General features: G+C 41.0%; 8 protein-coding genes across 20 annotated transcripts in view; 3 read left to right on the top strand and 5 right to left on the bottom strand.

Annotated features, from left to right (window-relative positions):
• Positions 1–101,347, top strand: part of tenm1 (teneurin transmembrane protein 1) — a 228,295-nt gene extending 126,948 nt beyond the window's left edge. Inside the window, 29 exon segments of the mRNA XM_061685196.1 lie at positions 2,020–2,220; positions 4,263–4,448; positions 4,535–4,564; positions 4,768–4,802; positions 4,804–4,915; positions 7,693–7,927; positions 9,866–9,985; positions 10,131–10,392; positions 10,782–11,067; positions 19,821–19,964; positions 22,884–23,136; positions 23,819–23,839; positions 29,914–30,146; positions 53,165–53,319; positions 57,392–57,475; positions 58,866–59,060; positions 61,566–61,653; positions 63,001–63,197; positions 70,160–70,473; positions 74,356–74,528; positions 77,264–77,508; positions 78,413–78,706; positions 80,572–80,816; positions 81,708–81,850; positions 87,373–87,584; positions 88,219–88,520; positions 93,511–94,217; positions 99,161–99,303; positions 99,731–101,347. Of these exon segments, the coding sequence (XP_061541180.1) occupies positions 2,020–2,220; positions 4,263–4,448; positions 4,535–4,564; positions 4,768–4,802; positions 4,804–4,915; positions 7,693–7,927; positions 9,866–9,985; positions 10,131–10,392; positions 10,782–11,067; positions 19,821–19,964; positions 22,884–23,136; positions 23,819–23,839; positions 29,914–30,146; positions 53,165–53,319; positions 57,392–57,475; positions 58,866–59,060; positions 61,566–61,653; positions 63,001–63,197; positions 70,160–70,473; positions 74,356–74,528; positions 77,264–77,508; positions 78,413–78,706; positions 80,572–80,816; positions 81,708–81,850; positions 87,373–87,584; positions 88,219–88,520; positions 93,511–94,217; positions 99,161–99,303; positions 99,731–100,486 (6,371 nt within the window). The 3' untranslated portion in view covers positions 100,487–101,347.
• An 875-nt stretch (positions 101,348–102,222) lies between these two features.
• On the bottom strand, positions 102,223–106,190 carry LOC133408161 (SH2 domain-containing protein 1A-like). 2 transcript variants are annotated; one of them, XM_061686678.1, is made up of 4 exons: positions 105,981–106,190; positions 105,762–105,903; positions 105,108–105,171; positions 102,223–102,942 (listed from the first exon to the last, which is right to left on the bottom strand). In XM_061686678.1, the coding sequence occupies exons 2-4, from the start codon at positions 105,896–105,898 to the stop codon at positions 102,712–102,714; spliced, it is 432 nt and encodes a 143-aa protein (XP_061542662.1). In that variant the 5' UTR covers positions 105,899–105,903; positions 105,981–106,190; the 3' UTR covers positions 102,223–102,711. The 2 variants fall into 2 exon arrangements, with proteins under 2 accessions (XP_061542662.1, XP_061542660.1); XM_061686676.1 differs by having other exon boundaries at positions 105,762–106,190.
• A 5,835-nt stretch (positions 106,191–112,025) lies between these two features.
• On the bottom strand, positions 112,026–114,508 carry agtr2 (angiotensin II receptor, type 2). Its single transcript, XM_061686024.1, has 2 exons — positions 114,370–114,508; positions 112,026–113,926 (listed from the first exon to the last, which is right to left on the bottom strand). The coding sequence occupies exon 2, from the start codon at positions 113,880–113,882 to the stop codon at positions 112,641–112,643; it is 1,242 nt and encodes a 413-aa protein (XP_061542008.1). The 5' UTR covers positions 113,883–113,926; positions 114,370–114,508; the 3' UTR covers positions 112,026–112,640.
• Positions 114,509–123,654: 9,146 nt separating this feature from the next.
• Positions 123,655–135,166, bottom strand: apool (apolipoprotein O-like). Of its 3 annotated transcripts, none has more exons than XM_061686453.1 (11): positions 135,128–135,166; positions 133,019–133,117; positions 132,797–132,922; positions 130,525–130,579; positions 130,094–130,192; positions 129,131–129,222; positions 128,926–129,030; positions 126,410–126,629; positions 126,028–126,294; positions 124,600–124,698; positions 123,655–124,165 (listed from the first exon to the last, which is right to left on the bottom strand). In XM_061686453.1, exons 1-11 carry the CDS (start codon positions 135,137–135,139, stop codon positions 124,080–124,082), a joined length of 1,260 nt encoding a protein of 419 aa, XP_061542437.1. In that variant the 5' UTR covers positions 135,140–135,166; the 3' UTR covers positions 123,655–124,079. The 3 variants fall into 3 exon arrangements, with proteins under 3 accessions (XP_061542437.1, XP_061542434.1, XP_061542436.1); XM_061686450.1 differs by lacking the exon at positions 135,128–135,166 and adding an exon at positions 133,397–135,121; XM_061686452.1 differs by lacking the exon at positions 135,128–135,166 and adding an exon at positions 133,397–135,121 and having other exon boundaries at positions 130,094–130,159.
• Positions 135,167–135,765: 599 nt separating this feature from the next.
• Positions 135,766–208,288, bottom strand: si:ch211-26b3.4 (connector enhancer of kinase suppressor of ras 2). 6 transcript variants are annotated; one of them, XM_061685868.1, is made up of 24 exons: positions 207,952–208,288; positions 189,160–189,323; positions 182,925–183,127; positions 181,496–181,583; positions 179,755–179,796; positions 172,672–172,791; positions 170,236–170,295; positions 170,059–170,127; positions 165,594–165,740; positions 158,690–158,808; positions 158,413–158,624; positions 156,439–156,525; positions 155,531–155,739; positions 150,262–150,299; positions 150,113–150,155; positions 148,752–148,800; positions 148,070–148,242; positions 147,144–147,217; positions 146,952–147,023; positions 143,050–143,120; positions 142,874–142,974; positions 141,121–141,874; positions 139,536–139,798; positions 135,766–138,633 (listed from the first exon to the last, which is right to left on the bottom strand). In XM_061685868.1, the coding sequence occupies exons 1-24, from the start codon at positions 208,013–208,015 to the stop codon at positions 138,424–138,426; spliced, it is 3,432 nt and encodes a 1,143-aa protein (XP_061541852.1). In that variant the 5' UTR covers positions 208,016–208,288; the 3' UTR covers positions 135,766–138,423. The 6 variants fall into 6 exon arrangements, with proteins under 6 accessions (XP_061541852.1, XP_061541853.1, XP_061541856.1 ...); XM_061685869.1 differs by having other exon boundaries at positions 141,130–141,874; XM_061685872.1 differs by having other exon boundaries at positions 141,121–141,718.
• A 3,074-nt stretch (positions 208,289–211,362) lies between these two features.
• On the top strand, positions 211,363–221,089 carry hdx (highly divergent homeobox). Its single transcript, XM_061686513.1, has 11 exons — positions 211,363–211,482; positions 212,146–212,291; positions 212,866–213,012; positions 213,123–214,274; positions 214,352–214,402; positions 216,491–216,637; positions 219,270–219,468; positions 219,556–219,632; positions 219,955–220,053; positions 220,186–220,308; positions 220,391–221,089. The coding sequence occupies exons 2-11, from the start codon at positions 212,226–212,228 to the stop codon at positions 220,646–220,648; spliced, it is 2,319 nt and encodes a 772-aa protein (XP_061542497.1). The 5' UTR covers positions 211,363–211,482; positions 212,146–212,225; the 3' UTR covers positions 220,649–221,089.
• A 127-nt stretch (positions 221,090–221,216) lies between these two features.
• On the top strand, positions 221,217–255,162 carry rps6kal (ribosomal protein S6 kinase a, like). Of its 5 annotated transcripts, none has more exons than XM_061686514.1 (22): positions 221,218–221,712; positions 223,751–223,819; positions 223,895–224,011; positions 224,079–224,160; positions 224,289–224,369; positions 229,633–229,712; positions 230,258–230,364; positions 230,619–230,656; positions 230,968–231,110; positions 231,471–231,541; positions 236,010–236,098; positions 236,330–236,394; positions 237,344–237,446; positions 237,596–237,720; positions 239,413–239,532; positions 250,286–250,375; positions 250,475–250,633; positions 250,705–250,866; positions 251,332–251,408; positions 251,577–251,694; positions 251,910–252,050; positions 253,704–255,162. In XM_061686514.1, the coding sequence occupies exons 1-22, from the start codon at positions 221,686–221,688 to the stop codon at positions 253,827–253,829; spliced, it is 2,190 nt and encodes a 729-aa protein (XP_061542498.1). In that variant the 5' UTR covers positions 221,218–221,685; the 3' UTR covers positions 253,830–255,162. The 5 variants fall into 5 exon arrangements, with proteins under 5 accessions (XP_061542502.1, XP_061542498.1, XP_061542499.1 ...); XM_061686515.1 differs by having other exon boundaries at positions 221,219–221,712; positions 223,751–223,810; XM_061686517.1 differs by lacking the exon at positions 221,218–221,712 and adding an exon at positions 222,012–222,099 and having other exon boundaries at positions 223,751–223,810.
• An 8,175-nt stretch (positions 255,163–263,337) lies between these two features.
• On the bottom strand, positions 263,338–264,435 carry LOC133407827 (POU domain, class 3, transcription factor 4-like). The gene has a single exon (XM_061686095.1). The coding sequence runs from the start codon at positions 264,433–264,435 to the stop codon at positions 263,338–263,340; it is 1,098 nt and encodes a 365-aa protein (XP_061542079.1).
• Positions 264,436–288,358: the final 23,923 nt, after the last annotated feature.

The following is a 288,358-nucleotide window of genomic DNA, read 5'->3' as shown; positions in this document are numbered from 1 at the left end:
ATGTGAGCGCGAATGGTTGTTTGTTTATGTGTGCGCTGCGATTGGCTGGCAACCAGTTCAGGGTGTACCCCGCCTCCTGCCCGATGATAGCTGGGATAGGCGACAGCATGCCCGCACCCTAGTGAGGAGAAGCGGCTCAGAAAATGGATGGATGGATGGAATTTGGTCTATTTTGTGAATGCTTGAAAAAAAGTTATGATTGAGTCTGCTCCTAATACCAAAGACAATTACGGTAACTTTTAGCAGCCAACACACATGCTCTTTATATTTGGTTTATGTTTGATTATTGTACTTGTTTTTGTTTGAGTTAGATAGATATTTGAACTTGTGAAGAGAGTAGGTCAGTGATCCATGAAGTTACAAATCTGTGGATGAGTTTTATGTAAAGTGGAAGATACATATATAAATCACATTTGTGTATAATCCTAATTTTCCCCACAGCATGGAGGTTAGGATAGAGGAAGATTGAGATCATGTTGTGTATGTGTTTTGGTTTTCTGTAAACTGCTGTCATCAACCCAATTTCCTACCCCAGCTGGCAGCCATTTACAGCTATTCCTGCTTCAAACAGTACTCCTGATGACTTGCTGTTTGTGATGCCAGAAGTTAAAAAATGGATATACACACAGTTTCTGTTCATAGTACAAAAATATACAATTCCAAATTAAGCAAACCTGTATTCCTTAAACCTCACTTTCACTGACTCCGTTGCCTCCAGTTGGCACGGGGCAATTATGCAGTAAATGTGTGTTCCGTTAATGCGACATAATGGTCACGTAGAGGCTGACACCATGTATTTTCCTTATGTAATTCTCTTGTGAATAGGCCGGGAGGCAAACTCCGTGAAGAAAGATTTCTGGTTTCTATATTGTAACCATAGGTACCACACACTACTATTATCTTTCAGGCCATGTCTACATTTAGAAAAGATTATGAACAGAAAGTAAGACACCACACTCATTTCCATCAACATTACTGTCATAACACCTACTTAAAATTGGTTAACAATCCCTAGAATGTTACAGAAATTGCCACAAACATTTGAAAAAAATAAAAAATAAAACCCACACACACACACATACTATGTGCTAACATTATGTGCCACAAGCAATAAAAAATTATTTCACCATCATACATTGTCCTGAACTTGGTCGACACTACACTTTACTGCCATTCTCTTGTTCAAACCAATGAACAAGATAATTTGTATGTGAAGTGCGAAGTGCATGTAAAAAAAAAATAAATAAATCTGGCAGCACATTGTTTTTTTGTGCTCAGTGCACCTCTCCTCCTCCATTTAACTCTCACTGTACATAGATTAATGAGACATTTTAATCATTCCACAATCACAAAGTCCCAATAATGATTCATAGCTGTAACACGCCATAGGGTAAGCAAGGTGGGGCTGATAACACAACTTAATATAGAAAATATTGTAATATAATACGAATTGTTCTTTTTGCGACAGTAATTCTCATTGTGTGTAAAATCATGCATCATTTTGCAGCTCTCCACTGTAGAACCACCAATTATAAAAATATCAAAGCCGCATTATTCATAGCCACAGTATATGCTTTACTTAATTGCAACTTCTCAGCAAATCGTTCCAAAACAGCGCTGTACTGAAAGTCTTCGCCTGCATAGACTAAATCACGTGTTTGACCTTGAACAAGAGAGCCGAGCTGAGCTGTGCTGAGGCGGGTTTTGCTGAGCTTTGGCTCGGTGCTCAGAGCTGTAATTACACAGACTAACACTGACCACCCGCACATGCAGATTTTAACCAGGCCATTTCACCCCTTATCAAAGCCAGGGTTTTAAGTGTCCTATGAAATGTAATGTTGTGGAACAGATACAGATACATTGTAGCGAGGGCGGTTAACTCCTGGATGGGATGCAAAGAACACTGCTTTCATACTCAGTGAACTGATGATTGTAATTAGACAGGCACCCTCGAACCCAAAACGACTTCCCTTCCCTTGCCCTTCTGACTTCTCTTTTTTGTCCTCTCTTTGTCTGCAGTGGACTGCGTAGACCCTCAGTGTGGCAGGCATGGCGTGTGTGTCCGTGGGGAATGTGTGTGCTCTCCAGGCTGGGCAGGAGTGATTTGTGATGACCCGTTGCCAGCCTGTCAGGAGCAGTGTTCTGGACATGGCACCTATCTCCCTGAGTCAGACACCTGCGCTTGCCAGCCCAACTGGACAGGACCGGACTGCTACATTGGTAAAACATGAATGGGATTTTCAGTCAACATAGAAACGTAATTGTACGTCACACATTTATCAGTGGTCAAGTAGCATGAGTTGTCTTGCCACATACAATTTCCCACAGATGTGGGATTTTCTACGCTTGAGAGGAATTGATAGCAGCCACTCTATGTTACTGCTGTCTGTTGTTTGTGTGCACATACAGTTGATATAAAAAGTTTAGACACCCCTGTTCAAATGTCAGGTTTTTGTCATAGTGTATGAAAAAAGTTAGACCAAAGTAAATCATTTTAAATATTTTTCCACCATTGTGACCTATAACCTGTACAACTTAATTAGAAAAAAAAATCTTTCCAGAAGGAAAGGAAAAATATAGAAATGAGATTGGTTGCACAAGTACGCACATGCTTTTTATGACCCAAAAAGTGTCAGGAAATCCAACTAGAACAGCTAAACTTTATTTGCGGTTTAGAAACTATTTATCTTGGCCCCATATTTTCACAAAAACCTGGCATTTGAACAGAGTATGTAGACCTTTTTTTATATGCACGATACGCTCACAGCCAAATCATTAGCTACACCAACACAATCCATTGTGGTCCAGTACAGTAGAAGAATTCAATCAGTTTTTACTTTGTCATAAACATGGTGCTTGATGACAATTGACAAATTAAGAAATTTATTACCTCATATGAAAATGATAATTACCTTTCTAAATGCAAAAACATTTATACTGGTGTATTGGACCTTAGATTGTGCATGTGTATCTAATATAGTGTCTTGTCAGTTTTCACACTTATGTGCAAGGCTACCTCTCATGACTCTGAGGCGGTGAAACCACCAACAACTTTGTAGTGCACACCTAAGGTACAATCACACAAATGACTTCAAGCTATTTTAGACGATGGAAGAACATGAAGATAAAAAAGGAAAGATATGTTTTTATACAAGGTTGTACAAGAATGTACACTGCAGGTTGCCAAATGAATACGTTTATGACTTCCACCCCCCCACCCCTCTTCAATATAGTTGTTGGAAGCTGGAATGCCTTAAACGTTGTGCCTTCACATAACTTTGCTCTTGAAAGAAATGACAGAAATAGCAGCATGTTCAATAATGTCCAAATTATAAAGTGCGGTACACACCTACCTCATCCTCATCACAGTGTCATTTGACAGATGGGAAAATGGCCATTATAAGACTTTTCACCACATAAAGTTAATGCTGGTGTTGGTACAGATGATTTATGGGCAACTGGCATTAGCACTTGGTCTCAAGAGTGTGGATCCCTTATTATTGTCATATACCGTAGGCCTTGATATTGACAGACCATTGCTGAATATCTATCTATGGGGCAAGCAAGAATTTTCTCTCTATCGTGTTCTTAAAAAACAAAACAAAAAAAAACTCAATTTCTACATTGTTGTTGCCGAAGCGAAGCATAGCTAAATGTAACACTAATGGAGAGCTGAAAATTATCCACCTATAATCTACTTTGCCCACACTCTCCCTGCAATGTATATTTAAATTGAAATAACTTTTCACTGCCTCTGGCTGGGTAAGTAGTCTTTGTAAGCCTCTAGCACTTTGGTCACTTTACTCATGGATGGTGTTTTTTTTCCTCTGCAGAGAGTGGAAAAGTAAAATAGAAAATAGACAAGCAAGCAGGGGTAGGATATAAAATGATTGCTGGAAAATGGGATACAGAAAATCAAACAGAGGAGAGGAAGAAAAGTATTAACATGACCACGAAAGAGCTGAGTTTCAGGCTCCGGTTTCAAAATGCATTGCAAGAGTCTTTTGTTTTGTTATGATTCTCTTTCACTCTTCCCCTTCACTTCACAGGGTAGAATATTGTGAAAAATAAGAATATTACTTCTTCCTTTAACTGATGCTTCTGCCTGATTTCTGAATTGTACTTTTTTAACTCCATCTTTCCATGCAACTCTCACTTATTCTTTCCATTCTTAATTTGTACCATCTGGTTGAGCCATTCTCTTCTCCACTCACACTAACATGCTTGTCTCGCCCACGTACCCCCACCCACCTCGCTGGCAGAACTGTGCCCAGTGCCGTGTGGCAGTCATGGTGTTTGCTCGGAAGGCCAGTGCCAGTGTGAGGAGGGTTGGCTCGGCGCGGCGTGCGACCAGAAAGCGTGCCATCCTCGCTGCGAAGAACACGGCCAGTGCCACGATGGGACTTGCATCTGCCAACCTGGCTGGGAGGGAGAGCACTGCAACATTGGTAAGCGCATGTGGGAGAGTTTAATTATTCGCTGTGAGAATTTGGATTGGAAAGCGGTGTCATTGTCACTTTTTTTCCCTCCGCAGTTACTCATGATCTGGACATCGTTGTGAAAGGTAGTTTTTAATTCTTTTGGGGATATTTTTAATCATGATAAGTATTAAAAATTTGGAACAAATTCCAATAATCCCTGTGTGTGTGTGTGTGTGTGTGTGTGTGTGTGCGTGTGTGCGTGTGAGAATGCGTGTGTGTGTGTGCGTGTGTGTGTGTGTGTGTGTGTGTGTGGGTGTGTGTGTGTGCATGTGTGTGTGATCTGCAGATGGCTGCCCAGGTTTGTGCAGCGGGCACGGCCGGCTGTACCCTGGAGCAGAGTGGCTGGCGCTGCGTCTGTCAGGCTGGATGGAGTGGGCCTGGATGCAGCGTTGTCATGGAAACTGACTGCAGTGATGGAACAGACAACGATGGAGGTGACATTCTATCACCATCTATCATTTTCTATCTCTCTTCTCTCTTTGTTACCTCTTTCATTTCTGTCTTCCTTACACTCCTATAGCCAAAAAATAATCAACTTCATTGTCCTTCCTTCTCTTCCTGTATGTGTTGTCCCAGTTCTGCTGTGAAGCTTGTGGAGTCCTCTTGGTCATCATTCAAGTGTGTGTGTATGGGGGGGGGGGGGGGGGGGGGGTTTGTGTGGCTGTTTGTGCATGTGTAAGTGTGCTAAATGTCTGATATGCATAACACCTGCTGGGATGAAAAAAAAACATACTCACATATTCCCCACCCCCTGCCCAGAGAGCCATTACAATTATAATTAACATTACTGCATAGCAATAAAGAAAGAAAAAACAAACTTTTTAAAATAAAAAAACTTCTTATTTTGTACTGTAAATCAATGTCAAGTTTTATTTTTTAATAATCAATGCTGTAAATGTAAAGATAAAAAGGGATTTCACACAAGAATTTCCGAATGAAAGTCATATGTAATATCTTTACTGAACAACTTCAGAATAAATTTGATGGTATTTTTATTTATTTTTATTTTTTTAAAGAACAGCTCAGCGTTTATGAAAAGTCTTGATACAGAGGGACCACGGCTTACAGGTCCAACATGGACGACATGCAATGAAGTAGTTATTTACAGCAATGGAAGAATACATCATCACAGCATATATATAATAGTATGGTATATATATTTATGGCATGGAATTTTTTTTTTTCATACACATTTTCTTAATTGATTCTTTGATTTAATTTCATATGATCAAATTTGTATGTTTTCTATAAATGGACAAGGTCTTTTTTTTACATTGCAGGCGAACATTAAAACATTACAAGGTGCTGCATCGCAAGAAATTCATTAAAAATTTAACAACGAATGCAATGTACCGTTTGTTGGTATCAAACTGTGTCACAGAGCTCATTCAAGCTTCCAGTCTTTCACTCCTGCCACTTTACTCTTTATCTTTTTAAAAACCACAATACAGCTCTCGTTCTTGCAACGTATATGTTAGGCTCTCATATGCGCTTTTCAAAGAAATCCTTTTATCTCTGAAGATAGACAGAGATGCTAAGATGTTAGTAATGAGTGAATAAAGAGGAACTACAACTAAACCCTGCTATGTCGCGGTCCCAGATATCGCAGATTTTCTTTGTGTGCGTGTTATTATAGTTACTCCTTTTTTAATACTGTTTATACCATATTTGTGTGGTATCAATTCCTCTTGTGCTTTCTCAATATATTATAACTTTAACTGCATTTGTATTGCTCTTAAAGTGTGTTTAAAGACCTTTAAAAAATGGAAATGCCGTAAATGCTATAAAAACATGCCTAGGGTGTATTTAAAATACGGATTTCCCTTATTGTGGTGGTGGTTTGGAACGTAACCCTTGTGATGGAGGGAGGATTATTGTATTCAATCGCTCTGCCTGGATTGGGCAGAAGTGAGAATATGATTATTACATTTGGGGGGGGGGGGAACAAACAAACATTGCACTCAGTTTGCAGTTATCTCCCATACTCAAATATTTACACTGCACATGTATTGCTTATTTTCAAATCTATACTGTGCTCCTTTGTTTTCAACTGCCATCTATGCATAATAATTTAAAAAGATTGTCGGCTCGCTGCACTCTTGTTGTCGTCCCCACTGTAACTTGTGTATCCGGTCTCATTTGAGTTTACAAGATAAAGCCCAATGATCGTATAAAACGCGATGTGGAATACAAGATTTTATTGCAGTTGTCTAACAGTGCAATCGTAAAAGAGCATTTCGTGTTGCCTGTCTCCGACGTGTTTTCTGTCCCACACCGCTGAGATTTTAAAAAAAATTTTTTTTAAATAACTTCTTTGGGCGTCAAATATTTACAGTACTACGTCAACATGGCGACACGGAGTTAATGTCTTTTGCGGAGCCGATTGGCGAATTATGACATTAAAGCCGTTCAGCATAAAATGCTAAATATCGGCCGATACTGATCAGCCCAATCAAATCGGTGTAAAGTCTACATTCAATTAATTGTGTTCTTTCAAGATGGAGTGGTGAATGGTATGGAAATGAATTATTGCACTCGGCCACCTTTGAAGGAGGAGGTTATAATAGAATATTGTTGGCCTTTAGCTCTCTGCTCTTTGGTCAGATACATTTAAATGTCAGCACTGCTTCCTGCCTTTTCAGAAACAAGTCTAAAATAGGAAACACAAATGCCAGCCTGGCTCCTGTTACCTGCTGCTTTGGCTGTTATCAGCAGCCTATTGTTTATGCTGAACTTTTATGGCTCACATTCAAATAATTGTGCTGACAAATGCCTGATTTATAGGAATATAAAGGGAGCTTGATGACTCAATCTAATTGGATTTATATTTGTGATAATGGTGATATATGCATGGTTCAATGTCTCCTCATTGGCTGGAGGGGAGAATTTTTTTATTTTTTTATTTTTTTTATTTTGTATTTATTTATTTTTTGTTGGCAGAAGTTTTATAATATCCTCTTTCTATCTTGTCCTGGCTAATATAGTACATTATACATCCGTCTTGAATATCGAATGGAAATGCATTCCTATTGCCTTACCCTGCTTAAGCTTCCACAGACAAAACCCCAAAATAATAAATCGTAACATAATAATACACAAATATAAGTACTGGTCTTGAACATCACTGTTGAACACAACATACACATGCAGTTATCTCATAATTCTGCCATTTTTTTAAGTGGTCTCTCAACATTGTTTCTGTCTATATCAGATGGTCTGATTGACTGTGTGGATCCAGACTGTTGCGAGCAGCTGAGCTGTGGCTCTGACCCTCTATGCCGCGGCTCGGCTGACCCCATGGCCCTGCTGCAGCGGAACCCATTGCCCCCAGCTGCACCCCCCTCACCCATTAACACACACACTCACAGTTTCTACCAACGCATAAACTTTCTCCTTGGCAAAGCAGCCACACACACTCTCCCTGGAGACGTGCCCTTTGATACCAGGTATGTGCTTGTTTACCCTTTGTGAGTCCGAGTCACCATGTGCATGCAAAGTCCCTCCCTTATTTATTTATTTTTTTGTGAATGTGTCCTTGGATTGTCTATTGTTTAAATATAAGTGGAGTACATAATTAAGTGACTACTGTAACAAAAAGGTATCAATTTGTCCATGAATTGTTATCGGTTGAGCACATTCATGGGATTTGGTCTGGGCATATGGTCAGCACACATTTAAAGAGTCGCTATCGCCTAAAACGCCCCATTTCATCAAAAACAAACAAATAAATAAATAATTATAATAAAAATAACTGCATATTCAATTAAGTAGTTATTAGTTCTTATATCCATTCATCCAGTTTCTGTACCGCTTTTCCTGACTAGGGTCACGGGCGTGCTGGAGCCCTATCCCAGCTATCTTTGGGCGGGAGGCGGGGTACACCCTGAACTGGTCGCCAGCCAATCGCAGGGCACATACAGTATAAACAAACAACCGTTTCGCACTCACATTTACACCTACGGGCAATTTAGAGTCTTCAGTCAACCTACCACGTATCTTTTTGGGATGTGGGAGGAAACTTGTGTACCCGGAGAAAACCCATGCAGGCACGGGGAGAACATGCAAATTCCACACAGGCGGGGCCGGGATTTGAACCCCAGTCCTTAAAACTGTGACGCAGATGTGCTAACCAGTCGTCCACTATTCCACCTAGTTATTATATATTGTTGAGCATGAACAAATTCACTGTGCTGTATATTTTGTGTGTGTTTTTTGGACAAACTTGGCAAATAAAGATGATTCTGATTTTGATTCTGATTCTGATTCTGATTTCTGAAATATACAGTACAGTATATTTGTTCAAGCTCCCATAAATGAACTGCAAGCAGACAATGTACATGCAAACAGCGAAATATGAAAGCTCATTGACAGCAACATGATTCAGTTAGCAAGCTGGCTCTGCACTGCTTAACAAATATATTTTGACTTTCTGAAAGGTTTGTATATCAACTGATATTTCACTATGACAGAGTAGACATGTTAATCTTGACAACATCCAGCTACATGCATGATGCAAATTATGAAATAGGTATAAATATGTACTCTGCAACTAACCATTGTTTTGGCTTCCATGAAAGACAAAAGGCTGGCAGTAATGTAATTGAAAACGTCAGAAAGTTAAATTTAAGAATGGGCAGTTACCCCGATGACAGAAATTTCAGGCACACATTCAAAATGTTCACTAAGATCATTAAAATATAATTTACATGACTACAATGACTTGTTTTATCAAATAACTTGTGGACAGTAAACCTATGTAGAAATGTTTTTGATTCATGAAAAGGATTCTCCATTCTATCATTCAAGTTTGAGGGTTCCACACTAGTGGCTACTACTTCAAGGGCACCATCCATCCATCCATTTTCAATACCGCTTATCCTCACTAGGGTCGCAGGCTGCTGGAGCCTATCACAGATATCTTCGGGCGGGAGGCGGGGTACACCCTTCACTGATCGCCAGCCAATCGCAGGGCACATAGAAACAAACAACCAGTCGCACTCACATTCACACTTACGGCCAATTTACAGTCTTCAATCAACCTACCACGCATGTTTTGGGGATGTGGGAGGAAACCGGAGCCTGGAGAAAACCCACCCAGGCATGGGGAGCACCATGTTTTTTGAAAATCAAAGTCAGCTTTGGAATATTTAAATGGGCATTTTATTTCTAGAACTTATATCCTAATGATGTCTGGCACATTTTTGTTAAATAATGGAGTCTTATGAGAAAAACATAAGTTAACTTTGCTTAAAGCAGTGTTGTTTGGCGAGAGCATCACAGCGTGCATCCCTTCTCAAACAATCATTATTGTAAGGCTGTCATCTCGCCCTCTTTTGTGTCGCTGTGGGCTTTTCTCCAATTGCTTTCCATCTTTTTTATGCCAGTCGTGTTGCTGTTATTCGAGGCAATGTTGCACTGCAAGATGGCTCTCCATTGGTTGGCGTAAACATCACCTTCCCTCAGCATCCCGAGTATGGTTACACCATCAGTCGACAGGATGGAAGGTGCGAAAATACATACACGTGTAGGCACATACACGCACACACACAACACACACACACACACACACACACGTGTACACACACTAACACATAGCTCTCCCTTTCCTCCACTAATCTTGTTTTGTAACTCACTTTTCTGACACCTTAGTTATGACCTGGTGACTTTGGGCGCAATGTCAGTGACGCTGATGTTCCAGCGTCCGCCTTTCTTGGCGCAAACACGCAGCGTCTGGACCCCAAACAACAATTTCCTGGTTCTGGATCAGGTCATCATGTCCAGGGAAGAGGTGCAGCCTCCAAAATGTGATATTAGGACTGTTTTGAGTCCTTATCCTCTGGTCCTGCCCTACCCACTACCCAGATACACAGAGACATGTGCAGAGAAGGGTCCTGCCGTACCAGAGCTTCAGGTACTTAAGTATTTTTGGTTTGTCACTTTTGCATTAAATGCAATGTTAGGATAGGCCCCCTTCAGGCACCTATCTTAGACAGGTGGAATCACATATAAGGGGCATAACATCCATTGGCTACGTCATATTGAAGCGACGGCTCTGTTCTTTTGTTGTAATGCAGAATTTGAGTTTATTGGGAGCGCCAGAAGTTACATACCATAGGTTTAAGCCATTTAAAATGAAAACCAAACCATTTAAATACAAAAAAAAATCACGATAATTACTGCGAATGTATGAGCTGTTTTGCAATGCCCATGCCAATCACACCAATTAGCATATAATACAGTGAGTGATAAAACAAAATTTTTCTTCATAAAAAAATATTTTTGCTTCTTGTTCTCCTGCAGGCGGTGCAGGAAGAAGTTGCGATCCCAGGAGCCGCCATGAAGCTGAACTATTTGAGTACACGAGCCGCAGGCTACCTCGCCTTGCTGCGTATACTCCTCACACCTCCATCCCTATCCTCCCCCATCTCCCCTCTGGGCGGCTTGTCTAAGGTGCATGTTCGAGCTTCAGTCCAGGGAAGGTTGTACCAACGCTGGTACCCTGCTGGGCCTGGTCTGGTCCACAGGCTGGTCTGGAATAAGACAGATGTTTACGGCCAGGATGTGTGGGGCCTCACTCACGCAACTGGTAGGTTGAAAAATACACTTTATGTTGTTTTATATGGTAATTTGGAGTGTTTTTGTGTTGTTGTTTTTTCAAATATACTAGTGGGTATATTTAGTGGGAGTATTCCGAAGTTCACCCAGTGACCTCTGGATTTGGGTGGGACAGAAAAGACGAGACTGAAACCAACATTTTGGGTTTTTTTGGAACGTTGGAAAGTCTAAACCAAAACAGAACCAATATTGGTAAATGGGAAATGGAGTGCACTTATATATAGCAAGAACAGCAAAAGAATATATGCTTTGCATCGAATAAACGTGTACTTTCAAAACAATTTGAATTTGTAAAACGGCACATAACTAGCTCTCTTCTCAGCAGGTTAGATGTCGGATCAAACTAATTAATTTGATACAAACAGCGTGTTAGATTAAAATGATTAATTGTTATACCTCATCATCAAAAAGAAAACAATTCATGTACTGAATATGAATACATGTACGTATCTATCCATCCATCCATCCATTTTCTGAGCCGCTTATCCTCACTAGGGTCGCGGGCGTGCTGGAGCCTATCCCAGCTGTCATCGGGCAGGAGGTGGGGTACACCCTGAACTGGTTGCCAGCCAATCGCAGGGCACATACAAACAGACAACCATTCGCACTCACAGTCACACCGACGGGCAATTTAGATTCTCCAATTTATGCATGTTTTTGGGATGTGGGAGGAAACCGGAGTGCCCGGAGAAAACCCACGGAGGCACGGAGAGAACATGCAAACTCCACACAGTCGCAGCCGGGGATTGAACCCGGGTCCTCAGAACTGTGAGGCTGACGCTCTAACCAGTCATCCACCGTGCCGCTAATGGGCATCTAATTTGATTAAAAAAAAGAAAAGATTAATAGTCTTGAATTGTTTATCTTTTATAGTGAGGAATTCTACTTTGTAAAACTTGTAGGACAATATGAATAAAGATACTTTATTTAAGCTCATACCAAACAGTGAAGCCATCAGATAATAATTACCCTCTCAGAGAGGACTTTCTCCTTACATTCAAGTTTTGCAAGATATACTTTTCTGACTTTTAAGCAACAAGAGATCAGATTTGCAGTGAATCTGGGTTTTTTTGTAGCTTAATTATATTAGCATAGACTGAGCGATTTAAGTGCCTTTCATTTTGTAATTCAGAGTAAGCCAATTATGTTCAATGACTCAAGATTTTGGCATACTGTTATTGTGCCTCAAAAGATTTAGCTCTAACCACGCATCATTTTCAGGTAGCTGTATAGGGAAGCCTGATTAGAAAATGTCACGTGACGGACCATTATGTCTGCACTCAACCAGACTTCTGCTGAGGAACCTGATTTAGAGAGATTGTAAGATTGATAGCTCCATCTATCCATTTTCTGAGCCACTTATCCTCACAAGGGTCGCGGGAGTGCTGGAGCCTATCCCAGCTATCATCGGGCAGGAGGCGGGGTACACCCTGAACTGGTTGCCAGCCAATCGCAGGGCACAGAAACAAACAATCATTCGCACTCACATTCACACCTATGGGCAATTTAGAGTCTTCAATTAACCTACCATGCATGTTTTTGGGATGTGGGAGGAAACTGGAGTGCCCGGAGAAAACCCACGCAGGCATGGGGAGAACATGCAAAACTCCACACAGGCGGGGTCGGGGATTGAACCCCGGTCCTCAGAACTGTGAGGCAGATGCTTTAACCAGTCATCCAACGTGCCGCAGATTGATAGCTGATGAATTAATATTCATTGAGGTCTTCTTGTGTTCTTTTGTAATCTACAGACTAAACAGAGTAAAGTAGTAGTAGTTTCATGCTAGGGCATTGAATAGGTTGAAACAATATATTTACCAATGATTTTGAAGACCTTGACAAGCACTCTCAGCGAAGTACATTGAAATGAAGCAATGGAAGGTTGAAATCTCAACAAATAAACTGTGGAGAAACTGGTAGTTAAATACCATCTGCAGCAGCAGGTAGGAGACACTTGAGGGCAGTTTTGAGAGAACTGGCTCTATGGAGAAAATGTGTGCAGTCACTCAAGTTAACATAGTGTACTGTGTATGAAGGGTTGACATGAAGTGGGCCCATTGTCTATTCTTCCACCAAATTCTTCCAAATGTGTAAATTTTAGATGCTATAACTTATTTATTTATACTTATTTATTAAGTGCAATACTGCAGGTTATTACATTTCACTATAGCATAAACAAGTACTATAAATACATCTTCCCATGCCACATTATGGTTGTTACTGTCCTTTAACTATTTGTCTTGCCGTCATCACAGACTTGCCTATGCATTTGAATATTATTGATTTTAACAGTAAATTTAGGAATTCATATTTGCAAGTTGAATCTGTATATATTGTATTATGATTATGATTATTAGTAGTAATAATACTAGTAGTAGTATTAGTAGTAGTAGTAGTAGTAGTAGTGGTAGTAGCAGTAGCAGTAATAACAGTAGTAGTGTTTTTATTATTACAGCATAATCCAGTAAGGTGCACAGTTGGAAGCGACATAAATAAAGCAAATAACGGTGAACTAATATGCAGTCAGTGGAAAATAATTGCCTTCCAATAAAAATTATAATGGTAGGTAAATGTTTGTTGTTGCTTTTATCGATTGCCAAGGTAAGCAAGTTTTGCCTTTCATTTGGTTTAAAGGTCCTGACAGATTGAATCAGTTAAGAGTTGATACAATGCAACTTCCATGGCCAAATACAGCCTGCTTTGTTCATATTATTCAACCTCCAATTTGTTCAGCTTTCCAATTAATTGCTCTCAGTACAATATAATGTAACTTGAATTAATCTCTTCCAAAGTCAAACTTTTGCCATCAAATTTTTTGTATTTACTGTATGGGTAATGTTTTATCTAATACGTTACCACTTATTTACTCTTTGCCATACGGTATCCTTCTGAAGCGGCTTCAGAAAAAGCTAAAGCAAAACATCAACAACATGAAAATATTCATTTAGATGCTCAGTCAAATGAAGTGAGACTGAAGTTGTGAGACTGAAGTTTGGTGAAACCTTGGTCAATTTTCAGATTTTTAATACCCAGGGCACTCAACATTGGAATTCTTTCTCTCCTTTAAACACAAACTCATACAGATGTCAATGTTTTTTGAACAACATAACTCAACTTGGAAAGTATTCTGGCTTATAAAAACTGGCTGCAGGCATTGCGCAAATCAAAAACTCAAGATACATTTTGAGACATATACTGTAATTTAGTCTGTGGGCACTGTAATCTTTAAAGGGCATAGAAGTCGTTACTGTTTTCAACCTATAACAGGCCACATAAAATAACAGGCAGGCTGTTGACATGTTCTATAAAGGCTGTTTTTTTTAATGTAATAAGTTCACTTTTCTCAATGACATTGCAACTGCAAGATACAAAATACTCATATCGTACTTTGAAACTTTCCGTAAACAAATCAAAAGGTTTTCTTTTGCTTTTATTCTTTTCAACTCATCTCTATCTCAAGTCTGTCACCTTTTGTTCAAGCAAATTTTCCCTTGCTCTCTTTACCGCCTTCTCGTAACAGTGATCTCTGTCTTCCATCTTTGCCCTTCCTCCTTCTCTTTTCTTCTCCTTTTGCTCCATTCTGTCTCATCTCCCCTCTTGCCTTCCTTGTCTCATGCTGTCCACTTGTTCTTTCCTCTGTACCCTTGTTCTCCCCTAAACCTTCCCCCTCTGGACTTCCTGGTGCTTTCCTGGAACAGCGACCCACACCAACAATGATTGTATGTCCAAATATACACACAACCAAAGAGTTTGAGAGAAAGGGAGATCATGCTCTGTTTGCTGGGGTGAACACATGCCTGAGGCTTCAACAGAGGGGAAGGAAAGTTTTCATTTGTGTGCTATAGTGCATGTGCGTCTTATTGTTTGTAAGGGAGTGTGAACGTACGCAACCGCGTGTGACCCCGCCTGTAAATACACCTTGAGTAATACTGGGGTGTGGAAACACACTTTGCCTTTGCACTTTTCTTGGCTTTGCTCTTGTTTCTCAGTTTTGTGGTAATGGTTCTGGATTGAGGTTCTTGGGATTCTATCGACATCAGCAGCTTTTAACAGCGCCTCTCTCAAAGCAATGAAGTTCCCTGACAGACAATTCAATTAAAGACCCTGTCAAGTGATTTTTTTTGTTTCTAAATACATTAAATATGTTTGAAGGTAAGGGCTGAAAACTATTTAGTACGGAATTGTTGTGCTAGTGTTAAACTCTTTTCACCATTTCAGTTTTATGGATTTTTGGGGCGTGTCTAGTACGCACTTGGGCTTTCTGGCATGAGTCGGCCCTCCCCCACTATATAAGTACTGAGGGCTGTCATCCATCAGTGGCTGTTCGGCGCAATTACGAGTTACTTATTAATAATAGCTTGGTCCAGTTCTACCACTAAAGCGTGCTGTTAGCCATCAAGCTATGCCTACAACTGGAAAAATGCATCTTCCTTGAAGTGTTATGCCACGTGTGGCGCACGGAGCGAGGCGATGGAAAATTGGACAGCTTCGCTGCCAGTCTGTGAGCCCTTTATCAGCTAGTAGCTAGTAACCACTACCAGGCTTGCCGACTGGCATTGGGGCAGTTCAATACTCCACAGCCTTGCTCCATGCGCCGCATGTAGATCTACTCAACAGAGACGTTTCAGGGAAAGTTAACTGTTTATTATGTTTGCTAGCCCGCAAGTTCGCCAGATGGGAAGCAGAGTCTTCCAATATGTCAGCACCTCGCTCCGTGTTGTTATATGTACGTCCACATAGACACTTCAGGGAAAGTTAACTGTTTATTAATTATGACCACAGCACAATTAAGCTTGATCTTATGCCAATTAGCCGAGTGCCCGCCATTTGGTACGCTTATCTCTGTCCGGGCTGTTCATTACAATAAAGCAAATTTAACGATAAATTCAACATTCATTCTTTCTCCCTCCTCATGCTCATCACTGAGTGCGTCATTAAAGATATGACCAACATCTTGTAACCCTGATCAACTTACATGTACACCTGAATGACGGATAAGAATGTTAACCTCCTCCTTAAATTGTTGCCTGCATGGTTGATTAATGTTTTATGGTTGCGACAAATTGATTCACTCAGTTCTATGACAGATGGGATATAAATGTACACCAATAACACAGGACCTTGATTGATGCCAAATCTTCTGTAGTCAGATTCTTTTTGGGGGGAATTCAATTATGGGTTATGTAATGTTCTAGTTTCCAATTTTTTTTCCAAATGCATAATTGAGTTGTGTTACATAAATAATTTTAAAACTCTTCATTTTAGACAAAACTTTAAAAGAATGGAGGGGTGTTAAATTATGTCTTTTGTTTAAAACCACAGTCAATTCTATCAGGCTCAAGTTCTTACCTGCATTGATTTGCCTGACTGTTACAAGTATGATGATTGCATTTTGGCATTCTGGCCCTGTATTAAAAGAAAAAGTTTAAAGCTCAATTTAAGATCTGATGACAATATTCCTAACCTAGGTTGCTATCCTAATATAATTGTTTTTGCCACATCTTTACTGAATGGAGCCACTGGGTTTACCTTGTTTGCCTTTTGTGATTTCCCTCTTTTTAAAGTGAATTTTACACCCTTGAGTACGTCAATTCATATTTGGGTCGGCAATGAACCAAGTGAGAGAGATCATTCCCTCGAGTATTTGACAGTGGCAGGTCCTCCTTTGCAACATTTGTGTCAGAGATGTCAAATTGTGTTTTTATCTCTACTTTATAAATCTATTTGTTGTGAGTGTGACGTTTTTTCAATGCCTCTGCATTAACTGCAATCATCTCCTACTGGTTGGAATATAAAGTGTTGTTTTGTTCCTTGTATTTGCATAATAACACGGAGAGGACATGACGTGACTGTAGTTAATATTAAACAAAGACAGTAAAATGTGTAGAAAACCTTAACTTTGAGGAGTATGTTTATAAAATGTCTATAATTTTTGTACTTCTTGGACAACATTCAGAACTGACTGTGACAAAAATGAGGTTGTCCTTGATGTCTTACTAATTTTATCCAAGTAAGGAAATCATTAATATAAACTTGTGCGTTTAGCCTGCATATATTCTATTCTGACTTAAACAATTGGTGACATTTTTCCTCATTTTGTCTGGATAATAAACCCTTGTAAATAAAAAGCCACGTTTACTGTATGTCTGCTGCGAAATGTACATATTTTATTTTTATACAATCGGGATTTTTATTAGCAATTTGGTTGCCTTTTTTTAGTCTGATTCAAAGGCTAATTTGCTGGCAAGCTCAGTGGGAAGCTGCACAGTATATCAATACAACTAAGATGCTAGGCACCAAATTCTAGGGCTCTTTCATAGAAGACAGACTCCTTTTGATTATTCTGCGACTGCATACTGATCTATGCAGACAGATTCACTGATGAGGTTTTCCTGTACATTCCTTTCATCTGGCTCAGCACAAGATACAATATAGCTTTGAGAGAGATTGAATTCAACTTCACTGTTACTGAAGGCACACCGCCAAAGAAATGAAGTCAATATATTTCCATAGCGGTTGAACATCCTAACCCTGGTCACTAAAGACTCCATCAGTATGCACTGATTACAGAGCGCTTGAGAGCAACATGAATTGTCAAGTGTCTCACTGAAAACAGCTGATCACTGAAGTCTGTTTTCGAAATGTTTATGAATACTAACATTCAACTAAAAAAAATTATTGAATATACAGAAAAAGTAACAGATAATCATTTGTACCAAAATAGGACACTTGATTTCACACAAGAATTAAAGAAGACAAGACTGTACAAAATGTTATACTTCATATAAAACATTTTCACAACCCTGTTCAAATCTCAGGTTTTTTCCATCCATCCGTCCATTTTCTGAGCCGCTTATCCTCACAAGGGTCGCGGGAGTCCTGGGGCCAATCCCAGCTATCATCGGGCAGGAGGCGGAGTACACCCTAAACTGGTTGCCATCCAATCGCAGAGCACATATAAACAAACAACCATTCGCACTCACATTCACACCTACGGGAAATTTAAACTCTTCAATTAACCTAACATGCATGTTTTTGGGATGTGGGAGGAAACCGGAGTGCCCGGAGAAAACCCACGCAGGCATGGGGAGAACATGCAAACTCCACACAGGCGGGGCCGGGGATTGAACCCCGGACCTCAGAACTGTGAGGCAGACGCACGTTTTTGTGATGTACAAAATGAAAAATAATTTCAAAACTGTTTGCCATCAATAATGTGCCCCATAAAATGTACAACTCAATTGCCACCACCATGTTTCACTGTAGGTATGGTGTACTTTTAGTGATCAAAAAGTTCAGCCTTGGTTTCATTGGACCAAAGTATATTTTCCCACATGCGTTTCGGAAATTCTAAATGTGTTTTTGCAAAATTTCGAAACCAAGGTTTAACTTGGCAACAGGGGTATGTAGATTTATACTGTATATCCACTGTATTTGTACAGAAGCGAGAACGCTATAATCAACTTGTTGAACTAAACTGTTTGTTTTCCTCCCATGTCAAATGATTGTGAAGAGTAATATTTTAAATAATATACAGTCTAGTAAGTTGCTGTTAGGTGGATATTTGTCATTATTTAAAGGTGAAATTGAGCAACTGATGACTAGGGTGGGTTAAGAATTTTTTTGTCATTTTTAAATTACTGTAAGTGACAAAATAAATAGAGAAACAACATGTCTCAGATGCATACTGGTCTGGTCAAGTTCGAAAAAGTCAAATCAAAATCTGAAGAAAACTGCAATTTCTGTAAAAACAAGTATCTAGATGAAATAACCATTGCCATATACATCAACAAGGTATAAATCCTCCAGATTTTACTTCACCCAGAAAATGACACAAATGGATTTATACCACTCTAGTACTCTGTGGCTGAATTATACAGTTTATATAGTGTTTAAACTCAATCAACTTGAGTATAGTGTTTAAACTCAATCAACTCCACTTTATTTGTCGAGCGCTTTAACAATTAACACATATCCATCAATCCATCCATTTTCTAGACCGCTTATCCTCACTAGGGTCGTGGGTATGCTGGAGCCTATACCAGCTAACTGCGGGCAGGAGGTGGGGTACACCCTTAACAGATTGCCAGCCAATCGCATGGCACATATACAAAAAAAAACCAAAAACATTTACGCTCACATTCACACCTACGGACAATTTAGAGTCTTCAATTAACCTAGCATGCATGTTTTTGGGATGTGGGAGGAAACCGGAGTACCACGCAGGCACGGGGAGAACATGTAAACTCAACACAGGGGAGGCCAGATTTGAATCCGGGTCCTCAAAGCTGTGAGGCGTATGTTCTAACCAGTTGTCCACCGTTCCGCCCACATATACATCCATTTTCTGAGCCACTTCTCCTCACTAGGGTCACGGGCGTGCTGGAGCCTATCCCAGCTATCATCGGGCAGAAGGCGGGGTACAACCTGAACTGGTTGCCAGCCAATCACAGGGCTCATAGAAACAAACAACCAGGCGGGGCCGGGGATTGAACCCCGGTCCTCAGAACTGTGAAGCAGACGCTCTAACCAGTCGTTCACCGTGCCGCTCCACATATAAATTATACTCCTAATTCTAAAATGTAGTAAATTGTTTAAGTAGGTTATATAAAGAATGCTAGACCATGTAGAAATGTTAGAGCAGTCTGATTCTGTTCTGCTGGACATCCTAATGGCATGTATGTACACTAATTCCCTCATCTATGTTCACATGTCCGCTTTTAGTATCAGTCGGCTATGAGTATGAATCGTGTCCTGGAGTTATTCAGTGGGAGAAGAGGACAGCTCTCATACAGGCTTTTGAGTTGGTGCCCTCTCACCTCGGAGGTTGGTCCCTAGACAAACATCATTCCCTCAACATTCGTAGTGGTGAGTATGTCCGAGTACATATTGAGTCAAACTTAAAGATTTTGTACGTTTGTTTTCAGAAACTGTTCCACTCCTGCTCCAAAATCGGTTAGTTGAACTCATATTAAATAGAAAAACGATTCCTATAAAAAAAAACATCTCAAAATTAAAATTATTACGTGTATAATGCAAGTACAATAATTACTAAATGTATGTTTTAATGTTTTTTAAACCACATTCCTAAATAATAACAAGGCCATGAAGAAACAGCATGCAAAGAGCTATTTAATTGTACATTTCAATATACAGTGTTTCTTGTAAAATTATAAGCTCCCAACTACTGTAACTGCTTCTCGGCCTCCCCTAAAAATTAAAAAAGACGACCTAAGTAACCCAGTGAGGGTCAGGTTGCTGACACTTTTTCTGTAATTCATCATTTTAAATGTCAGTATAGGCAGATCAATTAAATCCATGTTGTTTTTGGTAAAGGTCTTTGTGATTGTAAAATCAGTTTATCACTGCACTCCACCAGCTTTGGTAGCTAGCAAATGGGCTGTGGGAAAAAAAAAAACTGCAGTGTGCTCACACCATTGTCTGGCAATAGAAACAGTAAACTGCAAATGCAACCAACTGTATAATGAATTTGGCTACATTAAAATACACGAGTAGTAATTAAAGAGAGCAGAGGCTGTGTAAAAGTTAAATGCTGTCTCAGCTGTGCATCAGCCTGTGGCACCAGCAGGACACTGGACAGGGTGGTCAAAAGGACATTTTCTGATAGATCTTTTTCAACGCCAAAATCATGTTTTTATTTTATCACCTGGTACTTATGTTGTCTTTTTTGTGTGCTACTGCCGTTATAAAATAGTGATTTGTTAGGGTGTCTGATATGATCCAGTCATAAAACTGACTTGACTGGAACAATAACTAATGTGGATGCTTCCTTTATTATTTCAATAACAAATGCTGAACCGCTTTCATTCTCCAGCAGTGGGATGACTGGCACTATTTCCAGTGAACCTCCACATAGTCGCATTTTGGTATTCACAAAGTCACCTATTTGTGTATTTTTTTGGGGAACCTATCCTACATTATTAATTGAAAAAACTTAACTATTTGCTGTTTTTGTTCTCAGTCCAAAACCATGTCTGATATAAAAATATTGTTTTGGCCCCATCATGTGGCATCTTGCTGCCAAATAACTATGTTGAACTGATCTTCATTTAGTCAGGCCATATAGCCTGGCCTTGGAGAAAAACAGTGCTTTACCACCATCCTGTTGCATTTATAAGCAATTGTAAACATTTGTACATGGGCATCAATTACCACTGGATATTTTTATTTTATTTAATTTATTTTTTTTGCGGCAGAAGGGCTTGGTCCCCAGTGCATTTTTCTTCTTCACTTATAAAATTATTCTATTCATTACAACCTACTTGGTTCTTCTTTTAGTTAGTCCTATGATTATCAAGTTATGTGTTTTATTATGGTGAATTAAATGTAAGAGTTTGGTGTGACTTGGCTGACATGGATCTGACCAAGTAGGTCCCTGAAGCAGGGTAAACACACGTTTGTTAATGAACCAATTGTTTAATCTGAGATACCCCACATGACAAGTGTGTGCTTACTTCTCTTATATTGTGTAGTGTACCCGAGATGAACAACAGAGAACGCCACACTCACAATATCACTATGTCTCCGCTAGCTAGCAGTCCACTCCCCCAAACCAGATGTTTGGCTTAGTATCTAGACTGACCTGTGAGAGGCAACATAATGCCACAAGGTACCCAGACAGACAGAAAATACAAGGAAAAAGAAAGTAGTAGTAGTAGTAGAAGAAGAAGTAAAATAACTGAGTAACTACACTGTGGTTGCAAACTCTTCTCCTTGTCATTTTTATTGTAGTGGATAACTTCAGAGACATGTTTTACAAGCACTCAACAACAACAACTGGTTGATCCTCTATTTATGTCCGATAAAGAACAAACATCCAGTCAGTCCTAATTGTCTATTGATTAGTTTCACATCACACCACCAAGTTTGTGACTCGACCCAACTTGGTGTTGCCCACACACATACACACATTTGTGATCTTAAATATTGAAGAGGTTTGACTTTTACGATTGTCTCCCCCGACTGTTTCACGAGCAGATCAGAGAGGAAAAACCACTCTTACTACACCCTAAACCGAAGGATACTCAGTGAGGATAATCTTTTAGAGATATCCAATAATCAGGCTTTGGGAGTGACTGCAATTTGGCCCAATTATTAGTATGTGTGTACGCTGCTTGAAGCATGACACATTTATTATAGTCGATCACGACAAAAGGAAAGCACAAACACTGTGACAGCTCTCCAAGAGAGATGGTGTAGAATGTACAGCACAGGTCACAAAACAAACTTGTAGTGAAACACTCCACTAAACAATGTATAAACAGAGTGTAAGTAAAGGACAGAGGGAGGGGGAGGCAATTGGACAAAGGTGCAGAACACTAGCTCAAGTTAGCTGATCACACTGATGAGGAAAGTCATAAAATATCCACAGGAACAAAGGAGACGACAGTTAAGGGGACCTATGAAACCTTCTCTATAAAACAAAGTATTTACTAAAAGGGCCCCAGAACTAACATTTATGTACATGGTTACATGCATAACTTTGTTGAACATTTTGGAACATTAGCAGTTACACTGCAGTTATATTTTGATGTTAGCTGCAGATATTGTTATTTTTATATACTATATTTTACATCTTGTAGTTACTGCAATGGTTTGTTCTAGAAATAATTAGTGGTCATATTAGTTATGCATTTGCAAGCTCTCTGTTGGACAGTGCGGAGAACCACAAGGGACTATCTCGCCTCCACTTTTAGTGTTCCAATATATAGCAAGTGTAAATATAAGTGATAATATACAGTAATTAACCCATTTGTCTTTTCCCAGGAATCCTCCACAAAGGAAATGGGGAAAATGTCTTCCTCTCCCAGCAGCCCGCCGTTATCGCCACAGTTATGGGTAACGGATTCTACCGGAGCGTCCCCTGCGGGCCAAGCTGTAGTGGTGCAGCCCGTGATATGATGCTGTATGGTCCTGTGGCACTGTCCAGTGGCCCTGATGGTTCTATTTATGTTGGAGACTTCAACTTCATCCGCAGGGTACATCCAGATGGATATACCAGAACCATATTGGAACTAAAGTAAGTTGGAGGCAGAATTTAAGCATGGGATTGAACATAATTGCATTAAAATTAACTGGCATACAGTACGAAAACATACAGTATATGAGTTAGTATGGCTTTAGATCTCATTAGAATATGTCTTTGCGATCTCTTTGATTTCAATTTGCCTTCATGCAGAAGCAGTGTATGTGCCTTTTTGACTCTCTTCTCAAACTCTAATCTACTTCTTTTGGCAGAGTCTTTACTGTGAAATGATGTTTTTGTGGTGGATTATGACAATATCACACTGTGCTGGAGGCACTACAATCTCTATTGCTCCATTTTCTCAAGCATCGTATCTCAATGGAATTTCAGTCATTTGTCCTGTAAAACATTCTTTTTATGTAACTTATATTTGCTGCTATATTGCATCTCTTACCAATACTTCTGCTTCAGATTTTCATCGTGCCTATATTTAATACTTTACTTTCCTGCAGGAAGAAATAGAAAACAGCTTCCTACGTGGATTAATATTTAATATGAAACAATGTAGTCATTGAAATCAACCGTAATCATACTTTATGGGGATAAAACTCTTACTGTGGCTTGTGATTTTTATTTAATTTTTTATTTTTTTCTTTAGTTCTTGCTTGAATTGTGAGTTACATATTTGCCTTCTTTTTTTTTTTTTTCAATGCTCCACATCATGGCTTATTATCAGGAACCGGGACACCAGACACAGGTGAGAAGTAGCGATTAACACCACTTTTGTATACATACACAACAACAACAAGGGATGTGATAGGATAAATCTTAAGGGCTGCTTTGTGGATGCAGCACCTTACGGTCTTTCTGATCCTGATTTGAAGAAAGCCTGTGACCTGGTTTGACCATGCGGTTGTTGCTGGCTATGAGCATTGTAAGCAGTGTAGGCTCTTTACACCATGTCCACAGAAAATTAGACATGTCATAGAGTGTAAAGTATGTGTGTGAATTGCCTCAACCTTGTTGTATGGGCACCTCTATCAAGGTTTAGTGAATATCAAACATGTGTACGTGACCACGAGAATTTTAAAATATGTTGTATGCCAAAGGATAGCATGATACTATAGTATGTCTCCAAGTGTGAAAATGTAGGTTTACGGGTGATGCTATTGTGTAGCCGGCCATACCCAGCCAACAACATGGAAAGGTTGATTAGCTCTACTGATTAAAGAAGAGTGAATTATATTGGGGGGAGGGGGGGGGGAGCTAAAAAGTGCGAAGTTTAAAGTTACTTAAACTTGAGTGGTAAATATTTGAATGAATATGGCAAAACTCTGAAATTATGTATTTGATGGATAACCAACCTTGAAAACAATATATGGTGTCGATATACCAGGCCATCAAATAATCTGACAGGCAGTTGTCGGCAAATGTCAGACCAAAATAAGTAAGGTTGTAAACCCTAATGCAGGGAGTCTATTCTTCTAGAGGCACTTAAGATACCCTTTCGTCACCCTGGGGGTTTCTCCTTTACTTCCTGCTTCTATGTCTGCTTTTTACTGTTTGGAGCACATTTCATTTTGTATGCTATACTATTGTTCTCCCAAGTCAAATGCATTAATTATTCATCCATATTCAGCTCACAAAGCTTTCATATTCACATTTTTTCCCTGCAAAGTGTCTATCAGAAAGCAGGGTTTAAAGCAAGGTGTTCTCAGAGGGGAGACAATATGGGATGTACTCAGCGTGAAACCCTTGTCTGTTCTTTGCTATCAAAAGGAACACACAAGGGGAAGAAGTCCTCTACAATATAGTCTGAGAGACCTAGACAGTCAAGATGACCGAGTCATTTAGCTTGGAAAGCTGTTTTTTTATGACATGATAATGGAACAGAAGAGGCTACAGTGACATTATATTTCTGATTTGTTTGTTATGTTAATTTACCTTAAATTGGATAAATGCCTTTTGAGATGAGCCTCTAATTTAAAAACAAACAAACAAAAAAACAGTTGTGATTTTTAATCTGCTATGTGCACCGGCAATGCTTCCTGAAACTTTAAGAGGCCCAACAAATATTTTATGCTGCACAGAGCAGTAACACACTTTGAAACTCACTGAAAAACTCTCCTTGGATCAAGTTTAAATTATGAATGTGCAATTCAGTGCAGAGTTCTGAAAACAGTTTTATGCTTAATGGACTCAATGACTGACAGCCCCTGGACTATCCTGCATTATTTTATTGTAAGAGCTAAGGATCTTCATGTTGATGTACATGTGTATGTGAACGAATGTGGTTGGATGCTTGTTGGTGGTCGGAGGGGCCGCAGGCGCAGAATGGCAGCCACGATTCCATCAGACTGCCCCAGGGCAGCTGTGGGTACCATAGTAGCTTAACCACCACGAGGGTGTGACTGTGGAGTGAATCAATAATGTGTGCATTTGTAAAGCATCTTTGAGTGCCTTGCAAAGCACTATATAAGTGGTCTGCATTAATATCACAATGGAGTTTACTCCCTGGAGTGTTTTAATTAGATCAGGGCTATTCAGTTAAAATTTAAAGACACCAACTGTCAAAAAAAGTACAATCCTATAATATTCCATCAATATTTATTGATTTCACATTAAACTGTACAAAGTAAATAAAATAGCTGAACCAATATAAAGAAAATGGTTAGAGTCACATCAGTTGCAGTTTCTGCCTTCTTAAAAATATATATAATCTGTTAGTAATATTAACAATTTACTGTCTTTAAGTCCTTTTTTTAATGATTGATTATTTTGTCTTTCCTGTCATCTACAACATAATCTGTTACCCTGAACTTGCTGTTTTTGATTCACCTCACTGTTTGCCTACCTAAAACACACCCACTTGCTCTACTAGCCAAACTGCCTGAATATAGTGTTACCCCGCAATAGAGACCGAGCCCTGCTGCGATTAGTGAAAATCTGTAGCCCTCCCCGTAAAAAGGTTTATAATAGGCAAGATGGTGGCAAAGCACTACTTTTCTGTTAGATCAGGCCAGAATATTCCCCCAAAAACAGGTCAACTGGTGCGTAGTGAGTCGTGCATATGTGAGAAAACACTAATTGTGACACTTAGGGGGAGTTATAATGCACATGATTGATTGCATTGCCTGTGTATATACATTCACTCCCATAAAAAAACAAAAAATAAAAAAACAACAAAGCCAGAAAGCTGCATAAATTGAAATACAACTTGTAAAAGAATATTCATTGCGTACAGGTCATGCCGGTTACAGTGTTTGTCAAAATGAAAGGGCTGGGTCCAGATCTAGAACGTGATTCATCTATTGAGAAATATTCGTCTTTCAAACCAGTTAACCCAAGGTCAAACTAAGGTAGGATTTTGAGCCAGATTGCCCCTTCCAGCCAAAGTCAGCGAGACCCAATTAATGGCTATCTCTCAAGATTATCCTGACCGATTATCCCTTGTTGTGTGTGTGTGTTGAAAGTGTTTATTTATTTATATTTTTATTTGTTGTGGTGCCCCGGACTTCGTGATTGTGACATGAAATAAACGATAGCCAATTAGGAAGCGACTTGAAGCTCGCTCTGTTGCCCGAGTTTAGTAATGGAAGAGAGAGTGGTTGAGTTGAGTGCTTGTAATCCATATCCTCCAAGTCAGTCACCATAATCGAATTTAGAAGGAGAATTTGTGATTGCAAAGCAGTTACCAGATATGCTAACAGCTAGCCGAGCTACTGCTAAGGCGACTACTGCTGATACTAGCAGTAGTAGTACATTGCAGATTTAGACAGCAAGTCAAGACATTAATTCATGGGTACTGTATAGTGGGTACGGAAAGTTTCAGACCCCCTTAAATTTGTCAGTCTTTGTTGTATTGCAGCCATTTGCTAAAATCATTTAAGTTCATGGTTTTCCTCATTAATGTACACACAGCACCCCATATTGACAGACAAAACTGAATTGTTGAAAGTTTTGCAGATTTATTAAAAAAGAAAAACTGAAATATCACACAGCCATAAGTATTCAGACCCTTTGCTCAGTATTTTGTCGAAGCAATCCTTTTGAGCTAATACAGCCATGAGTCTTTTTGGAAATGATGAAACAAGTTTTTCACACCTGGATTTGGGGATCATCTGCCATTCCTCCTTGCAGATCCTCTCCAGTTCTGTCAGGTTGGATGGTGAACGTTCGTGGGCAGCCATTTTCAGGTCTTTCCAGAGATGCTCAATTGGGTTTAAGTGAGGGCTCTGGCCGGGCCATTCAAGAACACTCACGGAGTTGTTCTGAAGCCACTCATTCGGTATTTTAGCTGAATGCTTAGGGTTATTGTCTTGTTTGAAGGTGAACCTTCGGCCCAGCCTGAGGTTCTGAGCACTCTGGAGACGGTTTTCATCCAGGATATCCCTGTACTTGGCCACATTCATCTTTCCTTCGATCGCAACCAGTCGTCCTGTCCTTGCAGCTGAAAAATACCCCCACAGCATGATGCTGCCACCACCATGCTTCACTGTTGGGACTGTATTGAACAGGTGATGAACAGTGCCTGGTTTTCCCCACACATGCCACTTACAATTCAGGCCAACAATTTCTATCTTGGTCTCATCAGACCAGAGAATATTATTTCTCACCATCTTGGAGTCCTTCAGCTGTTTTTTAGCAAACTCCATGCAGGCTTTCATGTGTCTTACACTGAGGAGAAGCTTCCGTCGAGCTACTCTGCCATAAAGCCCCGTCTGGTGGAGGGCTGCAGTGATGGTTGACTTTCTAGAACTTTCGCCCATCCCCCGACTGCATCTCGGAGCTCAGCCACAGTGATTTTTGGGTTATTTTTTACCTCTCTCACCAAGGCTCTTCTCCCCCGATTGCTCACTTTGGCCAGACGGCCAGCTCTAGGAAGGGTTCTGGTCCTCCCAAACATCTTCAATTTAAGGATTATGGAGGCCATTGTGCTCTTATGAACCTTAAGTGCAGCAGAAATTTTGTTGTAACCTTGGCCAGATCTGCCTTGCTACAATTCTGTCTCTGAGCTCTTCAGGCAGTTCCTTTGACCTCATGATTCTCATTTGCTCTGACATGCACTGTGAGCTGTAAAGTCTTATATAGACAGGGGTGTGGCTTTCCCATTAAAGTCCAATCAGTATAATCAAACACAGCTGGACTCCAATGAAGGTGTAGAACCATCTTAAGGATGATCAAAAGAGATGGACAGCACCCGAATTAAATATGAGTGTCACAGCAAAGGGTCTTAATACTTATGGATGCGTGGTATTTCAGTTTTTCTTTTTTAATAAAAGATTTCAACAATTCCGTTTTTTTTTCTGTCAATATGGGGTGCTGTGTGTACATTAATGAGGAAAACCATGAACTTAAATGATTTTAGCAAATGGCTGCAATACAACAAAGAGTGACAAATTTAAGGTGGTCTGAAACTTTCTGTACCCACTGTATGTTCAGTGTATTCCTGTGCAGTATGTATGACATTACCGTTGTCTTTCACAATACTCTATTGAAGCAGGTGCTTGATTGTGATTTGATTTCAAATAGAAATGGAAAACTATCCATCCATCCATTTTCTGAGCCGCTTATCCTCCCGGGAGTGCTGGAGCTAATCCCAGCCATCATCGGGCAGCAGGCGGGGTACACCCTGAACTGGTTGCCAGCCAATTGCAGGGCACATATATACAAACAACCATTCACACTCACATTCACACCTATGGGCAATTTAGAGTCTTCAATCAACCTACCACGCATGTTTTTGGGATGTGGGAGGAAACCGGTGTGCCCGGAGAAAACCCACGCAGGCACGGGTAGAACATGCAAACTCCACACAGGCAGGGTCGGGGATTGAACCCCAGACCTCAGAACTGTGAGGCTGACGCTCTAACTAGTCGCCCACCGTGCCGCCTAACAGAAAACTAAAACTTTCATAATTACTTTTATATAGGGGTTTCTCTAAATAGCCTTATTGGTTTATTGTATGTAAACCAAGAGGATGTGTATAAAGTAATATTGAAAATTGGCTTAAACTGATGCTACTGTGTAATTAAGTAGTGAACGCAAGTATGATCACCTACCTACTTCATTATAATGGGGTACAATTAAAGCCAATCTGTGACATACATTTAAGCCCATAATTCACACCCTCAGAATATAGCTGAATCCTTGTTTTGAAGTTAGTGAAACTAATGAATTTGCCTGCTCTTGGTTATACCTGTATGTCCTTTTTGTCACGAAAAGGCACACTTAAAGAAAGTCTACAATATCAGCTTAAAGCTATATTTCTTTTGGACAAATGTTCTTCTACTTGCGTGGTGGTCTTTCGTTGCACCGAATCATTCTCACCACAGCTGCCCCATCCGACCAGCCCACCCATGCTCAATGCTGACATACACCTCTGCAGAATGCACACTGCCGTGCCGAATGGATGACTCCCAACCAAAGTTACTCTTGTTCACAGGCTGCGTGGGGGGAGGCGGGGACTGCTGCTGAGCTTGCCAAGCTTTTACTGTAGATCTTCCGCTATGTGTGATTTGAATAATTGGACCTGATTCACATTATTTACTGTACACCATCCAAAGCACTATAATCAACAATGCATTTCGATATAGATTAATAATTTTGACAGCACAACCTTTTTTGTGAAAATGTAAAAATAAAATCATGAAAATATTAAATCTCATAAAACAGTATTATAGACTAGTCACTTTTAGGTATCTTTCCTCCATAAAAAATACACTACTAAAGAGAAAATGTACACAGGCCATGAATAATTGAGGTCTTAAATGTACTTGGTCAAAGTATTGCTTTTTCTAACTTTGTTCTCTGCTGATCTGTCCTCAATAGCACCAGCCCGGCACATAAATACTACTTAGCCATGGACCCAAAGGGAGAAGTTCTTTATGTGTCGGACACCAGCAGTCGCAGAGTGTACAGGGTAAGGAACCTCGGTCAGCCGAAAGATCCGTCACGCAACCTGGAGGTGATAGCCGGGACAGGGGAGCAGTGTTTGCCCTTTGACCAGAGCCACTGTGGAGAGGGCAGGAAGGCCACTGAAGCTGCACTCAATAACCCTCGAGGTAAGACCTTATCACTGAAAATGTTCTTATTAATTGTCTGGCACTGCCCATTGTTACCAAGGTTATTATTGTTGCACTGGACGGACAAATATACGCAATAATCAAGGTTACAGGTGTACAGTGTACAGCAAAATCTATTATCTGCAATTAACCCTTTCCTGAAGAACAATGGATGGCCACTGGGTAGTGTCTGGGGTCCAAATCTAGATCTTGTATTCGCATCTTGGTCAGTGAAGCTTACTAAAAACTACTAGAGCACCCAAAGAAAACCCACAAAAGTCCACACAATTTCATGCTTCACGTAGATAAAGTTTTGTGCAAGTTCAAGTTTGTTCTAGGTTGACTGTGAAAGCAATGTCCATAAAGGTGTGGTTGTCAGAGTTTGGTGTGGAAGAGCTCTAATGCCCCTAAAGACTCATGATCGCCATCCATGTTCTGTACTGGTTATCTTGTTGAGAGTTGCGGGGAGTTGGGGTCTATCGCAGCTGACTTGTGCAAAAGGCAGACTACACCCTCAAATGGTCATTAGTTAATCACAGGGCACCTACAGGGTACAGACAGACAACCATTCACAATTGAATACAGATAAAATTTTTTCATTTTATATTTTAACTAATAAAGTCCCAAAAACAAAATGCTTCTCACTTGCATTTGCAGCCGGCTTCTGAGTTGTATTCATATTTAGTAATAGTGTCACACTATAAGAGAGCAATGTTTTGTTTCATGATGGCCCTCATAAATGAACCCTAGTTACTTTTTAACTAAAGTGTAACCGCATTGCTGTGCATTTTCAATAGCTGACTGCAAAGACTTTATTGAGATGATTATTGTAACAAATTAGTGTAAAGATTACATCACAATTTGTAAATCATAGTGTGCTTTGCGAAGAACAATGTTGTATGGACGGTAATTATATTAACTCTAAGCTTTACACAAGTATTAATGTAATGGCTGGTTATGTTTTAATGACAACAATCTTTTACAGTAGTGATTATCTTCTTTGCATGTTCAATGGCACTTTGGATGGATGCTCTCATGCATATAGTAAAATGCATTACTGCGTTAAAAATCATACTGTGTGCTGCCAAAAGCATCAATTTGCATCCCTAGCAGTGTATCCTGTTTACTTGCGCTAAAATGGATTGAGGCATTCATCCTGTGGGTGCACATAATTTATATAACGTCAATAGTAGCACTGAAAATACTAATTTTATGATAAGAGCGTTACCGTGTGACTTATTAGCTGTGTTAAATGCTAGTGTGTGCTTTGTGGTACTGTGATTGCTCAAAAAAGCATCTGTCTTCTGCAAAGAGAAAAGTGTTTCAATTTTTCTTATGCGATACCATTGTATTTATTTTCAAAGTCACAGAGACCCGCAGTAGCAGGCTGAAAGAGCCAAATGCAGCTCCGGAGCCACGTGTTGCTGACCCCTGCTCAAGCCGAACCCTTTAGATTTGTACTACTGAGGATGTAGCACAGCTGAAACTTGCCAAAAAAAGTGGTACTATTCACGTTTGGTACATTCCGTGGATGGTGAGGCACTGACTTTTGTAGAGTTGATTTAAAAAATTAAAATAAAAAAAAAGACTATCTGCACACTTGTTGTTGTTTAGCTTGCTCCCTTAAAATAAATAATACATTAGTGGCAGAAATAGAAAGCGTGAGAGGATTCATACTCATCAAAAGAAATATAAATAACATATTCTGGTGTTTGTTGTTGTCTTTACCATTTATTATTATTATTATTTTATTGTCTTACTTTTACTTGCAAAGAGTTCATTCCCCTATCCATTTAGACTAAAGTCTCCTTGACTTTGTCGTGAAAATCTTCTTTTAATTTTAAGATAGTCCATGCTTCTCAATGGAGATTATCTCCAGTGTTTTGCATAAAAGCATTTAACAGTTTTGCCAAAATTAGACAAGCTTGACATTTCAATTTGAGCTTTAATTTAATTCCTTCTTATTGGCATCCGTATTAGAATTAGAGTATCAGCAGAACAAGAATCAACCCATGGGCTACGTGTCCCCTTCCTTGGGAGAGGTATTGGGTCCCTCATCGTGTGCATTTTAATGAAGATTTATGGCCCATAACTGAGACTAAATATGTATCAACACGTACATGAATATATTAACTTGACTTTGGAAAGACAGAACAGGTAATAAATGTCTAAACAAAAAAACGTGGTTGACACTGCAGCAGGCATGGACCTAAAGCCAGGTTGTGGGGGATTACATAACCTCAGATAAGACTCACTTTAAAATTCAATGATTTCGACAGTAAAAACAAAAATAAATAAATAACAACAATTTGAACTATTCCTAGATTTCATTTATTGTCCACATGAGTGGACAATTATTCATATTAATTAACAATAATCATGTATATTAGCGCTGCTGCTGGGGACTCCATTGTTCTGCTGGGGACTTCAATGCTCACTTGGGCAATGACAGTGATACAGGGAAGAGCGTGATTGGGAGGAACGGCCCGCCCGATCAGAACCCGAGCGGTTTTCTGTTATTGGACTTCTGTGCTCATCACGGATTGTCCATAACGAACACCATGTTCAAGCATAAGGGTGTCCACACGTGCACTTGGCACCAGGACACCCTAGGTCGCAGTTCGATGATCTACTTTGTGGACGTGTCATCGGACTTGCGACCGCATGTCTTGGACACTCGGGTGAAGAGAGTGGCGGAGCTGTCAACTGATCACCACCTGGTGGTGAGTTGGCTCCAATGGTGGGGGAAGATGCCAGTCCGACCTGGCAGCCCCAAACATATTGTGAGGGTCTGCTGGGAACGTCTGGCTGAATCCCCTGTCAGAAGGAGTTTCAACTGCCACCTCCGACAGAACTTTGCTCATGTTCTGGGGGTGGCGGGGGACATTGAGTCCGAGTGGACCATGTTCTGCGCCTCCATTGCTGAGGTGGCCGACCGGAGCTCTGGCCGTAAGGTAGTCGGTACCTGTCGTGGCGGCAATCCCCGAACCCGTTGGTGGTCACCAACGGTGAGGGACGCCGTCAAGCTGAAGAAGGAGTCCTCGGAGGCCTTTTTGGCCTGTGGGACTCCTGAGTCAGCTGATGGGTACCGGCTGTCCAAGCAGAATGTGGCTTTGGTGGTCACTGAAGCAAAAACTCTGGCATGGGAGGAGTTCGGTGAGGCCATGGAAAAAGACTTCCGGACGGCTTCGAGGAAATTCTGATCCACCATCCGGCATCTCAGGAGGGAAAAGCAGTACATCACCAACACTGTGTATAGTGGGGATGGGTTGCTGCTAACCTCGACTCGGGACGTTGTGAGTCGGTGGGGAGAATACTTCGAAGACTTCCTCAACTCCACCGACACGCCTTCCCATGAGGAAGCAGAGTCCGGGTTCTCTGAGGCGGGCTCTCCTATCTCTGGGATTGAGGTCACCGAGGTGGTTAAAAAGCTCCTTGATGGCAAGGCCAAGGGGGTGGATGAGATTCGCCCGGAGTTCCTCTGGATGTTGTGAGGTTGTCCTGGTTGACACGCCTCTGCAACGTCGTGTGGACATCGGGGACAGTGCCTCTGGATTGGCATAGTGGCGTTCGACCCATGTCCCTCGGGGAGTCCTGTGGGCGGTGCTTCGGGAGTATGGGGTACCGAACCCCCTGATAAGGGCTGTTCGGTCCCTGTACGACCGGTGTCAGGGCTTGGTCCGCATTGTCGGCAGTAAGTCGGACTCGTTTCCAGTGAGGGTGGGACTCCACCAAGGCTGCCCTTTGTCACCAATTCTGTTCATAACTTTTATCGACAGAATTTCTAGGCGCAGCCGAGGCGTGGAGGGGATCCGGTTTGGTGGCCTCAGAATTGCATCTTTGTGTGTGAAGTGCCTGGGATGAGAATCAGCATCTCCAAATCTGAGACCATGGTCCTCAGTCGGAAAAGGCTGGCATGCCCTCTCCAGGTCGGGGATGAGATCCTGCCCCAAGTGGAGGAGTTCAAGTATCTTGGGGTCTTGCGGACTTTGTATCGGTCCGTTGTGGTAAGGAAGGAGCTAAGCCGAAAGGCGAAGCTCTTGATTTACCGGTCAATCTACGTTCCTACCCTCACCTATGGTCACGAGTTGTGGATCGTGACCGAAATAACAAGATCCCGGATAGAAGCGGCCGAAATGAGTTTCCTCCGCAGGGTGTCCAGGCTCTCCCTTAGAGATAGGGTGAGAAGCTCGGTCATCCGGGAGGGGCTCAGAGTAGAGCCGCTGCACCTCCACATCGAGAGGAGCCAGATGAGGTGGGTGGGGCATCTGATTCGGATGCCTCCCGGACGCCTCCCTGGTGAGTTGTTCCGAGCACGTCCCACCGGGAGGAGACACCGGGGACGACCAAGGACACGCTGGAGAAACTACGTTTCTCGGCTGGCCTTGGAACGCCTCGGGATCCCCTCGGAAGAGCTAAAGGAAGTGGCTGGGGAGAGGGAAGTCTGGGCGTCCCTGCTGAAGCTACTGCCCCCGTGACCCGACCTCGCATAAGCGGTAGAAAATGGATGGATGGATAATCATGTATATTGTTCACCCACATTCCCGAGACACCGCACATCCGTGGTTTCTGCACTATGCAACACCGAAAACATTGCGGATTGCTGCAAACTGTACCTTTGGATGTAGAGAGGTGCTAATGACAACATGCACCTCTACCCCACCAACCTTTACTCACATTTTCAACATTTTTCTTATTTTTGATCCTAAAAGATTAGATTCTGAGGCAACAGGGAGAAATAATCAACATTGCACGTGCTGAGTTTTTGAAATTAAAATTAAATGTATGACACTTGAGTGGAAGCAAGGTCTCATTTTGCAAGAAAAGCATCTATAAATGTGGGTAAGGTTCATCATCATCATCAAAAGCCTACTAATTTAGCTCATTACCTCTTTACTTCGTTCGTACTGAACTAATGTGGATATATCGCAGAAAATAAGCCCAAAATGTTTGTGCTAGTTAAGACTGAATGACTTCTGTGACTGGTCTACTTCTGAGTTTGAAAATATAATGTACTTTAGTTTTCTCATTTTGCCCTAGGGTAGAACAACCTTTGCAGGATAGGATTGACAAGCTGAGGAAACACAATCATAATCAGGTCATTATCCACCAACTATCATACGAGAGCAGGGTCCAAACATAACTAACCTGGGCCATTGGGGCTGTGCTTTTTAGGAAAGCGGATGCTTTCCTAAAAATTAGGAAATGCTGCCAGGAAGAAATAATCGCTGTCCTCCTCAGTCACACCAACACACTCGGCCAACTTTTGGTCCCCGTATGGTACCGGAGATTGAGGCACATCCCTGTCAGCCATCCTCCTACATGGTCTCCTTTGTCAGTCACTCTCAGTTTGTGCATGCCATGCAGATTGACAGAGACAGACAACCAGTTGATGTATTGCACAATAAATAAAGTCCTCTGTACTTCAAAAGTCGCAGGTTCTCAAAGTATGCTTTATAGTTTGATAATCACTGAGTTTTAGGTCGGCAGACTTATGGGAGAGAATAAGATGTGATAAAAGATTGGAGCAGATTCCTTCTACCATTTGACAGCTGATTAGAAACCTATTATGCTCATTATATGTGCTTGGTGTTGAACATTCTGCTTTCATTCCTTTATGCAGCAATAGAAAATTGCCTCCTTTTCCCTCCTGGTCAGGTATTTTATACTCTTTGGCTCGTTGCGCTTCACGGAGTCTTGTGTGGCCGTCGCATTCTAACCAGTTTAGAAAGGCTCTGGAGGTTTCTACCCGAAGCTTCCTGGTACCTAGTCATCCATCTGCCACAGCCCACGCTCACGCTCCTCTTTACTTCAGCCTCTTGCCAATGGTAATAAGTGTTAGACTTCACTGAGAAATATCTGTCCATTTCATTTTCATTATTATATATTTTTTTTTTGAAGATGTCTGTTTGTGATTCTCTGGCATTGATCTTATCTTGTGTGCTCTGGTGTGCTTTTCTCCAAATTAGCCTTTTCCTCTCTTTTTCTGCTCTTTCAAACCGTTTGCATGTGTCATGAGTGGATCATCCATGTGCCGTGGTGTTGACATACAGTAGCTGCAATACAATTGCTGTGAAACGTAGGACGACATTGCAAGCAGTTGTTACGGTAATCCATAATTTGGATTTTAAGACAACAAGGCTGCAGCCCAATTGAGCACACTGCTGCTGTGCAAATTTATAGCATAAAATGCACAGATTATCTTGTGTCCTTCAAACACTCACTTGTAAATACAAAATCAGCAGCATTGTTTAGCGTTGGCTCCACGTGCCTCCGCTGTCAATTAGCTCAACAAATAAAAGTCCTTGCTCCATTTAAGATGGATCCCATGTCTGACATGAAAGAGACACAATTCCCTTGAGATGCAACAGCCGTGGCCCACATTTTTGCTCTCTTTCAGTTCACAACACGAGAGGGTGATTAATTTGTAGTGAATAAGAGCTGTGTACATGTAAAATTAACCACATCTGTGTTTAATGTAGACCAGTGATTCACAACCTGTTAACACATTTATGTGCCATGATCCAATTTCAGGCGGCACGGTGGACGACTGGTTAGAGCGTCAGCCTCACAGTTCTGAGGACCCGGGTTCAATCCCCAGCCCCGCCTGTGTGGAGTTTGCATGTTCTCCCCGTGCCTGCGTGGGTTTTCTCCGGGCACTCCGGTTTCCTCCCACATCCCAAAAACATGCATTAATTGAAGACTCTAAATTGCCTGTAGGTGTGACTCTGAATGCGAATGGTTGTTTGTTTGTTTGTGCCCTGCGATTGGCTGGCATCCAGTTCAGGGTGTACCCCGCCTCCTGCCCGATGATAGCTGGGATAGGCTCCAGCACGCCCGCGACCCTAGTGAGGAGAAGCGGCTCAGAAAATGGATGGATGGATGGATGGTCTAAAGATTCTTACAAATAATGTATCTTTAACTATCTATGCCAGTGACGTATAGTGACAGGAAAAACAATTTAATACTCTTCCACTAGATGCGAAAGGTACATAATTAACCCATGTCATCTTTTTGTGACATTTTCATTTGGTGGTGTGCAGTGAGACCTTATTGGCTCAATAAAAGTTGGAAAACACTAATGTAGACTTTGACAAAAACAAAGAATTGATGTACATTTTGATTTAATTTTTTACAGAATTAGTGTTAACAGTTTTATGTTCACAACTTGTTGGGTAAGGTCATTTTCTGTTCCATCAAGGCCAATGAAGGCATGGCAAGAGCCTTGACTTCAACCCAACAACAAGTGTGCAAGCCAGGCCCTCTTGTCTGAATTCTGTGACCTCTGTACCGCATAAATTGTCTTCTAAATCAACTGACAAAATAAGGCAGCCACTCTGTGTGTGTGTGCGTGTGTGTATCTGCGTGTGTATCTGCGTGGTATTGCAACTGCAGTGTCAGTCGCTCCCACTGACCCACAGGGGGCAGACTAATGCCCTTATCAGAGGCTGACAAGCTGCCTCCACATTCTCCCTGTTGTCACTTCGCCCCTTTTCTCCTCCGATGCTTTCTTTGTGTCTTCTTTCTCTGAATCTTGCTTTTCTTTAAATATACAAACACCGGGCCTCATTTCTCCCAGATCTGCAGCTGCTAGGCATCTAGAGTAAAGATACTGAATATGTACTGAAAGAAGTGCTCATGGTTATGATCATGTTCATTAGAAAGGGAGTTTAACAAAACAAAGAAGAAATAAATACAAGTTGTGATAAATATGGCCAAGGTTTTGTCAGCCAAAAACCTCACACCACAGCAGCCAGGCTTCATGCTGTTCAGTATCTACCGTGTCTGGGGCTTGAGATATACTGTAAGCAGCTTAGTTGAATGTGTAACCTCACGCATTGAATAATCGGAACCTGGATCAAATATTTGATGCCACTTGAAAGTGTATGCACCACTATCAAACGCCAGGGTGCTGGTACACAGGAGCGAACACATGCAATTGGAGACATTCATGATGGTTCCTCTGTGCAAGTGCAACACAAAGCATTTCAGTCTTATATTTTCCAAATCTGCCCCTCTCCAAAATTTATTTTTGGGTCGCTGCAGAGAAGCTAAAACATGCCCTATGGCTATGTTGACTCTATAGCAGCTGCTTGCTATAATGTGATATGTATATGCTTATACCATTGTTATTATACTGTTAGAGTTTAGTGTGGTGACTGTCTCACACGCCAGAGAAAGCTAGAGGGAGTGGGTGAGTGAATTTGATTAATAGAGTGAAAGGGAAGAAATAAAGGAGCTTAAATGCAATGAAGAATAGAAATGATGTGAAGTCTATGGTGAATGGAAAAAGTGAATGGAGTAGATTAAGAGAGAGATTCATTGGTTTATAGTGAAATTGTGCAGCATGCAGCAGCCCCAAATCTCATCTGCATATTAAAATGGCCTTCTGGCGGCCTTCATTGGGTCAGCTATCATTGTTGTTGTTCCTTTCAAGAGAGCGCTGCATTGCAAAACAAGTGCATCTGATCAACCTCACTGTATTTTTTAGCTCTGGGGTTTTCTTTGCGTAAGAAACAACCTCACTGTATTTGATTTCACATTGACCGAGCTTTTGCCATTGCCCCCAGAAATTTTTGCATTAATGATGCATTCATTAATTAATCACACAGTTAAGGAAAACAGCAGCATACCTTTCGATAATAATGACACCATTAGGTCATACTAGTTATATACTGCAGGTTTTGTTTTTGTTGTTGTTTTTAATTAAAATGAGTGTTATTTCATGAAACAGACTTACATCTCTGAGCAGCCACAACAGGAAGTATTGCCCAAGACGTGTTTTTCACAAAATTAATGTCGAGAATATGAAGAATCGGCAAGTGGGAAATCCAAAAGGCCAAGCAAACAGTGTCCAGCCAAGCCCTCTGCACAAAGATATATTGAGGACCTGTCAAGTCAGGTGCGGGTTTTGCATGACAGGAAAAGAACTGCAGGGATGTGGTCCATATTGTGTTTATATATTTATTGCTGAATTTGTCTCAGTAGAGACTGTGCAATGGCTGATATGAACATTTCTGACAGAAGTGGCGGAATATTAAAGCGATTCACTCACTCCATAAAAACACACTATACACCTTTTAAGTGTGGTGCATTGTGATCCCTGAGCAAGAAGGTTTCTGTGAATAGTCCATGCGCTGTCACTTTGGAGCACATGTTCTCAATGGGAATTTCCAAATGACCTTCAGCAAGTTAGCCATAAGAGAATCAAGGAGGTATTTCATTCCATCATGCAGGTCATGTGTCGTTGATTTTTGAATGTTAATGGTGTTCATGCAAATACAAAATTGGATGTGCACTAACCTTGATACATTCACCAATTCATTAACCTGAAAAAGTCTTCACATGGTCCACTTGGTCAATAAACCAGCATGACCGATCATGAATCTTTCTATTGACTGTGGTTGTTCACACTGTATATGCAATGACATGTCTGTGAGAAAAATGTATTTGTTGTTTAGATATTTTATGACAAATTGAATTTGTTACAGTCACTGACAGTGTAGTGGTTTACTTGCCTGACTTCCATTCAGGCCGTTTTGTTTCATTTCCTACACTGAAAGTGTGGAAGTGAATGGCTGTCTTTCCCATTACGTACCCTGCAATTGACTTGCAACTAGTCCGTTGATGTAGTGTGAAGTTAATTGGGATAGACTCCAATTTCCCTCAATCATGAACAGGATAAGTGGTATGCAAAATGTAATGGATCAATATTTAGTCAGAAGGCACTACAATTTGTCAGGTTTGGGTTTGGAGGCAAGAAAGTGGAAGACCCAATTGTAGGGAAGGAGGGAGGCAAGGCGGGAGTGCCGTAATCTCAAAAAACAATTTATTTACAAAACCCCCCAAAAAAGGCAACCAAAGATCATTGAGGAAAAAAAGCAAAATTAACAAAGTCCAAAATCTAAACACAAAGTAACAAAGAACTAACCACTCAAGAAACATGACAGGACTAAGAAGACATGGCAACAGATGACAATTGACCAATGACAAATGACAATGCAGCAACATAGACTGAAAGAAAGCCGGGAACTAAATACAAACAAATTGACGAGACAATGAGGAACACCTGGACAAGACACAAGTGGTTGGAGGGAGCTGATTGGTTGACACAAGGTAGAGGGTTGACGAGAACAGGTGGACACAATAACCAAACAAGCACACAAGCCCTGAACAACATGGGACACAGGAAACATGAAACAAACCTCAATAGAATCTAAACTAAAACACAGACCATGACACTATTTCGGCTCGTCAGCTTTTCAACTGCAGATACCGTACTTAAAGTATACTGTATGTATCGGTATAAAAGCATTTTCTATTATCAAAGTATGCACTTCTTTGCACTCAGAGTTAGAATAATTTCACTTTCAACCCTTTAACTTTACGTATTCAAGAGCTCCATACTGACAGCTACTTTGTAGCTAGACTAAGGCAGTGAGAGTTTCCAAAAGCACACTGTGTGTCTAATGAAGCCCACAGTCAATACGCGATGGCTGTAGGCCAGTGGCTGATGAATCAGTTGCATCAAAGGTGTTACGTTAGTGCCACTCCACTTTCTGTGACTGGCAGTCTCCAGGTTTTAAGTCCCTCGACTTGACACCACTCCTCCCCCTGACAGGACAGTTAGTTAGTTAGGGGAGTCTTGTTAAAGCAATGTCAGTTTGACAATGTCGGCATGATCATGGGGAATGTGACACGTGTCCCTTTAACTATGTGAGATGGCCAGTGCTGGCAGCTGGCCCGTCAACCTCCATTGGGAGCCTGGCAAGTTGACAGGAGGAGGGGAGCTTTGCCGATGTGGCAGGAAATAAATTACATTTTCTCGAGGTGGGTGCCCCACACAACCACCCATTCTCACACACACACACACACACACACAAAACAGTAGGCGGGTGATGCTGTGATCAAGGCGATAGCGAACTTGTGCACATACAGGTCGGAAGCTATCTTGTTCCTTAAACACACTGACAGAACGATGAATAAGTAGCGTAATGGCGGCAGACAAGGTTTACTTGGAAGTCCAGTTTCACCTGCTTGAGCTGGGCGAGGGGGCTGGTATGGATAATGTAGGTAACTTTGTATTGAGGTCAAATGTTGTGACAGGAATGGGTCGAAAGGGACAGTAAATGTCACTTGGGTGCCATTATCACTCTTAGAACCGAGAAGCTCTCTCTCACCTTCACTGTCTAAATCTGGTCACGATCTTAAATGGCCGCAGAGAAAGCTTTTCTCGTTGCCTCTGACTCTTAGTAGAAAAACTTTTTTTGTTTGTTTTTTTTGTCAGAAAAAGCTATTTAAAATCAGTTGGCATTTTTAGTCCACCTTTTTAGTTATGAAAACATGTTTCCCCAATCTGATGATTGCCTCTCCTCCTTGCAGAGCATCTCTTCTTGAGATGGTGTGTTTGGTAAGAGCCTCTTTTGTGAGACCTCCCTGTGTTTGTTTGATGTTGCAAACAGTGCGACATAATCTGCAGACACTCTGCACTGATTCAACCACCTCAGCTTTTCATGGAGCATTCTATAGTTCAAAGCATTTCAATTGCTTTTATAATTGAGTTTGTCTGCTGCCTTTGTGATTGCTGAATCTCTTTTTTATTGTTATGAAAGAAGGGAATTACCGCCAAGGCGTGCATTTCACACACACAAAAATATTTACTAAAAATGTGTGCAATTATTTCAAAATCCCCCCTCATTTGTGGTGTCACCATGCATATCTGTATCTCTTTAGTACATTATCATTAAAAATGGCTGCTTTCAATAATTAATTAATGCAGGTTAATTTGTTGACAAACTTATAGTGGTTGATAATTAGACAAGCTACATTCTTGGATTCAGACTTAATTACAAAGCCAGTGTCTGTTCTGAGGAGCTTTGATGAATAGTTAATGAGAAGAAGCATGAATTATGATTTCTCTCCAAAGACCCACCAAAGATAAACAGCAATCCATGTGGTGAACATCTATTGATTGGTGGAAAAAAATGTTGACTGGGAAAATTAAGAGCCATTAGCAACAACACTTGCTTTACCGTGCTGTGGTTCAGCAATGTGCAAGTAATTGTTGTTAACATTGTACTGGATCAGTTAATGTGATTTGCTGCTGCATGGTTAAATTGTTAATTCTACATGTCATACTGTATGAGTTTGGAAGTAGTCACAAGAACATGCACACAGATGAGTACGGTGCATGGCTTCATCTTACACCTTGAAATACTGTGTTAAAGTAAATGCAGTAGAGTTGCAACAGTGAAACAGTATGCATATATGATAGATCAGACGGATCATCTTGCACGCTCACATAGTAACTGCTTTGACTAAGCATGGGCATAATAAACCATGAATGAATATATAATATCTAATTATAATAATGTAATAATATAACTGATCATAAAAACGTCTATTACTTTTGTGTGATTGCTGAGTCATTGCGTCTTGCAACAATCGAGGCAAAATTGAGTGCACTATTTGTCTGCCACCAGCAGAAACGCTGATAAATAAGTCGCAACTCGTTTGTCATCTAAAGAACAACAACATTTTGTCTGCTATAGACATAATAAATAATCAAAACAAGATGCAGTACAGAAGGTAGACAGACAATAAGCTTATTGTTTGCGCAAAAGGAAGTGGCGCAGGTGGTAGTATCCATCAGAATCAGAATCATCTTTATTTGCCATGTATGTCCAAAAAACACACAAGGAATTTGTCTCCGGTAGTTGGAGCCGCTCTAGTACGACAACAGACAGTCAATTGACAGAGAACACTGTTGAGACATAGAGTAAAACAGTCACTGAGCAATAAAGGGTTGCTAGTTATCTGGTAATGCCGGTACAATTATTATGTTGTGCAACAATTTTGCAAAAAGATGCAGAGTCCTCGAGGACTTGGAGCAGTTCAAATGACTAATCTCGCAATAGTCCGGTGCAATGACCATTGTGCAAAGGGCGCCGAGACTTCAAGGAGTGTATGCAGTTTAAAGTGACGAGTCGTGCGACAATCTAGGACAATGTTGATTGTGCAAATGTTGCAGATACTCCTCAATCAGTGTGCAAATGGGGCAGATGCTACTCTGGCATGAGTGGCCAGTATTTGTCAACAACAGATGCAAATAGTGCAGCGTGGCGAGACTACTACAGTGAGTGCACGAGTAGTATATCATTGGCCCGACAGAAATGTGACAACAAACTCAGACAAAATAAATTGGCAGCATGTTGCAATGGAATTGTAATTTAGCTGTTTAAGAAGTTGATTGCAAGAGGGAAGAAGCTGTTGGAATGTCTGCTAGTTCTATTTTGCATTGATCGGTAGCGCCTACCTGAGGGAAGGAGTCGGTGACCGGGATGTGGAGGGTCTGAGAGTATTTTGCACGCTCTTGTCTTAGTTCTGTCAGCGTGCAAGTCCTCAAGGGTGGGTAGGGGGGTACCGACAATCCTTTCAGCAGTTTCGATTGTGCGTTGCAGCCGGAGTTTGTCCTTTTTTGTAGCAGCACCAAACCAGACTGTGATGGAAGAACACAGGACTTATTCGATGACTGGTGTGTAGAACTGCCTCAGCAGCTCCCGTGGCAGGCCATGCTTTCTCAGAAGCCGCAGGAAGTACATCCTCTGCTGGGCCTTTTTGAGGACGGAGTTGATGTTGATCGCCTACTTCAGGTCCTGAGGGACTGTAATTCCCAGGAACTTGAAGGTCTTAACGGTTGACACAAGGCAGCTGGACAACGTGAGGGGCAGCTGTGGCGAAGGATGCCTCCTGAAGTCCACGATCATCTCTACATTCTTGAGCGTGTTCAGCTCCAGGTTGTGTCAGCCGCACCACAGCTCCAGTCGCTCCACTTCCTGTCGATATGCAGACTCGTCATCGTCCTTGATGAGGCCGATGACGGTGGTGTCATCTGCAAACTTCAGGAGCTTGACAGTCGGGTTCGCTGAGGTGCAGTCGTTCGTGTAGAGAGAGAAGAGCAGCGGAGAGAGGACACAACCTTGGGGCGCCCCAGTGCTGATGCTGCGTGTGGATGAGGTGGTCTCTCTCAGCCTCACCTGCTGTGTCCTGCCCGTCAGGAAGCTGTAAATCCAGTGGCAGATGGCAGGCGAGACGCTGAGCTGGAGAAGCTTGGAGGAAAGGAGTTCAGGGATGATGGTGTTGAACGCTGAGCTGAAGTCCACGAATAGGATCCTCGCGTAGGTCCCTGCACTGTCGAGGTGATCTAGAATGAAGTGCAGTCCCATGTTGGCAGCATCATCCGCAGACCTGTTTGCTCGGTAGGCAAACTGCAGGGGGTCCAGCAGGGGACCTGTGACGCTCTTGAGGTGGTCCAGCACGAGACGGTCAAAGGACTTCATGACCACAGATGTCAGGGCGACAGGCCTCTAGTCACTCAGACCTGAGATTGTAGCTTTCTTGGGGACTGGGATGATGGTGGAGCGTTTGAAACAGAATGGTACTTGGCGCAGTTCCAGAGATCTATTGAATATCTGTGTGAAGGCTGGAGCGAGCTGGTCCGCGCAGACTTTGAGGCAGGATGGGGACACAAGGTCCGGGCCTGCCGCTTTGTTAATCTTTTGTTGTTTGAAGATGCGTCTCACATCCTGTTCGTGGATTGTCAACGCAGAAGTCAGGGTTGTGATTGTGGTCGGTAGTGCGGCTGGGTGGGTGTGTGGTGTGAAAGTGTCCTTTTCAAATCTGCAGTAGAAGGTATTCAAGTCGTTGGCTAGTGTGCTATTGTTCACAGCTTGGGAGGGTCGTCCCTTGTAATTGGTCAGCGATTGTAATGCATGCAAGACTGATTTAGAGTCGTTAACGCTAAACTGTTTTTCCAACTTTGCTGCATATTTCCTCTTTGGAATGTTAATTTCTTTCGTCAGCAGGTTTCTAGCTCGTTTATACAGGGCCCTGTCCCTGCTTTGATATGCGTCCTCCTGAGCTTGGCAAAGTTGCTTAAGTTTGGCAGTGAACCACGGCTTGTTGTTATTGAATGTGCGAAATGACTTTGTTGGTACACAAACCTCTTCACAGAAACTGATATAGGATGTGACACTGTCCGTATATTCATTCAGGCTGCCAGCTGTATTTTTAAAGACACTCCAGTCTGCGCAGTCTAAACAGCTTTGAAGTTCCATCTTTGCTTCATTGGTCCACTTTTTCACTGTTTTCACTGTAGGCTTCGCGCATTTATGTTCTTGCCTGTATGTTGGTATTAAATGAATTAAGCAGTGATCAGACGAGCCCAGGGCTGTACAAGATTTGGCATGGTATGCGTTATTTAGCGTAGTACAGCAGTGGTCTAAAATTTTATTGTCCCTCGTGGGACAGTTGATGTGCTGCTTGTATTTAGGGAGTTCATGGTTGAGTTTACCTTTGTTAAAGTCCCCGAGAATAATTAGGGGTGAGTCCGGGTCTTTTTTTTTCAATTTCGTTTACTTGTTCGGCGAGTATTAGCAGTGCGGCGTTCGTGTTAGCTTGAGGTGGAATGTAGACACCAGCCAGAATGAATGATGCAAACTTGCGAGGCGAGTAGAATGGCTTACAATTCAAAAACAGCGACTCAAATGCGGGCTACAGTGTGTGCTGAGCTCCGTGACGTCCGTACACCATTTTTCGTTGATATAGAAGCATATCCCTCCGCCTTTTGTTTTCCGCGATGATTCCATGTCACGGTCTGCCCTGTGAAGATGGAAGCCGGGAAACATGACGGCGCCATCGGCTACAGCGTCACAAAGCCAAGTCTCCTTAAAGCACATGGCGGCGGAACGTCCGAAGTCTTTACTGGTCTTTATCAGAAGATGAAGCTCGTCCATTTTGTTGGGTAGGAAGCGTAGATTCGCGAGGTGGATGACGCCAGTCTGTATCCTCTCTTGCGGAGTTTCACCTGGATGCTGGCTCGCTACCCTCTGTGGCGTCGCTTCCGCCTCCATGCGCCTAAGACCGCGGTCGGTGCTCCGGTGAGTAACTCAGGGAAAAAACTGAGCTGATTTGCGAAAGTTGGTGAAAGAAAGTCCGGTGTAGCCTCCTTCATGCTTAGGAAGTCTCCCCTTGTGTAAGTGAGTCATGTAATGTCTCCAAAGACGAACGAAAAACACAAAAACATAAACAATACTAGAGCGCGCATAACTGAGGCGACCACACAGGTCGTCCCCATCTTGCAGTTGTCAGAACAGTACAGTACTTGCAGTACAGAAGGTAGACAGGCAATAAGCTTATTGTTTGCGCAAAATGAAGTGGCGCAGGTGGTAGTGTCCATCTGTCTACATTCACTTGTCAGTCACAATTTGTACAGAGGTACCGTGAGCCATTATTAACAATAGCTAGCATCATTTTGATGCTGTAATATTTCAATCCATGTAATTAACACCCACTGAGGAGAGGGATATGGGAAGGCGGGCAGAATGACAAACCATTGCAGTGGCGGCACGGCACTGTGCAATTGTAGTGCACATGCTGTTTCACAATGTTGTGAAATGTTGCAAAGGCAAAAATATATATACAGTAGTTGCAATTATGGGCCAAAAAGATGTATCATTTTCAATTTTGTGTTATGTTACTGCTGCCTGAAATCTGTGGTAGTCATGTGAAGATAAGCTAAGAAATTTGATTTTTAGGGTGATACAGTGGCAGCTGAATTTTAGAAGAGTAGCACTTTCCTGAAATTAACAGTTGCAATAGAAAGGTGACACTGTATAATAAACAACAATAGTTTTCACAATGTTCCACAATTTGTATACAAAGTAAAGACAAGAGCTGTCTGCAGCCAGGACCTGCCATCAGCCAAGTACATTTTCATGCATTATAAGAACTATTGGACTATGCTGAACCATCTATGATTGGCCCTTTTGTGTGCTGGAGGCTGCGGCTCAGAACTTGGTCGTGAATGTAGGGGGCAACCCTAAGCCAGTGGCTGTACACTGGTTTAAGACTGCGCATTTGGATATAGGAGCACCGTTTCAGCTGGCCCAACCCCCTCCCCGAGGTCACCCTCCTGGCTCAGCCTCCAGACCTGCCTGTGATTTCCCCAGACCCTGTGTCTTTCCTGGACGGAAGCATGGCCATTGTGGCTGACAAATCCGTCACGCACTGCGTTGACTATTTGTTGTTAAGTTTTCTGTGTCGAGCAGCTGTTCTATTTCACTCTTTTGGCCTCGGTGAATTTCGAGGGGGTCCTGTGTAGTGACTAACAATAGTGACTTTGTATATGTTATATGTCGTGTATACAGTATATGGTTTGTCTTATCATTGCAGTCTTTCCTTTTAGTTAGCATATAATAACTCTCCCATAACCTTTGTTGTATTTAGGGATTTTTTTTTTTATTTAAACGTTCCCAAATGTACAAGTTGCACAAAGCTGTAAAGTTGTCTCTTTTACCCCTCAAAGTTTACCAGTTAGCAAGTAACAAACTGCAACAAGCAACTCTTCCTTGTGCAACCCTGAGCACTAATTGTAGCTCAAAGGCGCATTAGCACCACGTAGCATAGTGGAGGAAGAAATAGTTAAAGAGTATGAGTCCCAGAAATCATATCAGGGTGGCTTTGTAGAGCTTGAGTGTGCATGTAAGCCAGATGGATTAAACTTCAGGTATAAATTTATCTCTCCTTCATTCTTAGATCCTGGTACTAGACCTCCTTTGTTATTATGTTCCACGTGATTTGTAGCATTGTTTTTGTGTGTTTGCTGCTTTTCTGTGAATTTGAGATGGCAAAAAGTAGAAGGGAAATATCACTGGTGACACCATGAACCCTGCTGTTTTTAAAGTGTACTCAGTATTCACCACACACAGACACCACATCTTGATTTTACTAAATGCTATAAGAGCTGTCTAATATTACTGCATTATAAAATATATTTAATGTACAACATATTTTAAACTGTAATTACTGTAACCTTTCTTCATTCATCTCATTTCTCACCATTCACACTTTGACTCTCCCAGTAATCTCCTGTGGCTCCATCTTTGCAAATAGCTATAATCAACACTGATGTCTTACTAAAACACCTCTCTATGGCATTCATCAGATTAGATTGTATTGCCATGCCACAGGGGGAGTTACAGCAGCTATTCCTTTGACAATGACTTTGAAAAAATGAAATGTTTTGATTGAGAGTGGTTGGCTCATATTGCTTAATTGAAGGTATTTTTTGTCACGTCCTTTTGTCTCACGGCTATCCCTGCCTCCTCTTTTGAAGCATCCTCTCGCTTTAACATGGCTGCATTTCCCTGTTTTACCAAGGTCAGTGCAACTCATCCTGATCTGCTTTTCTTTGAGGATACAATCCAATTCAACATTTTCGACAAATTTCTATCTTCCTCTTAGGCTGACATATTTCTCAATTATTCCTGCTGAAAGCCTCTAAACATCAGTATTAGGTCTGCCGGTGAAGAGGTGGCAAATATTTTTATGTCTTGTGATAATCCATTGGGGCGGCACGGTTAGAGTGTCAGCCTCACAGTTCTGAGGACCCGGGTTCAATCCCCGGTCCCGCCTGTGTGGAGTTTGCATGTTCTCCCCGTGCCTGCGTGGGTTTTCTCCGGGCACTCCGGTTTCCTCCCACATCCCAAAAACATGCATTAATTGAGGACTCTAAATTGCCCCTAGGTGTGACTTTGAGTGCGACTGGTTGTTTGTTTGTATGTGCCCTGCGATTGGCTGGCAACCAGTTCAGGGTGTACCCCGCATCCTGCCCGATGACAGCTGGGATAGGCTCCAGCACGCCCGCGACCCTAGTGAGGAGAAGCGGCTCAGAAAATGGATGGATGGATGGATAATCCATTGGCTGTACGGAGGGCCTATAAATTCCCTTTACACAACTTTATCCACTATAGAAGGAAATCATCCTATATGGACTAATCTGTGGCAGTTTTAATAATCACTGTCTCAGCATATCAGACAAATTAGCTTCAAGACTTATGTGCATAAAGACACAGAAATAATGGTCATTGGTGATTGAATTTATTCTTGATTAAAGATTGTCATTACTTGTTGTCCAGGTGTATCAAAAGATGCGCACAAAGACGAGAGGGAATTTATTGTATCCCATCGGTGCAAGCAAAAGTTATATGCAGGGACAGTCAGGAAGGAAGGGACTGAGATACTGACACAGTCCTGGCCTCCTTGTCATGTCCTTGTGCAGGATTAATGAGCTCTAAGCAGAAGTGCTGTAGAGAGGAATGTGGGGCAAGTGAAAGGAAACGTATGAATAGACGGACACAGGGATAGCTACTGTATATAGCGAGGAGACTGTGCAGACATGTAGATGTGAGCTGGCTCAGGCTGCACACTAGGTTGGCATCTTTTTCTTACAGGAGGAGAAAATGGCAAAGCTGATAAGAGTAAAAGGAGGAGAGGAAAAAGTGGAGCCTCAACATTTAAATGTTTGGTCAAAGCCCACTGATTTGATACGCTTGTGAAAGACAGAAAAACAAAAGACAACAAAAGAAGTTTGAGAAGATGTGCATGAAAGCAGATTGGGTTAGCGTGGTTTTGTGGGGTGATGCTATTAAAGAGTGGGGTGCAGGTGTGAGGCTGTGTGGGTGATTTAATCTGTCTGTGTCACAGAAGATGAAGGGGCCAGCAGGGAGAACTCTGCAGTTCACCTCCTGGCCTCTGGAGGAAACACACTGACCCTGGCCCTGCATGGCCACATCCCCTCTCCACCTGCACAATTTATGACCCACCGGGTCAGTCCAGGGTTGCTGGCTTCAGGGCCCGTGTAAATGTCTTGTGGCGGCTGTGCACTGATTTCAACATCGTGAGTGTGCAATGAAATGTTTAGAGTGCTATTGTATAGAATATCAAGGAGGATGATACCTTATTGCTCAACTCTGTGAGAATTAGGGCTGGGGGGAAAAAATCTAATAACTCAGCTAAGTCAACTTCAGAAATATGTCAACACAAAATTTCTGCCTCGAAACTCCGCCAGGACAAAATAAATAAATAAAAAAATAAAATAAAAAAAGGTTCTATCTGGAACCATGTTTGCACCTCCGGAACCCATGTTTCACACGGACAATTATTGCAGACAGACGCAGTGTTGGGCCAATGATAAGCTTTGACATAAACTACAAAGGAGCATCTGGAAGTGATTTTTAAGACTCATATAACATGAGCATACCATGTTGAGGCTAATACAGGTATCACTCAGAAGCAAGTTATCAATTCAACAGTACACAGCGCTAAATAACTGGAGGCGAGGAGGCTATTTGCAGAGGTCAGTCACTATTATAACCTGATGTGGGGGGTCTTATAATTCAAAACTTTTTTATTAATGAATGTTGGTAACAACAGCAAATCTAAAAAAGAAATTCTGGAGTAATGAGCCAAGGAAAATAAAAAGATGTAGATAAAGATAAGGATTCAAGATTTTGTTTCATCATTGTGGTAAACTAAGATGGAAGGAATGGGTGGAAGACGTCTTGACACCACTGAAGTACAGAATTGCTTTAAATCCACTAACAGGACTGGAGTGGGACAAATTCAACAAGCATCTTTTTTGAGAACTCTTTAAACTTATTGATCTTCGTGCCTTATACAGTGGGTACGGAAAGTTTTCATATCCCCTTAAAAGTTTCACTCTTTGTTATATTGCAGCCATTTATGAAAATCAATTAAGTTCATTTTTTCCCCTCATTAATGTACAGACAGCACCCCATATTGACAGAAAAAAACTTAATTGTTGATTTTTTTGCTGATTTGAAAAAAAAAAAAGAAAAACGGAAATTTCACACAGCCATAGGTATTCAGACCCTTTGCTGTGACACTCATACATTTAACTCGGGTGCTGTCCATTTCTTCTAATCATCCTTGAGATGGTTCTACACCTTCATTGGAGTCCAGTGGTGTTTGATTATACTGATTGGTCTTGATTAGGTGCACAGTGCATGTCAGAGCAAATGAGAATCATGAGGTCAAAGGAACAGCCTGAAGAGTTCAGAGACAGACTTGTGGCAAGGCACAGATCTGGCCAAGGTTACAAAATACATTTCTGCTGCACTTAAGGTTCCTAAGAACACAGTGGGCTCCATAATCCTTAAATGGAAGACATTTGGGACGATCAGTACCCTTCCTAGAGCTGGCCGTCCGGCCAAACTGAGAAATTGGGGGAGAAGAGCCTTCATGAGAGAGGTAAAGAAGAACCCAAATATCACTGTGGCTGAGCTCCAGAGATCCAGTCGGGAGATGGGAGAAAGTTCTAGAAAGTCCAACCATCACTGCAGCCCTCCACCAGTCGGGGCTTTATGGCAGAGTGGCCTGGCGGAAGCCTATCCTCAGTGCAAGACACATGAAAGCCCGCATGGAGTTTGTTAAAAAACACCTGAAGGACTCCAAGATGGTGAGAAATAAGATTCTCTGGTCTGATGAGACCAAGATAGAAATTGTTGGGCTTAATTCTAAGAGGTATGTGTGGAGAAAACCAGGCACTGTTCATCACCTGTTCAATACAGTCCCAACAGTGAAGCATGGTGGTGGCAGCATCATGCTGTGGGGGTGTTTTTCAGCTGCAGGGGCAGGGAGACTGGTTGCAATCGAAGAAAAGATGAATGCGGCCAAGTACAGGAATATCCTAGACAAAAACCTTCTCCAGAGTGCTCAGAACCTCAGACTGGGCTGAAGGTTCACCTTCAAAAAAGACCATGACCCTAAGCACACAGCTAAAATACCAAAAGAGTGGCTCCATGACTGTTTTTGAATGGCCCAGCCGGAGCCCCGACTTAAACCCAATTGAGCATCTCTGGAAAGACCTGAAAATTCTGCCCACCAACGTTCACCATCCAACCTGACAGAACTGGAGAGGATCTGCAAGGAGGAATGGCAGATGATCCCCAAATCCAGGTGTGAAAAACCTGTTGCATCATTCCCAAAAAGACTCATGGCTGTATTAGCGCAAAAGGGTGCTTCTACTAAACGCTGAGCAAAGGGTATGAATACTTATGGCAGTGTAATATTTCAGTTTTTCTTTTTTAATAAATCTGCATACATTTAAAAAAATCAGTTTCTTTTTCTGTCAATGTGAGGTGCTGTGTGTAATTTTAGCAAATGGCTCCAATATAACAAAGAGTGAAACATTTAAGGGGGTCTGAATACTTTCCGTACCCACTGATCTTTTCTATTACACATTGTTTTGCACGCTTAATTCTCTGATTGATTTTACCTTCATTCAATCTAAATATGCAATGTCTCTGTTAAGTCCTTTCAGGCATGAGTGTGATAAAGGGATATGGATAAACACTTGCCATAACTTAATGATACACCATAAACCAAATGTATTTTTAAATGGCTCAGCAGAGGGCAGCGTACATTGGGGATGCCACCAAGGAAGGATTTATGGTTGATTGTCGCAGAATGAGAGGTGAGGCTTGAGTCGTGGAATATTGCTGAGGAGTTGAGTCAAAGGCCCCATTTTCTATATGAAGATGAGATAAGGGGAGGGGGTGGGGCTTGGGTGGAGGTCGCTCCTCATCCATTACAAATGATTCGTAGCCTGCCCTGACCTTTAATACCTCAAAGTGCCTCACTCTCGCCGCTTCCTGCTGCAGTGCCTGACTGCAAGGAGAGTTCAAGTGTGCACTGCTCATAGCAAAACACACACACACGCGCACACACATTCGCCTTTATAGGTGTTGTGAGAACAACATGTGTGGATACATCGTGGGTGAACATCTATAATGTAAATTTGCAGGCATCAAATGTCAAAAGTTCACTGTAGCACCCTGCTCGCATCTAATGTGACAAATCAGCTCTTCCTGCAGTTGTATTGTTCTAATCCCTTTAGTGGTCTCTGGGATGCAAATATAATTACATTTCTGCAGTGCAGTGCGTTTGATGAGTCAGTCACTAGCTGAGCTGAATGTCTAACTGAATTGGATGCTGCTCCGAAGTCCCATCGTCTCTTTGCTTTACCCATCTTGCCTCACTTGCTCCTGCCTGGCGCTCCCTCTCACCTTCTTCTTTTAGATTTTGTTCTCTCTTATTCCCATTCACTTCTTTTCTTATCTTTAAAGGTAATTTTGCCTCTCTTTCTCACCCACCAGGTATTGCAGTGGATAAAGAGGGTGTCGTCTACTTTGTTGATGGCACCACCATTCAGAGGATTAATGAAAGGGGTTTGCTGTCCACTGTGATTGGCTCCAATGGACTGATGTCAACGCAACCTCTTAGCTGTGATGCACGTATGGACATCAACCAGGTTAGCTCCTAAATGTTATACTGCAAATGTACTTTTCAATGACTCAACTGTTCAATGATATTGTCCTATGACTATATGGCAGCTCTAATGCTGCTGCATTTATGATTGTGTGAAGATTTTTTACGTTCACTTGTTAAAATTATGAATAAAAGAAAACTTTAGTCTTGTAAAGGTGCAATTTGTAATCTCAAACAGTATGAGTTTATTCCCGTAATATTCTAACATACGTACATGATTCTTCATTTTTGCTTTATAGATTTTTGCTTTATAGGGTGGCCCCATATATGTTTGTAGATGAGCTTTTAACACATGCTTAATTATCATGTGTTCTGTTTTAGTCTGAACAAATGTTAGGACAAATAACAGTAAAATTAAAGTATTCCAATGAGAAAGACAATACCATTTTGCTTTTGATTTCCCTGCATCATTTTAAATTGTTCAACGTTCCCCCAATGTAATTTAACGTCTTACGACTTTATTAATGTGTGTGCCAGTGTGTTTGGGTGTGTGTGTGCGCTTGCGTGTGTGTGTGTGTGACAGTATCTTGTGTAGACCAAAGGCAACTAATTTGATCAGCCAGCCTTCAGATCACACTGCTGACGTATGTCAGGCCTATTAGAGCTGCAGATGAATAATAGATGAAATGCGATCTCTGCACAAACACAGACACGCACGCACACGCACACACACACACAAAGTTGCAAGTGCCTGAGTGTGTGCATGACTCTGGGTATGACTGTTCAAGCCAGGTGACTCTCCAGAGATGCCATCGCATGTCTTTAAAGAGGCCAGCTCAATCCTCCTGTTAGTCATCATCCTCTGCAGCACATCTGACCGTCATCATCCTCCATCTGTGTTTGCTCTTGTAAACTGCACTGACCTCAAACTGGCAGCAATATTGATCAAAACTTCTGTAGCTGTTTGACTTGACAAACACAACCACGCTAATTTATGCCAAATAAACAGCAGATTGTTGGCATGGGTTTTAGTGCAAAGTCAAACTGACTTTTGAATTAAAACACTATGGGCTCGATTTTCGTGAGTGGCGTTAATACAGCACTGCGCCTAGTGTGTAACTCAGCAAGGGGGGTGGTTGGACATGGTGATGTTAATTTTGTGGTCCAGCGTTTATTAGCGCAATTAAAAGTGCGACGTTTGCGCTGGTGTGGGCATTTTCACAGCCGACTTCAGTACAGTCCAATTGAAGCGACTCCTCTCATTCCCTTTAAATGCGGCACAAATGCTAAAAAAAAAATAAAGTACATTAATAAGGAACTGCAAGCAGACCTCCGTGGGCGGATGATGTAAAGTTGGCTAGGGAGATAACAGATCTGCGCCCAGCCCGTTCGTTTTATTTGTCTACCTGTATCTCAATGAAATTCACCAAAATCACGTTAAAACAGTGGTGTACTTTGTGCAAAAGATAGACGTGGTCTGAGCAGGTGTAATTTCAGAACAACATTCAGCCACCAAAATTGCACATGCGCCGGGCGGATCTCAAAGGACACACCCTGGTTGCACCTGGACACCCATCTTGGTGCAGACCAGTCTGCCAATTTGGCAAACACAAAATGCACAAAAATCAAGAAACACCACTTTTTACACTCAAGCACAGCTGTAGTATACAATTTGAGTGGTAGTGGATTTTTGCTATGATAGAAGTGCAGTTTCACCGTACTTAACAACTCATTCACTACCAGCCCTCCAATAAAATATAATAATGTAAAATATATAGCTAATAGCTCGAGTTTTAAGAGTGCGTACAAAGCAGCCCTGGACATATTTCTTGAAAGAGTTTTATATATATATTTATATTCAAGTTATCTTTTTGGTTAGGGTAAACAACAAACATTTCAAATGGCAATTTCTTTTTAATTAATTTGAAAAGTTATTATTACTAATTATTTAGCTGATGAGCAGGCATTATTTTATTTCCAACTGACTGTGAATAGAGGGAGGGTACACCCTGAACTGATATTCAGTAATTTTTTTATTGGATTGATTGACATATTGTAAAAAGACCACCCACACTCATTTTTACACTTATGGCCAATTTAGAGTAGTCGGTGAAACTAACACAAAGTGTATCAGAAAGGTTCCAGGACTGGTGCCAACAAATGATATACTGTATTTCAAACCCAACCTATGAGTTTTCCCCTTCAATGTGGGTCAGACCATCAACCAGCATGACAACAAAGAGATCCTGCGGCATTGGCATTGAGGTGGGAGCTGTGGCAGGACAACTTATGGCTGCTCCACCATGACAATGCTCACAATGCCCTGAGCATCCGACAGTTCCTGGCAGAGAATAACATCGCTGTGGAGGCGCAACCCCGCCTATTCACCCGACCTTTATCTATGTGATTTTTTTTTTCTTCCTCTTTCCCGAGCTCAAGTGGGACATCTATGGGTGTGACGACGGAGCTGTGGGGGATCACGGAAGAATCCTTTCAGGAATGCCTGAAGGCGTGGCAGAGAAGGCTGAGGAAGTGTGTTAGACTCCAGGAGGATTACTGAAAGCGCAGAACTTGTATTTTGGTTTTGAAATATATCTTTTGTGACACCAGTCCTGCAACGTTTCTGACACACCTCGTACATGCTTTTAAGAGTATACATGGAGACAACACACACACATGTTCAGTGTGCTGTTAACCAACCACTTCCGTCACTGCAAAATGACAAAAATAATGTGTTTGGCAGGATTTATTATGATAAATGTGTAAAAGTTAAATACAGATAAAAATGTATTTGGAAAAATAAATAGCAATACAATACATATGCAAACAGTCCATGGTAAAGTCAAATGTACATAAATTCAAAGGTACAACATCATGAACGATTGTATAAAAATGTGTCTGAATATAGTGTGTAACATCAAAGATTTAAAAAAAAAAACCTTACTGTAGGCCTACTCGTATTGCCACTCAAAGGGGTAGGACTAAAGAATTGATGTGGCTGGAAAAAAACAACACACTTCAACTGTTTTTACAAAGAGAATGTCCAATTATGTCATTTCCTGGAACAATCTCTTGATTGAGATTGTAACCTAATAATGAATTTATGACTTCTAGTGGCCAGGAAGACTAACAACATGTAAAATGTTCCAATAAAGATTCATCTGTTGAATATATGTGAACAAACTTAGATTTCTGCCACCATAGACCTCTTTCGTTCCTCATAAAACAGAGCTAGTTTGCTGTTTTTCAAAGTTCCAGTTGCCTGTAGTTTGCAGCACTTCAAAGGCTTGTCTTTGAATATGATTAATCTGAAATCAGTCACAGTATCACATTTTATGTTAAAAGAAACTTTCATGTCTGGCTCGTGAGGTGGTCAGGACTTTGTTCTGAACAAATCTGTTCAACAGAGAGTGACACTGACTTTTCATTACAACCGTAAAATGTTTTGACCAAGGTTTGAGGTCGTTTGACAGAAATTGTTCAGGCCGGACTCTTTGTATGCAGTATGCAGCAGCAATTGCCTGCCATCACTGAAAAGTTCAGTATCATGAGCAGATATCTGGTGTGTGTCCTCTTTTGTTTCAAGACAGGATGAGCCCTGCTTGATTAATTTCCCTCCCCATTAAAATGGGATTTCAGATTGAAACCTCTTCTTTCTCATTTGACAGAGCCTATAATTGGAGATGTCAGTGGCAATTCAACATGAACCATTTATTTACCAATCCATCTCCACAGTCATCAATCACCTCTCTCATCCCACTGAAAAATCTCCACAGAAAAAGACCCCTGTTTATGTTTTATTGTGTAGGTTTGTCTGTGTTTGACCCACAGTGTTAGCAAGCAGGGTACACTATTTTAAAACGCGGCGATCATGATTATTGGCTGACATTTGGATCACCGCCGAAGCGAGCTGAATAAACACAGGGAATGCTCCCTGCCTGATGCTGACCTTTGCATCAGCGGGAAGGGCCAGGTGGCCTAATGCTATGTTATTAAGCAGATATTATTCCTATCACCTGTAACTGACGCTTGAGGGTCACTGCCACTGCCAAGGCTGTTGTGTTCATATATAAATATACAAACATAGACTGTATCTACTGTGCATGATTATGCAGGTGCGTCTGGAGTGGCCAACAGACTTGGCTATTAACCCTCTGGACAACTCCCTCTACATCTTGGACAACAACATTGTGTTACAGGTAAAGGCGCACACGTACGCACGCACACACGTACACACACGTAGTATACACAGCGAACAGCCAGTGAGTGAATGTACTGTATTCAACACCTCTTTCCTCTGCATCTTTATGATTGTCTGGGAAATACTGATTCTCGTTTGCTGCAGAGTAAAAACATGATTTCTTTCAGACTGCCTTGTTGTCACTTTTTCTGTATTCACTGAATGATACAAGTAACATACAATTAAGTAAAAATCCTGCTCCCTGCTGAAGAAGAAATGCTATACAGCTGTCGTTCCAGAAGCTGTTCTCTTGTTTGTCGCTCACTTTGATTCAAAAACATGTCAGCCATAGGTAGATGGCCTCAAATGTAAAAACATAAATCATGTCTGAGAAGATGATCTTGAAATAAATATCACACAAAATTGCCATGGTAAAACGTTAACAAGACTGGAAATGTGGTTGTGAATGTCTTCGAGCTTCCAAAACCATTAGATTAATGCGTTTTGCTTGGTTGTCGCCGAACAATTCTTAAGTTGTATAATACATTTGTAATGGCACAACCATCGGCAACATCTTAATACAGTGAATTAATAATTGTATAACATCATCAGGCAACTCAAAATCAAATGGTATTACCATTTAACTGCAGCAGAGTTGCTGGCGTCATCTTGGAAAATTATATTCTTGTGTGCAGCTACTACAAAGTTTGTGTCCACTCACCCGTTCCAAATTTGACCCAGGTCCACTAAAATTGATTAACCACTGTATGTTTAATCAAGAAATTGTGGAATTGGTGGGAATCTTTAACCCATGATACTGTACATGCCATAAATTTGGGTATTTATGATGGTACACAGGTAACAGCATTCAAAAGGAAGTTTGAAACAATACCAAGAATGGTCTGTGTTCCCATGACATTTGTACAGCTTCCCCATTTGTACATGTTTCTGTACAAGTACAGAAACATGCACCTTTTGGTCTTTGAAGTGTCATGGGGGAAACACAAGCGTGAAAGAGTAAAACAGCATAAGAATATTTGCACTCTACATTCCATTCCAAACCATAAGGAACAGAAGTCACACAGAGGTCACTTGACACAGGGAAGAGATATGCAACTGCAAAAACAAGAACCGAAAATGGAGCAAATAAAAATACACTTTCCCTATTGAATAAAAGGGTTAATCATCCATTTCTTAATGTCAAACAGGTTATTAATAAATTTTGAAAAGCTCAGTAATTCACAATTTCATAGATGTTAAGGATAAGGCACAGGTCAAAATTGATCCACAACATACTATGTGTACATGGATAATGAATAGTATTAAGTTAATATTACTAAATAGAAACTTAAAGATCTACTTTATACGCCTCATTTTTATGGCTAACACACGAACGTGTATGTTTTTAGGTATCAGAGACACTTCAAGTGCGTATTGTCGCTGGCCGTCCCATCCACTGCCAGGTGCCAGGTATTGACCACCATCTAATGAGCCGAGCTGCAGTTCGAGCCACTTTGGAAGCTGCCAAAGCCATCGCCGTGTCACACTTGGGCACCCTGTTCATCGCTGAGACCGATGAGAGGCGCATCAATCGCATTCAGCAGGTCACTTCATTAATCAAACACTCAGTTCATTCAAATTGATGATGCTTTGACAATCCTCTTATAGAGTACTAGCAGATTTCTTTTACACATTTCTAATCTAAAGTATTGCTATAATGCCCATACCGAGAAGTCATAAAGCTAAAAAAAAAACAATCCAGCCTTTCTTTCTTTTTTTGATTTTAAAGCTTTCTTACATCCTAACACTTCCTAAAAGTCAAGCACCAGCACCAACAAAGATACGGCCCGCTGGGCTCAATCAATAGTCTCAGGATACTGAGTCAAGCAGTGAAAAGGCTTGAGGTATCATTGCGGTGGAAAACATCTGCCAGTATAGATCACACAATAAATAGTGTTACTTCCGTTGCCTTTAACACATCTTGGTAATTTACTTTCATCGTTTTTTGAGCCAACAAGTACCAAGCACCTTGGACTCTCTCATGCAGACCTTGAATTGCAGCTCCTTCCACATCTATCCATCCATCCAGCCAAATCATCATAACTCATTATTTTCACTCCAATGTAGATGTTTTTTGCTTGTAGGAAATAATGGAAGTATAAATAGTCAACGTCAGGGTCAAACTGTCACCATCAACCACCTTTATTAAATATAAATTGGCATTTTTAACCAATGTTATTCATTTTTGTGTTAGTTCACAAGATGTGAGGTGATTGACTGTCAATTTATTTCACACAATTTCTGGTCTAAATTCATCCCTTCTCACATTTACTTTAAGACCACAACTGTTCATCAATGCTCGATTCTTTGAAGGCATTTTAGAATGAAGTAATGCTATCATGAGTATTTTATAAAACAAATGCATGCAATATGAGACAAACCATGGCAAATAGGGCCTGCTGAGTGAAAATGCAATACAAAGTTAATGTTCTGATCTAGTAAGCCTATACATCTAATCTAATTAAAACCAATACAAGGACAACAAAACAAAAACAACAATTCTATCGTTATGGCCTACATAAGAGTTTAAAAAATATTCAAAACACCTCTCGGTAGAGGTCTACATCATTACACGTGACAACAAAAATCTATCCATTTTCAATAGTGCGTGTCCTCATTAGGGTGTAGTAATGCCAGGAGGAATTCTATGCAACATGCAACCACTAATACCTCTGCTGGTTGAAACCGTTTGTGCAGCTCCTGCAAAACGCTTGTTTTGTCTCCCACACAGACGCACGACTCTGTACGATCACAAGATGCTTTTTCTCAGCACACTCACGGAACAGACAGCGAGTGAACCGTGACAAGCATCAATTGCCAGATCTTCTACCATGTAGAGGGCATAGTTTTGATGCCTTGATCATAGTCAAGTCATAAGACATTTAAAGTCAGCTGTGTGTCTTTGAATGGAACACATGCTGGAACTCTTGTTCATTTGAGGTCTAAATCAAGCACCAAATGTGCATAGTAGCAAATGTGCCTATTTATATGTGATCAGTGTATTTGTTTTATACTCTCAGTTAAAACCCGTGTTTTACATACACGATATAAAAAGACGCTCACTTTTGTTTCTCACTGTCTGACATGAAATCAAACTAAACTTTTCCTGTTTTAGGTCAAATATGATTACCAAAATTATACCCATCCATCCATCTATGTTCTTTACCGCTTATCCTTACTAGGGTCACGGGCTTCTGGAGCTTATCCCAGCTATCTTCGGGCGGGAGGCGGGCTACACCCTGAACCGGTCGCAAGCCAGTCACAGGGCACATAGAAACAAACAACCATTCGCACTCACATTCACCCCCACGGGCAATTTAGAGTCTTCAATCAACCTACCACGCATGTTTTTGGGATGTGGGAGGAAACCGGAGTGCCCGGAGAAAACCCACCCAGGCACGGGCAGAACATGCAAACGGGCGGGGCCGGGATTGGAACCCCGGTCCCCAGAACTGTGAGGCAGATGTGCTAACCAGTTGTCCACCATCCCCGCTACCAAAATTATATCTATTTCTTAAATGCCAGAAGATTGAGAGGATTTTTGTAGTCAAATTTTCATTGCTTTCTTCAAAGTCAGAAATGTACCTTCACTCATTACAAAATTACTATACCTTTAAACATATTGGTAAAACCCAGATGATGATGTAATTTCTTTGGAAACATCTCATAGGTTTATTGACAACATTTGAGTTTATTAAAGGCACACCTGTGGAAGAGAATTGTGTACTTGCATAAGTCTGATTCATCCTTGGGTACAATTTCTAGATGCCCAAAGGTACCATGTTCATTTGGTCAAACAATTATACGCAAGTATACACACCATGGGAATGTCCAAATACTGTATGAATTTGTGTGTATTTATTTTTTTTACTGTTCTTGAGGAGGGTGTTTATGAGCACAAGGAATGTTTAATAATTATGTGATTTACATTCATGCATACAGCAAGTTCTTCCAAAAACTCAGCATTATCTAACAAGATTATACATATTACCATCAGTATTGGGTTGTTTTGTTGCCATGTATAACATGAACTTTTGAACACTTTACAGGTGTCAACCAATGGGGAGATATCGGTTATCGCTGGTGCTCCTACGGACTGTGACTGCAAGATAGACCCCAACTGTGACTGCTTCTCTGGTAGGTTATCTGTCAGTTTGCACAAAAAAAACAATGCAGTCACATCTTCATGTTATGTGAATGCGACTATCATAATGACTGTATTATATGATGCTTATATGATTATAGTGCTAAGAACAACATATATCTGCACTTGAAATGAACTCTTACCCTGGTTTAGAAGTACATTACATCTTACAAGCTTGATGACAAGCTGTAATTGAAGTCATCAAGTGGTCTTAAAGGAGAGATTACATCTTTCTGCCTATTTTCCACTGATTATCGAGGAGAACCTCCTCTTCTTTGTCCATTTTATAATTTTTCTGTCTTTGCTCAGCCTTTCTGATTTAATTAATTTCAGTGGAAGTTGGTCTTTGAGCAATGACAATGACCTTTATGTGTGTATGTAACTGAAATGGGAGATTGAAGGGTGTGTTAAAATTGAATCTGTCTTGCGTATATAAGTGTACATATGTTTTTGTGATGCTTGTATTTTTATTCACATTGCTATCTTTCCTTTGCAAACCTGAATATCAGTAGAAACCCACATTAGAAAAGCCTTTCAGAGCCAATCATTTTATGGCTGACGAACGAAAAGCTGTTCCGCTATAGCAGATGAAGGTTTTAAACTGGTTGCCACATCATTGCAGGGAACCGGAAATCTAATACAAGGTTGTGAAAAGGACCAAACATATAAGCAGATGTTTTTTTGTCAGTAAGGCCATGCTTTCCATTGTAAGTGTGAGAGGATGTGATTTTATCATTTAATTCAGCTCATAAAAAGCTGTCATTTTTTCCCCTCCCTTTTCAAAGAAAAGGGAAGTCTCTCCCATGCTACAAGCCAATGGGCTGTAACTGTTCCTTTTTTTCTTGAGCTTTGCTTTGCATATTTTCAATCATGTCTTGCTGTTAACTGATGATTACACTCTTCAGAGGCTTTCCGTTTCCATGTCCTCAACACAAACACTCACACAGTCTCCGTCTTTGAATGTCAGCATGCAGCCACAAAATACGCGCAAAGAAAGCTGTATATGTTTACTGTATGCTATTAAAAGGTCAACCGCCATCCCAGTGGCTGTACTGACCAGCCAGAAGCTCTGTTCTTCCTGCCGGCTACATTTAAAGGGCTTCACCAAGCGCTTATCCTGCTGGGCTACCACAACATGTGAATGCATTGAGTCAGTATCATGCTGATCTGATCCAGAACATTGAGTAGCTACTAGAGTCCAAGTCCTGCTATAGATACACCATGAAATCTTGTTTGCTAACTTAATTGCATGTTTGCTTCTCAAAAGTAACATTTATGAGGGTGGTTTGTAACTTATTGTGGCATCATGGTGCTAACTCACAATTTGTGTCTTTTATAAGGTGACGGAGGCTACGCGCGTGACGCTCGTCTCAAAGCTCCCTCCTCTCTGGCCGTGGGTCCCAATGGCACACTGTATATTGCTGATCTAGGGAACATCCGCATCCGAGCTGTCAGCCCCAACCAGCCTCAGCCTGGCCCAGCTGGACTGGTAGAGATCAGCTCCCCACTAGACCAGGAGCTCTACCTCTTCAGCAAGGTACACGTTGCCTAATTTTGTGAATGCAGCAAGGCAAGCATTAATGGAATTGTGCATCCAATTTTTGTAATCCTCTATTTTTATTATTATATGCCCGTAGGTGTGAATGTGAGTGCGGATGGTTGTTTGTTTGTATGTGCCCTGCGATTGGCTGGCAACCAGTTCAGGGTGTACCCCGCCTCCTGCCCGATGACATTCTGGGATAGGCTCCAGCACGCCCGCGACCCTAGTGAGGAGAAGCGGCTCAGAAAATGGATGGATGGATAGATTATGTTTATAGTGCTTAAGCTATTACCTGTATGTTTAGGGTCAATTTGGCCCCATTCAATGTTTAACATCTTCCAATAGACTGCATAATTCACACTTTTCTTCCCTTCATATTTCATGACTTCCTAATTTAATGTGGATAACTGGGTAAACAAAATTAAGACGTTGTACGCGTTTATTTTCTTTGGGGTCAATTTGAACCCAAGCTGTTTTATTGTATAAAACGTATGACTAATATCAACATTTTACACACATTTGTTCTGGTTGTTTTGATGATATTGAGATCACTGTAACATACAGTTGTATAATCTTCAAAAAGGTATAGGGCCCGAACATAACATAACTGTAGTAGTGTGAGAACCATTCATAGTTTACACGTTGCCTCACCGATTTTAAAGCATTTCTCTTGGTACTGTTTGCTCAGACTTTCTGCTCTCTCTCAACCGAAAATCAAATGTAAAGAAAAGCTTTCTATCAATAAGGTGCTGTTACCTTTGTGACCACAAAAGTGACATAGAGGAGAATGTTTCTGATTATAAGGCATTCTCCTTTGATGAGAATTACACCCTGAGTGTTGACCACCCCTATTGTCACTTGACCACCAGCAAACACACTGCTTTCCAATTTTTGTGGTCTGTGGTAGGGCTGCTGATGAAATACACTGTCGTCAATGTCCAAGACATAAACATAAGCACATAAGCATCTGAGCTCTTCGTAACAGCATCAATCGAAAAAGATTTACTGGATTGAAAGATGAGTCAGAGAGGCCATTTACATAAAGGTGGAAAGACCATCTATACACAGAAGAGGTGGCTTATGACACCACCTACGTACAGTATATCATACATACAATGTCTTCCTTTTGTCCATTCCAAAGAGACTCAATAGCTCTGCCTCCAACAACAACAACAACAAAATCACAGCCTCTCTTGGCCTTGAGGCAGCTACACAACCTTTAATTTTTTATTTTTTATTTTTTTTAAATGGCATATTAACAAGGGAGTTACCACCCAATGAGTACTGTTGACAGACAGTGGCATGTTAATGACTGTTGTTTTGCATTCCAAAAGAATAATACCATTTGTTGGTTGGTGCATGCCTTCAACTCCAAGATGGCACCTACCAGTGTGGTCGCCTCGGTAACGCGCTCTCTAGTATTGTCTTTGTTTTTGTGTTTTTCGTCCGTCTTTGGAGACCTTACACGACTCACTTACACAAGGGGAGACCTGCTAACCATCAAGGAGGCTACTCCGGACTTTCTGTCACCAACTTTCGAAAATCCGCTCAGTTTTTTCCCCGAGTTACTCACCGGAGCGGCGTCCGCGGTTTTCGGCGCATGGAGGCGGAAGCGGCGCCACAGAGGTAAACGAGCCGGCATCCAGGTGAAACTCCGCAAGAGAGGACACAGATTGGCGTTCCCGTCAATCCACCTCGCGAATGTACGCTCCCTACCCAACAAAATGGACGAGCTTCGTCTTCTGTTAAAGACCAGTAAAGACTTCGGACGTTCCGCGGCCATGTGCTTCACGGAGACCTGGCTTTGCGACGCTGTACCCGATGGCGCCGTCATGCTGGAATCATCGGGGAAAACGAAGGGCGGCGGGATATGCCTCCATATCAATGAAAAATGGTGTACGGACGTCACGGTGCTCAGCACACACTGCAGCCCACATTTGGAGTCGCTGTTTTTGAACTATAAACCATTCTACTCGCCACGTGAGTTTGCATCGTTCATACTGGCTGGAGTCTATATTACGCCTCAAGCTAACACGAACACCGCATTGCTAACGCTCGCCGAACAAGTCAACGAAATTGAAAAAAAACACCCGGACTCACCCCTCATTATTCTCGGGGACTTTAACAAAGCTAAACTCAACCACGAACTCCCTAAATACAAGCAGCACATCGACTGTCCTACCAGGGAAAATAATACTTTAGACCACTGCTACACTACGGTAAAAAACGCATACCGTGCTATACCTCGTGCAGCCCTGGACTCGTCTGATCACTGCTTAATTCACTTAATACCGACGTACAGGCAAGAACTTAAATGTGCGAAGCCTACAGTGAAAACAGTCAAAAAGTGGACAAATGAAGCCAAGATGGAACTTCAAAGCTGTTTAGACTGCACAGACTGGAGTGTCTTTGAAAATTCAGCTGGCAGCCTGGATGAATATACGGACACTGTCACATCCTATATCAGTTTCTGTGAAGAGGTTTGTGTACCAACAAAATCATTTCGGACATTCAACAACAACAAGCCGTGGTTCACTGCTAAACTTAAGCAGCTTCGCCAAGCTAAGGAAGATGCATATCAGAGCGGGGACAGGGCCCTGTATAATCGAGCTAGAAACCAGCTTACTAAAGAAATTAACATTGCAAAGAGGATCTATGCAGCAAAGTTGGAAAAACAGTTTAGCGCGAACGACTCTAAATCAGTCTGGCATGCATTCCAATCGCTGACTAATTACAAGCGACGATCCCCCCAAGCTGAGAACAATAGCACATTAGCCAACGACTTGAATACCTTCTACTGCAGATTTGAAAAGGACAGTTTCACACCACACACCCGCGACCACAACCGCACCTCTGACTTCTGCGTTAACCATCCATGAACAGGATGTGAGACGCATCTTCAAACAACAGAAGATTAACAAAGCGGCAGGCCCGAACCATGTGTCCCCATCATGCCTCAAAGTCTGTGCGGACCAGCTCGCTCCAGTCTTCACTCAGATCTTCAACAGATCTTTGGAAATGTGCGAAGTTCCATCCTGTTTCAAACGCTCCACCATCATTCCAGTCCCCAAGAAACCTGCAATCTCTGGTCTGAAAGACTACAGGCCTGTCGCTTTGAAATCTGTGGTCATGAAGTCCTTTGAACGTCTCGTGCTGGACCACCTCAAGAGTGTCACAGGTCCCCTGCTGGACCCCCTGCAGTTTGCCTACCAAGCGAACAGGTCTGCGGATGATGCAGTCAACATGGGACTGCACTTCATCCTAGAACACCTCGACAGTGCAGGGACCTACGCGAGGATCCTGTTCGTGGACTTCAGCTCAGCGTTCAACACCATCATCCCTGAACTCCTTTCAACCAAGCTTCTCCAGCTCAGCGTCTCACCTGCCATCTGCCAGTGGATTTACAGCTTTCTGACGGGCAGGACACAGCAGGTCAGGCTGGGGGAGGCCACCTCATCCACACGCAGCATCAGCACTGGGGCGCCCCAAGGTTGTGTCCTCTCTCCGCTGCTCTTCTCTCTCTACACGAACGACTGCACCTCAGCGAACCCGACTGTCAAGCTCCTGAAGTTTGCAGATGACACCACTGTCATCGGCCTCATCAAGGACGGTGACGAGTCTGCATATCGACAGGAAGCGGAGCAGCTGGAGCTGTGGTGCGGCCGACACAACCTGGAGCTGAACACGCTCAAGACGGTAGAGATGATCGTGGACTTCAAGAGGGATCCTTCGCCACAGCTGCCCCTCATGTTGTCCAGCTGCCTTGTGTCAACCGTCGAGACCTTCAAGTTCCTGGGAATTACAATCTCTCAGGACCTGAAGTGGGCGACCAACATCAACTCCGTCCTCAAAAAGGCCCAGCAGAGGATGTACTTCCTGCGGCTTCTGAGAAAGCACGGCCTGCCACCGGAGCTGCTGAGACAGTTCTACACAGCGGTCATCGAATCAGTCCTGTGTTCTTCCATCACAGTCTGGTTTGGTGCTGCTACAAAAAAGGACAACCTCCGACTGCAACGGACAATCAAAACTGCTGAAAGGATTGTCGGTACCCCCCTACCCACCATTGAGGACTTGCACGCTGCCAGAACTGAGACAAGGGCGTGCAAAATCCTCTCGGACTGTCTGCTCCCGAGTCACCAGCTCTTCCAGCTCCTTCCCTCAGGTAGGCGCTACCGATCAACGCAAACTAGAACTAGTAGACATTCCAACAGCTTCTTCCCTCTTGCGTTCAACTTCTTAAACACCTAACCTATAATCCCATTACAACAAGCTGGACATTTTTTGACTTGAGTTCGTTGTCACATTTCTGTGGGGCCAATTATGTATTACTCGTGCACTCACTGTAGTTGTCTCGCCATGCTGCACTATTTGCATATACTGGCCACTCATGCCAGAGTAGCATCTGCTCCATTTGCACACTGATTGAGGAGTATCTGTAACATTTGCACAACCAACATTGTCCCAGATGATCGCACTACTCGTCACTTTAAACCGCATACACTCCTTGAAGTCTCAGCGCCCTTTGCACAATGGTCATTGCACCGGACTATTGCTATATTAGTCATTTGAACTGCTCTAAGTGCTAGAGGACTCTGCATCTTTTTGCACAATTGTTTTTTGTCAATGTCTTTATGTCTCCAAAGTGTTCTGTAAATTGACTGTCTGTTGTACTAGAGCGCCTCCAACTACCGGAGACATATTCCTTGTGTGTTTTGGACATAGTTGGCAAATAAAGATGATTCTGATTCTGATTCTGATTCTGAACTGATGATGCCCGCTTGGATGAAAGGTGAAACGTCTTCTAAGACAACCAGAACAGTCCAGTTACCATCGATGCCCTGAAAAAGTTTTCTCAAAAGTAAAATTAATTTGCTGTTTTAAGTATGTTCTTAACATGGATGCAAATTGTTCTCAGAAGGCTGCAATCTTTGTGTGGGGGGCTGCAAGCACAGAGTAATAATGCAATGAGTCAGGCGTGTAAAATTGTGGCTTTCCTGTTTGCCCCACCGATTGCTGCTTTTACGCCTGTGTCATTGAGCCCCACTTCTGTTGCCTAGCAACCCTGATGGTTATAGCTGATTCTCAGGCAAAATAAATTCCTCCCTGCTCAGGAAACATTTTAGTCATTTATATTGTTATACAGCTGTATTAAAGAGCTATTAAGGACATGGCTTTTAGTCTCCTGAGTTCTGTATTTATAAGGTAAATAAAACATGAAATTAACATGTAGTTAATTGTAATTGATGACAGTACTTTTCCCATTGTCAGAGAGATGCAATAAAGATAGCCTGACTGTAATATAGTTACAGTAACATATTTAACTATTATGTACTGAATGAAATAAAATGGATTTTAATTGTCCTGTTTATTCAATGCAACATTTTTTATTGAGCTTTTTTGATGTTATCTGCACACACAGAGCTCTAGAAGCAGCATTCCGTGTAATAAAATGAACCATTCTCAGTCAAGCCAATGTGTAAACTACAATCGAGTTCATCAATAGGAGTAACACTTTCAGTAAAAAAAACAAAAAACGTTCAACCTCTGCCAAGATTGTGCAGTCCATACTTGTTATAATAAAAAATAAATTAATATATAAATAAAAAACAAAACAGTGCAGAGTCAGTGGGAGCCCTAAGCTCATTCCCCCACATGAGGGTTCCTTCTGGGGGTAATAGAAGACAAAAGGGCAGTCACCAAATTGATTAAACAAAGCAGACTTGGGGCCAATCCCAATTCTACCCCTTAGCACTTCGCCTTTGTCTTACCCCTTCCCCTTCACCCTTCATTTGAAGGGGTGCGTAGTGGGGTAAATGGCCCTAGGAATTGGGACAACCCCAATTGTTTAGATTCGCAAGATGCCGTCTTTGTGTCAAATGAATGTTACTACCATTATGAATTACCTTTTTATTTAAATGTGTCTGTTTGTAAAGCTGCTTGGGTGGTATTTAAATTTCAACTCAATGAGGGGCAGGGAGGGAGCACTGAGAACAAGGAGAAACACGGAGCTCAGAAAAGTAGCGAGGAATGGCATAACTTACTTGTATACTTGAGAACCGTTGTACCACAGGAGAATGATAATACTCTGGCAGTGGAGTCTTGGATCTGGCAGGCTTTTATGCAGGTGGTGATGAAGGCTGATTGATGACAGGTGGGGCTGATTACTAGGAAGAGAGAGAGGAAGGGCGAAAGGGGCGCAAAGCGCCACCCAAGCTCCAACAAAAGAACTGCAGGGCACAGCTCATGACAAAACGTACATCAACAATTATCAAAAGTAATTAAAGGGGACATATTGCAAAGCGAACTTTTTCTAGTATTTGGGAGGTAATTGTGTCTCTATGGTGACTCAGGAAACGTGAAATATGAATTAAAATCGTCCACGCATTCCTGAGCTCCAGAGGTTTTTCTGCCTACAGACCTGAAATCAGGTCATTCTAATTTCTCAAGCTTATCTACATCACTAGCGAATTTCTCCACCTTCCGCTGTCAACATAACAAGCACGTGTGCTCTCACAATTGGGTCTTCTACATGGCAAAAACCAATTAGAGGGAAGGGGGCGGTCTTTGCCAAATATGGACAAAGCGGATACAAAACTGGGTCAAACAGAAGTAGCTGTCAGAGGACACTCGTATGACAAAACCAAGGTGTTTTATAAAGGAAAATGACACTTTTATACTAAGTCCATGGTAGAGAGTATGGAGGTTTAAATAGCCAAATGCGGGACCTTGAAGTTACTACAACATACTACATACTACAACACAAAAATAATGAACATCGTTTAAGTGTTTTAGTTGTAAATTTATATTTGGTTTATCATTATTTTGGCCTATTTGCACCTATTACAATATTAAGTGTTTTTTTTTTTAATTTACTTGAAAAAGACTGTTAACTAGTTTATGCACGACAGGAGGTAGAAATGTTAATGTGACCAAAGTGTGTGTCTCTTTGTCCACAACAGAATGGCTCCCACCTGTACACTAAGCACCTGATCACTGGCCACTACCTGTACAACTTCTCTTATAGTAGAGATGGCCTACTGTCTGCAGTGACTGGCCGTGATGCTCATGGACTCCAGGTGAAGAGAGATGCTCATGGTGTGCCAATCTGGCTGGCGTTACCTGGTGGACAGGTGTACCGGTTGTCTCTTAGTAACAGCGGAACACTGAGGAAGGTGTTCGCACAAGGTCACGATGTCGCCCACATCATTTACCATGGTAACACCGGTCTCCTAGCAACCAAGAGCGATGAGAACAGTTGGACCACTGTGTATGAGTAAGTTCTACACTCTTTGTCTCCTCACGTTGCTTTGTGTCTTGTACTCATCACTTGATTGACTGTGTGTGAGGCCATAGAAGTCTGTTTTACGATGATTGTGTTTCTGGTAATACAATCCATTGAAGTGTCAGAGCCATCTGCTCTAAATTGTTTTGTTACCTCTCCCAGGGAAAAAAATATTGGAGTACCATAGCATACTTTTTATGTGTATTAGTGCCAGAGAGTCTTGTATGAAATACCTGAAAGCGATATTTGAGTAGCACTGAAAGTATCTTAACAACAACAAAATTGTGGAAATTAAAGGGATCCAGTAGAATATTACCTGAGTATCTGACATTTGCTGTAGGTATCAAAAGTAATTTTCTAATATTAAATGTACTCAAGTGTTGGGAGTAAAAGTAAACATTTTCACAAAAAGTGAGTGGTTGGAATTTTAATTATATTTTTATGTTTTTTTTTAATTTATTTATTTAGTTTACTTCAGTGGTAAACAGTAGTTGAAAATCTATGAGGGGCCATTAGGGAAATTCTTTTGGATTAGCTCTCACACATACTAATGAATTGCTCTCACACACACACTACTGAAAGGCTCTCATAGGCACGAGTCAAACGCGCTCATGCAAGCATGTTACTGGCGCTCACGCGCACATCTCACTGACACTCACATGTGCATGCCACTGACGCTCACGCAAGCATATCAATCATATTCACGTGCACGTCATTGGCGCACACGCACGCATGTCATTGGCGTTCACGCATTCATGTCGCTGACACTCAAGCACCCGTCACTGGCGCTCACGCACATATGTGAATAACAATCAGGCGTCCATGTCAATCATGCACACGCGCATGTCAATTATGCTCACACACGAATAGTGTCAATCTTAATTTAGTTAGGTAGTCCAGTTCAAAAAGTGAAACTCATATATAGACACACATTGCATTAATTGTCGATAACACATTCAGAGTGAAATAGTTCATATTTAAAATTCATATTTAAAATATATATGTAGAATTTTGGTGATTATCGCTCTTAGCAAACAAAAACCCCAAATTCCCCTTCTCTAGAAACTAAAATATAACATGAAAAGAAATAATTAATTTGAAAAGTAACATAATTTTTAATGTAGAAATTAGGCAGGAATTTTCCCTGTGAAAAAATTTAATGAGTACTGAAAAAAATGGACTACAGTATATTAAAAAAAAGTCTATTTATATTTTACTCTGATTGTGAAGTAGTCTGTAGTGCATCTCTATTACACGAGTTTCACTTTTTGAATTGAACTTCCTAACAATATTAAGCTTTTCACACTAATCTAATTTGATGTACCTGTGTTTAATTATTCTTTGATTAGGACAATCCACATTACTCAACTAAACAACTTAACAACTTAAACAATTATTTGGTAGCACCCACGTTCGTTAATGGCATCTAGCTGTGGGTAGACGAGCCTAGCACTGCGTCATAAATGACACGGCTTCTGATTGGCCGACCAACGCGTCATATCCTACAGCACTTACAAATTAAAAGCACCCCTATTAACTCAATGAGGAAAAGCATTATGGTAACACAATTAATTAATAATTAACTAGTATACGACATATATAGGTACATTCTAAATATATATTTATATAGTACACAGTATAATGCTACGTAACGCTGGTGCTTGTGTTAGGCTTACTATTGTACATTATGGCTGTTGGTCAATGCCATATTTTATTTTGACATACCCAAAAAACAGTTCTTTTTCAAATAATTTCAAATAATAAAACAGCCACTCATACTGCATTCTCATACTTACACGTCAAACACCGTCCACACATCCAGGTCAAATAAACTCACATAAACATGTCACATTCATTCACACAACATACTGAAATGCATTCAAAAAATATACTCAAATCCTTTCACACATCAATCTCAAATGCTCTCATACATGCTTTAATATTTTTTTTCCCTTAGGAGATTCATTTAAAGGTAGATAGGTAGATAGATAGATAGATAGATAGATAGATAGATAGATAGATAGATAGATAGATAGATAGATAGATAGATAGATAGATAGATAGATAGACGTACATATGAGAGTGTTTGATTTGTGTTTATAAGAGCATTTCGTTATTATGTTTATAAGATTATTTATAAGATGTTGTTATGTTTATAAGAGCAACAAGTGTTCATTAGCACGTTTGAGTAGTGTTTATAAGAAGCTTTCAGTAGTTTGTATGTGTGAGAGCGTTTGAATAGTAAGTGTGAGAGCTAATCCTGAATAATGTCACTATCGGCCCTTCACAAAGATCTGTGTGTTAGCTAAGGAGTAAAGTTACCCTGGCCACTGACGTCTGATGCCCTTATGACAGAGAGAGACACACTAGGAGTGCACCCATATGAACACTTAAGGCCATATTCTCTCATGTGTGTAAGAGGGAAACGACACGCAGTTGCACACGTTTCTGGCTGGCTCATTTATGCAACTTCATGCCAGATACTCACTCTCGGTGGAGCAATACTAAAATGTGGGCATTCCCTGTGAAATGTGGCCTTGACAGCATTCTCCCGTCAACTTAAGCACCTTTCCTCTTACATGCTTCAGAAACTGTAGTAAGTCAAGCACCCCGGGAAGGTGCAACATCATATTGCACTTGAAGTTAAGATGCAGGTACAATATATGCCACGCATCCTTATAATATTGTAAAAGAGACAATTTGAAAGCTATCAAATGTATTTATACTGCCACTGTGCCAGTTTTTTGTTTATATTTTCCTTGCTTTATTTTATTTTACCGCAGTTTTATGCAGTATTCCAACATTGGCATAAAACTAACGATATGTATTAACATGAAGGCTCAGCTCTCCAGCCAAACGAGTCACCTTCTGACCAATGCTAATGATTTCAATAATTTCCTGTAGAGCAAGGTCCCCAACCACAGAGAGACTGAAGAAAAACACATTTTATTGAGTTGATCAAAGAGGCACTGTGAGTTGGCCATTCCAGCGTTTAAGTTGTGATATTTAATGGCGAATATTTATTTTTTGCTGTTTGTTCACGATGCTCACCTACAACTGTGAGGACTGATTCCACTTTAATGTTCACGGGTGGCATTAAAAGACAAGCCTTTTGAGTTCTTTAGATAGGACAAGCTCATTGAAGAGAAAAAGTGCAGGGCAGCCACTAACTAAAACAACTACAGTCATGGTAATATTGTATATTTAATTTTTTGTTTCTATAGTGGTGTATCAAAATATCTGTTAGTGTAACTGGTCTGTGGTGCAAAAAGATTTAGGACCACTGAAGTTGCAAGAGCACGGTAGTAGGTACACCCTTTATTATTGATGGACCTCCAAGCTTGCATAAGCACAGTATTCCATCCATCCATTTTCCATCCATCCACCATGAATGTTTTTGGGATGTGGGAGGAAACCGGAGTGCCTGGAGAAAACCCACGCAGGCACGGAGAGAACATGAAAACTCCACTCAGACGGGGCGGGGGATTGAATCCCGGTCCTCAGAAATGTGAATACAGTATATAAATAAAGTAAAATATGGACACATGACAATTCTACTTAAGTACAGTATCAGGTATCTTTGCTTTGTTACAATACAAGACTGATGACAGGTTAGGTAGAATACTTCTCTGCAATGGCTTGATATTATATAGGTTCAGTTTAACAGATAAAGTACGCACACACATCTGTCTGAATTATTTACCATCTCACAGCTGGATAATTGCCTTTATGAATCAAAGCTGACACTTGTATGTGTGGAAGTGTGGCGTTATTGCGTGTACACACAGTATGTGTGTGTTTAATTTGTCCAACTGGCACAGTCATATCTGTGTGCACGTTTGTCCATCATCAGCTTTGTGTTTATCTTTGCAGGTACAACAACGAAGGCCGTGTGACCAACATCACCCTCCCGACGGGTGATGTGCGCGGTTTCAAAGGCAACCTGGAACGCTGGTCTCGGGTTGAGGTTGAAGCATCCAACCGAGAGAACTTTGTCACCAGTACGAACCTGTCTGCCAGTGACACTATCTACACATTCAAACGAGGTATAACGTCATTGAATGTTGTGCCCACAGGCTGGAAGAAGAATAGTTTTCCCCATAGGTCAGAAAATTGCTGAACTGTAAGAAAATCAAGTAGCTGACATGAAACCAAATATGGGGGTACAGATGTAATATTCCCATATATATGGCTGACACATGAAAGATCATAGAATCAACCTAATGCCTCTGCCCTCATCTTCTCCACCAATATGCTGCAAAAGCATTCATAAGTCATCGAGGGGTCGACCAAACATTCATAGCTCTGTAAGAAAGGGAGCCTGCGAAGTTATAAATGATGTTTAAACATTTATGACTGGCAAACGGCAAGAACGTGGCTATTATTTCTCTCAGGTTTAGATGATTGACCTATGTTTTTGCTCACTCCTTCTCTACTCTGTGTGATTGTGTTGAGTGACGCAGCACTGAATGAGGATTTATCTCTCTGTATAAATAAATGTACATGGATTTGATAGGGCCGGCACGGTGGATGACTGGTTAGAGCCAGTCAGCCTCACAGTTTTGAGGACCCGGGTTCAATCCCTGGCCCCGCCTGTGTGGAGTTTGCATGTTCTCCCCGTGCCTGCGTAGGTTTTCTCCGGGCACTCCGGTTTCCTCCCACATCCCAAAAACATGCATTAATTGTCAACTCTAAATTGCCCGTAGGTGTGACTGTGAGTGCGAATGGGTCTTTGTTTGTATGTGCCCTGCGATTGGCTGGCAACCAGTTCAAGGTGTACCCCGCCTCCTGCCCGATGACAGCTGGGATAGGCTCCAGCATGCCCGCGACCCTAGTGAGGAGAAGCGGCTCAGAAAATGGATGGATGGATGGATTTGATAGGAGCTTTACCATCCTTATACAGTATATTGTTATGGTCAAATTTGATTCGTTTTAACCTTTGACAGCAAGAAAAATACCTTAAATGTCATTCTTTCAATCTGAAAATTGATGACTTTTACTTAAGTGACCTACAATCCACAAAAATGAAAGAACATATTTTAAACCATCATTCATACAGTATATTCACATTCAATCAATCAATCAACCAATCAATCAGTCAGTCAATCCATTCATTCAGTCATCAGGATTTCTATACAGGTGCCACAAAGCTAGTGTACACTGAGGCTGTTCCAGGTCCAACTTGACCTATGTTTGCTAAAAATTGATTTTAGATTTACCAGTATGGGCGCTATTTATGTGACTAGCGCAAATCTAGGCTGAGCGCATTTAAAATGGGATGTCTGCGCTGGTGAGGGCATCACCACAGCCAACTTCAACCCTGTGCAATCAAAGCGTCTTATTTCATCCCCTTTAAAAGCAGCGCAAATAGTCTTTTTTTGAGACCTAATTTTATTTTAGGGCTGCTAAAAGTTGTTTAAAGGGTGCTAAGAGAATAAAACTTCACCATAAACCCATACTACCAAATACTTAAGGGAGGAGTTTGAGAGGTTTTTAGGGGGGCTTCTGCCTAGGAACTCCCCTAACAGTCTCATTTTTCACGAGGCTGCTGTCTCCTTGTGACCACAACAGTGCGCGTGAGCAAAAGAGGCCTCCTGTCTCTATAGTCTCTGATTGACTCGTGCTGCTTGTTCAGTCAGTTTCAAATAATAATAATCATTAAAATTAAATTAGACATATTAGATGGGACCAGAGAGGGATGATTTTTCAAAAGATAATTTTAATGATATTCTATTGGCATGTCACAAAGACAGTTTTAACAAAAATGTAAAAAAAAAAAAAAAAAGTGTTTTTTAAACTACAAACTCCCTTTAATCATCCATCGAATGTCAGATAAGCTCTTAATACATTTTGAAAATATCTATAGTTCATAATTTGATTATTATAATGACGATATTCTTTACCTAGGTCAAAATCTAACTACAACATACAGGTACTATGTATGCAAGGAAAATGAACAGTATGTAAGTGTTAAAGAAATATGCAATATACATTTTTACTCTTTATAAAGGCTGATATTATTAGAGTGTTTTTATGACCCCAGGAAAAATAATTGAGTGTAGAACTGAAAATGGGAAAACATGAGAGTGCATGGCGATCATGGAGCACTTTTTTTCTCTCATGTCATCCCTTTAATTGCTGGGAAGCAATTAAAGGGATGGGGAAAAAATGGTGTCCTGGTCTGCTCTTATACAGTACATGCATGAAGGCATTTGCAGAATGAGAGATCTGCTTTGGAACAGTTAGAGTGCTCCCCCCAACCCTTAGTTCTCTAAACTGTCAGCCCCTCTGAGGCACCAACACTTACAAAAGGTTTCATGAGGGATAGAAGTGACAACCCAGTATACTTGCTCCTTTATGGGTTTATTATTATGGCATTTATCGGATCATTGTGTTTTGAAAATGGGGCAAATGTGAAAACGAGCTTGAGTCATCTGTGCAGACTGTACATCAGTTCGAAACAGTTTTGTGGATAAGATGGCTTCGCGAGAAACTGCAAAATGTGTGAAAAACTGTCACAGCCATCAATCACACATTGAACATACTTTTTGTTTTTTGTTTTACTTTCTTCTCCTGCACAGTTTTTTAAGGAGCTCTTATAATCATAACGCTGACTGTGGCTTTAACACACCTTTTTTTTTTTTTTTTTGTAAATCAAGGTTGTTGAATGAGAAACACAGACTGATCTTTTTTTCTCCTTGTTGCCGTACATTTCCATTGCGTACATGTGTGGTTTGGGCGTGTGTGCATGTGTGTGTCATACCCATAAATCGACACCCAGACCATGCGCAGAGTTCTTACAAAGTCAACGCCGATGGCTCGTTCTTTGCATCGCTGGCCAGCGGGATGGAGCTGTCCCTCAGCACAGAGCCTTTCCTCCCAGGGGGTGTTGGGGGTGGAGTCAGCCCAACCGCCAGCCGCTGTAACATCAGCCTGCCCGGTGACCACGCCCCCAGCCTAATCGAGTGGAGGCAGAGGAAGGAGCAGAGCAAGACTAACTACACCACTTATGAACGCAGACTCAGGGTAAAATGCTAAATCACCACAAAAACAATATTTCTGTGTGGGGTTTGGCACTATAAAACATACATACAATTAGGAACAGAAGTATTTTTACATTTATGATTTTACCTTGATAATCCACCAAATTGGATTTAAAATTGAAACCAATGAGATGTAATTGAAGTAAAGCTTTCATTGAAAAAGCTATACAAATGCATTTTTAAAAATTTTTTTTTTACTGTTTATGAATTGCACCCATTGTACTACCACTATGTTCAGTGACTCAAAAGCCCTTGGAGAGTTTGTGTAATTGTAAACGGACATACTGTATTATGTTTTTTTTTCACAATTCAATACATTTCTCAAGTGTCTTAATAACATGTTTGTGACATCCATTAGTCACATCAGCAGACCTTGATATACAGTACATAAAGTATTGATAAACTTGACAAAACATTCTATACATAGAGTATTATAAATCAATCAGTGAGACTTTTAAGTAGTTTGGGCAAATACAACGTACAACATAATTGTTTTAAGTGATTATTGTCATCACTTGCAATGCATAGTCAACAAATGAGTCACAAACAGTTATGTACAATCATACCACACTGACACCTCTCTTCTTCAGTGGAATTAGAACATAAGTATAATAGTTTCCCTAAGAAAATGAAACTTCAGGCGTAATAATTGATTAGGATACTTCATTTGCACACGGTTTACTGTAAATGTCACTTCTGATTAATCTCAAGTCATGAAAGTTATAGTACAGATTTATATATCCCTGTGTCTTATGACCTTTGATTTTTGATTAAACAGCAGTTAGGGCAAAATGTTGCCTGATTGCTTTATTTTATTCTGTTCACTTTGGCCATCTTGCCTCAAGCTTACCCTCGTTTGCAACTTCTTCTTCTTCTCGACTTCTCAGGCACATAACAGGAACCTGTTGTCCATAGACTTTGATCAGAGCACACGAGTGGGGAAGATCTATGATGACCACCGGAAGTTCACCCTCCATATCCAGTATGATATTCATGGCCGGCCTGTGGTCTGGTCTCCTAGTAGCAAATACACTGAAGTAAATGTCAGCTACTCGGGAGGTGGATTCTTGTCAGCCATCCACCGTGGAGAATGGTTTGAACGTCTGAAATACGAGAACGACAAGGTGGTTTCCAGAGCCTGGGTCAATGGGAAGATATGGAGCTACACATACATAGACAAAGTAAGATCTGAGCGGATGTTTTCAGAATGACTCCGCTATTTCCATTACCTGAAAATGCAACTTTACTGTTTTTCCTTTTAAAATTAAGGTTAAAAGTCAGTTTTTCCAACTTCATTTTTATAAACTATGAATGTTTCAAAATGTGGTTTCAAAGTTTGTAATCTTTCATTTTGACATTTTATTCAAGCATACTGTACATGATAACACAAAGTTGTCACAGAAATGAAAGTGACAGTGTCAAGGCATTGAACTTTAGGCTTTATTGGATGTTCAAGCAACTGTGTTGACTGAAAACGGCTTTACATCTAATTAAGTTTGTAATGCGTGTCGTACATGAGACTAATTGGCCATAAGCAGGCAGTGAATACCAACATGTTTCTTTAAAAGTGCGACAAATTTAGGTTTAATTTCTGTCCTTAAAATATTTTTAATGAAAGAGCATTCATTCTAAAATATAATCAGTCAGGTTTTTACTTTAAAATCCAAGTTTAATTATTATACATTATAGAACGTTTTTAATTTGATACGATCCAAGTTTTAATATTATTTCACCATTATTTTGCCAAAGATAAAATAGAACAATATTTTTACAGAACATTAGCTACTCACCAATGTGTAGAAACTTGTGGCTGTAATATAAGTGTTCCTGCCCTGTCAAAAATACGGGGAAAGAAATAACATTGTTTTACTGTATTGTGGGAATAAGACCTTAAAAGGATGCCTTTGAAGTACAAATAAAGTGGATATAAAGTCTACACACCTTGTTCAAATGTAGGATTTTGTGATATTAAAAATTTGAGACCAAAATAAATCATTTCAAAATGTTTACCTCCATTAATGTGACTTATAACTTATACAATTCAAATGATTTTTTGTAATTTTATTTTTTAAAAAAACAACTGATGTGGTTGCACAATTGTGACCTCTCATAACTGGGGATGTGGCCACCATTTTGACACAATTTTAAGTGCCTCTGATTCAGCCCAAATAAAAATTCTGATATTCTACTAGGCTTTTCCTGACATTTTTGTAGTCACATCTAACAACGAAAACCATGGTCCAAGTAGAGCTTCCACAGCATCAGATGGATCTCATTGATCAAAGGAATCAGTCAGGAGAAGGGTAAAAAAAAAACTTCCAAGTATAAATATATCAAGGATCACAGTAAAGACAGTCATTATCTAGTGGAGAAAGTATGACACACCAGTGACGTTACCAAGAACTGGACGTCTCTGCAAAGTTGATTAAAAAAAACAAGAAGAAAATTGGTCATGTACACTGCCAAAAGGGCCGACAGCAACATTGATGAAGCTGCAGGAATTTCTGCTCGTTGTGAAGTACTGGCCGTTTAGTAACTGTGACAACAATCGCCTGTCTTATGTCCCAGCTATGGGGTAGGGTGGCAAGACGGAGGCCTTCTCTTACAAAGAAATAAAAGCACACTTGAAATCTACCAAACGTGGGAAAATGAGTTTGAATGTGATTGGTTAATTCTACACACAGCCACATCCCCAGGTATACGAGTGTGTGCACACTTCCGCAATCACAGTATCTCTTAATTTTTATTTTTACTTCCCCTCTCTAAAATACATCCTTTTTTTATTGAGTTGTACAGGTTACAGAGTATGTCACTTTAATGGAGGAAAATGTATTAAAATGATTTATCTTGGTCTCATTTTTTTTTTATTAAAAAAAAAAACAGCATTGAAAAAGGAGTGTTTAGACTTTTTTTAATCTTAGTGTGTATACAATCACAATAAGTACTGCTAATAAAAACAAAAGATTAAAAAAGAAGCAGGTCAGTCCAAATGGAGAATGACTCTCACTGTGCTGCTCATCACATCTGTCTTCTTGCATTCTTGCAGTCGGTTATGCTGCTTCTGCACAGCCAACGGAGATACCTCTTTGAATACGACCAGACAGACCGACTGATGGCAGTCACGATGCCCAGCATGACCAAACACAGTCTACACTCGCTCCTGTCCATTGGTTACTACAGGAATATGTACACGCCTCCTGACAGCCTGGCGTCCTTCCTGCAGGACTTCACCCTGGATGGAAGGCTGCTCAGGACTCAGTATTTGGGAACAGGACGCAGTGTCATCTACAGGTACTAAACAAATCTTAGAAATAAGAAGGGATGATGCTGGCGACACCAAATTGTGTTATATGTATTTTTCCCATATGCAAAACGTGCCAAAGGATTAGTACAAAAACTGTCGACTCGCTCTCAGATCATCTACAATTTGCATCGACATCTATCGTAAATCAGACGTCCCTACAAATTATAGTAATTAGACTGATAGGAAGACTGATTAAACCGTTTTATCATCATCGTCATCAGCATTAACAGCAACAGCAGAGCCAGCAGTAACAGCCTCCACTGATCTAATTTTAATGATAACTGAAGGACTGATTGAGGTAGTGTTTTAACTTTTTCTAATACTCATTTACTTAATGGGGACACTTCAATAAATAAATGATCACATTTTCAAGATTTGAAAGGTCATAACTTCTACAGCCCTGATTTGACTGATTGACTGATTTGACCTTATTTCGATAAAAAATAATAACAAATAAATAAATAAAGTGGTACAACTTTCTCTTTAATCATCCAAATAAGATTTTTGCATTTTAAGACCAAGCATTTGTACAACCAATTACACGTTATGGAGAAAATACAAGCATTTGTACAACCAATTACACGTTATGGAGAAAATAAACGATCAAAGGGGTACAAAAAAGGTCCTATTCAAAATATTCACCAGGAAGCTCAAAGTATAGAATAGTTCATGTTTTGCTATATTATATTTTTTAAGTTCACTGATCGAAACATCTCATTGATTTATCAATTAATTAATAGTATGTCCAAAGAGACCTTATGTCTATTTGTTGTGTATGCGCCGATATTTTAACGTAATATAATCAACATATTACTACACATAATTAATTCATAATACATTACAACTAACTAATGTGTGAATTTTTTGTTTTTTCCAAGGTATACACCAGCAGCGCGTCTTTCCGAGGTGACATATGACTCCACCCTGGTGACCTTCACTTATGACGAGGCCTCTGGCAGTGTCAAAACCATCCATCTCACCCATAATGGCTTCATAAGCTCTATACGATACAGGCAGACAGGTACACATGCACTGGCTCAGCACTCAATGCTCAGCAAAACTTTAAAATATTTACAATGTGCAATTATCTTTGGAGTGTGACTCAAAGCATCTGCAATGTGACGTGACTGTGGGATCAAACGTTCAGGAGGTGGAAACAACAATTGCAGAAGTGTGAATAAGGCCATGCATGTGTGCAAATGCAGTCAACCCAAAACCTTAATGGCAGACCACTCACTGTGCAACTGCATTACTTATATATCTGAAACCGAAACGAATACAAATACTGTATGTAATATACTCAACCCTAGCTCAAAAGGTAGTTGGGAGAGTATGGAGTTGAACTTTAAATGTTGAGGTTTATTTTCTCATTTGTTATCAATCAATTAGCTTTACTTACTGAGGTCTAAGCATAGACAAACATATTTTATGTATTACAACAAACATAATGACGCTATTGATTTTATTGCAATTGATATTGCTATACTGCTGTCTTCATTTGTGGTACAAATAGATTTTTTTTAATGCTGTGTTTAACATTTTACCATATCCACATTTAAATAGAAACGATATGAACTAAAGTGAAGAAGCTCAGAAATCCCAGTGCTGTGCGATGACTATCTTTTATTGAGTCTTTATTTGTTATGTAGCCTAAAACTGTGCTGTTAGATAGTGCTGTTAGGTACTAATTGTTATATGGTGAGCATTGGACAATGTTTAGTCTAACTAGTAATGCTAACGATTCCTCTTTGATTCAAGGTTATAAAACCTCCTCTCAAGTACATGCAACTAGTTGAAATGTGAAGAACACTCATGTAGTTAGAGTTGATAAAGCATCATCGACATAATCTTTTTAAGTTCAGGCTCAAATTAGAGCAAGAACTTGATACTATTGAAGTTCAAAGAAGCGCCTGTGAGTTGGCAGCCTGTTACGACAGCTCCGCTAACTTTGTCCTAATTTGTCTTTTTCCACCCTTTTTTTAAAAATAATTTAGTGTCGTTTTGTGTCTTGTGAACCCATTTTGCATCCTTTTTAGCTGTCTTGGACCATTTTTAGCATTTTGGCAGTGACATTCATTGACGTAGAGCAGAGGTTACCAAGATATTTTATTTAGTGGGAAATATCAGCGCCATTGGAATGTTTTGTTCACGATGTTACAATCGCGAGGACCTTCACCCTAACATATACCCGGCTGGTGTCAACTCGGCAAGCAATGAAACCCAGAGGAGATATGGAGAAGGACGAGAGCCAGTGATGTACTTAAGTAAACTGAAGCAAGAGAGAGGTCTAAATGTGGCACATTTGAACCGTTCTTTCTGTGTGTGTATTACTTGAAAAACGGACGAAATATTCGGCTGTAGAAAAATGCAGTTGTTTGTCTACATTCAAACTCATCTTGTGGCTAACGTGAGTGATATCATGCATGCTGTGATCGCAGGATTACAATTTCAGCATCCCGGCCAGTGAAATCTATGATCCCGGTGTCTACATACTTGTCGTTGGAGACTTCAGTCTTGCTCCTGTCTCTCATCTACTAACGGCTTTGTACAGCATGTGGACTGTGCAACAAGGAGGGAATAAAAATCTGCACCTCCTCTATGTTAAATGTCAATGTAAAGGGAGCTCTTGTAGGTTTTAGACAAGAGTATTTATTTATTTATTTATTTATTTGGCTATTTTGATATTTGGCTGAGGCGGCACGGTGAACGACTGGTTAGAGCATCTGCCTCACAGTTCTGAGGACCGGGGTTCAAATCCTGGCCTCGCCTGTGTGGAGTTTGCATGTTCTCCCCGTGCCTGCATGGGTTTTTCTCCCACACCCCAAAAACATGCATGTAGGTTAATTGAAGACTCTAAATTGCCCGTAGGGGTGAACGTGAGTGCAAATGGTTGTTTATTTCTATGTGCCCTGCGATTGGCTGGCGACCAGTTCAGGGTGTACCCCGCCTCCTGCCCAAAGATAGCTGCGATAGGCTCCAGCACTCCCGTGACCCGTGTGAGGATAAGCGGCTCAGGAAATGGATGGATGGATGGATATTTGGATATTTTATTTATTTTAATTATGATAGTTATGATAGTGGCAGGGCCCACAGACTTTATATTTTTCAAGAACGTGAACTTTCCAATGAGAGAAAACAACACTTTGGACGAGGTCTACACAAACATACCAAACATGCTTACAAAGCCACCCCCCTGCCACATCTTGGCCGTTTGGATCACATCTCTCTGTCCTTGATCCCTGCTTATAAACCTAGGATCTGTAGACACAAAAGACATTTCAAGTGTGGAGTGAGGAAGCCACAGCAGCCTTGCAGGACTGCTTTGAAACTACAGACTAGGCCATATTTGCAGAGGAGATAGACCGGGAAATTCACATATCTACTGTGCTTTCCAACATCAGCTTCTGCACAGTGAGTGTGTCCACAACAGACATCAAAGTGTTCCCGAACCAGAAACTGTGGCTCAACTGCCAGCTGTGGACCCTGCTCAGAGTATGGGATGATGCCTTTTAGTCAGGAGTCCGGCAGCCCTACAAAGAGGCATACTGGTCCCTGCAAAGAGGCATCAAAATTGCCAAACAGAAGTACCAATAGGGCATGAAGGAACAGTGACAAAACCATGAACATGTGGCAGGGAAATAAAGAACTCACCGACTACAGGGCCCAGCGGACAGTACCTGACTACAGGGCCCATCGGACAGTACCTCACCGAACACACAGAATCAGTTCTTCCCTGCTTTGACCAGCGCAACGAAGTATCCCACACCTACCATGCCCTTCCGGAGCAGGCCAACACCCCCAACAAGCTGCAGTAGCACCATGTATGAGCCACACTGCACACGGTCAATGCAAGGAAAGCAGTGGGATACCGGACAGAGTGACAGTTCTTACTGCATGCGTTGACCAGCTAGTTGAGGTTTTCACCATCATTTTTAACCTCTCGCTACTGCAGTCCGGAGTCCCCACCTGCCTTAAATCAAACAACTTTATCCCAGTAACCAAGAAGAACACAGTGAGTTCCCTGAACGACTCTCGCCCAGTTGCTCTAACAACCATAATGACCAAATGTCTGGAGAGACTCATCCTTTCTCACATCAAGAACGCTCTTCCCGATGACCTTGGTCTCCATCAGTTTGCATACAGGGAAAACAGATCAACAAAAGTTGCAATCAACACAGCAGTCCACACAAGCCTCACACACCTGGATAATAGTTACACCCATGTGAGGATGTTGTTTGTGAATTTCAGCTCTTAATACACTTGTACACCACAAACTGGTTACAAAGCTGAGTAACCTGGGACTCAGCAGCTCACTGTGTACCTGGATACTGGACTTCCTCAGCAACAGACCCCAGAATGTCAGGATGGGAAATAACACCTCCTCTACTCTCATCCTGAACACAGGGACACGTCAGGGGTATGTCCTCAGCCCCCTCCTCGACTCACTATTTACGTATGACTGCTCTCACATACAACCCAACAACACCATCGTTAACTTTACTGACGACACCACACTTCTGGGACTGATGAGGGACAATGATTAGTCAACCTGCATGGAGGAGCTCCGGCACCTCAGGTGATGGTGTGAAATTAACAATCTGAATATGAATACAGCCAAGACAAAGGAGATTATCACGGACCTCTGGAAATCCTAAAGAACTGAGCATACCGCGCTCCATATCAATGGAGAGGAAATAGAGAGGGTGGGAAGCTTCAACTTCCTCGGAGTCCACGGTTCGGGAAACCTCACCTGGTCCGCCAACATCTCCCATCATGTGTTAAAACCACAGTCAAAGACTGTACTTCCTCAGGAAACTATGTCAAACCCAGCTCTCCCAACACCTGCTGATAATTTTTTCAGATCCACCATGGAAATCCTCGTCCTTTGCTGTAGAAGTTGGTTCAGCAGCTGTAGAGTGAAGGACAGGAGGGACCTGCAACAAGTGGTGAAAGGAGCAGAGTGGGTGATTGGATGAAGACTACCTATCCTCAGGGACATCTATACTGGCAGACTACAAAGGATGGCTTATAAAGGATGCCTCTGACCACCAGACAGCCAGTTGTTTGTTCTGTAAATAAGTGTCTTTTGGTAATTGTGTGCTTATATTTGTGAGTATGTCTAACTCATTTTCATTGTTTCTGTGACTGTGAAAATAAAGTTTTATTCTATTTTATTCTGTTATTATGATTTATGTTTTAAATGCAGCATTTTGTTACAGCTGGTGTTGTCATTAAACTGCTCTAGAAATTGAGTTGAGAAAATTTAGGGCTCCTTATAACCATTTTTGATATTTCAAGAAAAACCTAGAAATAGCCATAATGAAAATAATTACTCAAAGTTGAGAACAATTTATAAACTCATTGCTCAGTCGATGTGAAATTTTAAGTGAGATCATTTCTGAAAATATCAGAAGTGTGTTGTGAAGCCAAATAATCAATTGCTGCGCACCATGCTGCTTTTTCTAGTATCGTTTTAACATTGGAGGAAAATCTTTATCATCCCTCATTGAAAAACTGATTTTATGTAATTTTGCCCTTAACATGTAGATGTAGCATACACATTGTTGTTTTTCTTTAATTATTCTGCTGTTGTGCCTGACATGGTAAACTCTGGTTAACAGTCACTGGGTAAACATGGTGTCACAAATGTGCAGGGCAGGACGTGTGTTTCTGGGTGTGTGTTTTTGTGTGTTTTATCTTTTTGCCCTCACTGTGAAAAGATTTCACCTTCCTTTAACTGATCTCATTTCAGCAGGGCAAACAGATGTTCGGAGTGAGGACAGATAGTGGTAATTGTCCACTTGAGAGGAGACAGTGAAGAGTTGAGACTAAAAAAAAAGGGGATATATGTGAGAAGAGAAAATGAGCAAAAAGGAAATGGAAAAATGACAGCTCTAGAAGCAAGACGAGCCTACTGTGAGTTCCCTTGGGTCGTCGTAAAACCTGCTACTCACTCTGGATGAATCTGCCATGTCCTCATTTGTGGAGGTGTAGATTCAATATTACACAGAAAATAAAAACAGGACGCATTGATGATCCAGCTCTGATGTCTGCTAAGCCAGGCGCGTATTCATTTTAAGTGCAATCAGTCTTCTCAAATGGTGCTATAATGCTGTTTCATTAACAGGCTTCTTTTTTCCCCCAATGGAGGATGAGTGGTAGTCGCGAAAAATATATTAGCCGAACAATGTTGAAGTTGATGTTCTGACATTAAGACGCACATTGGCCCATCATGGCTATTATCTTTAGACTTCATTATCCGTCCATATTAAAGGTCAGGACTGGAAATGCCAGAGAGGTGTGCGGGTAGTTACAAATGAATGGATTGCACTGAGTATCGCTTTTTATGATGTTGAACTCTCTCCGTCCATTGAATTGATTAGGTATGCTCAGCTGGGTGGCGTGATGTTCAACGAGGGGACTTTTGTGTGTGTGTGTGGGTGTGTGCGTGCGTGCGTGTGTGTATGTGTGTGTGTGTGTGTGTGTGCGTGCGTGCGTGCGTGCGTATGTCTTTTGTTAATGCCTCTGATTTTTGTGGGGTAGGTCCACTGACCAGCCGGCAGATCTTCCGCTTCAGTGAGGAGGGATTGGTCAACGCCAGGTTCGACTATAGTTATAATAACTTCCGAGTGACCAGCATGCAGGCCGTCATCAACGAGACTCCCCTGCCGATCGATCTGTACCGTTATGTTGATGTGTCCGGGCGGGTTGAGCAGTTTGGCAAGTTCAGTGTCATCTTCTATGACCTTAACCAGGTAAATTAAATTAAAGGCATATACACAAAACAGCTGTTAAGAATATTTGATTATATTTATATTTTGGACCTTGGGTCGCTGAAAACAGAGTTTATTTTTTTCACTATTATTTCTGGCCACAGTGAGAACTTTCGAAACCTTTTGTCCTCAATCAATGTTCTTTTGCTGGTTTATTGGTTTACTGTTTTGTTTTTTGGTTTGTATAATTGTTTATGTTTGTTCATAATATTATACAGTGAAACCTTTAAGGTCAAACACAGTCCGTTTCAGGCTCATCTTGCAACCTGTATAGGCATGTTTTTAGTAACATTTAAGTAACATTTAATTGGTTATACAATTTAAAAACATAAGTTGAACAAGCAAAACAATGGAATACTCTGCCTTAACTTTGATAGCAGATGCCATTTCCGTAAATCTTTTGATAAGCTGAACTGTCCATACAATTGGAGGTCACATGTTGCTTCGGCATGGACTGTACAGCCTGTGAATTTATTTGCTAAAACTAATAATAATAATAATGTATTTTATCTTTACAGGAAGAGTTTGGTTTTGTTTTAACTTTACACTTATTTTTATTTTGATATTTTTATAATTACTTTTGAGTACTCCTGGCTAACAATCTGCTGTTGCCTAGGTGATCACTACCCATCTAATGAAGCACACCAAGGTGTTTAACTCATATGGCCAAGTGGTGGAGGTCCAATACGAGATCCTCAAATCTATCGCCTATTGGATGACCATCCAGTATGACTCTGCAGGGCGTGCAACCACCTGTGACATTAGGGTGGGCGTGGACAGCAATGTGACACGATACACCTATGAGTATGACGCAGACAGCCAACTGCAAAGTGCCGCTGTCAATGAGCGGCCTCAGTGGCGCTACAGCTATGACCTCAACGGGAACATCAACCTGCTTAGCCACGGCACCAGCGCAAGGTAAGGCAGTATTGGTGGTACTTTTTAGATAACATCTGCTTCAGATTTACCATGGCAAACCATCCCCAGACACATGATAGCGGTAAATCCATCCATCGATCCAACCATTTTCTACACCGCTTTTCCCGTTCATTGTCAGGGGAAGCTGCAGCCTACCCCAGCTGTATTCAGGCAAAAGGCAGACTGCACCCTGAACTGATCACCAGTTAGTCACAGTGCACGTATACACGATCATATCACACCTACATTAACGTGTACACCGTCACTGAGTGGGAACGCTGGCTGCACGCACGTCGGGCAAATGAAATTAACCACTAACACTGTGAGTGACACATAATTCACTAAATCATCAGCAGGCAAAAAACTCACACGATCTACAACAGAAAAAGGAAAATTCAATAATTGGTGTGCGTGTGTGTGTGTTCATGCACGCGTGTATACATGTGCATGTATGAGTGTGCATGTTTGTGTGTACGTGTGCGCAGTGGGTGGGTTGGGGGTGGATGGAGAGTGGGTGTCGATGGGTGGTCATGTACAATTTTAGTCCACGCACAATAAAACACATTTGGGTTCTTTTCATTATCGTGATACGCATTATGGGGTGCCGTTTGTAAATCGGCTCACACTGAAAATAACAGCAGCATTTTGTCACATTTAGCTTCAAACAGTCTTTTAAAAAAACTGGTGTGAATTTTCTAGTCACTTTTCTGCACATTTAAAACAATATTTACTAGAACTGTGAGGCAGATGTGCTAACCAGTCGCCCAACTGTATCAGATGTTTTTTTATTTTATTATATTTTTTGATGATGTTATTTGATGCAAAAAAGTTTTTCTTTTGGTACTTCCGTTTCTTGGCAGTGTGGATTTGCATATTAGCTAAATATTTAGTTCGACCCGAAACATTTACTCTATATTTTGCATGTTCTCCCTGTGCCTGCGTGGGTTTTCTCTGGGTACTCTGGTTTACTGCCACATCCCAAAAACATGCATGGTAGGTTAATTGAAGACTAAATTGCCCAAAGGTGTGAATGTGAGTGCAAATGGTTGTTTGTTTATATGTACCCTGCGATTGGCTGGCAACCGGTTCGGGGTGTACCCCGCCTCCTGCCCAATGATAGCTGGGATAGGCTCCAGCGCTACTGCGACCCTCGTGAGGATAAGCGGCTCAGATAATGGGTGGATGGATGGATAGCATTTAACATTAATATTTAATATTTCGATTTAGATTTAGATTATATATAACATTTAGTTTTAATGTTCATATTTTAAATTTAAGAATTTTATTAGATATAGATTTAACATTTATATCTATTTGTATAATATATATATATATATGTACAGTGAGTACGGAAAGTTATCAGACCACCTTAAATTTTTCACTCTTTGTTATATTGCAGCCATTTGCTAAAATCATTTCAGTTCTTTTTTTCCCCCTCATCATGTACACACAGCACCCCATATTGACTGAAAAAAAATGAATTGTTGACATTTTTGCAGATTTATTAAAAATAAAACCTGAAATATCCCACAGCCATAAGTAATCAGACCCTTTGCTGTGACACTCATATATTTAACTCGGGTGCTGTCAATTTCTTCTGATCATCCTTGAGATGGTCCTTCACCTTCATTGGAGTCCAGCTGTGTTCTATTATACTGATTGGACTTGATGAGGAAAGCCACACCCCTGTCTATATGAGACCTTACAGCTCACAGTGCATGTCAGAGCAAATGAGAATCATAAGGTCAAAGGAACTGCCTGAAGAGCTCAGAGACAGAATTGTGGCAAGGCACAGATCTGGCCAAGGTTACAAAAAAATATTTTCCTGCGCTTAATGTTCCTAAGAGCACAGTGGCCTCCATAATCCTTAAATTGAAGACGTTTGGGATGTCCAGTACCCTTCCAAAAGCTGGCCGTCCAGCCAAACTGAGCAACTGGGCGAGAAGAGATGGTGAGAGAGTTGAAGAAAAAAAAATACTTAAATGATTTTCGCAAATGGCTGCAATATAATAGTGAAAAATTTAAGAAGGTTTGAATACTTTCCGTACCCACTGTATATACAGTATATAGCAGCACGGTGGAAAACTGGTAAGCATAACTGCCTCACAGTTCTGAAGATCCGAGTTCAAATCCGGCTGTAGAGTCTATTATATATTTAGTTGCAGATAAACGTTACAGTCGAAGCTGGTGGACACATTAAACAGAGCAGACTTGGAACTTGAATTTCTGGTTTGTTTTTTATCATTTCAGCTGTGTGTTTAGCTTGTGGGCTTACATGGGAAAAAAATGAAAACAAGAAGTGATATGCGAGAAAGACGTGCAGATAGAAGTGGCCATTTCTAAAAATGAAATGGTGGCTGAATGTGCTGCACGTAAAGGAAATTGTGGGCGGGGGGATCCTGCGGCCCGATGAAAATTCATCCACAGCCCAGTATTTTCTTTATATTCATTACCTTTCTTTGCTGACTTAAAGCTAATAATAAGGAGTCCATTTTGACATGTTTCAAAATTATTACTGGCCGTACAAAAGAAATAACAACACAAGTTCAGATACGCTCGTTGGTGTGTTACTATAAAGTCTTGAAATGAACCTTATCATATACTGTAATTGCATGTTATCCCCATGTTTACATACTGTAGGTTTTCTCTGGGTACTCGTTTCCTCCCATGTTACAGAAACATATATGTCAGGTTAATCAAAGACTCTTAATTGCCAATAGGTGTGAACGTGAGTGCGAACGGTTGTTTTGCTCTGCAATCTGCCATAGTATGCGGAACGTCACGGGACCAATGCAGAAAATGGGATAGCTGACTTGATGACATGATTGTTTGAAGCTGAACTTGCTAACTTGGCTTTTCTTTATGGCTGGTGTCTTCAGACAAAAATTAAATACAGTCCATGTACATCATTTTTTTTATACAAATATGATATGATATTATAAACACGAATGAAGCCTAAACATCAGCTATTGTCATCTTTGGATGTTCCGTGGTGACTAAAAAAGACACTGTAAACATTTAAAGTTCCCATGGGTGCTATTTCATGGCCCCCTTCCTCTGAGGAGAAAGTGCTTTTACCCATTTTGCCAAATGCAAATGTAGGTTTTGCATACACTGGATTGAATGGTGACCAAACCTGGATGCACACCACCTCCTTCTCTCTGAGGTGAGATAGGGTCCTGCTTATTCATGACCCAGAACAGGATAAGTAGCAGAAAATGAAAGAATGAGCAAAGTTTGTGAAAGCACTCCAATAAATCTGAACAATAATGCTGTGCAGACACTGGCAACAAATATATAATACTGTATACACAACATCCATCCATCCATCCATTTTCTGAGCCGCTTTTCCTCACTAGGGTCGCGGGCGTGCTGGAGCCTATCCCAGCTGTCATCGGGCAGGAGGCGGGGTACACCCTGGACTGGTTGCCAGCCAATCGCAGGGCACAAAACCATTTGCACTCATATGCACACCTACGGGCAATTTAGAGTCTCCAATTAATGCATGTTTTTGGGATGTGGGAGGAAACCGGAGTGCCCGGAGAAAACCCACGCAGGCACGGGGAGAACATGCAAACTCCACACAGGCGGGGCCGGGGATTGAACCTGGGTCCTCAGAACTGTGAGGCTGACGCGCTAACCAGTCGTTCACCGTGCCGCCTTGTATACACAACATATATATCAAAAACACAACAAAGAGGTATCATGACTGTTCCAACAATACTGTAGTTATAGACCACTACAATAAATACAGATCCAGGGAGAGCTATGGTAGAGTTTGAGATAGTATTCTCCTCATTATAAGCTAAAGTTATTTTTTATACAGTTAATTTAACATTCAAGTGTATAGCACACAGACCTTAGACGTTTAGTTCTACTAGCCAGTCATTGGTTTGGTCCAAACTACATCATCAGTTTTTCAACAGTCTCGTGAAATTTGACATTCAGGTTCCCAGCAGGTCAATTTTCCTCATAAGTATTACAACCTAGATAAACTGGCAATGTTTTTATGGTTCAGATTTACTACCTGAAATATGCCTGCAGCTAAACTTTCCTCAGGCACCATCATGATATTAGTAGTTGTTTTGCAGGAAGTTAAGATGAATTAAGATAATCATATTCCTTCTAACATTATTGCGACCCCAAGGATGATTTATTATGCTATAAAAAGCATTTGTGACTTCTAAAACATTAAACCGAAACAGGCTTTATGTTGTATCTCCAACCAGTAGACATTTAGAGACCTATTTACGTGACTGGCATGAATCCGGGCTCGTGGGCAGCGTTACACCAGTGTTGTAATTTTATATACCAGCGTTGCCCAATGGGCGGGCTGCGTCACTGTGGGTGTGCTTAGAGCGGACTTCATTACCCACCAATCAAAGCGGCTCACCTCCTTTATTTTAAACGTGGAATAGCGAAAGTCTCAACTGAGACACCTCTGTGCGGAAAAGGACGATGCAGAATCACAGCGATACGTGCTAGAGTGGAGCATTGTCACTGCTCTTGGTCGGCGTGGCAACAGACAATGTGAGCGGGTATACAGAATGAGATGGTGATAACTGCTGGCCACTTAAATATGTCTGCAAACCTCAGTATCTGTCTGCCTGTGCTCTGATCAAATTCACCAAAATCGCGGTAGACCAGCAGCACCGGCAGTTAGACGTGGTCTATGCAGACGTAAGTTAAGAACGACTTTCTGCCACTAAATTGTCACTCCGCCGGTAGCGTCTCCAAGAATATGCCCTCCCTGGGCCGGAACGCCCAGCTTGGCGTGGACCCGTCTGCCAAATTGGCAAACACACACAGCGAGCCCTGCGTTTGCACGAATATCAGAATCTGACGGCATTTGCGCTCCGCCACAGATGCGCTGTCTATCAAAATAGAGCCCTTAATGTCACATTTGTAGGATTATTTTTGCATGTTGCATACTCATCGTTAGCTTGCTTTAATGCATTCAAAGCCTGATTACTGATCTGCTTGACTCCAGGTTGGTTCCGCTACGTTATGACCAGCGAGACCGCATAACGCACCTCGGTGAGATACAATACAGTGTAGATGAAGATGGCTTTCTCCGTCAGCGAGCCAATGACTTTTTTGACTACAACTCCAATGGGCTCCTGATGCGGGTCTTCAACCGAGCAACTGTGCACACCGTGTGGTACCGATACGACGGGCTGGGTCGTCGGGTGGCCACTAAGACGAGCCATGGCGAGCAACTGCAGTTCTTTTATGCTGATCTTTCATACCCTACCAGGGTCAGCCACTTGTACAACCACAGCAGCAGCTTGATCACATCGCTATACTACGACCTTCAAGGACACCTCATAGCCATGGAGTTGAGCAGCGGGGAAGAGTACTATGTCGCATGCGACAGTGTGGGGACCCCAAGGGCTGTTTTCTCAAGCAAGGGCCGACTGGTCAAGGAAATCCTCTACACCCCCTATGGAGAAGTCTATCAGGATACCAACCCTGACTTTCAGCTCATCATTGGATTCCACGGAGGCTTGTATGATCCTCTCACACGACTGGTCCACCTGGGAAGGCGGGAATACGACACTCTAGCTGGTCGCTGGACTTCACCCAACCATGAACTATGGGCGGAGTTGAGCAAAGAGCCAAGACCTTTTAACTTGTACGCCTTCAAAAACAACTGCCCTGTGGGCAAAGTGGAGGAGGTGACGCAGTTTACAACAGGTGAGCTTCACACCTGCACACCAATTAGTAAATCAAAAATATGATGGAGTACAAGATTGATTGGTTTACAGATACACACACTGCACTGCACATGTTGTGTTAGCATTTTTTTTAACATATTGTAGCAACGTCAGAATCTCTCTTACTTCCAAGGATGCTTTCCAGCACTCTTTCTAAATAGTTGCTGTTAATCAAGCTAAATGGTAAAGCTAAACTTTGCTTGCCTTTGTTACTGAGTGTATGGATTAGTGATATGTCACGCTAGTTGGTATATGGGATTTTTTATTTTATGAAACCCTGACTGTGTGTTGCGTGATAAACAATGACCTTGCAGTCATGTTCGCTGTATTGCTAATAGTGGCCAGGTGATTTATCAGCTGCGTAAATTGCTAGTGCGTTCTTCCTGCTAATTGCTCAATCAAGCTTCTTCTGCAAGGCTAAATAACCTCCATTTCCCTTGTGCTACAATGCTTTTACATTGCCATCCCGCCTACCTACCCTGCCAAGGAAAACATGAGCAGATTCAGAATTTACTGATCCGAACCGTACTGTGGTGAACACAACTGCACTGTACTACCTGAGAAGTGCCATATGACAACTATAGCACAAATACGGGGAGATATTGCACTCGCTCGCCCACTCTGTGTCTCTCAACCACAGATAGACATGTACACATACACATCTGCGCCCACATACAAACACACACACATAAAAAACATCTGCCAGTGAGAATGAGATGACACAGGTGAAGCAATGTGTCAGACAGAGGAAATGCAATACACTGAAGAACACGCCAGCAAGAAACAGGACAGCTTCTGATCATCTTGTTTTTTTTATTTTGTTTTGTTTTTTTAACACAAGCTGTTATGCATTGTTCCCTTTTGTCTGTCAAGAACACACTGCTCCCCTGAGGGGTGAAACAGAAGCTTGAACAAGAGAAGGAAATGGAATAGTAGAGCATCAGAGCGAATGTAGGATGTCGGTCGGTTTGTCTGTCTTTCATGAAAATGGAACATTAATTTGGACAGTCATGATCTCCTACAATATTATTGTTTATTTAAGAATTAATTTGTTTGTCATCTTTGAGGTTTTAAGTTGTTGTCTTTGCTGCGATACACATTCGACATACCAGCTCGTTGGTGTTAGCGCGTTCATCTGGCTTCAATCCAAAATGTTCCCACATTTGAAACTAATTCAATTGATCAGAATCAGAATCAGAATCATCTTTATTTGCCAACTATGTCCAAAACACACAAGGAATATGTCTCCGGTAGTTGGAGCCGCTCTAGTACAACAGACAGTCAATTTACAGAACACTTTGGAGACATAAAGACATTGACAAAAAACAATTGTGCAAAAAGATGCAGAGTCCTCTAGCACTTAGAGCAGTTCAAATGACTAATATAGCAATAGTCCGGTGCAATGACCATTGTGCAAAGGGCGCTGAGACTTCAAGGAGTGTATGCGGTTTAAAGTGACAAGTAGTGCGATCATCTGGGACAATGTTGGTTGTGCAAATGTTACAGATACTCCTCAATCAGTGTGCAAATGGAGCAGATGCTACTCTGGCATGAGTGGCCAGTATATACAAATAGTGCAGCATGGCGAGACAACTACAGTGAGTGCACGAGTAATACATAATTGGCCCCACAGAAATGTGACAACGAACCCAAGTCAAAAAAATTGCCAGCTTATTGTAATGGAATTATAGGTTAGGTGTTTAATAAGTTGATCGCAAGAGGGAAGAAGCTGTTGGAATGTCTACTAGTTCTAGTTTGCGTTGATCGGTAGCGCCTACCTGAGGGAAGGAGCTGGAAGAGCTGGTGACCGGGGTGCAGACGGTCCGAGAGGATTTTGCACGCCCTTGTCTTAGTTCTGGCAGCGTGCAAGTCCTCAATGGTGGGTAGGGGGGTACCGACAATCCTTTCAGCAGTTTTGATTGTTCGTTGCAGTCGGAGTTTGTCCTTTTTTGTAGCAGCACCAAACCAGACTGTGATGGAAGAACACAGGACTGATTCGATGACCGCTGTGTAGAACTGTCTCAGCAGCTCCGGTGGCAGGCCGTGCTTTCTCAGAAGCCGCAGGAAGTACATCCTCTGCTGGGCATTTTTGAGGACGGAGTTGATGTTGGTCGCCCACTTCAGGTCCTGAGAGATTGTAATTCCCAGGAACTTGAAGGTCTCGACGATTGACACAAGGCAGCTGGACAACGTGAGGGGCAGCTGTGGCGAAGGATGCCTTCTGAAGTCCACGATCATCTCTACCGTCTTGAGCGTGTTCAGCTCCAGGTTGTGTCGGCCGCACCACAGCTCCAGCCGCTCCGCTTCCTGTCGATATGCAGACTCGTCACCGTCCTTGATGAGGCCGATGACAGTGGTGTCATCTGCAAACTTCAGGAGCTTGACAGTCGGGTTCGCTGAGGTGCAGTCGTTCGTGTAGAGAGAGAAGAGCAGCGGAGAGAGGACACAACACAACCTTGGGGCGCCCCAGTGCTGATGCTGCGTGTGGATGAGGTGGCCTCCCCCAGCCTGACCTGCTGTGTCCTGCCCGTCAGAAAGCTGTAAATCCACTGGCAGATGGCAGGTGAGACGCTGAGCTGGAGAAGCTTGGTTGAAAGGAGTTCAGGGATGATGGTGTTGAACGCTGAGCTGAAGTCCACGAACAGGATCCTCGCGTAGGTCCCTGCACTGTCGAGGTGTTCTAGGATGAAGTGCAGTCCCATGTTGACTGCATCATCCGCAGACCTGTTCGCTTGGTAGGCAAACTGCAGGGGGGTCCAGCAGGGGACCTGTGACACAGCACGAGACGTTCAAAGGACTTCATGACCACAGATGTCAAAGCGACAGGCCTGTAGTCTTTCAGACCAGAGATTGCAGGTTTCTTGGGGACTGGAATGATGGTGGAGCGTTTGAAACAGGATGGAACTTCGCACATTTCCAAAGATCTGTTGAAGATCTGAGTGAAGACTGGAGCGAGCTGGTCCGCACAGACTTTGAGGCATGATGGGGACACATGGTCCGGGCCTGCCGCTTTGTTAATCTTCTGTTGTTTGAAGATGCGTCTCACATCCTGTTCATGGATGGTTAACGCAGAAGTCAGAGGTGCGGTTGTGGTCGCGGGTGTGTGGTGTGAAACTGTCCTTTTCAAATCTGCAGTAGAAGGTATTCAAGTCGTTGGCTAGTGTGCTATTGTTCTCAGCTTGGGGTGATCGTCGCTTGTAATTAGTCAGCGATTGGAATGCATGCCAGACTGATTTAGAGTCGTTCGCGCTAAACTGTTTTTCCAACTTTGCTGCATAGATCCTCTTTGCAATGTTAATTTATTTAGTAAGCTGGTTTCTAGCTCGATTATACAGGGCCCTGTCCCCGCTCTGATATGCATCTTCCTTAGCTTGGCGAAGCTGCTTAAGTTTAGCAGTGAACCACGGCTTGTTGTTGTTGAATGTCCGAAATGATTTTGTTGGTACACAAACCTCTTCACAGAAACTGATATAGGATGTGACAGTGTCCGTATATTCATCCAGGCTGCCAGCTGAATTTTCAAAGACACTCCAGTCTGTGCAGTCTAAACAGCTTTGAAGTTCCATCTTGGCTTCATTGGTCCACTTTTTGACTGTTTTCACTGTAAGCTTCGCACATTTAAGTTCTTGCCTGTACGTCGGTATTAAGTGAATTAAGCAGTGATCAGACGAGTCCAGGGCTACACGAGGTATAGCACGGTATGCGTTTTTTACCGTAGTGTCAGTCGATGTGCTGCTTGTATTTAGGGAGTTCGTGGTTGAGTTTAGCTTTGTTAAAGTCCCCGAGAATAATGAGGGGTGAGTCCGGGTGTTTTTTTTCAATTTCGTTGACTTGTTCGGCGAGCGTTAGCAATGCGGCGTTCGTGTTAGCTTGCGGTGTAATATAGACTCCAGCCAGTATAAACGATGCAAACTCACGTGGGGAGTAGAATGGTTTACAGTTCAAAAACAGCGACTCCAAATGCGGGCTGCAGTGTGTGCTGAGCACCGTGACCTCCGTACACCATTTTTCGTTGATATGGAGGCATATCCCGCCGCCCTTCGTTTTCCCCGATGATTCCATGTCGTGGTCCGCTCGATGAATGTTGAAGCCGGGAAGCATGACGGCACCATCGGGTACAGTGTCGCAAAGCCAGGTCTCCGTGAAGCACATGGCCGCGGAACGTCCGGAGTAGCCTCCTTGATGGTTAGCAGGTCTCCCCTTGTGTAAGTGAGTCGTGTAAGGTCTCCAAAGACGGACGAAAAACACAAAAACAAAGACAATACTAGAGAGCGCGTTACCGAGGCGACCACACTGGTAGGCGCCATCTTGGTAATCGTATGCTGGTCAATTTTCTGTAACTGCAGCTGCACACTCGCCGTCAGAGAACTTAGCTTCGTGTACGCTAGCGGCTGCCTTTCTAAAGCGTGCGCACGCACACCGACTAGCTCACGGCCAATCAGATGGAGGGTCCCTGCTCTTCACTATCTCTGATTGGTTTAGGGACCACGATGAAAACCATTGTGTGTCTGCTTTCAAGTCGCAGAATTTTTTTTTTCTCACCGAAATGACTGGGCACCTGTATGCGCCCTCTTTTTTTGTTTGTTTGTTGTTTTTGCCGCACCATTTAGTCTCATCAAAAAAATAAATAAATCTTACGCTGGATTTCCAGCACCATGCCAGAGTAGTAAGCAATGCGCCCAAAGATGCAAATTGGTTATTCTTCATGCATCCCTGCTAATTTGTATATGTTTGTGTATTTTTTTAACCTTGTGAGTCAATTTTATATATCCATCCATCCATTTTCTTTTCCGCTTATCAGTGTTACTTTTTAATTGAAAAAAAACAAAAACAAAATTGTTTTGTCGGGGTCTGGAATACACAGACACCTTTGTTTGTCCTGTTTGTTTCATTTGTATTGTTCATTACTGTATTTCTCTGCAGACATTGGCAGCTGGCTACAGTTATTTGGCTTCCAGCTTCATAACGTTGTTCCGGGTTTCCCGAAGCCTGAGATCAGCCACATGGAACAAACATATGAACTGATGAAGACCCAAACCAAGACGCAAGACTGGGACTCAAGCAAGGTGAATTGCTATATGTTATTTGCTGAATTGACAATTTGTAAATTTTTATTTTTTTTCTATGTTAGGATTGAAAAACAAAACATTTACTCATTACTAGTTAGACAGTTCAGTATTTACCCCTACCCACTCTAGATATTAAACAAAAGCTCTCCTGACTTGACTTTTTTAAGAACTCCCTGAAATTGTGACTCAGTGAGCAAACATACTATATATATATATATATATATATATATATATATATATATATACACACACACACACACACACACACACACACACACACACACACACACACACACACACACACACACTCACACACACACATTATTTTTGTTTTAAAAGAATCTGCGAATAGGTGGATCTTCGGGTGCTGACCCGTGAGTATGCGGGTGTCCACTTTAATAACAATTCTGCTCTTTTTGTTCAGGTGGTTTTGGGAATCCAGTGTGAGCTCCGCAGGCAGCTGAGGCGTTTCATCTCTTTGGAGCGTTTACCTCTCGTCTCGACACCCGTAGGCTCAACCTGCCACCGACCAACACGGCCTCCTCCCTTCGGTTCAAGGCCCTTTCTTCTCGGACCCAGCATCCGCTTTGCCATTTCCCGCAACCGCGTAAGCGCGGAAGTCATCGGCGTGGCCAGTGAAGACAGTCGGCGAGTGGCTGCCATTTTGAACGGTGCCATCCACTTGAGCGGGCTGAGCTTCACCGTGCACGGCTGCGACACCCACCACTTCCTCCAGTCCCGGCCTATCGAGGAAGACCTGGCTTTGGGGTTAGGGGTTGGTGGGCGTGTCCTAGAGAGTGGAGTCAACGTGAGCGTATCGCAAATGAGTGCCATGGTCAATGGCAGGACTCGTCGGTTTGCAGACATCACTCTGCAGCAGGGGGCGCTGTGCTTGTGCATCCGTTATGGCGGCAGTGAGGAGGAGGAGAGGGAGAGGGTGAGGGAGGAGGCCAGGAGGAGAGCAGTGGAGGTGGCGTGGGTCCACGAGAAGAAGAGGGTGGAGTTAGGTGATGCGGGGAGCCGACCGTGGAGCGACGTGGAGAAGCAGCAGCTGCTGTCTGCTGGACGTGTGCAGGGTTACGATGGCTACTACTCCCTGCCTATAGAGCAGCAGCCAGAGCTGTCCGACTGCGCCTACAACATCCACTTCATGACTCTAAGTGAGGTGGGAGGCAGGTAACACTCAAGCAGCTCTCCCACCCCTCCCCACCAAAGACTGCCTGTTTCTACTCGACTCCGATTTGTTCTACCCTTTCTATATGGTATCAAAGAAGAAGAAAAAAAGATGAGTCATCAAAAAAGAACAAGAGATTAGGGGGAAAGATTTCCAAAATGCCTTTAACTGTGACAGAATGATGGTATTTTATTATTATTGTCTGGTTTCTAACAGTGGCAACAAGCAAGTGTGGTTTGGTTGTGGCTTTGCTTTTTGTATCCCTGCTAGCCTGGGAGTTAAATGACTCTTCTGTTGTCCTAAACACTCTTCTTAACTTTGGATTTTGTTCTAATTCACCCAAACCGAAGACTTCTGCGGTTTCCAGTGAATTATCTCCTTCATGACTCAAATCAAGAGCTCTCTAGTTGCCAATTACTCTGGATATACTCCCATTTATTTAATGTGTAAGAGAGGCCTTGTTGAGCAAACCTCTTCTGGGTTGCTGCCTCTGCTGTGCTCCAACAGTAGTTTGTATGAGCGTGTATACTCCAATCAAGAATGTACATAGCCGGTGCTTTCACACTGAGAAAAAAAAGTGCTCACCTGGAAGTTCTGTTGTTCATAAGTAAGTGTCAGTATTGTTAATCAATAGAAAGAGCAGTTACATTTTTGCAAAGAATTATACATGGCTATAGTAAATATTCTCGCTGGAAAAAAAAAAAACTTTATGGGGTTCCAATGCTGATTAAAGGTATTATGTGTGAATAATCTGTGTGCTCCCTGGGATGGCATTCTGTCTTGTTATTTGGCTCTGCAAAATGTATCCGGCTCCCCCTGTGTCCTCACTCGCCTCCCTTGCACAACATTTGCTGCGCGCTCTTTGTTCTCGTCTCTGGGAGATTGTCGCTCTCAAATCTGTGCTGTCATTATCGCCCATCATTACGGTTCAAACTGAGCCTTGCATGAGAAACCTGCATCTGTCACAAGCAAAGAAGACGTGGTAAGAGGAGGAACGAGAAAGGCGCTGTGGCCGGGAGGAAGAAATGTGACAGCTGAGGCTCAGTGAGTGGGTGGCAAGTGCAGAAGGGGCAGGACCTCAGAGTTGGCTACAGCGTTCTCTCCAGCTTGTCTCGTCTCATTAGGAAATGCCAATCAGGCTACATGTGAGCCACTTCCAAGCTTATCCCCCCCACCCAAAAAAACTTTATGCAAAGATTGTTTTAAGCGAGCTTTTACTAATCTACCTCCTCTTCCATCTGCCTCCCCTCCCTGCGTCACACCACCATCTGCCCACCATTAATTGTTTCTCGTGGGGTGCCGATGACAGAGCCTCACGCTGCATATGTCGTGAGTGCGAGCCGGTGATATACGTTCCCGACGAGCTCTCTGCGATGCGCCTTCCATTCCATCCGAAAGCATATGCTTCGTTAGATACTGTCCACCCTCGTCTCGGTGCTGAAAAGATGAAGTCCGGTTGCTAGGAGACCACTGTCCCAGCTGAATGGATGCTCACACTCTCCCTCCTTCTGTCTCATGCTCACACTTATTTTTTTCAGAATTTAGTAGTAGTGTCAATCAGAAAAATGACAGTACCACACAGCATCCCCATCCTACCCAGGCAGTCAGCACTCTCTCCGTGGAGATCAGCACTTCAACGTCAAATTGAATTTTGTTCCATAGTATGTGTCAAAAACGTGCGTGTGCACGTGCATGTGTGTGTGTGAGTGTTTCAGAGAACAAATGAGAACTCATTAGAGGAGTATATTTCACCCAAATCCTTTATTTTCCTTGTCATGAAAAATACATTTGTTGTCAATTTATTTATGCAGTAATGGATATGAATTTTTCAGTAGAGGAATATTTTACACCACACATCCTGGTAAATTATGACACATTTTGTGTGGCATAAAGGAGAACAGACTGCAAGTATACAGTTAGGCCCACAAATATTCATACCCTGGCCACATTTTTAGTTTAGTTGAGTTTTTATTGGGTAACTTGGTATCTTCCAGCTAGATATTTTAGTTGCTTCCATTATGTGTGAATGCAAGAAGGTTCAGTTTAATCTATTTGTACATACACAATATAGCATTAAACAACATTGATTAATTGTATGTTGAGTTAAAGTGATTTTTTTTTTGGCAGGGGTGAATGGGGATCTGTTTGGAGAGGATGTGAAAGTTGCAAAATACAGAAGTTATGCTCAAGATGAATATTTTAAATATATTTTCCATTTTGGTTTTGTCTTTTTAATTTTTCTGTCCCTGTGCAGCACACGACTGCTGGAGGAGAGTACTCGAGCCGCTGTGTGTTGGTGACAGGCTATTATTGGGTGTCTGTGCCACTGTGGGTGTTTGCGCCTGTCTCTGGCCAGTGACAGGGTAAAGCAGAGGCATGGCAATTCCTTGTCCGGGCTTCTGGAAAGCTGCTATCAAGTTCTTGATTTTACGGAAATAGCGTTTCGGCACACCAGGACTGGTCTAAGGCGTTGAAAGAGAGAGAAAGTAAAGCAGGAGGCAGAGCAGAATTAATAGATTTCATCTCGACATCAAACCCCATGGGGAAAAGGGGAGGATGAGACATGGTTAGTTTGTAATGAGCCAGCTGCACTTAACAAAAGACAATCAAAGACTGACCAGGATACAAATAGGCTTTCACAATAACAATGGAAAAAAATCTATTTTTTGAAAATCTGTTTCATATATGGCACAATCAATTTGGCAGAACTCTCATTAAAGACAGAAAATTAATAGAATAGAGAATAATTGATGATAGCAGATGGTAAAATAAAACACTGGGGTATTTCAGGCTAAATTAGGAAAATGCAGACAGAGTACTTCATTCCCCTTGTGCATTTTCACACGTTGTTTGTCAACAACAACAAAAACAATTATTCATGTTGATCACGCTTGCATGTTTGAAATGTGTGCCATTATCTCGGGAGCTTCCATTGTGGCCAATTAAAACAGTAACAGCACAAACATATGTGGCTTCAAAAGAAGCAAAAATGTTTGGAAGTCATCCTCTTCACCTGGCAAAATTGAAGCCCACTTGCAGGAGCTAAATTGAAGTTTTAAAAATAGTGTGTCTTCTTCAAATGAGAGATACTCGTCAGCCGTTATTGCATTCTATTCTTTACAATCAGTCACACTGAGAAAAAAAAAAAAACATTTTACAATCATTCAACCAAACGCATAGATTCCTGTCTTCAAATCTCCTTCCAATTCTTCTCTTTCTCTGGCAGCAAGAATTACCATACAATATTAAATTGAAGTGATATTGGTTATGAATCATGTAAATTATTATTGAGCTTGTAGCACAATCTGTGTTTGTCCTTGTCAATGTTGTTTGATTGATAGTGTCAGTGTACAACATGATGGCAAGGGGGTTCTTACGTGACGACGACGTATATGCGTATAAGCAAAGACAATATTGAGATGTCACTATATGTTCACAGAACGCTGTCTGCAGCCTCAATCATAGACCTCATCACACATTCTGTCAGGTGCAATCCTAGAGTCCACATCTGAAGAGCAACAATGTCTGACATTTAAATCTATTCCATAAAGGCAAAGGAATGAACCAATTTTACAGTGCCTCCTCTCCTCAGAAATATCAACTTGATAAACAGAACCTATACAGAACAAAGGAAACTACACATCTGAAGACAATTTGTTCCAAGACGCTGTTTGACCTCTGATTTTTTTTTTCAATCATTAACCTGTATTGACTGTTATTTTTAAGAAATATTTTAACAAAAAAATAAGTTTCAAAATAAGTCAAAATGAGTCAAAATGTCAAAATAAGTTTACACTTGCTACGATTAAAATGGAAACGCAATAAATTATTTACCCTTTTGTGGCATTTGCCAGACACATGACACCATAGAGGATGAAAGTGAGGTGCCTAGCAGACTATAAAATGTAACGCATCACGCTTTGTAAGATATTTATCTACCATACAAGTGTCAGAAAATTAAGCTACTGTTAATAGTAAAACATTCAAATAATAAACCGTATACTTCCTCGGGCTCTAAACATAAAGACGAAACCCACAGCTCACTCTTCTGTTATTTTATCATCATTATAGTCAACCTGTTAGTTATATAGTACTGAAAATTCAGTAGGTGACAATAGGTTATTTTCACGGTTCTATGGTCAGCATCATATTTCTGTCATTGCCATCATTGGTACACGTCTGTGGCACGCAAAAAGCCAAAGAAAATGCAAACACGCTTGGGGAGTGGAACCTGGATGTTCACTGAGAACTGGGCATATTTTTCCCGAAGATTTTGTTTGGATGCCGAATTTAACACCTCGGGGTATTCCTATTTTGAGGTTTTACCGTACACTATAATGGTTTACGATTACTATTGTATTTATCCCAACAGTCTTTGATGGGGTTGAGCTCAAAGCTGTCATATTCATCCACAAACAACCATGTACAGTATTTATGGACCTTGCTTTGTGCACTGCCTGGCATGCTGGAACAGAAAGAAACCTTCACCAAACTGTTCCCCCCAAAACAGACGCATGTGTCCAAATTGTCCTTCGGTGCTCAAAAATGAAGATTCCGGCATCACTAAAATTGTATATTTCAACCCCCAACTGATGACCATCAATTGATTGTGGTGTAGAAGTCATACCTCTGCAGCCCATGATCCTCCATCATGCTTGTGAAACCTGTATGTATAGACAATTCCTTTGCACCTGCACACACACAAAGACACACACAGACACACACACACACAGTTTGTCAGTAAAAGATTTGACCAAATATGTTTGCCATGTTTGGCTGAGGTTGATGCTGCCAAAGTAGTGTCAACCAGTCATTAAATCCAATGCTTCACTTTTTCCTCCCTGTCCTGTGAATGTTTATTTTCAAGAAAAATATGAAAAAAAATATTATTCTTTGTGTGGTAGTAATTTCAGCTGACCCTGTTTGTTCATTCTTGCGATTCAGAAGATTCCCACTGGATGTATGTATGTATTTATGTATGTATGTACAGTATGTTTGTGTGTGTGTGTGTGTCAGAGAACAAATGAGAACTCATGAGAGGAGGATATTTCACTCAAATTCTTCATTTTCCTTGTCATACATTTAAAAATATTGTTGTCAATTTATTTATGCAGTAGTGAGCATGATTTTTTTCAGTAGATGATTATTTTACATCACGCTTCCTGGTAAATTATAACACATTTTGTGTGGCATAAAAGACAACAAACTGCAAGTATACAGTTAGGCCCACAAATATTCTGGATGCCCACTGAAGAGAAGGAAAAGTTGCTCATTTACTCACAGCACACAGAGGCAGTAGACGTCGGGTACAGAATCGCTGTTTCGAACCAAGTAGCATCCATCCCGTCCATCCACCAACAGTCGCCGCTCCCCTTCCTTCTTACCAATGGGTCCGTGGTAGACATACAGCTTTTCCATCTCACCTTTCGAGAGGCGGGTTTAAATACCACAACAGCTTTTTACCTATTCTCAATACAATCTCCCTTGTTCTCTTTCTCACATTCAAGACTTTTGGTCAGTGGATTGTATGGCCCAGAATGGATGGCAGTGAGGCTGCGTCTCTTTTTCTGTTATTTGTTCTCGCTCCTGCAAATGTCTGTTTGGGAGCATGAGTTCCGACTCACAAGCTTTGTGAATTTCTCTTCCTCCGATCGCATGCTGACGGCAGCCAACGCACTTCGAGTCGGATGGCTCATTGCTTAGAAGGCATTATCTTTTTCTGAATGCATACATACACGCCCACAAGTAAATTGTGTGTATGCATCATTCAGGAAATCTTTTTTTTTTTTTTTAACTTTGACAGGAAATAACTTCAACCATCAAAATGACTATTTCTACAACATGACGAAGCAAAAATAAAACACGAGAATGAAAAAGCAGCAACATTGTTTCCAGTTTAATCAAACAGCGGCCTTGCTGTTTTTACAGGAAATAACTTTTCTTTTATGTACCTTGAAAGTTAAATAAACATGTTTCAGATTTTGCAAGATATCCACGTTTTCACAATTTCAATATATGCAGCTCATAAACTTTAACGGATAAAATTGTGCTGCAGGGCAAAAAAAAAAAAAAAAAGAACCCATTAAAACTGACATACAAAAACACTTTACATATTTATGTCAAGCTGTTTAAACATTATGTTAGATTAATACAGCAATGTTAAGTTGATCCACCATTCATTTATATTCTTTGTGTTGAACAAACAAAATACAGTTAATGTGGAACTGCTTGACATATACATATTGCTTAAAGTCCTTTCTTAGGGAATATAAGAAGGAAGTCTTTAAAATTCCTTTGGGGGGGGTACTTACAGCTCACCGTGGGGATCACTGTTCAAGTCATTGACCGACCGACAGAAGAAGCAGAAGCAGCAAAAAGAAATCCTCATCAGTGTGGACAGAGAGGATGCGGTGATGGACTGTGCACCCCCAAGCACCTCCTGCCCATGGCTGTGATGTACTTGAACCTTGAAACCCTGACTTGAACTGAATCTATCAAAATGAAGGACATGCAGAAATGAAGTGATAGTGAAGACATGGTTCTTGTATTTGTATCTTTCTTGTAGAATAACTGACAATATTGTTACTCATCACAATCACAGAAATAATAATAATTGAACAATAGTACACGCAGAAACAAAGTCATATTGAAGAAAAGCTTCTTATTTCTGTAGAATAAACCAATAATATTGTTGCTCATCATCATGAAAAATTCGGTCAAACAGCACAACACAAAAACAGTTTCAGAAATGTCAATGGCTAAGTGTCATCAACAGCCACAGCACAATGAGCACCACGTCATTATTATATTGTACACTTTTGATGTTTGATTGGAAAGGAACTTCATTACTATGTTTCTACAAATTTGCAGGCAGGTAACAAAAAATGTGCCATCAAAGAGTCACCGACACTTCAGCTTGCATTTTCTTATTTGTCGTTCACCAGGATCTTCTATTGATCATGTGTCAAGGACGCATACACCTCAACCACAGAACAGCGAGGAATAGCTAATGAAGCGACGTGTGTCTCGACATACTGCAGAGCTGCTCCAAACTCCACTTTCAATCTGTCGTGTCAGTTACAGCAGAGTTGCTGCTGTGTCAAATGTTGTTGTAAACAGGACCTGCTGATTAAAATATTGAATGTCGTATGCACACTTTGTTAAGCGGGTGCAATAGCATCTGGTGTGTCACACTAAGATGAATATCGTAGAGGCTGGGAGGCCACGTTTGCCTACAGGCAGCCATGTGCACTTGTAGCGACGCGGTGGTGCTCAAGCACCTGCCCTTTTGCCCTGGAGCAAAAAAAGGCCCATTTTGCCACAGCCAAATTTTTCCCTACATTTATGCATCCATCCATCCATGCAACCAGCCAGCCATCCATTTCCAACACCGCTTATCCTGGTTAGGGTCGCCGGAGCCTATCCCAACTGACATTGGGCGAAAGGCAGACTACAACCTGAATTGGTCGCAGGGCACATATAGACACTGACAACCATTCACACTCACATTCACACTGTCACTGAGCCGTCATTTATCAATGCAACAACAAATAACTGTCATCGTTTTCCCCAACGTGTTTTGAAATCTGACAGGCATTCATTTGAGTCCTTGGGAGAATTGTACATACTGCATGCTCCCACCTTTCCCAATGACCCCCCTCCTCCTCCTTCCAAAAACCTGCCATTTGAACAGTTTTGTGTTGACTATTTATATCCAATGGAGCCTCCCTTCACCTCCTTTGTTAAAATTTTGTACAAACTCCAATTCCAATGAAGTTGGGACGTGTGTAAAATGCACATAAAAACATAATAGAATGATTTCCAAATCCTTTACCACCTACATTCAATTGAATACATTACAAAGACAAGATATTTAATGTTCAAACGGATGAATGTTCTTGTTCTTTTTCTCCAAATTTTATCTCATTTTGAATTGGTTGCCTGGAACATATTCCCAAAAAGCTGGCACAGGGCCAACAAAAGACTGGGAAAGTTGAGGAATGCTCAAAAAACACCTGCTTGTAACATTCCACAGGTGAACAGGTTAATTGAAAACAGGTGAGTGTCAGATTGGGTATAAAAGGAGCATCCCGAAAAGGCTGTTTGAATAGCTGTTATTCATGGGTTCTTAAGCCACAAATATTGTAGTCCGGCCCCCTTGAGATCTAATTGGGGTAAATGTGGCCCGCTAACTAAAATGAGTTTGACATCCCTGGTCTAAAGGATATTGCCACGTGGACTCAGTAACACTACAGAAATACAGTCAGTTAAGATAGTTTGTCACTACATCTACAAATGCAAGTTAAAACTCTACCATGCAAAGCAAAAGACATGTATCAGCAACACCCAGAAATGCCGCCTGCTTCTCTGGGCTGGAGTTCATCTGAGATGGACTGACGCAAAGTGAGAAGTGTGCTGTGGTCTGACGAGTGCACATTTCAAATTTCCGGGCTAAATCGTGGCCGTCCTTTCTTACAGCCCTCACTATTCGCAGTCCGGCACAGTCCCTATACCCTGTGAATAGCGGTGGTCCACTGTAGCGTGAAAAGGGACATGCTGGGCATTTCCAACACAAATTATCCTGGAAACACGATAAAAGGACATCAAAGATTATGGGGGAAAAAATGATGGCACTGGACCTTTAATTGTATAAATATTTTTTGCAATGAGTGCCCTTTTTTCAGCTTGAGCACCTGCCCGCAAAAATGTGTCCTTTGTACAGATGACCACATGCTCTTACAGACAGCGTTGTGACTTTGGAGAATTTTTCAGTCTGGATTAGTTGAAAGGTTTCTCCACTCACAACTGTAGCCTCCGAGTCATCAGTCTGTGTCACAGCTCTCTTTCCCTCAGCTTGTAAAGATCATGAGCATGGGGCTTGTGGGCTGAGTGTGAGGGTAAAGCAGCCATGGCGAGCCTGTCTGCCTGCCAAATGCATCTGAAGCATGTTAGCGCCGCTCAGTGGTCAATTCGAAAGATTTATTGCATTGGGGGGGGGGGAAATTATGCAAGTATTCACTCTTGCATGAGTAGTAGTAGACGTTATAGGAAAAAAATACCAGCAACCTACCAATGACTTTCAAATATTAGATGTGACAAAATGACTTACACGCTGTATTTAAGGAGAAGTACAGATACGTTAAAAAAAACATTTAAAAACTGGTAAAACAAAAGTAGCTTTCAAATTCATCCATCCATCCATCCATTTTCTGAGCAGCTTCTCCTCACTAGGGTCGCGGGTGTGCTGGAGCCTATCCCCGCTGTCATCGGGCAGGAGGCGGGGTACACCCTGAACTGGTTGCCAGCCAATCGCATGGCACATACAAACAAACAACCATTCCCACTCACAGTCACAGTCACACCTACGGGCAATTTAGAGTCTCCAATTTATGCATGTTTTTTTTGGGATGTGGGAGGAAACCGGAGTGCCCGGAGAAAACCCACACAGGCACAGGGAGAACATGCAAACTCCACACAGTCGGGGCCGGGGATTGAACATGGGTCCTCAGAACTGTGAGGTTGACGCTCTAACTAGTTGGCCACCGTGCCGCCTCAAATTCAACTACTTTAATTTAATAAAAGTAAAAAAGTAAAAACTGAAATATATCTAAGTACATACAGTAATACTGTATAGGTCTAATATACCCTTTTTGGTAACTTGGCACAACAAAAATAAAAACCTACACTCAAAACAGTTTCTTTTTTTATTATTATTAACTTTCACGGAGCTTGTATACTGAGAATTAAATAAAAAGCTAGCCAACGTTAGCTTCGGCTTTTATGCTATCAAAATCGAATTGAATTGAATGAATTGATGGGGAATATATTGCTTCTCTGAATCTGTTGTATCATCTTCATTATGCACCTTGGGTCACGTTTTTTCAAGTCGCTGCTTTCCCGGTTTGTTTCGCCTTATAAGTCCCCAAGATCTCAATCAATCAGTCAATCAAATCTCAACCGTAGCTGACATGAGCTCCGTCTATTTACGTCGTGTCATCATCCGCGGAGGTTGAAAAAGTACCAAGCCTGTTTTGACAAAGTAAGGAGCAGAAAGTACAAACATCTATTTTCAAATGTAGGGCGTAAAAGTAAAATTCCTCAGAAAAATAAATAAAGTACTCATGTAAAATACAGATACCTGAAACATTTACTCAATATGTACGTTGTACTTATTTACTCCACCCCTGTCAAACTGTTTGTCATTAACAAAACAGTTTTAGTAGTATGTTTTTAAAAAAAAATGTTTTTTATGGCCTTCAGCAGGGGAAACAAATACATACACATACACTCTATCAGCTCCCAGCTCACAAAGGGGTAGGCCAGGGTCAGTCTGGTATGCGGAGGATCTATACTAGACGCAAGTAGCAGACAGATGCTCCATTGATTAGCCCAACACAAGTGTTTGAACGGGAATGGATCATCAGAGCATCTGTATGAGACTATGATAAGCAGCCTTTGATATGTGCAATCCATTGCGAGGTCACTCGAAGGAGGAAGAGGGACTAAACATAATTTTTTTGTCTTGTTTTGTTTTGTTTTCATTATAAAATTCAGACAAAGAAATTGCTTTTCATTTTCTCAAAACGTTTTAAAGACTCGAATACAATACAAATGTTACATTGTATAGAATTAAGCATACTGTAGACTGGTATTCCTAACTGTTAGACCAATCAAGTAACTTCATACATTATCTGTATATTTTTAATACACAGCTAAATGTATTAGACCACCTGTCATGAAGAGAATATCCAGCATCATAAACTCCTTTTATTTGCACTTTTTCGATTGTCGTGAGCACTCGACATTTCACCGTTTTGAAGAGGAATGACTTTGAAACTGCATTGCCCTTTTTTTTTTTTTTACAGTGAGCACACATTTGTGCTCACTGTGCTTCTGTGGGAAGTCACACATTAATTTGTTATTTCGATTTGAAAAAGTCATTCAAGAATGCAATCGTTGTTATTCTTGTATTAAATATCATTGAAATCAAACTACAAGTGGAGTAATATTACATAAAGCATTAACATAAAACATGATTCTGGTCATTACAAATATTGTTAATTTAGGGCAACATAAACAGCATAAATATTGCACTGGCTCGTGGTCTAATACATTTGTGAAGCATAGTACATTTAAAAATGGGAAACACTACATTTTAGTTGCACATGGTGACTGAATGCCCAACGATTCATACCGTGGCAAAATTCTGACTTCAAATGGGTCTGTATTTGTTCAATGGGTATATTCCCCCTGGAAATGACACGTTATAGGGTGCCTGTACAAATATTTACCATTTTCATTGATTTAAAGATTTCAAAAAATTATTTAGATTTCTATTATTAGTGAATAATTTGTGTGCACCATTCTAAAGGGTTCTGGTAACTTCAAGCATGATCTAGAAATTCCAAATCAACAATACATTGAAGATCAATAGATACAGTATGTCTGTAATGAGAAATGATATGCTTTATTTTGGATATGGAAATTGTCAAAATACAATAAATGCTTTTTTTTTTAAATATGTTTTTTTTAAATTGATCTTTTAACTAAATTTTATAGTTTTGCCACTTCTTGGTGTCATTTATAGCTAAAAAGAAGACACTCGAAACTTGGTCAAGGATGAATAATTTGAGGTTTCACAGCATCTACTGAAATAAAACATAACATGTTTCATCATAACAGTATGATCTGATTGTGAGGAACAGCAAACCAAAGCCAAACATTTTAACCTCACCATTTAATAGCTTGTAAGATGACATCAGAATATAGAAATATAACGGAGATGGTATATAGAGAGTCATACTATTAGACAGTGCTCTCAGTATGTTGAAGTGCATTTCAACAACCCAGTAAACATATTGATAAATTATTACCTCTCTGACGGTGAAAAAAAAACCCTATCTCTTTAAAGGTAGAATATCTGATGCAGTATAGTATTTGAAGGTTATTGAGCAGTAACAACTCTGCTACTTCATGCGTCATCTTGAAAAACAGCAAAATGTCCTTTCTTCCTCCTTTGTTTTGGAAGATTTTAATCTATTTTTTCTTATTAGTCTCGTGAAAGCAGTCTCAATCTTCAGGTTACATTGTTTTTATTTATTTATTTTTTTCATCACTATTATTGAATCATTGCCCAGTGTTATGTTCCCTCAACAGGCGCCTAAGCATGTGCAGAGGCATCAACAATTGCCAGATCTTTCAAGTCACTGAGTTTTTGGGAGAAAGAACTGAGTCTAGTGCTGAATGAGCCCCTCTTCTGACTGTGATCCTCCTCACGAGTCTTCAAACGCACACACAGACCCTTACTAAGTGTGCCCAGTCTACCTCGGAAATGGTTCCCAATAAAGCAGTACAGCACCGGGTTGATGGCAGAATTAGAGAAGCCCAAGCAGAGGGTGAGGGGGGTGAGGTTCTGGATGGTCCACTGTGCCCAGCAACTGTCCAACCAGTCATCACTCTTCAGTATGTCTATAAACGTCACACAATGGAAGGGAAACCAGCAAAGGAAGAAGGCCAAGACAACTGCAGCCACAGTCCATAAGACCCTTTCCAGCCCTCTTCCCTCCATGGGTCTGCCTCCACTGGGGCTAGGGTTCACACATGGGGTCGGGGGTCTCTCTGGTTTACTGCAGCTGTCTTGTGACCCCGAGGCTTTAAATGTACTGCCAGAGTGTGATGGTTTCCACAGGATTACAACCCCAGAACCAGCCAAGAAGTGTCTACCAATTGCACAGTAGCAACAAGAGATGATGATCATTGGCAGGAAAAAGCCCAGAATTACTTTCATCCAGGCGAGGCTCCGATACCAGGTGGGATCCGGATAAATAATCACACAAGCTTCCACGTCCAACACCTCGATGTAGTGAGTGTCCCTCAGAGCTGTAGTTGGCGCCGTGCAAGCAAATGCCAGAACCCACACGAGGATGCACATGAGCTTGGCACGTTTCAGGTCTCGAACACTCTGAGAGCGCAGTGGATGAACCAGAGCAAGGTAGCGGTCCATGCTCATGCAAGTGATGAAGAATATGGAGGCATACAGATTGAGATTATGGAGACTTCCGCAGATCTTGCACGCTACTCGTCCGAAGGGCCAGCTGTAGCCTTGTGAGTAGTAAACAGCCCACAGTGGGAGAGACAGCAGGAACAGAAGGTCCGACACGCAAAGGTTCAGCATGAACGTATTGGCGACAGTTCTCCTTGAGGCGTTAGTGTGGGCCAACACACACATAGCCAGTGTGTTGGCAATGATGCCCAGAACGCAGATAACGCTGTAGATAGAGGGGATGATGGTGGTCATGGGTACCGGAGGCCAGTCTGTGCAAGCAGAAGTGTTCTCGAGGTTGTTGGTCGTATTTGGAGAGAAGGTGGAGTTAAAAATGGAGCTGTCATTTGGGACTGCCATTATGGAACAATTCCACTTCAATTCTTTCAGTGCTCCAAGGTCAACTGGAAGAAACCACAAAGGAAAGTTAGTTGCCTTTTATGGATAATTTCTCTTTCTATGTGATAAACTGAACATTTGGCTGCAGTATTTTACTGGATACCCAATATGAGTTCAAATAACTGTTGCAATCGCTCGCTAATGAAACCCAAATGAAGATGTCTTGGCTGCTCATTGGGTTTCACAGAAAAATGCATTCCATTTTAATACCGGAAAAGTAAGCTTTGAAACATGCATGCCATGTATGAACATTGGGTCAAGTTTGATTTGATATTAAATAGAGGAATCTGGAGGAAGCCCCTGGTTTGGTTGCACTAAAAGAATATATTATGAACAGAGAAATAATATAATTCAAAAAAGGCTGTCAGGGATACAAACACGAGGGATTACATAACCAAACAAACAACACAAAGTCATTTCATGAATTTAAACATGAATATATTTTTACCTCAAGTGTTTGTTTGTCCAGTCCAGTAGGTCAAGCTTTTAATGCCTCATTTGTCTAAAGTCCATGTCTTTGCATTGGCCTCCTCTCTATCAAGAGTCCCAGACCATGTCATGTGTCAGAGTGTGTGGAGCGGTGGACACGGTCTGGAGCCTCTGAGAAACCAGATGAGGCTGTGGGGAGTCTTATAGCCCCCATGATGATTGCACAACAGGGGAAGGTGCACACACGTCACATTGTCATCATCAGATGGGCGGGACTGTACCCCCAAACTTTTTTATTGGGCTGATAATTATCAGAACTATTTTAGTAATCATCACAGAGTGACACAAATTATTGCTTATTGCAGTTAATTCATATATGTTGTGTCCATCATTCTAGTACTGTTTTTCAGTGTCAATCAATGTGAAAATTCACAGTGTAGTGGTACACATAGCTGCCTTTCGCGTTGCTATAGTGGGCTGGTTCTCGGTTAATGCTCCAACATCAAGACACTGGAGTTAGTGCTAGTTCCAAGAAGCGATAAATGGGAGGGTATCGTGCATAAAAACTGAATAATCATATGAGTTGAGAAACATGAATTTTCAATGTTATACAATAGGCTTTAGATTGTGTAATGAAGAAACCAGGAAGAAACTGAATTTTCAATTTGGGTCTTCAGGTGTTGAATCCCTGGTGGGGTTTAAGGTACAAATGACCTTAAACCCCCACCAGGGCCTGTGACTTGAGAAATGGAGGATACTTGTTAATTATCCTCGCACTGTCTTACTCTGCCAGCGGTCAGATAAGCCATGGGAAATATTTACTTTGTCTCAGCGGAAGTCAAGCTAGCCGCTGAGGCATTCGGGGGAGGATGGGTGGGAGATGAACGAAGAGGACGATAAGCATATATTGCAGGGAATGAATGCAGCGATAGGGAGGAGAAGGTATGAAAACAGTGGAGATTCTCTCCAGTGGTTTTTCATTAAAGCCTCGGGTACAAGTTAATGAGGGATGCACACAAAGCTTTATGACTGATTGCATCACAGCTCCTATAATCAATGGTGTGACCATGCATGTGTGTGTCTGCTTCAATACAGTACCTGTTCAACCTGATACACTTAATCTAACCCTGCCATGCACGCCTCTGTTTACGCGCCTGTTCAGATGCGTGTGCACGCCGCTCCATTGACTATTTATCAGAACGTGACGTGTCCTAATATCTGTGAGAAAGCTGACACTAAGGAGGACAGATGAAGGCATGGCAGAGTCCAGCAAAATCTTACCTTTCAAAATGCTGGTAAAAAATGTATAACCATTGGTCATACAGTGTATGGTGTTTTGTATGTTATTATGCATGAACAGCTATTCAATGAAAGCATTTATGTAAAAAAAAAAAAAGAAAGAAAGAAAATGCAAAAAAAAGACTAAAACAACAGCTAGTATTTGTGATTAATTACTTAGAAATACAGTTTAGCATTACAAAAGATGATATTCTGCACATGGGTTTACTCTAAACCCGACGCTGCAGCCGTATCAGAAATATCTTTAAAAAAAAAAAAAAAAAAAAAAAAACAGTCACTTACAACACTTCCGTGGGCCAAGATAACTGACTCCTTTTGTATCATCAGGTAAAAAATGCACGCAGAATTTGATTTTAATAATCTTCAACCAGATTTTGCACTGTTTCATGCATACTGAAAAGTAATTGAAAACTTGATACCTGATAAAAAAAAAACCTTTGGATGTTTTAGGCTATTCTCATTTATTACAGTAGCACAATTTTCTAGATTTATTGGACATTTATTATGGCAATCATAAATACCTCCAACAAGTCCAAATGTATTTGCAGTACTGCAAATACAAAATATTTGTGGTGTGCTGTGTAGGATTTGTGTTCGTTTTGTCCATCTGTCAGTTGGCAGGCTTCAACAGATGGTCAAATTTGCAATTAGGATTCGTTGTGGGTGGGCAATTCCATTGATGCCATAGTTAGTCAAGGGGTGAAACCTTTACCCCTCTACAAAGTTAAGTTTTCTTCATTTGCCCAACTCTGCTCTTTGTGTCATATCACTTTTGTTTTAACATGTCAAAATGAATGCTGTGAAAAATATGATTAAAACAAAAAAGCCACAGGTGGCCACATTATTTTACACTGAACATTATGACCACTAATATAATAATATCCAATCGACACCACTGCAAACTACAAGCACAATAATGAAAATATTGTTGTAGTCATACGTTTCTGAAAGTGTCAATCAAAATAAATTTACGTATATTTTGTCTCTGTAAAGGCATATTAACTGATACCGGTACAGCTTCTGTACCTGATTTCACTATGATATGGCTGGTCAGTGTATATTACTCCAATAAAAGTGTAATATTCTCATTCCTTCCTTTCCCTTTCACTTGTTTTTAACTTAAAGCGCTCCTTTGACCTTTGTCAACATTTGCAGGGCCAATTTGACTTTCTATTATCTGCAGACAATCGATCTGTTGAGAGCAGTGCACCAGTAGAAACTTTCATTTTTATTGAATTGATGCCATTCAAGCATGTGTTTACTCTTGCAGACATATTGTAATCGGCGCTTCGTTTCGCTCGGGCTCCATGTGGCGCAGTGATAAACAGTGTGGTGTGAATGTGTTGCTGTTTGTTCATCACACGTTCCAGTTGCAGAGACTCTGTAACGGGCTGCAGATAACAAGGGCAATAGAGCAGAGAGTACCGAACTCAAACTTAAACCCTCAATGAACATTTATCACCCAGGCAATTGTTTTTTTTCTCATTCCGTTATCATTTCGCAGCTTATCTGAAGTTTGTTTCCAGTCCTTGCACTCCTTCCTTCATTAAAATTCATTCCGACGTTGCGACGTTATTGCCGCAAAAAGCTAATTTACTATTTTGTTTGTTAGTATTAAAATCTGATTTCATCTATAAAGGGGAAACAGAGAAATCATGTTTACTAATAAAGAGCCATACACACATCATTTTCCAAACACCCTAATATTGCTTATAATCACATGTTTATATGTTTTGTTGATAAGTGTAGTCCATGTTTATCTTATGGTTGAGGTCTTTGCTTGCTTGTCAGACCCTGGGAAGACCGTGACCACAAACTGGACCTCTCACACTGTCCCCTGCGGAAAATGGGGCTCTTGGGGTGAGAGGTGAGAGGTCAGGATTGTAAAATGCACTTCCTCTGTGCACAAGACAAATCTGAGAGCACAGCGGACAACATGACGAAGTCCAGTAGAACATGAAGTTCTGAGAACATTATTATAGCTACTGTTTGTGTGGCTTGGTGCAGGGCAGTGGTAGGGGGATGGTGGGATGCATTTACAAGCAGAGGGTGCCCTAGAGAGAGGCGAGAGAAGGTTACACTTAACATCCCATCTGGCTTGGGGGCTTCGAAACATCCTGCACATCCTTTGTCATGGACAAAAGATGAAGTTGAGAGACTTAAAAATTCAATCAATGTTTCGGTTTCCTAGAAACTCTATAGTTTAGTATGCATCTTTTTGTGTTTTATTTAAATTTCAAACCAACACAACAAACATGACACATGTTTTCGACACCCTTCTGTTAGGGTGTCGTTAGAGTAATAAGTAACATAACAGAGTTTCCTAGAGCAGCAATATTATGTTGGAGCAATAAAGACATCTATACTAAACAGTTCTGAAAAACAATGTGATACATTATTTTTAGTAATATGTTTTTTTTAGTTTTCTCTCTTATGAGCTTCAAAATAACAATGTGATGAAATATTTATTTGTTCAATTCAAGTTTATTTTCATGAGCAAGAAAAAAATTATTCACAACCATAGTATGTATTGGATAATACATAACACAAACTACTTATTAGACAGAATTACCATTAAATGTAAATCTCTCCTGTAATTTTTTATTGAGTGGGAGAAAAGTTTGTGAACCCTTTGGAATTTCTTACGTTTGAATAAATTGGTCATAAAATGTGGTCTGATCATCTAAATCACAAGAATAAACAGAATCTGCTTAAACTAGTACCAGATAAAAATTATGTTTTCATATATTTATTGAAAATAAAGATTTATAGGACAGGGAGGAAAAAGTAAACAAACCTCTAGGCTCCAGATTCTCAGATGAAACCAAAGTTGAATTGTTTGGAAGAAACACACAACACCATGTGTTGAGGAGAAATGCCACCGCACACTAACATCAAAACCTTATCGAAACTGTGAAGCATGGCGGAGGGAGCATCATGGTATGGGTGTACTTTGTTACCTCAGGGCCTGGACAACTTGCTATCATTCATTCATTCATTCATTTTCTGAGCCGCTTATCCTCACTAGGGTCGCGGGCGCGCTGGAGCCTATCCCAGCTGTCATCGGGCACTAGGCGGGGTACACCCTGAACTGGTTGCCAGCCAATCGCAGGGCACATACAAACAGACAACCATTCGCACTCACAGTCATGCCTACGGGCAATTTAGAGTCTCCAATTAATGCATGTTTTTGGGATGTGGGAGGAAACCAGAGTGCCCAGAGAAAACCCACGCAGGCACGGGGAGAACATGCAAACTCCACACAGTCGGGGCCGGGGATTGAACCCGGGTCCTCAGAACTGTGAGGTTGACGCTCTAACCAGTCGGCCACCGTGCCGCACTTGCTATCATCGATGGAAAAATAAATTCACAAGACAGGGCCTGGACAACTTGCTATCATCAATGGAAAAATAAATTCACAAGATTATTGAGATATTTTGCAGAACCACTTGAGGCCATCTGTCCAACAGTTGAAGCTCAAGAGGATGGGTGTTGCAAACTGACAATGATCCAAAACACAGAAGTAAATCAACAACAGAATGGCATCAGAAGAAGAAAACGTGTTCTGGAATGGCCCAGTCAAAATCTTGACCGATTGAGATGCTGTTGCATAACCTCAAGAGAGCTATTCACGCCAAACATCCAGGAATCTTGCTGAACTGCAACAGTTTTGTCAAGAGGAATGGTCCAAAATCCATCCTGACCATTGTGCTGGATCAGAAACCTCCAATTCTGTTGCATATTAAAACATATCGCTTGTTCGAACCATGGCTATGTTGCATGTGGTATCATTTCATTCAGTTGGTAATCATGAAGACTTGTTTGTGACATCTGGCGGTTGATAAAAACAGATGCCACCCAAACGTCCCCTCGGTTCAAACCATAAGCACAAAGGGATGCCACAGGCTGCCGGTTCCCAGATGCTTGTTCATCCATTCGGGAAGGAAAGAATATCACATAATGTCTTCATCTGACATCTTTTTCTCTCATATTCCCCTCTCTCACACGTGAGCAAGCACATAGTAACCTAGGGTCACTACGCTGGTTAACCTCCAACTGAGTTTCGGAGGTTCAGTTCCTCCGAGGAGCCATAAAGATGCAATGAAGATGTTAAGAGATTGCACGTGTGGCACCAACGTTTCCCAAAGCATAGATGAGTGGCTCATGTTTTGTTTCTTGCACAATTTCCATGTCCCTTGGCCATCAAAAAGTACAAACATTCCATTTGTGTTGCATGCATTGAGAAATAATGAAAAAAAACACAACTGTGTGACTTGGCATTCAACTCTGGATGCAGTTAACTAATGCTCTGCAGTGTTTGTGTCAGTTTCTAATAAGTTTATAGCCTAGTGTTATGAATAGCATTAAATACACTATGAACAATGCATAGCATTGAACAATTGTCCTCACACTATAAAAGATGAAGCAGTGTTACAATTTTTGTTATTGTTGGGGGGCTGGGGGTATCATGTTCCTGTGTGGGTGAACATGATTTGGAATGATATTTGAACATGAACTGGATAATCCAGATAAAGTTCAAGTCAGTACAGTCATGGTCAGAAGTTTGGCAGCATCTTTAAAAAATATGTTGTGCATGTTTTTATTACAGAAAAAACAATAATTTTCCAAGTTTTGTGACGTGCTGGAGGGCCTGTGGCCTGCATTTGCCCTGTAATATTGAGGGTAAACGGTCTACTGAATTTGCCTTATTGTCTTTAACGAAGAACTTATTACAGACTAAAGTGCATTCAAGCAAATTGCTATTTTATTCCCATAAATTCACATCTACTCTTGTTAATACTCAATAATTTTTTCCATCCTCGAATAGTCCCATATTTTTGGAGTTTCCTTGCTTTTATAGCACTCCACCCACAACTTGCCACTAATACTCAAACATTATGTCAAAGTATGAAACCTTGTCAATTTAAATACCATGTGACAGAAGATGAGTTAGATAAAACTAGTAAGGTGCCCATTGGAGCTTTGCAATTAGGAGCATTAAGTCAAAGAGAAGGTCACTGATGGTGTAGTGGTACACTTGTCTGACTTTGGTGTGGGCAGTGTGGGTTCAGTTCCCACTCAGTGACGGTGTGAATGTGAGTGTGAATGGTTGTCCGTGTTTATATGTGCCCTGCAACTGACTGGCAACCAGTTCAGGGTGTAGTCCGCCTTTTGCCCGAAGTCAGCTGGGATAGGCTGCCTCTCGAACCCTAACCAGTACAAGCGGTTTTGAAAATGGATGGATGGAAGTCAAAGGACAACACAAGAATTTAACCAGCTTTCTTCAGACTTAATGGGAATTTTTCCTCATTTGATTGAGAAGGGTAGTGACGTGAATACAGGCCCAAGATGTGTTTTCTGCATGCAGAAACTGATTTTCATCAGTTTTTGTTAGGCAGGCAGTCCGCACGACGTCATTCATAACAGCTCAAGTTTACCCCTTGTGTTAGTTACTTTGTCTGCGGTGTACCTTTGTGCCTGTTTCGTCAGTGGGAAAGTCAAAATCCGACCAAAATAAGCAGACCAGGGCGAGCTTATATTTAATTGTTCATTCCTTTCCACAGTAGCAGATTGTGCCACATTCATGATGCCCGACAGAGATTGTGTACAAGGGACGATGCATTAATGTTATTTACAAATTTACAATCGCACAGTGAGAAACGTAGCAGAGAGCCTGATGTCAAGAAGAATGAAAGATTTCCAATCTTAGTGAAGGCTCTGCATCAATGTCGCGGGTTAATGCTGCCTCCATTGTTGATGAGTGACATTCAAGATGGATGTGACTGACAGCAGTGGCACGGAATGAGGCTTGAAGCAACGTTCATCGTTCCAGGCAGAGATAAGATTCTGATTGATGGGGCTAATTTTAGTACCATCAACTCTGTTTTTAATTGTAGAAGGGTAGATTATTTGCAGTGGAGTATGGGGTAAGGATTATGATTCGACATAAACGTTATTAGCACCAGTCCAGAGGACAAACAAAAACACATAAAAACAGTGTGCGTAATATTAGGAAGATAAAAAGAAATGCCACTGATTAATTAAAGGTCCCATATTCTGGCTATTTAGACTTCCACATAGAAAAAAAAAAAAAATTGTAATTCCTGTCAAAAAACACCTTGGTTTTGTCATACCAGTGTCCAGAAGAGCCCCTCTGACAGCTGCTTCTGTTTGACCCAGTTTTGTATCTGCTTTGTCCATATTTGGCTAAAACCGTCCCCTTTCCTCTGACTGGTTGCCTCAGTGTAGAAGACCCACTTGTGAGAGGACACGTTTGTTATGTTGACAGTGCTGCCGGGGGAGGGAAATCTTCGCACGTGACGTAGCTAAGCTCAAGAAATTCAAATTACCTGATTTTAGGTCTCTCGGCAGAGAAACGTCTGGAACTCAGGAATGCGTGTACGATTTTAATTCATATTTCACATGTTTACCAAGGCAATTATAGAGCCAATATAAAATCCCAAATACTAGAAAAAAATGGTTTGTTAAAATATGGGACCTTTAAGATGAATGTTCAAACTGTTAGAACACTGAAAAATATAACTTAAATGCATCCATTATTGTGTCCATAAGACAAAATAATGTTAATCTGACCGACAAGGAACACACACAGACACTACCAATGGGGCCATCTTGTGTCACATGCTCCGTATAAGCATAAATAAAATACAGTGAGCATTGAAACCATTTAAGCAATGAAATGGGGTGCCAAATCCGATTAGTAACAACACACAATAGCTACATGTGGACAAAATTGTTTTAACCCCGTCTGATAAGAAAAAAAACCCGACAATGATCTCTGAAATAATCTCAAACTATAACTTAAAAATAAAGACTGACTGAAAAATTTACAATGACAATCAGACATTACTTATCCTCACGAGGGTTACGGGTGTGTGTAACCTATCCCAGCCGACTCTGGGCGAGAGGCGATGTACACCCTGGTCGCCAGCCAATTGCAGGGCACATAGAAACAAACAACCATTCACACTCACATTCACACCTACGGGCAATTTAGAGTCTTCAAGCAACCTACCATACATGTCTTTGGGATGTGGGAGGAAACCGGACTACCTGGAGAAAACCCACCCATGCACGGAGAGAACATGCAAACTCCGCACAGGCGAGGCCAGGATTTGAACCCCGGTCCTCAGAACTGTGAAGCAGATTTGCAAACCAGTCGCTCACCGTTCCACCCTTTAACAATATAATTTAAAAAAAATAATAAGAAATAGGCCTGCACACCGTTTTGAGTCAATCACTGCAATCAAGAGACTTGCCACCGGGGGGAAGAAATAAATAAAAAAAAAAAAAAAAACACAACGCTGCCCTGAGCGGCTGCTCATATCAGAAACCGCCACTGCCTATAGCCTTTACCTTTGACATGCTTGTGTATAATTTCCTCTTTAATCTGAGACACCTTTGCTTTCTGTGGTTAATTTTAAGTTGTGCTGCACACCCTTTAAATAGGAAGACAGACTGATTACAATTTTGAAGACATCTGTGATGCTAATTAGAGGGACACACCTTAGTGTTACTTATTCCTATGAACTGAATATGTTTCCATCTTTTCTAGGAGTATCAACAATTTTGTTCATCTTTGCAGCTATAACACTGAATAAGAATAATTCTGGAATCAGAATTAGAGCATGTCTGTAATTATGCAACTAATAAAAACTTGCTTAAATAAAATCATCAAAATGGAGCCCAGAGAAGAGAGAGCTGACATAGAACATGTAACCTGACCTTTGACCTTAGATGACTTAGCCATATTGGGTCAGAAAGTCTCTTGGGCCTTGGGAAATGTTGATGTGAGAGGGAACAATCACTGTAAATTTAAGGAAACTCAGTCTATAATTTTATTTCCAGTATGTCAGGCAGTCAAAGCCCAGCTCAGCCTTCTTGTGTCTTTTATCATTCAAAACGAATGACCTACTGCTCTTACTTAGTAAACATGTATGGTTACGTAATTGTTGTTGCATCAGATTACACACTCAAACATGAATTCATGAAAAATATAGATTTATTTGACTTCTTCAATCAATTCATCAAGACAATTCTGGGCGATAACAAAATTGCACAACTTTACATGAATTGTTTTTTTCATAATCATTACAGATGACACACTGTTTCCACCTAGTCAATATGGTGCATTCAGGACAATGGGGACTGCAAAAAAAATAAAAAATAACCTGAAAATATTTGCTAAATATCAAAGAGTGGAAGGAATACAAAGCCAGCCATCTGTAGGACACATGTACACATGTTCTTCCACAAAACTCTTTCAAACAGTTTTATTTTTTCTCAACATAGTACAGGGAGTCAAACGTTGTGGCAGGAATTAGACTGTTTTCATATTTGTAAAAAAATGCACCTTTTATGCGGTGTGATGACAGTGTGTGTCAATCTGGATGAGATGTGCCGGGCTTATCAGTGAGTGCTGTATAGGTCTTCGTCCTCAGGATTGGACTGGCCATAGTCCAAGAGGGCAGGATCTGGGCTAAACTCAGAGCCCCCTGGTGGCCAGCAAGAGAAATGAAGAAAGCAAAAGAATACATTTTGGATTTAGAATATTTTGTTGTCCTTCTCTATACTCCTGCAATGGTGAATCTATTGTTGACAACTCCAATATTTAACTACCACTGGTGTGAGAATAAATATTAAATCTAAGAAAAGAAAAGAAAGAGAAAAAGAAAAAAAAAAAAAAAAGAAAAAAAAAAACGTCATTGCAATGCGAAGCTCAAAACAGACATTTTACTCAGAAATGTTTGGCTAGAAGGCTAAAGGTCTCAGTCACATAAGTTGCCTTATCAATGTAAAAATACATTGTTTGGCTCATTAAGACCAAGTCATCTCATTTGCTCAAGATGTAGAAAGGTAGGGATGGCTTGCAGCATCCCTACCTCTCGCTCAAGTCAGGTTCTACCACGTCTACCTAATGAAACAATACCTTTGCCGTTTGCAGCTGGCTGTTCAGCAAGCTTGTGTGCCTGCGATCCTTCTTCTCCCAATCCAGCGGCCACCGATTCTTTGGACTCCACAACCGGTACTGGTGGTGACAATACATAGAGGGTCAACACCATGTGGCAAGGATGATTGAACTACTACAAAAATTGTTCAATTTATCTAAATAATGCTTTCCAAAGTAAATCCAGATGATTCGCAAAAAATCAGAACTTGTCTACTTGCACATGTTTCTCTATAACAAACTATTCGCTGAAGAACGCATCTACTTGCACCTATCCCTGTATTTTTGTGCCCTTTCTTAGACACCTTAAGATTCCGCCCAAAATTCTCTGTTTCTTCTATGGTCCCATGTTAGCGGAGGAGTAGCTAGTGTTGGTCATCAGCTGATAGGTGGCCAGCTTGATGGTGACCAGCAGCGCGATGGAAGATTCTAGTAGAGGTCCAACAGGCGGACGCAGGTCCTTGTGGAGTTGACACCAGAGAAAGTAAGGTGGTAAACTTCTCATGATGATGCAGGGAAAGCTTTGGATCGCTTTTGGCAGTGGTGGAGGTTAACGGCTGATTAGATGGTAATGGCTATCTGCTCTCTCTCATTTACAGTAAATGCTGAACTTAAGATAGTAATTTGCAATATACTGTATGTATTTTAAAAATAAGAGTATCTACAGTATGTAACACTGATTTAAAAAAGCGGTATAGTGTATCACGAATAGTGAGGGTTCACTGTATTGCATGAAATGGGAAATAAGATGCATCAAAACAAATTTGAGTGAACTGCTATAAAAGACAAAGGATCAGTTTAAATGAAAGGCATTTTGCAATGAATGGGAAAAAGATTTGAAGACGGCATGATTGGTTAAAAGATACAAACAAAAGCCTGAGATGTCCCAAAGCGAGCAATCTCTTCCACAAAGTAAAGCATGAATGCTTCGCTTGCCAGACTTCACAAATGGCAGGCCACAGCTGTTCCTCTGAATCGAGTCAGTGGATGCAAGAATTAATGGTTTGATGGAAGAATAAATATTGTCAAAGACATTGACAGAGGACACATTTATGATTTTTGTCCTTCCAGATGTTTCTCATCTCTGAATGAATATGCATGTGAATATGATTAACAATGTAAATGTCATCCAAGTATATTTTTGTGATACATTCCACTTTGTAAGCCATGGGAATTATTTGTGACTCCTTCTTGTAGATATACCAACCGTTTGCAACTATGAAATAGCAGAACGCGACAAGGACTTGCCTTGCAGTACCCCTATTTGTACTCAATAGTATTTATAATAAATGTTGCAGGCAGCAAGCAGTAATTCGCCTGTTACTGGTTCTAATCATATTTTGTTACGGTCAAATGTGAAGGGTATCCAGTGAAGACGATTCATGCTGACATGATGATTATTAGTGCTACCTGCTGGTTCATTTGAGGTCTTTGGAGTAGGGGGCTCCTCTGTGGAAGCGGGAACCTCAGCTGGAGCCGATTCAACTTGAGCAGACTCTTCGGTATGTGGTTCTGAACTTAGTGTGGGCTTAGCAGGCAGGGTATCAGCGTGGGTGCCATCAGAAGACAGAGAGATGCCCACTGATGAAGTGACAGCATCGTCAGATACAGCAAGGGCGCCCTCTGGTGCTTCTTTGGAGGCTTGAGGCATCTCATGTTGAACAGAGTCCACTGATTCTTGAGCCAAAGTGGACAGATCGCCAAATTATAACAAGTGTAAATAAGAGTAGATGCCTCATGTGACTGATGTGACATTGAGAAACAGGAAGACGGAGATCAATATCTGCTGTACCTGAGTCTCTCTCTGCGGGGAACTGCTCGGCTGAGATTTCTGTGAGTGCGACTGACGGTTCTTGTGCTGTGATAGCAATGATGAGTTTATCAGCGGCTGGAACACACTCCACTGATTTTGCCTCAGTGTCTGAGATGGCAAGGCTCTGTGCTGAGCCTGGCTCTGAGGCGTGACGAGGCTCATCAACCACTGCAGTCTCTGGAGGCGGCACATGAGTTGCCTGTGAAGCCCACGTGAAAGGAATGCAATCAAAGTATGTACACAACCACTTTCCTAGATTCACAATCCCAGAAATAGCTTCACAAATCAAGGTTTTTGTTGTTGTTGTTTTTTACAACAGCAGCTATAATAATTTTAGATATATTACAGATGTATTCACACTAAGCTAATAACACTACTGGTGGCCCCGGCCAACCCATAGAGATTGGAAAAAATTGAGTCATTTAATTGTTCGTTAAAAATTCTGACCACTGTGTGGAATTCGACCGTCAAGCAAATGAAGAAAGGTGGAGTCTGCTACTTGGCTGCAATCAGCATTGGTGGTGTCGACAAACTAGTCTTAACTACAGACCCTTTCCAAAAAAATTTAATATCATGGAAAAGTTTATTTATTTCCATAATTCCATTCAAAAAGTTAAACTTTCATAGATTATAGATTCAGGGCCCACAATTTAAACAATTTCAAGTATTTGTTTATGTTTACATAATTTGGGCTTCCAGCTCATAAAACCCACAAAATCAGAAATTCAGAAAATTTGAATACTGTGAAGAAATCAGCCCACATTTTGCAGGCCATAAACATTTTAAACTGACTGTCACACACTAATTACCTCCTAAACTCAAAGCACCTGCACAGGTAACCTGAGGTCTCATTACATTGCTCCAGTTGGTTCAATTGTTTCAGTTGGGTTCAATATAGGGAAGACTGCAGACTTGACAAAAGGCCAGAAGACCATCATTGATACCTTCCATAGGATGGGTAAGCCACAAACGTTCATAGCTAAGGAGGCTGGCTGGCTGTTCACAGAGTGCTGTGTCCAAGCATATCAATGGAAGGACAAAATGTGGCAAGAGAAGATGCACCAGCGAAAGAGATGACCGTGGGCTTCAGCGGATTATCAAACAGAAGATTTGAGAATCTAGCAGAGACCCATAATGAGTGGAATGAGGCGGGAGTCACATCTTAAAAAAACACCACATTCAGACGCTTCCAGGAGATGGGCTACAACTGTCAGGTTCCCCGAGTTAAGCCACTTCTGAGCCAACGTAGGAAGTGTCTGAACTGTGCCAAGGAGAAGGAGGACTGGACTGTTGGCCAGTGGTCCAAGGTCCTCTTTTCAGATGAAAGTAAAGTCTGCCTTTCATTCGGGAATCAAGGTCCAAGGGTTCGGAGGAAGATGGGTGAAGAACAGAACCAAAGCTCCTTGAGGCCCAGTGTGAAATATGCACAGTCAGTCATGATTTTGGGTGCAATGTCCAGGTGTTGGTAAACTCTGCTTTCTTAAATCCAAGGTCACCGGAAGTCTACCAGAATGTTTTAGAGGACCTCATGATTCCTTCGGCTGGAGATCTGTATGGAGATGCAGATTTGATCTCCCAGCAGGACCCGGCCCCTGCCCCTACCGCCAGAAGCACCAAAACCTGGTTTGATGCCAATGCCATTACAGTGCTTGATTGGCCAGCCAACTCGCCGGCTCTAAACCCCATTGAGAATCTATGGGGTATTATCAAGAGGAAAATGAGGGGCACCAAACCCAAAGACAAAAAAGAACTGACAGCAAGCAGCAAAATCTGGGTTTCCATAACTCCCAGGCAATGCCACAGGCTGATTGCCTCAATGCCACGATTAAAGCAGTGATTAAAGCAAAGGGATTCCCAACCAAGTATTGAAGATTAACATATCATTTTGAAAGTACCATATTTTGATTGCCCTAAACTTTTTTTCTTCAAAAAAAAGTAAATGGTGATTTCTTCATAGTATTCAAATTTTTCAATTCCTAATTTTGTGGTTTTATAAGATGGAAACCCAAATTATGTAAAAATAAACAAATACATACTTGAAATTGTTTAAATTGTGGGCCCTGAAGCTATAATTTATGAAAGTTTAACTTTTTGAATGGAATTATGGAAATAAATAAACTTTTCCATGATATTCAAATTTCTTGGGAAACGGTCTGGAGTTGGCCTGAGAACAACAACACATCGTCAGTTTAGGCCTATAGCCACAAACGTCTGCTAAGATACAAATCCTCTGCCTCACAGTATGCTCACTTACAACACTGGCATGAAAACAAGAGTTCAGATTCTCCCATTCCTCAATTGCAACTATTGTAGAATAATTTATCCCATTTTAGTGAAGTTAGCATGTCAGTATCTCTGCATTAATTTAACTGTGTTTAAATATGTTCAACTGTCCCAAAACTATGTTGATGTTGTCGGGCTCATATTTTTCAACAAGACTCGGTAATAACCATGACCATAATGCATCTGTTTGAATGTTTAAAGGCATAAATAACCTGTGGCCGTGGAGCAGCATCAGGCTCTGGGGGCTTAGAGGTGAACAGTGAACCCATGGCAGCGCGGCTCCACTGGCCTGCAGCATACATCTTCTTGCTTGTCACCTTAATAACAAGAGAAAAATAAGTATTTTGCCTCATGAATACAATCGTATGAGTATGTTGTTGACGGTTGGTTACAAGGTTAGTCTGACAAAGTGCTCACCTTAAAGACAGCCACTGCCTGGGCTGGGTAGCACACTGATGCCCCAGCACTCATAAGACCCAATGGAACTGCAATCCTCTTTAAACGAGAGCCTAAAACACCATTTGACAATCAAGAGGAAAAGTAATGATTTAAACCTTCAATACTTTAAAGTAGAAGTTGCTGTTATGTTACGTCAGCCGTGTCAAGTAACGGCTGTGATCATTTTACCATATGGGAAATTTTATACACGCGTTATAACTTTGAATAGTGTCAACACTGAACAAGCACTGACTTTTTTTATTTTTATTTGAAGCTAGATGTTGTCAGATAATACCGCTACTCAGTGATCATGTGACTGAAATGGCTACGATCCAACAAACTCCTCAGATTGTCACTAAACTGACTTCCACGACAATTTAGAGTCTCCAAATTGTCAAACCAATTGTGTTTGAAAAGTGACAAAGTGATATAGTAGCAGCATTGGTTCCTTCCCATAAAGGTGACACAATGCTTAAAATGTCAGATCTGAAAGACCTATGTGCAGAATATATGCAGTCAAACATTCCACTTAAATAAAATTTGTTAGAAAACCTTGGGTTTCCTTCCATACGATGTTTTATGACATAAAATACTCCAACAATACACCAGCCATAAAGATTTTTTTTTTTTTTTCAATCATGTCATCAACCATAGTCATGATCGTTAGCGTAGCAAACACAGGAAGTCAGATATCTCGTTTTCCAGGTTTGGTCACATGACGTTCGGTATGTAGCGGATTGTACTGTTGTTTAAATGGCAAGAAAATAGTAGAAAAACAGTTGAACTGAATACGAAAAAAATAGACGAATACAAATGATTAGATTTGCCACTACAATGAAGAATTCTTGAAGATAGCTACTTGATCATAGAAAGGGCATATCAGCAGCTCTCAAAATAAATTCTCCCCAAACGCCGTGTGCGTGTGAGTGAGGATCATGTTACCTTTTTGTGCCAAGAACATGCCAAGTAGACCAGCCATGGTGATGGTGCCAAACCTAGGTAGGAAACCTGGAGGAGGATCTTTCAAGTAATAGTATACATCTAAGACATACAAGGATACAGTAAATGAGCATTAGGGACACATAATGCATATGTATTCTGGTACAGTCTTGCCTCTTAACATCATGTGTTTGACATTTGCAGTAGAATAAAATCACAATGGATCATGAGAGGTGCTTCTATTATTGTTGCCTTCTCATAGAACTATGTATATATTAGAAACATATTTCAGTAAGATGTAATAAAGACCTCATGTAATTTTTGTGTGTTTTGGAAAAATAAAAACTGTAAATCAATGTTAATTATGTCCTGTACATGGAAACACATTCATGGAACTACTTGTAGGTAGGTGTAGGTACCTACAGTGAACTCACCCTCTCCAGCGTGGTACAGATTTACACTTCCTCTTTTCACAGAGACGCAGGCTCCCTGTGGATAGAAAGGGACAGAACCATCAAGACAAGCAACTTCAAAGAGAAAAGTCACATGCACGCACATGTGTGTGGCTCTTGGTGGTTTTACGTTAAGTTAGCACCCATTATTTCTGTCATATTGTAATGTTGGTTTGAACTGACTGATTAGAATACCTGACCTGAATAGAGAATACTATTGCAGACACTCAGTATACAGTACACAAGTATGTAGAGTAAATGAACAAGTCATTTAAATAGAACCAATGCTCCATCTTGTGATAGGATCGGTGTTCGGGTAGCGTTTTTTTAATTTTTTTTTTATAAACTCGCTGATCGGTAATCGGCCCCAAAAAGCCTGATCGTGTAAAGCCTAGTTTACAGTATTTTCAGTAGAAAAGAAATTATGCAAAAAAGTAACTGAGCCATGTATGTATAATCTACCAGTATTTAAATGCACTGTCATATAGAGTAGGTAACAGTCCAGAGATGAAGTTGAAATTTATTTTCATGACCAGTTATACTGTACTGTCATTACAACATTCATTAACACTTATTTTTTTAATCATCCACCCATCCATTTTCCTTACCGCTCATCCTCACTAGGGTCGCGGGCATGCTGGAGCCTATCCCAGCTATCTTCGGGCGAGAGCCAGGGTAAACCCTTAATCAATGTTAATATAAACACACGTTTTAACATAATATGCATTCATATTTCTAGATTTGAGTGCATTAATTTAAATGACACACATTGTGTACACCTGAAGTTTGTCTCTTCAGAGTACCAATAGCTCTCCACCCCTCCATGTCCCCCCCAAATGTAATCTGTTGCAATGTGCATTAGTTTTATTCTGAAGCGCGATTCAGGAAAAGCAGCCGGTGTAAATTTTTTTTTCATGTCCTCATTCGTAGTTTTCATACAAGGAGATAAGTATTTAGTTTGTGCTGCTAGGCCTCGGTGCTAATCTTATTTGCATGTCCAAACAGGTCCTTCTGCGGGTCTTTTTTTAATATTTCAGTTGATTCACCGAACATTAGGTTCACCAACATCGTAGCAGACCCTGCGATGTGACTATTGCGTACATCGCAATTACAAAAAGGCTCAAACAATATATCGTGCAGCCCTACGCTGGACCACGAAAGAGTTGGTGCTATTATGACAGCAGTTTGGACAGCTCCAAGTGGGCGCTGTTGTGGTATAAAATCAAACCAGTGCTAACTTTGATCCTAGCTCCAAGGCTCAGTTTGAAAAATAGGTTTTGAGCACATGTGTGTGTGTGTTAATACATATATGTATTAATAATCTACTTAAATTGCAGAAGGCGCACAAAATCACTAAAGACAGTTCTCACCCCAACCAGTCTGTTTACCCTCCTTCATCTGGAAAACACTACATGACCCTCCATTCCCTGTCCAGCAGTTTCACGTAAAACTTCTTCCCTACAGATGTTACCCAGTTAAACTCTGCAACACAATGATAACCCCCCCTGGTGATCCCCCCCACACCTTCCTCCAATGTCTGTATTTCCCCTCTCAACCTGACAGGTGAAAGGAACTCTGAATGCTTCAGCATACCAAGAGATTTTGAACAGTCAAACAGTTAGGGGATTACTCCTTCTTGTTCCAACATGTCTGTGCACCAGTGCACAAAGCAAGGTCCATAAAGACAGGGATGAGAGAATTTGGTATGGATGAACTTGACTGGCCTCCACAAAGTCACGCCCTCAACCCAATAAAACACCTTTGGGTTGATTTTGAGTGGACAGTGAGCCAGGGCTTCTCGTCTAACATCAGTGTGTGACCACACAAATATGCTCCTGGAAGAATGAACAAAAACTACCATCGACTCACTCCTAAACCTTGTTGAAAGCCTTCCCACAAGAGTTAAAGCTGTTACAGCAACAAAGAGTTTATCAACATCATATTAAACCATATGGATTTAGAATGGGATAACACAAAATCTGAGTCAAGGCAGGTGAGCGAATAGTTTTGGCAATATAGTGTATGTGTGTGTGTGTGTGTGTATATTCTATTGCATTAAGCAAACAACACAAACAACAACCATGTTTGAGTACAAGAAGCACTAAACATATCAGATACAATATTATTATCATTATTATTATTATTATTATTGACAACTTTCAAATAATTCATAATTCAGCTAGTATCCTCTGCTTGGTAAAATTTGACCTGAGCATAATGGTTAACTTCACAAAGTCTAAAGACATCAGAGTACCTTCACCACATGGACAAAGGGTAGTAGACCTTCTCTTGCTGTAGTTAGGCCACTTTCGATTAGCCCTGGCTGATCAGCAACACGCTGGACCTGAGCAGACTTTGTCACTGGGGTGTAGATGTTCAGCTAGGGGCAAAAATATATCCTGTAATTTTATTATGGTCTAACTGTCACATACAGGACATGGTGTGGATTGGCCTACATCAATACAGATGGGGGTACCTTCTCTCGAGTAATAAGGCCTTCAGTGGGCACTTCACTGATGGTGTAGACTCTGATGGAGGCTATGCCAAGCACCGCCGGGACAGCCACCATAGCCACCTAGGAAAATAAACACTAAGTCTTACTTTCTATTGTAAAAAACTACAGATAAAAGTCTTCTCAAACAAATAGTTTATAATAGTGGTTAAAAACAAGTAAACATCATACACATAATATTTCAACACAGGCCAAAAACACTTTATCCAACATTAAAATGTTTCAGTTGTTTTTACATAAGATTTTTTCTTTCACATTGCACCATAAAGTAGCGGATTTTATAGGTGTCTTGTAACTTAACGCTAATCAATACATATGAAACGGACAAAATAGTAGGTATACCTTCACAATATATCCATCCATCCATTTTTTAAGCCGCTTCTCCTCACTAGGGTCGCGGGCGTGCTGGAGCCTATCCCAGCTGTCATCGGGCAGGAGGTGGGGTACACCCTGAACTGGTTGCCAGCCAATCGCAGGGCACATACAAACAAACAACCATTCGCACTCACATTCACACCTAAGGGCAATTTAGAGTCTCCAATTTATGTATGTTTTTGGGATGTGGGAGGAAACCGGAGTGCCTGGAGAAAACCCACGCAGGCACGGGGAGAACATGCAAACTCCACACAGGCGGGGCCGGGGATTGAACCCGGGTCCTCAGAACTGTGAGGCTGACGCTCTAACCAGTCGGCCACTGGCGTGCCGCCCTTCACAATATAATTGTATGAAATTTAAGAAGTATATATAAATATTTAAAGCTGCCTCTACAAAGATATTTTCAAGTAAGCTATGATTAAACCAGCCAAAGGGTTATTTATGTAACACAATGTCAATTGTGGTAGCGTAGCGGCTGTATACGCTGAAACTGCCCTGCATCACACATTGTTGCAAGAAAATGTACAGTATATGAACCTTTGGGAATTACCTGGATGGCTTCATATATTGGTCACAAAATGTTATCTGATCATATACGTCAGAACAACTGACACACAATTTTCTTAAACTAATACCACACAGACTATGTGTTGATGTTTTGGCTAACTGAAACATGTAAATATCATAGGGGAGGGTGGAAAAACGATTTGAATTTTGAATCTTTGAATTTAATAACTGGTTGGTCTTCTTTTGGCAACAATGACCTCAACCAAATGTTTAATTCTTTAAGTTGCAGGTCAGACATGGACAGCAGTCAAGAGGAATTTTGGACTATTGGTCCTTCACATATTTTTTTCACCCTCTACCCATAATGTTAACATCGTGCATCCAAAAAAACAAACATTAAGATATATCATTGTTTGTGTGGTATTACTTTCAACAGATGATCAGATCGCCATTTATTCCCAATTTATGCAAAAATCCTGGTACAATTCCAAAGGGTTCATGTACATTTTCTTCCAGCTTTCTGTTTGAAAGTAAACTCGAGGTACTTGATACTAAATGCAATTGTTACGGTACGTTCTACTTTCGTAAGAAACTGACAGCAAGATGTTAGTACTGTTGGTAGACTTTTACTCAAATTAAAACAACCTGCAAATATAAATTAGCGAGTGTATAGTTGGCTCTAATCTGTCTGAAATAGTTCACGTGTATTCAAAATCTTTTTTTAATTTTAACTTTAACTAGTACGCCTAGTAGTTCCCCTACTTTGCACAGGCGATAGTGACAGGACCTTTACTGACTTGATTCTACTTTTCGCCATATTATACTAAAGCTAATTCTACTAGCTGCAGTTGAATGGCAGCAAAAAAAAATGTGTCCTTTTTTAAATAGCGTAGACAGTGCAGTTGAACTTGAAGATTAAACCACTCGACAGGTAGACGTGAGCTAATTGCTGTCGACTCCATGTAATACTAAACATACAACGCTGGATATCATATTGTTAGCATTGGATTGATTCTGCCAGGCATGGCCAAATGTTTAGTCATACGTGATGAATGCCTGCCCAGAGTATGAGTTATATCTGACAACCAACAACAACGGATTGTCAGAAATTACCACACAGTGTACATATTGAGTGGAAATAATCATTCTCGACATCGAAAGTTCGCTGAAGAGAATATGACAACTATTCACCTTGGCCGCCATGACAGACGTCCTCCACTTTCTTCTTCTGCTGTGTCTCCCCGTCTATTCTTCAGCTTCGAGTTAACCGAAACACGATCAGCTACTGCCATCTACCAGTAAATAATAGTACTGCAGTTTACTGTCAGGACGAGTAAACTGTATATGTACGGTATATAGTCGATTTACTTTCAAAGTGTGATTCGTGTAAAATGAATGAATGAATGGAGTCACATACATACATATATACACAGACGGACAGACAAGACAGACAGACACCATTACTAACCTTTTATACGTGTATATTCACCCCCCCCCCCCCCCCCTCCCTCCATGCAGTCACATTCTTTGTGTTTCTGTAACGAAACAGTATTTTGGTCACGTTTATAAAGTAAAGTCATGGGCAATGATGTTGCTGGATAATGTTTGAATAGTGAGGGGTGAATCAAAGTGAATTTACAATAAGCATGCATTTGGAAAATAGAATGGGTAATCTAGAAAATTGGGTACAGTTAAAAAAAAGAAGAAGAAAGGTTGTGGTTTCTCAAATCAAATGCAATAATACTGAATGACTGAATGTGTAACGTTTTTCAGTGAGTCCTAGGAGAGGCACATATTGACCAAACAGAGATCAGTGCAGATGATTCAGTTTATTGGAGTCAAAGTTTAACAACTTACAATCTGTATTTTTGTAATATATATTCATATATATGAAACCAAAAAAAGGCTACTTTAGGAAGAATAAATGTACTTGTCTTTCTTTTTTTTTTTAAATATCATCTCGAGTCAGTTTATTGTACAGAATTACAGTAAGCTAATATCATCCTTGAAAAAGAGCAATATGTTCCTTTTTTATGTCGCAGTGCAACTTACATCTTACACACCTGTGCAATGTACCATGAGGCGTAAACCCCTGAAAGGACACACCGTGGAATCTCCCTTTTCAGCCTGGTTCTGCAGGTCTACACACACAAAGATGATGGGGATGATAACACAGTCTGGGGCCACAAATCAGAACTTGTCCTCTGTATGTCTACAGACAAGTTGCTGTTTTGCTGAGCAGCAGGTGGTGAAGGACAACCAACCAAATGATGACTAGACGAACATATAGACCTCTGCAGACCAAGACTCCATTCTCAGTCTTCTACAGCTCTGTGTATCTCGGAAGTCCAATATAGTCAGTCTATCGTTGCCAAAGAGGGGGTTGGGAGGCACAGGAAAAGTGCTTGCATCATTTAGTTTCTTTGTGGTACTTTCAAATAAACCATTCGAAAACAGAACTGTATGTCTGGGTTGTGTTTGATATTTTGCAAGCATGTAACATGATGATACAAACTAAAACTAGACTAAAATAATTTCATTAACAGTAAAAGGTGAAGAATACGCAAAAATAGTGCTTGATGCAGAAGATACTACAAGTCTGAGTCATTCACTCCAGGGGACGCTATAGAGTTCTTAGCTCGATCTTGGTCAGACATGACTAATACCATTATCGCATGATATTATATTCAAGAACAGATTATCAAACGGCCCTTTCTTTTCAAAGTGACTGCATTTTTGTAACTTGGGCTCACTCTGTGGTGCATAAACTAAATTATTGTCACATCCTTCTCGGATGCTGAAGCAATGCATCATATTCTGATTAATAGACTGTCCAACGCCATTTTCCAGTTCTTGTTCAGTGCATGTCTTAACACAGATAGAAAAGTTCCTCAAATCTCAAAACAAAAAAGTCAAAAATCATTCTTCAATGGTGCTTTTGTGTATCATGCGCTACAAGTCGATCAATACTGCAACCAACCGGAGTATAACAAAATTTAAATGATTCACAATATTTTACCCTCTCCAATCAAATCAGTCCCAGGCCTTTTCTCATGCAATGCATCACCAGGAGAAAGTCTATGGGTTGGCCTTATTGTATACCAATAAAAAAAAACGTCACTCAGGTTAATGATGGGCTTGCTCTGAGTTCAACTGTTTCGACAGAAACAGAGTGAAGAGGGGTACAATGCAAAACCTTGGCATAGAATACGTCATACTTTACATTATATTTATGACACAAAACATAAATAGTTATATATTTTTCTATGTTTAAATATATTAGTTGACTGTACATAAATCTTCAGAAACGAGATGTGTTTACCTGATATTTTGAACAGCAATGGTAAAGAGACCAATGAGACAGACCCTGTGATGTTGCCAATGAGATGGAAATATATAGAAAGTGCATTCTTTGCAGTGACAGACTCCCTTGAAAATGATTCTTGCTCTAACAGTTTAACGGAAAAAAAATGCACAAATTTAAGTACATACGCTCAGTGTTCGTCTCTAAAAGCCAATCACAGTGGTAGTGGAACGCAAACATTTACATCAGTATACACAGTAGTATACACATATACACAACAATTGAAAGAGAAAAAAAAATGACAACCAAAAGTTAGATGAAGAAGAAGAGAGATGAGTGGTGGTGAGAAAATAAAAATTACAGATTTGCACACAATCAGAGGAACCTCCCCTCCTTGTGCAGATAAACATTTTCACAGTTTGAAATTGTGTGTATAGAAAAATGGTTCTTGTTGACTAGTGTTTATTTTCATTGGTAAAGAGAGATTAACCAGCCTTTCACAGTCTTCAAATACAGTAAAGTCACTGATCATCCTATCCCCACACTGCCCTGTCAGATCCATGTGAAACAGGGCTATCAGCATGATATGCAGTGAGGAAATAAAGAGAAGAGTGAAGGGGGAGGATTGGTGGCTCTGGGTGCAAGTTCATTAGTACAAAAGTACAGTGCTGTGGTGAAAAGAATTCTTCTGTATTGCTGCTACATACAGTAGTAGTAACACCCGCCCCCCCCCCCCCCCCCCACACACACACACACACTAAATCAATCAGAACTATCGCAAAAACAAGAGTAGACAAAGGACATGTAACATGTACAAACATTTTCATTATCCTCCATTTCCTTCTTGACAGGCATGTGGACTTTATGCTGAGTTCCACAGACAAAAGAAGATTCATGGTTTCTGTTCAGGCATGCAACAGGCACCCTGTGGGGTCCACAGAATTATCAAAAGTTCATACACTCATATCTCAGACTGTTGCCTCTATATTTACACGTTACAAGGTGACAGACCCCAGGATTAGCTTTTGTATTTTCCAAAAGCTAATGGGGATCCAGTAAAGAATAAACAAAGTGTGTTACTGTGTGTGTGTGCGTGTGTGTGTGTGTATACATGTGTCTGGATGTGAGAAAGAGAGAGAGAGAGTGTGAGAGAGCGATCGGGAGTCCAATCCTGTCCTGTATCTCACACATGGGTCTCAATAAAGGAGTGTGTGTGGGTCATGATGGGAGCGCTCAGCGGGGAAAGATCGTCCTGGCCATTGGTGCCGGGGCTGAGCTGACAGATGTCGGAATAGAGCTCACTGTGCCACTGTTTCCATTCTCTGAAGGTCTGGGAGCACAGGCCTGGGTCCTCCAGGAGGGCGCAGATTACAGCGAGCTCAGACTCTTTGGCCTGGAGAAGACATTATATTGTTACCACAGTTAGGAGGGAAAGGAGTTCATGTTTCCATTGCAATGGGTTTGCTATTTTAGGTAATGCCAAAATGACTTTCAATACATTAACTACAATGTCACTCAGTAGCACATGCATTCACCAAGTTAAAACTGTTAATAATAAGGGAAAAAAATATAGCGCAACATCTTTGTGTTTGTTTGTCTCAGTATTAGGTAATGCATAAGTGAGAATACTTCCAGGATTATGGAGTACAATATAGCTAAAGCAAGAATAAGTCAACATCAATTATAAAAGAGGAAGAATGCATGAGCAACAATGCCAACAATCCTCCCACAAAATGCATTGCAACTTTAAATATAGCGTGGTTAACTTGCTTTTGCCCTGAATGCATGTAAATGATGTTAATAAAGTTCATACAAGCTTTAATAAAGATTTACTGAAAAAGATTAATTCCTTTATATCTCACAGGGAAGAAAATATTCTGATTCCAAACAAAGAATAGACATCCTGGGAGGTTCCATTGTACTCTATGAAAGTTTATTCAGTAATTTGGGGGCACAAACCTAAATGAGGATCGTTTGGCACTGGCTGAAGTCTGCACTCTAAAGACAGCCATTGTAGCTTGTTAGTTTACAGGATAAGGCAAAAAAACAACTTGATTGTTTTCCATGAAACGCAGTGGAGGGGGCGAAACATCAGCCAAGAAAGAAGCCATTTAAATTTGGTGCATATCCAGATAAATGTCAAGCTGCATTTTTTCCCCACATTTGTTTAACATTATAAGATGATTACATTGTTGTTGCTGATCCAAATTAGGTTTCCTCTGCCTTGGTGAGGATCTATACTCCACTGAGTGTCAATCTAATATGTCTGGACATAAATTTCTCTTTCTTAGCTACCTTCAAGGTGCTGCGTAGAGCTCTGACGCGGTGCAGTCTGTCGTTCAGAAGGGGGTCCCTGACTCTCTGAGAGAAACCTCGTCGAAGTTCTTGCCTGCTACAGGGTCTTGGGTCACCTAGCGCTGTAACGTTGGCTTGTTCGAGGGCCCGGTACAGCTGCTCTAGTCCATCCAATGGCTCAGGTTCACGGCCGTCTGACACCCGCCTCTCCCTTACCTCTGAGACCCTCCTCTCTCTGCTTTCGACTCTCAACTCCCGCAGGTCTGAGGTAGCCAGGGGAGAAGCAGAGAAAAAATATTCAGTTATTATTTGATTTCTACTTTTGGCATTTTCAAATGTATTTTTAAAGCAGCAACAGCATGTCAGGTCACAGTTGTCGATGTCACTTTGTAAAGAAACACAATCCTGCACAGCTGCTTGTCGTTCCAGTTAAAACAGTCTTTAAAAATCCCCCTTTTGATATGTACTGTATATATGTAAATTAATGCTTACATAGCGATGCAGTAAATGTACATCTTTATAGCACAATCAGGACTGTGTTTAAACAGAAACAAAAACACAATTGTTTGGGGGGAAAAATATAATATATAAAAATATTTTTTTTTATGTTCACAATGAATTTCAAATTAATCAATCCCTAACCCTATTTTATGTATACTTGAAATGTTATACCAACCTGCCAAGGGACTACTGATTGAAACTAGCCTATGGCTGTAATATGGCATATTCACATTCAAATGTTCGTCAAGATGCACTGCTCCTTTTAAAATGACTAAATGAATAAGGTTCAAATCTAAGGCGGACGACTGGTTAGCACATCTGCCTCACAGTTCTGAGGACAGGGGTTCAAATCCCGACCCCGCCTGCGTGGAGTTTGCATGTTCTCCCCGTGCCTGAGTGGGTTTTCTCCGGCACTCCAGTTTCCTCCCACATCCCAAAAACATGCATGGTAGGTTGATTGAAGACTCTAAATTTCCCGTAGGTGTGAATGTTAGCGCAAATGGTTGTTTGTCTAAATGTGCCCTGCAATTGGCTGGCAACCAGTTCAGGGTGTACCCTGCCTCTCGCCCAGAGTTGGCTGAGATAGGCGCCAGCCTGCCCGTGACCCTAGTGAGGAGAATCAGAACAGAAAATTGATTGATTGATTGATTGATTGATTGATTGATTGATTGATAGATAGATAGATAGATAGATAGATAGATAGATAGATAGATAGATAGATAGATAGATAGATAGATAGAACATTCACAAAGAACAAAAATTATTTTTTATTTATGATCAAAAACACTTTCAAATTAATCAGTCCCTAACCCTATTTTTTTTAGTCTTGAAATGTTACATTTAACTAGCCTATGACTATAATATGGAATATTTACATGTGCACTGTTCTATTTTAAATAAATAGGAACAAGAATGCAATTGTTAAAAAAAAAGAAATTGTTTTTCATTATCACAAATAATTTTAAATTAATCAGTCAAAGTAATGTATGCCTATTCTTGTGGACATACTGTACTCTTTCCTGATCTTAGCAAGTACTATTCTTTATCCTTTTTTTATAATACAGACAAAGTGTACCTTTCTTACCCTCCTCACCCTCAAGCATATCTGCAGCCCGCCTCTCTGCCTCTTCATCTTCACTTCTCTCTTCCATATGAGGTGATGAGTGTATCAGCTTTCCTCCAAATGGGTCCCTATTCCTGGGAAGACTCTGACTACGCTGCTTATGGGAGCGTCGGTGTGTGTAGCTGTGTGTGTGTGGACCACGCTCCAGGGGGAAAGGCCCATCCCGATCCCTGTCTCTCTCTGCGGCGTGATGTCTCCGTACTGGCAGCGTAGCCTGCCTGCGTCTCTCCGGGGACATGCCCTGTCTGCCCAGTCCTCCATAGAGCCCCATCTCACCGGCCATGCTTCCCATTAGGCCACCATAATCGCTTTCCCCCGGTGCCGTCTGGAGGAAATGCAGCCCTGCGCTGGTTAGAGGGGTCTCAATGAGGTCCTGCCAGGAGCGACGCTCACGATGTGAAGACCGGCAACCTGAGGAGTGGGTACTGGTGCTGCCTGTTCCTGTGCCCATGCCCAGTCCCTCTCCACGCTGGTCTTCTGCAGATGAGTGGGAGTGGGTGGACTCGCTGGAAAAATGCCGCCCATGCTTTGGCTCTGGGAAGGGGCTAGAAGAATTTACCTGCAGAGGAAGAGGGGAGGTGGAAGAGACCATCTGTGGAGGGATGGGGGAGGTGGAGGCACTCATTGGTAGAGGAAGGGGAGAAGGAGTGGAGCGCATGAGGCTCATGGAGCTCATAGAACGGGGCAATTGGTCATAAGTGTGGAGGAGGTTAGACTTTGTGGGGATGGGTAATTAGGGTGTGTGGGACAGGTTGGTCACAATGTGAGGAAAAGTGTGTGTATAACCAATTAGGATATAAAGATGGGGTGTGAAAGGAGGGAACAGAAAAAAGCGGAGTGTGAAGAGACCAAAAGATGAGAGCAAAAAAGCAATGAGATGTCAGATGAGCAACTCCAAAAATGGTGGACATGGCTGTTATGTTGCTAAAATGAGAATGGCAACAATTCAACTCAATGAGCTGTAAAATGTCCAAACATCTTTTACAGACACTTCTACCAAGTGGTATAGTTCAGGCCAGCTCACTACGCTGCAGTTTAAAATGGTAAACCTTGACCTGGTTTGTTTTCCTCAGGGAGTGTTAGACCAGATGACAATGGCCAAATCACACAAATGTATAGTGACGTCATACCAGCAATGAAGAAGAACATAACATAGCATACAGTAGGTCAGCACTGGACAACATTTAGCATTTTTTGTTCTTTCTTCCTGGCACGTGGATACTTATTATAAGAAGACCTTATTTAAGTAGAAGCATGTTTTGTGTTCTTCCCATTCTATTCTTGTTGTCATACACATAAGCAATGATTAGCTGATGACCAAACAACGGACTAAATATTGACACATTCCTCCAAGGCACCATACCACCACTGTTAGTACTACAGTAATAGGGTGCCCAAAAGTGCTGTATGGTTTGTATCAGTATCCATTATCACCTTTTGACAATACAAACACCACACTTTACTGACTGGTCGAAATGTGGTCTAAGTAAGTACAGTCACATACTAGCAGAGTTGAATGTGGGTAGCTGCTGCCATCTGTTGGTCAGATTGTAACCTGGCAGCATAACACAGATAACGGTTGGGCTTGGCTGCTTCCGAACCAGATAATCTCGTGTTTTATTGATGTTGAGAGCACTTAAAACTGTGGGTCCTTTAAATAAATTATTCCATCAGAATGGGACACGGCAAAGAAGTTGGTTAAGTTTGTACTCACTGATGATGTACGGTGGTAAGTATCGCAGAGAGCGGATGGTCCCTCTTGTTTGAGTGTCATGGAGCCATCGACCTCATCTTGATCACTCTCACTCCAATAGTCTAAAGTCAAGAAAAATAGACGTTTGAAGTTTTGGTGAGAAAATCGAACGTTAAGTTTGAGCCAGTTTTTATCACCTTCATCAGGACGTGGCACTTTGTCATCCGGTGTGTAACCAATAGCAGCCAACCCAAGCCGGTTCATCCACCTTTAAAATGATAGAAACAAGAGACAGGTTAAAAAAAAGAAAGGCAACTGTGGATAAGAAAAAGAGGAAAGGGAGCATGTGGGGGGCGAATGTAGGGTTATACTCGGTAAGTGGAAGCCAGTGATGAATAAAAACAAGATTCACTTTAAATAATTAAAGTCATGTCTGTTCGCAGTTGAGATCTTTCTGACTTCATCCACTTGATGAGGAGACAAAAGAAGAGAGTAAATTAGAACAATGGATGCAGAAAGAGAGAGCTGACTGTCTCCTTTCCAGTCTCTGAACTATGATTCTCAGATGGCTTTTTTTTTTTTTTTTAATCTACAGCCACACATCCAGATCCCCTCTCTGTCTCTCTGTTCTGCCTGTATGTCTTTCTCCACGCCAGATTCAAGCTTGTCCTATGTCCCTGCAGACTCAGAAATAATCAGGCTGCAACTAAGAATAGAAACCTCATCTGAATATCAGGACCAGGAAACTCAAAAACTATTCTAGTATTGATGTCAACAAATCCTGTGAAAAACAAAACAAAACAAAACTGACAAATGTACATATAGTTATTTTCATTGGATATGCAGTACACCTTTATCTTGGTTTTGTATGTTTGTCTAGCAAATACAAATACATTGTCTTGGTGTCACAAATATTTATTAGATTACCAAATAATACAGCCTATTACCGCAGACAAGAAAATAATTTGTAATTTTAAGAACTCCTCCATGGGGAGTATCGTTTCAGAAAGTGATAAGGTAGCTGTTTCCCAATACAGAGGCTACAACCTTTGGAGGAACGCGGCCAACGTGCTCTATAGGGGGGGGGGGAGACCTTTGGAGGCAGCTTCTGCATCAACCTTGTTAATGACAGTCTAACTTTCGTGAGATAGTATACTTGGACGCATCATATCTTTTCATAGTTACCTTTACCTTGCAATGCTACATCACTACATGGTAGCATTACTAACGGATATTTTCACAGATTATTCACTTTTAAGGTTCCACAATGTTGAAAAGAGCTGGCGTTAGATGCTCAAATTAGTTTTTAAAAAAATTAATTAATATTTACCATTTCAAGTGAAATCATCTTTTTCTCCTGACTTTGTGTCACCATAGTGAAATATTTTTCGGAATGCAAAGAATCACAAAGAATGTTGGTATCATCCAAAAAAGGGGGAAAAGAATGCTACATTGGAAGAAGCCTTCAAGTTGGCACTGAACTGACATTATAAGCCTTCAGATGTACAGTCGTCACGTAAAAATGTACCCCTTGAATTGCACCACTGTTAAAGAGATTGGCAAATATTGTGTGTCCAATCATAGAAATTACCAATAAAATCAATGCACGTGGTTGTGCATTTAACATAAGTGATACGCTGTCTCAAAATCCCCAAATCCTGTTTGATTGATAGAATAATGACACAAAAAGCAAACAATGTCACCCCCCACCGCCCCAAAAAAAAGATTTAAGATGTCATTTTTGTATTAGGGGATGGGACTTTAATGACTTAATTACAATTAATTAATTACAAACAAATTAATTAGTTAGAAAATTAACTCATTTTAATCATATTTTGTGTTCTGAACAACGTAGAACCTTTGTTAGTGCACGATTTCCTGGTGCACCGTATGTACATGTCAGAGCTTTGCTACCAAAATGGAGGAATTGGATGAAAAAGCGTTGCTAGGACTGACCCGCAAAATGTGTGTGCGTGTGTAAAAATATACACACTGTATTTATATATTCCGTGACCATGCTCTTATCACAAATCACTCATATCGCAAAACATATTTCCCCATTAAATTAAATGGAAATGCAATTCATCAGTTCCAGTCCCCCCAAAAATAACACTTTCGTAAAAAGAAAAATAGCAGTATATGGTCAAATATAGTCATAAAACACACTACCACAGATTTTAATAGGTAAATATGACAGTCCCTGTGAGCTGTGTGCCTAAGGCTAAGCTAGGAGGGTCGAAGTCGCCAGCGAATCCAACTGAAATGCTTTGGCATATCCTTAAAAAGGCCACTAATGCTAGGAAACCCTTCACTGTTGCTGAATCATAACAATTCTGCAAGGAATAGTGGGGCAAAATATCTCCATGGAGATGTGAAAGACTCATTGCCAGTTATGGAAAACACTTGATTTCCGTTGTTGCTGTTGAAGGTGGCCCAATCAGTCATTAGGTTTAGGAGGCAATTATTTTTTTCACACAGGGCTAGGTAGCGTAGAATATATATTTTTTTCCTTTAATGAATAAAATCACCATTTAAAAACTGCATTCTATGTTTACTTGGGTTATCTTTTTTTTCTGATATTTACAGTTGTTTGATAATATTAAAGATTAAAGTTTGGAAACAACAACAAAAAAAAAGAAAAAAAATGATTTTCAGTCAGGGTGAAATACCTTTTCACAGTAGCACACATTATTCACCCAGTGGCTCACAATACATGAAAGACGTTTGAGCACATAATTCTTGCTAATTTTATACCCCCACAATGCTTCGCATTTCAACATATTACAGTAACCTGAAAACCACAAAATACATAACACTTAAGAGTTTAAATAACAACACAAAGCTGCTCTAGTGTACAGTAGATGCATTTTCCAGATGTTAGCATAGGTAATGCCGTAGCAGTGGAAATGGGCGAAGTAATTATAACTAGCCTATGTTACTCCTAATTGTGCTGGATAACTACTGATGCGAATGAAAGCGCTGATGTTCTTATACAGTGGGGGACCAGGGACTCATGCTGAAGCTGAAGGGCGTAGGTACCGTACTAGCCAGGGCATAGGTACCAGCCATGGCCGATTTAGCCACGGCCCCCCCAAAAAATCATGAAAACTGAAATGCTTAACATTGTTGTTTAACACCATATCTTAACAAGTGAGTACTACATAATTGTCAGACTTTGCACGTTTTCAGCAATTATCTTACATAACTTTGGCTCTACATATTTTTAATTTGATTTTTTTTTCCTAGTGTTGGATTTGTTTAGGCGGCACGGTGGACGACTGGTTAAGAGCGTCTGCCTCACAGTTCTGAGGACCGGGGTTCAATCCCCGGCCCCGCCTGTGTGGAATTTGCATGTTCTCCCCGTGCCTGCGTGGGATTTCTTCGAGCACTCCGGTTTCCTCCCGCATCCTAAAAACATGCATGGTAGGTTCATTGAAGACACTAAATTGCCCGTAGGTGTGAATGTGAGTGTGAAGGGTTGTTTGTTTATATGTGCCCTGCGATTGGCTGGCAACCAGTTCAGGGTCTACCGCGCCTCCTGCCCGAAGATAGCTGGGATAGGCTCCAGCACTCCCGCGACCCTTGTGAGGATAAGCGGCTCAGAAAATGGATGGATTTGTTTATTACTACGCCTGCAATTTTAACACTGAGTTGCATCCTTGTCAGGTATGTGTGACTTGCTTTATTCTTATTAATCAATTAAATGTCTGGTGAGGTCATACGGGTTTAGACACAGTATGTGCATACAGTATGTCTAATATAGCTTGTTAATGACTCTTTCCCAATTATCCTCCAATGTCATCGCAGGGAGATCTGCATAATTAAATGAGAAAGCACTTGTGCAAATATTACTCATTGCACATGTGATGTCACCAACATGCTCATTTAAGTCTACATTTAAGAACACGGTGGGAGTTCATGCTTTATTAACGTTGTTTCCTGTAGTAGTGGACACTCTTTTGGTACTTCTGCCATTTCTTTTTGGTCTCTTCTTAAAGTTGGTTTCGTCAGTTAAAACATTAGTGAAACACACACACACACGCATGCACGCACGCACACAAACACACACACACACACACACACACGCACACCCACTCACCTATTCATTTCCTCGAGACAGTCAGTGGCGAAGAAGAAACTCTTGATTTTCGGATGGCAGGCTTTGAAGGCACTGCAGTTAGCCAGAGAGAAGAAGGCTGATTAGTGCTTCTGTGTGCGCACAGTAGGTTTGTGTGAACTCATGTTGTTCAGGCAAGAGCAAATGTGCTTGATTAATAATTTCAGCACTCACAATTTCCGTCTACACTCAATGGCTCGGTCTATTCTGAACTCAGGGAGGCTGATGAAGCCCTCAGCTTTCTCATCCTGCAGGCAGAGACAGATGGAAAGTGGTGGTACATTATTATCATCACCATCAGGGAACAAACTGTCACACAAACTGGTAGACCAGTTTTATTCCAGAACTGTTCCTCAAGCTAAATATCGCTGGTATCAGGCTGAAACCTCTCCAAATATGGTCAATTTTAGTTTTGTTTTTTGATACCATTGGTCAGTCCCCACATGAGTTGATAATTTTTTAAATTATCATATACCATACCATATAAAGTGTTCAAAATGGCTTCCTCTCTATAACGATCCAATGTTAATGGCTCAACAAACACGCTGTTTCTTTTTGGTGTCCTGAAAAGTGATGGTTTTGGAGATACGGGGATTACGCCCGATGCCAGCGATATGTTGTTTACAGTGGCTGGGTCAAGCCTTTCACCACTTTACAATTAATAAAAGCACTCAGCGCCAACCTCTGCCAAGGCTGCAACATTCATCAGCTGCAAAATCAATCAGAGAACAGCTATAACCTAGGTTTTTTGCGAAAAAGGAAGTGAAGTTTAATCAAAGGAATAGAATGTAATAAGAGCGTTCTTAAACGCAACACAATCTACATTTAAATGGCTGCCAAATGTGCAGTCCTAATCATGAACTTTGCTTGACAATTCAGCTTCTGACCCATCTAGGCAAGGTTTAAAAGAATACAATTTGACAGAAATATGATTTTGTCAAATTTATACCCCTCGTGAATTGCACTGATGGTGATGATCACTTAAGGTTACTTTATATTAATTTTTACTTTAATTTTTGATATTGTTCCGCATTCATTTTGTCAATACATGTGACGATTGGCGAAACAGGTTTGGGGTTCACATGCTAATGTCTACTTACATTCTGATTGGTGTACCAATACAAGGAAGATTCTTTCAGGATAAACCAATACTTCCGCCATTTCTGTGTAAAGTATCCTTTAGCATCCTTCTTTTTCCACAGCCAGCCTTCGCAGTCACCGTGGCCGAGGTCCTTACAGGAAATTCTCCTTCGACTGGCACTAGTGAGCGAACCTGGGGTGAGAAGAAACACTTATAATGAATTTGGAAACCAGTTACACCAGTTATGCCAAATTGCCAAGTCTTTCTTAAGTCTTCCTAATCCTAAAAATAAGGAACTAAAAATAATGAACAAACTTCACTGTATATTGTCTGAACAAGTACCTTGACAATATACATCATGTCAAGAAGCTGGACGATAAAATGATTATCACTAATTGGGGAGTATTTCCAACCATATTTTCATACAGGACTCTTTTCTTACAAACACAGTCACACATGATCAATAAGCCAATAAGGCTTAAGCTGGTATTTTCAATTAAGCATACTGTACATATTTTGACGTCAATCAAGTGAAAGAAGCAGCTAATCTTAGTTTTACCCCCACAATTCCAAAAACCCATAATGCTTTAATCAGTTGTGTATTAACACAATAACCTTCCACAGTAATGACAATGGCAAAACCGTACAAAAAAACATACACGTAGCATGCTTATGATATCACAAAAGATAAGCATATCTACCTTTACTTCTCTTTTTGGTTTTCGTTCTCAATGAGGTGTAATGGAAAGACTGCAAGACATCGAGAAAGGAAAATAATTGGAATTAGCTCATTATTTTACAGATAACCTCTTAGTATTAATGTTTCTAATAAAGGAAACGAAGGCGAAAGCACAACAACATTAATTTTATTTTCCCATAGCTCAAACAGCAGTGAAATGACTGTCTTTAAGGAACGTAAGCATCAACATTATTAAATACAGTAAGTGTAAAAAGCATCAAATTTAACAACACTTCTACTGTAACATTTCCACAAGGCAGATCAGTAGAATCGTACTCCATCATATCATTTAGCATTGGCATTAAGTGAAATAATGCCTTGTAGTAAAAAGTAAAATATTAGTATCATGAAGTGTAGTACAAATGGAAATAGTCATGCACTATTATTGTTTGATTATATGTACATAATTAAATTTGAGTTTGACTTTAACAGAGCAACCTGTCATGATCTGTGTTTTCTGGTTTAGATTATATTACTTTTGTTTCATATTATATCTTGTTTTTTGTGACCCATGTTCATGTCTTGCTCGTTAGGTCTTCGTTTCCACCTGTTCTCGTTAGCCCTGTTCTTCGTGTCTACCAATCAGCTTCCTCAAGCGACTCATGTCTTGTCCAGAGAGTGCCTAGTTCTCTGGTTTCTTTCAGTCTGTGTCTGTTCATTGACGTTGCTGTCACGTTACATAGCCCTAGTTTGTTTTATCAGATATTCTGTAGTGCTGAGTGTTGTGTTTATTAATGTTTCTTTGTTACTTTGATTGTTGGATTTTCTGGGACCTTGTTAATTTAGTATTTACGTAGATGTTTCAATGAGCCTTGTTTGCCTTTTTTTTTCCCGTAAATAAATACTTTTTGGAGACTCATGAACTCCCGCCTTGCCTCCCTGCTTCCCTGCACCGAGGTCCACCACCGTTTGCCACCAACTACACCATGCAAACCTGTATACTCTGACACAAGCTGGCTATTTTAAGTGTAACAAATTAATTTGTTTATAAAGAAACGGGTTGACTCACTGTAGGCTACAAAAAGCAAACACTGATGAAAAATGCTGCTTTCTAAACGGAACTTTTATGTAGAATCTCATTGTTGAGGTATTGAATGGTTCCAATCACTTACTGTGTACACTTGAGTTACAACCAAGCTTATTCTCATAGAGGATTTGGTTGCTAGGAGACAGCTGATGTAAGATTAAAGCCTCGAGTCCATGGCTTTATTAAAATGCATGTGATTCACTAAATATTGTTTAAAAAGAGTAAAATAATTATAGGTTATATGCATAAAATACAAAAGCAAATGTGATAAAGTAAAGCAGTAAAAGTATCTCTACCTTCTTCATGGAGGCTGCACTTGAGCTTCCAGAACCGGAGTACCTGTATAAAGATTGATTGTGACTGAAATTTTTTTTTTTTTTTTTTTTACCCTAGTCTTTAATCCTCTACATTTATACATGTATCTTGAGAAAAATTAGAAATTTACCTGTCTGTTGTGTCTGCTCGCAGTGTGTCCGCGCCTCGCTACGGGATAGAGAAGGAAATTTCTTATAGATCTGCTAACAGCTCCAGACACATGCTTCTTTTCCTATTTTGACAATTGATTTGTGCCTTACATGTGTGATGTAGACAGAAAATGTCGAACAAGAAGAAAAAAGTTAGCTATCCTGTTAAATATACTGGCTTTTCTTGCAATCCCACTTTGTTCTATGTGGGAATGGTGAGCCATTGGGACTCCTCTGAATTACGCCCTCACCCCCAATAAACCTGTGATAATAAGTCAATGTTAGAATATACACTGACTGATAAATTGAGAGTTTCACCTCATGAAGAAGAAGTTATGTATATATAGTTATGAATATGTAATATCCTAGACTTTTGTCAATCAACTACAAAATAGCTACATATAAATAAACATAACATGTGCCTGGCTCCATATGTACAGTGCCGTGAAAACTATTGGCCCCCTTCTCAAATTCTTATATTTTTGGATAGTTTTCCCCACTTTAATATCCATCCATCGCGGGCTGCTGGAGCCTATATATATATATATATATATATATATATATATATATATATATATATATATATATATATATATATATATATATATATATATATACATAATATATATATATATATATATATATATATATATATATATATATATACACATATACATAGATACATACACACACACATACATTATATAGTCCCCTCCTCGGTCAATTTCTTTGTTTTTGTTGTATACTGAAGACATTTGGGTTTCAGATCAAAAGATGAATATGAGACAAAAGTTTAGAATTCCAACTTTTATTTCATGGTATTTACATCTACAACGTTGTAGATGTGTTAAACAACTCAAGACAGAGTCCACTGTTGCTGAATTAAAACAATTCTGCAAGGACGAGTAGGCCAAAATATCTCCACAGAGATGTGAAAGACTCATTGCCAGGTATAGAAAAAGCTTAAATTTAGATGTTGCTGCTGGGGGTGGCCCAACTAGTTATTAGGTTTAAAACATTAAAGTGGGGAAAACTGAAAAAAAAGAAAACTGAATTTGAGAAGGGAGCCAAAGCTTTTTTACAGCAATGGATATCGAGAGAAAGGAGCCAATACTTTTTCACGGCACAGAATATTGAGAGAGAGAGTGAGTGAGTGAGAGAAAGAGAGATAGAGAGGTGGTCTTATACTTTAGCCTTATTTATCTGAACAAATATAAACATACACGTTGTAGGAGAGCGGAAGGAATCACGATATATTTATTTTCTGTACTTGTACACGTGCTTTTGCCTGCATTTGAGTCACCAAAAGAAACACACCATTTAGATGGTTAGAGAGAGAGGACAGAGTGTACTGTGTACAAACATAGTGTTGGAGTCTGGTGTGCCTGTGTATTCGTGTTTAAGTCACATTCATTATTGGTCTAGCTGATGCTGAGTCATACATCACCTCACCTACAACGATACGTGCTTGTGTGTGTGTGTGCGTGCACTCGTGTGTGTTTGCCCAGAATAAATTCCTATTTAGAATCTGGCGTGTCTGAGGTGATGGGGATGTTAGGATGAATCGTGAGATAGATTCCCTGCATACAAATTACTTTGTGTGAGTCTTGTCTCAGCAGCTATGTTATGTATTTAATCATCTTTTTTAAAATTGTAACTACTTTTATAAATGGGTGTTGGGTGTCGCAGGGGCTCAGAGACTGTGCCCCTGTGTGTGAAAGCTTCAAGATCCTGAGCTGAAATGCCAAATGAAGAAATGATAGGCAAGGGTGGTTGTTAAAAAAATTCTAGCATATTATTCGGCAATTCCCAAGTACTAGGCAAATATACAACCAAGAGACTATGAGTAGTATAAAGATGGCATTATAACAATTTAATTGTATGCTTTGTAAGTGATACTTTAGCTACAGCAATACATTTCTCTCTCATCCATGATCTTGCCTTTGGATCGTCTTGAAAATAAATCAGTCAAATATTTTGGTTTAAAGCCAAATTGTCTTCAGGCAGACAAACATTTTGCTCTTCAATTTTGTATCTGTTGAGAATGTATTTATCTAGCGAAATATTGTACATTACAAATTATAAATATTTACCATTTGTCTAAACCCACAGTATTTAAAGCTATAATCCACAACTATTTTTTATTTTTTAAAAAAGTACACAAGTACAAGTCACACAAGCCACAACAAGAGCAGATGACAGAATACTGATTAAGCCTGTCAGCATCTGACAGATGTTTTATATTTAGTGACTGCCCTATACATTCCCTGGATCACTTGGTGGAGCTAAAAAATGACAGAGCAGAAATGACATATTTTACTTACAAACGGGCACACCCATATATGGACAGCATGCAGGTTGACTGAGCCATAGAGAAAGCAATTGAAGCAACATGTCAGAGGAGAACCCCCAAACAAATCCGAGACATGGTGTGGAAGTGGATCCTACCACAAAGAAAAAGCCTGCTCGTCGTTCGGCTGAAGGATTATTCGCAAAGACAAACACGTTTCTTTGGACAAACACGGATTTGTTTTGGCGTCACTTTTACTCGGTGGTGAGCACTGAAGAAAAAACTTGAGCTGAGAGCAGAAAACGATGTCGCCGCCTTGCAGCTGTTGGATCAGTAAGTAACCTGCTTTATAAGATATTTCGAGTAGGATGGCCCAGATAGCCTATGTCATATCAAAGCGACGAAGGCTTTTTTTGTAATGCTGAACTCCAGCGTTGGGGCCGCCAGAAATCACAATTTATAGCTTTACTTATTTTGCTGTGAATGGAAATGAACAAATACATTGTGCTGCCTTTTCCTGTGCTTATCTCTTGCACTTGTGCTTGCCTTTCTTAACATTCTCACAGTAATAATAATCTAAAAAAATCTACATTAAGGGGCACTATCAATGTTATTCATGTCTGAAAAAAACACAGATGAGTACTACTACTACTACCTCCTGAAAAATCGGGATTCATTTTGATGAGGAGCATAAAAACAACACATTCTAACAGTCCTCACCTTTGTTGCTTGAATAGAGCTTACATAAAAAGTAGGCTTCAACACAGTCAGCCATCTGCCATCTATCATATGTTGCCAAAATAAGCACTTAGAAACAAGTTCTCCATCTGCATGAAGTGTAGTATTAATCTGTATTCATTTATAAGACGGTATATGCAAAACACTTACAGTCTATCCATCCATCCATGTTCTATGCCGCTTATCCTCACTAGCGCCACGGGCGTGCTGGCGCCTATCTCAATTGACAGGGCGAGAGGCGGGTAACAACTTGAAGTGGTTGCCAGCCAATAGACCAACAATTTGAAGTGCACCAGAATACATTTCAGATCACTAAGTAACTGATCAGGCTTTTGTTTCCACCACAGAGTGTGTCGCGGGATTGGTGACAGCAGCATCAGCCCCAAAAATAGACTGACATCATACCATTTCCGCAAGGCAGCATCTTTCACCAATTAATTCAACAAGGAAAATATGTTGCATGGTACAGTGCAAGTGTGCTGACAGAACCCGTGAAGACGAAACACAGCTTTGAATCATCATCATGTGTCATGTTTTTTGTTTCTTATTCAAATCATGTTATTGCAAAACAAAGAAAGGTGAGTAATGTTATCAATCAATCAATTAACAGGGGTGTGCCTCGTGTCACCCTTCACATACTTAAGCAAATACTGTGTCTGAGTAGAGACAGTGCAGGTCTGGTATTTGGGAACCCTGTACAGTGGAAACACAGTACCTACATATCGCACTGAACTGGACTGAACCGTTTAGTGGAAAACTAGTCTCTAACGTAATCCAACTACTGAGCATATACTGTACAGTATTGCTGCTAACTCCTTTTCGTACAGATGACATGGAAATTAATATTTACTGCATAACAAACACACACACACATATATATATATATATCACACACATATCACACACATATATATATATATATATATATATATATATATATATATATATATATATATACAGTATATATACACACACACACACACATATGTCTACTACAAAGACACGATAATTAATGTTCAAACTGATAAATTTTGTTTTTATGAAAATATTCATGCCGGCAACAAAATGAAGAAATGGAAATGAGGATATGAGGACACTGGTTGTTGAAGCTAGGTAGGTGGACTCCTTTCCCATTCTTGCTTGATGTACAACTTCACTTGCTCGCACTCTTTGACTACAAAGCCACGCTGTTGTAACTGACGATGGTTTTCTGAAGTGTTCCTGAGCCCACATGGCAATGTCCTTTACACAATGATGCAGGTTTTTAATGCAGTGCCGCCTGAGGGATTGAAGGTCACAGGCATTCAATGTTGGTTTTCGGCCTTGCCACTTACGTGCAGAGATTTCTTCCTGTGAATCTTTTGATTATATTTTGGACCATTGATGATGAAATCCCTAAATTCCTTGCAAATGTAGATTGAGAAATGTTCTTAAACTGTTGGACTGTTTGCTCTCCCAGTTGTTCACAAGGTGATGAACCTCACCCCATCCTTGCTTGTGAACAAGGGAGCCATTCAGGGATGTTCCTTTTCATTCACTTGTCAAATGTTCCAAACTGGTGATTTTTTAGCGTTCCTCGACTTTCCCAGTATTTTATTGTCCCTGTCTCAGCTTTTTTGGAATGTGTTACAGGCATGAAATTCCAAATGAGAGAATATTTGCCAAAAAAACAATGTTCATTTACACGCATGAAATTCAAAATGAGAGAGTATTTGCAAAAAATCAATAATGTTACTCATTTTGAACACTAAATATCTTTGTAGTGTATTCAATTGAATATAGGATGAAAAGTATGAGCAAATTATTGTATTCTGTTTTTATGAATGTTTTACACAATGTCCCAATTTCACTGGAATTGGAGTTTGCAGACCAACCTTGTTTCTTCAGTTTCTTGTTCATTTTGTAAGCCCAGTAAAACTGAAGGTACATTTGTTTGGACAAATGTAATGATGACAACAAAAATACCTCATACGAGTTTAATTTAACAGCTGATATCTAGTCTTTTTCTTTGCTTTTATTGATTGTAGCTCAAATCTACGGGATTAATTAAGATTAAGCATGTCAAATAGGACAAAGTATTATGGAATCAGCTTCATTTTTGTCGTGTTAATTTTATTCTTCAGGTAAGATATCTTTAGTGGTACCAGGCATTAAAATCAACAAGAAATTGGAGAAAGGGTGGTCTAATATTTTATGACTATATAAAATGGATGTGTACATACAGGCAAAGGATCGGGTGGCTGGTCTAAGCGCAGTGTGGAGGACAGCATGGATGGGCTGAGGGGAAAGCTAGGGCTGCTGGGATTTCGGGTCTTGCGCCGAGAGCGTCTGGTGGAGTCCCTGCGGCTTTCTCTACCCAGACCTTCGGGCTCCTCCTCAATAACCAGGATCTTGTCATCGCTGAGGTAACGTAGTAGGGAGTTGTCTGAATCTGTGTAGAGAGAAGGCAGCAGTTATATGATTAAACAGCCTCAATAGAACTGATGGGAAAGAGAGAAAAATGAAAGAGGCCTGCACAATGGATAGAACTGAGGGAGAACTGCATGGTGGGAAATGACATTTAGAGAGACACATTGATAAAAACAACAAGAATAGAAACTGATAAACGTTATCCAAAGCTGCAATATCTGGTAGACTATGACTCCACAGCTAGGGACATCCTCATCTGATACAATAATTATGCAGATTTCAAAGAAGCCATTCTAAACTGTAGACTTTCACAGAAAGTTTGAATCTGGTAATTTCTTCATTATAGAAATAGAAGAAAAAATGCACCCGACCTAGACCGTATGATTGTGTTTTAATGCTATTCACAGACTTTCTGGCAGTACAGTTGAGGTGAATATAGATCAAGTGTCACTTTAAACTGTTAGTCACATTGAAATACCTTAATTTCTTCAGTAGTTGTATAAATGCAATCCCCTTGCATTTATGCTTGTTTGTTACTATGTCAGATGCATACCTGGCAGATATGTATCATTAAACAACCACACCACCATGAACAACCTGAGAATGGGATGTGTTGAGCCAACTAGGAAGCAAAGCATGCACTGGTCCAAACCTGTTTGTCTTTACTGTGTGAGTTGGCAGCGTTTGCATGTACACTGTATATGTGTTAGTATGCGTGTACCTCGACTCCCTCTCTTGCCCATGCTCGGTTCCTTGGCCTCGGCTATCCAGTTATATTCGGGAGGCATGGACACAGGTCTGAGGTCACCTAGAACAATCCAACCAGCGATCAGAGTCCGCGCAAGGGGGAATGTGGGTATTTGGGGTGTTGGCAAGCAGCAATCGAGAGAGTGACTGAGAGACAGCTGGTGGGTGGACAAGGGAGAGGCAGACAAGTGTGTGCAGGTGAGGGACTGGGAATGACATGCAAGACAAGGGCCACATGACCCCATTTTAGTCATCCTTTTTGTGTGGCTATCACATGTTCTCCCTGTTCTTACGTGGGCTCGCTGCAAGTAATCTTCACTAGTCTAAAACCATGTATTTTAGATTAACTGAAGACTAAACTCCCATTTGGCAGTGACTTGGATTGCCCTCAACCCTAGTCATCTAGGATAGGCTCTCGTTTTTAAAAAATATACTATATAAATTATATTTAATAGGTATTAATTGCTCATTTAATCTAGGTAATCCATGCGCTATGATGGGATAAGAATTTCAGTATTTCTTTAATCGATGGGTTAAAATGAAACAAGATAGATTTTTTTTTTTTTAAATAATCAAACTATAACATTAATTTGTCTTCAGACCAAATTCTGCATTTGGCATTCAACAGAAACGTAAAAAAACATTTTAACATGTTTGGATAATAATATCGTTACCAATTTCCACTCGATCACGTAGTTTCTGTATGTAGTATTTTAGTACATCTTTCTCACTTCCATCCAGAAGCTAAATTGGATGACAGACACCTGCCGCTCTATGTGCTCTTGTAGAGTCTCAACCCGGTACAATTCAGCAGTTAAGACATTACGACAAACAATCGACTGCCTTAATTTCAAATATCCTTTCTTTTTATACAGCACATTCATTTAGCCTTGGCAGCTCTTGCCAAGAAAACGAATGAGCTCAGCACTTTGGTGATTTGGAGGGCTCAGCATCATTCCAACGATAAGATTCAGCAGTCTGGTACCATTGGAGAGGTCCAGCACAGCAGCAGGTCAGAAAGCTAATCTGCTAATTTCAGATAAAAAGTGTGTGATCGCGGGCTTCTGACGTGAAAAAGAATGTAACACATATGTTAGTCTTTCATAGCAAAAAGACTACTGGTAAATAAATACAGTACGTTATGATGCCAGGACTTTCAATAAATTAACAAAATCATTATTTTTTTTTTAGATTACTTTTAAATTATATATTTCTTGTGACACTTGGTGTTTCTTTCACCTTTGCTGTTTCTTTCACGTTTAACTTTTTATTGGCTATTATATTTGGGCAATTTATCTCTGCATAGCAGAATACCCAAACAGATCCCTGCTTTCATTGATAGTCCAGACATAGTCCAGACTCACAGCTCCTGTGAATGCATATTAATGCAGTTGTTTGTCGTGTGACCCTGGCCTTTCACTCATAACGGCCCCCTGAGAGTCTCAGATGAAGGAAGAGGATGTCTTGAAAGCTGTCTGGGACAGTGGGAGAGGGTCCGAGGTGGCAAGGGAAAGAGAGGGCTTGAAACTGTGCTCATGGATTTGTGTTTGATTTTCATGACAATGACAGCCGAGCATCGGGATACTTCTCTATTGAGACGCCAAAGAAAACACTGTATCCCCAATGTGAGAAAGATGTCAGAAAGTGAATGTTATCCTTCTGCCTCAGGACAGAATGTTTGTTTCTTGGTCCATGGTCCACCCTTCAAACCAGTTCCAGGTCATCGGCCCAGAATTTCTGTGTCATGTTACATTCATGCTAATAGGCAGATAGCATTAGAGGCATTGTTGACACAGGTGATAAACAGCCATTAAAACAAATAATGAACACGTGATGAGGAAATGCTGACAAGAAAAAGGTGTGAAGATCTGCGGTAGAGAGCATGCTGTTCTACTGAAGAAACACAGGTTTGGAGCCACTAAAGTAACACAACATAAAATCTTCTTACCATGTGTGGGGGTCTTGTCCCGCCTGCGCACGCCCGTATTACGGCCTCTGTCATATTCAGATCCTGGTGGTCTGTCTCCCTCCAAAAGAGAGAAGTACTGACCACTGTCCTGGTCCAAATAGTAGCTGACAGTCTCTGACCCTTTAGAACCAGACTGGGAGGTCACACTGTACCGGGTGATTTCATCACATGAAATCAAACCCAATTCCTCCCTGAGAACACAGCACCATTTTAGTCATAGGTCAGCACAGCGATCTGTAGGTTCCCAGACCCTCACCTGGGGCTGTAGAGTCCAGAGATTGGAGAAAGGATGTAGACATCCTGGGTATCCATTTTGGACATGCCTAAAGTTCCACCTGGTGTAGGGGATGTACTGGTAGGGCTGTTGGGGACCGGCTGAAAGGAAATAAAGACTGATTGTGTTGTAATTGAGTGTCTCTTGGAGCACAAGTTGTAGAAAGTAAGTGTGAGTTACAACCCCAATTCCAATGAAGTTGGGACGTTATGTTAAACAAAAATAAAAACAGAATTCAATGATTTGCAAATCATGTTCAACCTATATTTAATTAAATACACTACAAAGACAACTTATTTAATGTTCAAACTGATAAACTTTATTGTTTTTAGCAGATAATCATTAACTTAGAATTTTATGGCTGCAACATGTTCCAAAAAAAGCTGGGACAGGGTCATGTTTACCACTGTGTTACTTCACCTTTTAACAACATTCAATAAATGTTTGGGAACAGAGGACATCAATTGTTGAAGCTTTGTCGGTGGAATTCTTTCCCATTCTTGCTTGATGTACAGCTTCAGCTGTTCAACAGTCTGGGGTCTCCGTTGTCTTATTTTACGCTTCATAATGCGCCATACATTTTCAATGGGAGACAGGTCTGGACTGCAGGCAGGCCAGTCTAGTACCCGCACTCTTTTACTACGAAGCCACACTGTTGTAACACGTGCAGAATGTGGTTTGTCTTGCTGAAATAAGCAGGGACATCCATGAAAAAGACGTTGCTTGGATGGCAGGATGTTTCTCCAAAACCTGTATGTACCGTTCAGCATCAATGGTGCTTTCACAGATGTGTAAATTACCCATCCTTTACACACGGATGCCTGTTTTTGATGCAGACCCCCCTGAGGGATCGAAGGTCACGGGCATTCAATCTTGGTTTTCAGCCTTGCCGCTTACATGTAGTGATTTCTCAAGATTTTCTGAACCTTTTGATGATATTATGGACCGTTGATGATGGAATCCCTAAATTCCTTGCAATTGTACGTTGGGGAACACTGTCCTTAAACTGTTCGACTATTTTCTCACACGCTTGTTCACAAAGAGGTGAACCTCGCCCCATCTTTGCTTGTGAATGACTGAGCAATTCAGGGAAGCTCCTTTTATACCCAATCATAGCATCCACCTGTTCCCAATTAGCCTGTTCACCTGTGGGATGTTCCAAACAGGTGTTTGATGAGCATTCTTCAACTTTCTCAGTCTTTTTTTTAATCTTTTTTGTCCCATCCTTTTTGGAACGTGTTACAGTCATAAAACTCTAAGTTAATGATTATTTGCTAAAAACAATAAAGTTAATCAGTTAGAACATTAAATATCTTGTCTTTGTAGTGTATTCAATTAAACATAGGTTGAACATGATTTGCAAATCATTGTATTCTGTTTTAATTTATGTTAAACACAACCTCCCAATATCATTGGAATTGGGGTTGTATTTTCAGACTTCATAGCATGAAAAAAAGCATTGACAGAAAACAAAAGAAGGGAAAATGTTATATCCCTGAATTATAGCAGGGTTCGTGTCAATCAGTGAATCACAAAGTAGGGAGGTATTTCCACATAGAGTAGGTGCCATGTTGTATGGGCTCTGAGAGCGCAGCCTCTCCCACATTCACTATTCTGTTGCTTTGTTTCAAGCCTCTTTACACACAGGGTTCTCCGTGTCTGTTTCCATGACAACCGCTGCTCTCACTGAGGGCAGAGGAAAGCTAGCATGGCCTCGTACCTTGGCATGACTCAAGGACACGTCATTTGCCATTGGGTCCGCTATAAGAACGGGATGCCTTGCTGATGTCATGGGAACTCACGTGAATTTCGAATGAAATATTATACTTGCTTAGAGAAGTGCCATATGAAGAGTAATATACATGTCTTTAGGACCATCCATTAAATTTAAACCTTCCATCCTCTCATCTGCAGGCCTTGTCTCCGTACTGTCACTTTCACAGTCTTCCTCTGTTTATAGCCAAACAGCTTTTCAAAAAATGATGAAAACTGCTTTGAAAATAAATGGGGGATGCGATGAAGCGGACACAAGGAAATAGGTCAAAAAGAGAGAGAGAAAGAGGGGGAGAGTGGTGGAGAGGAGAGTGAGTCAGGGAGCTGTGCTGTGAGAGTGAAAATAGTAATTTAGTGATTACAGTCCAGTCTTGGGAAAAGGGGAAGTGGGGCTGGGGGTGCACACTGAGCAGGATGGGACTTCCAAAGCCGGTGACATTCCAGCATGTTAAAACATCACTTAAACCATTTGACCCCTGCTGCATTCACTAAAAACTTGACAAATCTTATGCCTAAATCCTTCGCAGAGTGATGTCCCCATATCGTAATCTTAACCACTTTCCATGCACTATAGTAACTGATAGGGCTAAAAATCTATTTGCCTGTAGGGATAGAATAAAGGTCTCCTTTTGAATATTGTCACTCAAATATCTTTACCAGCCCGAAGCTGAAGAGAAGTTTAAATCAGTGTACTCTCTGGAAATAAGACAAATCACTAACAAAATATGTTGATTTTAACTTGATTTGATTTTGACTTTGCAGGTGCACCAAATTTTGCAGCCTATAAGTGTGTATAAAGATTTTTTTATTAACCTCTATAATTTACGATGGCGTATTAAGGTCATCTAGTTAGAGGAAAAAAGAATTGGAGACATGATTTGAAGTCATCATGAGTCATCGTGATGAGATATAAAGTTGTCACGATGAAATTGAAAAAGTCATCAGGTCAAGATGGGATTTAAAGTCAACAATTGACATGAGGATCCCGATTAACGTAGAATTAACATATAGCATCAACAAATGACGACAGGCGGTCCCGTTGGACTCGGTTGCTCCTCCAGGATAGGCTCTTGTCAATTGTTGATTATTATATGTCATCATGACGACTAAATTTCATCGTGATGACTTTATATGTCATCCCAGTGACTTTAAATTACATACTGTCGACTTGAAATCGCGTCTCTGATTTTTTTCTCTCTCTTACTTGGTGACCCTGATACGCTGTCGTAATAATTGTATTCAATTACCAACAAGAAATATTTGATGGAAATCCCTAAATGTGGGCCTTTAGAAGTTTGTGAGAAACATCACAACATGATTTCCTGCCAACATCAAATATGTCCCAGAATCTAATTCTGAACGTATTTCAAGGAGTCATGTGTAAATATTGTCTATACATGTCAAATTTACTCAGCACATGGCGAAAAAACTGAGCCATAAAATTTAAAAATCAATAAAAATCGAACGGCTAATCTTCATGTTTATTTTATTCCAAGGCCATAGCAGCAAAAACTGACTATCATACTGTACCCTTTTAGACAGAAATGTAAAATTTTGGGCTTGCTTCAACTGAAAAAGTCTTGTGATTCTCAACTGATGCATTCTTTCAAGGAAAATACTAAAATGAGTAAACTGATTTTGCAGACCAATCTCAATTTTTAGATAGAAATTCTCCATAAATAGTTCAAGTAACACAGTCTTCTCAGCTTTGCCTCAATTTGGGGCAGTCAGGTTTCCATTTCAAAATAGTAATGCAGGTGAAAACCATTGATTTGGGGCACCATGACATGCTAACAAACAACAAAATGGAGAACAAGGATTTCTAGGATTTACACTGCCCCCCTCCGAAAAGTATTGGAACACTGAGGCCAATTGCTGTAGACTTGGATTGGATATATAATTTAGGAGATAGCTTCATTTGTTCCAAAATCCTTTACCAAATGTTTAAGTTGAGCAAAAGTACTGGAACAAATGGACTTAAAATAGATTTACTTGAATAAGACTTAACATTTACTTTCCAATTACATAGGTGCAACAAGCATGAATCACCAAATGTTTGAATTGTTCTTTTCTGATGATTTTCAAGGCTTTCACGACCACCTTTTTCAGTTCTTGTTTGTTTTGGGGGTTGCTCCCATCAGTCTCTTCTTTTACACATAAAATGCATGGGCTATAAGGTTTAAGTCCAGAGAATGACTTGGACAGTCTAAAACCAGTGACATTTATCCCTGATGAACTGACTTGTTTTTTTTGGGCATTATGTGTTGGGGTCATTGTCTTGCAGTGTGATGAAGGATCTCCCAATTGGTTAGGTTGCATATTTCTGTCGACTTCTGGGTTGATTTTTCTGCTGCCGTTATTTTAGATCATCAATAAAGATTTGTGAGCTTGTCCCAGAAGAAGCCATACAAGCCCATGTTATAACATTACCTCACAGGTGAGCTTGTATGCTTGGAACCGTGAGCAGATCTTCTCGCAGCTTTAAGCCTTTCCGTCGCTTCCATCCTAGCCTTCCTAATCTTCTTGCTAATGACTGTGTACATTGTCTGAAGTTCTATCTCGCTCTACTTTTATTCATGTTCATGACGTTCACGCCTGGCGTCTGAAGGTTGTTGCTGACAGTCACTAACAGTTATCTTAGGGTCTTTATTTATAGCCCCAGAATCTTTCTGTTGTCAATTACAACTGTTTTGTTTTTGTCTACATTCTCAATGTTTGTTACTTCGTACACCAGTGGTGTCTTTCGATGTTTGTAGTATAAATCTAGTGTTCACAGGCAAATTCAAAACCTGAAACTGAGTGATACAATGCAATTTATTATTCAAATAGTAAATGTAATAGGACACACCACTGCAATAAAACACACTTGTCAGTCCACGTTCCAATACTTTTGATCACATGAAAAATGGGTGGGTTTAAACTAAAGGTGCAATCTTCTAAGTTGTGTATATGATCCAGATATAAATACAGTACCTGGAATGTTCATCTTTTGATGTCAAACCCGATAAACTGCTCAGTGTTCCAACACTTTTGAAGTGTACTTTCCTCCATGTTGTTATTGGCCACATAGAGAGGCACATTTTATTCAAGAGGAGAGTGAGGAAAGAAAAGCACCGACTGTATCAAAGTGCAGACTGTGGGGTATAATACTGCAGCGTCCAGAGCTAAGTCATAGCGATAGGGTAACCAAGCATTATACTGTGTGTATATGTTGTATGTGTGACCAGCTAATAGTACATTGTAATGCTTTGTAGTACCTGCTTTTGACAAATGAAAACCGTAAATAGCGAGTCAAGCTGGGTAAAGTGCAGAGGAATACGCATTTATTAACGTGAATGTGAACTTTTCATTTTTCTCCATTCTACTATTCTGCCAAAATAGAGCAATGAATCATTAAATAGCTGTCAGGGATTTAAGGCGGTGCAGCTATAATTTTGCCCAGTCGCACAAAGATGGACCAAATAAATTCAACCAAGATGTTAAAGAAGCCATAACTCTTTACCTATTCAGCCTTCTTATTAACAATACATAACTCACAAACATGTGACCAAAAATAGCAGGCATTTACAACCAGTAATTATTTATACAACTACACATATTACAGATTTATGAAAAAGGGGTCATGGAAAATGACTGGCACACATGTGAGCGATGTGACAAATGCGTACATTGGCAAAAAATAAATAAAAAAAACATTGCTTTTTGGAAAATTAAAATGGATGATAATGCTTTTCTTTCTCTCGAGGCCATTATACAGAACACAGGCACAGGCAAAAGCACAAAAAAGAGGGAGACAGACACAGAGGAATGGAAACGACAGCCATGAAGGGATTTGGGCCTTGAATCACATGATCATTCAGGGACAAATTGTTTCTTTTTTTGGATTTAGCCATAATCCATCCAAATATTTGCCACATTTGGGATGAATTTCAAAGCTGCAGGATTCATCCTACAAAACCAGACTTACTGTACAGTATGTGTTTGATTTGAAGCATGTATGTAAAGTTTGTACCCAAAGACTTGCTTTACAAAGTAAAGGGAGGGCAAAAGTTCAGATTAGACAAAACAGTGCTCTGGACTGATATACACGTGAATGATACACATTGTTTTTCTCATCCATATGGACAAGCATGCATTTTACTATGCTAAGAAATATGTGAAGACACAGTAGGATATTCTGGAGTCAGTGAATTATCTCCAGAAACTGCTGAGATCTTGTTTCAGAGCCTGTAGTTCCTTATGAATAATTAAGACCTCAAGTCTTTTTAAGGGCAAACAAATTTAACATACTGCTTAATTTCTCTCACAGATATTTCTGTGTTCTGGCATGTTCTGCTTATGGTGTTTTGGTATCCCAGCAGTCTGTCAGGTAGAACATTTGGTGCTCTTTAAACTCTTGATTTTATCCAAAAATAAATACACGATACAAACTAAAGAGTGATGACTTAATAATACAGCAACAAAGAGAAAAGAATAGTGTGCCAGCCTCACCACCGAGGCAAACAGATGCAGTATAATCTTATTGAATCTATGCTCTCAGACATTATTTAGTTAGTGTGAGAAAAGCATAAATACTGTACAAACAACAGTTGCTGGAAAAGAACCAAGGACAGAGACGCTGAAGGACAGAACAGATATGAATAAAAGGAACAAAGACAAAAAGCCAAAGAACACACCATCTCCATTTCAGCATGTAGGCTACTGTTGAGGAATCAATTCAAGCAGAATACAACCGTCACTTTAAGGAGCTCAACAGAAGCATTGCAATGTCAAACAAAGGACAGAGGAAGTTCTATCCATCCATTTATCCAATCACCTCTCTATCGATTCATTTTAATTTTTATCATGTTCAGGGTCACCGATAAGGTGGAGCATTTCCCAGCTGACTGAATACTGTCACCCTGTAATGGTCCCCAGTCAATCACAGGGTACAAAAGAGACACACAATTCACACACCTACAGTCACTAAGCAGGAATCGATCCCAAGCTGGCTGCACCAAAATTAGCAGTGGGAACCACTACACAACCAGCCACCTGGTCAGAATATGAAGTGTAAAAGTAAGGGAGCAGAATGAGTCAAAGCAAGTGCAACAATGGTGTTGCTGGTATGTACCTGCAAGCCCAGTGGTTTCCAGCGCACATTCCTCAGCAGAGCCGGAGTGGAACTCAGGGTGTTCTGTGGCCTTTTCTTCAGCGTTAGGATGACTCCGCATGGGTCTTCTCTTAAAGCGTTCACTAGGTTCTTCAACTGCCAGCCCACCTGGAGAGCACACAACATACAATGGGTGAAAGAAATTTTTCAATAATTATCTTTGATAGCAACAACCTGAGACATTCTCTGAAGCATATTTCAATTAAAAAAATTGCTGGACAATGCAACAAAATGTAGGAATCAAATATGATCAAGAGAGGATGCACTAAAAGAAGTACTAGTACAGTACCATTATACCTAAAATATTTGAAAATTTAAATGAAAACAGTGTGACATGTAGGTGGGTGGAGTGTGTCTGTTTTTTTTTTTTTTTTTTTCATTCATCCAGAACATAATGAATGTTCAGTTTTGATTGACAGTGTCAGAGAATATGATATCAATATATTTATTATAGGGTTTTAGTTTGTTGTAATGTATAACTACAGTGTGCTATACTGAGAACTGCTACAAAGGGGGTATTAGAATAGCTAAATGAAGAGCAAATATAATATCACAAAAACAAGCTTGATTGTTTAGATATGCCTAACATTGTGCCCGTTTAAGTTATTGGTGCTGTGGTACTGCATGCGTCCATTTGTTGTGTGGCTTTTTGTGATGGTGTGGGGTGACTGTCTCTTTTTGATGGTCAAGTTGGACACCACTGGTACAAGCTATAATTATAATATGATTGAAGCTGAAATAGTTCTTGATTTATATTTTGGCTTTTTGCCACTGTTCTCAGGTAAGGAAAGAATGGCTTACTTAGAATGGATGTAGGGAGACTAAGATGGTACAAGAGTGCTGACTTTACTATTTCATCATGGCTCTGTAGAGCTCATACAACACTTGTGAGACCAATGACTGACCACCGGTCACTGCAACTGGCAGTGTCCACAGAGGCCTCCACACATACGCCAAAAAATGTTATGACTCTATTTCACACATTATCATGACCAATCTCTTTTATTCTTTTGCAAGGCTCACATTCTTATGCCCATAACAAGAGAATGAGTTCATCCAGCATTCTTTGATAATCAAAGCATAAAGTCTTTCAATTAACTTCCTGTCCACTTTTGATTGGACCTTTTCAGGCCTTTTGAACATGGAACCTTTTTGCTGTGAGGTGACAACCACTAGATGACATGCACTTTGAATTTAAAAATATAGAATTCCTCATAGATTTGGTCAATTTATGCTTGAATTAATTCTAAATGAGCTTTCCAATGGAGGTTGCTATTGGTGTGACACGGACAACCACCAATATGCTGTGACAGTATTATTATTACTGTCAGTACTGTGTTATTTTTGTTTTACAGTTTTTCCACTGACAGGGAGAGGAAATAAGCATTACAAAATACAGATTATACATTTTTTTTTTAAATCTTCATAATCTAAGACTGGTTGACATATAGTAGACATTTCTTTCTTGAAATTCCTTTCTGTTTAAAATTGTTTTTTTTTATCCAAAATACACGTTATATGTGGACACTGGACAGCATGTATACACACAGCAACTACATAGACACAAAGCACACAAACCATGTTAACCAGGCCAGTTAGAAAGTGTTCACTTTGCAAATGTGCACAGAGACAATAGAAACAAAGAGAGAACTACCAAAATAACAGCATCACATAAACTGCTCCTGCAGTGTTTTTTTTCAAATCCCAGGAGTCTTCATTATTTTCCCAAATGCTATTACCAACTCGTAATTATGTTGCCTCTTCAAACAATGAGTTTGGTATCTGAGAAACCCCTAAATCTCACCTCATAAACAAAACTACCCGTCTTGTTTTGAAGCTGGTTTCACACAACAAATGTCCTAAATGTAAGGGAAATTCTATACTTAACAGTTCTTTCATGAAACGAAATAAGTTCATCATTGAAATTCAACGTATTACACATAAGGAGCATTGTGACTAAGTCATCAGTTGCAATGTTTTCCGAATTCCTCTTTCTTCCTCTCATATAGGAATGAAAAATGGTATACTTCCCATAGCTGTCACCTCACTTTTATCCCATATATTTCTTTTTCACCCTCCTTCCCCCTAGTTGCTTGTTACCTCCACCTCCCTCTACATCTCCCAGCTTTGCCTCACACCAGTATGCTCCGTTTGCCTCATCATGCCCTTCCCCACACCTGTGCCTCCCTCTGCTTATCTCCTCTCCCCGGGGTGAGGGATCAGAGAGATGAGGGGCTCACAGAGGGAGTAACGATCAGTTTGAACTAAGCGCCTGGCAGGAAGCGGTCTGCACCATAACCCGGAGGAGAGTGAGGTGGGCCATAGTACGTAGCTCCCTCACAAGTCAAAGGAAGCCCCAGAAGCTTAAAGTAGAACCAAACAGACCAAACAAATGGTTTGTAAATTTGACACCTCACAGAAAGAAGCTCGTTAACAAGCTAGACAATGAATGAATGAATTAAAAAAATAATAATAAATATAAAAAATAAATAACAAAGTATGTGAACTCAGGCTTCAAAAAAGTCAAGAATTGAGACATTTTTTCCTCTTGCAGATGCTGTGGCCGTGTCGCTGAATGCTCTGAAAACTCTGCCTACACAGAACTTTCAGCTGTCAATCAAATAAGTGCCTTCTTTTTAACGGCTCCGAAGCAGGGAGAGGAGAATTTCCAGCGACCGAGATAGCACACGCTCTCACGGGCTGCAGTGAAGCAGCCTCTAAGCCGGCATAATGTCCATAAACCACGCCTCCAGGACAATTTTCCCTGCTTTTAAATTCAGCGGGATAACGTGCTTCTGTGGCTACTGAAGGGTGTGCCATAAGCGGCCACAAATGCGCACCAGTCCCTCTGGATGAATTTTCCTCCTCCTCGTTGCCCCGCAATGTGCGGCCCAGCATCTGTATGGCAAACAGCCCTAACGCCGTTGTGAAGAATCTCTGGCAGCTTCTCTAACAGCTGTCGGGCTGCCAATGGGCCGCGGAGCAGCAAATCCCGTCCGGTTCACCGCTACCTCGCAACGCGCATGGTGCCAGACGCCAAGACACTGTAGCCCAAATAACACAAAACACATTACACTTCAGGGAAGGTGTAGTTTTTCAAGTCGTGGGCATAGTTTGCTGGCCAGTTACACGCTATTCTGGTAGTAATAGGTTCAGGTTAAAATGAATGAAGACGTGGCAATGCTGCCGAATGGCCACTGCATAGAATAAGCGCGCTTGGTGCTTATACGGTGGGAGAGGACCTCATGCTAGAAAGTATATGCCCCAGCCCGCTGACATCACAGGGCTAGTTTTTAGCCCTGCCCCCAAAAAAAATCCGGCCAAAAGAGATGAAGAAAAAAAGTCTTAAGCTACTGTATATTTCTAAAATTCTAGACTATATTGTTCTCATTCTTTACATGTTTTCAGTGCTTACCTAAAAACATATTTAATGTATTGAGAAACAAAAGGCGGCACGTGGCCGACTGGTTAGAGCGTCAGCCTCACAGTTCTGAGGACCCGGGTTCAATTCCCAGCCCCACCTGTGTGGAGTTTGCATGTTCTCCCCGTGCCTGCGTTGGTTTTCTCCGGGCACTCCGGTTTCCTCCCACATCCCAAAAACATGCATTAATTGGAGACTCTAAATTGCCCATAGGCATGACTGTGTGTGCGAATGGCTGTTTGTTTGTATGTGCCCTGCGATTGGCTGGTAACCAGTTAGGGTGTACCCCGCCTCCTGCCCGATGATAGCTGGGATAGGCTCCACCACGCCAGCGACCCTAGTGAGGAGAAGCGGCTCAGAAAATGGATGGATGGATGAGAAACAAAACACGAGAATGAGTTTAGTTCAACTTTAAAGGAAAACATCACCGAAGAGCATGAGAGCAAGACGGCACGAAACAGAGAAAGACCTTGAATTAAAAAGATCCCTCCCCTTTAGAAATACCAATTCAATCGTTGAACGAATCTTTTTGTAACAGAGCTGACAACATGGTGCACTGAATCACAGACTCTCACAAGGCACCGTTCCATTTAAATGGATGCCCATTTTTGTACCTCCATCTAATCGACGAGAAACTTTTTCAATTTTGAAAGAGGAACTTTAGAAAGCCTTGATTTGTCATGATTTGAAAGGGGAATGCATGTTCCCCTTTCAAATCATGACAAATCAAGGCTTACTCATACACTGGAAAGACATCCCAGAGAGCCGAATGACAATCAAACTGCTCTGAATAATGGTCTTCGAGAATGTATCCAACAATCTTCTCCAATTGCGAAACTAACTAGCCCACATACTGTAGCAATACTGGAGGACATAAAGCATCATGGTGACGGTCTTTCTGAATGGAAAACAAAGGCTTATGTTCAGTATGAATTGACACAGGAAAAGTTCTTCATTTCCTTTGTCTTTTGGGTTTTATGGATATCGATTCATTCTTCTGCTTACCACTGTCTGATGGTTGACTTGGATGACTTCATCACCCGCATGAATCTTTTTGCACTGATCTGCTGGAGACTACAAAGGAAGAAATTGAGAGCAAGAAAATCCAATTCAGGACATACCGTCACAATAGATGAAATAACAATATGGTATTGATTTGTTTTGAGTGTCTATCAAACTTACATTCTCTGTGGTCCCAGTAATAACATGGAGTCCATCATATGTTGATTTGATGTACATCCCCTGAAAGACAAGCAAGACAGAGTAATAGTCAATGTAATACAGAGTACAGTATATTCATGTGTGCAGGTACTCCATTTGCTTTTGTGCTTTGTTCTAAATGGTTTCACTGCCTGCTCCATGTTTGTAGTTATGAAAACATTGTCCTAACATTGTATGGACTTTGTCCCATCTGGGTTTAATTTGCAATCGTTAGACTCCTCCAATCACGTATTTTGGGTTCTCCTTTAAGTTGTTACCCATTTATCTAAGACTGGCTTCAGACTTGAAAGAAAACCAGTCAAATCTCAACGTTTGACCCATTCCCAAAGCCTTCACTGCCCAGCCTATAGATATCTGTCCAGCAAGCCTTCAAAGTTATGAATTATTGCCATTAAAAGGTATTTTTCCCTGAGCTGATAGTGAAACAGCTGTCTTTGCTGTTTTGTCCTTCCAAAACTTCTTCCAAAATTTTATTTGATGGAATTTGCTTGATACAGCTGAGGTCATACTGTCCATGTATTCTACAGCTCTCGAACCAGGACTGCAGTAGTTTCAATTGCTTCCTTCAGTGCTAATCAGTGCTTCCTTGGGACTATAGTACATGCTGCCAACTGCAATCAGCTTTTTGCAGGGATCCAACAAAAACGACATTTGACTCTGTTTGTATTTCTCATTGAACACTTTATGTTGTGACTCGCAAGATTTGACTGCTTTTGAATTACATGAGTTATTACAGTATCACGGACAGTGGAAGCAGCTGAGTTGTTGTTGGACGTTGTGTCTAGTCTGACAAACTTTTTTTTGTTTTGTTATCATCTTCATCACTGACATTTCATTTTAATAACACCTAATAAAAAAAATCTAGCTGTTAAACTGCCATGTTCTGTGGCTAGACATCCTTCGTCATTATCTACATTTTTTACTATTTGCCATTTGGTTTTGTACAGGTATATTATAATGGGTACAAAAAAAGCGTCAATGATAGAATCAGGAACCACAAATGCATAGCTGTAGATGGCCTCAATGTATCCCACCATGCATACTCTAATCCTTTAAGATACCCTGTATATACCATATGAGTTATTCAACAAAACAATTATGTCTAAATAATAAGTTCAGCAACAAAACTGTTATCAGACATTTGGAAGACAATGAGTGGACTAATGACCTAACTGTGAAAAGGACACTTCTCATCACTTTTACCCTAGTTTCGTTCAAGTCTTTGTATGTGTGTGTCTGTACCACCCCAATTCCAATGAAGTTGGGACGTTGTGTTAAACAAATAAAAACAGAATAAAATGTTTTGCAAATCATGTTCAACCTATATTTAATTGAATGCACTACAAAGACAAGATATATCATGTTCAAACTGACAAACTATTGTTTTTAGCAACTAGCAGTCAGCTCACCCATACACTCATGTTAAATGTACATTACACATCTATGAGTGTCTTAAGAAATCACTTACAGAAGCTCCTTTGTTGTTTTTGGCAAAGTTTATCACTGGCCCAACACTGCATCAATCTGCAATAAATGTGAAACATGGGTTCCAGCGGCGCAAACATGGCTCCGGGCGGAACTTTTTGTCTTTTGTTCCTGACGGACTCTTGAGGCAAAAATTTTGTGTCGACGCTAATTTTGAAGTCAACTTAGCAGTGTAATTAAAGTTTTTTTTTCCCCAGCCCTAATTTCTACGCATTTATTAGTGAATGAGGTCCATTGACTATACAAAAACAGTCATACCTGTGAAAATTAAATTTATTATTTTTTTAAAACTACACTTAAATCTTTGTGTCCTTCATACAATTAGACGCTAACCAGGGTGGGTAGGAGGTCGACATGGGGTTTAATTATTTATGTTTATTGTTGTCTGTACGTATCTTTTTCTGCTAAAATATATGTAAAAGACAAAAAAAATAGATCAAATCTTAAATATTGTTAAAAATGTGCAAATTCTTAACATGCTCAAACATACACCTACTGTATGTGAAATGAAGGAAAATATGCAGTTGGTACTTTGTAGCATCCACTTTACAAGGAAGATTTTAGAGTATTACATGTTGGAGTTGTGTCCAATTATCCAAATGAACACGTGAGATCCAATGTCATTGAAGATGGCCCTAAGAAAGGGCCTGGTGGCTCTCTCTTCTAGTTCATCCCAAATGTGTTTGGTGGGTCTGAAGCCAGGTTTCTGTGCAAGTTATTCAACCAAAATCAAAAGGGCACTTCCAAAATTGTTCCCACCAGGTTGAAAGAGTACAAAACGTCTTGCCGAGATCAAGAAAATAAAATTCTGAGGGAAATATAGGGTCTAGTCAATCTACTATTTGATTATTTCTTACAGGGTGGACCGGTACCAATTAATGTATGTGCGTGTGTGTGTGTGTGTTTCTTTACCAGGCCTTCACTGGGCATGATGCTTGTCAGGTGGACCACTTCCAGATGCGCTGACTGAGAGACCAGAGAGTCTGATGAAAGAGAAATGATGTGGTCGCATATCCCCGCTAAGGTCTTACACTGGAGGTAGTGAGAGATGGGGGAATGACAGAGGGATGAAGTTATATTGATTCCTTTAGGTCTATGAGGGAAACAATAGTGACCTCTCTGGAAGATGTGAAAGTAAAATCACTTCATGAGATAGTTCCACATCTCCACTTTCACCAATCGAAACACAAGCTGCTTTTAGTCTGTCCACAGGCATGCTGCAAGATTCTGTCATACACTGAACAATTCATTTGTACCAACCAATAGGTACCCTATTTCTTATACACATTCTAATTTACACGGAATGACATTATTGCCAATGTTTTACATTAAAAAAAATAATAATTTAAAATTGGGCTACTATATGTTCTCGAACACTGCAACTGGGTGTCCACCCCCCCCCAAAAAAAATCACTCTTTGACTGGCCATTTCTCATTTATTAAATTTTGATTGAGGTGCTTTTTGACATAGATACTGTCTCATGATGTAAAAGTATAGCAAATATCATCACGTTTAAGATAATGTAATATTATAAAAGAAAACAGTCTAGACAAAAGATAAGTTAAAGAGTGAATACAATGTTTTCTCTTTTGCCGACTATTTGTGTGCTAGGTCACGCATTGCTAGTTCAATCAGCAGCAGCATCTCTGCCTCTTGGCTGACTGACTGCAATCGGTTTACACAGGCGATTATCCTGCCTTATAAGCTTCGTAACAAACATGCACACATACAAACACACTCGTCAGAATCCAATTGACATAAAACTCCAAAAAGCTCCCGATAATATTGATATTCACATAAAATCAGTGGTTCTTAACCTGGGTTTGATCGAACCCCAGGGAGTCCATGAGTCAGTCTCAGGGGTTGAATGGAGGTCAAGACATGCACGCATAAACGCACACACATACACACACACACACAGTGTCCATTCCAATCACCCCGATAGTATGATTTGTGATGTCACGCTCCTCTTGACCGTCATTGGCTGCATACTGTCTGTGACAAAAACTTTGCTAGGTTATGATCCTTTTTGCAGATGGTAGACATAAAAACAAAGAAAAGGAAGTGTTTGCGACAATGATAAAATAGTGGCATTTGCCAAGGTGAAGCCGCACATTTGTGAACTTTTCTCTGTCAGGCAACAGTAAAGGGTAAAGTCAGTGGCAATAAATATTCATGAGGTATCTTTTTGTTTTGTTGTGTCCATTTTTTTAAAATCTTTTTTTAACACAGTGATTTTGTGTGCAACTGATGCATGGTTCATTTTGTACTTTGTATATATTGTATTTATATATATTTCATATGTATTTGTATATTTATTTTGTATAAAATACATACCTACGTTTTGAATTTTGGGGGAAAAGAAAACATTTTATTTTCCAATTACGAAGGGTTCGGTAAATGCACGTATGAAACTGTGGGATTCAGTACTGTACCTCAAACAAGGTCAGGAACCAATGCATTAAGTGGTGTGACATGATGCCTTACAGTGCACACACCGATAACCCCGACATAAAATAATCTTCTGATCTCAATCTTAATGAGCAATTACAGGATTATAGTTCTGGAACGAAGAGCGCAGGTCTCAGACACACACACACACACACACACACACACACACGCACGCACACGCACACACACACAGACACACATACTGGCACTCAAGCATTCGTAAACATCAATAGCTGAGAGTCTGATTCATTCAGTGTGATAGAAAAGGTGGAGACTATTTTTTGTCGTGGTTTCGCTGTCTCAGATTGACTCATGTCTATCCTTTTTTTGCGAAAATATGTGTAAAATATTCTGAATGTTTTATCTACCACATGAGATACAAATGACAGTTTCAGTTTAGAAAATAAATAAAAATGTAAAAAATGATCTGATCCTCGTAGAGCCATTAATAGCCTTAGGTTCAGCAAGTACACGGTTCTACTTGTTCTCCTCTCTGATCATCGGACTAACAGTTCTGACCTGGAATTAACACGGAAGATACAAAAAAGGCAAGTCACCACAGTAGAGTTGCTACTTCTCTTCCACTGACACGCCCAGATTTGATCTGACACGCCTCTGGACAATCAGGACGCAGATTATGGAGAAATTCACTTATGTGGTTGGCTGGCGTGAGATTTAAGAGCAGTCAAACAGAAAGCCAGACATAATACGCTGCCAAATGGATTAGATTCTGCCTTTGTGCTTCCGTGCCCCTCCCTCACTCCCCCCCCCCCCTTCACTCCTCCTTGCATATAACATACACAGCCACCACCACTATCTGTGTATACCTGTATAGATGACTATTTACTTTGCCGCAAGAACTAACTGAAAACATTTATTGAGAGAGGTAGAGGAGAGAAACAGAAAGGGCAAGAGGTAAAAAGTGAGAGTCCAGTGCAGAAATCAAGAGGCAGGGGAAAAGAACACAACTAGGACAGCCTTACATAATAGTGCTCATCCTTATGCATGAATGCACATAAAAACACATACACTTTATACACACTTCACGCTCCATCAGGCACACAGACTCGTGCACTACGCTCTCCCTCATACACACAAACACACGTACACACAATATTCCTGTCCATCTGATTGCTTCGAGCTGTAGTCTAGAGCACCGCAAAGTAGCAGGGAGTTTTCCATTATTGAGCAGCGGCTGACAAACGTACAAGTCCCACTACACTAGGGCTGACCAGAGCATAACATTGAACCGAATGCAGGAAGCTCACTGTCGCATACAGTATCACAGTCTGCATTTACCTCCATGTGGAGATCATGCACTTTCCAATGAAAATTTTATTATTTGTTTTGACAATAGAACCTCAAATTGTGTTGCCCAGTGGTTGAGCAATTTGAAAAATAACCAAAGTTTTACAAAACAAAAACAACAAGAATATACTCTGGAAGTAATATCGTACAGTATACCCAGTCTCAAATTCAAAGCAGTAAGACTACAACATGTCCCAGTGGAGTGTGCAGTGTTATTGAGTATGCAACATTGACCCAGGAGTCGGTACCCGCAGGAAAAGTGAGCAAAAGGAGCAGCACGTTAAGATGTACAAGCTGAAAAGACAATGAAGTCAGGACTCTGGAGTTCATGTTAGCTACAAAAACGAGTCACTAATTAGCAGGCCATTAGCTGGCTAGCAGATCAACATATTATTGTCACTTTTTTTTTTTTTTTAATTAAAATATGTTGCATTCTTTTTGTTTACATTACATTAGTCAACTTTTTACATTTTGTGTGATAGTTTCTATTTCCATCCATTTTCAACCGCTTATCCTGGTTAGGGTCGCGGGACGCTGGAGCCTATGTCAGCTGACTTCGGGCGAAAGGCGGACTACACATTGAACTGGTCGCCAGTCAGTCGCAGAGCACATATAGACACGGACAACCGTTCGCATTCACATTCACACTGTCACTGAGTGGGAACTGAACCCACGCTGCCTGCACCAAAGTCAGGCGAGTGTACCACTACACCATCAGTGACTTGTGTTATAGTTAATTGTTAAAATATGGCAAGCGTGCAGCAACCTTTATTGGGCCCTCCTCATTCATCGAGAGTTGAAAGCTTTAGTGCAGTTTTTAATATGTTCTTACTCATTTGTAAGACCACTGAGAATGTTACATGCTACATGCTAACGCTGTCCTTCACGCAGACAGCGCGGGTTTGATTCCTGATCAGTGCCTCAATACCATGCCACGGATGGTCCCAAGGCCGGATAAAAAATATGCGGATTGGAAGGGCATGCAGAGTAAAGACTATGCCAAACAAACATGTGAGTTACTCTCAGTGGTGAACCCTGATGGGACAAGCCCAAAGTCACAACAACTGAGAATGTTAAAATGTTACTAAAACATTGCCTGTAAATGTATACTGGTTTTATGACGGTGACAGTTTGACCCTGGAAGGTTTGAATTCAATATATTTTTATGGTAAAATAGTTTTTTAATATGACGTTTATGGTTCCACTGCTCTTGAATGTTTTTTTTTTTTTTTTTTTTCTAGGATTTTTAAGAAGTTCAGCTTTGGTTCTTCTGGGAAGATTTTCCAACACAAACATATACTGTTTTATTGTTCAGATTATGTTTTGAACTCTTCATGGAAACATTGTATTTGGGAGTCTAAGTCAATGTGGTTTTATATGTTGAAAAGTACATTATCCGTAGAGTTGAGCGCTCTGTGTTTAGGGAGTATTTATTAGAGCAGTGTCAGTATCAGTATTAGACAATATTTATTAGTAGAAACGCTCCCACTCGCAAAATCACTGTCAGTTTCATAACATGTGCGTACCAGCCAATTTTCTTCACACCACCGTACGTACTGTATGTCAGTGAATCAGAATTCATTCTGAACGACAGGCTCGTGCCCGCAAGCTGCAATCTGCATAAACCGTGCCCCTATTTCCCTACAGGACGTCCGTTTGATGCATCTCAGCCAATGTTTATTGTCACAAGCGATATGAGGCCCCAAATGTTTAATAACTAATCTTTGTCCTATTTTCAAAAAGTTGGTGTCATCAAAAAGCTTGCTCAAAACAGAAACTGACATCATACAATAATCATGTTAATCTTTTTTATTAAAAGCACTAGTTCCAATTGCCTTTCTATCAGCTCCAAGAAATCTGACTCTTACGGTTACGTAAACATTTAAACAGTTAAGACAGATATTGTTGAAGCTGACAGCTAGAACAGAAAGAGACAGCAATGACAGATTGAAAAAGATAAACATTGGCAAGAAATAATGGGTGCATCTTCTTCTCAGCCACTATTCAAATTTTCATTAGACAGAGATAACAACTACAAGAGTTTTTTAATTTGTTTGTATTATTTTATGAAGCAGCCAAAGTCTTGCATGAATTATTTTTTTTAGATTGATCCACCCCAAATTAGTTCATAAATATGATAAATGGAACTGCACATTAGCATTTTTATCCTATATATTGGTGTCCCGTTTATGTTTGTTTCTTTATGGGTTCATCTCATGTGAACAACTTAGTGGGCTTGTGTCACTTCACATCCGCTTTATTTCATTTCTAGTAAAAGGGATCAGCAAGCAAGCAGTGTCTAAAAACACCTCCTCCTCTTTCTTCTTTCATGCTGTGTCCCAATTTCACACATTTACCTCCCACACATAACCGAGAGTCATATGTTGCCTTTAGTCTGACACCCGTGTGTGTGTGTGTGTGCGCGTGTGTGTGTGTGTATGTCCACATGTGGGCATGTGCACGTGTGTGCCTGCATACGTGTATGATTAATAAGTCAGTAAATGACATGGTTCCACAACCAAAAATTATGAGGAGGGAATATGTTGAAGCACGTCAGAATCAACATCTAAAACTGAGTCTTTTGTTTGGTAGTGCTTGTAGAAAAATTGTGTATGATACAACAGCATATCCATAAAATACTGACAATATAATTCAACAATAAAATATCTGGGGATTAGTCTATCCCTAATTGGCACATACATATTTCTGTGATCTCAGCTGGTTTGTCTGTGTAGATTGTCAGTCATCCAGGTCATGGTAATCCTTCCGCAAAGGTTGAATCAGGGCAACTGGACTGTTCTTGTTTGTTGAAAAAGTTTCACCATTAATCCAAAAGGATTCTTCTTATCTGAATTTTAGGTGTGGTGTCTCCTTAGTTATGGCTCAGTGGGTGTGTCCCCTGTTGGTGGTCAACAATAGGGTGTTTAACAAGAAGGTGTTGTTGTTTTTGCCTGGACTGGTTAGTGAAACCTGGATGCCAGTCAGTTGTTTACTCATCAAACAGCTCGTTAGAGTTACGCTTCCCATCGAATGAGGCAATTGTTGGGGGGGAGAGATGTCAGGCCATTGTTATAGGCAGACAATAGGTGATGCCTCAAACCACCACCTATGTTGAGAGACATTTTATTCTAGTTTGACATAAATGGCTTCTTTTTCACCTCATTCAAGCCAGCAGTCCTCTCTATCCAGAAATTGGACGTTGTTGTCATCAAAGGACTGTCCCTTCTTCTTGAGATGCAAATGAACCACTGCTTCTGGATCCGAAGTAGCCGCCCGCCTGTATTGCGCCATGCGCCTGTGCAGCGGCTGCTTAGTCTCTCCAATGTAGACATCATTACACTCCTCAATGTATTGCGCTGTATAAACAACATTGCTGAGTTTGCTTCTCTGTTTTTTGTCTGTGGAGTCAACCAGTTTTTGCCTTCATTCAACCTTTTCAGTTTTTATTTAGTTTCCTCTATCTGAGTTTAAAGTATCAGTCTCCTAATCCAACTCTCAGCCCATATCAGAAACTTGCTGCTCAATCTATCTAACACACAATCACACAGCAGAAAATGTCCCAGAGCTCTATCGGATTTTAAAGTGTACAAGTTGTAGACCCAAAAAACACTCACACCTACAGACATTTCTCCTCCCTCATCAATTTGCATTCTGTACAGTACATCACTCACATTAGGCACAGTACATCTTCACACTGTAGCAATATCCAATATCAGAGATATATAAATATATTTGCCCTTAGAAAGACACAAAGTTTTGTTGAGTCGAGAATTATTAATTCAGCAATATAATTCGTATTAAGTCACTCATAGTGTAGTGGTACACTGCTGACTTTCATACAGCCAGCTTGATTTCCTCTCAGTGACCAAAGGTGTGAATTTGAGTGTGAATGGGTCACTGTTCTTCTGAGTGCCCTGCAATCAACTGGCAAAAAAATCAGTGTGTTTGCCTTTTGCCCACAGTCAGCTGGTAAATCTCCAACTGACTGTTAAAAGAAAATGGATCGATTTATTTTTGGGGTTGTAGTACACAGAGGTGTAGAACTGCACTCCATACCCCATAGAAGTGTTTCTATTAATATGGCTAACTACTTAAAGTAATGCTGTGGTTGGTGAGTTTGTACATTTGTGGCATTAACTAGCTCATTGTGCTTGGTGTATTTTTTTGTTTAGAGGGCTCAAACCTTTAATTGTCACCAGACCTCCATAAATATGATTTTTGGAGAAGAAACTTACCACATGAAGAATCTTATTCTCTGTCTCATATACAGTGCAATCCTGTGAAAAGGGGGGAAAAAAACAATGTCATCTGCTGCACTGAAGCTATTATTCTGTCCTAAATATAACGAAGGACAACAATGGAGAAATGAGAGGCCCAATTGGAAGGGAGACAGATACTATTACAGTGGAAATCAGCAGTCAGCATTTTCGTTTGTAAACTTCAATATTATGCATATTACTCAATAATAGGCAGGGAGCAGTCTACTTAGCTTTTAGAAAATTATCAACACTATTTTTTGAACATGACAGATTGTTATTTAACAATTGCTGATTGTTAATCTATTTCTTGGAAAGCAGCCAGCTATGCCTACCAGATGCACACGGTAACAGCGAATACATCTGCTTGATCCATTAGTACAGGCTGTTTTACCCCTATTGTGTGTCTTACTGCACCCTGGCAGCCATGAATCCATTTGGGCCATTGTGGACCAGTGGGGTCACGTATGCTCTGCCTCTACTCTGGCTCTTGTAAGAGTGGCGGGGTGTTATCTGCAGGGCTCCAGGACTAACGGTGGGCACTGAATCTAAACTGCTTCTTAAAGTAAATACAGTACATGGAAAAGGTCCAACAGAGCAGCTCCAGTCTCCATCCAAACAATATGATTGCTCCACTAACAATCACTCTCAAAAAAGGGGCAAGTGTAAATGTAGGTAAGCAGGTATGATAGAAGAAGAGGGAGGACAGGAAACGAAAGAATGAGAAACGAGTTGTTCATTCTCCATAAGAGCATATAAGTGAAGCTGAGGATTGGAGCTGACAGTGAGTCAATGAACATGTTGGGAGCAGCTGTGATAGAGCCCACTTTGTCCCATCGGCTGCAAACAGCCCTTGGCATGTTGGTAGTGGGCAGATGTTCCACTATTGTCAGATTTACAATAATGGAAACTACTGTAGATCTGAGCTAGATGTACCGATGTTTAATTTGTGTGGACATTTATAGGTGCAGTTGAAACACACTGAGTGGAACCTACAAACTAAATGAACATTTTGGCATTTAACCACTTCTTTGTTTTGGTTTAAAAGTCACACAAAAGCATAGATCTCATACAGACAGGTGTGATGTCAACACATCTCAGGTGACTCTGTTTGTGCAATCAAGTTTGCATCTGTTTTGCAAGTGCAGACCTTGAGTACAGTGGTTCCCAAACTTTTTACTCTCAGAATCACCTCAGAAAATACTTAGCCCACCAAGTTTCATCATCATGACAAACATTCAAATACAGTAGCGTAGACAGCTTAAGTGTTATTTAAAAACAAGGCAGAGGCTTTATTTCTACAAAGTATAGCCAATATTATTATGCACAGTGCAATCTGAACATTAACACCGCGCTTAAATATACGAAAATAAAAAACTACACTTAATGATTCAATGAAAATGTATTGCACATAAGTTCAATACAAATTGTATGTAAAAAAAGATATGTATTTCTAAAAGATGTAACTGTACTGTACTTAAAACTTAAATACACTTAAACTGTATTTAACAAATGTATTGAAGTGGATTAAAAATAATTAAGGTACTGTAACATAATGCAAAGCTTGAACATTGAATTCAGTAATTATTTGAGTACGACTAGAGGGAGCCCACACAATTAGCACTGCATGTGGCAGTTAATAATAATTTGACTCGAGTTTATGTGCGTGTGTGTGTGTGTGTGTTTGGAGGAGGGGGGGGGAGTGTTGTTGGGGGATCACCTGCTGTACAATGGTAGTTAATTCTAGGCAGAGTTGCACAATATTGTTCTTCAGTAATGAATACTCTGTCACACTGGCAAATGGAGACCTGAAATAAAGGACAACAGCAGTGTGATTTTAAATGCTGTGACTGAACAGCCAGTAGGAAAAGTTAAACATATTTTTTGTTCTCCTCAGTGCTCAGTAGCAAACAATAAGCACATACAACAATATTTGTTTTAGAATCATAACCCTGGATGTCATGGCTAAAGCTCAGTATTTCTTCATCTTCTGGGCTCTATATTTGTAGACTGCACAATGTGCCCACGTGTATATCACCTCCTTTGTTCAAATTTGATACATGTTACACTTTTTCATAAATCTATACTATTGGTCAATTCCCACGTGTGTATGTGTGTGTGTGTTATTTTTGCAAATGATTAAATCTTTGAAAATGGCTTTGTCTCTTTGATGAAGCGACGTTATTGGCTCAACAAAAATGTTGTTTTTTGGGTTTCCTGATAAGAGTTGGTTTTAGAGATACGAAGGATTCCGACGCCAGTGAATGTATATATGGGCAATTTTCATATAATTTAATCAATAAAAGTACCCCACTCCATCTCATTTTGAAAATCCATTACTTTTACTGAAATGGGTATTTGAAATATTGACAGCTGTTGTCATTCATCCATCCATCCATCAATTTTCCATTCCATTTTCTTATCCCCACAAGGGTCGCGGGCGCGCTGGAGCCTACCCCAGCTAACTTCGGGCGAGAGGCGGGGTACACACTGAACTCGTCGCCAGCCAATCGCAGGGCACGTAGAAACAAACAACCATTCACACTCACATTCACACCTACGGACAATTTAGAGTCTTCAATAAACCTACCATGCATGTTTTTGGGATGTGGGAGGAAACCAGAGTACCCAAAGAAAACCCACACAGCCACAGGGAGAACATGCAAACTCCACACAGTCAAGGCCAGATTTGAAACCTGGTCCTCAGAAATGTGAGGCAGATGTGCTAACCAGTCTTCCACCGTGCCGCCTCGTTATCATTCAAAAGGTAATAATTGTTTCTAAGGAAAAAATGGTCTAACGTAATATTTTTCAAACTTTATATGCCAGTGTCTTTTCCATTATATGTCCTTAGATATATAGAAGGATAGATGGATAGACAGATATAGATTCAAACCCAGGACCACTTGACTTAGACATCCCAAGCACTACGTCACTTTGCTGTGTTCTTTCTCATGTAGCTAAATAAATTCTGATTCAACTGTTGTATTCATCGCTAGATTGTGGAAGTGTAGTTGCTTACTGTATGTTTGTACACTACATACATTTATGTGACTCATTTAGGTACATTTCATTGTTTCATCACTTGGCAAAAATATTAACTTCAAATAAAATCACTGTCTGAATTAAATTGTGTGTGTACTTAATACCTGTCAAGCCAGGCAAGTAGGTTTTTTGCTGCACCAATCAAATCCACCACTGAGGTGAGGAAATCATTGGGTAGCCTCCGGGAAGCTCTTCCATCATAGTGTCCTCCTCTCCTTCTGCCCAGGATGAAGTTCTGGAGGTTCTTGGCTGAAGCATTGAGCTTGTGTGACAGAGTCCGGAGGTTTTCTGTCTCGAGGCCATAGTTCTGGAGGAAAAACAAAATTCACTTTTTAATTGCAATGTGCTGAAAACGAGGCTGATACTTAATATCAGTGTGTAACTGAACCTAAGGCCCGCTGCACAGCGAGCGATGCAGACGAACGCGACTGAACTGCCACGCATCGTGCAGGGTTCAGCAACTAGTTTTCATGAGTGGCCAAACGTCAGTTACAACCAAAATCTACTTTGTCAGGTATAAGCAAGATCCAGTCGCAGATCATTGCCAAACCTTACCAATAAAATACAGTATATACCAACAGTACATGTATTCTGTTTTACAATAATACTGAACTTTAATTATAATTTCAGTTGTACCTGTGGTGTTGTACCATTAGTGTGGTGAGTTTGTCGTGTAAATGCATGAATACAGTCTGTTAATGGAACCAAAAACCTGTGAAGTATCCGCACGCTCTCCTTTTATTTCTTGCCCGTTTCCTGCATGTCTTTGTGTTATTATATTATAGATACAACAGCAAGGGCAAATTCACTTCTTCCTTGACAATCATGCTGTGTTGTTTGTGGTTCAAAAAAAAAAATAATAATAATAGAGCACAGTGTATGTGATGCCTCAAAACGTTTCCCAATAAGAACACACACAATTTTTCCATTGCAGTGAGTTTGTATATGTGTGGGAGTCAATCGCCTAATGTGTGGTGGGAGGTTTTTCGCGATTGTTCATTTCAGTTGCTTGGCTCGCATCGGCTGTGTTGCTCAATGTGCAGTGGGCCTAAAATCATATATTTTTGTCCTGGTATCGCCATCTGTACGAATTCAACTGTAATATAGAAGTGGGTCAAAATTATGCGCTGCCCTTTTCTAGCTAAATTTAAATCTTTTAAGGATGGAAAATAGTGGTGAAATGGAAGTGTGAAAATGTTTTAAGAATGGGACATGGGGAGAAGATACAAACTGCATACAGGGTTTTTCCAACAGTGATTTAACCCAAGATGTTGTGACTGTGAGGCAGACATCCTAACCACTAAAAAATGCTGCCCAATAACTACAATAATCAAACATCACAAGAAAACAATACCTCTCTTTGTGCCAATGTAAATTGAGAATTATGTTTATTATGTGTTGTACTGTAGCTTGAACAATTCAACCTTATATTGCATCTTTTATGAATGACCTCCTCTCTGGACCGCAGGGTTACATTGCCCATTACTACACAATCCTCTGACCCTTGTAAATAAACACAGACTCACTGAGCCACATTGTGCAGAGCCAACCAAGGAACCTCTGGAAATGTCTTGCCAGAAAGGAGGTTGATTCCTGCTGACACGACGACTGCGCACGCACACATACACAGATCTAGACGCTATTCCCCCTCTGCCTCTAGATATATTAAATACAGTCACGACTACAGTGACTACAAAGGAAAGAGTGGCCACAGTGGCAGCAAGGGGAGCGAAAGAGCGAATTAGAGAAGCTAAAGAGGCAGAAAACAAGCGAGGAGATGAACAGAGAACAATAAACTGTGCATCTTGCTGAAACTGGGTCATGCATATGTTATGTACTTTATGATCTACTGTATGGGAATGTGAATATACATGTGAACTTCAAATGTGTGTTTGCACATGGTACAATTAGGCTTCCCTGTGATTCAGCATGGCATTTGTGTCTCCCTCCTGGGGACAGAGTGCACAAATGAAGAGGAGAAATGATAACCCGATGCTGGTTTATTGTGTGCAGATTTGTGTGTGTACGTGCGTTCGTGTGAGTGTGTGTGTTTGCATCTGTGTGTACGAATAGAAAAATAATTTGAGCATGCATATGTGCCTGTGTATGTCAATCAATACAGTACAAGGGCGAGGCCATTAGAGCAGCCCCGACTACCTACATGTCGATCCGGTTGCCATAGCAGCAGTATGGGGTAAAGCCTCTTCTATGCTGAAATACCATCATTTCCATGCTAATCGCAATCAAACATTATTTATATGGAAATCGGACCTAACCACTTTCTTCTCTCTCTCTCTGAACATCTAACTGCCATGCAATACAGGACTGTACAGAATAAACACTTCACAACCCCATATATTACAACTACTACATATTGATGTTTTTTCACATTTCCAAAAAAATTAGGAAGAGGCCTGAGGTAGTACATACAAAATAGATAACTAAAATAGTCAAAATAGTAATCAGGTAAGAAAAAAAAAAAAAAAAAAAAAAAAAATATATTATATATATATATATATATATATGTATAAAAGAACTAATTTAATCAATGACATTTTAGTAAATTATCCATCAATCCATTTTATATGCCGCTTGTCCTTATCATTGTCACAAATGAGCTGGTGCATATCGCTTATCATGAGCTGGTGCTTATTGCTTATCATACAAACTCCACACGGGTGAGGCCGGGATTTGAACCCCGGTCCTCAGAACTGTGAGGCAGATGTGCAAACCAGTCGCGAACCGTTCCACCGATAGTAAACTATTGTATACAAATTCAATTGGAAAAGGAAACTGCAGGAATTCATTACTTTCGATGAACAAAGCCGGGTTTTGAAGACTGCTGAATCACAATTTATGAAAATGAGATTCCTCTATTTAAAAAAAAAAAAAAATACAGTGAAAGATAACTTCGGCTGATAACAGAAAGCAAGTGTTGCTTGGAAAAAAAAGGCTTGAAGGACACCATAAAGAATGAATAGGACCAATTTGGAGGCTTCCATGACCAAGTGCATTCGAAATGTAAATTCTTGACATTTCATAACATTTCTTAATGTAAACATACACCCAAAGCATGAAATATTTATCAAGATCCAAGTTCATGTCTGTTACATACAGTTTGCACACTGCATGGCACGACAGCAGGTAATTTATTTATTTGTTAAAGCATTGACTGAAGATACAAAAATGACTTCTGTGCAAGGGGGAAACGTGTTCAACATTGGTATAAAAAAGGGACTTTTACATTGAGGCTGACGTTTTGGGATTCAGTTTTGCATTTACAATCCACATTCGCCTCTTCATCCTTAGTAGGAGGAAGACCAAAGAATCATTAAGATGTGTTAGAAGTTTGCTTTTGATATGAGTGAGCCTTGGTGGACAAAAAAAGCTGCCTTTATTGTGGTCAAATATTTTCTATTGTATAAAACAAGCTGTAAGTAAGAGGTAACATGGTGAGTGGCCATACTGAGACAATTCATGTGATGATGATGATGATTATGATGATGATGTGTATGTCCTGTGCCAAGACATAGGATGACTGTCACTGTGTGCCACTTATTCCCATGTTTTGAAATTTGAATGGGAAGAGGAGCTGTTTAACAGCCACAAGCGCGCACACGCACGCACACACACACGCACACACACACACACACAAACAACCTCGGCTAATCCAGCAGTCTGTGCCTGAGAGATAAGGTGCATCGCGCGTATTTTTTTTCCACATACTCTCTATTTCACTTTCCCTCTCACACCTCCTGTCCTCTCTTGCTCATTCTCTCACTTTGGGGGTAGCACCTAATTCCCCCTAATTCTTTAAACCGGAGCAGGGCAACTACACAGGCTGGCTGTCAAGGCATACAAAGAAAGCCTAAAATGACTTAACCATTTCATAGCCAATTAAAAAAAAAAACAGGTTGAAGAATATACACACAGCTTGTATGTGTGTGTTTGGATGAAAACACATCCCCACTTATAAGGGGGTGTGCACATTTGTGCAACAATATGATCTCAGTTTATTTTTCCTTCCCCTCTTTCTTTGTTTCACAGCATTTAATGCATTCGTCCTGGTAGATATTAGTTTCGTCGTTATCTCAGAAATAACATTGTTCTTAATAAAACTGTGACCATCTCTGCTCTGAAGTCAGAAAATGTTGTATTTGTGTTATTATCATTTACCTTCAATGTCATTGTAAATTTAAATTACAGTTGATGTCACTAAATGCTCCAAGATGTGGAAAGTTTGCTCATATCTGCAAATTATAATTCTTATGTTGGTTACTGCAGGTTAAACAAACATGGATGGTATAGCACAGCTAATGTCTCCTCCGTAAGAAACGAATTTGTGATACATTTTGAGCAATGTAATTTATGCAAACATTTCCTCCACTTTAAATCCCTGTGATTTTGCTATTTGATGCCAGTTTACGGGACATGGCAGGTTTAATTTTACTATTCAATATTCAGAAACAGTGTTATTAACACCCACCTAACCCACCTCATAATGAATGTTAATGGAGAAACATTTCAATCACCACATGACTTGATGAGGAAATGTTACACTTGAAGTGTTACCATAATTACAATCAATACTGCACACCCACAAACATCACATCAAAATAAACATCCAGGGGCTAGATTTAAATATAATGGCAACCTTCAAACTCAAATGTCCTCGAGGTCATACAATTTGGAATTCTGCCAAGATTTTCAGGGAAAGTATGCCTTCAAAGTCCCAAAACCCTGAGGTGATGTCGAGACATCAAAATGTCGAGCAAAACTTCTGGAAATTTTACAACACTAACATTTTAGGCCCTTATTAGGTAATATTTATTTAAATTTGAGATTCAATCTGTTCTATCTATCTGCTGTCTTTTCAGGTGCCTTGCTCTGGCCCTTCCATGTGCTACTGCCTGTTGCCAAGCACTCCCATCTGCACATGTCCCACTTGTATAACATCACCTTCCCCTCCTCGTGTATGTAGTCTTTGTGCTTTTTAACGGATTTTTAAAATGCAAATAACCCCACGCATTACGAGGAAAAATGCCATGTGTGCTTATTGCTCTTATAATGTGTGGTGTCTGATGTCTGTTGTCATTCCAAGACTGCCCTGTGAGTGGGAGCGTGGTGCCACAGGGCTTGCAGATTGCTGGAAAATACAAAAAAGAAGAAAATGGAGTAGTAAAGAAGACCCCCGCTATATTGGAGTTCAGACTTTGCAGCCTCAGCTACTTGTGGAATACTAATTGGAACACATCTATTTTTAGTTGCAGATTCCCTCGCTATATTGGTGCATCCATAGCCTACCAGGTATTTTTCTTAATTAAATTTTATTCTTCTGAAGAGCTGAAAACGCTTCGCTTTGCTGTGTAGTATAGGGGGTAAATGCAGTGCATCAAACAGTCACTGCAGGCGACCGTAACAGAGCGGTGCAGTACGTCAAACCTTTCATGGGTTACAGTAGCCTTTGTTTTATTTATTTGGTTTTTGTTTTATTTATTTGTTTTTTGTTTTATTTATTTATTCATGTGTTTTGTATAAATTGTATTCAAAGAGCATGGGAGATAATTATGTGCTTAAATTATAGAAAACACCTTTTTAGGAGCAGTGTCCAATATTTGTGGATTCTCACTTTTTGCAGCAGTTTATGGAATGTAGACCCTGCAAAAGACAGGGGTTTACGCCAGAAGAAGAAATAAAAAAGATAGTGGAACTATTAGCTTATCTGGTAACTAGATTGTGGTTGCAAACTGTTCTCCTTTTTGTGGTGAATGACTTGAAAGACACATTATAAAACACTCGCCATAACCAGATGCTGCTGTATTTGGCAGCAGTGCGAGCAACAGGTCACTTCCTAATTGGCTATTGTTCTGTTTCACGTCGCAATCACAGTGACTTGGCTTGGCTGAACTCAGTGTTGACCAAACACAGATTTGCAATGGTAAATATTGAACAGGTTTAATATTTACGATTGTTGACCTGACTGTTTTCTGACCAGATCAGGAGGAGAAAACACTCTCCACACCCACAACACAGGATACTGTAATCAGTTAAAATAATCCTTTAGTGAGATCCGATATTTGGGTCTTTGCTGACTTTGGTCAGAAGTGGGGAGAAATGCTCAAATTGGGTCCAATTATCATCAAGTGTGTGCCCAACTTTAGGAAGGCAGCAAGTCAAATTACTCACTTATTCTCTCTAACTCAACAACTATAAAATAATTATAAAAGAAAAAGTATTAAATGTGCCCAGTGAAGTGAGCTGAGTGTATGAAACGCAAATTGCAACCTCTCTCTGCATGCACAAGACATAAGCGCAGTATTAAGGTGGACAGTGACTAACCAGGGCACATAGGAGGTCAACTGCTTCTAGGATGAGCTCCTGGTGCCCTATCCTCGTAACCCCCAACTCCTCCAGCTCTTGATGGGTGATGTGCAAAAGCTGCTCCCCGCCCATTTGCTCTCGCTCGAAACTCTTCACATACTGCTGGAGACAGTCATCCAGACCTGAGAGAAAACAGGAAGAGAGCATTCAGGTCAGTATGCATGAAAATTTCATCGTAATTTACTAACTATCCATCCATCCATCCATTTTCTGAGCCGCTTCTCCTCACTAGGGTCGCGGGCGTGCTGGAGCCTATCCCAGCTGTCATCGGGCCAGGAGGCGGGGTACACCCTGAACTGGTTGCCAGCCAATCGCAGGGCACATACAAACAAAGAACCATTTGCACTCACAGTCACACCTACGGGCAATTTAGAGTGTCCAATTAATGCATGTTTTTGGGATACTTCGAGATAATGATCACAAACCAGGAATAAAAAAAAGTTACTGGGAATGTTGAGTCTGTTTCTTTTATTAAAAGACACAAAAGGTTGAAATAACCAATCTAACTGAAACATGTTTTGGCTGTTTGCTGGAATCTTCGTATTGCTGTTTGTTGATGCAAGGATTAGAAGTTCCTTTCCAATTTTTTTTGTGTACTGGTACTTTAGTTTGCACTTTGCAAAAGTTGCTCAATCCCCAATTAAGATTACGTCAAAAATATACCTCAAGAGACTAAAGTAACATATTGGCTGTTCACTTTTTTTTTGTTAAGCTGTAGTTATTGATCCGTTAATTGCTTCTGGCTTTGGATAATCAAAATCAGCAAAAAGCAAACCACTCCACAGATCTAAAGAACAAGTCTGTTAGTAAATGAGAACACATACAGTAAGGTAAAAAGGGATGAGAGCACCCATCAGAGAGTACAGTAGTATGTCTCCCTGTAAATGTTTGCTTCAAACACATACAAAACAATTAGAATTGCTCTTGTTATTGTGTGTTTGGCACTCTGTGGATGGATGCTGATAAAGCTGAGTGGAGCCAAGAGGAAAACACTGATGCCCGAGGGAAGCGAGGATGACAGAAAGACAGTGTGGTAGCACCTTCGCATGTGCACACACACACACGCACACACACAAACACGAACAGAGCAAATAATGAGTGAGAGGAATCTTGCACTCAGTATGTCATGGGATGGGACACAGAAGGCAAAATATTCGCCGAGTGTTGCTCTTGTTACATACGGCATAGCAGAGCAAATTTTAATCTAATGTGTCTATTTGCATTGTTACTCCCCAAGTGGAAACAATTTAATTGACTATGGCTCATTTTGTTTGTCTCAGATGCTATTATCTCATGGAGATCATGAAAATGCATTTTGTACATGAACGTTACATATGATAAATTCTTGTATTGTGGCACTACTAATAGCTTTTTCAAAATGCAAAAACAGCATTTTACATCTTTCAACTTATGGAAAGTGTCAATAAAATGTTCAGTAATGCCTAGAAAGGTGACGCGGCTCATTCTTGATAATATTACTTGCAGGTAATCCCACAGATTCATCTCACCAAGCTTCAAAATGATTAAATTGTTGATGACAGAGCATCAACATTTGAGAAAAAAAGAGGTAGGAACTGCAAGCGTATGGTGACTGAAAACCAAAGTGACTCCAAGCTTGTAAACAATAGTGTCATCATTGTAGCAGGTTTATCACAGTGAGACATTTTTCATTTTGTTTGTTTTTCGCAAAATGCCCACACTTTTCAATGACTTTCTGTGAAACTCATTTCTTTAAATATGTGGGGGGAAATGACTTGTTGATTAAAGTGGCAGTCTGGATTGTATTCATATGTACTACAGTAACACAAAATAGTGTATAACACTTAACTGTGTAATCCTAAAATATGAAAATGTTTAATAGAGGTTTCAACATTTTAACTAACCGTTAAATTCAATTGGATCCTCTTGAATACGAATTAGACAATGTCCAAAAATGTACTATGAAAAAAAAAAAAAAAAATAGAAATGATATTCTCACATCCTATGACTTATGTACAGTATCTTGTTAAAAATAACGTGTGCAGCTACATTTCAGCATTCAATTTAAATTGCACTTCCTTTAAATTGTTTACTACAGTGCGAAAATAGTCCACTGTATTATCATAAATTATGGCCCGTATTGACAGAGATATCTGCAACCTGAGCGCATTAGCAGATTTTGTCATGCAGCCGGCAGCGCAATGATGGAGGCAGAACAGACCCAGCAGCAAGTAACGAGGAATATGAATTCATGACTCCAAACATTATCATATGAGAGAAACACATTTGCTCTTCCCTTTTGTACCGTAGCTTCCGAGGCAAGGAGGCATTTATGAATTGGGGCCAGTCACAGGTACTGTATGTTTCAAGTTGCATGTCATCACTCTATTGTGTTGTTGTTTGTAATACATGGTTGTCTTTTACACATTTGGTTTCCTCTGTAAACTCTATGAAGAGAAACAATGTATACAATCACTGAATTTTAAATGAATTGACGTGAAAGCCTTTCAGCATGGTACGGCCCAACTTCAATATTTACTAAAGAAATGCTGCTTTGTTTATTGGCATGAATTTGAAGTGACATTAATTAAATATTTATTTTTCAAACAGGTGGCCATATATGTACAGTACATAGTAGTTACAAAAGCAAGTCATTCCCTCTACATACACATGGATGTCCAAAACATACAATTGGACACATATGTACATATACCAGCTAAAGACTCTTGTGTCACCATGTGTACAAGTACAGTAGATCTAAAATGCTTGACACACGGCTGCTAGCCAGTTCCTTGAATCTATACATTAAAATCATCGCCTGTCACCGTGGGGGACCTAGGTTCAAGACCCCGACTGGATTATCCGCCAACATCCCCCGGACTCATGGCTGTGGTGTCCTTGAGCAAGACACTGATACCCCGAAATGCTCCCCGGGCGCTTCAGCTGCCCTCTGCTCCAGTGTGTTCCACTAACATGTGTATATGTTCACTGTGATGGGTTAAATGCAGAGAACAAATTTCGTGTGCATGCATGCATGTTCAAGACAATAAAATATTCTTCTTCTTCTTTCCTCAAGGAGAAAGATCTTGCAAGAAAAAAATTGCCAGTTACAAGATTTTTTGATTCATTCTTTTTTCATCAACAGGCTGTTTATTACATTTTTAACTACAAGAAAAATACATGGTGACCTCTCTCTCGAATCGGTCATGCAGTATAATACAGGTCAAACAAATATTAGCCCAAGGGCAGCTAAAAGAAACTTTATTTTTTTTCATGAAGTAATGTCAGAAGCGTTAGTCTGTGTAATGAAGTTATAAACTGCCTTTCCCTGGAAGCTATTTTCTGGAAATAAAATGTTTTATCATAGCTGTACTGCAGACTACAAGCATCCACACTGAAGACTGGAGTCATGAAGATAGAAATGTGTCTTGTTCTGTAAAAACGAAAGGGTAGTTGTGGATTTTTGAGGGTTGAAACTTCTGCAGGCAACAATTTAATTAAAGAAGGAAGGGTAACAAAACCAATGGACCTCTTCCTCCTCACTGTGTATTAACCACATTATCGCTTGTAAACTGGATTTTTAAAGAGAATCTGATTTTACTCTGCAATACTGATTTGACCACTCAGTTTTATGCTGGATTGTTATCCAGTACATCTATCCATCCATTTTCAACACCGCTTATCCTGGTTAGGGTCGCGGGACGCTGGAGCCTAGTACAATTTAATGCAATCGTTTAACTTGAAAGGTTTTTTTCTATGTAGCGTCTTCATCCACATTCCATGTCTTTCCAATCTTTTCATCGTTGATAAGCAAAAGAGAAGGGTTACTAAGCAACCAACAGCAAGAGAAGCCTCGGAGTAGAAGTAACGGATCAGCATTTGCTGGCCATCAGGACACTACACCAATGCAAGGCTAAGGACCCCACACTAACATACAAATAAACACACAATGTACTGTACCGTATTTGAAAATCATTGTTGAAGGCCAAAATAAAAATTTGATTTTACTGACTATTATGACTCAAACTGAAAAAGCTACATAGCAGTGACTTTCCTGCTTGCCCATTAACATTTGCTGAAATGACAGTGAAATCTGGTTTTAGCTTTTCCGTCGAGACCATGCTTAGGTCAGAACGGAACTTGTGCAAAGAGCAGTGACAGGCAGTGGATACTTCTGTCTTATTGACTTGCCCCTATCTTTGAGTTTCCAGCTGGAGGGAGTGCAAGTAAAAAAAAAAAAGATTACTCAAAACTCACTAAAATGTTCCTACTGTGAAATATTCATCACATCATGAAAGAATATTCTTAAGAAGGTGGCATTTTAGCTCTCCTGTCGGTGAGCTTTCAAGTGCACCCGAGCCTGCTCTCTGAAACGTAGCTTGCTGGAGGTGGATGCAATCTGAATTAATGGCAGTTTTACTGGAAATATGAATCTTTATACAAGCATACGTATATGCCAGGAGTGACTATTGCTATTTAATGCAATCCCTAATCGAGGGAGAGTCTAATTCCAGCTGCTGTTTGGGATAAGGACAACATCAGCAAGTCGGAGCAATGAACAAATAGTGCAAATCTACGATATATGTATTTTAAAATTCAGATCTGATACTTTCAAAATCATTTTGTGGCCAATTATTGAAAAGAAATAACCACTATATTATGTTTGTGACAAGCAACAAACAGGCTGCACCAAAATGTGATATATTATCACAGAAACATGATCTGTGTTCTGAGCACAAACAAAAGCAGGCAGACAACTTGGAATCTAATGTACCATTAAAGTTTCTCTGGTAGGATACAATAACATTGCATAGGACATAATGTTACGTAATGTAATGCTTCTTGTGTTGCATCTTAGTGGCCAAAACAAAATGCAGACACAATTTACATCATGCAAATCTGATCATGTTTAATTGCCTAGAGCCTGACATTAATAATTGATCATAGTTCAACACAGTTAAATTATAATACATGGCAATTTTATGTGTGATCAATGACAGGATAGTTTTTATGGGTTTATTTCCCTAATTTGTAGATTCTAAATCTATTACACATACTCTGGGCCCCACATTGACTGTTTATCATGGAATTTCATGTCAGGTCTCAGTATTGAGGAGAGAAACTTTACATTAAGAGTGCTTTCACACCTGTAAATTGGTTTGTCTTCACTGAATCCTTTCTTGGTTTAAGTAAACTTTGTCCATGTCCCCCGATATGTTTCCACACAACACAAAGACATTAGGTGACAGTGTTCGCTTTTCTTATTATTCGTGAGGGAAAGGAATAAAATGGTCTTCTGGGCTACAGTACACTAGCAAATAGAGCACAGTTACTGCGACATTGCAAGCAGATCATTCTCCTTTGCAAAATTTTTAAAAAAGATTGTTGTTTGCGCATGTACTGTCGGACAACAGATGAACCACATGAATGATTAAACAAAGACTTGTTCTGCCTGCCACTGGTTCAGCTCGTCCGTTATTGCCAGGTTTCAGATTGTTGGTAGCAGGAAATGTATAATGTGGACCCTACGAGGTCTGATCTCAAAGCATGACAGTCATACGTAAACATAAAATATTGATGATGACCTGCATGTTGTTTAGCGTTGTTTAGAGGTATTGTAGATTACTGTCGAGATGGGGAAAGCTGGTGTGCCGTTCGCATTTTATATGTATTTTGTTTGTATTTCACTAAATAACCTCACACAATCAGGATGTAGCGATATAGCAATTTCCATACACAACAGGTTGTTCGTTTCTGATAATCACTAAAAACTGATGAATAGTTTGTCATCTTCTAATCCGAGTAATGTGCACGCAACTTCCGCACTTGGCAAAACAGGACAAATCACTTCCTTCCGGTTCAGAGTTAGGGTTAGTGGAGCCCTACGGCAGGAGACCGTGACAAAGCACTAGTAGAACACATGGTGTCTTCAAGAGCAACCGAAGATGACCATATCTGTTGTTTACGCATTTTTCGTGTTTACATATACAAACCCCAATTCCAATAAAGTTGTGACGTGTAAAATGACACATCATGTTTGAGAAAAATCTTTACTTTTATTTCACTACGTTTTAATAAACAATATGTAACAGTTTTAAGTTCAAAATGACTCTTTAAATAAGGATAAATGATCATTAAAAAAAATAATTCTACTTAAGCAAGGGGCTAACTGAATAAATGTGCTCTTACTCAAAGTGCAATCACAAATTGCAACTTAATGGAAGCAAATACAGTTAAAGCATAGAAGGCAATAACATTAGGCTGCAAGCACCGACTTTTCATTTGAAAATCCCCATTAAAGTGAATTGTCAAGGACAGTGCATCTCCTTTGCTCTGCTTGACCACTGGCCAGTCGTGCACAGTCACAAACTGCAAAGAACTCCACAGTTGCGATTTCCGTCTTTATTTACGCCCGCCGTTTTGTTTTATTTCATTGCAGTCAGGTCAGCCAAAAAGTTCAAATCAAGGCAGCCACTACAACGATTGCTAATAGTGTCTTACCGTGACATGCCGCCTCTCCGGCAACGCACTGAGAGCCAACTTCAAAATAAAAGCTTCATATATTACTTCATAGGGACATCGATGCCATTTTAGGCTTTTATTTCGAAGTTGGCACCGGAGCGCAGTGCCGGAACTTAATGTTCGCCCCCTGGTGACTGGCCGACAAGATTGCGGGCCTTGCTGCAAATGAAGCACTTTTCTTTTGCAGCAGTGCCCGCATTTTAAATGGTAAAAAATCGCCGATGATCAGGCTCATTTAATCTCAGGCAGCCAAAATCGAGATCATGATTAAGATTTGATTAACTGTGCAGCCTGTCTTTCGAGGATGCTCCTTTTCTACCTAAGCATGACGATCACCTGTTTCCATTTACCCTGTTCACCTGTGAAATGTTCCAAACATGTTTCTTGAACATTCCTCAACTTTCCCAGTCCTTTGTTGCCCCTGCTGAGAATGTGTTCCAGGCATCAAATTCAAAATGAGACAATATTTGTTCCCCCCAAAAACAACAACGTTCATTAGTTTGAACATTAACTAGCTTGTCTTGGTAGTGTATTCAATTGTAAATAGGTTAAAAAGGATTTGCAAATCACTGTATTCTGTTTTTATTTACATTTTACACAATGTCCCAACTTCACTGGAACTGTTTTTTTTTTTTTCGTCATACAATATACGTATGTATAAATAAATGATACACTGTACATGTGTTTAACTTTTGTCCGAAGATGTCAGCGATAAAGACAATATTCTAGCAAGTTAAGGTGAGCACACGGGAAGTCCGCCAACCTGTTTTTTGGTTTGGTCACATGATGTTCCGCTTAAGACCCATTTAAGTTTAATTTTCATACATTATCATTCATGATGAATGCTGCCATCTCCTTCGCAATCTCCAGTTTAGTAAAGTCTAACCTCATTTATTTACCAGTTGGAGCAGCTAGAGGTTGAGATTGCTTTCTCACCACAACTGAAAGGATCTGATAACTTTTGGTTTCTTTAATCCTCATTTGGTTACTGTGTTAACACCTGACCAACCAAACCACAAAGAGAGGAAGAAAATTCCCTTTTTTATTATTATTTTTTTTTTTGCGATCAAGATAGACCAAATGGTGCTCATATAAAATCACCCTAAAATTGTTAAAAAATAATAATAATAATAATAAGTGCTGCTCCTGGAAACAACAGGTGCAAAAAGAACACATACACAGACACGCACACATACACAAGACCCTTTGTCTGAGTGTCCGGATAGAGCTGGTACTTTGATATGATGCCCACTGCATTTCTCATTCGATGCACAGCTCAGCCATCAAGTGTGCTCTACCCGTTTTTCCATCAAGCCTTCATTTCCTCCCCCATTTTAGGGCAGCTTTTTGTTCATTTGGCAGCACACCTTCCCATTTGTAAATTTCCTGCTCCCCTCTTGCTGTTTGGGGTCATTATACAGGAAGGCCTGTGTTTGTGTGTGTGTGTGAGTGTGTGCCTCGCTCTATGCCTAAATATGTGTTCCAGGCATGTTTAGCCGGCATGTGTGTGTGGTTTCTGCCTCCCCATCTTATGACGTGTAGTGACTCCAACATGATCAGATCTGGTTTCCATGGTTACCGATGCCCCATTTAAAGCTCATGCTCCCAAGTTAGTGTGTGTGCGTGCGCATACATGAATTACACCTAAAACAAAAGCTCCTGTTGAAATGGATTGCAAATGTACATTAAAATATTAACATGATGTAATCCAAACCAGAGATGAGGGGACTCGAGTCAATTGACTTGACTCGAGTCGCCAGTTTTATGACTTACGACTTGCTTGGCAAATACTTCAGAAAGACTTGACTTGACTTTAGACTTGGTAGCCAAGAGACTTGACTTGACGTTGATTTGAACTACATGACTTAACAAGTCATCTCGTTTATAGTTGGAAATTTGCATTTTAATTGAGACCGTTTGCCTTTTTTTAAGTAAGAAATGTTTGGGGAGGAGGGGTCATTCACGCCAACCTGGCAACACAGTCTTTGTTATTGCATACTTGCCAGTGTGACATAACTGCCTGCTTGAACAACAATGGAAGGAGCTCCGTAGAATACAATTTGGATTCAAGGATTATGTTGTCGATGAAGACTGCAAAAAGAGCATGGAATCCTGCATGGCTTGAAACTCACGCATCAAAGACACAATGAGAATGATGTCGAACTTCATCCGTGGCTACAAAACTCACAAAGACAGGTAAGCTAATTTAACAGTTGAGCTACCTGGTCAAACATTAAGTTTCATGGACTGGTTGGGGACGATTAAAAATAAAAATGATGTGATTGTGAACGTTTTAGTACAGCTAAGTAACTTAACTAGGGGTGGGACAGTTTAGGATAATTGTCCGAACGATTCGTTTCGGTTCATAGGCACGCAAAAGTCTCTCTATTTTTTTCTCTCTCTCTCCTGAGCAGAAAGTTGTGCCTAAAATGTAATGCCAACCGTAGAATGCAGAAGACGTGAAGATGCGTTGCTAGCGTTGTGGAGATTAAAAAATATCATAATAGTTTTTTTTTAAATAAAGGTGCGGAAATGTTTGCAAGCATGATGAAAAAGTCAGCACTAGAAGATGCCAGGTGGTTATAGGTCACTTTGCATTACGATAAAAAAATTTGTGTTCTAATATTAGTAAGTACAGTACAAATTGTGAGTAGCTATGTGTTAATATAATTTTTATACTATTGAACGTGTTTATTGAAGTTTCACCATTAAAATGTCATTTGTTATCTCGGCTCGGTGATAAAGCTGTCTGCACTGTTTTTAAAATTGAGAGAACAGCATATGTACCATAACCTTTAATCAAATGACAATGGTCAATTGTCCACAGTCTGTGCTTCTAAATAAATTAATAAACGCGACAGAGTGATTTAATTAAAGTAGAGGACAAAGGAGGAATGCAGATTTGTATTTTTATTTTTTATTTTTAAGGATTGCAACATTTTTATGTCATGTATTATTCTCTTAATTATAAATCCCTTTTATGCTCCATTAGTCCATTAGGTACACATCTAATTATATTTGACCAACATAAAACTGTCTTGGCTTTTGCTTAATGGTGTTCTCTTAAGAACCGTACGAGTTACAAGGCTGTCATCACAAAGTACTCTGCATAGTTAGTTTGGAAATAAAGTTCAGCTAAATCGAGTTTGAAATACAACTTTTACACAATTCAGTGCAATAAATTCAATCAATTATAATCTCAGTTGTTGTTCATTTAACTTTTATAAGGTGTGAATACTTTTTTCCGTGTTATGATTTGTGAAAAAAACATTTTATTACCACTCCAATGTACTGTATGTTGCGACTGGAGCAAGATTGTATGACATGAATTGCATTTCTGGCATACTTTTGCATATCATTATATAAATGAAGGAGATTTACCATATTTCTGTGTACATCTGTATACACTGTTCCAAATTATTAAGCCTATACTGTTTATGTTCGCGCTCTGTGATCGACTGGCAACCAATCCGGGGTGTACCCAGCCCTTTGCTCAAAGTTTGCTGGGATAGGCTCCAGCTTACTTCCAACCCAAATAAGGACAAGCAGTATCGTAACTGAATGCCTGGATGTTTATAGTCATTTTCCAAAATAGTCAATATAATTTACAATGAATAATATTTTTGCATCATCAACAATTATATCAGCTTCTGTAATAATTGGGATTTTATTGCACAAAACCACAATTATGACAAAATACTTTTCTTGCTAAATTACTTAAAATATAAAGTTCTCAATTATTATGTACAGCAGTTAAAAAAAACAAATAGGGTGTGAAGAACACTTTTATTTCTGTCAATACATCGAGTTCCTAAAAAAATATATATATATTTTGAGCAACAATCTTCATTAAGAGAGGAACCCCTGTTCAACCTCACATTCACAATTCTCTCATTCATTGAAAATTGTAAATTGTAAATCCATGGATAGTTTCTGCATTAATCTCATTTGAAGACACTTGAATTGCCTCCCAAAGCTGCTGTTTGGAAGTACTCTGCCGGCCCGTTCACCCACATAGATCTTCCTCTAAGGATGCTTCGCAGACCCTCAGGTTGGGATCACGGCTTGATGGTGGCAAAACCATGACTTTTGAGTTTTTTCTCCCTTTAAACCCACAGCAGATAAGGATGAAATGGTATTATTTTTAAGCATTGGATGGAGCATTGTCTTGCATGAGAATTATTTTACTACGGGAGGTATGTTTCTTTTTATAACATGGCAAGAAAAGGGTCAATAAGTAACTCTACATACACTTTCCTTCCCCTCCTGGATAAAGTTGATTTACTCTACATGCAAACACCTGATCAGTACCTATAAAAGCTGGACACTGTGTATAATTCTGCTTTACGCTTTCTTACCAGAAGTGGTATTCGACTGGACCCTAGCACTCTTTATGCAACAGCAAAGTGCCCATCTCTTCTCACACGTATTTTGACAAGATGGCTCTCTCTCTTGCACAAAGCTGTGATTGGGCTGGTACCATCTTACTTAAGCATATTTCTGTGCATAAAGCAGAACCAGCATGCCCGTCAATCCCAACATGCCCTTGAGCTGGTTGTCCCCAGACTGCGAACCAAATTCGCGAAAAGGGGATTTAGCTATACTAGCCTGGAACAAGCTACAAAAAGACCTCAAATTGCCAGGACTAGTTACGGTAGGAGAATTTAAAACTCTTCTAAAAGAGTACGAATGCAGCTCTTACAGATGGTGCAACCGTGTCTGATAACTTGCCTGTAATCTCAAACTGAATGTTGTTGTTTTTTTCCTGTCGAAATGTGTTGTAATTCTGTCTTTTGGCCGCCTTGCTTGGCCAGATCATTCTTGTAAAGGCGGTTTTCATCTCAATGATGCCGTTTTTCGCAGAGGTCATTTTGACAACTTCAAGGCCCACCAAAAATGTCTACCATCTCACTTCCCATTATTCCATTCCAAAACATCACTTCGCCATCTTCGTCATCCGCCAACTATCCAGAACGCCATCCATCTGGATCATCCAAGAGTACCATTACATTCATTTGTGAGTATAACTATTTTAAAATAATTAATGTATTTCTGAGCCAACTGTAAACCATTTTCTTTGTAAGCTTGGTAAGACGTGGCCGAAGTACAGCTTCATGCACAGCTGGTTTTGAAGGATCCTGTATCGGGAGGATCTTGGGACTCTCGAGTCAACAGCAGCTTCAAATACTGTCCCTGCTTGATATACATCAGTGGCCTTTGTATATCAAAGCTCCGTTAATACAATGCATTTGCCTGACAGAATCCTTCCTTGAATATACTGTATACCTTTATCAGAACAAATACATTTAGTGTCTGAGTGAAATCAACAACATAAAAACAAAAACAAGAAACAACAAAATAATTTAACAGTATAACGACTTTCTTGAAATGTCCAGTTTTCATTCCTTTGCAAACCATGGGACGATTCTGAGCTTTTCATCAGCAGAAAGATTAATCTTTTTTACCATTACGCACAAAACCTGTGACTTGCTTGTTAATGTGGAACAACCACATAAAGTAATTTTAGTTGGCTTGATTGAGAAATAATAAAACCTGTCGGATAAGTGAACTACTGTATTTTCACGACCATAAGGTGCACCGTATTAAAAGGCGCAGTCTCAGTTGCGGGGTTTATTTCTGTATTTAATGCATACAGAAGGCGCACCGTATTATTGGGCGCAGGCATGGTAAAACATACGCTAGCTTAAAACATACAGTAGCATGCATGCACGGTAAAACAATGTTTTTAAAAAGGCAGCGGGAGCAAAACTGAGTTTGATTGTACTTTATTGAAGTATTTAACAATGTAGTCACGTTATTTTTTGATCAAACCTCATCCACAAATCCATCAAAGTCCTCATCTTCTGTATCTGAAATGAACAGCTGGGCAAGTTCTCCATCAAACACGCCAGGTTCCCTCTCGTCATTCTCCGAGTCAGTCTCGTTGCCGTGTGGCTCCTCAGAAATGATGCCGCCTTTTACGAAAGCTCGAACAATAGTGCAAGCAGACACGTTAGCCCAAGCATCCACAATCCATTCACAAATTGTGGCGTAACTCGCCCGGCGCTCCCTCCTAGTCTTAGTAAAGCTGTGTTTGCCATCTGTCATCCATGGCTCCCACGCCGCTCACAACTTCACTTTGAACGCCCTGTTTACACGGATGTCCAGCGGTTCGTCAAGCCTCCCGGAATGATGGCAAGCTCCGAGTTATTGCACTCAGTCGACTGGTGACTGTAGAGACGCTTGTCCCAGCTGTTCTTTGATCAATAATCCATTGCTCGAGGTGGTCTTCCAACTCGGGCCACCTCGCATTGTTTCCGCGGAAACTCAGCTTCGTCTTCTTGACTTGGCGAAGCTTGTTTTCCTGCTTCCTCCACTTGCGAACTATGGATTCGTTGAGCTTGAATTCTCTCAAGGCTGCTCGATTCCCATGTTCCTCCGTGTAACTGATAGCTTGCAGTTTAAACTGTGCTTCGTAAGCGTGTCTCTTCCTAGGTGCCATTTTCGGGGGTCCTTAGCCAAACCAATGCACGTACCGGAACTATATACCTACTGGGGGCGTGTCTTTAGCGTCCTCTGTCACGCGCACCCTTCCCCCTTTACGTCCGCATGCTGTCCTCAGTCACGTCCGCCTTCCTCTATATCAGCAGCGCGTCGGCAGGAAATGCTCCCAGTCAGTCAAGCGGAGCTCTTATTAAAGTCACACAACAATATTTCAAGATTTTGGAACTCTGTGCACACATAAGGCATTATAAAGCGCCCCGTCCATTTTTGAAAAAATTTAAGACTTTTAAGTGCGCCTTATGGTCGTGTAAATACGGTAAATCTACAGAAGCAGCAACATGCAAAACCTCTCCAGAAAAGTGAAAATTCAAATGTTTATTCAACTGTACTCTTACATACCCAATAATCTGGTGATTCAATGACCAATCTATGCAGAAATTTAAGAAATTCCAAAGGGTTCACAAACCTTTTTTCCCCCACTCCACCTGCATATAAGAGCTCAAACGGTGATCTCTTGTCTCAATCGAGAGATGTCCAACCCAAATGTGTTCAGTCTATAGCAAAAATAAAGGAACTGGGAGAGGAGAAGTGTGAACAGTTGTGTGACCGTCCGTGCAGTATGGAAAGCAATATACCACTTTGGCACGGGTGAATAAATGCATGCCTCTGATGCGCCAATTGCTAGCTAATACTGACAACCTTATGTAGACTACAAAGTAGAGGTCAGCTAAAATGCCTACCCTGCCCTCATTCAAACTCAAATGGGATTGTGTTTTGTGTAAATTCCAGACTTCATTTGAGAGATGTTCTATTTCATCATCTTGCCAAGCACAAAAAGAGTCTTATGGTATTCCATTGTTGTTTTGATGGTTAAGTACTTTTGCATACTTGGAATGAACATTTAAAGTACATGTGTACATCATGCATTGCTTACACATTTGAAATCGTGTCATTTTCTAAAACTTGCAATCTGGGACCAATTTTCAGAGGCTCAAATTTGCTTTTACTCTCAATTTCATATGAAAACTATCATGTGAACAAAAAGAATCAACATAACTATTTTCTAAACCTTTTCATTCTTGTTCAAATCTTTAAAAATATTCATTTGTGTGCTTAACAAAATATATAATGCCCCATTCTCATAAAATTTTTTTTTAAATTTTAAAAACAATTAGCACCATTGGTGCATTGACTGTTCTTGGAACACACCCTGACACATTTAGTTTCTGTCAAACACAAATACACACCGAGGAAACTCCTTCAGCGTGGGTGTTCAAAATAAATGCTGATGAGTCATCTTTCTATGAGTCTTGCTGGTGTTGTGCTCCTTGAAGTCCTTCAGCAGCACACAAAGTCTAGTCTTCTGCTTAAATAGATAAACCTTGCAGTAAAAAAGATACTGAAAAATATTGATCATTCCCACATAAGAAGGAGGATCTATTAAAATTAAACCTTAATTTAACTTTAAATCTATGCTGTTTATGGGGTAGGAATTGTGAAATGTTGCATATCCTGTAAATTATTTTGATAGTAAATGTTTGAGAGTTCTGTTGCTATAAAACACACCTTTGCCATTCTATGCCTTTGGAGTTTCAATTGGACAAGGTCAAACATTGTTTCTCTCTTCCTCTCAAAAAATCCCCAAATAATGGTGATTTAAAAGTCAACCTTTTTAGATTATCAGCCACAGAAGACATAAACCGCATTTCAATCATCCAAGTATGTAAAGAAACAACCATGATTGCCAACTCTAATTGCTTCAGAGAGAAAAAAATATAGTCATGTGCATGTCTAAAGCACAGAAATTGCTTAAAGGACCAATCTGTGAACCAGTGTCGTTTTTGAATGGGTGACAAGGGCAGCTGCCCAGCGCAGCACTCTCTGGGGTGGTTGACGATTGGCTGCATAGGGCGCATAGGTTTGGGCAAAATATTTTTCTACAGCTCCAATGCAAAACTGCGATCAATCACTACCAAAATTTATGTGGATATCTCTATTTATGCCCATTTACCCCTCTGAAAATATTACAGCGATCGGCCTGATATATTTTTTATTTTATTGATTTTATTGTTTTCCTCTTCATATGTGGACACTATAGTGAGCGCTGACTATAATGATGTACTGGGCTGATTTAGGTGGTGATTGGTGACAGTTCTGGGACATTAAGCCACGTTAAGCGTTTTTACGCTTACATTTAGTGTTTTAGATTGTTTCCGCGGTGGCCGCCGTGTTTACCATTTTAATCAGAATCAGAAACAGAATCAGAATCATCTTTATTTGCCAAGTATGTCCAAAACACTATAACACTAATAATTGTTTTATTTTTCAGCATATTAAATTAGTGATTGAACATAATTTCATGTTCATGTGAGATAGCTGTTGTTCATTTAAGAGTGCAACAATATATAACACAATATAAGGTACAATTACAGTCTTTTTTTCATGAAAAGTTGTAATTTTAAAGGATTTTAAAGGTGAGGGGCTTGCACCCAACAGCGAAAATGTATAAAATATGACTAAAGAGTGCCTCTTCATAGTATAGTACATTCCTTTTCCCACACCTGCTATGCAGTGAATTTGGTCTCCACTTCTGCGACTGACGTCACACACAGACATGGGTGTGTCGATTTTGGCAATGAAAATGCGACATTTCAAAGGCAATTAGTTATTCACCAATTGCTCCAAAATGGATTGATATTATTGAAAATGACTGCCAGTTTCCAACCAGTTCAAGGTATACCCCGCCTCCTGCCCGTAGTTAGCTCGGATAGGGTCCAGCATACCCGCAACGCAAGTGAGGATAAGCAGTGTAGAAAATGGATGGATGGATGGACTGCTAGTTTCATTTTCTTGAGCACAAAATACATAAAAATCCACTTGTTAGTGAAATATAGACCATGAAGACCCCATAACTTAAGCACTTCTAAAATGGCCTCAATGCTCCATTAAGTGAGTATGGGTAGGTTAAAGAGGAACTAAAACCCCATAATTCTAAAGTAAGAATACATGGTATGTGCCTGCACTAGTCAAACCACAGTACACTGATTAACATTGCTTTAGTAGAAATAGAAATAAACAGGATCATTAATCAGTAAGGGAGCCGCCATGTTGTGTAAAAGTATTATCAGCTTTGAAAACGAAGCGCCAATTGAGGGCTGCCTACAACCACAGCACTCAATTGAATTGTCGGCTGACAGTTTGCAGAGGAGGAGAGATTTCGCAGGTGCTATTTGTCTGTCCTGTCCCCATGTGGTCTGTTATTTTTACGCATTATTAACCAATTTAAAGTGCTGAAAATACTGGAGCTTGAGAAAAAATGTATTAGCGCTCACAAACGCGGCACTCTCTGAGAAGTGATGGAAAACTCCACCCCTTCCCTCATTCTGCTGATAGGCCGTATGCATCTTGATTGAAAGTATTTTTTGACAATAAGTAAAAGTAGTAAGCCTGGAGTAAAAAAAATTAAAAAAAATAAATAAATAAAAAAGGAGTAAGCCCGTTTTGTTAAAAATTTACCGCTTTAGCGCTTAGCAGTATGAACTGTGGCAGCATCAAAGTGTGCAGATTCATTTTCAACTATTAAAATGCTTTTTAAAAATTTTTTATTTATTGCGTCACCCATGGGTCTAGGACATTTGAAAAGGAATCGACATGCTGTTGTGAGCCAGCCAGCGGCCGACAGCCAGTGCAAGAGGCCAGGTGGTGAGCCGCTAAAGCTAAAGCTAAGATAACGCTGAGATAACGGCTAAGCTAATCTTAAATACTTAATTACTAAACCAAATGAGCGATGTTTTTAGGGTATTAAATTGGCGATTTTTGGACCTATTAAATTAGTGATTTAACATGATTTTGGGGTGGTTTTGTGTCGATGTTGGTGTGCAACGGCATACTGTATGATAGCAATATAAGTTATAATACAACTTGAACGATGCAGTGGGAGGAAACCAGAGTACCTGGAGAAAACCCACGCAGGCACAGGGAGAACATGCAAACCACACACAGGCGAGGCCAGATTTAAACCCAGGTCCTCAGAACTGTGAGGCAGATATGCTTACCAGTCGGTCACCGTGCCGCTGATAAAAGATATGCACATTTAAAATATAACAGAAAGTTTGGACATCTTGGGTTTAGGTCCCCTTTTAGAGAAATGATGGATATATCCTGGAAATGAAAGGCGAAAGTTGGATTCTGAGCCTGAGCACGAGTTTAATATTTACAAAGGAAGAAAGTGAAAGCTGCAGGGACAACACGTTTTTGATGGAAATCAATCTCTGGGACCGTTCGCTCAACGGAGGCAAGAGTATTTAACATATTTTTGGGACCGTGGGAAGAAGTCAGACCCAGAGCGGTCCCACATGGGGACAGCAAGAACATCCTCACAGGATGACCCCAACACAAGATAGATTCAAACCTGGAACCTTCTTGCTGTGAGCTAACAGTGCTAGCCAGTTCGTCAGCATACAATTACCATTCTTTCAAACTATTTAGTAACCTACTCTTTCAAAACATGCAAAATACAAACAAAAAATGTTTTACAGATATTTCATTTGTATTTGGTGTTTTAGTCCACCATGTTTGGATTGAAACAGTTACTCGGTTCTGTTCTGTTTGTTTCCTGCCATTCCAGCTTTCAAAATGAATATTCAATAAAGCTGATTATCAAGCCAGAAGATGAGCCCAAGTACAAAATGATAGACCTAAAGCATCCATGTTTCCTCACTGCCTTGTCGCCTGGAGTTTTCATAACCACCTCAGCCACTATCCATCCATCCATTTTCTGAGCCGCTTCTCCTCACTAGGGTTGCGGGCGTGCTGGAGCCTATCCCAGCTATCATCGGGCAGGAGGCGGGGTACACCCTGAACTGGTTGCCAGCCAATCGCAGCCTCAGCATCTAATCGTGCAGAATTGTGATCCACCATTAGAAAACATTTAATTACACTATATGCACAAATACACCGTTAAGCTGATGATCACACACGATTGAGGACACCCCCATTTTCTACCCTCTCAATCTCTACTCTGTCACAGTTCGTGCTCCCTAAACTGATCAGCGTGTGAGTATCCATACACCCCCCCACCACCAGTTTAACCACATCTTTCACGCACACAAGGATAAGATTAATGGCCACAAACTGACCATTTGAAGGGCTCACCGAATTAGGAAATGCAATTGAATCTCACTGAACAGGCTGACATTTATGGAACATTAAGATTTGGTTTGATATGGTGTGTGTGTGTGTGTGTGTGTGTGTGTGTGCGTGTGTGTGTGCGTGCTTGTGTGCTGGGGTGATGCGGCTAACATTATTAACGTACACGGGAGTACATACGACACACACTCACAGACACATCCATGCACTCAGTGGTGATATGAGCTTCGAGCGTGTCAGTGAAAAGAGCAGATGACAGCTTCTCCACTTTCATTGATAAGATCATTGCATGCTTCTTACTCCAACAGCATCAGCACCATCAACATCATCAGTCTGTAGGTTTGCCTTGCCGGGCTCTCTCACTCAAGCAAGCACAATCAATGCTGAGTGTCCTTACTTTTTTAGGACACTGATCTCACTGCACCAACCCCAGCACATTTGGTTTTGAGTTAAAACCACACACTCATTCAGATAGGAGCAGCTCCATGCACAAAGTGTGTGGCTGCTGCTGCTCACTTCACCACCAATCCCATCATCCTCAATCAGATCACATACGAGCCCGGACGTTAGTGATGCAGAGAAGGGATCCTAACTCACCTTTCATCCAGTCCAGCACTTGCTTTGGTGTCCATTTACTTATAGGTTCCATAACCAAAGCCATGATGTCACAGCCTCTCCGCGTTAAACAGTACAGAGGTGAAAGCAGGCGACATGTAACGACTTGTCAGTCACATCTGGAATGACGTGGCGACTGACAATTCCGAGAGTAAAGAGACGGTTGTCAGTTTTATTCCCTCCATCAGAGCATGGCCGCCTGCAGAAACGGTGAACAAGATGCGGTGGTGCAATCTACGCGCACGCACATCCACATGCGCGCACACACGCTCCCTGCCTCCTTATCCTCCTCCCCTCTCCCTCTTTCTCCTGCCTCTCCGCCAGCAGCTCGCGCGCTGTAAGAAGGGGATTCGATGGGAGCGGGTATCGGGAGCGACCCCTCCCCTCTCTTCTCCCCCAGCCCACCTCGCTGCAGCATCATAAGGGCCACCTCTCACAATAGAAACCGGGGAATGGTGCAACGCACATCATACAGAGAGGATCTCGTTCCGCGCCCCCTCCTCCCTCCCTCCACACTTTTCATACACGCAGAGTCCGAGAGTGTTTAGGGGACCAGAGAAAATCATTTGAAATATACATTATACAACTATACAAAATGAGGCAGCACTTGTGATAAGCACACGCTCAAGTTAATCGTGCTGGGAGAACAGTTTGGGTCTTCTTGTTGAGTTTGCCTCAACCGAAAATGCGGAACGTGCATGACTAACGATCGTAGTGCATGGGGAAATCCGCAGCAGTCGTCTGCATCTGCGCCTCTTGATTTAGCAATCACTGCGAAGAACAGCGCCCCCTGCTGTGCAAATTAGACACTGGTGACGTCATGGATGAACGCGTCACCCCCTCAAATACAAACGCACACACCCACACCTTCAAAAGAGACTAAAAAAAGTCAGCTTCCTGTAGCATAGGTGTAATTTACAGAGATTTGTCCTCCTTGCCTATTTTTTACACGATGTTTAGCCTATCAGTGGGCTTCTGTTGGTTTTCTTTATATGTGAGGACACGAACGTGCATGGTTCCAGAATGCTCCATATGTTAAGTGCCCCTCAGATAACTTTTGCGGCACTATATTAATAAAATTGACACGCTAAAGCAAAGACAATAAAATCATGGTGAAGTCACATGTAAAATGTTTTTTAGATTTGGCTTAACTGTATTTTGAAATACTTTTCCACACACAGGTGTCAAACTCAAGGCCCGGGGCCAGATCCAGCCCACCACATCATTTTATGTGGCCCGCGAAAGCAAATCATGTGGGTCAATGTTCACGATTTTTGCTAAAATCTGAACCAAAATTTCAAGTTGTCATATGTGATAAATAACCTTGAGATATTGAAAGCATTTTTTGTTACTAAATCCCTTTTTACGGTACCTTGAACTATAGTTAAACAAACTATTATACTTTGACTCTGATTTTAAAAATAGTTGTCCATCAAGTTGTTGTGTATATAATGGAATGCTTGGGTGTGTGCTCTACACGTGCTATTTATTATTTTTCTATATTATCTTTATTATAAAGCTGCAACAAAATGACACAATCCACAGAAATTCCAGAACAATCGAGAAAAAAAAGTCATTAAGATCTATCAGTCTGGAAAGGGTTACAAAAGCTTTGGGATTCCAGCGAACCATAGTGAGAGCCATTATCCTCCCATAAAGAAAACATGGAACAGTGGTGAACCTTCCCAGGTCTACAAAGCTTACTCCAAGAGAACAGCAATGACTCATCCAGGAGGTCACAAAGGAACTCAGGACAATTTCTAAAGAACTGCAGGCCTCCCTTGCCTCAGTTAAGATCAGTGTTCATGACACAACAATAAGGAAGAGACTGGGCAAAAATGGCGTCCATGGCAGAGTTCCAAAGTGAAAATCACTGCTGACCAAAAAGAACATAATGGCACATCTTACGTTCGGAAAAAAAAAAAAAAAAATCTGAATGACTGAATGAATCTGAAGACTTTTGTAAGAATATTATATGGACTGACGAGATGAAAGTAGAGGTTTTTGGAAGTTGTGTGTCTCATTACATCTGGTGTAAATATAGCACAGCATTTCAGAAAAAGAACATCACACCAACAGTCAAACGTGGTGGTAGTGTGATGGTCTGGGGCTGCTTTTCTTCAGGCATATGCCACAGCAGCCACACACACACACACACATTCAACATTAAGCACTATAAAACATGTATTTCACGGCGGGTAAAAGGTAAATTAAACATGGCTTAGATTTAAAACAGTTGAGTCGGCGTACTGGGCATTTTTCTGTATGTGACGGACAGGCGATGGTGTCCTTCCACTCGCTTGTATCATATACGTCACGTACCTCAAACTCCAGCTGAACCAAGATGGGCCTTTTATTTTCTGGAGTATTGAGCGGCTGTGGTCAGAAAACAGATTTTTTTCAAGTGGAGAATTCTCGCATAGGCTACTGCTGTGGAGGCGACAAATGCTAGGCTAGGTTTGAAAGCAGTCAGCTCACTGTTGATCATACGTGTGATACATACTTTGACAGGAAGTGACGTGACTAGATGCAAATGATCAATAGCTTTGTTCTTATTTTCATTTTGTCTTTATCTCAATGTTAGCAGTTGAAATAAATCAATTTAGACTTTGATGAAATTATAAAGATTGGAACATAAATGCTCCACTGCAAGGATCTGTGGCAGGGCACAGCTCTTTTTTGGGTGGTGGGGCGTGGCGCATGCATGCCCCCCACATGACACCAACTCTGCGGACAACTTACCAGCTGCGTAAAATGCTAGCGTGTTCTTTATGCAATTTACTCAATAAAGAGCCTTCATTTCCTTGTGCGACTCATCAGCGCCACAATAATATACAGGGTGTCCACAGTCTCTTAACAAAACAAAAAGATTGCAAAAGCAATTGATGGGAAATTTTAGTAAGATTTGTCCTATGTTCTCAGTGGTTCTCAGTATTTAATCACAATGCATTTGTGTATTTCAGGTCACCTACTCTGTCCATTAGTTCGGGTTCTGTTAAATAAATCCCTAAAAAGTGTCTACTACTCAAGAAAAGGCACGTTTATGTGTATTGAAATAAAATTGGATACAATAATGTGTGTGTGATATGTTTTATTAGTTGTTTTAGTTTAAATACTTTCAAAAGAAAAGTAACACTTGCCAGATATGTGACATGTACCAACAACAAACAAACAGTAACACGTTGACGATTTTAGTATGCACCAAACTTTTGCACTGTCTTAAGAAAATACGATATTGTCAGTTTAGGAGGAACGAACCTAAGCGCGTGTGCTTCCGTGTTGTTTCCAAGTCTTCCTTGCGAGGCTCCCTTCTCCACAAAGTCAACGAGAGGCGGGGCCCTCTCCGGATGTCACAACGATGATCTCGCGCTCCCATTGGTCCGCGTCCGTCTACACGTCACAATCATGATTAGAATTGATGATCGGACGATCTGATTTCATTGTCTAGCAACGGAGACCGTGGGGAAGAAATCTGCTTGAATTTAGGACCTTCGTCTGAATTGGACACAGCAAGTATCGACATAATTTCTGTTTTTGCTTCAGTTGTTTTCCGTTAGGTTTGTGTTGCTATCCACTCGAAACCAGGGTCAGCGGAATGGTAGCGGTGGGGCTCTGGAAATCTCGGTTTTAAAGGAAAACTTTAGCTGCAGCTGTCCTCTTAGGACAGCTATGCTAATGCTAGCTCGCTTCTGCTGTTCCAGACATGGCCGCTCGGGCCTGCAAGCTAACTACGTTTAAAGCTACTGTTCCAATGTGTCGCTCACCGGGATTGTTTGCTGTGTGCCTGTAAGTGGCAAAAAAAAAAAAAAAAAAACTGGAGGTAGACGCTTGCGGAGTGGGAGGTATATTTCTCAATCCCCATGCTAATTATCTCTGTTACGGTTAACGATGCCGACTGTGGCTATGCGCACTGAGCCTGCCAAAGTACAGCCGCTGGATGCTTATTGGTCGTACGACAGTACATGTGATTTTCGTTTGTGTTAATCTGAAACCTCTTGAGATGACTTTACAACGTTGATCACTACTTTTTGTTATTATTATACAATGAACAACTGCTTTGTTTTGTTCCCCTGGTAGCTGGATGGATGTATACAACTTTTCATTTGAGGGGGAAACAATATTTACCTTTAGAATTAAACTTTAAAGTTCTCTGCTTTGCTTACATTTCCCCAACAGTGGGTCAGGTGCACTGAGACAGGATGTGGACAAGTGAGATGGTGACAACATAAAACCATGGATGTTTTGCTGTGATCAGCATGGCAGCTCCATTCCCCTCCAGTAGCAGCATGGATTCATGGCCACAGAGGCGTGGCCTCCAGACTGTGAGTATAATCATGCTTTTTGGCAAATCTGTACTCTTAACCAACCCCCCACCCCCCTCCCTCCACACTCACATACACACACAAAACGTTTTTTAAACAGATGCATTTTACAGAAACCACTAGGACCTACAGAAGTAAGAGAAGCCAATGTTTATAGTGTACTGCTATGGTTTTGGGCTCCTGTTATGTATGCTGCCTTGCTATATCACACTGTTTTGACTGTCTGGGATAGCTGAATAGTGTTGATTGTTAACAACCCTGTCCGTCTTAGTAGAAAAAGCTGTGCCTTCTCAAACTGACATCAAAATGGCTGCTGTAATCAAAGTAATTTTTATTGGCCACATATGTTAAAAACACACAAGAATTTGTCTCCAGTAGTTGGAGTTTCTATAGCGCTACAGCAAACAAGTCACTATAACCAATGTAAGGTGTCTGGTAGTGTGGTCATACTATAAAATATAGAAATTGCTTGTTGACTGCAAAGGTAATGGAGTACATGAAGCAGCAAAAGGGAATTGCCCATCTGTAAAATACTATATACTTTGTGAAATTATTGTTTGTGATTGCTTCTTAGATGAACCTGCGGTCAGTATTCACAGTGGAACAGCAGATGATCCTGGAGCGTTACTATGATAATGGAATGACCAATCAGAGCAAGGCTTGCTTCCAGTTAATACTGCAATGTGCTCAGGAGGCCAAACTTGACTTCAGCGTTGTGCGGGTAAGGATAACAAAATAATTAATTTTCTTTGAGTGTCTTCATTCAACTCAGTTAGTCTTTGCAATGTTCTTTTTTTAGTGTTACTGATCAAATTGTACCTTTCCCTATAGACATGGGTCGGTAACAAAAGACGGAAACTTGCCTCTAAAGGAGATCAGAATGGAGGCATGTCTCATCCCTTACCTAGTCATGGACTTGCTGGGGAACTGTTGTCCAATCACACACTAGCTGGAGGAGCTTTGTCCAATCATGGGCTGTCTGTAGCAGCATTGCTCCCAGCTGAAATCACTGCTGTGCGGAATATCCATACTCGTGCGCACCTTCTCCCTACATCAACCTCCTTCCCCTCTTTCTCGTCATCATCTTCCTCTGCTTCTTCTCCCTCGCCTCTTAGGAGTGGGAACAACAACAACAATAATAACGACGTCATACACACAAGTATCTACTCCAACCCTCGCCTAGAGCCAAAACCCACAGGGCCCCTACGGTCAGAATCTGAGCTCTCAGCACTCCCTCCCTGCTCCTTATTCAGCCAAGCTGTGCAGCGCAGAACCAACTCTAGATCCTCGTCTCTTCACTCCAAGCTTGTGTCACTGTCTCAGAACCTGCCTTCCCTCACATCTGCCTCTGCATCTCTGGTCTACACTGCTGGAAGGGACATGAAGACAAGCTTGTCCCTCAAGGATGTAGGCTTGCCTGGAGGGGTACGAGGCCTACCTCCCAGCTGGACTCGACCATTTGGTACTGCACAGACTCAGCCATGGTCAGCTTGCCCTCAGTCCCAGGCTCAACTTCAGCCCAGAGCTGAGACCAATCCACAACAACCACCCGCTGTTCCACACAAGACCCAAATGTCCCTCCCACTCCAAAACTTGAATCCTACCTCAGAGCAGAAATCCTGCATCCAGCAGGTGTTCACCTTAGTAGAAAGAGGTGAAGGCAGCAGAATTAAACCTGGACTAGGTTCTACTCTAAAAGGCCCTGAGATGCAGAGGCCAGTTTCACGCACTTTGGATACCAGTCATAACTTTTCCATTGCAATGGAAACCGCAGATGAAGAAGATGAGTGGCAAAGGGAAGAAGAACTGGCAAATATGGCTGCTCAGAATAACATGCATCAGGAGCAGACGTCGTCTCTGTCAATAGGTAGCCACTCAATGAGCACGACCTGCTCCCAAAATCTGCTGCTTGATAGCAACTTAACTCATCAGGGCAGCTCCTCTTTCACACAAACCTCACTTTCTGGGGAAGCCAGCTCACAAGTAAGAGAGGTTTTAAGAAGTCAACCATCTAAGTGAATTGAAAGCCACATTCTGATTGGGGTTTTCTTTGTTTACAGACTCCAGTCAGTGCTGCCACTTGGGTTATCAGCAACTCCAGAAAAAGAACAGTGAGTCCCGTTGTGCCAAATCCAGTGCCAGAGTGCAGCATACACTCAATGGACACTTCATTAGGTATACCTACATACTGTAGTTCCTCAAATAGTGGCCATAAATAATATAGTGGTAATATTGTTTATTTTTCCAAAAATGGAATGTAGGAATTTTGTATAAACCTGCAGCAGTGCTCAACATTTTCATTCGACCATTGTAATGTAAACCAGTGATTCCCAATTGTGCAGTGGCACAATAATGTTCTGAGTTCTGTGGCAAATTATCCAATTTCACTGATATTATCAGAAAATTATTATTTGTCAATAACAAATATATTTTTGTTCACCTATCTATGCACGCAATGTGAAGTAGCAGGCAGAGGAAATATGTGCTCCTCTTGTAAGTACCAGTAAATTGAGACAAGATAATTAAAACATCCATCCATCCATTATCTGAGGCGCTTATCCTCACAAGGGTCACGGGAGCGCTGGAGCCTATCCCAGCTATCATTGGGCAGGAGGCGAGGTACACCCTGAACTGGTTGCCAGCCAATCTCAGGGCACATATAAACAAACAACCATTTGCATTCACATTCACACCTACGGGCAATTTAGAGTCTTCAATTAACCTACCAAGCATGTTTTTGGGATGTGAGAGGAAACCGAAGTGCCCAGAGAAAACCCACGCAGGTACAGGGAGAACATGCAAACTCCACACAGGCGGGGCCGGGGATTGAACCCCGGTCCTTAGAACTGTGAGGCAGACGCTCTAACCAGACGTCCACCGTGCCGCCGATAATTAAAACAATAATAATTTATTTTGGTATTCATACTTTGTAAGAAATGTTTGTTTGGTGGTGTGCAATGAGATTTGTGTGTCTTGAGTCAATAATGTTTGGAAAACCCTAAGGTAGACAATGTAAGGTTTATGCCACAGCTGCCCAAAAATTAACAATGCTGATATTTGTCCAAATTCTTGTTTATGTTTCTGTAGTGGTTAATTCACCAGGATGTAGACACCCTAACCCAAATGATAGTTTATAATACACTGTTTTGGGAGAAAAAAACAAATCAAAACATTATTTATCAGAATGTCTGATCTAGAGTTATTTCATAGCATTCCTGCACAGAACATGTTTTACTGGTTGAATGTTATGCTTGATTCATTTCTGACTTCTCAAAGAAGCCCAGGCTAAAATTGGGTATAAAAAGGTGAATTCAGCTTGAAATTCCTCATTCTTGTTCAAAATTGTAAAATATCGAAATCGAAAAGAAATGGAAAAAGTCCGCATTAAAACGTTCATGCTGGATGGTCTCTTTATGACAGGGGTCTAATACATTTGTTAAGCACCACACAGAAAGGCTCCCAAATACCACTCCAACCCTGCTGCAATTGATGCCTTTCCCTGTCTGCATTTCATTAGCCCCCCTGGCCACTATTTGTGAAAATGCAGTAATATAATGAGATCAAGTAAAGAGCTGTCGAATAATTTTTTTCTTAAAGACAAAAATGCTCAAGTTTCATTTACTATGTATTTCTTTTAAAAACGTGGTTGCAGTAGGGTAGAACTCCACCAACCTGTACTGAACTGTTGGTATTATTTTGATTCAGAGGAACAAACTACTCTAGTTGAAGGAGCTATTGGTAAGAAGTTCTACATAATTCTTCACATCGCTGATGGTGTCAAGCAAACTGGATATTATCTTTTGTAAAGGCAGATTTTTTTTCTTCATACAGCTTTGCTTTGCAAGTTAAATTAACATGACCAGTGATGTGTGTGTTCAAGAAAAGGAAAAAAATAAAAATAAATAAAGAGTATAGTTGAGTTGATTATATATTAAAATTTATCATGAAGGGACATTTTCATGTTTTTTACTTTTACTACTTACTCTGATCAAGAATTGAAAGTACTGCTCTGTGGTAATATTTGTGAACGGTAGCCACACTTTTTGCACAGAGATGTGTCAGATTTTTGTAAGTGCAATGGAGACAAAACTTTTTGCAATGTTGATTTCTTTAATTGTATCCTTGCTGACATTTTCTAGGCTTGTGTCTGGTTTCTAAATATAGATGGTGCTTATCATCTGTGCTCGTTGTGTGTTCAGTTGCAGGATCGAACCCAGTTCAGTGACGGGGATATCATTCAACTAAAGCGCTACTGGGACAGGGGCATGACCAGTCTGGGCTCAGTCTGCAGGGAAAAGATCACTGCTGCAGCAAACCAGCTCAATGTAGACAGTGAAATAGTTAAGGTAAAAACTTCTCTGGGTAAAACTATCGTAATTTCTCATGTATAATGCGCATTCTTTCCCCCAAAAAATTGTCAAAGGTCAATAGTGCACATTATACATCGGTATAGGGGAAAATGGAAAAAAAAGTTTTCGATTTTTTTGTATTTTATAAATGTCCCCTCCTTGAGCCATCGCCTTAACATGGTGGAGGGGTTTGTGTGTCCCAATGATCCTAGGAGCTAAGTTGTCTGGGGCTTCACGCCCCTGGTAGGGTCACCCATGGCAAATAGGTCCTAAGTGAGGGACCAGACAAAACACGGCTCCAAAAATCCCTATGATGAATAAAACAAATGGATATAAGTTTCCCTTGCCCAGACGCAGGTCACCGGGGCCCCCCTCTGGAGCAAGGCCTGGAGGTGGGGCTCGAAGGCGAGCGCCTGGTGCCCATGGTACCCGGCCGGACATAGCCTGAAAGGGTAATGGTGGGTCCCCCTACCCTTGGCCTGACCACCTGTTGGAGGGGCCATAGGGGTCGGGTGCAGTGTGAGCTTGGCGGTGGCCAAAGGCGGGGACCTTGGCGATCCGATCCCCGGCTACAGAGACTGGCTCTAGGGACGTGGAATGTCACCTCTCTGGCAGGGAAGGAGCCCGAGCTGGTGTGTGAGGTTGAGAAGTTACGACTAGATATAGTCGGGCTCATCTCCACGCATGGCTTGGGCTCTGGTACCACTCCTCTTGGACTCTCTTCCACTCTGGAGTTGCCCACGGTGAGAGGCGCCGAGCAGGTGTGGGTATACTTATTGCCCACCGGTTCGGCGCCTGTACATTGGGGTTGACCCCAGTGGATGAGAGGGTAGCCTCGTTCTGCCTTCGGGTGGGGGGATGTGTCCTGACTGTTGTTTGTGCCTATGCACCAAACAGCAGTTCAGAGTACCCACCCTTTTTGGAGTCCTTGGAGGTGGAACTGGAGAGCGCTCCCGCTGGGGACTCCATCGTTCTGCTGGGGGACTGCCCCCCCCGTTCAGAAAGTGTTGTTCTGTTGTTGGACTTCCATGCTCACCGTGGATTGTCCATAAGGAACACCATGTTCAAGCATAAGGGTGTCCATACGTGCACTTGGCACCAGGCCACACGGTTCGATGATCGACTTTGTGGTCGCTTCGTCGGACTTGCGGCCGCATGTCTTGGACACTCTGGTGAAGAGAGGGGCGGAGCTGTCAACTGATCACCACCTGGTGGTGAGTTTGCTCCGATGGTGGGGGAAGATGCCGGACCGACCTGGCAGGCCCAAACGTATTGTGAGGGTCTGCTGGGAACATCTGGCAGAATCCCCTGTCAGAAGGAGTTTCCACTCCCACCTCCGGCAGAACTTCACTCACCTCCCGGGGGAGGCGGAGGACATTGTGTCCAAGTGGATGTTGTGGAGCTGTTCTGGTTGACACGCCTCTGCAACATCGCGTGGTCATCTGGGACAGTGCCTCTGGATTGGCAGACTGGGGTGGTAGTAAGGGGGAGTGGAGGCTGTGTTCCAACTACAGGGGGATCACATTCCTCAGCCTCCCTGGTAAGGTCTATTCAAGGGTGCTGGAGAGGAGGGTCCGTCAGGAAGTCGAACCTCAGATTCAGGAGGAGCAGTGTGGTTTTCGTCCTGGCCGTGGCACATTGGACCAGCTCTCCACCCTCGGCAGGGTACTCAAGGATGCATGGGAGTTCGCCCAACCAGTCTAGATATGTTTGGTGGACTTTGAGAAGGCATTTTACCGTATCCCTCGGGGTGTCCTGTGGGGGTCCTTCAAGAGTATGGGGTGCCGAACCCCCTGATGTGCGCTGTTCTGTCCCTGTACAACCAGTGTCAGAGTTTGTTCCGCATTACTGCCAGTAAGTCGGACTTGTTTCCGGTGAGGGTTGGACTCCGCCAAGGCTGCCCTTTGTCACCGTTTCTGTTCATAACTTTTATGGACTAAATTTCTAGGCGCAGCCGATGCGTCGAGGGGGTCTGCTTTGGTGTCCGCAGTATTGCATCTTTGCTTATTGCAGATTATGTGGTTGTTGGCTTCATCAAGCCGTGATCTCCAACTCTCACTGAAGTGGTTCGCAGCAAAGTGTGAAGCAGCCGGGATGAAAATCAGCACCTCTATATCTGAGACAATGGTCCTCAGTCGGAAAAGGGTGGAGTGGCCTCTCTGGGTCAGGGATGAGATCCTGGAACGGGAGATCGACAGGCGGATCGATGCAGCGTCTGCAGTGATGCAGACTTTGTATCGATCCGTTGTGTTGTCTGGGCTTCCCTGAAAGTTTCAAAGCATGGCTGGTACTTGTGAGTTGTGACTGTTAGTAAATATAGATAAATCAGATCCTCAAGAACAATGGACTTTAACGCCACCTACAGGACACAGGTGTTCAACCTTGTTGGACGTGGGTGCCAAGTGTACATTAGTTTAAAACTGTTAATGCAGTAGAGAACATGGTTTTGTGTAACGCATAATGGAACATATAAACTTATGTTTTAAGAGAAATGTGAGAGCATGAAATGCTTTTAAATTAAGCTATATACAAATTATACTATGCTTGTATTCTATTGAATGTGACCTCACCTTTTTGTGCATACCTTAGTCACATGCCACTGTGTCTTTCATTTATACCTGGATGGCAGACATGGATCAGCAACAGACGAAGAAAGTACCGTCTCATGAGTATTGAAATACCCCCTCCTCAAGGTGGGCCTGCTGTATTCACAAACACAAGCTCACCCAGAGGTGAATCTCCGGTGGCGTTTAGCCCTGAAGATCGTCTCAGAACACCCGAACTCGGAGATGACTTAAATGATGGGGTATCTCTCTGCCTCTCTGAAGGTGTGGCCACTGATGCAACACTCGCATCATCGTTTACCTCTCTCTGAACTGTGCGACTCAGTGTTAATGCAGCACTCTCGCCTCCAGATAGCACCATTGACTCACACCATAGAGATGAAAATGGAACAGATGTGACTGGTGCTGCACCACTGGCTAATAATGTGGTATGTGTCTCCTTCTATAGTTCAGTGTTACTACATTTAGCCTCTTTAAAAATACTGTATTTATTAAATTATATAGCTTTGATATACATATGCAGTCTAAGTATGCTTTGTGACTCAGTTTAAATTTCTTACTCTAGTGTTCTTGTCTGTTATTTCTGTTGTTGAACAATTCTATACAGTCATTATTATTATTCACTTCTGCAAAAATGTACTTAAGATACATATATAATATATAGTAATATTTTTAGTGCATAGTATTATAATCAGTTTTTGCCATGTTTTTGATGACTTGACTGTAACATTTAGTTGTTTTTCTTTATAGAAGATTGAAGTAATTGATGGGGATGAAGAGGAAGATGACAATGAGGGTGAAATAGTGCCCTTAGATCTAGAACAGATGCAAAGCCTGCTTGAATTCAAGGTAAGTACACATACAGTAAGACCTTGCATTAATGTGTGTCGTCATTCGAGCCGATGAAAGTGTCTCTGAAGAATCCTTGTCCTGCCAACTGAAATCACTTAAACTCAAGGTTTTTGTTTTGGAACCTTTCAGCATGAGGAAGTCCAGTTCTTGGAAAATGAGCTAGAGAACCAAAAACAAAAATATCTGGACCTCGCAAGCTTTACAAAGAGGCTATTTAGCGCTGTTAGGAATAAAGATGTGGAGAAACAGCAGGTACATTTAACAGTATGTTTAATTTGAATACCAACCTGAACTTGTTCAATGTTTGTTGAATAGTTTATCATTTTATGGTCAGGAACTCATTGCCAGTCTACCTCAGCCTTCGGACCAGGTGTGGGACATGACAAAGGACAGAGGAACTCTGCCTGATGTTGTGTCCGAAGACAAGTCCTCCAACTACCACATTACCATGACAACAAGCAGTGTTGAGCATACGCAGGAGCTAGCAAACGATGGTTCCCCACTGATGAACATTAAAGAAGACGGTTGCATTAAAGTTATTGGGCCCTCTGCATCAGAGGAGCAAATGCAAGGAGTGCAAGAACATGAGTGACTATTTCACATATACCAACTTCTGCACAAACAAATGTTTCCAGATGCTTCACAGAAACTTATTTTAAACAGCAGTTACTAGCATTACAAACACATGCTCAATGCCCAGTGCCTGTGGATTGAAGCTTCACTATGGCTATTTGGCTCACTCAATTTATTTTTATTGCATTTGATTCGCCTTGCTCTGGTCAGGTTTTGAGAAAAGAATAAATAACTAACAACTGACTTGTGACTGTTTCTCACTCATCAATAACTAAATTACTAAACTACAGCAACTTGAAGTATATACTGTATCATACAGTATAATGTGTATGGCACATGCCACTGTAGTGGAAAGAATCAGCATCACAACACTGACAACCAAGTCAAATTACAAGCATTGAGAAATGCTCTACATTATTCTGAGACCAATGGGAATATCTGTGGCCATGAGCTTTCTGTGCACAATTGAAAAGAGACGTGTCCTTTGCCTTTCACTGTTGGTGGGAGAGAAACAGCTGGAGTGAAAGTGGATGAGCTTTAAGCCTCTTATTTCTACCAGAACAAGAGATGGTCAGGCTCTAACATTCAGCTTTACTGTAACTCTTGAGAGATCAGAGTCAGAGACATGGCTTGATGGCAATAGTAAGCTGATGACATCATTTATTTTGCGTCAATCATTAAGAAGTTTGCCAAGCTTTTCCTTATTTATGTCGAGACCCGGTTCTCTGGCGTGGATGGGGGAAATCCTTAACTGAGTTGCGTCACAAATACGTCAATCACTCATTCACTGACCAGTCACCACAGTAGCCGCCATGTTCGCAGCTATGGCAGGGTAGCGGTACCGATGCAGAGCGCATGGTCACATCATTGACATCAAATACTCGCTGACCGACACCCAATCCCACCCGGATAGCAGTTCACAGCTAGCCAGGCACCTTCCCCCCCAACGACCGAGCAGAGCAGTCGGGATTCTACGGTGGGGGGAAATATGCACTTTGGAGCGGGGGTCTAGGTGGACTACGATGCCTTAGATTTAGAGAGGAATTCTGGCACAGCATGGAGATAAACAACGTCAGTAGTGAGGTGGGTTTGTGTATGTTTACTTGCTCAAGATTGTTTCGGCTTTTGTCACCGAGTTACAGTAGCTTGCCTTGGTTAAAGGTTACGTTAAAATCGCGTCACGACTTGCGGCGCATCGCGATGCATGCTAATACGATGGCTAATGCTAACAGCTGGTGAGTTGTTTGTTTTTGTTGCACCGCCTGTCTTTATCACTTTCAAAACTGCCCCCCTCTGGGCTCTGAAGCCTAACAAATCCGAGAGGATGTCAGACTCGTTTTACAATGATCCGCAGCTTCCGAGTGGCGTTTGTTGTCATTTATACTTCTCAAGAGGAGTTTGCTGCTCTGCTAGCTTAGCGCATGTAGCATTAGCATGTAGTTAGTGTGCCGAGTGACAGCTCACTATCAGGTAACTTTTTCTTCTCTATTATCGATAAAACAGACCTAATGGTGTTTTCCTGTATTTACTGGGCAGCGTAACAGAAGTTAATACACAACCAAGTGCAGGATTGCCTGCAGCACGAGTGAAAAGATTGATGCTGTTGCATATAAACGTCCCGGTATAATATTTGACCTTACATCGAAGGCACGCCACCCGCTTGCGTATGATGGTCATTGTCATCATAATTTGAAAAATAAGTGTCATTTAACCCCTACGTGGCGTTCTATCAATCAGTTTCAAGCTACTTTTGAAACTGTGGAGCGACTTAATTCGATTTTTTTTAAAAGTGCAGACAGCCAGGCATAACACCACCAGAAACATCGTATACTTGTCTGTAGCAGTCTATTGTTATAAAGCATATTTCAATATAGTCTTTAGATTTAAATATAAGCCAGTCTGTTGACGCAACTCGGACAACATGGAATGTGTGAAATTATTTCATGTTAGATGTATATATCTTACTACAAATAATACTGTGAGCTACCTCTGGATGAGGCACATCGACAGAAGACTAAAGTACTGAAGTAAACATCTAGATTAGCCACTTCAACTGGAGTAGCCTTTTAATCCACTTTGCATCTGTGTTTGTACCCTGGAAGACATTTAAACAAAGTCTTTTTCAAAGAGCATTCGTTCTTTTTTAAATGATCAATTGCATGTTTGAGAATGGCAGAAAAAAGGCCTGCCATGCTGCAAGTGTAGGCTGTGCTCTTGTTACAAGCTGTGATGAGCCACAGCAGAGGTGGGAGTGAAGATGCATGTGTGAATGATGTCCTGGCATTAGCTGTAGCCAGCATGTCACACCTCAGACCTCACAGATGCCCCAAGGCTTGCATTTTGATAGCACTGAGTTCTTTCATCTTTTATATTTTAAAAGTTAATGGTGTTACAGCTTTCTGTAGCTCAGTGGTATTGGAAGGTGATTTGTTGGCCTTGGTTCTGTGGATGTGAGTGAGAGTATGTCAATGGCTCCACCCACTGAGTGGGCTTGCATAGTGCTATGACTCATCCCCTCTCTTCAGAGGCTTGATGGAATTCAACACACACAAACACACCATATTGAATACATCATGCTTTGCTTCATAAACGAAACCTCTGCAGCACCCGACTGTTATTCATCAAATTTACATGCAAATATAATTTTTTTCTGTGAATTTGCCCTTTCTGTGATTAAAATTGTTAATTTCTATTCAATTGGCTGAGAAAAACAAAACACGGTTCTTTATTGTCATAATTAATAATCTCATTGTTACAACCATGAATAAGGGGGACATAAAATGAAAGACGCTAGTTGCCCAATGCATAACAAGAGCCATTCAGACATGTTGTGCCTGCACTGGTCTAGGATTATAGACCACTAATAACATGAGAGCTATGCTACTGCATTACACTTTTAGAGCATTGATTCCATTTTTGTTAACAAACATAACTACATGCATGCTGGTGAAAGTGCTCTGTTATTGGATGTGACTCATCGTTTTCATCTGTTGATTTGTTCATCATTCACGTGGGCGTCCAGGAGCTGCAATTCTGTTCAATTGAACGCTTGCATGCACAAGATTTCCTAAGGTTTTGCTTTTTACGACTCCTATGATGTAATTGTTTTTTGTGGCCGCAGGTCAATGGACATCAGATCATGGATGAGCCCATGGAGGAGGGAGAGTGTTACACGCACTGTGTAAGTAAGGTCTGACATCTCAATGCTTGTAGACTGCATACAGTATGTACACTGGGTCTTGGTCACTTGTTCATGTTTGTGCAGGATGACGGGACATACAAGGAGATTCCTATCACTCACCACGTGAAAGAGGGCTGTGAAAAAGCAGATCCATCGCAGTTTGAACTCCTCAAGGTCCTAGGTCAGGGCTCTTTTGGCAAGGTGAGAAGACACCAAATGAAATTGATCTCTCTCTGTCTATCATACTAAATTGTTGTTCCCCCACCAGGTATTTCTGGTAAGAAAAATTGTGGGTCCAGATGCCAGTCAGTTATATGCAATGAAAGTTTTAAAAAAAGCATCATTGAAAGGTAAGGTGACCTTTCACACACACACACACACACACACACACACACACACAAAAATCACAGCACAAACAGTGTGTTCTGTCATCAGTGCTAATTTTAATCCATTACTGCACTCCCGTATTCTTGTTCAGTTAGGGACAGAGTTCGCACCAAGATGGAGAGAGACATCTTGGTAGAGGTCAATCATCCCTTCATAGTGAAATTGCACTATGGTAAGGAAATGTGGAACAACCAAGTATGTTCACTTATTACATCTCACAACCAAGCCTTAATATAAGTACTTAAACAAATGTGCTGTGATGCAAATCTTTCATACTGGAACCGTACAAGGAACCCTTACTATTCAACGACGGCGTATTAGGGTCACCTAGTGAGAGAGAAAAAAAATCTGAGATGTGATTTAAAGTCGTCATGATGGCATTTAAAGTAGATAGGACATGATTTAAAGTCGTTGTGATGAGATTAAAGTTATCATGATTAGATCTAAAGTAATCGTGAGGCGGTATAAAGTCCTCACGTTGTGTTATAAAGTCATCTAGATGAAATTTAAAGTAGTCATGATGAGATTTAAAGTCAACAATTAGTTGACATATAACGTCATCAATTGGCGACCGGTGTTTATGTGGGACTCAGTTGCTAGTGCAAGATGCAGCCATCCATCCATCCATCCATTGTCTACCGCTTATCCGAAGCCGGGTCGCGGGTGCAGTAGCTTTAGCAGGGACGCCCAGACTTCCCTCTTCCCAGCCACTTCATCCAGCTCTTCCAGGGGGATCCCGAGGCGTTCCCAGACCAGCCGAAGGATGTAGTCCCCGGGGTCTCCTCCCGGTGGGACGTGCCCGCAACACCTCACCAGGGAGGCGTCCGGGAGGCATCCGAATCAGATGCCCCAGCCACCTCATGTGGCTCCTCTCGTACTCGGAGGAGCAGCGGCTCTACTATGAGATCCTCCCGGATCACCGAGCTTCTCACCCTATCTCTAAGGGAGAGCCCGGACACCCTGCGGAGGAAACTCATTTCGACCGCTTGTATCCGGGATTTTGTTCTTTCAGTCACGGCCCACAGCTCGTGACCATAGGTGAGGGTAGGAACATAGATAGACCGGTAAATCAAGAGCTTCGCCTTTTGGCTTAGCTCCTTCTTTACCACAACGGATCGATACAAAGTCCGCATCACTGCACCGATCCGCCTGTCGATCTCCCGTTCCATTCTTGCCTCACTCGTGAACAAGACCCTAAGATACTTGAACTCCTTCACTTGGGGTAGGATCTCATCCCCGACCTGGAGAGGGCACACCACCCTTTTCTGACTGAGTACCATGGTCTCAGATTTGGAGGTGCTGATTCTCATCCCAGCCACTTCACACTCAGCTGCGAACTGCTCCAGTGAGAGTTGGAGATTGCGGCTTGATGAAGCCAACAGAACCACATCATCACCAGCTGACTCTGGGTGAGAGGTGGGGTTCACCCTGAACTGGTCGCCAGCCAATCGCAGGGCACATACAGCGGCTGAAATAGTTATTCAACCCGTCACCATTTTTCTCACTAAATATACTTCCAAATGTGCTATTGACCTGAACATTTCACCAGATGTTGGGAACAACCCAAGTAAACCATACATACAAAGAAAGTAGAAGAAATAAGATCAGAAATTAAGTTGTGTGTAAAAATGTGAAATGACCCAGGGAAAAAGTATTGCACACATGAAGAAAGGGAGGTGTAAAAAGGCATGGATAGCCACGACAACACCTAAAGTCTATTAATAATCAAACAGCAATCAAACAGCAATCCCCTTGTCAGTGCAAATGAATATCAGCTGGTTCAGTCCTAATTGATGGCCTACAAAAAGGTCTCATTGCCAAGGTGTGAGTCAAAACACATCTCATGATGGGTAAGAGCAGAGAGCTGTCTCAAGACCATCGCAAACTAATTGTTGCAAAACATAACGATGGCATTGGTTACAAGTGCATATCTAAGCTTCTGAAAGTTCCAGTGAGCACGGTTGGGGCCATAATGCGTAAGTGGAAAGCCAATCGTACCACCATAAATGTGCCTCGATCAAGTGCTCCTCGCAAGATTTCTGACAGAGGAGTGTAAAGAATAATCAGAAGAGTTGTCCAAGAGCCAGGGACCACCTGTGGAGAGCCTCAAAAAGACCTGGAATTAGTGTAATGTTGTCACAAGGAAAACAGTGAGTAATGTTTTATGTACTCCGCCGCCATGTCCTGTATGTACGCTCACCACGCAAGACCCCCTTGCTGAAAAAAAAGCATGTCAAAGCTCATTTAAAGTTTCCTGAACAACATTTGGAAAAGGCAGTTAAATACTGGGAGAATAAAGTCTGATCGGATGACAGTAAAGTTTAACTGTTTGGATGCCATAGTACATACACCACCTTTGGAGGACAAATGGCACTGCACATCACCCTAAAAAAACATACCAACAGTGAAGTTTGGAGGTGGGAACATGATGGTGTGAGACTGCTTTTCAGCAAATGGTGCTGGTAAACTTCACACTATTGAAGGAAGGATGAATGGGCAAATGTACAGAGACATTCTTGACAAAAATATGCTGCCATGTATGAGGATGATGAAAATGAAACAAGGCTGGACATTTCAGCAGGATAATGATCCAAAACATACCGCCAAGGAAACTCAATTGGTTTCAAATAAGAGAGAAAAAAACAAAACAAACAAAGCTACTAGAATGGCCCAGCCAATCACCTGACTTGAATCAAATAAAACATCTGGAAAGAACTGAAACTCAAGGTCCATAAAAGAAGCTCACGGAACCTGAGAACCAGATTTGAAGACTGCTGGTGTGGAGAAATGGGCCAAAATCACACAAGAGCAATGTATGCGACTAGTTTCCCCATACAGTTTCTCCATACTTGTGGCTTTCATTGCAAACAAAAGCTTTTGTACAAAGTATTAAATAAATACCAGTTGGCGTGTTCAATACTTTTTCCCTGTGTCATTTCACATTATTACCGTATTTTCCAGACTATAAATCGCTCCGGAGTAAAAGTCGCACCAGCCAAAAAATGCATAATAAAGAAGGAAAAAAATGTATAAGTCACATTGGTGTATAAATCGCAATTTGGGTGGAAATTTATTTCATAAAATCCAACACCAAGAACAGACATTTATTCTTGAAAGGCAATTTAAATAAAAATAGAATAGAGAATAACAGGCTGAATAGGTGTACGGTATGCTAACGTAACACATTCAGCTAACGTTAAATGATGCATAAACAACAAACTGAGAACATGCCTGGTATGTTAACGTAACATATTAATAGTTATTCAGATAACTATAGCATAAAGAACATGCTAACAAGTTTACCAAACCATCAGTGTCACTCCAAATCACTAAATCCAATGAAATCATTATCCTCTGTGTCACTTCTAAACAACTCCGCCAACTCCGGAGGTAGACGACACGCCGCTTCCTCTTCTACGTCGCTTTCGTCAGACTCCTTGTCAGTTGCAGGTACATATACACAGGCCTAGAGCGCCCTCTTGCGGTTGTCAGTGTGAAAATAACGTGAAATTATATAATAATGTGTTAATAATTTAACATATAAATCGCTCCAGAATATAAATCCCACCCACGGCCAAACTATGAAAAAAAACTGCGATTTATAGTCCGAAAAATACGGTACACACAACTTAATTTCTGAGTTTATTTGTTCTATTTTCTTTTTATGTATGGATTACTTGGGTTGTTCCCAACATCTGGTGATTTTTTTTTCATGTTAATAGCACCTTTAGAAATATATTTAATGAGAAAAATGGTGATGTGTTAAATGCTTATTTCAGACGCTGTATAGACAAACAACCGTTCGCACTCAAATTTACACCTATGTGCAATTTAGGGTCTTCAATTAACCTACCATGCATGTTTTTGAGATGTGGGAGGAAACCGGAGTACCTGGAGAAAAGCCACACAGTCACGGGAAGAACATGAAAACTCCACACAGCCGAGGCCGGATTTGTAACCGGGTCCTCAGAACTGTGAGGTGGCTGTGCTAACCAGTCGTCCACCGTGCCGCCTAAAATGTATTTCCCCCCACTATATTTAAGCTCCCTATTAAGCCAACCTTCAATTATGTAAATTCCTGGTTTATTCTCATTTATTCCCCTAATTTTCTGTTAATTCTCATGGAATGTTTCCAAGTTTTAAAGACTTTGCCACTTTTTGTTGATCTATCCAATGTAATCACAATAACATACATTCATGTTCGTGGTTGTAACATGACCAAATGTGGATAACTTCAAAGGGGAATGCATAGTTTTGCAAGCCACTGTATAGAAAATATATACCTATATGAATATAAAGAAGTGTTGTCTGTTTCCAAAAACTTACAACTTTTAGGACTCCAAAATTGTTTTTTTCTATTCTATTCTATTGTACAGTATATCATACACTATATTGCACAGTATTTGCTCACCTGCCTTGACTCTCATATGATTTTAAGTGTTATCCCATTGTAAATCCATATGGTTTAATATGATGTTGGTCTACCCTTTGCAGCTGTAACAGCTTCAACTCTAGTGGGAAAGCTTTCAACAAGGTTTAGGAGTGAGTTTATGTGAATGTTTGACCATTCTTCCTGGAGCATATTTGTGAGGTCACGCTGATGTTGGAAGAGAAGACCTTGCTCACTCCATCCATCCATTTTCTGAGCCGCTTCTCCTCACTAGGGTCGCGGGTGTGCTGGAGCCTATCCCAGCTGTCATCGGGCAGGAGGCGGGGTACACCCTGAACTGTTTGCCAGCCAATCGCAGGGCACAAGCAAACAAACAACCATTCGCACTCACAGAGTGCCCGGAGAAAACCCACGCAGGCACGGGGAGAACATGCAAACTCCACACAGGCGGGGCCGGGGATTGAACCCTGGTCCTCAGAACTGTGAGGCTGACGCTCTAACCAGTCGCCCACCGTGCCGCATCCTTGCTCACTGTCCACTTGAAATCAACCCAAAGGTGTTCTTTCGGGTTGAGGACAGGATTCTGTGCAGGCCAGTCAAGTACGTCCATACCAAAGTTTCTCATCCATGTCTTTGTGGATCTTCCTTTGTACACTGGCGCACAGACATGTTGGAACAGAAAGGGACAATCCCCAAACTGTTTGACCTGTCCAAATTCTCTTGGTATGTTGAAGCATTCATAGTTCCTTTCACTGGAGGTCAGGTGCTAATATTTTGGACATTTCCAACTTTGTGGGAACAGTTTGGAGATGGCCACTTCCTGTTCCAACATGACTGTGCCTCAGTGTACAAATCAAGGTTCATAAAGACATGGATGAGAGATATTAAACCCTATGGATTAGGAATGGGATGTCACTTAAATTCATATCTGAGTCAAGGTCATACTGAGGTTTTTTGTTATTGAGCATGTGTGTGCTGTGCGTCCCGTATAAATTAATAGTTAAATGGTGTGCTCGTGCTTTACACCGTTTTCTTGCCTCTGCAGCCTTTCAGACGGAAGGGAAACTGTATTTAATACTGGACTTTCTCAGGGGAGGAGATGTATTCACACGCTTATCCAAAGAGGTAAGCGTATGTCCTGTTGCCCAACATTTAATTGTGCTTTAAGCGCTCCCATCTATTTTCATTTTTCTGTCTGAAAAAGCAATGAGAAAATGACACACGAAACCAGCATACATTTAATATTCATCAGTGTTTAAATGATTTCTTGCAAGTATAGGCTCTGCCATGTCATGTCCCTTCTGTTTGTCGTCACATTTAATCTTATTACGAATGGAATTCCTCATGGAAACACAAGTGCTTTCAAGTATATTAATTGCTTGTCAGTTTGGTTGTGGCCCTGATCAATTCCTTTCAAAGGTTTTCACTGTGGAAACTCAAGTAATGTGCGGTTATTCTTTTGACAGAGATTTTTTAAAACATGTCTCAGAAACAGAAATAGCTTCCGGCAATGCCAAATCAACAGCATACAGTATCGAGTTACCTTCTTGAAATGTTCAGTGTGTGACAATAATCCTCTTTCCTCCCTCTGGTGGTAGTTTCTGATGTCTTTAAGCCACAGAATTCTCCTCATCTGAGTTCAGAGAGTAAATCTGTCCAGTTCTTAACAGGTTATGTTTACAGAGGAAGATGTGAAATTCTACCTTGCAGAGCTGGCCCTGGCCCTAGACCACCTGCACAACTTGGGCATAGTTTACAGAGATCTCAAGCCAGAAAAGTATGAGACCTAGCCTTCACCTTTGAATGTGCACACCCAAACTCAAAACACCAACCATAACCCCCTTAGTCCATAAAGCTTTACACACTTGTGTTTTTTTGTTGCTTCATAACCTCAAGCCCCACAATACAAGTGTAAAATTTGCACAAAACCGTCAACTTCAATAAAACTGATGCTTTTAAATCTTTTCATGGTGTTATAGTAAGAATATTCTGAAGCTTTCCATTGTAAAAATGTGCTCCTTTCCCCCCCAGTATCTTACTTGACGAAGCTGGACATGTAAAGTTAACAGGTATGTTTTCTACACTGTGTCGTCATATATCATAACCTATTCCCCTGTGAATTTAGTAGGATGTCATATAAAAAGTAACTGTGTATTTGGTTAAAAATATTTTTTTTTGCAGTACTTGAAAACGTTTTTAATAAAAATTTTCAAAATCTAATACAGTGCTTTGTCCCCCTCCCTTCGAAAACGATATCGTTGATGTTCATGAAAAGAAACATTTACAACTTGTATGTTTTTATCTGTCCTGCAACTCCTGGATGGGACTGTCATGTTTTTGTTTGTCCAGATGAGACATAATCGGATGTCATTGTGTACAGACTTTGGCCTGAGCAAAGAGTCAGTGGATGCTGATAAGAAGGCATATTCTTTCTGTGGTACGGTGGAGTATATGGCCCCTGAGGTGGTCAACAGGAGAGGACACACACAGAGTGCTGACTGGTGGTCGCTGGGTGTGCTAATGGTATGCGGGTTCTCGCAATACTCAGACAAAAGCTCATCATCTTTAACTAGACCAAGGTTTCAAAAACATTTTCGAGTTTGAAAATGAGTTCCTTCCCACGGCCCCAAAATAGGTAATTATTGCCATAGCATCAACATATCCATGATTAGTGAAAAAGAACACAACATAAGATAATTTCTTATAACAAACATGACTAACAAAGTTCCCTTCAAGAAAGTGTGTGCCTGCTGGAAAACCAATAAAATCGCTCTTCTACCTTTTAAAAAAAAAAAAAAAAGACACGGTTTGCAGACAGTTATTTTCACTGACTGAGTTATTATATATTTATTGTATTACTTCTCCTGTCTCATATGTTTGCAGTTTGAGATGCTAACGGGGACATTACCATTCCAAGGGAAAGACCGCAATGAGACCATGAACATGATTCTCAAGTGAGTTACACAGTAATGCCACTCGAAAACAGATGACAAGTGATTTGTATTTAGTGTTCCCACCACAAGTGTTGTTACGTTTTCCACTGGATACTAAGTCATAAACAAGTGATCAGGCATTGATCCTGAATGTCTGAGCGTCCACAAATGCTCGCTTTTTCCAAACACACATCCAGTAATGTAGTGATACTAGAGAGAACGCCAGACTCCTTATTGCTCATGGGAGGAAAGTCAGCCTTGCCTCAACTTTGATATTACAGATGCACTTCAGCAAGCACACAAAGGACATCTTTGAAGGCAGAGGAAGAATCTATTTTTATTTTTTTTAATGTATTTAAAAAAAAATCAAAGTACAGTAACTAGCAGCCATCTTCTTCTTTTCCTTTTGGCTTGTCCTGTTATACTGCTCTGAAAACAAAAAATGTTTGAGCTCGGAAGTTGGTTTTACATGATCAGGATCTTTGGGGCCGATCAGCGAGTTTAAAAAGGATGAAACAATGTCTATTTAAATGACTTGTTCATTGACTCTATTTACTTGTGTACTGTATACTGAGTATCTTCAAAAGTATTCTCTAGTCCAGTGATTCCCAACCAGTGTGCCGTGAGAAATTATAAAATTTTACTTAACTGCTCAAAAAATTATTTGATTTACAAGAAATAATGTATCTTTGTCAATTTATTTATGCCAGTGAGGGATAGTGACAGACAGAACAAATTAATGGTCTTCTATTAGATGGCAGGAAGTACATACAGTAATTAATTAATTAACAATTAATGTATCCATTTTTTGTGCCATTTTTTTTTTTGTTGGTGTGCCGTAAGATATTTCAATTGTAAAATATGTGCCTTGGCTCCATAAAGGTTGGAAATCACTGCTCTAGTCAGGTCATGTATTCTAATCAGTCAGGTCAAACCAACATTACAACATGACAGAAATAACGGGTGCTAACTTACTGTAATTAAATTACTTTATTGTAATTAAATTACTTCACACACACCAAAACTTTAGAGCATGATTCCACAGAACGCCGGCATGTTTACGTACAGCCGTTAGTGCTAGCACTAGCTTGCTAGGTTACATAACGTTTTGTTGCCTGCTTGCGAGTCGTATCGTATTAAAAGTCCAGGAGCATACCTGACAGCAAGCCTGAAACGAACGTCCTCTCCTGAGCACCGGTGACCACCACCACACGTTTTTCCCCATTTTGTTCTTATAGTACAGGCAGTGCGATAAATTTTTGTTGTGGTCGCCATGGTAAAGAGTGTATCCAGTCGCGTTTGAGTTGACAAGATAAAGCCCCGTGATCGTAAAAGACGGGATTCGGTGGTATTGAAATTTTATTGCAGTAGTCTGACATAGTGGAATTGTGGAAGACCAAATTTGTCCTGTAGTCTCATCAAGCCATTACGTGTTGTCTGTCCCACAACGCCATGTTTAAAAAAAAAAAAAAAAAAAAAAAAAACTATTGCTGGTCAGATATTTACAGTACTACGTCAAAGGACACGAGGCAAGGCTAAGAAATACACTACCTTTTGGATTCAAAAACACTGTACAGGATGGTGACGTGGAGTAAATGTCTTTTTTAAAGTTTTAAGTTGCGTGGTGATTTGGTATCAAACACACTGTTTTTTCTTCATGATAAAGGGTGTTTTCAATTATTTTTATTTTGTACTGTACTTATTTTTAACCACACTGATCAAAATAAGGTAAATATATCTTTGTTCTGAGGCTGGAACGGACAAATTACATTTTCATTAATTTCAATGGGAAACATTACCTTAGAATGGATTATATACATGAAGGCGAGGTTCCAGTAATTTAGCATGCGTAATTTTATTTATCAAACATAAGCCAAATTGCGATGGCCAACTTTGCGTCTTTAAGTACCGCTTTTGAAAGACAGGTGCAAACCGGAACTCATATCAGTGTCATTGTAGTGCAGGCAAAATGAGAGGCGGCTGTGGAGAACTTTTTCCACTTCTTTAAATATTGTTGAAATACCAGGAACAATAATTATCGTGACATTGCCTATTCAGCAGTGTAATTTTCCTGCTTTGAATGGAATGATCTCAGGGCTCAATTGGAGCCAGTCACAAGGGAGTCATGCAATATCACTTTAGACCAAACTCCTTTCAACGCTGCATTTTTTTGTGTCTGGGTCATTCAGCTCACTGACATATGGTGCTAGCCTCTACCAGAGATGTTTTCTGGGTGTGCTGTCCAAATGTTTAACTGTTACACAGGAAGGGCAAATGCATCCAATTCACATGCACTTACAGTAGTTACTTACAGTGGGTACGGAAAGTATTCAGACCCCCTTAAATTTTTCACTCTTTGTTATATTGATGCCATTTGCTAAAATCATTTGGTTTTTTTTCCCTCATTAATATACACACAGCACCCCATATTGACAGAAAAAAAACTGAATTGTTGAAATTTTTGCAGATTTATTGAAAAAGAAAAACTGAAATATCACACAGCCATAAGTATTCAGACCCTTTGCTGTGACACATATATTTAACTCGGGTGGTGTCCATTTCTTCTGATCATCCTTGAGATGTTTCTCCACCTTCATTGGAGTCCAGCTGTGTTTGATTATACTGATTGGACTTGATTAGGAAAGCCACACACCTATCTATATAAGACCTTACAGCTCTCAGTGCATGTCAGAGCAGATGAGAACCATGAGGTCAAAGGAACTGTCTGAATAGCTCAGAGACAGAATTGTGGCAAGGTACAGATCTGGCCAAGGTTACAATTTTTTTTTTGCTGCACTTAAGGTCCCTAAGAGAAAAGTGGCCTCCATAATCCTTAAATGGAATACCTTTGGGACGACCAGAACCCTTCTTGGAGCTGGCCGTCCGGCCAAACTGAACAATCGGGAGACCCTTGGTGACAGAGGTAAAGAAGAACCCAAAGATCACTGTGGCTGACCTCCAGAGATACAGTCGGGAGATGGGAGAAAGTTCTAGAAAGTCAACCATCACTGCAGCCCTCCACCAGTCGAGGCGTTATGACAGACTGGCCTGTCGTAAGCAAGAAACATGAAAAGCCCGCATGGAGTTTGCTAAAATAAACACAAGAAAGACTCCAAGATGGTGAGAAATAAGATTATCTGGTCTGATGAGACCTAGATCGAACTTTTAGGCCTTAATTCTAAGCGGTATGTGTGGAGAAAACAAGGCACTGCTCATCACCTGTCCAATAACCTGGACATGTAAAGTTAACAGTTAACACTACTTTGGAAGAAAACCTTCTCCACAGGGCTCAGGAGCTCAGACTGGGCCGAAGGGTCACCTTCCAACAAGACAATGACCCTAAGCACACAACTAAAACAACGAAGGAGTGGCTTCAGAACAACTCCGTGAGTGTTCTTGAATGATCCAGGCAGAGCCCTGACTTAAAACCAATTGAGCATCTCTGGAGAGAGCTAAAAATGGCTGTCCACCAACTTTCACCATCCAACCTGACAGAACCTTCAGAGGATCTGCAAGGAGGAATAGCAGAGGATCCCCAAATCGAAGTGTGAAAAATCATTCCCAAAAAGACTCATGGCTGTATTAGCTCAAAAGGGTGCTTCTACCAAATACTGAGCAAAGGGTCTGAATACTTATGGCTGTGTGATATTTCAGTTGTTGTTTTTTTTAATCAAGCTGCAAAAATGTCAACAATTCCGTTTTTTTTCTGTCAATATGGGTTGCTGTGTGTATATTAATATGGGGGGGAATGAACTTAAATTATTTTAACAAATGGCTGCACTATAATAAATAGTGAACAATTTAAGGGGGTCTGAATACTTTCCGTACCCACTGTAAATCAAACAACTCATGGCTTTTATGCACGCTTCAAACTTCATTTTGCACTTGTGGAGCTCTCCCAAATTTTCCATGGTGAACACCATCAGTGCTACCTAAAGTGCAAAACCCTCTTTTAAATACAGCTGTCTCCACCACTTCTATACTTGTTGCCAACAGAGCGCACAGTCCATTGAAGTGGACACGCAGTTTAGCACCAGATATTTGATAACCCGGTAAAAGATTGAAGTCTTAGTAGATGCTGCGCAACATGCACACCAACAGTAGGCGCAATCTGTTAGACTATGACCACTTAATTTAGTGCCTTGTATTTGGGATTTTGGTAAATTATGCCCAGAGTATTCAAGAGCCATTAGCCCTTAAATTACTTTGCCTCTTCATAATGTTATATTATATAAAATACATATATATAGAGAGAGAGAGCGAGAGAGAGAGAGAGAGAGAGAGAGAGAGAGAGAGAGAGAGAGCAAGCAAGCGAGAATGATACTGTAATATATTGTAATACAGTTTTTCAGATTGCTTTTGCGTCAATACCTGTTTACTGATCAAGTGAAGGAAATTTTGTGACAAAAAAAGTGAATTATTTTTTCCCCCCCCTTGGACAGTGGCACTATGGTACACATTTATATTTTTCTTTTTTTTCCCCATTCAGAGCGAAATTAGGAATGCCTCAGTTCCTTAGTTTGGAAGCCCAGAGTTTGCTGAGGATGCTGTTTAAACGTAACCCCACGAACAGACTAGGTAAGTAGTATTGCAGTTAAATGCTGACTCAACATGAAACTATACAATTATTCTGTCTTCAAGGAGAATGTCTGCTTCTTTTCAAACATGAGCTTGTTAACTGTTTGGCGTTTCCTTCAATCACATGCAGAATACCACAGAAAGAGCAACACGTGAAAGCGTTGAGCCTTGTTAAAGAAGTGCAAATTGATCGTGCCAAGTTTACGGAAGTGATATGATCTCTTTCTCAAGGTGCCGGACCTGACGGCGTGGAGGAGATCAAACGTCATGCTTTCTTCTCCACCATTGACTGGAATGTGGGCACGCACGCACACTCACACGCACACAATAATTCCTCATTTCATTTCTGATCCCCCTCCCTCACAAACACACGTAACTCTCCAGCTTCTGTTGTAGATTCACACCTCACAAACGTTCAGCTTGGCCATTAATTTTGGCTGTGCCAATCTTCTATGTGTGCATCTGGGCAGATGGCCAGTTCTGGCTGTGTGTGCACTAATAGCGCTGCGTGAGTGTTTACCAGCCAGCAGGCCACTATTGGCTGGACACCATTGTAGAGGAATGGGAGGGGCTACAGTCAAAAGGGGTCTTGGCCTTTCTTTCACGGATGAGGTGTGTCAGAAAGGTTCCAGGACTGGTGTCACGACATTCATGTTTTAAACCCCGACTACGAGTTCTCCCCTTCAGTGTGGGCCAGACGATAAAGAAGCACATCTACAAAGAGATCGTATGGATTTGTTTGTTTAGTGGTTGAGAAAAAGAGAGAGTAGTGGCAGAACAACTTGTGGCTGCTTCAACATGACAACATGCCTACACACAATATCCTGAGCATCTGACACTGCCAATTCCTGGCCGAGAAGAACATCGCCAAGCAGGAGCAACCTCCCAACTTAACTGACTTGACTCCGTGTGATTTTTTAAAAATTTGTTTATTTATTTTTTCCCCCGTCTTTGCAAAAGTGGGACCCGTTGTGAAGATGATGGCCTTGACGACGGAGGTGAGAAGGATCCAGTAAGAGTCATTCCAGGATCGCATCAAGCCGTGGGAGAGAAGACTAGGAAAGTGCGGTAGACTCCAGGGGGAATACTTCAAAGGGGAGAACTTGGTAGTTTGGATTTGAAATACAGCTTTTTCAACACCAGTCGTGGAACTTTTCTGACACACGAATGGTCACACATTACAAAAAGCCTGTTGGGAGGGTTTGATCCCTAATATCTATAATGGTAAAATGTGGCCCTCCTCAGAAATTGTACAGGAGAGAACTACAGCCCCCATTCAAGCCTGCGGCAGGTAAACCAGACGACACGTTCTGTTTTGACCCAGAATTTACTGCAAAGACGCCTAAAGGTAAATCTACACATACACTCAGACTTACTGTAAACTTGTTATCTCGAAAACCATCTGGCTGCATGTTCATACCTGTCAGTACATAATTTATTGGGTGTACTGTTTGTATATTCGCAGTCTTGTATTATGCTGCATCTTTGTTTGTTTAGACTCCCCAGGTATCCCTCCCAGTGCGAACGCCCACCAGCTCTTCAAAGGCTTCAGTTTTGTTGCTCCAACGCCGATGGATGAAAACAAGAGTTCCCCTCTCCTCAGTATACTCCCGATAGTTCAGGTAAACTTGCTCATTCTCTCCCTTGTGTGGATGCTCAACCCCACTTCTACATGTTTGAAAGGGTCCTAAGGTTTGAGAACAAGAGGCATCACATACACATCTGGAAAAAATTGTTGGTATCCCCCTTTTAAAGAACGAAAAACCCACAGTGGTCACAGAAATACCTTTATCCTGACAAAAGTAATAATAAATAAACTAATTAAAATTAACCAATGAAAATCTTGCTTTTGAATTGTGGTTCAGTAGCTCATGAAACAGGCCTGGACAATGATGGTACCCTTATTTTGTTGCACCGCATTTTGAGACAATCACTTCAATCAAATGATTTTCTGACTTTCAATGAGACTACTGCAACTCTCAGCAGGTACTATGGCCCACTCTTCATGAGGCAACTGCTCCAGTTGTCTCAGGTTTGAAGGGTGCTTTCTCCAGACGGCATGTTTCAGCTCCTTCCACTGATGTTCAGTAGGATTTAGATCAGGGTCTTCTAGAAGGCCTCTTTGTCCAATGTTTTGCTTTTAGTCATTCTTGGGTGTTTTAGCCGTATGGTTTGGGTTATTACCCTGTTTCAAAACCGATGACCTGTGACTGAGACCAAGCTTTCCTACACTGGGCAGCACATTTCTCTCTAGAATAGCTTCATAGTCTTAAGATTTCATTGTACCCTGCACAGATTCAAGACACAGAACAGAACAGAGCCTCCACCATGTTTCACAATAGGTACAGTGTTCTTTTCTTATGCTTCATTTTTGCATCTGTGAACATGTGCCTTGCCAAAAAGTTCCAGTTTTGTCTCATCTGTCCATAGGATATTCTCTCAGAAGCTTTGTGACTTGTAGACATGCAGTTTGGAAAATTCCCGTCTCGCTCTTGTATTATTTATTTTCAACAGTGGTTTGCTCCTTGGTCATTGTCGTTTAAGCCACTGACAGATGGTGCCATATAACACTGATGTTCCTTGACCTTAGAGTTCACCTTTAATTTCTTTGGAGGTTGTTACCATTCATATTATCTGTCTCTTCAATTTGTCATCAGTTTTTCTCCTGTGGCCACATCCAGGGAGGTTGGCTAAATTTCTGAATGTGCAACTTCAGTCACAGGAACATCAAGCTGCTTGGAGTTGGTCTGATAGCATTTATATGCTTGCCTATAATTTTCTTTCTCATGTTCTGAGACAACTCTCTCCTTCACTTCCTTTGGTCCATGTTTAGTGTAGTACACACCATGTCACCAAACAGCACAATTATTACTTGTGACACTTTAAATAGGCCAACTCACTGATTTCAAGTCTGAAGACACCTGTGATTCTAATTAGAGGACACACCTTGTTTGAACATGTCCCTCTGGTCAAATTATTTTAAATCTTTTCTAGGGGCACCATAATTTTTGTCCTGGCCTGTTTCATGAGTTTGTTTCTAAAAATAATTCCGTTAAACCACAATTCATAACCAATGTCTGAATTTCATTGGTTAATTTTCATTAAATGCTTCTTTATTATTTTTTTTTTGTCAGATTCAAGTTTTGTGAACACTGTGGGTTTGTCTTTCATTAACAGAGGAGTACCAACGATTTTGTCCATGTGTGTAAGACATTGCAAAGCACATTTTCCATAATATTTTCCCTTTAAGCAAATTTAAATAAGTATATACCATCCAACGAAATGTAATCACTTGTTTTTTTTCTTCCTTTCAGATGCATGGGGGGTCCAAGTTCTTGGATCTATATGAGCTGCAGGAGGACATAGGAGTCGGCTCGTACTCCATTTGTAAACGCTGTGTACACAGAGTCTCTGCCATGGAATATGCTGTGAAGGTGACCATTTAAACTACTGCTTTCCTAGTCAAAGATCAATTTTGATTATATAATAAGATCTTTACATGGATGTGTACTATATCGTTTTCGGTCGGGGCTTTTGTGCTCCTCAGTACAGTGTGTGGAGAAAATATCCAACTCCCTGTTTTTTTTAACATCGCACTACCACCACCGTGTTTGACTTTTGGTATGATTTTCTTTTTCTGAGCGCTGTGTTACATTATGCCAGATGCAACAAGACACACACTTTCCAAAAATTTTAACTTTCACCTCGTCAGTCCATAGAATATTCTACCAAAAGTCTTGGGAATCATTCATCCATCCATCCATCCATTTTCTACCGCTTATCCGAGGTCGGGTCGCGGGGCCAGTAGCTTTAGCAGAGACGCCCAGACTTCCCTCTCCCCAGCCACTTCATCCAGCTCTTCCGGGGGGATCCCGAGGCGTTCCCAGGCCAGCCAAAGGACGTAGTCTCTCCAGCGTGTCCTGGGTCGCCCCCGGGGTCTCCTCCCGGTGGGACGTGCCCGGAACACCTCACCAGGGAGGCGTCCGGGAGGCATCCGAATCAGATGCCCCAGCCACCTCATCTGGCTCCTCTCGATGTGGAGGAGCAGCGGCTCTACTCTGAGATCCTCCCGGATGACCGAGCTTCTCACCCTATCTCTAAGGGAGAGCCCGGACACCCTGCGGAGGAAACTCATTTCGGCCGCTTGTATCCTGGAATCATTCAGATGTTCTTTTTTTCTTTTTGATCTTTTTTTGGTCAGCAGCTGTTTTTGACTTGGAACTCTGTTGCTATTTTTGCCAAGTCTCTTCCTTATTGTTGAGTCATGAACACTGACCTTAACTGAGGGAAGGAAGGTCTGCAGTTCTTCAGATGTTGTCCTGGATTACTTTGTGACCTGCTGGATGAGTCATTAAAACGATGCAGAAATATAAGAATTTGAGAAGTGGGCCAATACTTTTTCATTGGAATGTATGCATTCACCCCCTTTGTTATGAAGCCCCTAAAGTATATTCACAACTTTTCTGAACGGCCCCAGATGCTGCAACACCAAAGCAAGAGGTACCCCTAACCAAACACAGCCATGAAGACCAAGGAACTCTCCAAACAAGTCAGGGACAAACTTGTTGAGAAGTACAAGACAAGGTTGGGTTAGAAAATAAATAAATATATATATATATATATTTGGGTATCCCCAGGAGCACCATCAAATCCATCTTAATCAAATGGAAATTTGACACCACAACAAACCTATCAAGAGAGGGCTACCCACCAAAGCTCACAGAGGCCATTAATCAGAGAAGCAGCACAGAGATCCAAGTTAACTCTGGAGGATCTACAGAGTTCCACAGCAGAGGCTAGAGTATCTGTCCATAGGATCACAAGAAGCCATGCACTCCATCGAGGTGGGCTTTATTGAAGAGTGGCCAGAAGAAAGCTGATGCTTTCAGCTAAAAATAAGAGGAAACATTTTGAGTTTTCAAAAAGGCATGTAGGAGACACCCAAAATGTATGGCGCAAGGTGTATTGGTCTTAATGGTGGTGGCAGCATTATGCTGCGGGGATGCTTTTAAACAGGAGTCACTTGGAAAATGGTCCAAGTCGAGGAAAAGATTGTTGGTGCTAAATATAATGATATTCTTGAGAAAATCCTGTACCAGTCTGTAAGTGACTGAGAAGGAGCGGGAGCAGTTTTCCCTTGAGAGAAGTGAAAGAGGCAAAAAAAAAACATTGATGTGGAAACCTCATAGTCTTATCAGAAATGACATGCTGCTGTGATTGCACCACTTTAGAGGAGTGAATAGTTGCACATGGCCACTTTTTATTATTATTATTATTTTCTCTAGTCACTCCAAAACTTAGACTATTTTGTGCATATCTATCAAATCAAGTTCAGATAGAGAAATTGTTTACAAAATGGGTAAAAATCCAAGGGGGTGAATAATTTTGCAAGGCACTGTAGAAAGGCGATTCACTGCCATATTGCTACAGACATTTGCACATGTGATGTTTTCATTAATAACACAGTTTGATTTGGCACCTGTCATTTTTCATGGCAGTGCTAAAGGGGATGACTGTGGTAGCACCTAACAGATGTCAACTAAAGCAATATTTATCATATTCCAGACTCAATCTGTGGTGTTCTTTTCTGTGATTTACTTACCTACTTTTTAATATTGTCATCAATGTAATATACAGACCCTCTCCAAAAAAAATTATAATATCATGAAAAAGTTTTATATCCATAATTCCATTAGAAAAATTTTACTTTCATAAATAATAGATTCAGGGCCCACATTATAAACAATTATTTATTTGTTTACAGTTTTTGTAGAAAAAAAAGATAGAAATTAGGGTAACATTAAATCAATCAAAACATGGTACTTTCAAATCGATATGTTAATCTTCAATACTTGGTTGTGAATCCCTTTGCTTTAATCACTGGCTCGATGCGCCATGGCATTGAGGCAATCAGCCTGTGGCATTACCTGGGAGTTATGGAAGCCCAGCTTTCCTTGATGCTTGTTGTCAGTTCTTCATTGTTTTTGGGTCTGGTGCCGCTCATTTTCCTCTTGATAATACCCTATAGATTCTCAATAGTGTTTAGATCCGGCGAGTTGGCTGGTCAGTCAAGCGCTGTGATGGAATGGGCATCAAACCAGGTTTTGGTGCTTCTAGCGGTATGGGCATGGGCCAGGTCCTGCTGGAAGATGAAATCTGCATCTCCGTACAAATTCTCAGTACAGTGATCCCTCGTTTTTTGCTGTTAATGGGGACCAGAACCCCCCCGCGAAAGGTGAAAAACCACAAAGTAGGATTTACCCCCCCCCAGAGGAATTTTCGGGTATGTGTATGCGGGTAACAGAATGTTTAAGATGTTTAAACAGTATTTATACTTTACATATTTGAGACAAAGATTACAACAGTACACATATTTACTTAAATCTTTAATTATAAAACCTTATACAGTAATTAACATTTATTATACAGTAATTAACATTCATCAACATTGCCTTCTGACAACGGCGAATAGGCTTGTGTTGGTGGCAGAGATTTGGCCTTTCTCCTGATCATATTAGTGTCCAAACTCACTCTTTTCCCTACAATCAGCAATCCACAATGCCAATGCCGCTTCCATTTTCACAGTTCTTTTATTACACGTAGTTACCACACATTTCGCTTCCTTATTGAAGGTTATTGAAGCAGTTTTGCGGATGTTTGCTTCCTCTTTCTTGATGAGAAAGATTCATTCACGCCATAATGGCGTGCCACAGATTCATAACTTCTGCCCTCGTTGATCATATCTAAAAGTTTCACTTTTTCACTGATCAGAATCAGAATCAGAATCATCTTTATTTGCCAAGTATGTCCAAAACACACAAGGAATTTGTCTCCGGTAGTTGGAGCCGCTCTAGTACAACAAACAGTCAATTTACAGAACACTTTGGGGACATAAAGACATTGACAAAAAACAATTGTGCAAAAAGATGCAGAGTCCTCTAGCACTTAGAGCAGTTCGAACGACTAATATTGCAATAGTCCGGTGCAATGACCATTGTGCAAAGGGCGCTGAGACTTCAAGGAGTGTATGCGGTTTAAAGTGACGAGTAGTGCGATCATGCGATGTTCATCATCTTCCTCTTGGGCGCCCCGGAGGAAGCTTTTGGAGGGGCACAGCGCTTAGGCGGCATTGTAAGGGCTTAACTAATCAAAAAAGGTTATCGTTTAAACGAAAAAAGTTATCACGAACACAACACTAAGATACAGTATGCGAGACAGTCAACAGCGTGGACGAGACTGGCGAGACACAACAAGGGAAGATGCTGGGTGAGGCTGCGATGATGCGCAGTCAATCAGCTCACGGGATAAATCCACTCGTGCTCTCATTGGTCGATGTCGCGCACCTTGTATGAGTGCCCGTGGCATGTATAGTACAGTACAGGCATGTACAAAGCATGTGTCAACTCATCTCTTTGTTTGGGATGCAGAGAAACCTTCTCTCTCGCGCATCAACATGAAACAACGCGTCTTTCCGCAATATGGCTGCCGATATGGCTGTATTTTTTTCATTTTTATTTTTTGATGAATTGTTTTTTAATTAATATTTTGGAAAGACCCGCGAAGCACTGAAGCCGCAAAACGTGAAGCGGAATCATGAAGTCCTCGAAAACACTCTGGTAGACTGTTGCGGTGACCTTGGATTTAAGAAAGCAGAGTTTACCAACACCTGCACTGCACATTGCTCCCCAAGTCATGACTGATTGTGGATATTTCACATTGGACCTCAAGCAGTTTGGGTTCTGTTCTTCACCCATCTACCTCCGAACCCTTGTACCTTGATTCCCGAATGAAAGGCAGACTTTACTTTCATTGGAAAAGAGGACCTTGGCCAACAGTTAAGTCCTTCTTCTCCTTGGCCCAGTTGAGACACTTTCTACGTTGGCTCAAAAGTGGCTTGACCCGAGGGACCTGACAGTTGTAGCCTATCTCCCGGATGCGTCTGAATGTGGTGGTTTTTGAAACTGTGACTCCCGCCTCATTCCACTCTTTATGGATCTCTGCTCGATTCTTGAATCTTCTGTTCGATAATCCGCTGAAGCCCATGGTCATCTCTTTTGCTGGTGCATCTTTCCCAGCCACATTTTGTCCTTCCATTATACTTTCCATTGATATGCTGACACACAGCACTCTGTGAACAGCCAGCCTTCTTAGCTATGAACTTTTGTGGCTTACCTATCCTATGGAGTGTATCAATGATGATCTTCTGGTCAGTTGTCAAGTCTGCAGTCTTCCCCATATTGAACCGAACTGAGACAATTGAACCAAACTGAATCAATTTATTGACACCTGGGGAACCCTGTGCAGGTGCTTTGAGTTTAGTAGATGAGTAGTGTGTGACATTCAGTTTAAAACATTTATGGCCTGCAAAATTTGGGCTGATTTTCTCACAGTATTAATTTATTTTTTAATTGCAATGTTTATAAGACAGTGGTGAGGCCAGCCATGATGTACAGATTAAAGACAGTGGCACTGATGAAACGACAGGAAGCAGAGCTGGAGGTGACGGAAATGAAGATGTTGAGGTTCGCTCTAGGAGTGACTGGGTTGAATAAAATGGGCTCATCAGAGGGACAGCCAAGGTTAGATGTTTCGGAGTCAAAGTTAGAGAGAGCAGACTTCCCTGGTTTGGAAACGTACAGAGGAGAGAGAGTGAGTATATTGGTAGAAGGGTGATGAGGATGGAGCTGCCAGGCAAGAGAGCTAGAGGAAGACCAAAGAGAAGTTTGATGGTTGTAGTGAGGGAAGACATGAGGGCAGTTGGTGTTAGAGAGGAGGATGCAGGAGATAGGCTCACATGGAAAAGGATGACTCACTGTGGCGACCCCATGGAAAAGGATGACGCACTGTGGCGACCCCTAACAGGACAAGCCGAAAGGAAAAGAAGAAAAAGATTTTAAAAATTTGAATTCCTGATTTTGTGGGTTTTATGACCTGGAAGCCCAAATTATGTCAAAATAAATAAATTAATACTTGAACTTGTTTAAATTGTGGGCCCTGAATGTATAATTTATGAAAGTTTTACTTTTTCAATGGAATTATGGGAAAAAATAAACTTTTCCATGATATTCAAATTTTTTGGAAAAGGTCTTTAGATGTGGACAAAATTGTTGGTACACTTCATTGAAGAAATAAAAATCTTCAATGTTCACTGAAATAAATTTTAACTGACTCGAGTAAGAGTGAATATAAACTTGCTGAGTATGATGGAAAATCATGTATTGCTTTTGAATTGTGGTCAAGCAGTTTTTTTTTGTTTTTGTTTTTAAAAAAGCTTGACAAACATGGTCGTACTCTTAATTTCATATATTGTTGCACAAAATAATAATTTCGCTAAATCTCAGTGACAATTTTACACTCCTCGACGGGTATTTTGGCCCACTCATTATTGGAAAACATCTCAAGCTTTCTAAGATTTGAAGGATTTCTTTTCCTGACTGTATGTTGCAGTTCCTTCCACATATGTTTATTTACATTTAGACTGCGGCTCACAGAAGACAATGGCAAAATCCTCCAATGTTTTATACTTAGCTCTGTGTTTTGGGGCATTACCCTGTTAGAGAATCCATGACCCTGCCACTGAGACACATTTTGCCCTATACCAGAGTAGCGATTATGTCTGAAATAAGAACTGTGCTTAATTTAGAAGGAAACGATGAGTTGGAAGTGGCGCCTGCGTCACGGAAGCAGGCGTCATCCGGATCATCCGATGTGTCCTTGCCACCTCGGGTGAGGTGGGCATCCTGGCTGGCCCGGTCGTCGGTGAGTTGGTTGGGGTGAGACCAACCAACTCACCGACTTCTCCACCAAAAAAAACTCCCAAAAACTTCTCGACTCCGGCCACTTTTATGGCCGGAGCGGGACAAAAAGGGGGGATTTTACTCAACAGGGGGGAGGCGCCTTTGTTGCTGGAATTCTTCGACTGGCGGGGAGTTAATTAACTTGGCATCCGGGGGCGAACTTGGCATCCTTGGGTCTCCGCTTTGAAGGGCCAGGCAGCCGTGATTCACTTAGCGCCGGCATGGCAAAGCAAATATCTGTCTTGTTTTTGACAGTTTATGGCAGGTGATTCGTTTAGCATTTGCGTGTGACGCTGCGTCTCGCTAGCAGTTATCATCTACCTCGGCGGGGAGCGGCGGTAGTGCGAGGCTGGGGTGCCGGGTGGCATGTCCGCTACACCAGCCTGAAAACAGTCTTGTGGGTGTGGTAAAGCAGCCCCGGGACATAACTGAGCTTCCTCTATATTTCACATTAGGTAGTGTTATATTATTAGTATGCTTCATTTTTGAATCTCTAAATATCACTGGTGTGACTTGCTAAAAAAGATAAAGCTTTGTCTTATCTGTCCTAAGGACATTTCTCCTAGAAGACTTGTGGCTTGCCAATATGCATAGTGGAAAAATCCAGTATTGTCAGTTTCAAATCAAGGTATATCCCTGACAATTCTTTAACAGAATGGTACCAAAAAAAAATTTCTTGTGTGCAGAAGTGACATTGGACGAGCAACAGTATAATCAGAAATTAGGTATTTGTTACAGTGGAGAAAAGTAGACCGCTAGCCAGGCTTAACTCGATACACTTCTTTTCCTTTCGGCTTGTCCCTTTAGGGGTCGCCACAGCGCTTCATCCTTTTCCATGTAAGCCTATCTCCTGCATCCTCCTCTCGAACACCAACTACCCTCATGTCTTCCCTCACGACATCCATCAACCTTATCTTTGGTCTTCCTCTCGCTGTCTTGCCTGGCTGCTCCATCCTCATCATCCTTCTACCAATATACTCACTATTTCTCCTCTGGACATGTCCAAACCATCGAAGTCTGCTCTCTCTAACTTTGTCTCCAAAACATCGAACCTTGGCTGTCCCTCTGATGAGCTCATTTCTAATTTTATCCAACCTGGTCACTCCGAGAGCAAACCTCAACATCTTAATTTCCACCACCTCCAGCTCTGCTTCCTGTTGTCTCTTCAGTGCCACTGTCTCTAATCCGTACATCATGGCTGGCTTCACCGCTGTTTTATAAACTTTGCCCTTCATCCTAGCAGAGACTCTTCTGTCACATAACACACCTGACACCGTCCTCCACCCGTTCCAACCTGCTTGGACCCGTTTCTTCACTTCCTGACCACACTCACCATTGCTCTGGACGGTTGACCCCAAGTATTTAAAGTCCTCCACCCTTGCTATCTCTTCTCCCTGTTGCATCACTCTTCCCCTACCACCTCTCACATTCATGCACATATATTCTGTCTTACTTTGGCTAATCTTCATTCCTCTGCTTTCCAGTGCATGCCTCCATCTTTCTAACTGTTCTTCCACCTACTCCCTGCTTTCACTGCAGATCACAATGTCATCTGCAAACATCATGGCCCATGGGGATTCCAGTCTAACCTCATCTGTCAGCCTATCTATCACCACTTCAAACAGGAAGGGGCTCAGGGCTGATCCCTGATGCAGTCCCACTTCCACCTTAAATTCGTCTGTCACACCTACAGCACACCTCACCACTGTTCTGCTGCCCTCGTACATGTCCTGTATTATTCTAACACAGACACACTCCAGACTTCCGCATGCAGTACCACAGTTCTTCTCTGGGTACTCTGTCATAGGCTTTCTCTAGATCTACAAAGACACAATGTAGCTCCTTCTGACCTTCTCTGTACGTTTCCATCAATATCCTCAAGGCAGATAATGCATCTGTGGTACTCTTTCTAGGCATAAAACCATACTGTTGCTTGCAAATACTCACTTCTGTCCTGAGTCTAGCCTCCACTACTCTTTCCCATAACTTCATTGTGTGGCTCATCAACTTTATTCCTCTATAGTTCCCACAGCTCTGCACATCACCCTTGTTCTTAAAAATGGGCACCAGCACACTTTTCTTCCATTCCTCAGGCATCTTCTCAAACGCTAGAATTCTATTGAACAAGCTGGTTAAAAACTCCACAGCCACCTCTCCTAGATGCTTCCAATACCTCCACAGGAATGTCATCAGGACCAACTGCCTCTCCATTTTTGATCCTCTTTAATGCCTTTCTAACTTCCCCCTTACTAATCATTGCCACTTCCTGGTCCACCACACTTGCCTCCTCTACTCTCCCTTCTCTCTCATTTTCCTCATTCATCAACTCCTCGAAGTATTCTTTCCGTCTTCTGGCACACTACTGGCACCAGTCAACATATTTCCATCGCTATCCTTAATCACCCTAACCTGCTGCACATCCTTCTCATCTCAATCCCTCTGTCTGCCCAACCTGTATAGATCCTTTTCTCCTTCTTTAGTTTCCAACCTGGCATACATGTCATCATATGCCTCTTGTTTGGCCTTTGCCCTATGTCATCTCAATGTATTCCTTTTGGCCACCCCTCGGTCCTCTCGGTGTCCCACTTCTTCTTAGCTAACCTTTTTCATTGTATGATTTCCTGTACTGTGAGGTTCCACTACCAAGTCTCATTCTCTCCTTTCCTGCCAGAAGATACACCAAGTACTCTCCTGCCTGCCTCTCTGATCACCTTGGCTGCAGTGGTCCAGTCTTCTGAAAGCTCCTCCCGTTCACCGAGAGCATGTCTCACCTTGTCCCAAAAAGCTGCACAACACTCGTCCTGTCTCAGCTTCCACCACATGGTTCTTTTCTCTGCCTTTGTCTTCCTAATCTTCCTCCCCACCACCAGAGTCATTTTACACACCACCATCCTATGCTGTCTCGCCACACTCTCCCCTACCACTACCTTACAGTCAGCAACCACCTTCAGATTACATCGTCTGCACAAGATGTAATCCACCTGCGTGCTTCTACATCCGCTCTTGTAGGTCACCCTATGTTCCTGCCTCTTCTGGAAAAAAGTGTTCACTACAGCAATTTGCATCCTTTTTGCAAAGTCTACCACCATCTGTCCCTCCAAGTTCCTTTCCTGGATGCCGTACTTACCCATCACTTCTTCATCACCCTTATTTCCTTCACCAACATTCCATTCCATTCCAGTCCATTACAATCTGCACCAATCACGACTCTCTCTCTGTCTGGGATGCTTAGAACTACTTTGTGTAGCTCCTTCCAGAATTTCTCTGTCATCTCTAGGTCACATCCTACCTGTGGGACTAATCACATTATACATAACACCCTCAATTTCAAGTTTCAGCCTCATCGCTCGATCTGATACTCTTTTCACCTCCAAGACATTCTTAGCCAACTCTTCTTTTAAAATAACCCCGACTCCATTTCTCTTCCCATCTACACCATGGTAAAATAATTTAAACCCTGCCCCTAAACTTCTAGCCTTACTGCCTTTCCACCTGGTCTCCTGGACACAGAATATATCAACCTTTCTCCTCATCATCATGTCAACCAACTCCTGAGATTTTCCTGTCATAGTCCCAACATTCAAAGTCCCCACATTCAGTTCTTGGCTCTGTGCTTTCCTCGTCTCTTTCTGCCGAAGAACCCGCTTTCCACCTCTTCTTCTTCGACTTTGACCCACAGTCGTTGAATTTCCACCGGCGCCCTGCAGGCTGACTGCGCCGGTGGCGGACGTTGTTAACCCGGGCCACAACCGATCCGGTATGGAATTCTTTGGATAAACGCTCATATTTGTTTGGCAAAGTTTTAAGCCAGATGCCCTTCCTGGCGCAACCCTCTGCATTTATCCAGGCTTGGGACCGGCCTACAGTTTGCACTGGCTTGTGCCCCCACAGGGCTACATTCTTAACTCAATACACTACACACCCTCAATATATTGTGACTCACCTGAGTTTCACAGATTTACAATACATTCACAGAAATTCCCTGATTGTTTGTAAGGCATGCACACATATGGTATAAATAATTTAAGAGTTGTTTCTTTGTCGTCTTCTTTCATTAGATTATTGCGTTTTCTAGCAAACTGACGTAATTGCATAATGCATAACAATTGTCTATTGCTTGTTAATGTGTGGTAAACATCTTTCCTTTTCCTAGCTCATCTTATAATATTGCTATCCATTCACATTTGTCAGTTGTCTTTGTCTCAAGTACATGTTCTATCAAAGTTTAGTCTTGTTTTGTGCAACGCTCCTTCGTTTCTGTAAAGCTATGAGGCCAGCTATCCAGCAGAGGGCAGCACAGCAGTTCACACCAGCTGAATGTGGAAACTGTGAAAGATGGGGCAAAAAGGTGATATGATCCAAACTTCTTTTTTTTGTTTTCCGGTCACAGATTATAGACAAAAGTAAGAGGGACCCCTCTGAGGAAATTGAAATCCTGATGAGATACGGCCAGCATCCTAACATCATTACACTAAAGGACGTCAGTGCAGTATTTGTTTTGTTGGGAATACATCATACTCAAGTTTGTAGTACTCAGTCAAACATGCTGACAGACAGTTGTTGCGTGTGAATGTGTCAGGTGTATGACGAGGGCAGGTATGTTTACCTGGTGACAGAGCTGATGAAGGGGGGAGAACTGCTAGACAAGATCCTCAGGCAGAAGTTTTTCTCTGAGCGAGAGGCCAGTGCTGTGCTTTACACCATCACTAAGACTGTTGACTACCTCCACTGCCAAGGGGTGAGGAAACACACATGGGCACACGTAGCAAGATAAGCAATCATCCAATCTTTTCAACTCAACTTTATCAGGTAGTACATCGAGACCTGAAGCCCAGCAACATTCTGTATATGGATGATTCTGGGAATCCAGACTCAATCAGAATCTGCGACTTTGGTTTTGCAAAGCAGCTTCGAGGGGGAAACGGCCTGCTCCTCACACCTTGCTATACCGCCAACTTTGTGGCACCAGAGGTGAGTCAGAAAAAGGAGAACTGACAATAAGTACCACTTGAGCTGTTCAGGATATAGTCTAACGAGTCAGTGTATGATGAAAATCAGTAATTGAAGAGTTGACAATTTTAAGTTATTTTAAAATAAATTATATATTTTTATTTCTCCATTCACTTCAAAACTTAGCATAGACAATTTTGTGCAGATCCATCAGAGTTCAGATAAAGAAATAATCTAAATTGCATGTCACAAAATGAGCCAAGGAGGATGAATACTTTTGCAAGGCACTGTACAAGAGCGATTCACTGCCACATTGCTACATACATTTGGACATGTTATGTTTTTAATAATACCACAGTTTGACTTGGCACCTGTCATGTTTCACAGCAGTGCTAAAGGGCAGAACTGGTCGCGTGTAACAGATTGGCACTAATTTACTGATGCAGTACTTCATCTTTGACTGCCTTTTAATGCGTTTGTGTTCAGGTACTAATGCGGCAAGGTTATGATGCAGCCTGTGATATATGGAGTCTTGGAGTTCTATTGTATACGATGTTGGCTGGGTAAGACCAAAACAAGACATGTTATTTTTTCTTAGGTTACCACAGATTTGTTTTCAGAACTTGTTCCTTTGGAAGATTCCGCCTCATACAGAACTCACTCAAATTATATTTATACTTCCGAATATAGATTTTAGCAAGTTGTTAACATTTTGTTAATCCTTTTGTCAGGTACACACCATTTGCAAATGGGCCAAATGACACACCAGAGGAGATTCTTCTTCGAATAGGGTCTGGAAAGTTTTCTTTGACAGGCGGTAACTGGGATACTGTGTCAGACACCTCTAAGGTAAAATGGTGTAAAAGCTAATTGACATCTACATTTGTAAATATGTCACTTACTGTGATTTAAATAATTTAAAATATGCCGTTTGTGTCAGCTAAAAGTTGCTGCTGAATGTAATACAATGTATTTGTTGTGCTTGTTAATATATAGCTCATTGAACTGAGGACATGACCCTTTCCTTAGCTACGTCTGCAGCCTGATGTGCTTACGTGTTGCAGGACCTCCTGTCCCACATGCTCCATGTGGATCCTCACCAGCGATACACGGCAGAGCAGGTTCTAAAGCATTCCTGGATTTCCTGCAGAGATGCACTGCCACACTTCCAGCTTGCACGCCATGATGCACCACACCTCGTCAAGGTGAGGCCAGGCACAGCTTGTTTAATAGCTGTACTTGGATATCTGTACAAGGCCTAGAGTGTAGGGGTGGTTAAAATTATTGATTCATCTGTGCATAGCAATATTCCCCTCCTCAATTAAATTTTAATTCAGCACATCCTTTAAATCGGTTCACCTCCTGGCCAGTGAGGGGCGCTTAGCATATGATTCACGTTGTGTGGGCAGAAGCTGCACCAAACAACAGCAAGATGGCGAGCAGCAGCAGCTCGAATTGCAATACCAACACAAAAATACGTCAGAAGTCACCGTCCCAAAACTGTACACAGAGTTGAGTCAGGTTTCAGTTTTGGAGTTGTTGAAGTTGGCAGAAAGAGTGGCTCTTAATGTGATGGTTGGACTTCTAGAGCGACTGACCCCTATGTAACTATCACTTCTCATTTCATTTCTAATGAGTGGGAATTAGTGTCAAATAATCTGCAGACTATTGAGCCCTGCACGGAAGCCACACAGCGAGCAATATAGAAAACTTGTTGACATGGGCAATAAATGAATGGGGTTTGACGGAGAAAGTACCGGCATTTGTCACAATGCTGCAAACATGCAACTTAATAACCCTAGTAATTGTAAGTAAATAGATACTCTTTGAATTTGCATAAACTTTTTCAATACAGAGCTGTCATATTTTTTTACATCTGTATGCCAGATGCACAAATAAGTAATTTTGCAAATTACTTATATTATTACAATTTGCAAAAGGAAATAAATATTTAAGTTTACATCCATGTTACTTTTTCAGTGTTTTCCACAACTGTCATGTTTTTTAGTTTTGTACTCCATATGCACAAATAAGTTCAGTGCAAGCTTTTATTTTCAGATGTTTTATTTATTGCCTAAAAATGTGACATGACATACAGCATATGTTTACCTGGCATCAAAAATAAATATTTCAAAATTGTCCAAATTTCCCCTTTTTTTGTGTATTTCTATTTCCTACTGAATCGATATCGGAGCATTTAAATCAATGTCGAACAAAATTGAAGTGCAACCTAACTAACTGATATCGAATTGCAACCTAAAGAATCAAAATTGAAGCAGATAGTGAGGTTCTTAACAATGCCCAGCCCTATTTGAGTGCATCATTGTGTCACTTTTTGACATACCTGGTTATGTCTACCAGATACACAACTCATTAAAATGTGAGGTTTTTTTTGGGGGGGGGGCTTTCGTGTGTAATTTAAATCTTAAAACGCAATATATACCTTGACTCTTTTTGAATGCACATGTTCAAATTATTACACAAATTGCTGTGGGAGCTTAGCATGTCACAGAGTGTCATCAGCCGAATATAGCAGAGATACAGAGAGACTGGAAGAGCCACAGAAAGCATGGAAGTGGATGTCCTTGGAAATTTTCTTGGATCAAACACCTGTTGAGAATTTTGCTGTTCAGCTTGTTAAAGAAAACCAAGTTGTGCATAAAGTACTGAAACATTGAACAGTTTGACATATAAATTCAAAAATTTGGAAAAGGTTACATTAAATTAATCTGTAAAGGTACTAGTCTATTTAGGTTCATCCTGAAATCTCACCTCTAAGCCTTAGATCCCTAACCTTTTGTGAGTAATGTGTATTGTAAAGGTTAAAGCTAATGTCTAGTTTGCTTTCCTTCCTATAGGGAGCCATGGCAGCCACTTATTCAGCGCTGAGCCAGAAGACAAGCCAGCCCGTGCTAGAGCCTGTGGCCGCATCCAGTTTAGCCCAGCGACGCAGCATGAAGAAACTCACCTCAACAGACATGTAGACACACACACACACAACGGGAGCCTGTGCTACCATTTGGACCTCACTCATATACCGACCTAAGTCCTGGCCAGTCCAAGCTACAGTCTCCCTTTTTAACATATTTATTTGACAAAACCAACATAAACGCACAGCTCCATGCACATATCCACTTGACGAGGCTCCAATGCGAAGACATGAGCTCAAAATCAAGACAAGAAACTTGTATTTGTTACTGCTGGGAAGACAGACTTGTATTTATTTCCACAGCTTTCATATGCACTTGCCCTCCTCGCCTTTCATTCTTTCTTCCCTGGGAAGAAACGCACCAGCTGATGTTCTCCTTCACTGTGATTGGCTGATACAAAGCTGCTTCGGTAAACTGTGCCCACCCCCTGCCTCCCACTGCTCTTCATCTATGTTCCGTCTTCCTCTCCGCCTCAGTTCTTTCTCCTTCCTTGATTGCATTTGCTCTCTTCTTTTCTCCACAATATAGTATAAAAGGTGTATGTGTGAGAGTGCTAGCAAGATGACGTTGACTGAGGGACAGACACAAATTGTTTCCTTATTCGAAACCTACAACAAACGTTTCTTTTTGAGATAGTGCTAAATCGTAAGGATCAAAATCATCTTCGAGCACTTTTGGCAGTATAAATGCATGTTTGGACAGAAGATGTATTTCCTTGACCTTTAATTCATGTTTGTGATGTATCTAAAGAGGTTTAAAATGACTGCAGATGGACAAAATGTCTTAAAATGAATGTGAAACTGGTGACAAGTTCTAAATTGCACATATACATATTACTTGCTAATTTATTTGGTACGCCTGGATTAAACTAATGCAGTGGCTTCTGTTTGAGGCGTTTACTGCATCTGTTTCAGAGGTTGATTTTTTTAAATTTAATTTTTTTTTAATATATAAACGTTCAGTGGTGCACTAACATTTTTATGGGTGGACAAAATATCAGTACCAGATTTAACTAAATAAACCTCTACCTTTTAAAATGAAACAAAACCGATCATAATAGTCCTCATAGATATTTATTTTCATTTGTTTGATCTGTGTGTACCTAGTACATTTGCAAATGATTGTATACATATCTTAATATATACAGTGAAGGTTCTAAAGGTGAAGAGCATGTGGTGGGAGCTGGAGGGAATTCTCTGGGGGGAATGAAATGCACCCCATCAAACCAGAGGCTGAATTAAAAAAAAGAAAAAATTCTATCGATATCTCTTTAAAAGACATTGTGGAAATTGTATGATATTGTATTTATTTCATTTGATTTTTAAGATTCTATTTTTCTTTCAAGTTCTGTATATATATTGACATTAAAGATCATTATTGACATGCATTCAGAGTGACCTCGCCTTCATTGTATTGCAAATAAAAAATAACAGAAATTGGTTGATTTAAATTGTCTGTGTAGGAGTTTAGGCAACCGAGTGAGCCATTTTGAATTAACTGTGATTTTTTTTTGCATCAAAATAGTTACTAGGTTACTATAAGGGACAACATAGCAGCCTTATGGTTATCACATCTGTCTCATAGTTCTGAGTTTAAATCTTGACTCACGCCTTTCCTGCACAGTTTTCATGTTCTCCAGTGCTTGCACAGGTTTTCTTTGGGTACAGTATTCCGATTTTCTCTCACATTCTTAAAACATGCACGTTAGGTTAATTAACTCAAAATTGTCTTTAGCATTAGGGTGTGAATGATTATTTGTTTATATGTACCCTGCAATTGGTTGGCGACCAGTCCAGGGTGTACCCCTGCGTTTCACCTAAAGTCAGCTGGGATCGGCTCCAGCTCACCTGCGGTCTTATTAATTACAGGTATGTTAAACTGGACCTTATCTCACACGTGTCTTAATGAGGATAAGGGTATAGAAAATTGAGGACTGGGTAAAAACATTTTTGGCTAAACCTCTGTCACTTAAGGTTTTCCTTAAGTGGTGCACCGAGTTTAAGACGCCACTAGGTGGTAGCACTGTTCAGTGCACGACCTCGTATGTGGCACTTTGTTGTACAAGGGGCCATCAGGGACTTTATTCGGGATTTAACCCTCAAACTCTACTGAAATGCTCTCATACACACTATATTATGAGCTTAATTCAGTAGTGTCTGAACGAGGAGCAATGAGCGTATTTTATTATTATTTTTTAAGTATTGATGTGGGTGAGCAAAAAGAATTTCAGTTATGTGTATGAGAGGGTCTTAGTAGTGTGCGTGAGAAGTAATGCTGCATTATGTCCCCGACAGCCCCTCATATTCTACTCTGCATCCTGTATGTTATGTAAATGACCACTCTTCCTTTGTCTGATCAGCTTTGTGTGTTTGTGTGGCATGACCAGACGGCAAGAGATTGGGATCTGGTCTGGAAAGCAGATGGATAGAGGCATGAGGAAATGCTACCATCATTATGCGCACGCACACACACACGCCTATGGGCCAGCTGTTGTCCTCTCTCTGTGACCGTCTGAGTTGACACCATGTCCCCCCCCCCCCCCTCTCTCTCTGTCTCTCCTGGATAATGCATCTGCAGCCTGGGAGCTGAGAGGTAAACGGTGAGGCTAATTGCTTTGACATGCTGCTCTTTGTTTTGGCCTCCTGGTGCTAATCAAGCACTCTGCTAATAAGTCTGCCTGGCAAGGAAACATAACTGTGTTCAGGCTGGGAGGAAGTAAAAAGGGACTGGGCTATGTCAATCCGACTGCATGATCTAGTGCCGCGGTCCACATTTGTATACGTCATCCACATTTCCCACAGTGCCGCTGTGGCTGGGTAGCGCCCCACTCAGGTGTGAATCTATTTATCCTCATTAACAAGAATCTCCCCAAAGTCAGCCAATTAACACGCTACTCCAAATGAAGCCATTAGTTGTCACATGAGGTAGAGGCAGTACTTGTCATTGGTCCACATGTGTGTACGTGCGGGTGCATTCACTCTTGCTGCTAATAAAAGCAAGAGAATTAATGGAGCGAGCGTGTGTGATAATGAGTTAATGTGGAACAAGCAGGACAAGCAGTGATCAGCCCTCTTGTCTCAAATGAAGATATCACACACTGTGATTTACTCTCCCCCAGCTATAAACAGGCCTTTCTACCATCACTTATCTCTGTGTATGTGTGTGTTGTGTATATTCATTCGACATGCTGTCAGGATGAGTGGGATGGCAAAAAACCCCCCTCTAAGTGCAGAGATGCTGCTTGACTGTAGATTTTCAAATAAGACCCCTTAATTGCCACTTTGCTGTGGTGTGAAAGGTTACATTAAAGTTTGCAAGCACACCAAATTCAAAATAAACAACTGGAGAGAGTAGCAGTGTACTAATAATAAAGTTTATCTATTTTAAATCATAATTTGTCGGGACACCCAATATATATTGCATCTTAATACACAGTGCCGTGAAAGACTATTTGCCCCCTTCTCAAATTCTTATTTTATTTTTATTTTATTTTTTTGCAGCTTCCCCATGTTAATGTTTAAGAGCATCAAACAAATGTAAATATCAGGCAATGATTTTTAAATTGAGATTTTATTTATTAAAGGAAAAAAATAATAATCCCCCCCTTGTTAAATCATGACTCAACTTTGGCTAAAATTTTTTGATTCACTGACCACACCGAAGCCTGGTATCCTCCAGACCTGTTCAATCAAGAAATCACTTAAATAGAACCCGTCTGACAGAATGAAATTGGCCAAAAAAAACAGTATCTCAAAAAGCGGCAACAAAATGCTACAATCCACACACACACACACACACACAAATAAAAAACAAGAACAGACAGGAAATAAAGTAATTGACATCTAACAGTTTGTAAAGTGTTACAAAGACATTTCTAAAGCTTTAGGATTCCAGCAAACCATGGTGAGAGCCATTATCTACAAATACAGAAAACAAGGAAAAGTGGTGAACCTTCCGAGGAGTGTCATACATGGGAGAGTCCCAAGGAAAAAATAACACTGCTGACCAAAAAGAACATAGAAGCTCATCTTCCTTTTGCTAAAAAACAAACAAACAAACAAACAAACACCTGAATAATTCCCAAGACTTCGAAGAATATTCTATGGACTAACGAGACAAAAGTTGAACTTTTTAGAAGGTGTAAGTCTCCTTACATCTGGCGTAAATGTAACATTTCAGAAAAAGAACATGATACCAATAACAAAACCTTTTGCCAAAAAAAACCATCTGAATAATTCCCAAGACTTTGAAGAATATTCTTGGGACTAATGAAACAAAAGTTTAACTTTTTAGAAGGTGTATGTCTCCTTCCGTCAGGCGTAAATGTAACACAACATTTCAGAAAAAGAACATGATACCAATAGTCAAACATGGTGATGGTCGTGTGGTGGTCTGGGGCTGCTCACCACTTCAGGACCTGGATGACTTACTACGATTGATGTAAACAGAAAATCCTGAAGGAGAACGTTTGGCCATCAGGTCATGACCTCAGGCTGAAGCGTGCTTTGGTTCAGCAGCAGGACAACAATCAAAAACACACCCGCAAGTCAACTTCTGAATGGCTTAAAAATAAAATTAAAAAAGAAGCTATTTGGAGTGGTCTAGTCAAAGTCCCGACTCGATTCTGATTGAAATGCTGTGGCACGACCTTAAAAAGGCGGTTTATGCTTGAAAACCCTCCAGTGTTGCTAAATAGTTCTGCAAGGAAGAGTGGGCCAAAATACAGTATCTCCACAAATCTGAAAGACTCATTGTCAGTTATGTAAGACACTTCATTGCGGTTGTTGCTACTAAGGGTAGCCCAGCCAGTCATTAGGTTTTGGGGGACAATTACTTTTTCACACAGGGCGATGTAGCTTTGAATAGATTTTTTTTCCCCTAATAAATAAAATCACTGTTTAAAAACTGCAATTTATGTCTCCTTGGATTATCTTTGTCTGATATTTACATTTGTTTGATCATCTTAAGCATTCAAGTCGGGAAACTGTGAAAAAAAATAAGAATTTGAGAAGGGGCAAATTTGGAATTTCTCTGGGTTCAGTTCCCAATCAGTGACAGTGCCTGTGATTGTCGTTTGTCTGGCAAGTGGTGACCAGTCCAGTGTTTGGTCTGCCTTTCGCCTGAAGTCAGCTGGGATAGACTCAAGCTCCAAGTAACCCTGAATAGGATAACCAATGTAGACAGAAAATGGATGGATGGAAAATTAAGAACATGATCTTCAAGTTATAAACTGTAAGGACACTAACACTAAGCCAAACATTTAAATTTTCTCATCAATCAGGGGTTGAAATAAGTCCCTTGGTGTCCCATAAATCTCAACATCTTAATCCTTCATTACATTTTGGACAGTTCAGGGCTTGTTTTTTTTTTTTTTTTTTTACAGTTTTGGGAGGGCCCATCTCTGTCCCAGTTCACAAAGCAAGTCCATGAGGGCGTTAAATTTGGTGTGGGAGAACGTGGTTGAACCCTTACCTTAAATCGATCCAAAAAAAAAACCTTTAGGCTTAACAATAAGATAGTTCAGTGTTGTTCTGAACGGAAGGACAAAATGCCCACATAGACACACCCTTCCAACATATTGTAGAGCACGTTTACAGCAATGAAAACACCAACTCCTTATCGCTTTGTGTTTGTTTCCTTTTATGTGCAATGCCCAGGTGTCCTTACTCATACAGTATTATGTATCTGATGTTGCCTTGTACACAAAAAGAGTGACCTCACTGCCACATTGCAGGCATACAGCTCATTAGGTAAACAATGTGGATCAATAGTTTGGATTACAAACAGCCCAGCTCTTGTGCCCAGGTTCAAGTTTCAAAGCAATTGATCACACCTCAAAAATGCAAGAACAAAAAGACTACAGACACTGGTTTAAGATCTGTATTTTCCCAAATCATTGCAGTGACTAGATATAATTCAAAAGGCTGCTGGGGGACTTCCTTGCAGAGCTGGCACTGACTCAGTGTGGTACAGAAGAAGGAAACAATTAAATAAAACACCTCTCTTTATGACTGAAAAAGCAGCAGAGAATTCCACTCAAATTGTCAAGTCGAGGTGGTTAATGTAGATTCTCAAAGAGATACTGGGAATAATTTGGTAGAATTTAAAAGTGATGTTAGATACCGTATGTGTTGCACATACTTACAATCTTGGATCTTCTTGGTGTTTTCTAATTGACCAAATAACATTGCTCGTCTGCCTCACAGACCGCAGTGAGAACAGGCTGTAGGGACGATCAGTCTAAATGGATCAATAATTCATGTGCAACAAGTGTGAAACAGCTCAAAGCATCACTTGAAATGTTTCATTCCATAAAAACAGAAAAGGTTTTTGTGGTAACTAGAAGTACACACAACAGCTCATCCTGCACGCTTCCCAAAAACACACACACACACACACACACACACAAACACGCGCACACAATCACACACACGCGTATAACTAAGATGAGTGGTTTATACTGTAAGTAAGGCACAGTCTCACAGTCTCCAGAATTGAACTTTAAACTGGACAAAAGAGTGAAAGCAGCACAACCTACAAGTGGAACACGGTTATGGAAACTTCCACAACAGAGTTGGAAAGAATATTCTGAAGAATATTTGATTTCCCTTTTAGAGATAATGCCACATATATCTGCCCAACGCGGATACTTTAATAAGTCAAATTTTTAGAAAACATTTTCTTTTCTTTTTTTGCTTGTAGATTGATTCCATGATTGAATTTGTAACTTGAATAGTTTATTTGATCCGTGCTTTCATTTCAGAGTAAATGAAAAATTTAACTGCATACATTCCAATTTTTAAAACGCTGGTAAAATTGGGGTGTTCTAGAAGATTTGACCAGTAGTACATATATACTGAAATAAGTTTGCAGCACATGATAAAAGCTATAATTCTTGGTTGGAGTTGAGGAGATCATATGCTATGTGCAGATGATATTGTCAAGTGTGTTGTATTTTTTTTGTGGCAATTGAATTCTCACACAACTTTTAAAAGGGAAAAATATGATGTCCTGTGTTTTATGAGATACCATTTTTAAGAAACAGTTTCCCTTAGATTGAGATTGCCGCTTTTTTTTCAAATTTTTTATATATAAAAGAATTATGTGTTTGAAATCAACTCTGACCACTTACTGCATCTTATAACCTTTAAGTGAAACTTAGAAATCCAAAGACCATAAAGCAAACCAAAACAGGTGCAAAAGTGATGACAAATACAGACTCAGTGAGCCATTCAATCCCATCATGAAGTCACCATTTCTTTGTCTGATTCATAGCCTCAGTTACCTGCAAGAGTAACCAAATTAACATTTTAGAGGACACAATTACAATATATATATATACATATATATATATATATTTTTTTTTTAAATATATATATATAATTATTATTATTTTTTTTTTTTTTTTGCTCACTTGTACCTGTTTCGTTTTCGTCTTTAGCATGTTTCCAAAGTCAATCATTTCTTCACGAGTGAGTTATTGAAGTATCAGTTAATCTTTAGAAATGGACTTCCTCTCAGCATTGAGATGTTTTAAGTCTTCAAAGCAGCAAAGGGAAGCAATGTGAGTGCAAGTCGGAACTTCACGTTCTGCTCATTTGCTTGCTCTCCATCAGACGCTTCCAAGCCACCCTAACACTCACCATTTACAACTAAAACAGTTGGATTATAGTCAGCTATTTTGTTTGACGTTTTCCCTTCCATATATTCATAGGCGTCCCCTTTTACCTCCATCCTCACTCCCTCTTCTCCCTCTTTTGCTGTCTCCCCCAACCCCCTCCCATGGCCGCAGACTGAGGAGATGCATAAATTCAAGACACATTAGTATTCCAGTCAGGCTTTCTGTTTTCAAGGCAAGGCCTCGCACCCTACACCCCCCCACCCCCACCTCCCACCCACCCCTTCCCCCTCTGCACTCTCCCTCACCAGCTCTATTTTTGAATCATTTAAACAGTGCTGCATTTACTTATTTCAAAACCATCCCTAATTTATTTTCAGGCTTCGCATTTTTTTTTGCACGAATTTAGCTCTATTTTGCTTTTGCATGGCCAATTATACGGAGCTGTAGTCTTTGAAATGAGATTCATCCGCTTCTCTGCTCGCGCCCGCGCGTTTGTGCGTGCGTGCGTACGTGCTCGTGCGTGTGTCAACGCGTTTGTACGCGCGCGCTGTCAGGCCCAGTGGCCCAGGCGATACATCACGCATGTCTGATCAAGGAGGGCAGAGGGCCCTGACAATAACGTTTCAAAGGAACTGCATGCAAAATGCGTCTCTTTTTCTTTTTCTTTTTTCAGTGATCAGCCTGGAGCCAAGACTATCGAGCCACTTGGATATTTTACAGCTGTTACGGACACCAAAACCTTTGAGAGGGGACAATTTAAACATGACAAGTAAAAGGAGAAGCTGCTGTTAATATTTAAGAATATATTTCGAGTAAAATCGCGTATTTAGCCTGGGTCGTCTGGTTTGGTTTAGTCAATAATGTTTGAGTGGTTAAATTAGAACTGAATTAATAATGTAAAATTTAAATAATAATAATAATAATGAGCTTTAATTATTTTGCACAGTGAACAATTGAGCAAGAAATTGTTTATTACAACATACATAGTTTATTTCAAAACATAATACAAGCTTTATAATGAAAATAAATAATTACTTGAGCTGTCATCGAAATTTGGAATAAAACCGCCGAAACAGTTCAATCTTATACTGAAAATATTTTTTTTTTTACATTGCTAATTAAGTGCAGGAATAACTAAGAGCATTTGTTTAAATTAATGACTTCAAAAGGGTAATATATAAAACTGTACAATATTCGAAAAAATACTTGTGAAATAAACCAATAACAGGAGTATTTAATATAAAATTTGGATAGTGAACGTACAATAAAATTATAGGCAGGTGTATAGCGTCAACCCTTTTTTTCCCCCTATTCACGGCTCTCTTTCAGAGTCTACACAGTTTAAATGGTCGAAGATGAATCAAACTAAGAAAATGGATTTATAAATAACTGTTTTTGTGAGTGGCCTTGTAAACTACAGGCCGCAACGGAGGGACTAAAACAAGACTTCAAGTGCTATCGTCACTGGAATGAGGGCCCATTTGCAAATGCAAAATAATAACAGCAATTACAGATGTTCTGCGAGTATGTTACAAAATAATGACATTGAAGGATTGTGAGCTCGAGTAGACAGTAAAATTACACGAGGTGCCCGAACACTGAAATAACAGATCAATTCAGAAAATAAGAATCATTAATTGTGTCACCCCACAACGAAATGGAGGAGGGGGGGGGGGGAATAGAAAAGAAAACCACAGTCCCATTTGTTGACAAACACTAAAGGCGCTGGTAGATTCTAGGCACATTTTGTATTTATATCCAAACATTTTGAGCGGCTCCACGGAGTGACGTGACACGATAGAATAATGCCCTCGTGCAGGCGCTTCGAAAGAGGCCAAGGCTGAGCGGGTATCTCCGGTGCTGCTGGAAGGAGGTCTTGCGGGTCTGGAGGAGTCTGTACCGGCGAGGGTCCGACTTGGGGCCGCCGCACCGCCGCTGCGGTCAGAGGTCGCGGCACGACGACGCGTCGCCCGCGCTGCCGCCGTGGGAATAAGGCCCGTCGTGGGGCGGCGGCGGCGGCGGCTCGCCGGGCGGCGTCATGCGCTTCTCTTTCTGCCTGCGGTTGCAGAACCAGACGCGGACCACCTCCTTCTCCAGCTGCAGCGTGTCCGCCAGCGACGTGATTTCCTGCGCGGAGGGTTTGGGACACTTGAGAAAGTGAGTCTCCAGGACCCCCTTGACGCTGACCTCGATGGACGTCCTCTTCTTCCTCTTCCTCCCCTGAGCTGCTATCTTGTCTATACTGCTCGCGCTGCCCGTGGACGAGTCTGCCTCCTCCAACCACTTGTTCAGCAGCGGCTTGAGTTTGCACATGTTTTTAAAGCTCAGCTGCAGAGCCTCGAACCTGCAGATGGTCGTTTGGGAAAAGACGTTACCGTAGAGAGTTCCTAGAGCCAATCCCACGTCGGCCTGCGTGAAGCCCAGTTTGATCCTGCGCTGCTTGAACTGCTTGGCAAAGTGCTCCAGCTCGTCCGAAGTCGGCGTCTCCTCGTCGGAGTGGTCGTGGCAGTGGTGCCCGCCCAGGTCGCCGCGCTCGGGGCTGAGCGTGTCCCTGAGGCCCGGGTGCATGCCTTGGCCCTGCGGGTTGGGCGGAGGGCTGAGTCCGCCGTGCTCCAGCATGCCGTTGACGGCGAAGCCCGTCTGGGAGTAGATGTTGATCTGCTGCCCGCTGCTGACGGAGGAGTTGTGGGACACCGGAGTCCCCCACGCCGCAGGGTGGTTGCCATGGTTGCTCTGGTGCGGGGAGTGGTGAGCGACGTGCGGCGAGCGGTGATGGATGATGCCGAGCTGCAGGTCTTCTCTGCCCGGTTTGACGTCCTGCTGCTCCACGGAGGCCGACCACGGGCTGCTATCCGACAGATTGCTCGCCCACTGGTGCCCGAGGGGGTGCCCGTTGCTCTGCACGTTGTGCAGGTAGTCGCTGTGCAGGAGTTTCTGGTGTCCTCTGTAGGGGCTAGCGGGCTGCATGGCCTGGCTGTCCGGGTGGATCATGGGACCGGAGCCGAGCAGGGTGTAGGGGCTGGAGGCAGCTGTGGCCATGCTGGCTGCTGAACCCCACTGGCGATACTAAAGTGAGCTTGAGCTCAGCCTCTGACATCTCCCTCTCTCTGGAGCCTCGGCACCAGTCAGGCGTTGACGGACAGCGAGAACCGCCAGTCACGGGCCGAGGAAGCCGCGGCGACGACACTTCTCCGCCAATGACGACGCACGCACGCACGCACGCTCCGCAACCTCCGCCTCCGGCTCCACAACCGTCGAGAGCAAAGGGTTAAAGGGCGGTCGAACCGGAAGTGAGTCCATTGAGCCTGTTTGTGGAACAATGTGCGCTCGGAGCGCAGTTCCTGTTTATTAATCGAACTTTCCAACTGCTCCACGCGCGTGTTCAATGCTGCTCCTGTCACCCTCGAGCGCGTGCGAAGGAGGAGGTCGAAGCTCCAGTGGCATTTGTCAGACGTGCCAACACTTCATTTAGAAGGGTGCGATCAAACCCGGACCAGTTCTTTAGCCGATAATCATTAACGCGCAGTAAACGCGTCCTCAGGACTTTTCAGTGGAAGGCACGTCTCAAGATGTTGAACTTTTTCGGACGGACCTTTCAGCACCCATGAGACCAGGGGCATGTCATATAACACATTCTGAACAACTTCTACGTCTGTCATAAAATGCAAAAATCACCCCCAGAACACCCACTGCCGTTGCTACTACCGTGGGAGCCATCAATTCTTCACATTAAACGCGCGATGGCACATGTTCTGATGCAACAACATTTATTTTCCACTCATAACATTCTCGTTACAACCCAACAAGATATTTCTGACTATAATTTCCATTTGAAGAATGTTTGCCAGCATCCTTATTGCTTTGCAAATCCATTAAATATATTGCCGGGGCTCCCAGGTTAAGCTTGATTTAAATTTGCATACATTTTCATACATTTAGGAGAAATATAAAGAAGGCTGGAGCCGGCAGAAAGTCATTAAAGTGCGCCGAGCCGCGGAGGAGACGTGGAGGAAGCCGGAGCAGGTGAGCGAACGCCGGGAAGGATGAGGGGACAGGACCGCTGGACATGGACCGGCCTCAATGACCGGAGACGCCCGAGGGACTGACTGATGAGCTCTGCTCGAAGGCGCCGAGTAAGATGCGTTGTCTTATTTGGAATGGGAATAATAATAATGATAATAATAATAATAACAAGAACATTAAGAATACGATAATACATTTAAGATTTTGTTTAATGTTAATGTTTAGGAAATAACTTGCTTGGTACAATTGTTTGATAGAACATGAGAGAAAGTGAGTCGGTGTTTAAGTTCACTTTAGTTCTTTTTTTTTCTTGCTGAGATTGAGTTGCGATTTTAGTTTAACACATGATATATAATGGAGTGCACAGTTACGAATGTGAAATTAGAAAACCGGTCGATAAATTGCAGGGGTTCCATTGTAAAAGTATATGGATCCCCCCACCCCCCACCCCCCCGCTCACATCTACGCTACTTCGTTATTTAGTATAAAGCAAAAATTTAATAATGTAATATTAGCTTCACAAATGAAGATCTTTTATAAATCATGGAGCACCTGCCTCCATAATTTCAAAGTATACATTTCGTGCGCTTAAAGTGGCCAGGAGTGTTGGTTTGAGGGGGGGTGGGGGGGGGTGTTGTATTGCTCTCGATATAGTCTAAGTTTCTAAGTGTAACAGATGCTTCTCTAGAAACGCTCCGCGTGCTGATTCCTTTTATTCCCATCAACATTTTTCTGCCGTCGAGCTGGTTTCCATAGCGAGGCGAATAAAAGGCAAATCCCCACTCCGCGCCTCCAATAAAGAGCCCATTCACAGATAACCCGAGACAGCCCTGCCACACTGACTGCCTCTCTCCTACCAAGATGCACATTACTGCTCAATAAGACAAGCTAATGAGTCATCATTTCTCTCATTTTGTCTTTTTCAGAATTAATAGTTTTTTTTTATTAGTTTGCTGTGTGTTTTTGTTTTGCGCTTTTGCGCGACCTTTGTGGTAATTGATATCGCCATAATTATTTTGTGAATAAAACAAATAGAAACATGCGGTACTGACACAATGTTTTTTTTTGTTTTTTTTTTCTAAACCATGACTCGTTGGCTATTTCTCTTTTCAAAACAGAACTATGTGAGCTCCATTAAAGTGAGCGTTATTTATGGAGTGTTGAAAGACCCCGTCATGTTGTTGACATTTTTAGCATGTAATTTCCCACGTAAGTTTATTTTTTAATTTTTAAAAATTGAAGTAACTCTCTTTCATTCACAGTGTTATGATTCCTTAAGAATACAAAATGTTTCTTAACATTGTTAAAATCTCGCACAATATTCTAAATGGCTTCTACATGGTGGGCACAGTCATTGATTGCAGTATTTAATTGTATTTTTATTTGGTCCAATGTTCTGGTCACTGCTACAAGATTAATAACGTTTAGACTGCTATTGAGACAGCACTGGGCCTCAGGGTGCAGGCGTCATGACCTCTGCAAACTTTCCCCGCGCCACGTTGACCCCTCCATTCTGCATGCGAGTCAAACTGCTATATGAGTTAAAGTGTTAACATAGCACGCACCCCAGTTTAGCCCGTCTACTTGCCCTGGACTAAATTAAAAGATTGCATCTGATGACTATGCAAATTATTGTTATTATTATTATTTTGCTCATGAGTTACAAACACTGGAGGCCAATAACAGCATGTATGGGTGTTTTAGTGGCACCGTCTCATAATAACAGATTTAATAATAATAATAATAATACCTTCCACACACGCGCACGCATACACACACAAACACACACACACACGACTGTGTGTATTGTCGAGAGTACTAATCGATATCCCCCTTACGCCAAGGACAGTGACATGGTGTTTTAATAGTGCAGCCCTAAAAACAAACAAATCTCACTATGACACTGCTGACATGGTGTTTGTTTTCGTGGCGAATTTGGAACCCAAATGTTTATTTTATTTTTTTATTTTCTTCCTGTCAAGGAAAAGTAAAGTGCACGTTTGACGTTGCAGTTTTTGCTTGTGTTGGGTCTGTTCGTTTCTGTGCATATGAAATGTGTTGCTTTTCCCACACAATTTTCTGTTTTTTCCAAGTCAATTTTTAAAATTAGAATTATGCCATTTAGCAATAGTACATTTAATGATTTGAATTATTACAGCATTTTTGAGATTAATTAAATCATGTATTCAAAAATTAAATTAAAATGCATATTACTGTAAAAATTGTCAAAGGTGCACCAGAGCTGCGACTTCAGCTCCTAATTTGGTAACATTCTTTAACCACATGACTCAGGGACTGTTAATTCCAAATGTCTGATCATTGGATGATCCATTCTGTTGTTTGCGATGTTATACATTTAAAAGGTGAAACATAAAAACTGTGGCAACGATTAGGGTTGTGGATCATGGAGAGATTTAAATTAATATGATGGATGCAGGTGTAAACAAAGTGACATTTTGTGGCATTGTTGTGACAGTAAATACAACCAATCATTAGATAGCGTTGTTTTGAATAACTGAAGTTCTCACAAAATGTAATTATATTTTTTTCCCCAAACAAGTGTCATGAAGCGCTTCAAAGAGAGCGTGGAGGCCTTCAACCTGCATGCGCCTTCTCTATTAGTATTCCAACTATGATGCAAAGTCGAGCATAAAATTATTTGACTTTGTGGTTAATTAGAAATTGAGTTGAGTGAAAACAATAGACAAGCCCCAGGTAACAGGTCAGGCACACTTTTACTGAAACTTTTTTCTTTGCTTAGAAAAGAGTATGTTACAATATTCTTATTTTATCTGTGAGGATTTTAAAAACAAAAAATAAATTGAAACTCCTCCTCTCGCTTTCCCTCAAAGTCACTGTCATGGCGATTATTCTGTGTGTGTGTGTGTGTGTTACAGGTGCTGTTTGCAAAGTGGCTGTATATTGTTACTGTGTGAGGGAAGGAGTCTCTGTTGGTCAAAATCTACATAACATTACCATCTGTTAAACTTCAAATCGCTCCACTTACACATAGAGCAAAGAAGAAGAGTAGAGAGTCTATATAATAATGTAATGTATGCTCTTCAGCTGCTCTCCAACTCCTCTTTCATACTATATCCACGCCTCTTCTTCGTCTGCAGGGAGAGCTGAAAGGAGCACAGGGCTGGGACCAGTGAGGAAGATTTGATCAAAAAAGTTGTCAGAAAGTGCCTTCAAAATAATATATATACACTGTATAATTTTTTTAAATTTGATCAATTGTATTCAGTCATACAACGCCATGTGTAAACCAGCTAGTTTTCTACCATGGCTAAACAACGAACAAGCACCTATACCTACTACTTTTGACACCCCCACCACCCCAACAAATCAACCCCTCTCTCCAAATGCACACCCACACACACACACACCCACACACACACACACACACACACACACACACACACACACACACACACACACACACACACACACAGGTCCCTCTGAAGGAGCAGGCAGAGCCGACAGTTGCACATCTGCATTTCAAACACAGACTCTCTGGGATTCATTATTAATTAGCCCACTGAGCCCTGGAGGGCTGAAGATACTAACACACACACACACACACACACGCACACGCACGCACACGCACGCACACGCACGCACACACACATACACGCACACACACGCGCACACAAACACACACAAAAGTGTTGCACTCAACCAATCTCTTCTTGATTCCTGAGTTAGTAAATGATAAAGATGATGAATTACTGGACCAGATGGGTATATTTAGCTAAGTGAAATATATATTGTATTGAAAGTTTAGATATTTATATGCAGTGTTAAGTTTATATACAGTATATGTCGGTATAATGTGCACAATACATATACAGTAACAGCCTAAATGTGAATGCAACTCAGCCTGTGTGAGATGAAAAAAACTGTATTGGTTCACGATATGACAATAATAAACAACTAAACACCACCATGGCCTTTGTTTGCTTGATTCATTGCAATCATACTGTTGTGCTTCGCCTTACAATTGCTTAATTGTGTATTTTTGTGTACACTAGTGGTACAGGCACATGAGAAAGACATACAGTGATTATGCATGAGCAATGTCTCCTGGGACCACACACTAAGAAACACGTATGCACACATGTACACACATCCACACAGATGGGGGTGGGGTAGTGGGAGGTGAGACAGAGAGAAAGATAGAGAGAATCAAATACACGGCAGCGAGAACACTGTCCACAACGCATATCCCACTGCTGCACAAAGTTAGGGCTGCACACTTCACTAAAATACAATAAACACACTGCAGTGTATCCAATTATGTGGCTTTGCATTAGCATGCATGGGGGCTAGCGCAGAGCTCATCGAAGAGTATCAGATCGCGTAGGATTCTCAGACGTGATGGTGTGTTGACTGCTAATATTTAGAGTGCAGCATCTCAAGCCTGAAAGGGCCTCCTTTGCTCTTGAAGTGTGTTAGGTCATTAATTTGTGGTCTACTAAAACGTGTCATAAACTGATCCAAGGTAAAGTTCCACCTGCATCCTTTATGACTCAGATGATGTTACTATGGTGACTTGCAAGATGGCCTTTTTGTGCTCCCACCGCAAATAACGCTTCTCACTTGGCTGGCTAGCTCCGGGCTATAATATGGAGTGCGATAGGGTGACAAAGTCTGGATTTAATTGCAAAATTGAGCAGGAACGAACCATCATCACCTTCTCCTTCAGGCCTCCCAGAGGCGGAGTCTGCTGTTCAGCTGTCCTTTACCATCTTTGGTCAGAGTGCACAGGAGCAACACACACTGGCTGCAACATCTCCTGTAAGCACCAGCACCTCTTGAATCAATCAGATCTGATTCGGTGCCAGTAGTGGACCTCCACTGAGCACATGCACTTCCTGATGTTGCAGGGCATGCTGGGTAGCGGTGGGGTTTGCAATGGGGGAAGAGACCACTGCTCGCCAGCACAGCACACTCTTTGTTAGATGAAGAGGCCGACCGAAGAATCTGCAGAAATGTTGTTACAAGTTTCGAAAGGGAATTCTTGTTCCCTTTTCGGCGTGTTTCCTCAGTCCACTCTTTCGTTCAAAGGAACGCACACATGATTTCTGGTTTCATAGCAATTCCACCTGGAGTCTCAAAGAGGAAGAACAACAAATATCGGATACATTTAATCCAGAAGAATATGTTTATTCAGAGACAGGGATTTAGGAGGAATGGACCCCCTCGGATGTGTTCTGCTGCCAGTGTGTGTGCTTTTTGCAGTCATGCACATTGCGATGTGTGGGTTGTTACGTGTTTTAGTTGGATGTGTGAGATGGGTGAAGAGACCCTCTACACCCTGAGGACAGGGTCACTGGCTGGGGAGGGAGAGAGGTCCAACACTCACATTACACATGGCATTTGTGTTTATGTGATTTATTGCGCGTGTGTGCGGTTAGTGCAGGATGTGACAAACTCAGTGCAGTGAATGAGAACAGCAATTAAATAGAGCTGCATGCCAAACCTGAACTTAATGTTCTTAACCTCCTTCTCCTGTGGGGTTAAGTACCATGGCCTGCACGTAAGAGAACGTGTGGTTTACCACAACTTGGGTTTGATTAGGTAATCTTTAATCATAATTTCTGAATTATAGGCCTGATCTCAAAAGAAAGTGTTATGGATTTAATAGAGTCTGACCAAGCATGGGACCAATAGCTGTAATAATGACACGTAGTTATGTTGTCATTTTTATGAAGCTCCAAAATGAAAAGTGAGCACACAAAATGACAAAGCAAATCTCCCCAAAGCCTGTCATTTCAAATATTTTAAAGGAAACATTATCTCCCAACCTACCTACTCTAGAGGTTGAAACATTTTGCCAGATATTCGACAAGTCAACTGCACTCTGCTCTGGTGTCAAAGGGAGCGGTTCTTAACCTGGGTTGGATCAAACCCAAGGGGTTCAGCGAGTCAGTTTCAGGGTGCAGCGGAAGACAAGACTCAAGCACTGCGTGAGCGCCTCCCTCGGTCCGTCTGTCAAAGCCTCTTCACACTGCATTTAGCAGGGCGCAAGCACGCTGTGGATAAACCCATTCAATGTGTCTGTGCTGCCAAAGCGTGACGACCGAATGCCGTGTCGCGTCGCATAACGAGGTTCAAGGTGGGCGTTTGCTGTCGCGTTAACACCCGTGTTTGATTATCCTTGAACTGGCTTGGAAGTGTTTTGCTGCAGGGCTGGAAATCTTTGAGATTAAATAAATATTTGTAAAAAAATATTACAAGTAAAGGCAAGTCATTGATTGTGTCGTGGTTCACTTGCCTAACTTCTGTAAAGGCAGCGGTGGTTCCATACCCACTGTTTCTCACTGTCTGAAATTAAATCAGACTAAACTTTACCATTTTAAAATTAGGATTACCCAAACTATTTGTATTTATTAAATGATTAATGCAAGAATAATGACCATTTTGCATTACTTTCGTCGAAGTCAGAAGTTCACATACATTGAGTATTTGGTACCCTACCTTTAAACCGTATGACTTGGTTCGAATGTTTTGGATATCTTTCCACACATTTCTCACAATAGTTGGCAGGAATTTTGGCCCATTCCTCCTGAGAAAACTGGTGTAACTGAGCCAAGTTTGTAGACCACCTTGCTCGTACATGCCTTTTCAGGTCTTACCATGAATATTCAAAAGGATTGAGGTCAGGGCTTTGCGATGGCCACTCCAAAACCTTGAATTTGTTAACCTTATGTTATCCTTTGTTACCAGTTTGGCATTATGCTTCGGGTCATTTTCCATTTGGAAGACCCATTTGTGCCCAAGCTTAACTTCCTAACTGATGGCTTGAGTTGTTGCTTCCGTATTTCCAAATAATGATCCTTCCTCCTGATGGCATCTAATTTGTGAAGTGCACGAGTCCCTCCTGTAGCAAAACAACCCCACAACATGACGCTGCCACCCATATTTCACAGTTGCGATAGTGTTCTCAAGGCTTGCAATCATCCCCCTTTTTCCTCCAAATGTAATGATGCCCATTATTGCCAAACAGTCCAATTTATAGTTTCGTCAGACCAAAGGACATGCCTCGAAAAATTAAGGTTTTTGTCCCTGTGTACATTTGCAAACTGTAATCTGACTTTTTATGTTTCTTTTAGAGTAATGTCTTTTTTCAGCCCATGTCGGTATAATACTTGTTTCACTGTGGATGATGACACATGCTTACCAGCTTCAGCCAGCATCTTTTGATTTTGTTCTTGGATTGATATACACGTTTCAGACCAAAGCACGTTCAACTCCGGGACACAGAAATCATCTTATTCCTGCGCGGTATGATAACTGAACATTGCCATGGTGTTTATAATTACGTATAATTGTTTGAACAGATGAATGTGGCACCTTCAGGCATCACGAAATTGAAACCAAGGATGAACCAGACTTGTGCAGGTCCACAATTCTCTTCCTAATTTCTTGGCTGAGTTCTATTAACTTCCCCATGATGTTACAAAATGAGGGATTAGGTGTGTTTCATTTGTGGCTGTGTACATCCACATGTGTGTCTCTAATTTACTCAAATGTTGTCAATACACCTGCAGAAGCTTACGAAGACATGACATCATCATATTGGTTTCCCCAAATTATTTAAAAGAAATGGAAAAAATGTTTTAAAAAAAAACATTTTATCATTATTTTTACTTTTAGCAAATACAGTACATATGATTTGCCTAACCCACACCAGGGACCCTAAATATTTTAAACAATTGCAAAGTACAACTCCGCCCCACCCCCTGTGCTTGATGTCCACCATGCTTAAAGTCTATTGTGGCAGGGCTTTTGGTTTTCATTTCATCTTTTTTCCAGAGTTGTGTTATTAAATGGTTTATTTCATGACATACTTTCCTTTTCTGGCAGCACATTAAAAATGTGTAGAAAATGTTTTTGAAGCACTGCCACCTGATGAGATGTTCAAACATTTGTAGATAATCTGTGTTCAGATTGTGCCCCTTTTGTACATCAAAACCCCAAGATTAATTAAATGTTGCAATTACATCATGCACCATAGAGCTTCCAATAACCTCACACTAGAAATATTCTTTAAGAAACATAATTTTAAAAACATTTTTAAAATATCCTCACAAATGCACGTTGGCTTCTTAGTGGGTAGTTTTTTTGGAAAGTATAATTATTTTATACAGTTTACTCCTCCTTTTAACACACACGCATGCATGCATGCGCGCACTCACACACACACACACACACACACACACACACTCACACACACGGATCGCTAACATTACTATTACTTCATTATGCCAAATCCTGCTGTCTTCCTCTCATCTCATTCCCCCTGAAAGAAGGTCTTATTTTGGCAATGTCAGCTGTCTCAAGGGCATCCAGAACAAAGATGCTTTTCACTCTTCTGCATCCTCTTGCATCCGTCACTCTTTTTACCAGTCAGGATGAGGTGAAAATGCAAACGCTTGTTAGTGCCTACCTTGCCTACCTTAGCTCACTCTTCTCCTTTGACATTCTCTCAGTTGAGGAGCATCTCGTCTTGTTGCTGGAATTTGTAGGTACGGTGTGATGTCAATAAGAGAGAGTTCTTAAACACTGACATGGAAAATAAACAAGAAAGTGTCTGGACAAAGCAGTTGCATGTGTATCTGTACAGTACCTGCCATTTGAGCAGACGAGGGATGCATGGAGGCGGCAGCAGCTGGTGAAGACACAGTGTCAAGAGAGCTGAGAGGCAGAGAGAGAGAGAGAGAGAGAGACAACAGAGGATGCCTCCTTGGCCCACTGTGTGGAAGGGGGACACTGGAGCATAACAAACAGGATCCACCTTTCTGCTTGGCTAATTTTCCCTATTAAAAGAGCCCAGCAGGAGCCTCAGCAGTCCACCAGCTGGAACAGAGGTTATTTTAGTGCCTGTCTGTCAGCATTGTGTGTGTGTGCGTGCATGTGTGCGCGTGTGTGTGCGTGTGCGCGCATCTATTTGGGCATGTTAGCTTGAGGTTTGGGCAAGCATGAAGATCTTCCATAGGAGCGGATTCAATTCACTGATATTAATTTCCTTCTCTCAGTCATGCATTAACAAAGAAAATCTAGCAAGGTTTTTTACTGTATGTGTTTTGCTCTGCTGGGTGCAGCTATAATGTGTTCGGTGCTGATATTGATGTATATGCACTCATATTTGCGCCGTCATCTCTTTATGTGGCTCAAGTCATCAGCCCTCCTCTCCTCTGTCTCAGTCAGATCCTAACCTAATCCCCACCTCTGCCACTCTGACAAGAAAATCCCCTATTTTAATGCATGCACACACACACTCCGTCTCCATTTTACACACAAACCCTCACTCGAACCCCCCCACCCCTGGTCACACTCACACTTCCTTTTCTTACATAGTTGCTGTTTACCTGTACACAGCATTTTATTTCCCCTTGAAAATCTGTGGAGTGACAGTTCCACAAATGTATACCGAATTTCCTGTTTCCAGAGTGAATCATTTACCTTTCCCACATTTTGGATTCACCAATAACCCCATTTAACAGGGTAATGTGCCGACTAAACAGTGTCAAGTTCAAACCTTTTTGCAAAGGCTAATTAAAATGTGCACTCTGAGCCACTGTGCTTCAGCTCAGTTAGCACTATCGTAGCTGCTGCAGGGAGTTTATGGCCAATATTTATGCTATATTCTCTGACACATTCACCAATCAGGCCACCTGAGCAATCAAATGACCAATAACGAGAAGCAACAAATAATAACAATAATAAATAAATACAGATAAAATATTTGAATAAAGATAAAGAATAAATTACAGCTGAGACTGACACTGTCGGAGAGGTATTCGTTTTACAATATAATTATAATTGCGGCAGCACGTAGAACTAGTAGTTAACAAGTCTGCCTCACTATTGGTAGGTTCTGGGTTCGAATCTCAGGCCTTCCGCTGTGTCGTTTGATTGTTTTCCCTGTGATTTCACACATGCTATAAACAAGATTCATTGAAGACTCATTTTCCATAGGTGTGAATTTGAGTGTGGACGGTTTGCTTGTTTAAATGTGTCCTACATGTGTCCTCTTTCCAGAAGTCAGCTGAGGAAGGCTCCAGCTTGCCTGGAATCCTGATGAGCACAAGCACGAAAGAAAATAGATGGATGGATGGATTATCATTGTAGTTTGCAGTGGTGTAGATGCATCCGTTGATGCATTGAGCTTCCCTTCCTCTTCTCTCGCTCCTTCTCTCCTCATTACCAACCATGGAGTATATTACTAAGATGTTTCTCTTTGTCTTTCTCTCCCTCCTCTCTGATTCTGGAGGCGTGCATTTGCTTGTTATCGGCGGTTGTGAGACTGGGGACAGTGGTGTTGGGAGCGGACCAGCATCATCGTTTTTGCTACATGTCTCCATGGGACTGTTACTGCTACTGATATGGTTGTTGTTTTGCCCATTGTTCTCTCATCCATCGCTCCTTTTCCATCTCTGTCTCCCCTGTGGCCCTCTCAATCTGTCCAACCAAAAGCAACCGGCCGAGGTAGACGGTTGTCCTACAGAGCTTGGGCTCGGTTCGAGGTTTCTACCTTAGAAACTCATGTAGGGTTCAGTTGATTTTCTAAGAGTATAATGTATGAGGAGTGTGGTTCTTCACCGACTCAATGTGCCAAGTGCCTTGAGATTATTCTGTTGTGAATTGGTGCTACTGTATATAAATGAAATTGACTTGATCGCTTCTAATACCGTGGAATCCTTAAAGTTCTGGAATTTAACACAAAGTCACACGAAAACCTAGATATTGAGAATCTAAAGTGAGTTTGGTCTTGGAATAGATGAACTCATTTTCCATGTGTCCCATATGTATAAAAACCACCACTTAGTATGATTGAATATTATTAACTTTGTAACGGCATAATTTCTGATGCAACTTCTGTATTGGAGGTCATTAGCAGTGTAGTTTTAGACCTGCTCCATTTGTGAAGTGCCTTGAGACAATTGCTGTTGTTGTATGTTGCTATGTAAATAAAATTGAACTGAATGGAATTACTATACTTTGCATTTGGTACAATGCTTAGAGATGCAGGTAAATAACAGTCAGCATCTTCCAGTTTGTCCTGGGTTTCCTTGCTATACTATAAGTAAATATGTTGAATTGGTTCCTTCAGTATCTGGGTTCAAATCTTGTCTCAGGGCTTTCTGTGTGACGTTTGCATCTTCTCTCTGTGCTTTTCATGGGTTTTCTTTAGGTACTCCAACTTCCTCGCAAATTACAAAAAGATTCATGCTAAGTTAAATAAAAACTCTAAATTGCTTTCTCTTGCGCTGATGGTTGCATCACATTATCAGCGCCTTTGAGCTGTTCTGTTTTGAACCTCACCTGGGCCAAGCACCGATGAAATAATCCCAAAGTAGGTATTTAGGGGCTTTTCCTCCCAAGCACAGCCTCCAAGGTTGCTAGGGATGTCCCCACCCGACTAAATAACCCAACAGGAATATACAATTACAGTACAGAAGAAATCTAAAATGAAATTCTCCTCAGGTTGAATCGCTCAAAAATGTGACCGCTGCATATCTAATGTGACTTCATCTTAGTGAGCATACAGTACATATGGTAACTTGCTAAGTATCACCCCCACAATATGGCATCTTTTTCTTTTTCGTCAGCTTTCTTGCTTTGTTTATGTGATGTCACCACAAAATGTACGAGATTATGACTATAACTGGAAAAATTAACTAATTGTGACCAAGTGAAGTGATGGAAACCTTTCAGTTCTGGCTGCTAAGTATAATAAAGTGGAAATAAATCAACAATAATAATAAAAGTGGAAGAAGTTAGTGTGCACCAGGAATTGAGCAGGGCCTAAGGTGAATTGAATCCTCCTTGTGCACGCTCATCACTTCAGGTGTAACACATTGAAGTCAAGGTTGAACAGACATTTTATATAACAATGAAGAATGTCACATAAAGAATTAAGAATAAGAATCGCCTGCACAGTTTGACTGGAACAGATGATTTCTACAGTATTTCGCTTATTTCCTATTGGGGAAAAAAATTAGCTTCTAAAGTTTGTACGAAGAGATCCGAGCTCAACCCGCAATTTCAGAACTAATTGCGGTTAACAAAGGACGTTCCTCTATGTATGGTATCACCAATTTCTAAAGTGTCACATGCAATGTAAACAATTTGTTGTTAGCATTACCAAGATACTGCAATCAGTCTAACCATTTTCTGCGACTACATCCACCTAAATCTTTATACACATGAATGTATACGCATGAAGTTAGACTAAGCATAACATTTATACTGTTTAGTAATTCGCAAGTGAAAAAAAATTGCACATTTTGCCTATTCATTTTAATGAAATCAACAATTATGTTTAGAAGCTGCTAAATTTATAATTTGTATATTTTTTAATAATATCATTCATGCAATATTAACGCAATTTACAAAACAAAAGCAACATCTGAGTACTTAGATGATGCTTTTGGGAGAAGAATTACAGTGATGATTTTCATTAATTTGGTCACCAGAAGTGAATGATCGAGATGCATTTCAGGTATGAGCATGTACAGCCTCCGTCTACCAGCCATGAGAGAGAATGGTGCGGGTGACCTTGACATGTGTGTGCAAACACAAGCACACAATTGCAACACACACACTCCCTGCAGGGGCAAACTGAAAAATGGCAGCGCAGCAGCTCTGTTAGGTGGCAAATGTGTGTTTAAACAATGCACAGTGACGCTTACACACACATAACACTTAGGGCCTGGATGCTTATATGAGATTGATTTGGTTCAATCCCTCCTCACTCTTTGAAACCCGTGTGCGCTCACACACAGGGACATACACACACATACACACACACACTTAGTGGAATATGAGTGATGTGATTCAGGACACCTCTCGGCAGCCACTCTGCTTTCCATCCTGACGCCTGAGCAGAATACTAATCACTGGATAACATTACAGCCATGGAGAGAGAGATGAGAGGGCGATGGTCACTGCTATGCAAAAGGGAGACACACCCCAGAATATCTTATATTCTATTAAATAGCAGAACAATTGCAGTGGCTTTTAAGGCAATGTTTCGTTCACCTTTTTTGTAAGCCATTCTGAGTGACTAGTAGCTAAAACTATTAAAGTCAAGAAATGACACGGTCACTCATGAGAATATAGTAGATTTTGTACAAAAAGTAACATATTTAGAAATTTGACTCTTAATTAACTAACCTCAATCTCTTTTGGGAGAAATATAATGTAATGCCCACAGTCTTTGTGAGGTGTTTTGTGGGTTTGTTCATTCCCAAAGAGCTTTCACAGACACAATTATAGTTCGCTTCAAATGTTCATAATTTAATCGAGAGTGAGCACAGTAACCTTTTCTTTTACAACTTGGAAACACACCTGTACTGCACATGACCAAGGTAGAGTAGTTAAATAATTAACATCATGGGGTAAAGGATCTTGACCTCAGCCAGCAACAGATATGAAAAAAAAAAAAAAAACATTTTCACTTTGATAGTTTACACTGCTTGTAATAGTCACACATTTGATCTTAATCAATTGAAGTTATCATGAGTGACAATGATGCCACAAATAACAGAATGGCAGTTTCTGCAATCAGAAGCATTCACTCTTACAAGAATGAGTCAGTAAATGGCAGTGAATGGCCTGTATTGTGAAGTCAGAGACAGGGATCTCTGTTTGGGTGACAGCCAACCTACTCCTGATGCAACATGAAATCATGTCAGTGGTAACATGTAATGGTCTTTTCCTTGACTTGTGCTCCCTCCTTGCTCAAGAGACCTTCGACAATACAGATCAGCTTTTCTAGTTGCAATGTTTTTTTGTCTGCAGTGGGGCTCCAACCATGACCCTCCGGTTGCAAAGTTATGGATGGGCTACTGCCGCCTCAAACAAATAATAATGTCTAATAATTTCAGGGCTTTGCTCAGATTCATTCATTTATAAGGCACTTGTTAGTGTTAAATGGAGGGTGGACCACTTTTTCATAACATATTGTGGACTGAATTTACATTGTATGAACTTTACAGTATGAAGGTGTATAATGCCAGAAAAAGCAATGTTAATTGATTCACATAATCTAAAATAAGAGACAGTGTTTGCAGTAGACAGTAATATACTGGTACACATTGCTACAAAATAAATAAATAAATAAAACAGTCCCTAAACAAGACTGGATGGTCATTAAAGGTAACATTATTGTAATAAAGGCGTGTCTACCATAAATTAAAGGCCTGCTGAAAAATATGATTTACAAATAGTATTTTATTATTCATTCCTATTCTTGCTTAATTTCTGGATCGTCAAGTTCATTGCATCTTTCTTGAATGTCAGCTGTGCACTGACAAGGAAATCCAAACTCAATCGCACACACTTCCCCTCGCGCCCCCACCACCTCATGCCTTCCCTCTCCAGCCCCATGCTGAAGCAATTATGTCCAGTGAGTCTTCTACAGGCAGGGTGAGGGTGATTGATGATGCTGTCAGCACAGGGAACATGTTTTAACGTCAGAATAATCTCCCTGCTAATATATTACATCCACTGGATAGGGTTCAATCATTACTAATAGCGCTGCTAAGTTGGTGAGAGGGGAGATGGTGTTCCGAGCACGTGACTAGTGCGTGTGTGTGTGTGGGTGCGCGCGTGTATACATGTGTGTTTATGCGCATGAATCAGAGCAGTGGGAGAGGCATCAGGAATCCAATAAGGCCAACCAATAAACACGTATGCCAGCACACGGTGAAGGAGCAGCCAGTGTTTGTAAGTGTTTACTTCTTACATAATTACTTGAGCATATCCCATAGTGAGTGAATCGAGTGAGACACTGTTATTGTGAAAGTGAGAGTCTTACCAACACTCCATAAAATAATGTTTTTTATGAAATGAAAGAAGTGGAAAGAATGGGGCACAAAGACAAGCGACGCTTCAGGAGAGGCGAGCTTGCGATGTATAAACCACACTAATCTCTCAAATTAGTGTGACGCTGATGAAGAGGATTGAGCTGGTATGTAGAGAAAAACAGGCACCAGCAGGCCTAGTGTTTGTATTTTGTTTTTGGTTTGCTTATTTGTGCCTTACAGTTCTATCCATGCCCTTCGCCTCTGAACAAATCCTTTAAATTTGAGCTGTGTTGTTTACACCAGTTTTCAGTCCCTACCTCTGCCTACACTGCTGCTGTCTATTCGACACTTGCCTTCGCTCTTATCTGCCTCCTGTGCTGTTGATCACATATACCATCCCCCATGTCTCCAATATGCATACGGTTGCACGCTGGATGCACGTGCGCATATACAGTATATTGTACGTCGGAGCACGAGCTAAATAAGTATTTCGAGAAAGAAAGTAAGAAAGAAAGAAAGCTATGAGACTGTTAACCTATTTTGTTTGAGACGTAATGCATACCAAATGTAATGTCTAATGAATCCAAATGAAAATAGCTTACACTAAACTGCAAAATATTGTATTTTTGTGACAAAACACAATGTTATTCATTCCAACGTTTGTGTAGTTCAATAAGTTGTGGTGAGACGCATGAATTTTCTCAATGGAGTGAAAAAAGGCATTGATTTGTAATTTATGTCTCTTTGTTCAACTATCCATGGCAGCGACGTATCGTGACAGTCAGAACAATTAAATGCTCATCCACTAGATGGCAGACGGTACATACTGTAACTAACCTGTGTATCTACTTTTTGTTGGATGGTGACCCTTGACATTCTTTTGGAAAATATGTCTTGGCTCGATAAAGGTTATTATGTTCAGCATGATCATCATAAACTGTGGCACTAAAATTTGAAATTTTACAGATACGACTAAAAACTATTTTTAAAACAAATTTTCTGAAATATAAAATGTATCCATTCCCAAACCCCATAAACAATATTATTTCATCAAAAGTTGTCAAAATGATTGTATTTTCAGTGTTGTTGCATTTCTGTTGTGGTGGGCATGCACATGAAGCTCGCGCTGTGATTCTGGAAAGTAGTCCCGTTTACAGAAGAAAATAACCCAACTATGAGAGACAAACAAAATGACACATCAACATTTTCCCGTGCTCTAGTTTGATTTTGCACAAAAAGTAAGACACTTAAGTTTGATATTTGACCAATTTTTGTGACTAATTGAAAAAATGCAAAATTTTGTATTAATAAATGTTATAACTGCGATTGGCTGGCAACTAGTTCAGGGTGTACCCTACCTCCTGCCCGAAGATAGCTGGGATAGGCTCCAGCACTCCCGCGACCCTAGTGAGGAGAAGCGGCTCAGAAAATGATTGGATGGATAAATGTTATAAAATATGCAATACTGCATACCCTACAATTTGAGCCTTGTGTATTAAACCAGCCTTTCCCAAACAATATCAGCTTTGGTTTGGTACAAATGAACTGCTGTAAGCCATTTTATTGGTCATCAAGTACACGTTCCTAGCAAATTCTTCTCTGTTGTGTTGTTTATAATTTATTTACATGTGTGTAGGCCTGAACCCAAACAAATTTCAAGTTGGAATATTGATCTGAAAAGTATTTGGAAACCTCGCACCAAAGAATTTGATTGATGGTTTTATGTCAAAATATTGTCTTTTCATTGTGACATGGAATTTGGACAGGAACAGTGATACTGGAAACTATTGCATTTCAAGCCAAGACAGTGCTTAACTTTCGCTACAGTATTCATTTGACATGTTGGGAAAACACTGGCAAAGTATATATTTTTTTTCCTTGAAACAAAATCAAAACAAATAAAAAAAGGAAGAAGAAAGAATAAATAGAATAGAGTGAGTCTGTCGACATTTTTGCAATATTCTGCTGGTGCTGGTGTTTGCAATATTCTGCTGATGTCAGCCTGCTCTGGGCCAATGTGTGTGTGTGTGTAAGTGTGTGTTTGTGTGTGTGTGTGGATGAATTTGTGCACATATGTGCATGGTGCAAACAAAAGCGTCCTCACAAACACCCGTAAACAGATTAGTTCGTTAGCTGAAAAACAAAGGGTTAAGAGTGAATGCAGATTTCACAGAGAAGGGGAAGGAGCTGAGGTTGTGTGTCTCGATTTGAAGCGTGTGTGTGTGCGTGTGTGTGTGTGTGTGTGTGAGAGAGAGAGAGAGAGAGAGAGAGAGAGAGAGAGGGCGAGCAGAGGCCAGCACGGCGGTTGAGCATGGTGATCCCTCTCCCTAATATTGTGTGGAGAATCTCCTTGCTGGGCTCAGCTGCCAATTCCCTCCACTGTAACACTTCCATTCTCCTCCTCAGCTGGTGAAACAATGGCACCATCCTTCCTGTGCTCCTTCACACAAAGACGGCGGCTCTGAGATAGACGCTAAGAGTGAAATGAGACACAGCGGCAGGACAATAGACCGAGACTGGTTTTATGTGGCATTGTGTCGGTTGTTTGTGGAGACAAAGAATAAAGAAATTTCTGAGGGATGAGTGACTTATTCCTCATTGTTGTCACTTTAAGAAGATGCTCATTGTAGAGAAATATCAGTTGAGCAGAAGTTGGTTGTATATGTCCTCACAATCATTTTCTCATATGAAGACAAACTTTTAGACAAACTTTCATATTTTAGCCAAACTGAAGATTATAAGGCCTCGAGCAACATTCCACTCATTCAGTGTGATGGAAACAATCTACAATATGTCTCATAATATTCCAGGAAGTACATGTATAAAACCTGTGATTGGCTGGCAACCAGTTCAGTGTATACCCCTCTTCCTGCCGGAAGTTAGCTGGGATAGGCTCCAGCACGCCTGCGACCCATGTGAGGATAAGCGGTGTAGAAAATGGATGGATGGATGGATACATGTATAAAACCACATTTTCCCGATGTTTGCCCTCCACTTGTGGTACCCAATGAAGAGCTGCACGGCCCCAGAGGAGCCAGCCAATCACAACAGCTGAAACAAGCTCTTTATCTACAGGGGCTTATTAAGTTAATTGAATTAGCATGTTGTGGTTTCTGAACCCAAATACGATTAGCCTGTTATTACTGTGTTATCAGGGTCCCTTGTTACAGTAACAGCAGGTTACTATTGGCTGCCTCATTGGCTCATTTTCCACGTTAACACTCAGCTTGTGTGGCACCCAAGGACTTTTAAATACCTGCAGTGATAGTGTCCAAAGTCTAATGTTTAGTGCATCTGGAACACTTTTTCCAATTTAATTATTCCTCCAAAAATATTAGGCCAAATAATGAAGTTGAAAGACGTGGTTCATTCAACAGCCACATCATTAGGTACACCAGCGCATAGAGTGATAAAACAGTGTCAGACTTTTTACAAAGATAAAAACTTTCAATTCTGATCGACACTGTTAGAGATGCAAAATATTGTGAAGCATCCCCTCTGTTATTCTAATAAGTGTCTAATATATTGCCCATTTCATGTATAACCCCAATTCCAATGAAGTTGGGACGTTGTGTTAAACATAAATAAAAACAGAATACGATGATTTGCAAATCATGTTCAACCTATATTTAATTAAATACACTACAAAGACAAGATATTTAATGTTCAAACTGATAAACTTTATTGTTTTTAGCAAATAATCTTTAATTTAGAATTTTATGGCTGCAACACGTTCCAAAAAAGCTGGGACAGGTGGCAAAAAAGACTGATAAATTTGAGGAATGTTCATCAAACACCTGTTTGGAACATCCCACAGGTGACCAGGCTAATTGGGAACACGTGGGTGCCATGATTGGGTATAAAAGGAGCTTCCTGAATTGCTCAGTCATTCACAAGCAAAGATGGGGCGAGGTTCACCTCTCTGTGAACAAGTGCGTGAGAAAATAGTCGAACAGTTTAATGACAATGTTCCTCAACGTACAATTGCAAGGAATTTAGAGATTTCATCTTCTACGGTCCATAATATCATCAAAAGGTTCAGAGATTCTGGAGAAATTACTGCATGTAAGTGGCAAGGCTGAAAACCAACATTGAATGCCCATGACCTTCGATCACACAGGTGGCATTGCATCAAAAACCGACATCAGTGGGTAAAGGATATCACCACATGGGCTCAGGAACACTTCAGAAAACCGGTGTCAGTAAATACAGTTCGGCGCTACATCTGTAAGTGCAACTTGAAACTCTACTCTGCAAAGCAAAAGCCATTTATCATCAACACCCAGAAACGCCGCCGGCTTCTCTGGGCCCAAGCTCATCTAAGATGGACTGATGCAAAGTGGAAAAGTGTTCTGTGGTCCGATGAGTCCACATTTCAAATGAGAAATTGTGGACGTCGTGTCCTCTGGGCCAAAGAGGAAAAGAACCATTCGGACTGTTATAGACGCAAAGTTCAAAAGCCAGCATCTCTGATTGTATGGGGCTGTGTTAGTGCCAATGGCATGGGTAACTTACACATTGGTGAAGGCACCATTAATGCTGAAAGGTACGTACAGGTTTTGGAGTAACATATGCTGCCATCCAAGCAACGTCTTTTTCGTGGACGCCCCTGCTTATTTCAGCAAGACAATGCCAAACCACATTCTGCACATATTACAACAGCGTGGCTTCGTAGTAAAAGAGCGCGGTCTGCCTGCAGTCCAGACCTGTCTCCCATTGAAAATGTGCGGGGTATTATCAGAATCAGAATCATCTTTATTTGCCAAGTATGTCCAAAAAACACACAAGGAATTTGTCTCCGGTAGTTGGAGCCACTCTAGTACGACAACAGACAGTCAATTTACAGAACACTTTGGAGACAGAAAGACATTGACAAAAAAAAAAAAACAGTCACTGAGCAGTAAAGGGTTGCTAGTTATCTGGTAATGCCGGTACATTTTTTTTTTTTTTTTTTTTTTTTTGACAATTGTGCAAAAAGATCCTCTAGCACTGAGAGCAGTTCGAGTGACTAATATTGAAATAGTCCGGTGCAATGACCATTGTGCAAAGGGCGCTGAGACTTCAAGGAGTGTATGTGGTTTAAAGTGACGAGTCGTGCGATAATCTGGGACTATGTTGGTTGTGCAAATGTTACAGATACTCCTCAATCAGTGTGCAAATGGAGCAGATGCTACTCTGACATGAGTGGCCAGTATATGCAAATAGTGCAGCATGGCAAGACAACTACAGTGAGTGCATGAGTAATAGATAATTGGCCCCACAGAAATGTGACAACGAGCTCAAGTAAAAAAATTGCCAGCATGTTGTAATGGAATTGTAGGTCAGGTGTTTAAGAAGTTGATCGCAAGAGGGAAGAAGCTGTTGGAATGTCTACTAGTTCTAGTTTGCATTGATCGGTAGCGCCTACCTGAGGGAAGGAGCTGGAAGAGCTGGTGAGGGTCCGAGAGGATTTTGCATGCCCTTGTCTTAGTTCTGGCAGCGTGCATGTCCTCAATGCTGGGTAGGGTGGTACCGACAATCCTTTCAGCAGTTTTGATTGTCCGTTGCAGTCGGAGTTTGTCCTTTTTTGTAGCAGCACGAAACCAGACTGTGATGGAAGAACACAGGACTGATTCGATGACTGCTGTGTAGAACTGCTATGCTTATGAAGCGTAAAATACGACAACGAGGAACCGCGGACTGTTGAGCAACTGACGTTGTACATCAAACAAGAATGGGGAAGAATTCCATCACCTAGAGAGCTTCAACAATTAGTATCCTCAGTTCCCAAACACTTACTGAGTGTTGCCAAAACGAAAGGTGATTATAACACAGTGGTAAACATGCCCCAGTGGTAAACATGCCCCTGTTCCTGTACATCAAGCAAGAATGGGAAAGAATTCCACCTACAAAGCTTCAACATTTAGTGTCCTCAGTTCCTCAGGTGATGTAACACAGTGGTAAACATGACCCTGTCCCAGCTTTTTTGGAACGTCTTGCATGAAAAAAAAATTTCTACATAGTGCCCAAATGATTATTTGGCGTGTACGCATAGAGGAAGCACTTTTCGGTGCTATTTAGGACCAGGGTGAAATTCAGCACCCGTACTGGTGCTAAACAGTAATCAAAATTTTCTATGGCTTGTATGCATAGGTGAAACGCTTTTGGGAAAACGGCTAATGAAGAAAACATTGAACTATTCTGAAGTGGGTTTCTATGAGCTCTGATCTAAATCCTATTGAATATCTGGAAGTAGCTGAAACAGCCTGGTGAACAGTAATTGTGAGACAGTTGGAGGAGCAGTTTGCTCACTGAGGAGTGGCCCAAAAAAAAAAACTGTCGACAGGTGCAAAAATCTCAGTGATACTAACAGAAATCGTTTGATTGCAGTGATTACCCTCAAAAGGTTGCGTAACAAAATATTGAGTTAAAGAAGTTTATGTTGGACCAGCACAGTTTGATGATTTTTATTTTTATTTTTGTATCATTCTGCTGAAGTACAAAAACAACAAGTACCTGATATTTATTTGTTAACAATCAGGATATTTAATTGTGTTTTGTTATTATTAACTTTATTCATTTTCAATGTATTTCACTGATCATTGTTTTTTACCCCTTTTTAAAGAAACTGTAGGAGGGTACCAACATACGTGCGTATGTGTGCATGACTGATGTTTTTTTTTTTAAATTTTGGACCAAATGACAACATTTTGAAAAAGAAAACCTCAATGTTTGGTCTCAGTAACCCCTGAGAAGTGTTGAACACAGCTCGCTTTGTGCACTGAAGTTCCCCTCAGCAGCTGAGCCTGCAGTGACAGAGGCGGGCTTCAGTGCGGGAGGGGAAGAGATTGGGTGGAGGGAGAATCAGGGGTGACTTGTGAGGGGGGATGCATGAGCGAGCTAAAAGACCAAGTTGAGGGCAGGGGGGAGAGTGGGTTGGGGGGAAGTCAGCTGGTCTCCCCCTCCTCCCAAAGCCTGTGAATAACACTCTTTGCCACCTCCACACCTCCAATTAGCATGCTAATGAACCTGCACATTTGCAAGTGTCTGTGTGTGTAGGTGTGTCTAGGTGCGTATGTGTGTGACAGGCTGGTATGCCTAGAAATGGCTGCATTTGTGCATGCGTGTTGTGGACTGTGACCCTGTGGTTACTTGCTGGTGTTATGGTAACCAGCTAAATAGGAATGTTTCTCTGTCTCATTAGACCTGTCATGGTGACCTTTGTCCCCGACGATTGCTGAGTGTTGGACGTGCGAATGGTATTCTAACATGATTAAGGAATCCACCATGAAAGATGCAAAGGATATGACCGAATAATGGATAAATACGATTGTATATTGGGACTTCAGGAGTACCCCTTTTAGATTGCTGGGTCTATAAGCGCTGTGAATTACGAAAACAAAGCAATGCAGATGAAATGTGTCTCGGATCACAGAGGAAGGACTCAAGTGCACAATGACAAAGGAGATGCAGCAGTAAGACAGAACAATGCTTCTATTTTGCTCTTTTCGAGGCAGTCTCTCCCCCACTAGACTGTGGAGACGATTGGCCATGCTTACTGGCCAGGTTTGAAGTGTCACTCCACCAGGAGTGTGTGCATGTTGTCGGCCGCTTTGAAAGTGGAGTCGTGCGATGTTAGTGCCACAGCTTTATGAGTTAATATCGCGAAAGCTCGTGTTCGACGTGGTAAAAAGAGGAAATGACTTCCAGTACTTCTCATTCCTTTGTGGATGCATTCATTGTGGCATGTGCTTTGGTCCCTTGAAAGTGTATGAACCTAAGCTATTATTATTATTATTATTATTACAACTACTAATCGCCTGTTAGGTCAATAAGGTCTAAGGTACTATTTCTGTGAGATTATCCATCATTTTGCGATACTGCCTGCCCGTCATGGGCAAGCTGCCAGCCCTTCACAGGGGCACATACAATATATAGACAAAACCATCCCCACTTACATTCACACCTATGGAAAATTAAGCCTCTTCTATGAATCTAGCATGCAAGATTTTGGAATGTGAGACGAAGCTGGAGTACCCAGAGAAAACCCACACAAGCATGAAACCAAGATTCAAAGCTGGAACTTCACAACTGTGAGGCAGATGTGCTCAGCACTAGCTCCCCATGCTGTCATCAGT

Source organism: Phycodurus eques, chromosome 9 (assembly GCF_024500275.1).
Source record: "Phycodurus eques isolate BA_2022a chromosome 9, UOR_Pequ_1.1, whole genome shotgun sequence".
Lineage (NCBI taxonomy): Eukaryota > Metazoa > Chordata > Actinopteri > Syngnathiformes > Syngnathidae > Phycodurus > Phycodurus eques.
Note: the sequence above shows the minus strand (reverse complement) of the source record. Positions and strands in the feature narration are given on the sequence as shown.

Excerpts from the sequence above, each read along its gene's own strand:
- LOC133408161 (XM_061686676.1), bottom strand. The coding sequence starts at position 105,898 with ATGGAAAAGCTGTATGTCTACCACGGACCCATTGGTAAGAAGGAAGGG. Across the intron at positions 105,172-105,761 it reads GTCTACTGCCTCTGTGTGCT|GTGCAAAGGAATTGTCTATA; the intron begins GTGAGTAAATGA and ends GTGTGTGTGCAG. Across the intron at positions 102,943-105,107 it reads GAGGATCATGGGCTGCAGAG|ACCAGTCCTGGTGTGCCGAA; the intron begins GTATGACTTCTA and ends TCAACGCCTTAG.
- agtr2 (XM_061686024.1), bottom strand. The coding sequence starts at position 113,882 with ATGGCAGTCCCAAATGACAGCTCCATTTTTAACTCCACCTTCTCTCCA.
- apool (XM_061686450.1), bottom strand. The coding sequence starts at position 133,537 with ATGTGCCCTGCGATTGGCTGGCAACCAGTTCAGGGTGTACCCCACCTC. Across the intron at positions 130,580-132,796 it reads CCTTTGTCCATGTGGTGAAG|GGAGCCTGCGTCTCTGTGAA; the intron begins GTACTCTGATGT and ends TTCTATCCACAG. Across the intron at positions 130,193-130,524 it reads TCTGTACCACGCTGGAGAGG|ATGTATACTATTACTTGAAA; the intron begins GTGAGTTCACTG and ends TGTATGTCTTAG.
- si:ch211-26b3.4 (XM_061685868.1), bottom strand. The coding sequence starts at position 208,015 with ATGGCTTTGGTTATGGAACCTATAAGTAAATGGACACCAAAGCAAGTG. Across the intron at positions 170,128-170,235 it reads TTACTGGGACCACAGAGAAT|TCTCCAGCAGATCAGTGCAA; the intron begins GTAAGTTTGATA and ends CTTCCTTTGTAG. Across the intron at positions 142,975-143,049 it reads AGTGCCACGTCCTGATGAAG|ACTATTGGAGTGAGAGTGAT; the intron begins GTGATAAAAACT and ends TCTTGACTTTAG.
- hdx (XM_061686513.1), top strand. The coding sequence starts at position 212,226 with ATGGCAGCTCCATTCCCCTCCAGTAGCAGCATGGATTCATGGCCACAG. Across the intron at positions 219,633-219,954 it reads CACCACTGGCTAATAATGTG|AAGATTGAAGTAATTGATGG; the intron begins GTATGTGTCTCC and ends TTTTCTTTATAG. Across the intron at positions 220,309-220,390 it reads AAGATGTGGAGAAACAGCAG|GAACTCATTGCCAGTCTACC; the intron begins GTACATTTAACA and ends TTTTATGGTCAG.
- rps6kal (XM_061686514.1), top strand. The coding sequence starts at position 221,686 with ATGGAGATAAACAACGTCAGTAGTGAG. Across the intron at positions 250,376-250,474 it reads ACATCATTACACTAAAGGAC|GTGTATGACGAGGGCAGGTA; the intron begins GTCAGTGCAGTA and ends TGAATGTGTCAG. Across the intron at positions 252,051-253,703 it reads ATGCACCACACCTCGTCAAG|GGAGCCATGGCAGCCACTTA; the intron begins GTGAGGCCAGGC and ends TCCTTCCTATAG.
- LOC133407827 (XM_061686095.1), bottom strand. The coding sequence starts at position 264,435 with ATGGCCACAGCTGCCTCCAGCCCCTACACCCTGCTCGGCTCCGGTCCC.